We start from the raw sequence: 288,358 nt of genomic DNA on the forward strand, positions 1-288,358 counted from the left end.
TCAAAACGAAAATGGTCTTTAGGATTTCTCTGAAAAGGTATGAGTGGCATGACAATTACACACTTGTTTCATCCAAACAATCATTCAAAACTACAATTGGCATAACAATCACTCTGATATATGCAAGCCATCCAAATTATTCGTCATTTCTTCAAAAACAATCATTCAAAACTACGAGTGGCATAACAATCCAACACTTGTTTCATGAAAAACGATCTTTCAAAACTACATTTGTCATGATAATCACTCTGAAAAGCTACTTGTGTCATAACAATTACACTCGTTTGATCAAAACAAACATTCAAAACGACAATGGTCTTGAGAATTTCTCCGAAAATGTACGTGTGGCATGACAATCACACACTTGTTTCGTCCAAACAATCATTCAAAGCTACAATTGGCATATCAATCTGAAATATGTATGGCATCCAAATTATTTCTTCAAAAACAATCATTCAATATAAGTGGCATAACAACACTTGTTTCATGAAAAACAATCATTCAAAACTAAATTTGGCATGATAATCACTCTGAAAAGCTACTTGTGTCATAACAATCACACTTGTTTGTTAAAAACAAACATTCAAAACGACAATGGTCCTGAGGGTTTCTCTGAAAAGGTGTTTGTGGCATGACAATCACACACTTGTCTCGTCAAAACAATCATTCAAAACTACAATTGGCATATCAATCCCTCTGAAATATGTATGGCATCCAAATTATTCGTCATTTCTTCAAAAACAATCATTCAAAACTACAAGTGGCATAACAATCCAACACTTGTTTCATGAAAAAAAATCATCCCAAACTAAATTTTGCATGATAATCACTCTGAAAAGCTACTTGTGTCATAACAATCACACTCGTTTGATCAAAACAAACATTCAAAACGACAATGGTCCTAAGGGTTTCTATGAAAAGGTGTTTGTGGCATGACAATCACACACTTGTCTCGTCAAAACAATCATTCAAAACTACAATTGGCATATCAATCCCTCTGAAATATGTATGGCATACAAATTATTCGTCATTTCTTCAAAAACAATCATTCAAAACTACAAGTGGCATAACAATCCAACACTTGTTTCATGAAAAAAAATCATCCCAAACTAAATTTTGCATGATAATCACTCTGAAAAGCTACTTGTGTCATAACAAACACACTCGTTTGATCAAAACAAACATTCAAAACGAAAATGGTCTTTAGGATTTCTCTGAAAAGGTATGTGTGGCATGACCATTACACACTTGTTTCGTCCAAACAATCATTCAAAACTACAATTGGCATAACAATCACTCTGATATATGCATGCCATCCAAATTATTCGTCATTTCTTCAAAAACAATCATTCAAAACTACGAGTGGCATAACAATCCAACACTGATTTCATGAAAAACGATCTTTCAAAACTACATTTGTCATGATAATCACTCTGAAAAGCTACTTGTGTCATAACAATTACACTCGTTTGATCAAAACAAACATTCAAAACGACAATGGTCTTGAGAATTTCTCCGAAAATGTATGTGTGGCATGACAATCACACACTTGTTTCGTCCAAACAATCATTCAAAGCTACAATTGGCATATCAATCTGAAATATGTATGGCATCCAAATTATTTCTTCAAAAACAATCATTCAATATAAGTGGCATAACAACACTTGTTTCATGAAAAACAATCATTCAAAATTAAATTTGGCATGATAATCACTCTGAAAAGCTACTTGTGTCATAACAATCACACTTGTTTGTTAAAAACAAACATTTAAAACGACAACTGGGTAAAAGATTACTCTGGAAATGTATGTCTGGCATGACAATCGCACACTTGTTTTGTTTGAACAATCAATCAAAACTACAATTTGCATAACACTCACTCTGAAATATGGTTGATATCAAAATTATTTTTGATTTTTAACTTTTAACAAAGCAATACTTCAAAACTACTAAATGGCATAACAATCCAACACTTCACTTGTTTCTTGAAAAACAATCATTCAAAACTAAAATTTCCATAATAGAAATGCTACTTGTGTCATAACAATCCCACATTTGTTTCATCAAAACAAGCGTTCAAAACTACAATTGGCTTAAACATTACTTTGAAAAGGTATGTGTGGCATAACAATCACACACTTGTTTTGTCTGAACAATCAAAACTACAATTGGCATAACAATCACTCTGAAATATGTATGGCATCATAATTATTCGTCATTTCCGCCCAAACAACCATTCAAAACTATAAGTGGGATAACAATCCAACACTTGTTTCATGAAAAACATTCAAAACTAAATTTGGCATGCTAATCACTCTGAAAAGCTACTTGTATCATAACAATCAAACATTCGTTTCATCAAAACAAAAATTCAAAACTACAATTGTTTTACAAATTACTCTGAAAAGGTATGTGTGACATGACAATCGCGCACTTCTTTAGTTTGAACAATCTAAACTACAACTGGCATAACACTCACTCTGAAATATGTAGGCATCATAATTATCATCATTTCCTCAAAAACAATCATTCAAAACTATGAGTGGCATAACAATCCAACGCTTGTTTAATCAAAAACAATCATTCAAAACTAAATTTGGCATGATCATCACACTGAAAAGTTACTTGTCATAAAAATCACACACTCGTCTCATCAAAACAAACGCTCAAAACTACAATTAGCATAACAATCACTCTGAAAAGGTAGGCGGCATGACAATCACACACTTCTTTAGTTAGAACAATCAAAACTACAATTTGCGTAACAATCACTCTGAAATATGGATGGCATAAAATTATTTTGAGTTTCATCAAAGCAATAATTCAAAACTACAAAGTGGCCATACAATCCAACACTTGTTTAATCGAAAACAATCATTCAAAACTAAATTTGGCATGATAATCACTCAAAAAAGTCACTTGTGTCATCACAAGTCACACACTCATTTCATCAAAACAAACGTTCATAACTACAATGGGCTTTAAAAAATACGCTGAAAGGGTATGTGTGGCATGACAATCACACGCTTGTTTAGTGAGGACAATCAAAACTAAAATTGGCATAACAATCACTCTGAAAGATGTATGGCATCAAAATTATTTTTAATTTCATGAAAGCATTCAAAACTAAATTTGACATGATAATCACTCTGAAAAGCTACTTGTGTCATAACAATCACACACTCGTTTCATCAAAAATAACATTCAAAACTACAATTGCTTTAAAAAATTACTCTGTAAAGGCATGTGTGGCATGACAGTCGCGCACTTGTTTAGTCAGAACACTCAAAACTAAAATTAGCATAACAATCACTCTGAAATATGTATGGCATCAAAATAATTTATCATTTCCTCAAAAACAAACAATTAGCTTAAAAGTTACTCTGAAATGGCATGTGTGGCGTAACAATCGCACAATTGTTTCGTCAAAACAATCATTCAAAATTACATAAAAATCACTCTGAAAAGCCACTGAAGGCATGACAAACCAAACCTTGTTCCATCAAAAACAATCATTCAAAACTAAATTTGGCATGCTAATCACTCTGAAAAGCTACTTGTGTCATAACAATCACACACTCGTATTATCAAAACAAGCACTCAAAATGACAATTACCTTAAAAGTTACTTTGAAAAGGAATGTGTGGCATGACAATCACAAACTTCTTTAGTCAAAACAATCATTCAAAACTGCAATCGGCATAATAATCACTCTGAATATGTTAGGCATCAAAATTCATCAAAACAATCACTCAAAACCACACATAGCACAGAAAATGGAACTGGAAACACCCTAAAATCAACAGGAGGTAACCCAAAACCACACCAAATGTCCCTGAAATGCCCCAAAATCATCAGTGACCCATAAATGCCCCACAATCAACAGGAAGTGACCCAAAATCAACAAGAAGTAAGCCCAAATAAACACTAGTTGACCCAGAAATGCCCCAAAATTAACAGTGACCCATAATTACACCAAGACAACTAAAATAAACAGGAAATGGCCCACAAATGACCCAAAATCAACAGGAAGTGACCCAAAATCAACAGGATATCACCCAAAATAAACATGGTTATGGGGTTAAATGCCCCAAAGTGAACGGGAAGTGAACCTTAAATGCTCCAAAATCAACAGGAGGTGACCCAAACCTATAGGAAGTAACCTGGAAATGCCCCAAAATTAGTAGGCAGTACCCAATCAACAGGAAGTGACCCAAAATCTAGAGAAAGTCACCCAAAATACCCAGAAATGCAGCAGGAAGTGAATCTTAAATGCACCAAAATTAATAGGAAGTGACCCATAAATGCCCCAAAACCAACAGGAAGTAACCTGGACATGCTCAGAAATTTGTAGGCAGTACCCAATGAACAGGAAGTGGCCCAAAGACCCATAAATGACCAAAAACCAACAGGAAGTGACCTATAAATGCCCCCAAATCAACAGGAAGTGACCCAAAACCAACAAGTAGTAACCTGGAAATGCCCCAAAATTAGTCGGCAGTACCCAATAAACAGGAAGTGGCCCAAAGACCAAAAAATACCCCAAAGTCAACAGGAAGTTAACCTAAAATGCACCAAAATTAACAGGAAATGCCCTTTAAATGCCCCCAAATCAACAGGAAGTAACCTGGAAATGCCCAAAAATGAATAGGCAGTATACAATGAACAGAAAGTGGCCCAAAGACCAAGAAATGCCCCAAAGTGAAACAGGAAGTGAACCTTAAATGCACCAAAATGAACAGGAAGTGACCCGTAAATGCACCAAAACATACAGGAAGTAACTGAGAAATACCTTAAAATTAATAGGCAGTACCCAATGAACAGGAAGTGGCCCAAAGACCCATAAATGATCCAAAATCAACAGGAAGTGACTCAAAATCTAGAGGAAGTTGCCCAAACTAAACAGGAATTGACCCAAAAATGCCCCAAAGTCAAAAGGAAGTCAACCGTAAATGCCCCAAAATCAACAGGAAGTGACCTGTAAATGCCCCAAAAGCAACAGGAAGTAACCTAGAAATACCCCAAAATTAGTTTGAAGGTACCCAATGAACAGGAAGTGTCCCAAAGTCCAATAAATGACCCAAAACCAACAGGAAGTGACCACAAACCAACAGGAAGTCACCCAAAATTAACAGGTATTGATCCAGAAATGTTCTAAAATCAACAGGAAGTAACCCAAAACCAACAGAAAGTAACCTGGAAATGTCCCCAAAATTTGTAGGCAGTACCCAATGAACAAGAAGTGGCCCAAGGACCCATTAATACCACAAAATCAACAGGAAGTCACGCAAAATAAACAGGAATTGAACCAGAAATGCCCCAAAGTCAACAGGAAGTGAAACTTGAATGCCCCAAAATCAACAAGAAATGACCCAAAACCAACAGGAAGTAACCTGGAAATGCCCCTTAAGTAGTCGGCAGTACCCAATGAACAGGAAGTGGTTCATAAATGCTCTAAATTCAACAGAAAATGGCCCAAAATGCATAGGAAATTAGTCCCAAATTGTACCAGAACCGTTTCCCGCCAAAAATGTCCTACTCGTTTAAACCAGCAACTCTAGCTGCAAATGCTCTTGTATCAGCGCCATTGATAGGACATCTATCCCCATCAATGGCCGGCAAAGAGTCTACAAAACAGCCGAGAAGTGAAGCTAAAAGTGACGTCGGCTCAAATTGAAAGCACGTGTTTATTTATTTTTTTTTCCCCGTTCCCACGACACCAAATGACCCGGTTCCTCCGCCGTGCTGTTCGCTGGCCTAAAAAGGACAAAAAGTCATCCCGCTACGGACCGTCTCGCTTTGAATTTTCAACATTTTTTCCACATCCAAAGGAGAATGAGTTACAGTAAGCCAAAATGGACAATAGTTCGCGCATAGTAATAGGATGAGGCAATCGTATGCGTAGTATACCATGTTTTCACTGATGGCTTTGGCTCTACTCATGTATTATTTGCCCCCACTTGGCCTATTTGGCAGCCATGTTAGTGGGGGCAACATTCCTGTCAAACATGCTCATAGGATGATAACTGCAAGCTCTACCACTTCAAATGGATTGGACGTCCATCGCTGTCAATGGCAGCCAATGAATTGATATACTGTGCATATACATATATATTGCATTTTGATGAAAGTGCAGCTTTTCTGCAAGCCCAGAGTACAATTAAAAGCTAATAAAAAAAAAGGACGTGTTTCCAGTATTTGCCTTTATCAATGTATTATTTGCCCCCACTTGGCTTATTTGGCAGCCATGTTGGTAGGGGCAACATTACATTTTATTGGTAAATGAAAAGAATTCCGAACACGCTCATTTCTTACTCATTCCGGTGATAGGTCAGGTAACTTTCTTTTTATTTTGGCGTATTTAGAGGTCACTTCCTGCTGATTTTTTGTCACTTCCTGGTGATTAGGGGGCATTTCTGTGTTAAGTCATGTTTGTTTTGGGTTACTTCCTGTTGATTTTGAGACACTCCCTGTTGATGTGGTGGCATTTCTGGGTTAATTACTGTTTTTTGGGGGGTTACTTCCTGTTGATTTGGGGTCACTTCCTGTTGATTGCGGGGCATTTAGGGGTCACTTCCTGTTGGGTCTGGGGCATTTCTGAGTTAATTTCTGTTAATTTTGGTTTACTTTCTGTTGATTTAGGGTCACTTCCTGTTGGTTTTGGGTAACTTCCTGTTGATTTTGGGGAATTTAGGGCTCACTTCCTATTGATTTTGGTTGTCTTCCTGTTAGTTTTGGTGCATTGAGGGGTCACTTCCAGTTTATTTTGGGTCACTTCCTATTGATTTGGTGGCATTTCTGGGTTAATAGCTGTTTTTGGTTACTTCCTGTTGATTCTGGGTCACTTCCTGTTGGTTTTAGGGCATTTAGGTGTCACTTCCTATTGATACCGGTTGTCTTCCTGTTAGTTTTGGTGCATTGAGGGGTCACTTCCTGTTTATTTTGGGTCACTTCCTGTTGATTTGGTGGCATTTCTGGGTTAATTACTGTTTTGAGTTACTTCCTGTTGATTTTGGGTCACTTCCTGTTGGCTTTGGGGCATTTCTGAGTTAAATGCTGTTTATTTTGGGTTACTTCCTGTTGATTTTGGTGCATTTAGGGGTCACTTCCTGTTGATTTTGGTTGTCTTCCTGTTAGTTTTGGTGCATTGAGGGGTCACTTCCTGTTTATTTTGGGTTACTTCCTGTTGATTTGGTGGCATTTCTGGGTTAATTACTGTTTTGGGTTATTTCCTGTTGACTTGGGGTCACTTCCTGTTGGTTTGGGGTAACTTCCTGTTGATTTCATGGCATTTATGGGTCACTTCCTATTGATTTTGGTCGTCTTCCTGTTAGTTTTGGGTTCATTTCCTGTTAATTTTAGTGCATTTTTGGTCACTTCTTGTTGATATTAGGGCATTTAGGGGGTCACTTCCTGCTATTTCCGGGGCATATCTGGGTCACTTGCTGTTGATTTTGGTTGACACCTGTTAATTTTTGTGCATTTTTAGTTACTTCCTATTGATTTTTGTTGACTTCCTGGTAATTTTGGTCCATTTCAGGTCACATCCTGTTGATTTTGACTAATTTCCCGTTAATTTCGTAGCATTTTGGGTCACTTCCAATTGATTTTGGGGCACTTCTCATTCACTTCCTGTTGATTTTGATTCGTTTCTTGTTAATTTTGGTACATTTTTGGTCACTTCCTGTTGATTTAGGGGCATTTCTATGTCACTTCCTGTTCATTTTCTGTTAATTTCATGTTAATTTTGGTGCATTTTGGGTCACTATGTGTTGATTTTTGGGGCACTTCTGATAAACTTCCTGTTTAATTCCTACTATTTTCTGTTGATAGGTCTGTATCATTGTATTATATGCCCCCACTTAGTCTATATGGCAGACTGGCAGCCATGTTGGTGGGGGCAACGTTCCCATCAAAGGTCATTGAAAAGAAGTCATTTAAGGCAACTGTCAAGTGAAGTCAGTAGTGGAAGGGTAACCAGACGTCTTCTTCAACATTTGCCCGTCGCTGGTCTCCGGGTTGGCGATGGCGAGCTTCGCCGACGCGATGGCGCCGCCTCGCCCCGGCTGCTGCCGAAACGCTTTGCAGAACGTGAAGTAGATGAGCGGGTCCAGGCAGACGTTGAGAACGGACAGGGCGACGGCGGCCTCCTTCAGGTAGAAAAAGGCCGAGCCGTCGGCGTGCTCCGACACGGCGTATGGCAGACGCACCAGGTGGTAGGGCACGAAACACACGCAGAAGATGGCGGACAGGACCAGCATGTTGCGCCGCGACCGAGCCAGCCGGCGCGATCCGGACGAGGAGGGCCGGCGACGCTGCACCGCCGCCAGCCTGCGGGAGGTGCTGCCATAGAAGAAGAGCAGCGCCGCCAGGACCAGTAAGAAGATGGCGGCCGAGAAAACGTGAGCTGCCTGCCCGCAATAAAAACAATCAGTCATGTGACTTGCCAACCAACAAATTAGCTAAATTGCTGTTGATTTTGGGTCACTTCCTGATGATTTCAGAACATTTACGGGTCACTTACTGCTGATTTGGGGATATTTCTGAGTCAATTCCTGTTTCTACTATTTCCTCTTGATTTTGGGTCACTTCCTTTTGCTGTTGGGTCATTTCCTGTTTATTTTGGAGCACTTACGAGTTGCTTCGTGTTAGTTTTAGTGCATTTAGGGGTCACTTACTGTTGATTCTAGGTCAATTTCTGTTGATTTTGGGTCACTTCCTGATGATTTTGGGGCATTTATGGGTCTCTTCCTATTAATTTTGGTGCATTTACGGGTCACTGTTGATTTTGTGGCATTCCTGGGTCAATTGCTATTTTGGGTCACTCGCTATTGATTTTGGGTCACTTCCTGTTGATTTTGGGGCATTTTTTGGTCAATTATGTTGATTTTGGGTGAATTTGTTTAAGATTTGAGGTCATTTCCTGATTTTCAGGCCATTTACGGGTCACTTCTTATTGTTTTTTTCGTGCGTTTAGGGGACACTGTTGATTTGGGGGCATTTCTAGGTCAATTCCTGTTGACTTTGGGTCACTTCCTGTTGATTTTGAGACATTTCCGAGGCAATTCTGTTTATTTTAGGTTATTTCCTCTTGGGTTTGGGTCACGTCCCGTTAATTTTGGTGCATTTACGGGTCACTGTTGATTTTGGGGCATTTCTGGGTCAATTGCTATTTATATTGGGTCACTCCCTCTTGATTTTGGGTCACTTCCTGTTGATTTTGGGGCATTTCTTAGTCAATTTATGTTGATTTTGGGTGAATTTGTTTAAGATTTGAGGTCATTTCCTGATTTTCAGGGCATTTACGGGTCACTTCTTATTGTTTTTTTCGTGCGTTTAGGGGACACTGTTGATTTGGGGGCATTTCTAGGTCAAATCCTGTTGACTTTGGGTCACTTCCTGTTGATTTTGGGACATTTCCGAGAAAATTCTGTTTATTTTAGGCTATTTCCTCTTGGTTTTGGGTCACTTCCCGTTGATTTTGGGGTATTTACCGGACCCTTCCTACTGCTTTTGGTGCATTTAGGGGACGCTATTGATTTGGGGGCATTTCAAGGTAAATTCATGTGGATTTTTTGTCACTCTCCATTGATTTTGGGTCATTTCCTGTTGATTTTGGGACATTTCTGAGTCAAGTCTGTTTATTTTAGGCTATTTCCTCTTGGTTTAGGGTCACTTCCTGTTGATTTTCGGGTACTTACGAGTCAATTCCCGTTAATTTTGGTTCATTTAGGGCTCACTTCCTGTTAATTTTGGGGCATTTCTGAGTCACTTTTTGTTGATTTCAGGTGAATTCGTTTTGATTTTAGGTCATTTCCTGTTTATTCTGGGGCATTTACGGGTCACTGCCTATTGTTTTTGCTGCGTTTAGGGGACGCTGTTGATTTGGGGGCATTTCTAGTTCAATCCCTGTTGATCTTGAGTCACTCCCTGTTGATTTTAGGTCACTTCCTGTTGGTTTTGGAACGTTTCCGAGGCAACTCTGTTTATTTTGGGTTATTTCCTCTTGATTTTGGATCACTTCCTGATGATTTCGGGCTATTTCTGGATTTGGGGTCACTTGCTGTTGAGATTATAGCACTTGCAAGTCATTCCTGTTGATTTTGGTTGTCTTCCTGTTCATCTTGGTGTTATTAGGGGTCACTTCCTGTGGATTTTAGGGTATTTTTGGGTCAATTCCTGGTAATTTTGGGGAACATGATTTTGGGGCATTTATGGGTTACTTCGTTTTAATTTTGGCTCAACTACTGTTAATCCTCCTGCTTTCAGGAGTCACTTCCTATTCTGGTGCATTTTGGGTCACTAGCTCCTGATTTTAGGGCATTTCTGGGTCAACTATCTATATTGAGTTACTTCCTGTTGATTTTGGGTCACTTCCTGTTCATTTTTGGGGCATTTCTGAGTCAACTACATTTTAATTTTGAGTTACTTCCTGTTGATTTTGGGTCACTTCGTGTTAATTTTGGTGCATTTTGGGTCACTAGCTCTTGATTTTGGTGCATTTCTGGGTCAACTTATCATTTTGAGTTACTTCCTGTTGATTTTGGGTCACTTCCTGTTCATTTTGGGGCATTTATAGGTCATTTCCTCTTGATTTTGGGAGATTTCTGTGCAAATGTTTATTTTGAGTTCCTTCCTATTGATTTTGGGTGACTTCTTGTTCATTTTGGTTCATTTTGGGTAACTACCTCTTGATTCTGGGGTATTTCTGGGTCAACTTCTGTTTATTTTGAGTTACTTCCTGTTGATTTTGAGTCATTTTTTGTTAATTTTGGGTCACTTCCTATTGATTTAGGGGAATTTCTGAGTCTACTCCTGTTTCTTTTTGGGGTTTTTTTCCAGTTTATTTTGAGTCACTTCCTGTTAATTTTGGTGCTTTTGGGTCGCTAACTCTCTCGCATTTCTTGGTCAACTGTTTATTTTGAGTTACTTCCTGTTGATTTTGAGCCACTTACTGTTAATTTAGGTGCATTTTGGGTCCATTCCTATTGATTATGAGTCACTTCCTGTTAATGTTGGTGCATTTTGGGTCACTTCCTCTTGATTTTGGCGCATTTCTGTGTCAAATGTTTATTTTGAGTTACTTCCTGTTGATTTTGGGTCACTTCCTGTTAATTTTGGTGCATTTGGGCTCACTTCCTCTTGATTTTGTGACATTTCCGGATCAACCGTTTATTTTCAGTTGCTTCCTGTTGATTTTGAGTCACTTCCTGTTAATTTTGGTGCAATTTGGGTCACTTCCTCTTGATTTTGGGGCATTTCTGGGTCAACTCCTGTCTATTTTGAGTTACTTCCTGATGATTTTCAGTCACTTCCTCTTAATTTTGGGGCTTTTCTGAGTCACTTCCTCTTGATTTTGGGGGGCATTTATGGGTAACCTAGAATACACTTTGAACTGTTGATTTTGGGTTGCATCCTGTGACAAAAATGACACATCAAACAAGATTCGTGGCACCTTGTAAAAGACCTTTAACTGCCCACTTAGTTGTTCCTCACAGCTCGACGGCCGGGTCAGAGCCTGGCCAGAGACCAGTGACAGGACCACGTAAGTTCCCGCCAGGGTTAAAAGGACCAGCCACGAAATTGTTGAGACGACGTGAGCCGCCCGCACCGACTGTAGCGAGTGCGTTCCTAAGGGATGGACGATCTTCAGGTACCTGAGTGCGTGGGTGGGAGGAGCGTTAGCCTTTGCTGCTAAGGCCTTATACTGTTTGTATTATGAATTTTGGGTGAAAAAGTGAAATGATTAATTGTTGAGCGTCTGATTAGCATTCAATCCAAAAATTGAACATGGTTAAGCTGGTGTAACATGGGTTAAGATCCCCTATTTTTAGCCAGTTCTTGTTTTTTCCCACACTCCCTGAATGCACCACACCACATGATAAGTCACATTACATCAATTATCCAATCACCGCTCACCTAGGCAATATATAAGCTTCCTTGACTCCTCTCACTGTCGTGTGGGAGAGAAGCGAAGGAGCATCAGCTGCCGGTCAGTCTCAAATGCTTTTTGATGCATCCAATCAATTGTACTTTTCAAACTTGTTTAAAGGGGCTGTTTTATGACTTCTAGAACCAGACCTTTTTATTTGTGTTGCAGACCTGTTTCGTGTGTGTGCTCATCTACATCCAAGTGAACTGGTGATTTTTTTTTCCATCTGTTTTTAGCGGATTAGCCACCATGCTAACTTACACTACCTTATGTGTTCATGTGATTTTTAGTATCTGTTGGTGCTTTATTATTGTATATTGTTATGTTGGCATGATAATGATAATGCTAATATGCTAACGCTAACATGTGAATACTATTGCATTTTCGTGTCTGTTGTGCTTTATTATTGTATTTTGTGTAGGGCTGTCAAAATTATCGCTTTAACGGGCGCTAATTAATTTTTTCAATTAATCGCGTTAAAATATTTGACGCAGTTAACGCACATGCAGTGTAATGTCCGCTTGTTACTTGTTTTTGGTGTTTGGCGCCCTCTGCTGGCGTTTGGGTCCAACTGATTTTATGGGTTAGTACCATGAGTGAGCATGGTGTAATTATTGACATCAACAATGGCGAGCTACTAGTTTATTTTTTGATTGAAAATTTTACAGATTGTAATAAAACGATAACATTAAGAGGGGTTTTAATATAACTGTACTAACAGTTCTCTTTTAAGAACTACAATTCTTTCTATCCATGGATCGCTTTAAGAGAATGTTAATAATCTTAATGCCATCTTGTTGATTCATTGTTATAATAAACAAATACAGTACTTATGTCCCGTATGTTGAATGTATATATCCATCTTGTGTCTTATCTTTCCATTCCAACAATAATTTACAGAAAAATATCACATATTTTATAGATGGTTTGAATTGTGATTAATTACTATTAATTAATTTTTAAGCTGTAATTAACTCGAATAAAAATTTTAATCGTTTGACAGCCCTAATTTTGTTCTGTTAACATGCTAATGCTAACATGTGAATACTATTGCAATTTCATGTCGGTGCTTTATTACTGTTTTGTTATGTTAGCATGCTAATGCTAACATGCTAATGCTAACATGTGAATACTATTGCATTTTCGTGTCTGTTGGTGCTTTATTATTTTGTTATGTCAGCATGCTAATGCTAACATGTGAATACTATTGCATTTTCGTGTCTGTTGGTGCTTTATTATTGTATTTTGTTATATTAGCATGCTAACATGTGAATACGATTGCATTTTTGTGTCTGTTGGTGCTTAATTATTGTATTTTGTTATGTTAGCATGCTAATGCTAACATGTGAATACATTTGCATTTTTGTGTCTTGGTGCAGTATTTTTGTATTTTGTTATGTTACTATGATAATGCTAACATGTGAATACTTTTGCATTTTTGTGTCTGTTGGTGCATTATTATTTAATTTTGTTATGATAGTATGATAATGCTAACATGCTAATGCTAACATGTGAATACGATTGCATTTTCGGGTCTGTTGGTGCTTTATTATTGTATTTTGTTATGTTAGCATGATAATGCTAACATGTGAATACGATTGCATTTTTGTAACTGGGTTGGTTGGTTAATGCAGGCCAGGTGGTCCTGCCCTGCCTTGGGACCACTCCAACAAAAGGATGGCAAGCTAGAACTTGACCCAGGAGCCTGACGGACCTTTTCCTTGTCTTCAACACCATTGTCATGTCAGGGTCTGGTAGGAGGCTCTTCAGCCTGGTTTTCTCTCCCCACTACTCTGGTCAAGCACTTCAAATACCCATTCAACTTGTGATTATTCAAGCAGCTCCATAATACTGAAGGCATTCTCTCATGCGCTTGAGTGTTTGTAACTTACGAACTTTGGGGTGGGGAAAGTCAACTGGGTTTTTTTTTTTTTTTTTTTTTTTTTTTAATCCTCTCTCGGTGGATCAACATTAAACTGTGTGCACACTCAGATTTTGTAAATATTCCTAATTGTTGTTTTTGTACCACGTTTGTTAAATACACTTTTCATCCAAACAAATTTGTCATTATTCATTGCCGCCGCCCTCCAGTACCCGAACCAGATCTTCCTGATATGCCCACTATTTTGTCACCTCAGTGGTGCTCTGAACAACACAGCTCATACTTGTTACACTAGCATTCAGCGTACCTGTTGGCGGCGATGTATCCCATGAACAGGATGCTAGCGTACATGTTGAGGTAGAAGGCCGGTGCCCCGAAACTGCAGTAGACCCAAAGGTGCAGGCGGAAAGCGCCGGCGTGCTTGGCGATGCGGAAGGGAAGGCAAAGAGTCAGCAGGAAGTCGGCGGCCGCCAGGTTCTTCAGGTAGACAGTGACGCAGCGTGATGAACGAGCACCACGCTGAAAAACCTTTAGCGTCAAGCCGTTCAGCAGCAGACCCATCTATGGTGTAAGCAAGTAACATGGCTATGTTCAGGACTTGGTGCTATTACAGAAGAACAGGTTATTTTAGCTGGCCTGTTGTCACTTTCAAGCCCAGAAGACCGGTTGTGGTGAAAAAGCCACCATACAATAGACCAAACTACTGACAGGATGTGACTTTTCTCTTTAAGTGTTTGCTTGTCCCTTCAACTCTTCCGGTTTTATCCTCTCTGTAAACCAAATGAAACATACTAGTCAGTTTGTTTTTTCTTCAAACTTCATGCATGGAACTAAACTGTGGTCAGACTTACAGTATGTCTCACATATACTGTATGCCTGTGTCAACTGTATGTAGACTGAAAGGTGCCATTGGATGGTTGTCAGAGGCAATTAACACCATTAGAGGTCATTTTCTCTCCCCCTTCCGAATAGGTTTGTCCAGTTGCTTTTCTGACAGTGAACCGCACAGGCGGGCAATCGGGCGGACAACCTTTTTACATTTTCCAAAAGCTGCAGTTTGCCTACAGTACAAGGGACGGTGTAATAAAAGACAAAACCTTTTTTACGTGACATATGACACTTCGCCCTTTTCCCAGGGCTAGGTGTTGAAGGTTGTTGCTGAAGCAATTTTTCCCTCTGCGCCTTCTTTGCACCCACATGAGTGACCCAATTCCTTTGCAAGACCCACAAAGTCCACCCATCTCTCTTATATTCAAGATGCTAATTGCAGCTATCCAGAGTGAGCCCCCCCCCCCCCCCCTTCACACCTAGGCAGTGACTCCACAGGAGTGTGTATGGGGGTGGCCTGCTTGATTGCTGCTTTGAGTGGTCAAATTGTTTGACAAAGCCCAGTAGTCGGTGCCCTTTGACACAGTAAAGTGGACTAGCTTATCAGCCCTCGCCTGATAAGCGAAGAAAAACGTCATCAGTTCTCCAGTGGGGTAAGGACGCTCCCGCCCTACCAAGACAACAACTTGATAGCGCGGCGCCTTGGACATCAAGACATGCGTCGGTTGCCGTGGCAACCACGTCCCAGCCACGAAGGATGACGCACAAACTTGACCGCCTAAACCTGCCACAGAGGGATGATCCCAAGACAACACCCCGGCAGGCCTTCCGCCCGGCCCACTCCACCGCAGCTGTCAAAAGACTGAACATTTAGCTAACAACCGTCGCTTCTCGGGGACATTCTGATGTATCCGTTGTTTTGCGGACCTTAGATCCAACATTTCCTCTCTCTCGTCTGTTTTTGACCATTGTCGACGGATAAATTGTCAACCTGTTTTCGTTGAGCCCTCTTTGAACTGTTTAAAATTGATCAGTACAAAGGGTTAACACCGGAGTGGACGCGCGGGATTTGGTCCCCCCGGCCGACTTGCTGGCGCGGCGCCAGCGGGACTTCTTCTGGTTCGACTTTCGCTGTTACGGCGCTTGGCCGGCGGGCCGAATTCCTTCACTTTATAGCCAAAAATCCCCTGTGACTTCCAGTGTTAAAACTAGCTATGAGTGCTTTGACAGATTTTAAAAAAACAGACATCCACAGTTTTGGATAATGAAGCTGTTGTGCTAGCCATCTCGGTTCAGTACTAGTGTATTGTATAACAAAGAAAGAAGGCCATGTTTAATATTTGGTGCCATTACAGAAGAACAACTTAAGGCTAGCTTAGCTATGAGTGCTTTGACAGATTTGAAAAGAATGGACATCCACAGTTTGCGAGAACGACGCTGCTATGCTAGCACATCAGGTCGTTTTGGCACTATTGAGTTTTTATCACCAAAAAAAGCTATGTCCAATACTTAGTGCCGTTACGGAAGGACAGGTGAAAGACAGCTAAGACTACCTTGACAGATTTCAAAAGAAAGGACTACAGCAGTTTGAGATAATTGAAGGAATTCACCCCCCTGGCCAAGCCGCATGGAAACGGCGACAGGAAATGGTGCTCCGCTGCTTACCGCTTCCGTGCGTCAACCAGGAGGGCAGATATTCCGTGTGTTCACCTCTTGTGTTAACCCTTTGTACTGAGTCCATGTTCCAAAAGTTTGAAGAAGACTCACCGAAAACAGGTTGACAATTTATTCGAAGACAGTTCTCAAAAAAACAAGGCAAAAACAAGACAGGGACAATTCTGGATCCAGGGACGTCAAAACAACGGCTACATAGCAATGTTTCCGAGCAGCGAATCGTTTGTTATCTCGGTGTCTAGTTTTTTTTAAGGCTGCAGTGGGGTGGGCCGGGCCGAAGGTGTGTCTGGGTGTTGTTTTGGGATCATTGCTCTGTGGCCGGTTTTGGGTGGTTAGGTTCGTGCGTCCTCCTTCGTGGCTGGGACGTGGTTGCCACAGCGACCGACGCTGGTCTTGACGTCCCATGCGCCCGCTATCAACTTTGTTATCCTGGCTGGTTGAGACGTTACTTGTTTTAGGATAGATTGCCCTGCTCTTTGTCCTTGGAGTGGCCAGGAGAACTGATTGCGATAGTTGGTGCGTCAATCTTGCTTGTGACGCACACGTTGGGCCTCTGTGATAAGATGGCGTTGTGTATCTATTCTGCTTCTTTTCATTAAACTATGGTGTGCTATTTATTTAGGTGTTTTAGTACAAACAATCCTGAAGTACATATGAGAAATGATACTATTCCCTGATTGATTGTATTACGTGTGTTAGAGTAACGGAAACAGTTAGACGGTGCCTATGAGAAACGGTACCATTTTTTTTTTTTTCCATTTCCCCCTCATGAGCCCCGATAAGGTGATTCACTTTACTGTGTCCAAGGGCATGGCATGAAGTCTGCCTAAACTATAGTTAGATAAATCTGTTAGACTAATGCAAACAATTATATGGTGTGTGCAAGAACGGTACCTATTCCCTTCAATATCGATGCTGCTATGCTAGCCATTAGTTCGGTTAGGCACTATAGAGTATGTATCCCAAAAAAGGGCTATGTCTAAAACTTGGTGCCATTACAGAAGAACAGATTACGGCTAGCTATTAGTGCTTTGACAGATTTTAAAAGATGGGACATCCACAGTTTGCTATAATGAAGTTATTATGCTAGCATGCCACTAGCCAAGTCAGTTAAGCATTACTGAGTATTTATTACTAAAGAAGGCTATGTCTAATACTTGATGCCATTACAGAAGAACAGGTGAAGGCTAGCTCTGAGTACTTTGACAGATTTTTAATGAACGGACATCCGCAATTTGGGATAAGGATGCTGCTATGCTAGCGCATCTAGTTGTTTAGGCACTATGATTTATCACGAAAAAAGGCTATGTACAATACTCGGTGCTATTACAGAAGAACAGATAAAAGCTAACTATGAGGGCTTTGACAAATTTTAAAAGAACGGACATCCACAGTTTGCGATAATGACACTGCTATGCTAGTACATCGAGTCAGTTAGGCACTATAGAGTATTTATCAACATACCTGGTGCCGTCATAGAAGGACTGGTGAAGGCTAACTATGAGTACTTTGACAGATTTTGAAAGAACGGACATCCACAGTTTGCGATAATGACACAGCTATGCTAGTACATCGAGTCAGTTAGCCACTATAGACATCGCCCTCATGTTGATAAATACTCTCATCATTGGTGCCATTACAGAAGGACAGGCGAAGGCTAGATATCAGTACTTTGACAGATTTTGAAACGGACATCCAAAGTTTGCGATAACAACGCTGCTATGCTAGCACATCGGATCGGTTTGGCCCAATGTGCTTTTATTATGACAAAGCAGCGAACAGGAAGGGGTTATGGGGGGACAGAAGAACAGAAACACAAGAAAAATAAACACAAACAACAAGAAGAAATACATTGAACGTCTACATTAACTACTAATATGTTGGTGCTATGGTCAGCTAGATGTATTTTCAGGTTGACACCATGTGGGAGGCCTGTTGAGAAGGGGGTGGGTGTTTTCCGAAATTTCCGGGTTCGCGGTGAGTCAGCAACCAGCACACTTTTGCTCATTAGACGGTTTATTGATTAGAAAATGCAGAATAAATAAGATTTATTGATTACAATCCCACAAGAGCAAGAAACAAGTATCAAGAATAAGCATAACAAGTGGTAACGATGACGTTAGATCTAGTTTGTCAATTCCAGAATCCCCGCGTTACCTTTACAGCACAACAAACTGTTCCTTAACAATGAAAATTGCTTACCGTTGGCAAATGAACGGGGAGCCAACGCTCCGGCAAAGCGGCGAAGGAACAAAGCCAAGCGACCCGTATGTAATCCTCTGGCAGACTTCGGGCGGGGGTTGGGGAATCGGGTTAAAGTAGAATGTTTATTTAAGTTATCTCATGAGATTCCCTCCTAACTAAAGAACTCAAGCGCATACTATGGTGCAAAACAAGTTATCTCGCGAGTTTCCCTCCTAACTATGGAACCCAAGGTGAAAAACAACAAGTTGTTACAATCTAGGTCACAGAGGCAATCATACATCACAAAGGCATAATGTGCTCATGTTAAGGCATCACATAATATTTTCTCCCATCAGTAGGGGAGTCTATAAACTAAGTGATTGAAAGTAGTAGTGTTCACAAATTAGCTCTGTGATCTAGAACCCAGCAATCGGGGGAATCCCTTGTGAGTGTAGGCCCGTTGGCGACCGACCCTATGCCTCCCCATCGCCTATCCCGGCACCGGGACCCCCCACCCGAGCGCGCCCTATCACATCCAGTCACATGCGAGCCCCACAAATCACGCAACAGCCACACAGAAAGGGGAGCCAACCCTGGGCCACGGCTCCCACCCACCCAGCCAGGGGAAGGAGGGCAGTCGGGTGGGTTCAGCGCAGCCCATCCCTCATCCCGCAGCGATGTTCAATACTTGGTGCCATTACAGAAGAACAGGTTCATGCTAGCTACAGCTAGGACCAAGCTACTATGCCTTATAGATTGATCAACATAAGGGACATGTCTAATTGTTGGTGCCATTACAGAAGAAAAAATTAAGGATAGCAATGAGTGCTCAGACAGATTTTGAAAGAACGGACATCTACAGTTTGCGATAACGACTATAGTGTTTTTACCACCAAAGAAGGCTATGTCTAATGCTTGGTGCCATTATAGAAGGACAGGTGAAGGGTAGGTATGAGTACTTTGATAGATTTTAAAAGAACGGACATCCACAGGTTGCGATGACGACGCTGCTATGGTAGCACATCGGAGTGGGTTAGGCACTATACCTGTAGTGTTTTTATCACCAAAAAGGGCTATGCCCAAATCTTGGTGCCATTACAGAAGGACAAATTAAGGCTAGCTATGAGTGCTTTGACATACTTTAAAAGAACGGACATCCACTGTTTGCATGCACTTAGGGTTGGTTAGGCACTATAGAGCATTTATCACTAAAGAAGGCTATTTTCAACACTCAGTGCCTTTACAGAAGAACAAATTAAGGCTAGCTATGAGTGCTTGGAAAGATTTTTTTTTTAAACATCCATGGTTTTCGATAACGACGCTGCTATGCTAGCACCTAGGGTCGATTTGGCACTATAGAGCATTTATCACCAAAGAAGGCTATGTTCAATACTCGGTGCCATTACAGAAGAACAAATTAAGGCCAGCTATGAGAACCTTGACAGATTTGAAAAGAATGGACATCCACAGGTTGCAATAACAACACTGCTATGCTAGCACATTGAGTCGGTTAGGCACTATTGAGTATTTATTAACACGAGGGCTATGTCTAATACTCAGTGTTGGGCACGTTACTTTGAAACAGTGATTGGTTATAGTTACTCACTACTTCTTCCAAAAAGTAACTGAGTTAGTAACTGAATTACTCTCTTGTAAAAGTAACTAGTTACCAGGGAAAGTAACTATTTCCGTTACTTTAAAAAGAAGTTGTATGTCAAAGAATTACAAATTTTCTGAGGAGTATTCGAGTCAGTTGAATAGAGAAGAACAGACATTTAGTTCTGCTATAGACCCTACCCACGTGACGTCACAACTCCGCTCTCCTGAATGGTACCGCCCACTTGTCCGTCAAAACATAGTGTTAACCTGTTACGGCTACGTACATTCCTCCTATTTACGGTGTGTTTTTCTGCTCCTTAACATTAATAATCAAAATGGTGAAGGCGTGTGTGGCTGTTGGTTGCACTAACAGAGAAGATGGAAGGAGAGACTTGAAGTTTTACCGTATTCCGAGGGATCCAAAGAGGAGAGCGAAATGGACGGCTGCAATTCGACGTGAAAACTGGGCACCAAAAAATCACCACAGACTCATTTTATATCCGGTAAGATGCATTTAAGATATACTTAGAGGGTTTTGGGCTGACAAATAACCACAATTAAGATCATTGCTAGGCTAATCGCCGACAACATACACGTATGTATGTAGTGAGAGTGCAATCGCTAAACCATATAAACATTAAAAGCCTTAACTCCATTGACAAACGACATGAAATACATTAGACTTGACAGTGGATGTTAGCAAGAACAAAAGATTTTGAATTGAAAATTTCGTAACTCGCCTTTCCAAGCACAAGATAGATTCCTGCCGAATTTTCGTGGACGAGGACCTGTTTCACCCAACCAGCAACGAAGTATTTATAAGCCTCCAAGCTCTTGAAGTTTTTCAAATTTTCGTGGGAATAGGCTGATTTTGTGTGGACAAGATAATTGTAAATATCAGCGTAGCAGATGTCAGGCAGACAGGGCGAAGACAGTGGGTCGAAAAACATCGATTTGGGCATCAAATATGGATCTGGCGACTGTATAGAACAAAGCTTTTCCACATAACGCCTTTTATGCAACACATCCAGTGAGTTTACGGCATCAGAAAGCACCGGGTCTTCCATGAAATGCATTTTAAATTCCTCGATCAATTGAAAACAATGCTAATACAGAGACAAAATGACGGACAAGTGGGCGGAACCACACAGCGAGCACGTGGTTTTGTGACGTCGGTGGGTAGGGTATATAGAACCTTGTAATATTTATTGCACCTCACCAACAACAGATTTATCCTACACTTGAAGTGCAACAAAAATAAACAGATTTGAATTGCGCACCACAGATGTCGACAAAAGCTTTGCACCGGGACATAAATGACACTTTACATGCACATTCTTTAATTTTGACCAACTTGAAATAGTGTAGGGCTGCAGCTATCGAATATTATAGTAATCGAGTAATCGACTGAAAAATCTGTCGATTAATCGAGTCATTGGATAGAATAAATATATTTTTAGGTGAAGAGCAATTATAAATATACATGAGAAAACAAGACATTTAATCTAATCTTGAACCATTTTCAGTCAATCAATGTTTTTATTTTCTATGTATATTGTTGAAAACCGCCAACAATTGCATCTCAGATGTAACTAGAATTAAAAAAAAGACTAATTCACTGCTTTCACTCAAAAAAACCTTCAGATCTTATTAAATACATATATATATATGGGGTGGCGTGGCTCAGTGGTAGAGTAGTTGTCCCCCAACCCAGAGGTTGTGGGTTCGATTCTTCGCCCTGATGAACTTGCCTAAGTATCCTTGAGCAAGATACTGAACCCCGTGCTGCGTCACCAGTAGGTGAATAGTGAGATAGTGTAAAGCGCTTTGAGCGCCTTGAAAGGTGGAAAAGCGCTATATAAGTATAACACCATTTACCATATATATATATATATATATATTAGGGCTGTCAAAGTTAACGCGCGGTAATTAATTTTTTAAATTAATCACGTTAAAATATTTGACGCAATTAACGCACATGTCCCGCTCAGACAGTCTTCTGCCTTTTGGTAAGTTTTACAGCAAGGCTTTTTGTGCTAACAGCGAACTCTTGTGGTCGCTTTGCGACATGGTTTATTGTTTTCTTGCCAGTTCAATATGGCTGCATGACGTCTCGGGCTGACGCCTACATTGTAATGTTGTGCTTATATGATCCTTGGACAAGATTTGTCCGTAAGTATGGTTGTTGTAAAGAATGTACATATTATGTTAATAAGCGAAATGTTATATTTTTTGTATGAGACGCTTTTTGTTTATGTTTAGTTAACCTGTATAGCGTGCTAAGCTAACGTTGTTGCTAATGCAATGCTTGTGTACTTTTTTTTGTAGTTTTAAAGGGGACAATGGTTTGAGACCAATTTATTAATAAATCAGATGAAAAAGGAAGTCTGATTATTAAGGCGTCGTTCACTTGCTGTCTAGCGTTGGAAAAAGTAGACGCTTCGGAGTGAGGACAGCATAGACAGATTTGAATGACAGTAGATTGAAATGCCCACTACAGTCCTTATGTACCGTATGTTGAATGTATATATATATATATATATATATCCATCTTGTGTCTTATCTTTCCATTCCCACAATTTATTTTACAGAATAAATATATAATTCACAGAAAAATATGGCATATTTTATAGATGGTTTGAATTGCGATTAATTGCGATTAATTACGATTAATTAATTTTTAAGCTGTAATTAACTCGATTAAAATTTTAATCGTTTGACAGCCCTAATATATATATATATTACCTAAAAATGCCGTTACGCTTGATAACACACATCACTTAAAAGATTTTTCCCCATGTGTTTCAATTGAATTTCTACTTGTGTCAAGCCCTTTTTAAGTTCTAGTTCAGTTTTAAGTTAGTCTAAACTGTAAGTCCTGATAGGATTTTGAGCTTTTGCAGTGTTCAAAATAAATGGATGATACAGGCTGTATTGGAGCACATTAGAGACCAGTGCTACTTGCACAGGCGGTTTTTGCTATGGGCAATGTGGGCGACCGCCGAGGGCGCAATCTATTTGGGGGCGCACAAGCGCACTCGAGAAAAAAAATTAATCCGCTAGTTTTCTAGACTAATACCGCTCATTTCCACGTCAAGTTAGTAGAGTGGGCGCTAGGGCGCCCCTTACTATCATGTCAACTGCTGCTGAGAGTCGTGTGTGTCAGAAGAAAAGGCAGGGGGAGACGGGAGGGGGATCAGCTGCTCGCAACTGCAGAGTGAGTGAGCAGGACGAGTCTCACTCACTCTCAGAGGAAAAGCAAGGAGGGGGGCGGGGGATAGACTGACCTCTCATGATCCCAGGCCACACAGCACAAACTTCTGCTTCCAAATAAATTGGATTTAATTCATGAAGTTAACATAGATATTATTAAATGTATCGGGTTTTGACATAACCCAATAAATGTCTTTGTAAAATGTTAAAAAAAATTTTTTTTAAAGAACAACGAATCCGTGCCTGCATCAACGTGTATTTGTTTACATCACGTCAATCTTGACTCTGGTGGTTGACGGACGGAAAAGTTGATGATGTGGAGTCGAGTCAAGGGTGCTGCATCATGGACAAACGACCCAAAAAAACCATCAGGTGCCCAGTTCAGGAAGAGAAGGAAAGAAGAAGAGGAGAAACGTTCAAAAGATAAAGGTATGCAGGTCTCTATGAGTGACGTTAATTGTGCATGTAATGAAACAGTAGCCTATACGCTATGTTATTATCCTCTTGCTAATATGTTGCTACTTAGCCACAGAATACGACTGTATTTTTAGCTTTGCTGAACTAGCAGCTACCATTTCTCCAGTAGGCTTGTTTGTGTTTACAACACAACAAGTGCAAGTTCACACAGGCTTATTAGTCTGGGAATTTGGTAAACAATAGTGCGCCGTGACTGTGGAATTTTTAATGCTATGCGTGGGTCTACGCTAACTTAAACAACATTCATGTCATATACTGTACATTGACATGATGTTTTGTAAGCTTTGTGTGATATAGCTTTTTTAATAATTTGTAGTGTGTCAATAGAATCAGAAAAAGCTTTATTGCCAAGTACGGTTTTACACATAAAAGGAATTTGCTGTGGTGATATTGGTGCATGCGCTCAATAAACTATTAAAAAATTAAAGATATAACAATATAAACTATTAACAAGAGATATAAACTATTAACAAGAGATGTTACAAGATGTTAACAAATGATAATAATTTGTGCATTATTATGGTTTATTTTAATTGGGTAACTGATGCATGTTAAGTGTGATCTAACTTACATATTGTATCTTAACTCATTTGCTCCCAAAAACTTATAAATACGTTCTATTTTTAATTGTGTCAGTGCCCCAAAGACGTATTTATACGTCTTTTACGGGTTTTTTTCACAAGAGACATCTCTAGGCTCTGATGCAACTTAGCTCCAAAGCACAATGGCCAAAATCCATTTTAAAGCAACAATAATAAAACTGGCCACTGGAGGGCAGTAGGCATTTGGTAAGACCCACAACCCGATTCAACGGAACGAATGGCCGTGTCGCACGTCCGGGGCGCCGGCGGAAGACGACCGAATAGACGACCAGGAGGACGTCCAGGATGCCAGGCGCAGGAAGTCCGAGCAGGACGACCGGGAGGACATCCGGGACGCCAGGCGACAAACGACCAAGTGCAACAACCAGGAGGACGTCCAGGATGCCAGGCGGCGGACGACCGAGCAGAACAACCGAGAGGACGCCCGGGATGCCAGGCGCCGGACGACTGAGCAGAACGACCGGGACCACCAGTGCAGCGGACTATGCCGTTAAGTCCGTGCTGCTCGGTGAGCAGAGCCCGCGCAGCCATGCTCGGCCGCTCGCGTCCCCCGCGACCCTCCAGTGTCCCGCGACTTAGCCGGAAACACGCACGGCCAAACCAGTTCCCCCCCAGGAACACAACATGCCCCACACAAGTTCCCCAAGCGAACTCAGCCACGAGGCAGTGGTCACCACAAAAGAAAGACTAAAAAAAAATCCATCTCTATGAGACAGGCGGACCGCTGACGAGGGAAAAGCCCACCCCGTCCACCGAGACACGGCCACAACAGCGCCATCTCCCATCCCAACAGTCCAGCCATGTGCAAATAAATTGTTACTTTGCTATCAAAAGCTCTATTTGTCTTGTTGTTTATGTTATTTTGTAGAAGGAAAACATTATTCAGATGTTTGGGACGTCACAAAAGCAAAAAATAGCTGTTATGTTGGAAATGTATGCTTTTACAAAAAGCTCAATATCTCTATTTTTTCATCAGAAATTGGAAAATTGCTCAAACTAAGCTATTTTCTAATGTTGATTTCTAAAGAATGGAAAAAGATATGAACTAACTTTTTTTTCCCTGCTGAAAGAATAGAGTCTAATCTTTCTTTTGGTGGGTTCCATGTTTACACAATTTTCTGTGGGCCTTGCAAAATCAGTCAAAATCCAGTAAAATGGCCGGGAGCGAAGGGGGTTGCACCGGTGAAAATGGCTGGGAGTGAATGAGTTAATTGTAAATTCAGGGGCACTTCTGAAATATTTTGGAGCAGCAGCTCCCACTGGACAAAATGAGGAGCCATCTACCTCTGCTGATTTATCTTTTAGTATTTCTTGTTCTTCGTGTTGTTGTTCAATAATATATTTAATAAAATAACTAGGGCTGTCAAAATTATCGCGTCAACGGGCGTTCATTAATTTTTTTAATTAATCACGTTAAAATATTTGACGCAATTAACGCACTAGGCCCGCTCAGACAGATTTAAATGTCAGTACAGTGAAAGGCCAACTTGTTAATTGTGTTTTATGGAGTTTTTCCGCCCTCTGCTGGCGCTTGGGTGTGACTTGCATATGTTATGTGGCGTAATGTCGCCCTCTGCTGGCGATTCAGTGCAGCTGATTATTTGGGTTTCGGCGCCCTTTTCTGACGTGATTATATGTCGACGCGAACTCACACTAATAGACAGTGCTATTCAGACCAGCTAACGTCCGCATCCAGTATTCAGTGGCAGTTCTCATAGCCCCATCACACTGTTTGTGTCTAATACATGCATCGCTTGTGAGTTATATTCCTCCTTTGTTTATATTCATGAGCATTAGATAGTTATTGATGATGTGTATTTGAATTTGTTCACATATATGGTGAAATGCAGTTACATTGTTAGATGCTTGTGAGCTAATTGGCTAGTGCTACTGCTCATATGGACACGTGTGTGTACATTTTATGTTATTTTGTGATTTATACAAGTTATTGACACATTGCCTTGTTATTTTCAGTTTTACAAAAATACAAGAAACGTGCTCCTGTCAAAAATAGATGACTTCAGTAAAGCCCATGCAACTTTGCCACACCGTCTGATTTCTTTTTGGAATTTATGTTCGCTATCTTTCAATTTGTGTACTCACACACATTGAGGACAGAATAGGGCTACTAGTTTATTTTTTGATTGAAAATTTTACAAATTTTATTAAAACGAAAACATTAAAAGGGCGTTTTAATATAACATTTCTATAACTTGTACTAATATTCATCTTTTAAGAACTACAAGTCTTTCTATCCATGGATCACTTTAACAGAATGTTAATAATGTTAATGCCATCTTGTTGATTTATTGTTATAATAAACAAATACAGTCCTTATGTACCGTATGTTGAATGTATATATCCATCTTGTCTTATCTTTCCATTCCAACAATAATTTACAGAAAAATATGGCATATTTTATAGATGGTTTGAATTGCGATTAATTGCGATTAATTACGATTAATTAATTTTTAAGCTGTAATGAACTCGATTAAAAATTTTAATCGTTTGACAGCCCTAAAAATAACGTAAAAAACGTAACACATTCTTGTGTTTGGCTAGTTTGGGTGTCGGTGGGGGGGGTGGCTGATGATGGGGTGGTTCGCCCAGGGCGCGAAAGTAACCAGGACCGCCACTGGCTACTTGGTGTTTTATCCAGCAACGACTACTGAGCTAAAATTGATAGTTAGCATTATTGAGTTTTTATTTTACACCCTCATCACTCCACAACGCTATGTTATGTTAAAGCCTGTATCTAAGACACGTTAGCCACGCATCGACAGTGGTCATAATTAATAGAAACCTAGCCCTCCGCAAGGCTAACGTTACATGAGCTAGTGACAGTAACGTTAATCTTATTTATTTGCGCTTAGCGCTCTTTATTAGCGCTTAGCGCTCTACTGCTTTAAGATTGCGGCTGTTTACTAACACTGCCCAGAAGCCGACGAGTCTGTCATTTTGCATCTAGTCCAACATACATGTGATCTCTATGAGACTCATCAGATGCTACCTGCTACCAACGTAGCATCGTGCTGGCTAGTATTTAGCAACGTCGGCGTCGTTTGTAGTGGCTGTCGGCTGCGGTAAGTTTTTTTTTTTTTTTCGCTTCTTCCTCTACGCAAGTGACATCAGCGCGTTGTCCCGCATTAAAAGTAGTCCGAGCGAAACGTGATGTTTAGAGCTGTCAAAATAAATGATTACTCGAGGTGAATAAAATTAATCGGATCAATTTTTAAACTCGAGTTGCTCGAGTATTCGTTTCAGCACTAAAATAGTGTTTATATCTCTACCTCATAAAGGACAAATTTTCCTCTGAATGCTCTGCCATCATATCCCTCTGCATCTGTTTTGCGTGTGTGTGTTTGCCGCACACGCTGTTCCGGTTTGTGTGTGAAAAACACCGGTTCTGAAGTACATGCGCGATTAGGCTCGAGCGTTTACGTCACAGAATTGGGGATCACGTGAGATTTGACAACAACGCAGCCATATTGGAAGCAGGTCTGACTTGCGGGACATTAAACTTTAACTTGCCAGTTCGATAATAAGACAAATTCGTTACTAAGGCGAAGAAAAGTAACGGTAACGGCGTTGTAACGACGGAAAAAATAATTAGTTAGATTACCCCGTTACTGAAAAAAATAAGGTCGTTATGTAACGGCGTTATTTATAATGGCGTTATTCCCAACACTGGTTCCATTACAGAAGGACGAGTGAAGGCTAGCTATGAGTGCTTAGATTGATTTTAAAAGAACGGACATCCACAGGTTGCGATAACGACACTGCTATGCTAGCACTTAGTGTTGGTTAGCCACTATAGTGCATTTAGCACCAAAAAAGGCTATGTTCAAGACTTACTGCCATTACAGAAGAACACGTCAAGGCTAGCTATGAGTGCTTAGACAGATTTTGAAAGAACGGACAGCCACAGTTTGCGATGACAGCGCTGCTATGTTAGCACATGGGGTCGTTTGCAATGTTCCCTCTAAGCTGCGCGCGTGCGCAATCGCGCACTGCTGGCACCTACTCTGCGCACAAGAAATTCTATGCTGCGCACAAAAAAAAATCAACAGAAACGTATTAATTGCGTTGTAACTCGGTGAGTGACAGGTGTCCAGCAAATGATACGATAAGGTTCACTTCCGCTACGCAGCCAATCATAGCATTGACATTCCTTGTGTAGTGCCCAGCCTACGCGCACCGCGCGTGTAGGTAGCAAGCTATCAACAGTGCGTGAGTGCGGCGGAGTTGAGAGACGCAAAGGCCAACCCCTTAACTTGGCGAAACGAACGGGCAGCGACACATCCACTCACCAAGCCAAAGTAAAAAAGAAATACGATTCATATAAGATGGAGTGGCTGTCGGAGCATGTGCAAATAGACGAACAAGCGGTGAAACTGTGTGATATTAGCCACGGAGCCAAAGTACCAAGTGAGTTTTCAGAGGGAAAAATGCGGACTGAATGGAAGTTGGGCTACCTCAAGTGTCATATTCAGCAGAAAAGTCCTTTGAAAGCTGTTGAAAATTAGGAAGACTCAAGATGGGACAGGCGATTGGTACATTATTGCGGGAGAATGCAAAAACACCGACAGAAGAGAAACGAGCTGTCCCACAAAACAAAATCTGACCCAGAGCAAGTTGAAGTTCTCATTGAGGACATTTTACTTGCCATCGAAATGAATGCGTCAATGGTGTCAGTTCAACAAATCCGCAATCACATGGCAAAGTATGTAAGTATACCAGAAAGCTGGCGAAGTAAAAACTATGCCGTTGAATTTGTAAACTCAATAAATGAGATAGTGGAGAACGAGACTATGTGCAGTGTTAAAAATGCACCCTGGCATACACCGATAGTAGATGAGAGCACTGACATATCAGTACATCAAATGCTAGGCCTATATATTAAGATGTGAAAAATAAGGTACAATTTAAGTCAGATTGGTGTGTATTCTAGTGACATTTATAAAGATATTTTAATTATGGATATTAATCATTAAATGCTCTTAATACTAGATAATTTACGGGCAGTAGAAATGCTAATAGGCGTGAAAAGGTGTGATACTGGTATGTGGCCGCCATGTACAGTATTTTTCGGACTATAAATCGCATTTTTTTTCATAGTTTGGCAGAGGGTGCGTCTTATACTCTGGAGCGACTTATACTGTATGTGAACTTATTCACACATTATTATATCATTGTTGCTAGTTAGCATGTTCTTTATGCAATACTTATCTGAATAACTCTAAATAGCTATGTTACATTAACATACTAGGCATGTTCTCAGTTCATTGTTTATGAGTCATGTAATGTTAGCATACCGTACACTTATTCAGCCTGTTGTTCTCTATTGTATTTTTACTCTAAATTGCCTTTCAAAATGACATGTCTGTTCTTGGTGGTGGATTCTACCAAATCAATTTCCCCCAAAAATGCGACTTATACGCCGGTGCGACATATACGTTTTTACCTTTTAATTGCGCATTTTTTGGCTGTGCGACTTATATTCCAAAAAATACGGTATACATCTGATGTTGCTCACCGTGGGCCGCAGTGTGCTCAGGGAGCTGGTGTGTTTGCTCAGACACATAAAAAATTGGAGGGAACATTGGTCGTTTAGGCTCTATGTTCAATAATCGGTGCCATTACAGAAGAACAAGTCCATGCTAGCTATAATTAGGACCAAGCTGCTATGCTAAGACTAGCGCAGGAAGCCTTTTGCCCAACTTCATTTGAACTACAAAGTTGTCGAGGTTGGATAAGTTTTTTTTTTCTTGTCCCACCCACAGTAGTTTTGTGATTTCAGACTGACTGCGAACACACCACTAGAACTTGTGTCTCAGCATTTATAATCAATCAAATGTTTGGTTCTCACCAGAAAAACCAGGCTGTAGACCACCATGAAGACGTAGCCGATCCAGGCGCCGTGGCGCTGCTCGCACGTGGAGAAGGTTTCATTGGAAGAGCGGTTGAAGGGTTCGGTTCCCCAGACTGGGATGCTCATGATTGCGGTTGCTCTGAAGAAGATGCAGAACCCGGATATGAAGTTCATTTCAACACAACTATTATTTTCTGGACAGAAAAGAGCTTACTTACTTGAAGATGTGGTAAGACGATAGGATGAACTTACCTTTGAGTGCATGTGTTTGACTGCTCTTTCTCCGCCACTTCCTCTTTTTGTGATAGTACAACCTATTTGAATGAGGCTCACAGGCAGATTTCCAAAGAAGACACATTGAAATTAACACATTCATTGCCAGTGATGGCAATGGATGTGTAATTCGCAGGTGTCGAACGTACGGATCGGGAGCTAGATTTGGCTTGTCACATCATTTTATGCGGTCTGGGAAAGCTAATTGTACGCTTGCTAAAATTAGTTGTTTTTTTTAATTATTTTTTTTGAAAAATACAGTAAATAAAACTGAATATTTCCTGTTTCCACTTTTTTATAAAAAAAAATATATATATATATATATATATATTAGATAAATGGCATTTGTCTTTTTTTATCTTTAATTTTCCAATTTATTTATACTTGAAAATTTACTGTTATCAATAATGTATATGAATAAATAGAGGGAAAAGGAATATTTGCCGTTTTTCCCTCCTTTTTTAGAAAAATTAAGTAAATTTAAAAAAAAAAATTACATTAAAAAAAATCATTTTCTTTTATCAAAAAAGCCGTTTAAAAATCATATGAATAGATAAATATTTTTTTGAAAAATAAATTTTTGTAATTTTTTAAATCAATTATCTTTAATTTTCCAATTTGTTTATACTTGTAAATTTACTGTATTATAATTTGACTATATTTTTAAGCTTCTTCTTATCCATCTCAAATCTCAATATACATTTTTAAAAATTTAATAAAAATATTTTTAAAATAAGTGACTTATTTGGTTAGAGGTGTTTTTTTAATCTATTTTTAAAATCATTTTCCTATTTGTTTATACTTGTAATTTTACTCTATGATAATTATATTGTATATTTTTAAGGTTCTTATATCCATATCAATAGAAATAAATAAAAATGTTTTACTAAAAGTGACATCTTTCATTAAAGGTGTTTTTTTTATTTTTATTATGATTATTTTTAATTTATGTATTTGTTTATACATTTAATTTTACTTTATTATATTCATATCAAATCTTGTTTGGTAGTTTCTTATTATCCATAAGAGTATAAAATTTAAAAAATATATTGTTGAATTATTTATAAAAAATAATAATAATGATAATAATAAAATGGTTAAACTTGTACCAGTAATTTTACATTTTAGTGTAAATATGCTTGAAAAAAAAATCCAACCTCATCGCAAAAAAAAAAGATTGTAGTCTTTTAGTATTTATTATTAAAATGTAAATTGTTCCCACGCAATAACTTACTGAAATGTATGCATAGATTTTATTTCCTGTTTATGAAAATATGGAAGTACTATTGTCTTTTTTGTGGTCCGCTTCATTGCCCGCAGATAACAGGAAGTCACTTCATTTCAATGTTGCTCAGCCTTCTTACTCAAATCAGATTATATATAAGAATAATAATATAATAATTGCTTGAAAATAGCATACATTTAAAAGATCTATAGACTTTTAAATTCAAATTAAAAGTCATCTAGTAAAATAAATAAAAAAATAAAAGACAATTTGAATAAAAATGACAATAATGATATTACTATTGTAAACTAAATGAGTAAACCATTTTTTTTAAAGAAAATACATTGAAAAACATGACTTTAAAAAAATGATTTGAATATGAATTACAAACAATGACTTTTTTTTTTTTTTTTAATACAAGTAAATAAAAATTTAAAAATACACTGAAAAACATCAGTCTACAATTTAAAAATTAAAAGTAGCTTTCAAGTATTTTCTAAATTCAAATAAAAAAGCTTATTTAGTATTTAAAAAACCATACATTTTAGTTGAAATCGTATTAAAATAAGAAAATAAAACCGTTAACAATGATTAACAGAGCCTCTTTCTGCTTAAAAACCCCTTTATTTGGAAAGCAAATCATCATTTGACCAGCTTCTGTGGGCCGAGTGTTTTATTTTGAAAGTGTCCAAAAATACTTCATGGCTTTATGTCAATTCGCGTGAGTACACTGCTCTCTGTAGGCCGTAATGTATAATACAGACTCTTGCGGTTACAAAAACAGTACTCCCATAGTCCGTTAGAGGGCAGTAAAATACACAAAATGGACAAAAGAATGAAAGAATCAGCAGATGAAGCCTCATCCTGCTCTCATGTTGGGCAAGCAGGCAAAGAACAAGGTAGACTGAGACCCCAACATATGGAAGGGAGGGTCTGCAGGGTGGTGCTAACTCCAAAATGTTTCATCAAACTGACCAAAAACAAAACTCTGGATTTCAAACAAAAGACTGGCTAAAAACAACTTGGTATGAAGTAGAAAATGGTAGCTTTGCAGGGATGGTGGGAATATCATGTTACTCTCTGTTGGGTTTTGAGGCATTCACTTCCTGTTGATATCGCGCCACTTCCTGTTGATTTTGGGGCATTTAAAGGACACTTCCTGTTCATATTGGGCCACCTCCCATTGATTCGGGGTCACTTCCTGATGGTTTTTGGGCATTTCGGAGTCACTTCCTGTTGACATTGGGTCACTTCCTGTTGACATTGCGCCAGTTCCTGTTGATTTTAAGGCATTTAAGGGTCACTTCCTCTTCATATTGGTTCATTTCTTATTGATATGTGGTCATTTCAGGGTCACTTCCTGTTCATATTGGGTCATTACCCATTGATTTTGGGGCATTTCGGGGTCACGTTCTGTTAATTTGTGGGTATTTCATGGTCAGGTTGATAATGGGTCACTTCCTGTTGATATGGGATCATTTTGGGGGTCACGTCCTATTGATTTTGGGGTATTTTGGTGTCACTTCCAGTTCATACTGGTTTATTTCCAATTGGTATGGGGGCATTTCACTTCCTGTAGTTATCGGGTCACTTCCTGTTGATCTGGGATCATTTTTGGTGGCACTACCTGTTGATCTGTGGTCATTTTTAGGTCACTTCCTGTTTATTTTTGGGCATTTCATAGTCACTTCCTGTCAATTGTAGGCATTTGGGGATCACTTCCTGTTGATATCGCAACACTTCCTGTTGATTTTGGGGTCACTTTCTGTTGATCTGGGGTCATTTTTAGGGTCACTTCCTGTTGGTTTTTGGGGCATTTCAGGGTCACTTCCTGTTAATATTAGGTCACTTCCTGTTAGTTTGTGGGTATTTCATGGTCCGGTTTATAACGGGTCACTTCCTGTTGATACGGGATCATTTGAAGGGTTGCTTCCTATTGATTTTTGGGCAATTCTGGGTCACAGCCTGTTGATTTTTTTAAAGGTATTTTTAGGCATTTCGAGGTCACTTCCTGTTGATCTGGGAACATTTTTGGTGGCACTACCAGTTGATCTGGGGTCATTTTTAGAGTCACTTCCTGTTAACATTAGGTCACTTCCTGTTAGAGTGTGGGTATTTTATGGTCCAGTTGGTAACGGGTCACTTCCTGTTGATATGGGATCATTTGAGGGGTTGCTTCCTATTGATTTTTGAGCAATTCTGGGTCACATCCTGTTGATTTTTATTAGGTATTTTTAGGCATCTGGGGGTCACTTCCTGTAGTTATCGGGTCAACTGTGTCCATTTTTAGGGTCACTTCCTGTTGATATCGCATCACTTCCTGTTGATTTTGGTGCATTACAGGGTCACTTCCTATTTTTGGGCGTTTTGGGGTCGCATCCTGTTGATTTTTTTTCAGGCATTTTAGGGTCACTTCCTGTTGATATCGCATCACTTCCTGTTGATTTTGGGGCATTTCGGGGTCACTTCCTGTTGATTTTTGGGGTCACCTCCTATTGACATTGGGTCACTTGCTGTTAATTTTATTGGGTATTTCATGGTCCGGTTAATAATGGGTCACTTTCTGTTCATATGGGATCATTTGAGGGGCCACTTCCTATTGATTGTTGGGCAATTCTTGGTCACATCCTCTTGCTTTGTAAGGTATTTTTGGGTCACTTCCTGTTGATATCGCATCAATTCCTGTTGATTTTGCGGCATTTCAGCCTGACTTCCTGTTGGTTTCTGGGCATTTCGTGGTCACTTCTTGTTGACATTGGGTCACCTCCTGTTGATCTGGGATATTTTGGGGGGTTAACTTCCTATTGATTTTTAAGCATTTCGAGGTCACTTCCTGTTGATTTTTTTTAGGCATTTTGGGGTCTCTTCCTGTTGATATCGCATCACTTCCTGTTGGTTTTGAGGCATTTCAGGGTGACTTCCTGTTGGTTTCTGGGCATTTCGTGGTCACTTCCTGTTGACATTGGGTCACTTCCTGTTGATCTGGGATAATTTGGGGGTTAACTTCCTATTGATTTTTAAGCATTTCGTGGTCACTTCCTGTTGATTTTTTTTTTTTTTTTTTTTTTTTTTGGCATTTTGGGGTCACTTCCTGTTGATTTTGGGGCATTTCAGGGTCACTTCCTGTTGATTTTTAAGGTGTTTTTGGGTCACTTCCTGATGACATTGAGTATTCAATGTTTCATGGTCCTGTTGATAACTGGTCACTTCCTGTTGCTCTGGGATCATTTCGGGGTCACTTCCTATTCATATTGGGTCACCTCCCATTGATTCAAGGTCATTTTTGGAGTCACTTCCTGTTTATTTTGGGGCATATCAGGGTCACTTCCTGTTAATTTGTGGGTATTTCATGGTCCTGTTGATAACGGGCCACTTCTTGTTGTTCTGGGAACATTTTGAGGGTCACTTCCTAATGATTTTTGGGCAATTTGGGGTCACTTCCTGTTCATATTGGGTCACTTACCATTGATTCAGGGGCATTTCGTGTCACTTCCTGTTAATTGTAGACATTTGGGGGTCGCTTCCTGTTGCTATCGCATCACTTCCTGTTGATTTGGGGGGATTTCAGGGTCACTTCCTGTTGGTTTTTGGGCATTTTGGGGTCACTTCCTATTGAAATTGGGTCACTTCCTGTTAATTTGTGGGTATTTCATGGTCCGGTTGATAGCAGGTCATTTCCTGTTGATCTGGTATCATTTTGAGGCTCACTTCCTATTGATTTTTGGGCAATTCAGGGTAATTCTCAATTGAAATCGCATCACTTCTTTTTGATTTTCGGGGGCACTTCCTGTTGTTATCAGGTCACTTCCTGTTGATTTGGGGTCATTTTTAGGGTCACTTCCTATTGATTTTTGGGCATTTCTGGGTCACTTCCTGTTGATATCGCATCACTTCCTGTTGATTTTGGGACATTTGGGGGTCATTTCCTGTTGTTATCAGGTCACTTCCTGTCTATTTGGGGTCATTTTTAGGGTCACTTCCTGTTGGTTTTTGGCCATTTTGGGGTCACTTCCTATTGACAGTGGGTCACTTCCTGTTAATTTGCAGGTATTTCATGGTCCAGTTGATAACGGGTCACTTCCTGTTGTTCTGGGATCATTTTGGGGGTGACTTCCTCTTGATTTTTGAGGCATTTCGGGGTCACTTTCTGTTGATGTTTTAGGCATTTTGAGGTCACTTCCGGTTGATTTTGGTGTATTTAGGGTTACTACCAGTTTCTATTGATATGAGGGATTTCAGGTTCACTTCCATTTCATTTTGGGGCATTTCAGGGTCACTTCCTAATCATATTAGGTCACTTCCTATTGATGAATGGGTTGTCAGGGTCACTTCCTGTTGTTATCTGTTCAGTTCTAGTTGATCTGTGGTCATTTTTTAATGTCACTTCCTGTTAATGTTTGGGCATTTTGAGGTCATTTCCTGTTGATATTTAAGGCATTTCGAGGTCACCTCCTATTCATATTGGTTTGCTTTCTATTGATATGGTTTCTGGGTCACTTCCTGCTATTGGCTCACATCCTATTGATCTGGGCTCAGTTTGGGGGTAACTTCCTGTTGTTTTTTTGGGACATTTCAGTGGCACTTCCTATTGATTTTGGGCCATTTAGGGGTCACTTACTGTTGAATTGGGCCACTTCCTCTTGATCTCGGGCCAGTTTTGGAGTCGGTTTTATATGCAATGCGTTGGTCGCCCCCTAGTGGCTCTTAGGGGGAATTCATGTGATTTAATTATGAATGATTCCACAACCATATCTGTTTGCTTTTGGTATCGTATTTTTGGCTGTATGCCGTGGGAACCTTAATCCTGATGCCTTCAAGAGAGCACACTGCTACTGCCGCTAGCCTGGGCTTTTAGCCTAGCGGTTACCGTGCCCTCCTGTGGCGCTGGGTTGGAGTCCTGACCTGGTCAAGGGGGACGAATTGGGATCGCCGGCACTAAGGTTCTTTTAAATTTGTGCCCAACTCAAACCATGACAATGTTCCCTTAGCTCTTAGTGTCCTTTTCTCACTTCCTATTGCCCTGTCACATTTCCTCTCACCTAATCTTCCGTTTGTTTCCTGTTCCGTCCCTTACTCATCATACATCCCCTTATTCCTTCTATTTTGCATCACTTCCTCCCATGGTGTCTTTGCTTGTTCCTCAGTTCTTCTCCTCCATCTCACTGAGCTTAGTCAAACTCCTCGGTTCCTCAGGCGTATCCTCAGCTTCATCCCTTGTTCCCTCACTTCCCGCGATTCTGAGATGTTCCCCGGTTCTAAATATTGCTGAGACTGGGCGCGGCAGTGATGGAGATGCTTCTGTCCCCTCCTGAGATCTGCCCGAGCAGAGACTCTCTGAACTTCTGGCACATGAGGAAATAGATGACGGGATCCAGGCAGACGTTGACTGAGGACAGGAAGAGCGTAGCCTCCTTGGCCTGGAAGAGAAGGAAGCGCGACTCCCGGCCGAATCCGGACTCCGGCATCTGACTGAGGGTGTAGGGCACGCGGCAGACGTGGTACGGCACGAAGCAGATAAAGAACACGGCCAGGATGCAGAAGATGCTGCGGTTGGACTTGCGCCGGACATCGGCACCGTCGCGCCGGACGCGGCGGTAGGAGCGGTAGATTTGGCGGGTGATGGACCAGTAACAGAAGGCCAGAACCAGCAGGGTAAGCCAGAACAAGCCTACGCTGAAGAACGTGGACGCCCGGTGCCACTGCACACCAAGCGGAGTCTTCAGCCGCATGCAGTGGCGAGATGATTCCTCGTCGGCCGGTCGGCTGGTCAGCACCGCGTTGGGGAGTGCGCACAGGATCAGGAGGCTCCAGGCCAGCGTGGCCAGAACCCGGGCCGGGCCCACGTTTTGCAGGAAGTGAGCCCGGCCGGAACCGGTGTGCTGGACGATCTTCACGTAGCGCTCCAGACTGATGAGGCCCATCAGAAGGATCCCCACGTACATGGAGGTGTAGAATAGCACCGAGGTGTAGCGGCACGTGAGCGCCCGGAGACGCCAGCCGCCCAGGCCCAGCTCCACCGCCACCCGGAAGGGGAATGTGGCCAGCATCAGGAGATCGGCCACCGCCATGTTCTTCAGGTAGACCACCAGCGCCGAGTCGCTGGGCACCCGGAAGAAGATCCAGGCGGCCGCGCCGTTGAGCGGCAAGCCCGCCGCGCAGATGACAAAGTAGAGCCAAGGGAGCACCCGATGCGTGAAGACGCTGCTCACGTCTGATTGGTTGCTGGGAAAATGGGTGGAGTTCAAAGGATCCATCCCTGAGAAGAAGACAGTGATGACAATGCTGGCGTAGAAGGCGATGGATACCCGACTTGGACATCCATCGCCGTCAATCTTCATCTTTGTCGCAACATCATCTCTAATACATAGTGTTTAATAGAGCACGTACATAGGCGGAAGAAACGTGTCATCTGTATATTAAAGCTTTATCGGGACTTCTACTACTCAATGTTACTGTCAATGTTTACTTCTCTACCACACTGCCCCCTAGTGGCAAAATGAACTTCATTCAACTTTTATTTCATAGATTCAATTCATTTCCACGTCATTCAACTCTTTCAAAATTTGACATCATTTAACGGGCTTCCACATTCATCCACATCATTCCATGTTAATCCACATTATTCCACATGCTTCTACAACGATCCACTTAACTGAACTTTATTCCCCAGAATTCCACATTAAACCCTCATCATTTAACTTTATTCCACGTTTCCACATCACTCAGCAGCAATTGCCAGAATTCCACATCATACCACTTTATTCCACAGAATTTCACATGCTACCACATTCATCCACTTCAATTTTATTCCCCAGAATTCCACATGCGTCCACATCATTGAACTTTATTCCAAATTATTTCACACCGGTCTACCACATCATTCAACTTTTTTCTAGATAATGCCACATCATTCCACATGCTTCCTCATCATTCAACCGTATTCCACATCATTCCACGTGCTCCCACATCATTTAACAGTATTTGCCAGAATTCCACATCATTCCATTTTAATCTACATCATTCCGATTTCTTCGACAACAATCCAATTCATTTAACTTTATTCCCCAGAGTTCCACATTAAACCCTCATCATTTAACTTAATTGCAAATAATTCAACATCATTCCACATGTGTCCACATCATTGAACTTTATTCCAAATTATTTCACACCGCTTTACCACATCATTCAACTCTTTCCAGATAATTCCACATCATTCCACATGCTTCCTTATCATTCAACCGTATTCCAGAGTATTCCACATCATTCCACATGCTTCCACATCATTCAACGGTATTTGCCAGAATTCCACATCATTCCATTTTAATCTACATCATTCCGATTTCTTCGACAACAACCCAATTCATTGAACTTTATTCCCCAGAGTTCCACATTAAACCCTCATCATTTAACTTAATTGCAAATAATTCAACATCATTCCACATGTGTCCACATCATTGAACTTTATTCCAAATTATTTCACACCGCTTTACCACATCATTCAACTCTTTCCAGATAATTCCACATCATTCCACATGCTTCCTCATCATCCAACCGTATTCCAGAGTATTCCACATCATTCCACATGCTTCCATATCATTCAACGGTATTTGCCAGAATTCCTCATCATTCATAATCTACATCATTCCGATTGCTTCTACAACAATCCAATTCATTGAACTTTATTCCCCAGAGTTCCACATTACATCCTTATCATTTAACTTAATTGCAGATAATTTCACATGCTTCCACATCATTCAACAATATTTTCCAGAATTCCACATCATTTAACTTCATTCCACAGAATTCCACACTCATCCACTTTATTTCATTTTATTCCACATAATTCCACATTAATCCACATCATTTAACTTCATTCCAAATAATTTTACACTGTTCTACATGTTTCCACATTATTCCACATGCTTCCACGTAGATCCACATCATTTAACTGCATTTGCCAGAATTCCACAATAATCTATATTAATCCAACTCATTCAACCGTATTCCAGAGTATTCCACATCATTCCAACTGCTTCCACATCATTCAGGGGTATTTGCCTGAATTCCACATCATTCCATTTTAATCTACATCATTCCGATTGCTTCTACAACAATCCAATGTATTGAACTTTATTCCCCAGAGTTCCACATTAAACCCTCATCATTTAACTTAATTGCGAATAATTCAAAATCATTCCACATGCGTCCACATCATTCAACAGCATTTGCCAGAATTCCACATCCTTCAACTTTTTTCCACAGAATTCCACACTCATCCACATCATTCAACTTTATTCCAGATAATTTCACACCGTTCTACATGTTTCCACATGCGTCCACATCATTCAACCGTATTTGCCAGAATTCCACAACATTCCATGTTCATCCACATCATTCGATTTTATTCCAGATAATGCCACATGCTTTCATATAATTCAACCGTATTTGCCAGAATCCCGCATCATTCCATTTTAATCCACATCATTCCACATGCTTCTACAACAATCCACTTAATTTAAATTTACTCCCCAGAATTCCACATTAAACCTCGTCATTTAACTTTATTTCAGCTAATTCCACATCATTACTCATGCTTCCACATCATTTGCCTTTTGTGCCATCTTTTGAAGCCTGGGACCGTGTGCTTTGGTCAGATTAGACCAAGATTTAGCTTTTTGGCAGTTGAAGCCCCAGTTGAAGCCTGGGACCGTGTGCTTTGGTCAGGTGAGACCAATATTGAGGTTTTTGGCAACAAACACTCTAAGTGGGTCTGGTGTGCCATGAAAGATGCGCTGAAAAGCACCTCATACCCACTGCGAAGTATGGGGGTGGGTCAGTTATCCTGTGGGGCTGTTTTGCTTCCCAAGGCCCTGGGAACCTTGTTAAGGTGCATGGCACCATGAATGCTTTGAAATACCAGGACATTTGCTGTTGCCCGAAAGCTGAAGATGGGTCGTCACTGGGTCTTTCAGCAAGACAATGACCCTAAACATATGGCCAAATCTACACAGAAATGGTTCACCAGACACAAAATCAAGCTTCTCCCATGGCCATCTCAGTCCCTAGACCTTGTTTTGTTGGCAAAAGGGGGTTGTACAAAGTATTAACACCAGGGGTGCTAATAATTGTGACACACATTATTTGATGTCAAATAATTATTTCTTTATGTGGGATTTTTTCCCCACTGAATAAATGCACTTGTATTGAAGGTTTTTTCCATTAAGGTCCCATATTATTTGAATGGGAAAAAAAATTATTAGAAGCTAAAAAACACATCTTAACCAGGGGTGCCAATAATTATGGAGGGCACTGTATACATACGCAGTATATTGAATGTCTATGCATTGAACTTGATGGGAACGTCGCCCCTACCAACATGGCCGCCCTGAAGCCATGTTGGTAGGGGCGATGAATCGTCTTTTAATGCATCTGCCGTCAATTGTAATAGACAGTATAGACAGGAAGCAAATGAACGAACATTCATTCTTGGACACTCTCCCGCTTTAAATAGATTGGACATCTATCGACGTCAATGCAAGCCAAGGAGTTAAGCGGTGTTTAAAAAAAACTGCAAAAGCATAGAAGTTGACATTCCGACTCTAGCAAACAAAATTCCCCGTTAACTTGCCAAGTGTTCATTTGTGAAGTGTCTGTTGCGCACGCTTGTGATTGATGGCCGGCCAACACATACTTCCTTCTTCCGCCGACCGCACGGGTGGACAAACACCGCGGTGGAACACCTCGTCGGCGACACTTGAACGCGTGATAAATGGCAGCCATTAGCCCATGTTTTCTTGTTGTTATTTTGGAGCTCCCCATTTGACGTGAAGCAGCCGGACACTTAAAATACTTTCTAATTCCATCTTTCCCATCAGCATTTTTTTATCCGTCGTCGTGACCCAGTAAGGACAGCGGTCTAGTCAAAGCAGACGTCTGAAAACGGAAGCCACGGAAGCATAATTCAGTTCAGATTCCCACAGAGGTCGTCACATTCACAGCGATACACGTTGAATCCATTTGGACAGAGAGGGGCATGCGGCGAATGATAAATGTTGAAATCTTGTACATTTTGCGTTAACATCTGCTAATTTTACAGCCTTTCCGGGTCACTTCCTGTTAATTAGTGACTTCCTGTTGATTTTGAGGCATTTCCAGGTCACTTTTTGTTGGTTTTGGGGACAATTTCTGATGATATTAGGGCATTTCCCAGGACATTTCCTGTTAATTTTATGGCATTTCCAGGTCACTTCCTGTTGATTATGGGACATTTCTGGGTCACTTCCTGTTCATTGGTCACTTTCTGTTGATTATGGGACATTTCCAGGTCACTTCCTGTTGATTTCGGATCACTTTGAGTTGATTTTAGTTGATTCCCATGTCATTTCTTTTACATTTTGGGTCACTTCTTGCTGATTTCATGGCTTTTCCAGGTCGCTTCCTATTCATTGACACATCCTGTTGATTTTGGGGCATTTCCGGGTCACTTCCTGTTCATTATGGGACATTTCCAGGTCACTTCCTGTTGATTTCGGATAACTTTGAGTAGGTTTTAGTTGATTGCCATGTCATTTCTTGTACGTTTTGGGTCACTTCCTGTTGATTTTATGGCATTTCCGAGCTACTTCCTCTTCACAGGGGATTTCCCATCAGGGCTGGCCCAGGCCATTTGGGGGCCCTAGGCGAAATAATGCAAAGGGGCCCATATTTTTGGCCCACCATTTCATCACATTCTACTGTGAAACCCATACATGCAATCCAAGGCAGACATCCATATTTTGTATATTAATCAAATTTTGTTGCACTGCATACTTCAAACTTCTCACCCCAAATGATTGTCAGTACTGACAGTAAATCGCACCAAACCTTTTTCTAAAAGACAAAAGAAAGAAGTTAAGGAAGCTCTTTTATTTTTTTAAGCTTGTAATCAAGTATCAAAACTCACAAAAGTCAAATAAAGCAAACTGTAGTAAACAAAATAGAACATAAATTAAACAATTGCCAGATTAGGGGGCCCCCTAGTGGTCAGGGGCCCTAAGCAGCTGCGTAGTCTGCGTATAGGCTGAGCCGGCCCTGCTTCCCATTGATTTCATGGCATTTCCGAGTCACTTCCTGTTGATTTCTTATCAATTTTTATTGATTTTGGGGCACTTTTGGATGATTTTGGGCGATTCCGCCGGTCACTTCTTTTACATTTTGGGTCACTTCTTGCTGATTTCACGGCTTTTCCGGGTCGCTTCCTATTCATTGATCACTTCCTGTTGATTTTAGGGCATTTCCGGGTCACTTCCTGTTCATTGGTCACTTCCTTTTGATTATGGGACATTTCCAGATCAGTTCCTGTTGATTTCGGATAACTTTGAGTAGATTTTAGTTGAGTCCCATGTCATTTCTTGTACGTTTTGGGTCACTTGCTTTTAATTGTATGGCATGTCCAGGTCACTTCCTGTTCTGTGGTCACTTCCTGTTGATTATGGGACATTTCCAGGTCACTTCCTGTTGATTTCGGATCACTGAGTTTATTTTGGTTGATTCCCATGTAATTTCTTGTTCGTTTTGGGTCACTTCCTTTTAATTTTATGGCATTTCCAGGGCACTTCCTGTTAATTATGGGACATTTCTGTGTCACTTCCTGTTCATTGGTCACTTCCTGTTGATTACGGGACATTTCCGGTTCACTTCCTGTTCATTGGTGACTTCCTGTTGATTTTGGGGCATTTCCAGGTCACTTGTTGTTGGTTTTGGGGCAATTTCTGATGATTTTAGGGCATTTCTCAGGACACTTCCTGTTGATTTTATGGCATTTCCAGGTCACTTCCTGTTGATTATGGGACATTTCCGGGTCACTTCCTGTTGATTATGGGACATTTCCAGGTCACTTCCTGTTGATTTCGGATCACTGAGTTTATTTTGGTTGATTCCCATGTAATTTCTTGTTCGTTTTGGGTCACTTCCTTTTAATTTTATGGCATTTCCAGGGCACTTCCTGTTAATTATGGGACATTTCTGTGTCACTTCCTGTTCATTGGTCACTTCCTGTTGATTACGGGACATTTCCGGTTCACTTCCTGTTTCACTTCCCATTGGTGACTTCCTGTTGATTTTGGGGCATTTCCAGGTCACTTATTGTTGGTTTTGGGGCAATTTCTGTTGATTTTAGGGCATTTCCAGGTCACTTCCTGTTGATTATGGGACATTTCCGGGTCACTTCCTGTTGATTTCGGATAACTTTGAATAGATTTTAGTTGATTCCCATATCATTTCTTGTACGTTTTGGGTCACTTCCTGTTAATTATGGGACATGTCTGGGTCACTTCCTGTTCACTGGTCACTTCCTGTTGATTTCGGATAACTTTGAGTTGATTTTAGTTGATTCCCATGTCATTTCCTGTACGTTTTGGGTCACTTCCTGTTGATTTTATGGCATTTCAAGGTCACTTCCTGTTGATTACGGGACATTTCTGGGTCACTTTCTGTTCATTGGTCACTTCCTGTTGATTATGGGACATTTCCGGGTCGCTTCCTGTTGATTTCGGATAACTTTGAGTAGATTTTAGTTGATTCCCATATCATTTATTGTACGTTTTGGGTCACTTCCTTTTGATTTTATGGCACTTCCAGGTAACTTTCTGTTAATTATGGGACATTTCCGGGTCACTTCCTGTCGATTTCAGATCACTTTAAGTTGATTATGGTTGATTCCCATGTCATTTCCTGTACGTTTTGGGTCACTTCCTGTTGATTTTATGGCATTTCCGAGCTACTTCCTCTTACCAGGGGACTCCCCATTGATTTCATGGCATTCACGAGTCACTTCCTGTTGATTTCTTATTTGGGGCAGTTTTTGATGATTTTTGGCGATTCCGCAGGTCACTTCTTTTACATTTTGGGTCACTTCTTGCTGATTTCACGGCTTTTCCGGGTCGCTTCCTATTCATTGATCATTTCCTGTTGATGTTAGGGCAATTCCGTGTCACTTCCTGTTCATTGGTCACTTCCTGTTGGTTATGGGACATTTCCAGGTCACTTCCAGTTGATTTTGGATAACTTTGAGTAGATTTTAGTTGAGTCCCATCTCATTTCATGTACGGTTTGGGTCACTTTCTGTTGATTTTATGGCATTTCCGAGCTACTTCCTCTTCACAGGGGACTTCCCATTGATTTCATGGCATTTCCAAGTCACTTCCTGTTGATTTCTTATCAATTTTTATTGATTTTGGAGCACTTTTTGATGATTTTGGGCGATACCCCAGGTCACTTCTTTTACATTGTGTGTCACTTCTTGCTGATATCACGGCTTTTCCGGGTTGCTTCCTATTCATTGATCACTTCTTGTTGATTTTAGGGCATTTCTGGGTCACTTCCTGGTCATTGTCACTTCCTTTTGATTATGGGACATTTCCAGATCAGTCCCTGTTGATTTCGGATAACTTTGAGTAGATTTTAGTTGCGTCCCATCTCATTTCATGTACGGTTTGGGTCACTTCTTATTGATTTTATGGCATTTCCGAGTCACTTCCTGTTGATTATGGGACATTTCTGGGTCACTTCCTGTTCATTGGTCACTTCCTGGTGATTATGGGACATTTCCAGGTCACTTCCTGTTGATTTCGGATCACTTTTGAGTTGATTTTGGTTGATTCCCATATCATTTCTTGTACGTTTTGGGTCTCTTCCTTTTGATATTATGGCACTTCGAGGTCACTTCCTGTTAATTATGAGACATTTCTAGGTCCCTTCCTGTTCATTGGTCACTTTCTGTTGACTTTGGGACATTCCCAGGACACTTCTTGTACATTTTGGTCACCTCCCGTCAATTTCCACGCATTTCCGAGCCAGTCCTGTTGATTTCAGATTCCTTTAATTTATTTTGGGGCTCTTTTTGATGATTTTGTGGTATTCCCAGGTCACTTCTTGTACATTTTGGGTCACTTCCTATTGATTTTATGGCATTTATGGGTCTCTTTCTGTTGCTTTCAAGCACTTTTTGTTGATTTTTTTGGGGCATTTCCTGATCACTTCTTGTACATTTTGGGTCACTTCCTATTGTTTTTATGGCATTTCCGAATCACTTCCTGTTCATTTGTCACTTTCTGTTAATTTTGGGGCATTCCCAGGACACTACATTTTGCTCACTTCTTCGTGATTTTAGTGCATTTTCAGGTCGCTTGGATTTTAGGGCATTCCTGTGTTGATTTTGGATCACTTTTTGATGATTTTGGGCAATTCCCCAGGTCACTTCCTTTACATTTTCGGTCACTTCTTACTGATTTAATGGCATTTCCGGGTCGCTTCCTGTTCACTGGTCACTTCCTGTTGATTTTAGGGCTCTCCCGGGTCACTTCCTGTTGATCTCAAATCACTTTGTGTTGATTTTGGGGGATTCCCCAGGTCACTTCTTTTATATTTTGGGTCACTTTTTGCTGATTTTACTGCATTTCCGGGTCGCTTCCTGTTCATTGGTCACTTCCCATTGACTTCATAGCATTTCTGAGCCACTTCCTGCCCGTTAGTCACTATTTGTTGATTTTGGGCCATTTCCGGGCTACTTCCTGTCGATTTCGGATCACTTTAGTTAGTTTTCTTGTACATTTTGGGTCACTTCCTGTTGTTTATGGCACTTCATGATCACTTCCTAATAATTTCGTATTACTTTTTGTTGATTTTGGGGCATTCACTGGTCACTTCTTGTATATTTTGGATTTTATGGCATTTCCGGGTTGCTTCCTACTAACTAGTCACGTCCCATTGATTTTATTGCATTTCCGAGCCACTTCCTCTTCAGAGGTGGCTTCCAATTGATTTCATGGCGTTCCTAAGCCCCTTCCTGTTTATTTCAGATCACATTTTATTGATTTGGGGGATCTTTTTGACGATTTATGGGGATTCCTAGGTTACTTCTTGTACATTTTGGGTCACTTCATATTGATTTTGTGGCATTTCCGCATTGCTTTCTATTCATTGGTCACTTCCTGTTGATTTTGGGGGCATTTCAGATTGCTTCCCGTTGATTTTGGATCACTTTTTGTTGATTGTTGAGGTAATTATCGAGGTTTGATTAAGTATTTGCTTGATTGATTGATTGAATATTTGCTTGTGCTCATATGTACCATAAATAATACATATTGCCATATTTTTCTTATTAATATAACCAGTAAATGATCATTGCTTGCTATACCAGGTTGTAGTATAATGCTTAAGTGTTACAAAGAGTAAAAGAGGGTCGGAATGACAACTGCCTTGCTTCATGGCCGCATCATTGCGTAACTAAACCTTCTGAGACATCTTCAGCACCTGGTGTCTGGACTTAAGTCTAGACCTTCGAGGACAATTTTCCATCCGAGGACATCTTCCATGGCCGCAGCGTTGCACAACTGAAGTGTCTGGGTCATTTTGACTGTTTACATGATTGTTTACATGAGCCTTTGCTTACACACGTGTACTCACTTAGTTCCACCTACATGCACACACATATCCAATAAAAATCACATGGGTGTCTCCAGCTTGCTCTCCCCCTCCCTCAGGGCGGCACCCATTTTGTATTAGGACAAACCCCTAAATAAATGTACCAAGGAGGATTTTTTTCTTTAGATCAATTTTGGTGACCGTCACTAGTCACTCTTTTGCTCTCCTTGGCCAAGAAAACTGAATGTCTTCTCTCCTTATTTCTGGGTAATTTTACAAATGTCTACCTAAGGATCTATTTTTGGTATTTTTGAACTTGACATTGATTTTGGGGGATTCCCAGGTCACTTCTTGTACACTTTGGTTCACTTATTGCTACGTTTATGGGATTTCTGAGCCACTTCCTGCTCATTGGTCACTTACTGTTGATTTTAGGGCATTTTTCGGTCACTTCCCGTTGATTTTGGGGCATTTCCGTGTCACTTCCTGTTGTTTTCTGATCACTTTTTATTGATTTAGGGGCACTTTTTGATGATTTTGGGGTATTCCCAGGTCTCTACTTGTACATTTTGGGTTGCTTCCTGTTCATTTGTCACTTTTGTTTGATTTTGGGGCATTCCCTGGTAACGCTTTGTACGTTATTTTCACCTAAGTTGCCAAAAAAGGCTATACTAGTCCCACCAATGAAACAATAATCACATGACTCTTTTATACCAATTAGATGTAACAATACAGTCACATGCACAACAGGTTACAGTTGGAAGCCCTATGATCACGCCGGCCTTTTCAATCACGTGGCGTCTCTAAAGCGCCGTAAGAAAATGAGCCATTCACATAGAGTACTGCTGAAATATTACTGAAAAGCTCAGATTTCAACTTCTATTTTGCCAGTTTTTACCATGGTAGGAAATACTGTATGATTTCTCCACTAGAGGGCACTCGTGCTCTTTGTACGGTAATGTTTCATTTTTGTCGATTTTTCTCGTCAGAATTTGATGACTTCTGTGTCCTTTTTTGGCCTAAAATGGTCACGTAATAGGTTATACAGCAGTACAGTATAACAATAACAGTTCGTATACTGTAGATGGTGCTGTGCTGAGGAAAAAAAAACATTCTTTGAAAAAAAAAAAACTGACATTTGAAGCAGTTACTCTCAATATAAGTCTTTACTTGAGTATTCTTTACACCGAATCCTTTTCTACTTCTATTTGATTGTTTTTCAGATGAGTACGTTTACTTTTGTAATATTATTTTGAAGTAACTCTACTGCAGCCTCTCACTCTGCCCACCTCTGAATATGTTTGCATGAGTCTGATGATACTACATCAACTCTTAGCCGGAGAAGCGATAACAAATTTTAGAGCACACCAAGGAGTCTACTGACCTCACAAACGCAAGACGACTCTAGACGGTTGTCTCTCCTTTGCTTTTGCCTCGTCTTCACATTTCTGTCATTTTCACATTGTGTCTCGTCCTTTTTGCTTCGGGGGCGTCCCATGTCCCGCCCACTCTCGCCTGAGCCACGCCAGAGTCCATATATATTCCACATATCAATCTGCGAAAGAGCCAATGGAGAGCTGTTTCATGGGATCAGGGGCGTGTGGTGAGTGAGGCACTGACTTCCAGTCAGATTTACAAACATTATTGGTCATTTCGGTCATTATTTTTTACCACCAAAAGAAAAAAAAAATCCTCAATTCCCCCAAAATAAGTGACAACAACATAAGTGACCAGAAATGCCATAAAATTAACCGGAAGCGACCCAAAATGTACAAGGAGAGAACTGGGAATACCACCAAATCATCAGAAAGTGACCCAAAATCAACAGGAAATGACCCGGAAATTCCCCAAAATCAACAGGAAGTGACCAATGAACAGGAAGCGACCCTGAAATGCCCTAAAATCAGCAAGAAGTGACCCTAAATGTACAAGAAGTGACCTGTGAATCCGCCAAGATTAACAAAAAGTAATCCGACATCAACGGGGAGTGGCACGGAAATGCCCCAGAATCAACAGGAAGTGAAAAATGAACACAAAGTGACCCAAAAAGTACAAGAAGTGACCCGGAAATTCACCAAAATTAACAGGAAGTGACCTGGGAATCCACCAAAATTAACAAAAAGGTAAAAACTGTGAAAAATTTTAAATACAATTTTTGATATTCCAAAAATAAACTCCAGTGTTTGTTATGATATTATATGTACAGTGGGGAGAACAAGTATTTGATACACTGCCAATGGGTCTTCCCATTGCAGTGTATCAAATACTTGTTCTCCCCACTGTATATATATTTTTTAGTTAATTTCATACATTTATTTTATAGACTTTTAGCGTTTCTTCATTGGTTGTTATTTTTATCCACTCCCCCCCCCCCCCCAAAAAAAAAAACGTCCTCGAATTCCCCCAAAACCAACAAAAACTGATCCAAAATGTAAAAGAAGCGATCTGGGAATGCCCCAATAACATCAGAAAGTGCCCCAAAATTTAACAAAAAGTGATCCAAAATCAACAAGGAGTGGCACGGAAATGCCCCAAAATAAACAGGAAGTGACCAATGAATACAAAGTGACCCAAAAAGTACAAGAAGTCACCCGAAAATTCCCCAGTATCAACAAGAAGTGACCTGGGAATCCCCTAAAATTAACAAAAAGGTAAAAACTGGAACTGTGAAAAATTGTAAATACAATTTTTGATATTCCAAAAATAAACCCCAGTGTTTGTTATGATATATATATATATATATTTTTTTTTTTAGTTAATTTCATACATTTATTTGATACACTTTTAGCATTTCTTCATTGGTGGTTGTTATTTTTGACCCCCACCCCCCCCACCCCAAAAATGTCCTCAAATTACCCCAAAACCAACAAAAACTGATCCAAAATGTAAAAGAAGCGATCTGGAAATGCCCCAATAACATCAGAAAGTGCCCAAAAATTTAACAAAAAGTGATCCAAAATCAACAGGAAGTGACCCGGAAATTCCCCAAAATCAACAGGAAGTGACCAATGAACAGGAAGCGACCCCGAAATGCCCTAAAATCAGCAAAAAGTGACCCTAAATGTACAAGAAGTGACCTGGGAATCTGCCAAAGTTAACAAAAAGTGATCCGAAATCAACAGGGAGTGGCACGGAAATGCCCCAAAATCAACAGCAAGTGAAAAATGAACACAAAGTGACCCAAAAAGTACAAGAAGTTACCTGGAAATTCACCAAAATCAACAGTAAGTGACCTGGGAATCCCCCAAAATTAACAAAAAGGTAAAAATCGTAACTATGAAAAATTGTAAATGCAATATTTGATTTTCCATAAATAAACCCCAGTGTTTGTTATGATATTATATATATATATATATATTTTTGGGTTAATTTCATACATTTCTTTTATACACTTTTAGCGTTTCTTCATTGGTGGTCGTTATTTTTTACCCCCCCCCCCCCCAAAAAAAAAAAAAAAACCTCCTCAAATTCCCCCAAAACCAACAAAAACTGATCCAAAATGTAAAAGAAGCGATCTGGGAATGCCCCAAAATCAACATGAAGTCAAAAAGGAACACAAAGTGACCCAAAAAGTACAAGAAGTGACCCGAAAATTCCCCAAAATCAACAGGAAGTGACCTGGGAAGCCCCCAAAATTAACAAAAAGGTAAAAACTGTAACTGTGAAAAATTGTCAATACAATTTTTGATATTCCAAAAATAAACCCCGGTGTTTGTTATGATATATACATATATATATATATATATATATATATTTATATATTAGGGCTTTCAAACGATTAAAATTTTTAATCGAGGTAATTACAGCTTAAAAATTAATTAATTGTAATTGATCGCAATTCAAACCATCTATAAAATATGCCATATTTTTCAGTAAATCATTGTTGGAATGGAAAGATAACACACACGACGGATATATACATTCAACATACGGTACATAAGTACTGTATTTGTTTATTATAACAATAAATCAACAAGATGGCATGAACATTATTAACATTCTCTTAAAGCGATCCATGGATAGAAAGACTTGTAGTTCTTAAAAGATAAATGTTAGTACAAGTTATAGAAATTATTAAACCCCTCTTAATGTTTTCGTTTTATTCAAATTTTTTTGGTAAATTTTCAATCAAAAAATAAACAAGTTGCTCACCATTGTTTATGTCAATAATTACACCATGCTTGCTCCTTGTGCTGAAACCTATAAAATCATTTGGGCTGAAGCGCCAGCAGAGGGCGCCAAACACCAAAAAACAAGTAACAAGCGGACATTATACTGCTGTCATTTTAATCTGTTTGAGCGGGGCATGTGCGTTAATTGCGTCAAATATTTTAACGTGATTAAATTAAAATTAATTACCGCCCGTCAACGCGATTATTTTTGACAGCCCTAATACAAATACAAGATATTAAGTGTGATGCTTCACGTACTTATTTCCCCCCCTTCTAGTATGCAATGACTGTTTGCATACTATCCTCATTAAAATATGAAAACCTACAAATGTTTGGGCGGTTTTAGTTATAGCAGACACTGTTTTTCATCTGTGTGATTTTGACAAAGATCAGCTCAAACTTGATGGTGATTTTATGCAGAAACGTGAGAAATTCACAAAAGGTTCAGATACTTTTTCATACCACTGTAGATATTAAAAAAATGATGCTAGATGCTAATCCCCAATGGATTTCTATGATGACATCGTAGCCAGTTTTATTATTTTATCTATAGAGTAGACAGGCAGATTGGTGTGCCAAGAGGCACAGGCCAGAATGCTGTGGTTAATAAATTATTTGTTATTTCTGTGTGGCCCGGTAGCAAATGTGACATGGATCCATACCGGTCCCCGGCTTTACGGTTAGCGACCCGTGTTTTAAACTTTTAAAAACATTAGCTAAATGTAAATTTGAAACAATTCTTTTACCTGACTACGGAGGAGATAAGGGGAAGTCCTCCAGACCAACTACCCACGCTGCCTTGCTGCGCAGGAGAATGGCAGGAAGAAGCGATCGGCGCAAGACACGAGCAGGAAGTGGAGCATCTCTGCTGAAACAACATCTCCGCACACAACACTGCTGGAAATCAAAATATACGTACACAATGTTTGTTTGCGTTCTATATTGTACACGTTTTTGTTGTTTCTGCACATGGAACTCATTGTCAAGAAAAAGTCAAGTCAAATTTATCCATCGTAATGCAAAAAGTTATTCAATGCCGAATTTATCACATTATGACATGAAAGCCAACAGTTTAGAACATGTTATCAAACTGTTTTTGGTGCATGTGGAAGAGTGGGACGCTTAAAGGGGTTAGCGTTTGTTAGCTAACATGTTTCATCATGAAAAGGTGGACAAAAAAAATGAAAATGGCGGCAAATTACTGCCAGAGAAAATTAGCGTCAGCGTGAAAAAAAATGTGTTTATAAAAATTAATGTGTATTCGTCAAAACATTTTGTGCACTCGCAAAAATAAAATTAAAATTGTGCAAGAAAAAAAAAAAAAAAACGCATTCACAAAATCATTTTTAGGGGAAAAAATATTTTCACAAAGACAAAAAAGTTTGAGGGAAAAAAAAACAATGGCATAAAAATTTTGTATTTTTAAAGTCAATGTGTGTTCATCAAAAATGTTTGTACACTTGCAAAAATTTGAGTTAAAAAAATGCAAAAAAATATATATATATATTCGCAAAATCAATTTTTAAGTTTAAAAAACATTTTCAAAAAGACGAAAAAAGGTTTGCCTCACCCCAAAAACTGTGTTGGCAAAAAAAAGTGGGGGAAAAAAACTAAATTGCTAAAAAAAAAAAAAAAAAATCGGATTTTTAAAGTCAATGTGTGTTCATCAAAATTTTTTGTGCGTCAAAATTTGTGTTCGCAAAAAAAAATAATGTGCAACAACAACAAAAAATCACATTCACAAAATCATTTTCCAAGCATAAAAAATATTTTCACAAAGACAAAAAAAAAGCATTAACCCAAAATAAATTGTGTTTACAAAAAATTTGTTTGGACAAAAAAAATCGAAATGGCGGCAAATTACCGTCAGAGAAAATTTGTGTTTGCATAAAAAAATGTGTTTTTAAAGTGTAACGAATGTTCGTCAAAGGATGTGGTGCACTCGCAAAAAAAAAATTGTGTTTAAAAAAATATATATATTCACAAAATCATTTTTCAAGCGTAAACATTTTCACAAAGACAAAAAGGGTTGCATCACCCCTAAAAAATGGTGTTTGCAACAGAAAAAGTGTTTGGGGGAAAAAAATCAAAATGGCTAAAAAGGTGTGTTTTACAAGTCAATGTGTGTTCGTCAAAACGTTAAGCACACTCGCAAAAATTTGTGTTTGCAAAAAATATTTCGTGGAATTAGAAAAAAAAAATGCAAAAAAAAAAAATCACATTTAGAGTCAAAAATATTTTCTCAAAGACAAAAAATGCTTTGCACTGGCCCAAAAAAAATTGGGTTCGCCAAGATTTTTTGCCTTTCAAAAAAATTTTGTTTGCAAAAAAAAAATAATAAAATGAAAGTAAAAATAAAAAAGTTTGGAAATAAAATTCAAACCCCCAAAATAATTTTGCAAAGGAAAAGAAAAAGAGCTATCTAGTATTGTTTTTTTAAACACATATACGTGACACGCTAGCTTACAAATTTTGTTTTTCATTAAACTACTACATGCTCAAACACACACACAAAAACATGTTCAAACACTGCAGTGCCCACGACTGTGCTTACACAGTATATACGCAGTGGGATAAGTACAAAATTAAACATTGTAAAAGCTCAAATTATTTTTAAAAACACAAGTTTTAGTGCTAACACACATTATCCCTGGCGGCGTACTCTTCCAACCTAGCCAAAATACTCCACTTCAAGTTTTCTCTCCCGCCAAAGTCTCCATCGCAATTCCGGAAGTAGCTGCAACAACACGACCGGAAGCCGACTCCCTCCGACAAAATATGGATTAAAAGTGTCGTTTTTTAGTTTGAACTGTCGTCGGCAGGTGACGGGACGATGTCTAACACGGCGAAGAGTGGGGACTTGATCCACTTGAACGTGGGCGGGAAGCGGTGAGGAGGAAATATTTATGGTGGCTAACAGCGGCTAGCATTTAGCGTCGTCGGTGGGACGCCTTCACGTCACAGCCAGCGTCCCATCACTTACATATTGTGCCTGACTCAAACTAGGGACCTTAAAATGTTTTGTCGCACAATCGGAGAAGCAAAACCAAGTCAGGCGAATATTTTGCAAAAGTTGTGGCTTCTCCAGAATGACTAAATTCCAGAAAATTGAGTTTAAACGCAGATTGGAGCGGTGCGAAATTCTAGCCGTGTTCTTTAATTCAATTGGCTTGCTAACTAGATCTACAGTACTGTAAAAATGAACTGTTATTTACATTGGCCACGCAGTAACTATGACATATTACCAGTTATAACATTGAAACGAAGGTTGGTACTTGCCCCCCCAAAAAATCTTTTCATTCATGCCAAAATTCCTCATAGAAAGTTATAGGCGAGGTGTGGAAGATTATTTGATAATTTTGTCACTAACGCCATTTAAGTCCAACTCAGATCTTTTACATCCATTCAAAAGCAGGGGTGAAAGTGGCTATACTTTCTTGCCGGAAGTCCCTGACAAAGATCGGCACGGAGCCCTTTTTTTTTTTGTTTGAAGGCGGGCTTAAACCTCCTAAAACCACCGAAATGCAACAACTGCTTTTGGCACAGTTATAAATATAACGCCCAACTAGAAATTGCAATTCCTAGAGAAATTACGATGGCATCTATCTGGTCACTTCCTGTTGATTTGGGGACATTTGGGGGACATCTCCTGTTGTTATCTATTTGGGGGACAGGTCCTGTTGATATCAGGTCACTTCCTGTTAATCTGGGGACATTTTGGGGTCACTTCCTGTTGATTTGGGGAAATTTTGGGGACACTTCCTGTTGATATCAGGTCACAGAATGTCAAGGAGCTGTAAAGGTAAATGGTCAAAATAGGGCTGCAGCTATCGAATATTTTAGTGATCGAGTATTCTACTGAAAATTCCTTTGATTAATTGAGTAATCGGATGAAATCTTGTTTTTTTTTTTTTTTTTTTAGGTAAAGAACAATTCTAAATATACATGAGAAAACATGACATTTCACTTAATGTTTAGACAATGATTGTCTTTATTTTAGATGTGCATTGTGGAAATCTGATGTGACTACAAAAAGAACAACAAATTCACTGCTTTCACTCAAAAAACTTAAGGTCTTATAGAAAAAAATAAATTCTTATTTCATACATAAAATTGTCATTACGCTTGATAACACACATAGGCCTGCAGCTATCGATTATTTTAGTAGTTGATTAATCGATTAACTAGTTAGTTTGAATAATCGAGTAATCGGATGAGGAACATAAAAAATTTAAAATACCTGACCTGAGCCTCAAACGGTGTAAAAATATAAATAAATGAGGATATATGTACAACAAATGAACAATTGGCTAACTTACATAGCAAGTCCGCTAGTTTAAATACTATAAAATGCCAACTTTTTTTTTTACAATGCTGTTAATAAATAGTTCAAACACTTATTCCCACAAAAAATGGCTAAATATACCTTTAAACTAAATTACGAATGCATTAAAAAAACATTAGCTCAAACAAAAACTTACCCCTATGTTGGTCTTAACAGGGAGCAGCTGGATTCAGCCATGTGAAATTGGCCAGACTAGAGGGCAGTGTATCCACCCAAATCAATAAAACTAAAGGCAAACACTTTCAAAACAAACCATTGCAATGCCACTTTGATTAAATGAATACTCGAGGCGGCAAAATTTAATTCGAATTATTATTATTTTTTTAATCAAATACTTGAGTTAATCGATTAATCGTTGCAGCGCTAGTCAAAAATTATAAGAACCTATGTTTTCTTGCCATTGAAAATGAATGGGAAATTTGGACGTACATGGCTGTCAATGGCATCCCATTAGAAATTAATGGGTGAGTTTTTGGTGAATTTTGGGGGTCAAAATTACGTCGGTCATCGTGAAGAATTTCGGTGACGGTAAATTTTCGGTTTACCGCCCTGCTCTAGTGGTCACTATTTTAATGGTTACATGCTAGCATAAATTAGAAATAAAATGGCTTTGTAATGATGCCAAAATCACTTTTTTATTTTAAAATTGGACCGTTTTGGCATTTCCTATGCAAGGCAAGCTCATAAGGCAAGAGAACGCAACATTCACCATGAGGATGTGTTTGTTTTCCAGGTTCAGCACTTCCCGCCAGACACTTACCTGGGTTCCAGACTCCTTTTTCTCCAGGTGGGCGATCAAAACAAACGGCAGGATACATTAACTCATTCACTCCCAGCACCATTAGAAAATAGCTTAGTTTGAGCAATTTTCCAATTTCTGATGAAAAAACAGAAATTGAGCTTTTTCCAAAAGCATACATTTCAAACATAACTTTGACTTAAACACAGCTATTTTTTACTTTAGTTACATCCCAAACATCTGAATAATGTTTTCCTTTTACAAAATAAGATAAACAACAAGACAAGTAGCGCTTTTGATAGCAAAGTAACAATTTATTTACACATAACTAACTGAAAGATGACGCTGTTCCGGCCATGACAGCCGGTTAAACTTTTCCCTCATCGCCGCCTGTCTCATAAAGATGAATTATTTGAGTCTCTGTGGGCTCTGCTCGCGAGCAGCACGGACTCAAAGGCATCGACCGCTGCACTAGTGGTCCCGGTCGTTTTGCTCGGTCGTCCGCCGCCTGGCATCCATTCGGTCATCTTCCGCCGGCGCCGCAGCCGTGCGGCTTGGCCGTTCGTTGCCGTTGAATCGGGTTGCAGGTCTTACCAAATGTTCTACTGCCCTCCAGTGGCCAGTTTTATTGCTTTAAAATGGATTTTCAGCTTTGTTCTTTGGCGCTAAATTGAAACAGAACCCAGAGATGTCTCTTTTGGAAAAAAAAAACGTAAAAGACATAAATACATCTTTGGGACACTGTTTTCCAAAATTTCCGGGTTCGCGGTGAGTCAGCAACCAGCACACTTTTGCTCAATAGACGATATTTATTGATCAGAAAATGAAGAATAAATGAGATTTATTGATTACAATCCCACAAAGGCAAGCAAAACACAAGTGGTAACGATGACGTTAGATCTAGTTTGACAATCCCAGAATCCCCGCGTTACCGTTACAGCACAACAAACGTTCCTTAACAATGAAAATCGCTTTCCGTTGACAAATGAGCGGGGAGCCAACGCTCCGGCAAAGGAACAAAACCAAGCGACCCGTACGTAATCATCTGGCAGACTTCAGGGGGGTTGGGGAATCCCCCGACTCTTATAGGCACATCTGATGCGGGTGGCCAGTCCTCGCCCCCACGAAAACGCACCACCCAAACTCGTGAGACCCCCCCCCCCCCCCCCCAAGGGTATGAGATTCCCCCCAGTTGAGGCGCCCAGCGGTTAAAGTAGAATGTTTATTTAAGTTATCTCGTGAGATTCCCTCCTAACTATGGAACTCAAGCGCGTACTATGGTGCAAAACAAGTTATCTCGTGAGACTCCCTCCTAACTATGGAACCCAAGCACGTAAAAAAAAAATAATATGGTCACAGAGGCAATCATACATCACAAAGGCATAATGTGCTAATGTTAAGGCATCACATAATATTTTCCCCCTTCATTCCGCCCTTTGACCCGGATTGAATTTATCATAAGGCATAATGTGCTAATTCACTTTGGGTCACATAATATTTTTCCCCATCAGACACTGAAACAATTAAAAATAGACTGTATTTATACGTTTTTGGGAGCGAATGAGTTAACTTGAATTAATCTACACGTTTGTGTATTTGGAATCATTTCTTTGTTTACACATAAGCAATCGAAAACATGTTTGAGGAAGTCAGTCACTTCCGGGTTAGCGAACATAGCAGCGTTCACTCGTGACAGTGCGTGGAAATATACACATAACATACCTACTTGATGGGAAATATTCAAATTAACATTGTATTTGTGTGTGTTTGCAGTCTTTTGAGTGGACGCATTTCCACCCTGAAGGATGAAACTGGAGCCGTAAGTCAATAATTCTTGGCTTTTGGACTAACTTTTGTCGAACTCATGTGTATTCGTGGGCCACTTTAATGGCAATTAGTTCTTTGGGGCCGGAGTATTTTTTTGGCGGGCCAAAAAATTAACTCACTGGCTGCCATTGACGTCAGTCGCACTGAAATCTTAACATGCGCAGCTAGTCGTTGCAGTTTAATTGAATTGGATGTTTATTGTTGTAAATAGAAGCCAAATCGGATCACTTCCTTGTAATTTTAATTAAATTCAATTTTATTTGTATAGCCCTATATCACAACAAGGTTGTCTCAGAGGGCTTTGCAGACTACATATGATACACAGTCAGAAACAGTAGGTGAAATAGATGAAATTCATATCCTGGGCAACCCTCATCCTTAGACCCTTCATGTCGGCAAGGAAAAACTCCAAAAACCCTTTGAGAAAAATGAGAAACCTTGGGGAGAACCACAGTCAGGAGAGATCCACTCCCAGGACGGACAGGCTATAGACCCTACTCACCTACGTCACAAAATGGGCGTGTCGCTGTTTCCGGCCGCCATATTGTACCTCTTTTTCAGACCTATTCTCATTGTTTTCAATTAGTCGAGCAAGTTATAGAGCAATTCATGGAAGCCCCGGTGTTATCTGACGCTGTAAACTCATTGGATCCGTTGCATAAAAGGCGTTACGTGGAAAAGCTTCAGTTTATCCATTCGCCAGATCCGTATTTGATGCCTAAATCGATGTTTTTCGACCCGCTGGCTTCGCCTGACATCTGATATCCTGATATTTACAACTATCTTGTCCACACAAAATCAGCCTATTCTCACGAAAGTTTGAAAAACTTTAAGAGCTTGGAGGCTTATAAATGCTGCGTTGCTGGTTGGGTGAAACAGGTCCTCGTACACGAAAATTCGGCAGGAATCTTGTGCTCGGAAGGTGAGTTACGAAATTTTCAATTCAAAATCTTTTGTTCTTGCTAACATCCACTGTCAAGTCTAATGTATTTCATATCATTTGTCAATGGAGCTAGGGCTTTTAATGTTTATATGGTTTAGCGATGGCACTCTCACTATATACATATATAATACGTAATAAATATGAAGTGCGATAGCACTACTCCAGATTGTCCCTAGTTGAATTTATTTTTTGGCTTTTGACCTCAATAGTGAAATTGTAAATTAATTGTATGACAACTGTCTGATTATCCCCTTATAATTATATATTTTCAGGTAGTTCATTCACAACGTCTGAGTGTATGTTGTCGGCGATTAGCCTAGCAATGATCTTAATTGTGGTTCTCAGCCCAAAACCCTCTAAATATATATTAAATGCATCTTACCAGATATAAAATGACTACTACGTAATCTGTGGTAGTCGTTTGGAGCCCAGTTTTCTCGTCGAATTGCAGCAGTCAATCTCGGTCTCCTCTTCGGGTCTCTCGGAATACGGTAAAAATTCAAGTCTCTCCGTCTATCTTCTCTGTTTTTGCAACCGACCGCCACACACGACTTCACCATTTTGATTATTAATGTTAACGAGCAGAAAAACACGCCATAATAGGAGGAATTTACGAAGCGCTAATGCATTAACATGACTAGTATCCGGACAACATGGCGCGGGGGCGTGGCTGTGACGTCACGTGAGTAGGGTCTATAGATGCACCAGGACTGATGGTGGGTATTAGCAGCAGGAGGTCCAGTTTGTAGAGATGTAATGGAGGGAAGAAACAAGAGGGGGTCTATCTAGCCAGATGAGATGGGGGGGGGCACAGAGGACGTCTATCCAGCTCGGGGCCAGGATAGTCAGTAGGCTGGGGCTGAAAAATAGCCCCTCCCCCAGAGGGGAAGGGGGAAAGGGGACTAGTGATGAAGGGACTAGTCAACTAGATACTAAAATTAGAAAAAAGAAATAAAGTAAAGACAAGTGGTAGGTAGAGTGAGAAACCGGGGATAGGACACAGTGGCTGTACTTCCCCTAGCATTATAGCTTCTAGTGCAGCTTAGACTGAACTGTGAGTCTAGTTCGATTTCAACTAGCCTGACCATAAGCTTTGTCAAATAGGAATGTTTTTAGTCTAATCTTAAATGTACAGACTGTCTCGGCTTCTTTAATACTAGCTGGAAGCTGATTCCATAAGACAGAGCTTGGTAGCTAAAGGCTCTAGCTCCTACTGTACTTTTAGAGACCCTGGGAACTACCAGTAATTTTAGGGTACTTGCAGGCAATGTTCATTCGCTGGCATCCCTCCCCACTTCAAACAGACGTCTATGGTCGTCACTGACAGCCAATGAGTTAATTTAGGGGCATTTCAAGTCACTTCCTCTTGATTTTCGGTCACTTTCTTTTCTTTTTGGGGCATTTACAGCTTTGATTTTAGGTTACTGAAAAGGAAGTGACGTAAGAATGTGACCAAATTCATATGAAATGATCCAAAATCAAGAAAATGTAATCTTTAGATAGGGCTGCAACTAATGATTATTTTTAATCACGAGGAATAGGCCAATTAATTAAACAATTAATTGGATAAATTTCACTTATTTCAATTACTTTCACAGTTTAACTTGAAGTTGTTTTAGGCATGTTGTAAGTAACAATGAAGACAAAGTCCAATTTTTTCACGCACGCTCTTGTATGACAATTGACAGTTTGAATGGGAGTTTGTGTTGGGACTCTAAGCTGTTATATGAATGGTTTTATGTTAGGGCTGCAGCTATCGTTTATTTTAGTAGTTGATTGATCTATGAATTAGTTCGAGTAATCGGATTAGAAACATGAAAATGAAAATACCTGATTTTAGCCTAAATGGTCTAAAAAATAAGTTAATGAGGATCTAAGTAAAATAAAAGAACAATTGGCTAACTTGCATAGCCAAAGTCTGCTAGATGTAATGCTATAAAATGTTGTTTTTTTTACAATGCTATTAAAAAATCGTTCAAACACATATTCCCCTTATTATTATACCTATAAATGCATTAAACATATTAGTGCAAACAAAAACTTACCTTATGTTGGTCTTAACAGGGAGCAACGGGTTTCAGCCATGTTTAATGAGTTATGTCATATTCACTGTTGCCACTAGAGGGTAGTGTATCCACCCAATCAAAAAAAAAAACATTACAACGCCACTTTAATTAAAGGAATCCTCAAAGCAGCAAAATTTAATTTGAAGCTTTTTTTCTAATTGAATTACTCCAGTTAATCGATTAATAGTTGCAGCACTAGTTTGTATGTGGTTTCTTTATAAAAAGAAATTTACTATCAACTTTATTATCTAACAAAACCTCAAGCGCTAATATGCTTCTCCAAATCACAATACAAACGGATGCTTAGGACACTGATTAGCATCATCGCTAAATAGCTTAGCACTCCGTGATAAGTAGTAACGTGTCATCAACAAAGAAACAATGCAGTTGGCTTCATTTACTCACATGTGACGGAGGCACACTGGATCTAATAACAGAAAAGAAACTCTCGACATTTCATATTATCGATTCGGCAACTCAAGCTGAATGTGGCAGTGAACTCTCTCTTTCTCTTGTTCTAATCACTGGCACACGTGCGCGCAGCCTCACATTACACACAAGAAGTCCGGTAGCCCGTCATGATCTGGTAGTGACAATGACAATGGCTTGGGCATCTTGCTATTAACGCTTGTCCTTAGATCTTCATCGACAGAGATCCGTCTCTCTTTGCGTCCATCCTCAACTTTCTGCGGACCAAAGAACTTCACCCGCGCTCCATCAGCGTGCACATGCTCATGCACGAGGCCGAGTTCTACGGGATCACGCCTCTCGGTGAGTTCGGTTTTTTTGCTCGCGTTGTTGCCTCTTATTCGGGTTAGAGGTCTTCACGATGTCCCTATCGCGTTTCCAGTGCGCAAGCTGCAGCTGTGTGACGAGTTGGACCGCTCCTCCTGCGGAAACGTCCTGTTTAACGGCTACCTGCCTCCGCCGGGTAAATCTTAAAATGGAGTTGTCAAAAGTACTGATGCTCAGTTATTTGTTTTACTCTATCACAGGTCACCATAAATTTGTTGTCAAAGGGTAAATTTGATTAAAACTCATTAAGTGCTATTGAAGTCACGATTTCAGGGAATTCCCAAAACACTTCTTGTACATTTTGGGTCACTTCCCGTTGATTTTATGGCATTACTGGGTCACTTCCTGTTGGTTTCGGGTCACTTTTTGTTGATTTTGGGGCAATATCTGATGATTTTGGGGAATTCCCAGGTCACTTCTTGTACATTTTGGGTCACTTATCTTTGATTTAATGGCATTTCCGCGTCACTTACTGTTCATTGGTACATTCCTTTTCATGTTGGGGCTTTGCCAGGTTACTTCTTGTTGATTTTGGATTAGTTTTTGTTGATTTTGGGGCACTTTCTGAATATTTTGGGGCATTCCCCGTTGATTTCTTGTGTATTTTGGGTCACCTCCAATGGATTTTATGGCATTTCTGGGCCGTTTTCTGTTGGTTTCAGGTCACTTTTTGTAGATTAGGGGGCACTATCTGATGATTTTGGGGCATTCTTAGGTTACATTTTCTGTTGCTTTCTGTTGATTTTATGGCATTTAGAGGTCACTTCCTTTTTATTTTGGGTCATTTCCAGGTCACTTTTGATTTTGGATCACATTTTGTTGATTTGGGGGCAATATCTGATGATTTGGGGGCATTTCCAGCTCACTTCTTTTACATTTTGGGTCACTTATCTTTGATTTAATGGCATTTCTGGGTCACTTCCTGTTGGTTTCGGGTCACTTTTTGTTGGTTTTGGGGCAATATCTGATGATTTTGGGGCATTCCCAGGTCACGTCTTATTGATTTTGGATCAGTTTTGTTTGATTTTTTTTTATGGGACTTTCTGAAGTTTTTGGGGCATTCCCACACCACTTCTTATACATTCTATGTCACTTTCTGTTGATTTTATGGCTTTTCCAAAGCACTTCCTCTTGGATTTGGATTTTAATTTCCGGGTCACTTTTTATTGATTTTGGATCACATTTTGTTGTTTTATAGTATATAGTAGTGTATTTTCGACTATTGTTATTGTTGAAAAGTTCAGCATCATGGCAACAGTCATCTCAAAACACTTTCCATTGCCGTCTATTGCCGTCAGCGGTAAGGCGGCGAGTTTCATTTGTAATGTTAATGTTGCAGTCCACCCGGCCAAGCGGCGCAATCGTCACAGCGTGGCTGGCTCTCAGTTCGCGACGGGTCGACCGGCGCCCGGTGAGAGAGCGCCGGTTCGACGCAGCAACACCATGCCGCCCAACCTGGGTAACTCCGGGATGCTGACGAGGGGCGACGAAAGGGTGTCGGGAGGTAAGTGTCAAGCGCGTCAACGCGAAGGCTAATCCACGTTCATCGGGACTAGGGGTGCACGATATCCATTTTTTGGAACCGATACCGATATCGATAACTTCCTGCTCCTCAAAGCCGATACCGATATCAATAACCGATAATAAATATATAATTTTTTGAATTTATAACCTGAGTTTTTGAACACCTGGAGGTAGAGCAGGGCGGTAAACCGAAAATTTACCGTTACCGAAATTCTTCACGATGACCGACATAATTTTGACCATGTCGGTAAATTCGGTAATTTAATAAAAGAAGAAAATATAGTCTTTTCATCCCGCTTTGACTCTGTGTTGTTCGGCTAGGTTCATTCCCCTTTAAGAAAGCAGACAGTGTGCTTACGTTTGGAGTCACATGGTTTTCAGGAAGCCAATCAAACAGAAGCCCGGTAGGCTAACGCTAGCAGCTAACGCTAGCGGCTAACGCTACAAGTAAACGGGATGAAGTCAGGCTTAAGTTAGCTTCGCCAAACTTTCACCCGACATTAAGTAAACTCTTGACGGGTTCCAGATAGGGATGGAAAAACCGAGGCTTTCTGAAACAATGAACCACTTTTAAGACAATTGCCCTAAATTGAATCACTGTTTGACACACTGCAAGAGCCCCATCTACTGGATAAACAGTGCACGTTTCTTTTTAAAAGTAAAGTTGACAAATTGCCTCAGCATTACATATCTTCAATAGAATTAAGTGGATGTCGTCTATTTCAACCAGGAGATCGTATCGTTATTAAGTGTGATTTACACAATTAAACTATGTGAAACCTGTGTCATTGCTTTTGTCTGTGAAGATGTGTTCAAAGCAGTATTTGTAATACACGACAGTGCTAGTCTTGTAAGTGGCTCGTCCTAGATGACGGGGAGTAACTATGTATTGTTTATGTTTTTTGTAAAAATTACAGTACAGTAAGCACAGTGCTTGGGAACAGGAATATTATTTATTGCATACTGTAAGGATTTCCAAAATCATAAGATGTAAATAATTGAGCCGAATAAAAGAAAGGAAAGGTTTGGGGAACATTTTATTTTTTAATTAAGTATAATTTCTGGGGGGCGGGTGGATGTGTCGTATTTGTATTTATTCTAAATATCTAAACGTATGCCACTATCTAGTGTATAACAATGCGGAATGAATTTAATGAAATTCAAGTGATGATATTTTTCAAGTCATACAAGCTGTTATAAATGTTCACACAAGAATTCTTATTGTTTACAAGATTTTTTTTAATACTTAATGTTTAGACTGCATGTGCAATTGTTAAATTGAAAGCTGGTAAATAAATTTAACGAGAAACTGTTCATTTGTATTCCATGCATTGATTCAAATTTTCTAATGATATAACAGTTTGCTTGGGCAAATTTATCGTCATTTATCGTTATCGAGGTAAATCTGCTCAATTTATCGTGATACGTACTTAAGGCCATATCGCCCAGCCCTACCTGGAGGTTTAAAAAAAAAAAAAAAAAAAAAAAACTAGTGGTGGATTCAACATAGATTTGCCTTTGATCTCACCAGATTTTTCATAATGACATGAACAAAACAGTGCGTTTCACATCTGCACTGCCCGACAGCCATCTCAAAATGAATGCACTTCCATAAACCACAAGGCTTGGTCTTTTCTTCCTTTTATGGGAAGACCCTCGTCTTAATATTGTGAAAGTACAACAGAAAAATACACATATTCAATACTCAATATACAACAAACTGCACAATACACTTATATACACAACTATTATATGTATAGCATAGCACACTAGCTTGAGCTACTAAAGCATTGACTGGCTTCTATAACACAACAACTTATTAAGTTCTGTACATATGACCCTTCACCACAGAAGTAAACATGTTGCACATCCATATGTTATAGTAAACATAAAATACTTGGACATATATTTCCGAGGCGGAAACGTAAGAGAAAGCATTCACGATTGTCAGTGCTACCGCTAGACACTACAATGTGTATGTGAATGAGCTTGTAATGTGAACCAAACTACTGTAACAAAAATAGATGCACCAAATTATTCTGACCAGCAGGTGGGAGCAATGCCCCGCAAATGGTCAACTGCTTTCCCATGCTAGTGTGCCAGCACAGTACATATTATTGGTACTATTAATAATGTTATTGGATTTATCGGGTTGATGTCATAATTCCTATTATTGGACCAATAATTATCGTGCACCAGTAATCGGGACTCTTGTGCGTGCAGGTCCGTTGTCAGATCCCGGCTTGGTCAGGATCATTTGCGGGCATCACAATTGGATCGCAGTGGCATACTCGCAGTTTGTGGCCTGTTACAGGTACGCAAGACTGGAAAGAACATTGATTACTGCGGCGAATGGAATGATGATGCCGCCAATGTAATTTTGTCCATCCAGAGTGAAGGAGTCGAGCGGCTGGCAGCAGGTCTTCACGTCGCCTCGCCTGGACTGTCTGATCGACCGGGTGGCGCTCAACGCCAGGGTGATGGGCGGCTGCCTCGGTGACAACGACAAGATGGTGGCCGTTGCCTCGGGAACCGAGATCATCCTCTGGTCCATCTGCCCCGACGGCAACGGGAACGAGATCGGTGAGGCCCGTCCCGTCTCGTCTTCTGGACTTTTGTCTTGACGCGCCGCCGTCTTTTCAGGCGTATTTGGCCTCAACGTGCCGGTGGAGTCTCTCTTCTTCGTGGGGAACCAGCTGATTGCCACAAGTCACACCGGGAAGGTTGGCGTGTGGAATGCCGTCACCAAGCACTGGCAGGTGGGCGCTCGCGCAACCGCAAGAACCACTTCTCTGTGTGACTGCGTTCTTGGAGTACAAAATTAACTCAATATATTTAAAGTGATCTTCTACCTTAAATACATGTAGGCTCTAATAAACCACAATTGTTCTCTTGTACTAAAATATGTTGTTAGAAACACATAAAATGTTAAATCAATGGCAATATTTTATAATATTTCCTACATATTTTGACCGTTAGTTGGCGCCATGGTTTGCGGGCTCGCAGTGATGACGTCATTGGGATCTTTCCAAATGTGTAGCGTGTTCAACAATTGCTTATTGCTGGCTAAACTCGCCAAGTCAAATGCCACGATGTGCTGCTTTTGGATGCAATTTCCAGTCAAATGGAAACAAGGGGAGTGAAGCGAGTGGTCAAGGTGGAATTATTATTTTTAGTGAATAAATGTGCATAAGTGGAAGCTTCTCCCACTTTTTGGTCCCTGTATGCACGTATCCTACCCACCACGCGTTACAACTGGCGCCCGAACATTTTTCCTGGATCCTCAGTCCAGTAAGGCAGGGGTCCCCAACCTTTTTTGCACCACGGACCGGTGTTATTTGGGTCTTTTTTTTTCACGGACTGGTGTTCTGACAAATTTTGCAACCCATCAAAAATTGCAACGATGCGGTTCTGCGCATGCGTGTAACGTTAAACCAGGGGTCGCGTTAACCGAATATTTTCCGTCGTTGACCGATTTTTTAAAACGGTGACGGAAAAAACTGAAGTCCATCCGTCATTTTGACAGGTTGCAATTCACACCCCAGACCACAGGGTGGCGAGTGGGCATATTAATTAGCTATTGTCTCTCTTGATGCATGACGTCGTTGGCTTTACTCTGAAAAATGTCAAGGCAACTGAGTGTCCGAAGTTTCTTCAAAAAGCCCCAAAACGACGATGGTGTTGATAAAAGAGGTGAAAAAACAGGGACTGCACAAGCGGGCACGCAATTCAAGTCCATGCGCACCAGGAGGAAGACTGCGGTCAGGCCACAGCAGGTGAACTATTAATTTCATTGTTCCATACCGACCTGGGCCACAGTCAGCTGTTTTTGTCACTGCGGAGAAAAAGTTACATATTCTTCTGCTTGATGTGTGATGGCAGGGTGTGGATTCTCTGTTAAGCTTGTTCGGACAGAATATTAATTTCAATGAAAACTAAATACTCGTGATGGGACGAAATGGGCCGAGGTTCCGGAGCTTGTGTCGAGTAATGGGAGGAGTGTTTCCACGAAGCTTGTAGCGTGGCGCACGTCATTTCGGCAGAACCCGGAAATGATGTCGTGAGAAGCCTCGCCGGCCGGTTGAATCTAATGAACGCTTCGGAAGTGATCCGACGTTCGGCGCGCATTGCAAACACAGTAGGCTACAGACTACGGTATAAATTGGTTGCAAAACGCAATGGCGATCGCCTGTTATCTCACATTTTGTGCATTTCGGGCTCCTGTACTTGTTGCATGATCTGTGCGCAACAGTGCAACCAGTGTAATCTTTTTTCGAGCCTTGTCCTTTGCTTGCGATGGAAACTGCGCAAAAAAAGCGACCCTCCCCTGTATGGGAACATTTTCATTTGATTGCTTTCAATAAGGTAAGGGAGAAGAACTACATTAATATAAATGTGAGTGTGTGAACCTATCTGAACCAAACATCAACAGAATGAACAATCCATTAGTGTAGCCAGCCACTGTGGCAAAGCTATTATTTCTCAACAAAAATGAATAACAAATTATCCTTAGCACTTGTTGTATTTTGTTCACATACTAAATTACTAACATAAGCACATTCATATCTTTGTCATAATCAAATAACCATTAAATTCTTAACAATGTTGACCACTTGGGCTTGTAGACCAGGGGTCTCCAACCCAGTCCTCAAGGCCCACTGTGGGTCCTGGTTTTTGTTCCAGCTGATCCAGCAGAGACACTTGAACCAATGAGGCTTCTGCTAAAACAAGCCACACCTGACTGCAATCAACTGATTGCACTTGTAAAACACCAGATTGGGGAAAAAGTGTTGTCATCTTGTTCGGTAAGAATGAAATCCTGCACCCACAGTGGGCCTTAGTGGAATAGGTTGGGGACCCCTGTTGTAGACCACTTGATGGCGCCATAGAGTAAATGAAGCACAATGAAGCTTTGCTACATGTGCAAACCGATTGGCTGCAAAGCTTCATTGCTTCATGAGGCTTCATTTGGCCATCACTACTAAATACTGTTGAAGCGGTATGCAATGTTAAGAGTCTTGTTAGCTCGAATTGCTGTGTCCAACCGCTGAAGCTCTGCTGCTCTCTGTGAACTCTCTATTCACGCCGGAATGCGCGCGGCTCTTAAATGTCCCTGTCACGTGACTGTGTCGTTGCCTGTAACGCGCTCGGCCAAATGGACACACAAGTACGGAAGGTGAATTATGCCAAACAAAGGGTCACCACAATGTCATTAACATCATTTAAAAAATTTAAGTGACTGGTAAAAATAGATTATGACCGGATTTTTATGACCCTGTCAGTCAAAATGACAGACAACGAAAAAGTCTAGCGCAACCTCTGCGTTAAACATAGCCGCAAAATGCGCAAATGCAGCGATTCCAAAGTAAACACCACAAACTTTCTTGAAAGAAAGGAATATTAACTTACGTTTGATCATGGAAGGACTTGTAGAAATGTGCTCCTCAGATTCATCCTGCCATGTAAGCTTCACACAACAGCTGCACACCGCACTCACCATTAACGACTTCGCCTTGTCATTAAACATTAATTAAGAAGCCCGCTTCACAAAGATACGATGTTGGAAATTGTAGCAAGGTTTTCAACGCTCTTGTCCCGATGTCAGGATATTCCAGAATGACTTTAATCCAGAACCTCGGTAGAGTTGTTGTCTCAAATGTACGTTTAATAAGGTCGCCGTCATTTGCGATCTCTCTGTTTATTCACAAACGGGTCACGAATCCACTCCTTCGCAGTTCGTGGGTCTTCGAGGTTGTAGGCTCGTCAGGTGCCCTTTTCGCCGTAAAAATATTTCCAAAGACGTCTGTTTTCCTGTTATCTTCGCTCGTGCGGGGGCTAATTATTTCCGGGAACAAATGTGCTGCGCAGCGGCCTAGTAATACGCTATTATCGAGGACAAGCGCACGTAGATATATTATATACACAAACAAGATGTACTGCTAGCAGTCCAATCAATGGACTTCTATGACGACATTGTAATCCATTCCGTAGTATTATATCTAGAGTAGACAGAGATATTGGTGTGTTAAGCAGGGGCACAGGGTTAATTCGGTCAGAATGCGGTCGTGATTAAATTATTTTTTTCCTCGCGGCCCGGTCGCAAATGTGCCACAGACCGGTACCGGTCCGCGGCCCGGCAGATGGGGACCCCTGAAGTAAGGGATCCGTCTATTTTCTGGATCCGACGGTCCCACCGCGTCTGCAATATTGGTTTCGGATCTATTTTTTTTATTCGTCGGTCCCACGGCGGCTTTTCGGATCAGTCTGTTTTGTGGAATCGACGGCCTGATCGTGGCTCCAACATTGCCATGGGATCGGTCTAATTCCTGGATTTTCTAGTGAGTAAAAAAACGCGGATTTGGATTACTATTGCTATCTTTTTGGTTGACTATTCTTCGTGGGAGTTTTCCCCAAATCATACTAAATAATTAAAGCACTATGGCACGCTACAGTGACGACATTGTCTCTGACGTGGACCTTACAACAATGTTGGAGTTCGTCAGGGAACGCGTGTTTGCGTACTGCTGAGCTCCCAAGTGAAGAGTGGCCAAGGTGGAAATATTATTTTTTGTGAATCAATAAATGTGCATAGGTGGAAGCTTCTCCCCTTTTTGGTACTTTTATACATGTATCCTAGCTACCACGCATTACAATGTACAAGACATGGATTACACAAGGTGTGCTCTTTGGCCTGTACTGTATGTAATGCACACGACAGCTCTAGATGCTAACAATCTACATAATTGGGATAAGTTTGAAAACGCAATATGCTTACCTTGAATATCTGCTAATAAAACCAGAGTTCCCAACAGCATACATATCGCTCACTCTATTGTCAATGAGACTTTTGCGCAACTTTTGTCTTATCAGGTATTTGCTGCACGCATTTTTCCCTGAAGCTCGTCTTGTGAACGAGCGACAGTGCTGTCCTGCTCTTCACTTTTCAGATCTGTTTCAAATAGGAAGGGTAGAACCGACGACATGTTGGGAAAGGTAGCGAGTGACACGCTGGAATTTCGGCAACGGGCCCGGTGACGTGACGCACTGCGACGTAACAAGAATGGCGACCTATCACTTAAAATAATTTTACAAACTTTATTAAAACAAAAACATTAAGAGAGGTTTTAATATCATTATTATAACTCATACTAACATTTATCTTTTAAGAATTACCTGTCTTAAAAATAGAGGATCCCTTTAAGTAACTACACTGCTGGCCAAAAGTATTGGCACCCCTGCAATTCTGTCAGATAATGCTCAATTTTTCCCAGAAAATGATTGCAATTACAAATGCTTTGGTAGTAATATCTTCATTTATTTTGCTTGCAATGAAAAAACGCAAAGGAGAATAGGAATTTTTTAAAAAAGTCATTACCATTATACACAAAACTCAAAAAATGGGCACAAGTACTGGCACCATTTAACTCATTTGCTCCCAAAAACGTATAAATACGTTTTATTTTGAATTGTTTCAGTGTCCCAAAGACGTATTTATACGTCTTTTATGTTTTTTTTTTTTTTTTTCACAAGAGACATCTCTAGGTTCTGATGCGACTTAGCTCCAAAGCACAATGCTGAGAATCCATTTTAAAGCAATAAAACTGCCCACTGGAGGGCAGTAGCGAATTTTGTAAGACCCGCAACCCGATCCAACAAAACGAAAGGCCGGGCCGCACGGCCGAGACAGGCGGCGATGAGGGAAAAATTTACCCCGGCTGTAGCGGCCACCACAGCGTCATCTCTCAGTTCAATAGTTTAGTTATGTGTAAATAAATTGTTACTTTGCTATCAAAAGCTCTATTTGTCTTGTTGTTTATGTTATTTTGTAGAAGGAAAGCATCATTCAGATGTTTGGGATGTCACAAAAGCAAAAAATAGCTGTGTTAAAGTCAAAGTTATGTTTGAAATGTATGCTTTTACAAAAAGCTGTTTTTTCATCAGAAATTGGAAAATTGCTCAAACTAATTTACTAATGCTGATTTCTAAAGAATGGAAAAAGATTAACTTTTTTTTCCTGCTGAAAGAAGAGATTCGAATCTTTCTTTTGGTGGGTTCCATGTTTATATAGCAATAGAACACAACAAAATCAGTCAAAATCCAGTAAAACAGCCGGGAGCGAAGGTTGTTGCACCGGTGGAAATGGCTGGGAGTGAATGAGTTAATGGTCACTTCCTGTTCATGAGTTAATGGTCACTTCCTGTTCATAAGAATTTTAGGGTAGATACAGTATAAGTCACTTCCAGTAGTACATTTTGCGGCAATCTAGGGTCACTTCCTGCTTATTTTGGGTCTTTTCCTGTTGATTTTAGAGCATTATTCCTGCTCGTTGGTCACGCCCTGTTGATTTCGGGGCGTTTTCAGTTGACTTCTTGGTTAATTTGGGGGTACTTATGGATCACTTCTTGTACATTTAGCTGCATTTCAGGGATCGTTTCCTATTGATTTTGGGACATAGAGGAACACTGATAGTTAATTACAAAAAATTAGGGCTGTCAAACGATTAAAATTTTTAATCAAGTTAATTACAACATAAAAATTAATTTATCGTAATTAATCGCAATTCAAACCATCTATAAAATATGCCATATTTTTCTGTAAATTATTGTTGGAATGGAAAGATAAGACACAAGACGGATATATACATTCAACATACGGTACATAAGTATTGTATTAGTTTAATCAACAAGATGGCATTAACATTATTAACATTCTCTTGAAGCGATCCATGGATGGAAAGACTTGTAGTTCTTAAAAGATAAATGTTAGTACAAGTTATAGAAATTTTATATTAAAACCCCTCTTAATGTTTTCGTTTTGTTAAAATTTGTAAAACTGTCAATCAAAAAGTAAACTAGTAGCTCGCCATTGTTGATGTCAATAATTACACCATGCTCACTCATGGTACTAACCCATAAAATCAGTTGGACCCAAACGCCAGCAGAGGGCGCCAAACACGAAAAAAACAAGTAACTAGCTGACATTACTGTTATTTTAGTCTGTTTGAGCGGGGCATGTGCGTTAATTGCGTCAATTTTAATGTGATTAGGGCTGCAGCTATTGATTATTTTAGTAGTCGATGAATTGATGAACTATTTAGTTCGAATAATCGAGTATTCGGATAAGGAACATAAACATTTAAAATACCTGAGCTGAGCCTTAAACCGTATAAAACATTTAATAAATATTGATCTATGTACAACAGAAGAACAATTGGCTAACTTACATAGCAAAGTCAGCTATCTTATATGCTATCAAATGCTTGTTTTTTTTTTTTTTTTTTTTTTTTTTTTTGTTTACAATGCTCTTAACAAATGGTTCACACATTCCCACAAAAAACCCCACTAAATATACCTATAAACTAAATTATGAATGCATTAAAAAAAAACTTTAGTTCAAACAAAAACTTAGGTTATGTTAGTCTTAACAGGGAGCACTTGGATTCAGCCATGTGAAATGAAGCAGACTAGAGGGAAGTGTATCCACCCAAATCAATAAAGCTAAATGAAAACACTTTCAAAACAAACCATTGCAACGCCACTTTAATGAAACGAATACTCGAAGCCGCAAAATTTAATTTGAATCTTTTTTTCGAATCGAATACTCGAGTTAATCGATTAATCGTTGCAGCACTAAACGTGATTAATTAAAAAAATTAATTACCACCCGTTAACGCGATAATTTTGACAGCCCTACAAAAAATACATATGATTTTAGGTCTTGATGTATTATCTAGGGCTGTCCCAAACGACTAATTTTCTCCCGATTAGTCAGCCGACTATTTTTACGATTAGTCGACTAATTTAATAATTTAAATTTAATTTAGCAATGAAATTTTTGTTGACGCTTATCAATTCACAAAAACACATTGGAACACTTAAATTATTTATTAAAGTACAAATAAACACGTAAATAACAATAATAAATCACAAATAAACAATGAGTTCAAATGCTGGTAGAATTAACTAGTGCACAACAATGGAATGTGAACAGATTCAGAACACTGACTTCGCCTTTCCAACATGATTCAAAACAATTCTTATAAAAACACCTAGCCTTAATATTATAGTATAGTACTATATAAAATAGTTTTATAATAATTATAATAATTATTCATTGCCAATCAGATTTTTCATAAAGGGTGTCATTTTAAAGGTATTCTTAGTGTAGAATCTAAATTCTGAAGTATGCGGGATTAACTCCTGAAACCGTTATTTATATGACGAACATGACATGCTTTTATTTTTGAAATGTTCACCGGAAGTACGTTTGCTAAACAACTTCAATAAAACATGTCGTTAGTTAGTTAGATGGACTTACAAACTGGGCAACGGCGCTTGAGGTGTTTATTCACGGCCGATGTGCAGCCAAGCTTGGCATTGAAGAGATAGGACAGAAAGAGTGTACCTTCCTTTGTTTCTTTGAAATAAGTCAATGTTTTGGACACTCTGGTGCGCTTTTTATGGCTTTGTGCCGCTTTCCCCGCTTGCATACAGAGCGTGCCCGACATTCTGAACTTTCCACGCATATATTTTTTTAACCCTTTACTAACCGTCGATGGGATGTTGTGCTCGTCAACGGATTTACGTCATCGATGACGTCGACAATGTCGACTAGTCGGGACAGCTCTAGTATTATCAAATATGGTATCGATATCAAGTCGAAATTTTTCTGCACTCGCCCACGTGGCTCACATTCAACGTTGGTAGTTTATCGTTTTGTCATTCATTTTGCGACTTTGTCAAATTGTTGAGTTTAACAGCAATTTTTTGTTGTTGTCTCTTTGGCAGAATCAAGACGTCGTTCCCATCAGCAGCTACGACACGGCCGCCTCCTTCCTCATCCTCGGGTGCAATAACGGATCCATCTACTACATCGGTATGAAAGCAGGGATGAGAACGTCGAGCGCAGCGGTGACCGTTGTTGTCATTTCAGACGTTCAGAAGTTTCCCCTGAGGATGAAAGACAACGATCTGTTGGTGACGGAACTTTATCGGGACCCCACCGAGGACGCCATCACCGCGCTCAGCGTTTACCTCACACCCAAAACCAGTACGGACACCATCCCGTTAAAAAGATTTTTATTGCGTATCCGCTATGTTCTTATTGCCTGCTATTGACGGCGCCAGACTTCCAATTCAGGCATTTCTGGGTACTTTCCTGTCAATTTCAGGTCACTTTACAATGTCTTTGGGCACTAGGGGTCACTTTCTGTTGATTATGGATCACTTCGTTTGTTTCGGGGGACTTGTGGGTCACTTTCGGTTGATTTTTGGATCACTTTCTGATGTTTTGGGGGTAACCCTGCATCATGTGCATTTTGGATAAATTCTTGTAGATTTTGGCGCATTGGGTCATGTCATTTCCTGTTCATTCGTCCCTTCCTGTTGATTTTGTGGCATTTCTGGGTAACTTCCTTTTGATTTTAGGCCACTTTATGTTTTTGGGGCACTTAGGGTCACTTTTCGTTGATTTCAGGTCACTTTCTGTTGGTTTCGGGGCACTTATGGCTCAAGTTTGGTTGAGTTTTGGATCACTTTGACGTTTTTGTGGCAATTCAGTGTCACTTCTAGTGCATTTTGGATCATTTCCTTTTAATTGATGAACATTTCTGGGTCATTTCCTGTTAGAGTCACCACTTCCTGTTGATTTTGGGGCATTTCTGGGTAACGTCCTATTGATTTCAGGTCACTTCATGATATTTTTGGGGCACTTTCGGGTCACTTTTAGTTGGTTTTGATGTCAGTTTTTGATGATTTGGGGTGTTCTTAAATCGTGTCCTGTACATTTTGGGTGAATTCCTGTTAATTTTGAGACATTAATTTGTCACTTCATGTTGATTTTTCATCAGTTCATGATTTTTAGGGGCTCTTAGGCTAGTTTCATACTGCAGGTCTTAATGCACGAATGTTATTTTTTTCGTGTTTTTCCGACTCGAGTGAGGCATTAACTTGACAGTCTGAACGGGACAAGTCGCATAGAACTGGACCATTTCAAATCCGATCTGGGCTACATTTTCTAGAATGTCGCGGCGGTCTGAACTGTCAAGTCTCCCAAATTGGAATTCACGCAGCAGTTACGTCATCAAAGGCTAGGTGCATAATACAGGTCTTAATGCACAAATCCGGTTTTTTGTCAAATCCGTTTTTTGGCGTGTCCGTTCAGACTGCCTTTGTCCATTGAGACCGTTCAAGTATCACGCATGCACACTAATTCGCAGTCCGACGTGAGCTGAGCAAGAAGACCTGCATGCGCAGAAGCATCAAAACAAATGACACATGCTAGCTGTATGTCGTTCCAGAGTGATCATATTTTGATTTCCAAAAATAGGACACAAATAACAGACATTAATAATCAATTAATTATGGTAGGGGCGACATCAGTAAATGACTCAATGTTAATGTACTGTAATGCGCTTTATATAAATACAAAAAAAATTCTGTCTTGCTCATCAGGCGACAGCGGCAACTGGATCGAGATCGCTTACGGCACCAGTTCCGGAGCGGTGCGCGTCATCGTGCAGCACCCGGAAACCGTGGGATCGGGCCCGCAACTTTTTCAGACCTTCTCGGTCCACCGCAGCCCCGTCACCAAGATCATGCTCTCTGAGAAGCACCTCATCTCAGGTAACGGTCGGCGTACGGTGTCGCCGACTTCTCCGCTAACGGCTTCTCGGTACTCGGCAGTGTGCGCGGACAACAACCACGTCCGCACGTGGACCGTGACACGCTTCCGGGGCATGATCTCCACCCAGCCGGGCTCCACGCCGCTCACTTCCTTCAAGATCCTCAGCCTGGATGAAGTGGACGGACAGGGAGGCTGCAGCGCCGGCACCGAGATAGGTTAGCGTGTAATGTAGCCTTACTGCTAGTTCCTAAAACTACTATATATATATCAGGTCCCTTCCTGTTGATTTGGAGGCATTTAAGGTCACTTCCTGTTGATATTATTTCACTTCCTGTTGATTTGGGGGCATTTCAGCGTCACTACCTGGTGATAACGTATCACTTCCCGTTGCCTTGGGGACATTTTAAGGTCACTTCCTGTATATATCGGATCCCTTCCCGTTGATTTGAGGGTATTCTGGGTCACTTCCTGTTGATATTTTGTCACTTGTTGATTTGGGAGCACTTTGGGGTCACTCCCTGTTGACATCAGGTCAGTTCCTGTTGATTTGGGGTTATTTTAGACTCACATGCTGTTGATATCGGGTCACTTCCTGTTAATTTGGGGGCATTTCAGAATTCTATCCTTTAGATTGTAGGTCACTTTCTGTTGATTTTGTGGCGTTTCGGGGTCACTTCTCGTTGATTTTAGGTCACTTCCTGTTGATTTGGGGGCACTTCAAGGTCACTTCCTGTTGATATCGGGTCACTTCCTGTTGATTTGGGGGTACTTCAAGTTCACGTCCTGTTGATATCGGGTCACTTCCTGATGATTTGTGGGCACTTCAAGGTCACTTCCTGTTGATATCGGGTCACTTCCTGTTGATTTGGGGGCAGTTTAGGTAACTTCCTGTTGATATCGGGTTCTTTCACGGTCACTCCCTGTTTTAATGTCACTTCCTGTTGCTTTGGGGTAGTTTTAGGGGCACATCCTGTTCATTTGGGGCCATTTCATGGTCAATTCCTGTATATAACTGGTCCCTTTCCCTTTGATATTGAGGCATTTTTGGTCACTTCCTGTTGACAACGTGTCACTTCCTGTTGATTTTAGGTCACTTCCTCTTCATTTGGGGCACTTCAAGGTCATTTCCTGTTGATATCGGGTCACTTCATGTTGATTTGGGGGCATTTTAGGTAACTTCTTTTGAAATCGGGTTCTTTCATGGTCACTTCCTGTTTTTATGTCACTTCCTGTTGCTTTGGGGTAGTTTTAGGGCCACTTTCTGTTCATTTGGGGCCATTTCAAGGTCAATTCCTGTATATAACCGGTCCCTTTCTCTTTGATTTTGAGGCATTTTAGGTCACTTCCTGTTGATTTTAGGTCACTTCCTCTTGATTTGGGGGCACTTCAAGGTCGCTTCCTGTTGATATCGGGTCACTTCCTGTTGTTTTGGGGTCACGACCTGTTGATATTGGGTCACATCCTGTTGGTTCGAGGTTACTTCAGGGTCACGTCATGTATTCATGTCACTTCCTATTGATTTGGGTTTATTTCAGGCTCACATCCTGTTGATATTGGGTAACTTCCTGGGTTAGGCCCACTTTTTGGGGGCATTTCTGGGCCCCTTCCCGTTGATTTCACAGAACGCAAGGCTTTTCGGTTCTTTGGAGTACTTACAAAATGGTGAGGATTGGCAGTACAGCTCCTAATTTTTCTCATCATCGCGTTGTGTTGTCGTCAGGGCCGTACGGCGAGCGAGACGACCAGCAGGTCTTCATCCAGAGAGTCGTTCCGGACACCGACAAACTATACGTCAGGCTGTCCTCCAACGGGAAGAGGTGACGACGATAGACACCCAATCGAATGCTTTGAAATTGAATTAGCTTGATGTCCAATCCAATCGAAAGGTTCGTTGCCAACCCTCACACTTCAAATGGATTGGACATCTGGCGCCGTCAATGGCAGACCATGAGTAAATAGCAGATGCGTGGACATTGATAAAATCATCTTAAAATTGGCTAGTTATGACCTAATATTAATCGCAGTGCATTGACTTTGATGGGAAAGTCGCCCCTACCAACATGGCCGCCGTGAGGGCATGTGTTTAGGGGCGATGAAAGGTCTGTTCGTGCTCGTCTTGTCGATTGAAACGAGTTCATAACTTCTAAGATGTCGTCGTTAACTTTCGTTATTTATGACTTAATTTGATTGACAATGGGAACGTTGCCCCTACGAACATGGCTGTCTTGAGGCCATATTGGTAGGGGCAACAAAGGGGCTTTTCATGCTTCTGCTGACAATTGAAATGAGTTTATCACTAGTAGCATCGCTGGCGCTGTCAATGACAACCAATGCGCTAACGTGCGCTCTCACGCGTCAGAGTGTGCGAGGTGCGCTCGGTGGACGGCACGTCCATCACGGCGTTCGTGGTTCACGAGTGCGAAGGTTCCAGTCGCATCGGCTCGCGGCCTCGACGCTACCTGTTCAGCGGACACGCCAACGGAAGCATCCAAATGTGGGACCTGACAACCGCCATGGAGATCGCAGGGAAGGTGGACATCCGAGGTGAGGGCGGGCGCCCGTCGCGACTGTAAGCGCCGAGTCGATTCTGACGGGATGTTGTATGGCGACAGCGCTGGGCGGGCCCACCGAGGAAGAGCTGCTGGAGCTTTTGGACCAGTGTGACCTCGCTCTCACCAGAACTCCCGACAGCACGCCAAGAACCTCCATGTGCAGGTATGCTATATTTGCTCATTGGCTGTCAATGATGATTTTGGATGTTCCCGTGTGACTTCCTGTACATTTTTGGCACTTCCTGTTCATTTTGGGGTATTTCGGGTAACTTCCTGTTGTTTTCAGATCGTTTTCGGTTTATTTTTGCATAGTTTTTTTGGTAATATTAGGTGTTCCCGTGTTACTTTCTGATAATTTTGAGGCATTTTTTGGGTCACTTCCTATTTATTGGTCAATTCCCGTTCATTTTTGGGCATTTCCGGGTCACTTCCTGTTGATTCCAGATCATTTTCTTCTGATTTTTGCATAGTTTTTTTGGTCATTTGTGGTGTTTTGGTTCAGTTCTTTTTAATTTTGGGGCATTTCTTGGTCACTTCCTATTCATTGGTCACTATCTGTCGATTCTGGCCCATTTTTGGGTAACTTCCTGTTGATTTAAGATCACTTTTGTTGATTTTTGCATAGTTTTTTGATCCTTTTAAGTATTCCCACGTCACTTTCTGATACTTTTGGAGCATTTTTTTGGTCCCTTCCGATTTATTGGTCCCTTCCTGTTGATTTTGGGGCATTTCCAGGTCAGTTCCTGTAGATTTCAGGTCACTTTCTGTTGATTTTTGCATAGTCATTTTAGGTGTTCTTGTGTCAGGTGTGTTTTGGCCCACTTACTTTTACTTTGGTGGCATTTTTTGGTCACTTCCTGTTGCATTTGTGGCACTTATGGGTAACTTCCTGTAGATTTCAGATTACTTTCTGTTGATTTTTGCATATTTTTTTTAATTCAGTTTAGGTATTACCATGTCACTTTCTGATACTTTTGGGGCATTTTTTGGTCACTTCCTATTTATTGGTCACTTCCTGTTGATTTTTGAGTATTTCCGGATCACTTCCTATTGATTTCAGGTCACTTTTTTTTTTTTATTGCGTAGTTTTTTTTTTTATCATATTTAAGTGTTCCAGTTCACTTCCTGTAATTTTTGGCTCACTTCCTGTTCGTTTTAGGGCATTTCTTGGTCACTTCCTGTTTATATTGGGGCATATCTGAGTCACTTCCTGTTAATGTCAGATCACTTTCTGTTGATTTTTGCATAGTTTTTTGATAATTTTAGGTGTTCCCGTGTCACTTTCTGATAATTTTGGGGCATTTTTTTGGTCACGTCCTGTTAATTGGTCACTTCCTCTTAATTTTGGGGCATTTCCGGGTCACTTTCTGTAGATTTCAGGACACTTTGTTGATTTTTGCATGTTTTTTTTATCATTTTCGGTGTTCTTGTGTCATGTCAGGTACGTTTTGGCTCGCTGACTGTCAATTTTTAGGCGTTTCTTGGTCACTTCCTGTGCTTTTTGGCTCACTTCCTGTTAGTTTTGGGGCATTTCTTGGTCACTTCCTGTTTATATTGGGGCATATCCGAGTCACTTCCTGTTAATTTCAGATCACTTTCTGTTGATTTTGCATAGTTTTTTAACAATTATTGGTGTTTCCGTGTCACTTTCTGATCATTTTGGGGCATTTTTTAGTCACGTCCTATTAATTGGTCACTTCCTGTTGATTTTGGGACATTTCCGGGTCACTTCCTGTAGATTTCAGGTCACTTTGTTGATTTTTGCATGGTTTATTTGTAGAGCTGGGAATCTTTGGGCACCTAACGATTCGATTACGATTACGATTCAGAGGCTCCGATTCGATTATAAAACGATTATTGATGCACCCCCCTCCTTTTTTTTTTTTTTTTTTTTTTTAAAATAAAGTTTTGTACATTAGTTCCAAAATTGTTCAAAAATACTCTCAGGCGAAACCAAACTACTATTTCAGTATCAAGTTAACATATAGCAGTAAACAAATATACAAAAATAACATTAAATAAAAAAACTCCAGTCCCCATTCTGTATCAGCAGCTTTAAACTACATTCAATTAATTTAATGTTGTGAATCAACCGTTAAAGTTGTTAAAATTGCTCCCGTTATTCCATAATTTCCCTTTTGTCTACTTTTGACATGTGAAAGTTTTAAAACTATTTTAAAGATAGATTCAAGTCAATATTTTACCGATTTAGGAGTATTTGGGATAAAAAGTTAATTAGGTTTGCTTGGAAGGTTCACTACAACAGCATTGCAGGGAAGTTTACTGCTTTAAGATGGCGGCCGTTTACTAACGCCCGCATCTAGCTTTTTGCAGGTGTGCTGCTACCGCTACCGAGTCTACAATCCATCTAGTCCTATATAAATGATATCTACCGTAACATTATGTAGCTTAGCTGTACTTGTAGCAGCTTTTCGGCAGCAGGCAGGTATGTTGTTGTGTTTTTTTATCTCGTGGCATGAGTTGAGCTAGAGCCGTGAGTTGAGCGTTGGCATTACCCGAGGGGCCGGTTAATGAGAAGCATAATGTTTAGCTACTCCCGCTCCGTTCCGTCCCGAAGCCCGCGCGGCGCGCTGAGTGTGTTGTACTTCCGCTTTACTTGGCATATTTCAATAATCGGAATTTGGATGTTTGTGAATCGTTCTCGAATCTTCCACGGCCGAATCGCGAATAATCTAAGAATCGGAAATTTTGCACACCTCTATTTATTTGATCATTTTCGGTGTTATTGTGTCATGTCAGGTATGTTTTGGCTCGCTTACTGTTAATTTTTAGGCGTTTCTTGGTCACTTCCTGTACTTTTTGGCTCACTTCCTGTTCGTTTTAGGGCATTTCTTGGTCACTTCCTGTTTATATTGGGGCATATCTGAGTCACTTCCTGTTAATGTCAGATCACTTTCTGTTGATTTTTGCATAGTTTTTTGATAATTTTAGGTGTTCCCGTGTCACTTTCTGATCATTTTGGGGCATTTTTTTGGTCACGTCCTATTTATTGGTCACTTCCTGTTGATTTTGGGGCGTTTCCGGGTCACTTCCTGTAGATTTCAGGTCACTTTGTTGATTTTTGCATGGTTTATTTGATCATTTTCTGTGTTATTGTGTCATGTCAGGTACGTTTTGGCTCGCTTACTGTTAATTTTTAGGCGTTTCTTGGTCACTTCCTGTACTTTTTGGCTCACTTCCTGTTAGTTTTGGGGCATTTCTTGGTCACTTTCTGTTTATATTGGGGCATATCCGAGTCACTTCCTGTTAATTTCAGATCACTTTCTGTTGATTTTGCATAGTTTTTTTTTTAACAATTATTGGTGTTTCCGTGTCACTTTCTGATCATTTTGGGGCATTTTTTTGGTCACGTCCTATTCATTGGTCATTTCCTGTTGATTTTGGGGCATTTCCGGGTCACCTCCTGTAGATTTCAGGTCACTTTGTTGATTTTTGCATGGTTTATTTGATAATTTTAGGTGTTTCCGTGTCACTTTCTGATAATTTTGGGGCATTTTTTGGTCACGTCCTATTAATTGGTCACTTTCTGTTGATTTTGGGGCATTTCCGTAACTTCCTGTAGATTTCAGGTCACTTTGTTGATTTTTGCATGGTTTATTTGATCATTTTCGGTGTTATTGTGTCATGTCAGGTATGTTTTGGCTCGCTTACTGTTAATTTTTAGGCGTTTCTTGGTCACTTCCTGTACTTTTTGGCTCACTTCCTGTTAGTTTTGGGGCATTTCTCGGTCACTTCCTGTTTATATTGGGGCATATCCGAGTCACTTCCTGTTAATTTCAGCTCACTTTCTGTTGATTTTGCATAGTTTTTTAACAATTATTGCTGTTTCCGTGTCACTTTCTGATCATTTTGGGGCATTTTTTGATCACGTCCTATTAATTGGTAATTTCCTGTTGATTTTGGGGCATTTCCAGGTCACTTCCTGTAGATTTCAGGTCACTTTCTGATGATTTTTGCATGTTTTTTTTTAATCATTTTCGGTGTTCTTGTGTCATGTCAGGTACGTTTTGGCTCGCTTACTGTTAATTTTTAGACGTTTCTTGGTCACTTCCTGTACTTTTTGGCTCACTTCCTGTTAGTTTTGGGGCATTTCTTGGTCCCTTCCTGTTGATTTTGAGGCATTTCCAGGTCAGTTCCTGTAGATTTCAGGTCACTTTCTGTTGATTTTTGCATAGTCATTTTAGATGTTCTTGTGTCAGGTGTGTTTTGGCCCACTTACTGTTACTTTGGTGGCATTTTTTGGTCACTTCCTGTTGCATTTGTGGCACTTATGGGTAACTTCCTGTAGATTTCAGATTACTTTCTGTTGATTTTTGCATAATTTTTTAAATTCAGTTTAGGTATTACCATGTCACTTTCTGATACTTTTGGGGCATTCTTTGGTCACTTCCTGTTGATTTTTGAGTATTTCCAGATCACTTCCTATTGATTTCAGGTAACCTTTTTTTTTATTGCATAGTTTTTTTTATCATATTTAAGTGTTCCAGTTCACTTCCTGTACTTTTTGGCTCACTTCCTGTTCGTTTTAGGGCATTTCTTGGTCACTTCCTGTTTACATTGGGGCATATCTGAGTCACTTCCTGTAGATTTCAGGTCACTTTGTTGATTTTTGCATGGTTTATTTGATCATTTTCGGTGTTATTGTGTCATGTCAGGTATGTTTTGGCTCGCTTACTGTTAATTTTAAGGCGTTTCTTGGTCACTTTCTGTTGCGTTTGGGGCATTTCTGGGTAACTTCCTGTCGATTCCAGATCATGTTGATGTTTGCATAGTTTTTTGATCATTTTAGGTGTCCCTATGTCACTTCCTGTACATTTTGCCTCACTTCCTTTTAATTTGGGGGTATTTTCTTGGTCACTTCTATGGATATCGTGGCATTTCTGAGTAACTTCCTGTTGATTTCACATCACTTTCTGTTGATTTTTTTCTTAGTTTTTTTGGTAATTTTAGGTGTTTCCGTGTCACTTTCTGATATTTTGCGGCATTTTTGGTCTTTTCCTATTTATTGGTCACTTCCTGTTGATTTTGGAGTATTTCCGAGTCACTTCCTGTTGATTTCAGATAACATTCTCTTGATTTTTGCATAGTTTTTTGATCATATTTAGGTGTTCCAGTGTCACTGCATGTACATTTTGGCTCACTTCCAATTTTTGGGCATTTCTTGGTCACTTCATGTTGTTTTTGGGTAACCTGTAGATTTCAAATCATTTTCGGTTGATTTTTGCGTAGTTTTTGTGGGTAATTTTAAGAGGTCCAATGTCACTTTCTGATAATATTGGGACATTTTGGTCACTTTGTATTTATTGGTCACTTCTGTTGATTTTGGGGCGTTTCCAGGTCACTTTCTATTGATTTCAGGTCACTTTGTGTTGATTTTTGCAGTTTTTTTGGTAATTTTATGTGTGCCCATATCATTTCCTGTACATTTTGGTTAACTTCTTGTTAATTTCGGTTACTTTGTTGTTTTGGGGACATCATTGGGTACTTTCCTGTCGATTTCAGATCATTTTCCGGTTGATTTTTGCAGGGTTTTTTTTGTGGTAATTTTAGGTGTTCCCGTGTTACTTTCTGATAATTTTGGGGTATTTTTCTGTGACTTTTTGTTGATTTGGGGGCATTTCCGGGTCACTTTTTGATCATACTGGGTGTTCTGTGTCACTTCATTTTCATTTTTGGTTCATTTGCTGTTAAGTGCAAGTTATTTCTTAGTCACTTTCAGTTGATCAGGTCACGTTCTGTTCGTTTTGGGGCATTTACGGGTAACTTCCTGTTGACACAGTTATTTTTTGGGCAATTCGGTGTCATTTTCTGTTGATTTTTGGGTCACTTTTTGATCATTTTGGGTGTTAGCGTGTCACTTCCTATACATTTTGGGTCCTTTCCTGTAAATATTGGGGCATATTTTGGTAATTTTAAGTGCTCCCATGTCACTTTCTGATAATATTGGGACATTTTGGTCACTTCATATTTATTGGTCACTTCTTGTTGATTTTGGAGCGTTTTGCAAGTCACTTTCTATTTATTTCAGGTCACTTTCTGTTGATTTTTGCAGTTTTTTTGGTAATTTTATGTGTGCCCGTGTCATTTCCTGTACATTTTGGTTCACTTCCTGTTAATTTTGGTCACTTCCTTTTGTTTTTGGGGCGTTTCCACGTCACTTTCTATTGATTTCAGATCATTTTCCGGTTGATTTTTGCAGTTTTTTGGTAATTTTAGGTGTTCCCATGTTACTTTCCAATAATTTGGAGGTATTTTTTTGTGACTTTTTGTATATTTGGGGGCATTTCCGGGTCACTTTTTGATCATACTGGGTGTTCTGTGTCACTTCATTTTCATTTTTGGTTCACTTGCTGTTAATTGCGAGTTATTTCGTTGTCACTTCCAGTTGATCAGGTCACGTTCTGTTCGTTTTGGGGCATTTACGGGTAACTTCCTGTTGACAGTTATTTTTTGGGCAATGTGGTGTCATTTTCTGTTGATTTTTGGGTCACTTTTTGATCATTTTGGGTGTTAGCATGTCACTTCCTATACATTTTGGGTCCTTTCCTGTAAATATTGGGGCATTTTTTGGGGTCATTTCCTGTTGATCAGGTCACTCACGGGACGTCTCTGGGTAACTTCCTGTTAATTTCAGATCATTTTCCGGATGATTTTTGCAGTTTTTTTGGGTCATTTTAGGTGTTCCCATGTTACTTTCTGATAATTTTGGGGTAATTTTTGTGACTTTTTGTTGATTTGGGGGCATTTCCGGGTCACTTTTTGATCATACTGGGTGTTCTGTGTCACTTCATTTTCATTTTTGGTTCACTTGCCGTTAATTGCGAGTTATTTCTTTGTCACTTCCAGTTGATCAGGTCACGTTCTGTTCGTTTTGGGGCATTTACGGGTAACTTCCTGTTGACAGTTATTTTTTGGGCAATGCGGTGTCATTTTCTGTTGATTTTTGGGTCACTTTTTGATCATTTTGGGTGTTAGCATGTCAGTTCCTATACATTTTGGGTCCTTTCCTGTAAAGATTGGAGCATTTTTTGGTCATTTCCTGTTGAACAGATCACTTACGGTACATTTTGGGGCATTCACGCGTCACTTCCAGTACATTTTGGGTCGCTTCCTGTTGATCAGGTCACTTCTGTTGTTTTTGGGGTTAATCCAAAAACTGATGACTGTTGATGTCATTGATGATTTCCTATGCGTTCAGTTTGTCTTCAGGTTCTTGCGACGGCTTTCGAGCGGATCGCGTCTGCTCTTCCGGAGGAGGAGGAAGAGGCCCTTCTCTCTACGGTAGTCTTCCTCGCCAAGCTCCGCCCCCTAAATCCTCACCTTCGGGACCGCCGCCCAACTTCGCCTTCGCCGCGTTCGGACCTCAGTGCCTCGCCGGCTCCAGCCCGCGACCCCGCCGTTTGGCCGAGCGGGAAGGCGGCTGGACGCGCAGGGGCAGTTTCGTGGAACGCTGCCAGGAACTAGCCAAAGGCTCCGACGCCTCGGAGGGCGTCCGCCGAAGTCTGGCCGCGTGCGGCGAGCTGGAGGCGCGCTTCGGCCCGAGGACGCCTCCCGTGGTTTTCTCCGCTCCGCCCGGCCCGCGCCAGCCTTCGTTTAGAATCGCCGCCCCCGCGTCGCCCGCCACTAGCCCGACGCGCTCGCAGACACCCGCGCCGGCTCGCCGTAACGCCATCCCCGCTTCCTCGCCGCCGCCCGACGCCGCCGCCTCGCCGGAAAGTCCGGCCGGTGGCGAGGGACCAACAGCCGGTCCCCCGACAGGTAGCCCCAAACCGCACATGAACGAGACTAGCTTCTGACAGCCGGCGCGTACGAACTGCCACGTGACAGGAAGTGCCGCTAGGTGTCAACTTCCTGTCGCCGAAGTCGCCCATCATCGAGACCACAAAAAAAAATGTTGCCTGTCCATTCAATCCTTTTTTCTAGAATGGCCCCACCCACTTTTACTGCCAGGGTTGCTAACGGCTAGCAATAAGCCACGTTATCCTTCATATCTTTGTTAGAAAAAAGAATAAATAATTGTTCCAGAGACTTAAGTATGACCATGTTTTGTATAATTTAAAAAGAAAAAAAAACATTTATATGTTAAAATATATATATATTTCCTGTAGCTATGGGGTCACGTCCTATTGATTTGGTGGTACATTGGGGTCACTTCCTGTTTATATTGGTTCATTTCCTGTTGATTTAGGGGCATGATCACTTCCTGTTGCTATCATGTCACTTCCTGTTGATTTAGGGGAATTTCAGGGTCCCTTCCTGTTGGTATCAGGTCACTTCCTATTGATTTGGGGATATATTGGGGTCACTTCCTGTTGATATAATTAAATATATACATATAATATGCTGCCATAGCATATTCATGGCGCATTAATCCCCCGCACTATTTTAAACTTGTCTGTTTTACCCTGGAAACCCCGTTTTTTAAAATTATTATTATAATTGGGGGTGTCAGAGTAGAACTTCAAGTCACCTGAGTTTTTTCCGCCATATATATATATATATATATATATTAGGGCTGTCAAAATTATCGCGTTAACGCGCGGTAATTAATTTTTTAAATTAATCACGTTAGAATATTTGACGCGATTAACGCACATGTCCCGCTCAGTATTCTGCCTTTTGTTAACTTTTACAGCAAGTTATTTTGTGCTGTCTAACAGCGAACTCTTGTGGTCGCTTTGAGACATGGTTTATTGTTTTCTAGCCAGTTCATTATGGCTGCACGACGTCTCAGGCTGATAATGTTGTGCTTATATGATCCTTGGACAAGATTTGTCCATAAGTATGGTTGTTGTAAAGAATGTACATATTATGTTAGTAAGCGAAATGTTATATTTTTTGTATGAGACGCTTTTTCTTTATGTTTAGTGAACCTGTATAGCGTGCTAAGCTAACGTTGTTGCTAATGCAATGCTTGTGTACTTTTTTTGTAGTTTCACTACGGTCTAAAGAGGACAATGGTTTGAGGCCATTTTATGAATAAATCAGATGAAAAAAGGAAGAAGTCTGTGTATATATATATATACAGTGCCCTCCATAATTATTGGATTTATAATTATGTGTTTTTTCGCTTAGCTAATAATTTTTTTTCTAAATAATATGGGACCTTAATGGGAAAAAAAGAGAAAAATCCAACCTTCAATACAAGTGCACTTATTCATTGGGGATAAAATCCCACATAAAGAATTAATTATTGACATCAAATAATGTGTGTCACAATTATTAGCACCCCTAGTGTTAATACTTTGTACAACCCCCTTTTGCCAACAAAACAGCACCTAATCTTCTCCAATAATAACAGCCCCACAGCATCACTGACCCACCCCCATACTTCACAGTTGGTATGAGGTGCTTTTCAGCATGCAAATCTTTCGTGGCACGCCAGACCCACTTAAGAGTGTTTGGTTCCAAAAAGCTCAATCTTGGTCTCATCTGACCAAAGCACACTTTGGTCACACGTGAACACACATTAGTGAAGTATGGGGTGGGTCAGTGATGCTGTGGGGCTGTTTCGCTTCCAAAGGCCCTGGGAACCTTGTTAGGGTGCATGGCATCATGAATGCTTTGAAATATTTGAAATCAAAATCTGTTGCCCTCTGCCCGAAAGCTGAAGATGGGTCGTCACTGGGTCTTTCAGCAAGAAAATGACCCTAAACATATGGCCAAATCTACACGGAAATGGTTCACCAGACACAAAATCAAGCTCCTCCCATGGCCATCTCAGTCCCCAGACTTCAACCCCATTGAAAACCTGTGGGGTGAGCTGAAGAGGAGAGGACCCAGGTCTCTGGATGGTTTAGAGAGATTCTGCAAAGAGGAATGGCTGAAGATCCCTCTTTCTGTCTTTTCCCATCTTGTGAAATATTATAGGAGAAGATTAGGTGCTGTTTTGTTGGCAAAAGGGGGCTGTACAAAGTATTAACACCAGGGGTGCTAATAATTGTGACACACATTATTTGATGTCAAATAATTATTTAAGTGGGATTTTTTTCCCCACTGAACAAATGCACTTGTATTGAAGGTTGGATTTTTCTCTTTTTTTTCCTATTAAGGTCCCATATTATTTGAATTAAAAAAAGTATTAGAAGCTAAAAAACACATAATTATGGAGGGCACTGTATATACAGTTGTGGTCAAAAGTTTACATACACTTGTGAAGAACATAATGTCATGGCTCTCTTGAGTTTCCAGTTATTTCTACAACTCTGATTTTTCTCCGAAAGAGTGATTGGAACAGATACTTCTTTGTCACAAAAAACTTTCATGAAGTTCGGTTCTTTTATGACTTTATTATGGGTGAACAGAAAAAAGTGATCAAATCTGCTGGGTCAAAAATATACATACAGCAGCGCTAATATTTGCTAACATGTCCCTTGGCCATTTTCACTTCAGTTAGGCGCTTTTGGTAGCCATCCACAAGCTTCTGGTTGAATCTTTGACCACTCCTCTTGACAGAATTGGTGCAGTTCAGTTAAATTTGATGGCTTTCTGACATGGACTTGTTTTTTCAGCATTGTCCACAAGTTCTCAATGGGGTTTAAGTCAGGCCATTCGAAAATCTTAATTCTAGCCTGATTTAGCCATTCCATTACCATTTTTGATGTGTGTCTGGGGTCATTGTCCTGTTGGAACACCCAACTGCGCCCAAGACCCAATCTTCGGGCTGATGACTTTAGGTTATCTTGAAGAATTTGAAGGTAATCCTCCTTCTTCATTATCCCATTTACTCCCTGTAAAGCACAAGTTCCATTGGGAGCAAAACAGCCCCACAGCATAATACTACCACTACCGTGCTTGACGGTAGGCATGGTGTACTTGGGGTTAAAGGCCTCACCTTTTCTCCTCCAAACATATTGCTGGGCATTGTGGCCCAACAGCTCGATTTTTGTTTCGTCTGACCACAGAACTTTCCTCCAGAAGGTCTTATCTTTGTCCATGTGATCAGCAGCAAACTTCAGTCGAGCCTTAAAGTGCCACTTTTGGAGCAAGGGCTTCCTTCTTGCACGGCAGCCTCTCAGTCCATGAAGATGCAAAACATGCTTGACTGTGGACACTGACACCTGTGTTCCAGCAGCTTCTAATTCTTGGCAGATCTGCTTTTTGGTGATTCTCGGTTGAATCTTCACCCTCCTGACCAATTTTCTCTCAGCAGCAGGTGATAGCTTGTGTTTTCTTCCTGGTCGTGGCAGTGACAAAACAGTGCCATGCACTTTATACTTGCAAACAATTGTTTGCACTGTTGCTCTTGGGACCTGCAGCTGCTTTGAAATGGCTCCAAGTGACTTTCCTGACTTGTTCATGTCAATAATCACTCACAAGAAATTGCTAATTCGTGTTGCTGTATGTATATTTTTGACCCAGCAGATTTGATCACTTTTTCTGTTAACCCATAATAAAGTCATAAAAGAACCAAACTTCATGAATGTTTTTTGTGACAAAGAAGTATCTGTTCCAATCACTCTATCGGAGAAAAATCTGAGTTGTGGAAATAACTGGAAACTCAAGAGAGCCATGACATTATGTTCTTCACAAGTGTATATATATATATATATACAGTGCCTTGCAAAAGTATTCAGCCCCCTTGAACCTTGCAACCTTTCGCCACATTTCAGGCTTCAAACAGAAAGATATAAAATTTGAATTTTTTGTCAAGAATCAACAACAAGTGGGACACAATCGTGAAGTGGAACAACATTGATTGGATAATTTTAACTTTTTTAACAAATAAAAAACTGAAAAGTGGGGCGTGCAATACTATTCGGCCCCCTTGTGTTAATACTTTGTAGCGCCACCTTTTGCTCCAATTACAGCTGCAAGTCGCTTGGGGTATGTTTCTATCAGTTTTGCACATGGAGAGACTGACATTCTTGCCCATTCTTCCTTGCAAAACAGCTCGAGCTCAGTGAGGTTGGATGGAGAGTGTTTGTGAACAACAGTCTTCAGCTCTTTCCACAGATTCTCGATTGGATTCAGGTCCGGACTTTGACTTGGCCATTCTAACACCTGGATACTTTTATTTTTGAACCATTCCATTGTAGATTTGGCTTTATGTTTTGGATCATTGTCCTGTTGAAAGATATCTTCCCGTCAATTTTAACCATCTTCCCTGTCCCTGCTGAAGAAAAGCAGGCCCAAACCATGATGCTGCCACCACCATGTTTGACAGTGGGGATGGTGTGTTCAGGGTGATGAGCTGTGTTGCTTTTACGCCAAACATATCGTTTTTCATTGTGGCCAAAAAGTTCAATTTTGGTTTCATCTGACCAGAGCACCTTCTTCCACATGTTTGGTGTGTCTCCCAGGTGGCTTGTGGCAAACTTTAAACGAGACTCTTTATGTATATCTTTGAGAAATGGCTTTCTTCTTGCCACTCTTCCATAAAGGCCAGATTTGTGCAGTGTACGACTGATTGTTGTCCTATGGACAGACTCTCCCACCTCAGCTGTAGATCTCTGCAGTTCATCCGGAGTGATCATGGGCCTCTTGGCTGCATCTCTGATCAGTTTTCTCCTTGTTTGAGAAGAAAGTTTGGAAGGACGGCCGGGTCTTGGTAGATTTGCAGTGGTCTGATGCTCCTTCCATTTCAATATGATGGCTTGCACAGTGCTCCTTGAGATGTTTAAAGCTTGGGAAATCTTTTTGTATCCAAATCCGGCTTTAAACTTCTCCACAACAGTATCTCGGACCTGCCTGGTGTGTTCCTTGGTTTTCATAATGCTCTCTGCACTTTAAACAGAACCCTGAGACTATCACAGAGCAGGTGCATTTATACGGAGACTTGATTACACACCGGTGGATTCTATTTATCATCATCGGTCATTTAGGACAACATTGGATCATTCAGAGATCCTTACTGAACTTCTGGAGTGAGTTTGCTGCACTGAAAGTAAAGGGGCCGAATAATATTGCACGCCCCACTTTTCAGTTTTTTATTTGTTAAAAAAGTTTAAATTATCCAATCAATGTTGTTCCACTTCACGATTGTGTCCCACTTGCTGTTGATTCTTGACAAAAAAAATTAAATTTCATATCTTTATGTTTGAAGCCTGAAATGTGGCGAAAGGTTGCAAGATTCAAGGGGGCCGAATACTTTTGCAAGGCACTGTGTATATATATATATATATATATATATATGGCGGAAAACACAGACAAGGCTGAAAAAGCAGTTTCTGCTCTTGCCCATAGCAAAACCCTAACTGGAGGTGAGAGCACGCGAGAGCACGATTAAAGACGCCATGATTTTAATAAGATATTATCGCTCTTTTCGATGCAAAACTACATGTAGCATGTATCACCGAGTATCAAGACACAGCTAAGAATGGCCAGAGCCGGATTTTTGGGGGATTTTATGGGTGAAACATGGTCATATAACAAGGGTCGCGATGTAGAAATCGCAGACATCAAGGAGTGGTCGAGATTTTTCCTATATTTACCCTTTTAAACTTTTTTTTCCCCCCAATTTTTCTTTGTTTGGATCAATTATCATCTAAAATATCGGGAAAAAAGTGACAGTAATGAAAAAAATACAGTGACGGGATAGTTATGAGGTAGACGATATCTGTGACTTATTTACAGACGCCAATTTTTTCCATTGTGATGTAATTTGCTTAAAAGTTCAAAATATGCAAGTAATTTAAAAAAAGTTTTTTTCCTTTAAATGAAATATTAGACATCGATGAATGATTCTAAGCTAAAAATGACACACATTTTGAATAATAAATAACCTTGTTTTTATGGCTTAGTTGAAACAAGCGGTTGTGCGACGTCTGTAAACTGGGGTTTCCAGGGTAAAACTGAGATTAAAAATAGTTTGGAGGCATAATGCGTATGGCAGCATATAGACATATTGTTTTATCAAACACAACAGTTCTTTTGGCTTAAAATAGTTTATTTTAAAGAGGAGTGCAAGGGCAGAAACTGCTTTTTCAGTCTTGTCTGTGTTTTCCGCCATATATATTACAGCATGCTACAGTAACATTTATGTAAATTTTTTCGTCCAGAAATCAGCTGTTTTTTTTTTTGTTTTTTTTTTCCATTTTGAACCAAATTTAACAGTGCTTTTTACTGTTTGGCACTTTTTTTTCTTTGAAAGGGAAACTAAAATTGAAATAACTTATTGAGTGAAAAAAATAATTTGGACAATTCAGAAGTTGGTTAATCCTCAAACAGTTTTATTGATTATCAAAGTAGCTTAAGTCGTTTGCTAATCAATCCTGTTAGCTCTAGTTTACCTGCCATTGACAGCGCTCGACGTCCGTTCATTGACAATTCTTTTATTCCCCAACAAAAAGGCTTCGGTAACGAAATGGTATTTGCGACATGGCAAATATCGTACCGATTGAATGTATAGACAATAATCGGTGCGTGAACAAAAAATCTCATGTAAATGCTGATTTGCAGTTTTCATAGACACGATAACAAACGTGTCATCATCCAGTGCGCATGCTCAGTTGGCCTCATGGCGCACTGTTGTTGTTGCCGGATTTTCTAGTCATTTTTTGGTGTTTTTCAGCTCTCGGGCTTGTCCTTGTTGGGACCCATGAAGTCCAGGCCGTCCACCGGGATGTCCTTGTCCTTGATGGCCTTCTGCACGCAACGCTGGTACAGCCGGAAGCTGTCCTCGCACGGCTCGGCGCCGCGCTCTCCTTTTAGGAACTTGTCGGCGAACCATCGGTTGAAACATTGGTCGTACTCCCGTTTCAGTTCCGTGCAAGCTTCCCCCACGCTGTTCATCTCCGGAGCTGTTTGGGAGTTTAAAAAAACAGAGAAAAGTCCGGGGTGGGGGAAAAAGGCGATTCGAACGAGAGTTCGCGCAGGAGACAGCGCGATGTTTGACGTCACAGCCTGACAAAGATCCTAAATGAAAGATGTTTTACTCTGTTGACAAGAAATGTTCCTTATATGAGACGTCAATGTAAATGGAAATGGCTCTTTTCGTCATTTCAATGGCACAAAAGCTTTCTTTAGTGGCCGGATATCGACGGGAAGTCGGTAAATGCCCGAAATGCCCCCAAATCAACCGGAAGTGACCTAATACGAAGAGGAAGTGACCCAAAATGAACAAAGAATTTCAAATTCCCCCCACATCAACAGGAAGTGACCCAATATGAACAGGAAGTGACCCAAAATGCCCCCAAATCATCAGGAAGTGAGCCTGAAATGCCCCAAAATCAACAGGAAATGACCTGATTTCTACAGGAAGTGACCCTGAAATGCCCCCAAATCAACAGGAAGTGACCCTGAAATGCCCCAAAATCAACAGGAAATGACCTGATGACCCCTAAATGCCCCCAAATCAACAGGAAGTGACCCTGAAATGCCCCAAAATCAACAGGAAGTGACCCCGGAATGCCTCCAAATCAACAAGACGTGACCTAACGTGAACAGGGAGTGACCCTGAAATGTCCTAAAATCATCAGGAAGTGATCCAATATGAACAGGAAGTGACCCCAAATCTCCCTAAACCAACAGGAAGTGAGCCTGAAATGCCCCAAAGTCAACAGGAAATGACCTGATATCTACAGAAAGTGACCCTGAAATGCCCCCAAGTCAACAGGAAGTGACCCTGAAATGCCTCAAACTCAACAGGAAGTGATCCTGGAATGCATCCAAATCAACAGGAAGTGACCTAATGTGAACAGGAAGTGATCCCGTAATGCCCCAAAATGAACAGAAAGTGACCCAATACGAACAGGAAGTGACCCTGAAATGTCCCAAAATCAACAGGAAGTGATCCAATATGAACAGAAAGAACCCCTAATCAACAGGAAGTGACCCGATATCTTCAGGAAGTTAACCCTGGAATGCCTCAAAATAAATGGGAAGTGAACCCGAAGTCGCCACATAATTACAGGAAGTGGCCCAATGTAAACAGAAAGTGATCCTGGAATGCCCCAAAATCAACAGGAAGTGATCCAATATGAACAAAAAGAACCCCTAATCAACAGGAAGTGACCCGATATCTTCAGGAAGTTACCCTGGAATGCCTCAAAATAAATGGGAAGTGAACCCGAAGTCCCCACATAATTACAGGAAGTGGCCCAATGTAAACAGGAAGTGAGCCTGGAATGCTCCAATATCAACAGGAAAATGACCTGTAATCTACAGGAAGTGACCCAATATGAACAGGAAGTGACCCAAAAGGCCCCCAAATCAACAAGAAGTGAGCCTGAAATGCCCCAAAATCAACAGGAAGTGACCTGATATGTGACCTTGGAATGCCCCCCAAAAACCAGGAAGTGACCCTGAAATGCCCCCATGTCTACATGAAATGACTCTGGAATGCCTCGAACTCAACAGCAAGTGACCCCGAAATGCCCCCAAATCAATGGGAAGTGACCCAATATGAACAGGAAGTAACCCAATAGGAACAGAAAGAACCCAAAATGCCCCCAAATCAACAGGAAGTGACCCATTATGAAATGGAAGTGACCCAAAATGCCTCCATATCAACAGGAAGTGACCCTGAAATGCCCCAAAATCAAGAGGAAATGACCTGATATCTACAGGAAGTGACTCTGGAAAGCCCCCAGACCAACAGGAAGTGAGCCCAAATGCCCCTGAATCAATGATAAGTGACCCAATTTGAACAGGAAGTGATCCCTAAATCAACAGGAAGTGCCCGCGAAACCCTGGAATGGCTCAAAATCAACAGGAAGTGAATCCGAAATCCCCCCTTATTAACAGGAAGTAACCCAAATTGAACAGGAAACGACTCTTAAATGCCCCCAAATACACAGGAAGTGACCTAATGTGAACAGGAAGTGATCCCGTAATGCCCCCAAATGAACAGAAAGTGACCCAACATGAACAGGAACTGACCCTGAAATGCCCCCAAATCAACAGGAAATGACCCGACATCTATGGGAAGCGACCCCGAAATGCCCCCAAATCAACAGGAAGTGATCCCGTAATGCCCGTAAATGAACAGAAAGTGATCCAATATGAACAGGAAGTGAACCCGAAAGCCCCACATAATTACAGGAAGTGACCCAATGTAAACAGGAAATGCCACAAGACCAACAAGAAGTCACCCTGAAATGTCTCAAATCAACAGGAAGTGACCCTAACGTCTCAAAATCAACAGGAAGTGCGCCAATTAGTACAGGAAGTGAACCCGAAATGCCCCCAAATCACCTGGAAGTGACCCCAAAGTCTCCTCATATAAACAGGAAGTGACCCATGATGAACAGGAAGTGTAGAAGCTTAATTATCAATTTTCCCATCGTTTTTGATGCCACGTAGTACAACATAACACAAGTGTTATTAAAATCCCTAAACATAAATTTACCATTTGCATTTTAAATGCATCCGCCTCTTTTTGAGAATGAACAGTTTTGCCCACGCAACAAAACAAAATGAAGTCCGTGTCTGGTGTGTATTTTTTTACCAAGCACATGAACAGGACGCGCTCGTAATTTCCAATTAGGTAAGGTTCATCTTTCCCAGGGCACGTGAAGGCAGCATTGACGTCCACTTTCGTCGTCAAAGTGAGACCTCAGTTTCTTTTCGCGCTCTCATTTCACTTTATGTGCTTAACCAGTAAGAGGCAGTGTCAAAGAAACCAAACTCTCGCGAGACTTACCATATCCCCGGAAATCCTGCGAAAGACGACGACTGCAAAACAAGCGGTGGCTATTTGGCCATTTTCTTAACAAGAAAAACACATTTTTAAACGTCAGCTCGAGAGAGCGAATAACATTCATCGGGTTTGAAAGCGCTTCGCCATTTTGACGCACTCTATAAGGTTCACTTGGCGCCAAAAAGTCGACAAGTGAGCCCCGCTCGGCCTAGCTTGCTGGCTATTAGCTTAGCTTTAGCGAAATTGCGCTCAGTTAAAACTACGAAGCAAAGTTGGCTCTTTTGTTGCTTTAGTTTAGGCTGCTGCAGTTAATAAAAGATGTCGGACAGCGACGACAGCGACTTTTCTGATAACCAGAGTGAGCGAAGCAGTGACGGAGAGGCCGAAGAAGTGGACGAGAACGAGGTAGCTTCCGTACAGTGCTAACATCAACACAATAACAATACATGCGCTTAAAAGTCAGTGTTATGAAAGTATCAAATATCCGCTTAACGTGTGTGGAAAGATTATATAAGGTGTAATATTCATTGAAATACATTGCATAAACACAACTGCTATAGATATTTTGATTTTTGTGTCCACGGGCACTCATAGAAACAAAATCCTTTAAATCCATAATATTCGGGTTATCATTTTGATATTTTTATATTTAGTTTTAATTGTAGTTTAGGTTTGCAACAAACTATTAATTTGCTTGTTGAGTAAGCCATTGTTGTGATTATTCAATTATTTCATACATAAATCACGTTATTAATATTTAAAATATTCTAATTTGTTACAAGCAACTGTCTATATGCCTTGTTTGTTTTTATAAAATACATTTGTAATGTTTTTTAAGGTAAAAAATTTGCATTTTTAAAATAGAAATTAAATCATTTCAAATTCTTTTTTCCGTGTGCCTTTTTGTTTGTTTTTATCAAACATACATTTCTTTTTAGTATTTAGAAATGTAAATATCATTTCAAGCCAGTTTTTTTATTTGCTTTTTTGTTCGTTTTTATCAAATACATTTTTAAAATGTATTTCCCCTTGTTTTTTTTTTTTTCTTAAAAATGCAAATTTTTCCAAAAAAATGGACATTAAAAAGTTATTTAAAATGAGTTTTTTATTTGCTTTTTTTGTCACATTTTTCAAATGCTTTAAATGTAAAAAGAAATGCACATTTTTAAAAGTGGACATTTAAAAATCAAGTTTTTCTATTTGCCTTTTTTCTTTGTTTTTCACAAATATATTTTTTAATGTTTTTTTTTTTTTTTTTTTTTTTTTGAAAATGCATTTTTCAGTACATTCATTAAAAATCATTTCAAATGAGTTTTTTCATTTGCCTTTTTATTTTTCGTTTTATCAAATATTTTAAAATGATTTTTGTTGTTTTTTTCTGTTAATTAAAAATGTGCATTTTTGAATAAAATAAAAACTAAAAGCCCTTACACACGACTTTTTCTGTTTGCTGTTTTTTGGTTTTTATCAAATATAGTTTTGAAATGTTTTCTTTTTTGTAATATAATTCAAAATGTGCATTTTTTCAGTATGTACTAATTAGAAAATCATTTTAAATGAGTTTTTATTTGCCTTTTTGATTTTATCAAATTTTTAAAAGATCTTTTTTCTTGTTTTTTTTTTATATTAAAAATCAGCTTTTTTTTTTTTTTTTAAATGGAATTTAAAAATGGCAGGTTTAAAAAATGCATTTTTTAAAATTAGATAAAAGTACAGGCATGAAAATCTCTCACCTTTCGGCGAAATTCGCCGTTTTGAAGTTAAAAAGGATGACCTACGTGAATCGTGTAGATCCGAGGAGAAAAAATTTAGGGGGGGGGTTGTTTGTAGGCATGTGCCAGTTACCTTCACGGATTACCATGCTATGAAAACGTCGCGGTTACAAAACCACTCAAATTTTCCGTCATACAGTAGTAAGTATTCGTTATTTTTCATGTGTCGAAAATGCAGCCAGAATTAGCTTGGCGCGGCAGCGCTTACCCCTTCCCGTTTGATGCTGCGTGTGTTAGTGACGCTATTCCAGCAAACCCAAAAACAAGCACTCCAAACGCAACGCGTAAATTCTTCAATTTATTGATCTCTCAAATCGTGGTAACTGAAATATACCAAATGAATACATTTAAAACGTTGTACACTCGTATTTTTCCACATGTGAGTAGCTTCAACAGTTTAGCTTCATGAAAAAGTTCGTCAAAAACAAAACACACATTTTCCTTTCAAATTCAATACACAAAGTTACTAAAAACTTACAAAGACGAATGATAGGCAAGGCTTAGCTAGGACAGCAACTTCATTGAGGTTAATCACAGCCGCTGAGAGAGAAACAAGTTTGTATGCGGGGAGGAAAAAAAAAAAGAGCGTCAAAGATCGCTAATTGCGACAGATGATCTTGTACTAAGCACAAATTCACATTCGCTGGAGGAGGTAAAGTATCACTCCTAATTGTTTTTAGATGAATGCATTTGCCAGCATATTGAATTTAGTGAGTAATGGTTTTCGTTTTCATATTTTGTGGTATGACAAAGTTACTGCCGTTCGTTGCAGCTTGCGTTGAACACTGCCGGAGCTTCCGGTGAAAAAATAGCTCCCGTTAAGGTAGCGTCAAGCTTGTGTATTTAACGGTAATATAAAAGCAGTGTTGTCAATAACGCGGCATCGTAATGCGTAACTAATCTGATTACTTTCTTTCAGTAAAGGACAATCTAACGCGTTCATTTTTCTAAATCAGTAATCTGAGTAAAATTACTTTCCTTGATGCCTGTGCGTTACTATTTTGTTATTGCCCCATAATGTGTGTAGAATGAAGAATACTGTAGTCATGGGAGTGACATCACATGTCACATTTTTTAATCGGGGATGGAACAAAAAGGGTCACGTGTATTACCATGATGCGTGAGCGCTGGGAGTTTGCGGCCAAAACAACATAGCCTTGCTACCTCGCCAGGATGCAATGAAATAGGCAGGAGATATACTACAAACGGCTGCATTTGCACACTGGAAACACAGCCATTACTTCACATTTTTGTCCAGTAAAGATAACAAAAATATCTCCGTGTGCTGCAAACTTTGCACTGGCTCAAAAAGACTGTCCACCGCTATAAGCATCCAATTCAAGCACCACTTGGAATTACAGCACAACAGGTAACAGGACAGCCAGGACTTTTTGATACTGCTCGTGCTCAATCCTCGGTTCAAGCTCAGTTGTTGTTGAGGGTTTTGAAAGCTTAGGTTTAAAGAAATTCTAAATATCCATCTTGCCTCCTCAGCTGTAGTTTTGGCTAAGCAATGCAAACGGCTGTCTCTAAGGTTCTATAGTCACATGATCTGTTCGAAAAATAATTTGGACCCATTATGAAATACTTTGAAGGATTCCTGTTCATTTTATTCATTTGTGTTGTTTGTTTTATTGCTCTAAAACTTTTATAGACAACATTTTAAGGGCCATATTCAATGGTCTTTATTTTAAAGGGAAAGTTCAGAATTTTTTACATTAGGCTTAATCTTTGAGTTAGCCGGGGTTTAATTTGTCGTTGGAAATGATTTGAACACATTCTGTGCAGTTTGACAGTTATTTGTTAGTTTCAGGGCTCCGGAGTGGCTAAGCTAGCGCGAGTCAATCGTGGTTGAAATCAACTCCTTCAACTAATTAAACCCCCGTTAACTCGAATATTAAGCCTTATGTGAAAAATTAAAATGGTCAAATTCGCCACATGTAGGACGTTTTGCCGACGGCGGACATTTTGGCAGAACGCCGGAACATATTTCCTCCACACCTTTCTCACCTTTTTAACCCCTGACCCATTTTCATGCCTGAAAGTATTTTTATTATGAAGCAAAATAATTTTTTTTATTCATTTATATTTATTTTTTAAATTTATGCATACAGTACTGTGCAAAAGTTTTAGGCAGGACACCTGCCTAAAACGTTTGCACAGTACTGTATATATATATTTTTAATTATTAAATTTATTAGATCATGGAAGCTTCCACTTGGGGAAATATATACATACAGTATACCCTGTATATACATAATATAATAAAAACATACAGTACTGTGCAAACGTTTTAGGCAGGTGTCCTGCCTAAAACATTCGCACAGTACTGTATATATACATTTTTTTAAATAAAACAAATATTTGCCTTCAGTTACATTTTAAAAATGTTTTTTCTTGTTTTTTTTTTTTAAATTTTTAAAGATTTGCATTTTTTTTTTTTTTTTTCTAAATAGAAATTTTTAAATCTGAAGTTTTATTTGCCTTTTTGTTTTACGAATATTTTTCTTGTTGATTTTAAATAAAGAAATGGCTTTTTTTTTTAATTACATGAGTTTTATTTTGGAACAAAAGTGTTTTTGATTTATTTGTAAATATTTTTTTATTGTTTATATTTATATATGTTTTTTTAATAAAATACTTAACTTTGTTTTTATCAAATTCATTTTTTAAAATCTTTTCTGTTTTATGTTTAAAAATGAGTTGTATTTTTAAATAGAAAGTAAAAAATAAGTTTTAATAAGTTTTTCTATTTGCCTTTTTGTTTTTACCTATTTTTATTTTTTTTTTTTTTTCATTAAAAATGCTTTTTCAAAAATAAAAGTAAAAAATAGAAAAATATTTTTTTATTTTAAAGCAAAATTAAAAATAAAAACGAGCATATTTGCTAATAGCAGCTTATGTCGCTAATAGCCGTCAAATCTATATGAACTGTGAAGAATGGCATTGAAATCATCATGCTTCAGCCCCATTGACGGCGATAGACGTCCAAATGGATTGGACGCCTATTGGGGTCAATGTGAATTTTTGAAATATATTTCCTTCGTTTCAGTGTTCTATTTTCACAACAACTCTGATTTGTCTGTCGCTATCAATGCCAGCCTCTCCCAGTTTATACTTCTATTGCTGTCAACGGCAACCGAATGCTTAACCGTGATTAACGTCCAGGAGGAAGCGGCCAGCCCGGTCGGCAGCGACAAAGTGGCCGAGGAGGAAGGGGAGGACCTGGACGACGAGTACGATGAAGAAGAGGAGGAAGACGACGAGGACCGTCCTCGAAAGAAGCCGCGGCACGGAGGCTTTATCCTGGACGAAGCCGGTACCGCCTCGCTTTCTCTTCTCAATCTGAAAGTTGCCTCTTCCCGTACTCGTCTTTTTCATTTTTCTTCTCTCTCCTTCAGATGTGGACGACGAATACGAGGACGAGGAGGACCAGTGGGAGGAAGGAACTGAAGACATTATGGAAAAAGGTGAGGATGTCATACACACACTTGACAAAATGAAAAAAAATATGACACAAAAGGACCACATCCACATTCATCCTGAATTTTTTCTGTGTTTGTCTGGTCGCTTGTTTGCGCAGAGGAGGCCGAAGGTAAGTCTCCAGACCCGCGTGGCGCTTAGTCGTCGTCGTCTCGACGACAACGTGACACCGACCTATCTGCTTTCAGTGTCCAACATCGACCACGTGGTTCTGGACGAAGATCATTCCGGGTCCAGGAGGCTCCAGAACCTCTGGAGGTCAGACCCAGAACGGTCGTATTGAGCGGTGGCCAGTGAGTTCATGTCCCGTCAACATCTTTTTTTGGCTATGCGCAGAGACTCACGAGAGGAGGCGCTGGGTGAATACTACATGAGGAAGTACGCCAAGTCTTCAGGAGGGGAGCAGTGAGTATTTTGACCAAACCTTTTTTGAAATGAATCAATTTAGCAAGCGGTTGAAAATGTTTTCTTCTTCTGTGGTTGGTAGCTACTCTGGAGGGTCGGAGGAGCTCTCTGATGACATCACCCAGCAGCAGCTACTTCCTGGTGTCAAGTACGTTAACGCTCGCTTGCCACGTTTTGGGTCTTATTATTATATCACAATATGCCGCTATTTAGTGAAAAATGATACAATTATGTCAACCCCCCACCCCCTCAATTAACTTTTTAATTGACATCCATACATTCATCATCCATCCATACATCCGTCCATCATACATACATCCATTCGCACATCCAGACATGCATAAATCATCATCCGTCCATCATACATCTGTCCATCCATCCGTCCATAGATCCGTCCATCCATATATCTGTCCATCCATCTGTCCATATGTCCATTCATGCATCTGTCCATACATCCATCCATCATACATCCGTCCATCCATCCAAATGTCCATTCGTCCATCCATCCATCGACTGTCCATCCATCCATCCATACATCTGTCCATACATCCAGTCGTCCTTACTGTATATCTGTCCAGACATCCATCCGTCCATACTGTACATCTAATCAGACATGCATCTTTCCGTCCATACATCTGTCTATCCATCCATCCAATCAGACATCCATCTGTCCATCCATACATACATCCGTCCATCCATACAAACATCTGTCCATCCATCCAATCATACATACATCCGTCCATACATACATTTGTCCGTCCATACATACATCTGTCCGCCCGTCCGTCCATACATACATCTGTCCGTGCGTCCATAAGTACATCTGTGCATACATCTGTCCGTCTGTACATCCGTCAACACATCTGTTGATACATACATCCGTCCACACATCCGTACATCTGTTCATCCATTCGTTCACACGTCTGTCCATACGTCCGTCCGTCCGTCTACACATTCAATTCAATTCAATTTATTTGTATAGCCCTGGATCACAAAAATGGTGTCTCAAAGGGCTTACACACATCTGTTCATCTGTCTGTCCATTCGTCCACACATCCTTCCGTCCGTACATCTGTCCACACATCCATCTGTCCGCACATCCGTCCATACACCCGTCCGTCTGTACATCTGTCCACACATCCGTCCATCCATCCGTCCACACATCCACCCGTACATCCGTCCATAAATCTGCCAGTCCATCCGTACATCTGTCCACACATGTCCGTCCATCTGTCTACGCATCCGTTCATCATACATACATACATTCATTCATACATACAGTACATACATTCATACTTACATCCACATATACTGTATGTATGAATGTACATACAGACATACATCTGTACATATGTACATCTGTACTTACATGTATACATCCATCCATGCATACATCAATGCACACATAAATACTCCGGAACGAAGTGTGCATCTTGAAGTACCACCGCACTACTACAACTACAATCAGCTAAACACTCTTCGTCTGAACACTTTTACTCTGTTTGTCCATCTTAGGGATCCCAATTTGTGGACCGTCAAGTGCAAGGTGGGAATTGCACACGAGCGCGTACCGACGAACAAATGCGCTCGTTCGCTCACGCCTTCCCGTCGTTTCAGATCGGGGAAGAGAGAGCGACGGCCATCGCGCTGATGAGGAAGTTTATCGCTTATCAGTTCACGGACACGGTGAGAACGCTCGCAAACGATCGGGAAGAATCGGAGAGTCGACGGCCCTTTCTCCGTCCGCGCAGCCGCTCCAGATCAAGTCGGTGGTGGCCCCGGATCACGTCAAGGGCTACATCTACGTGGAGTCGTACAAGCAGACGCACGTGAAAGCCGCCATCGAGGGCATCGGCAACCTTCGCATGGGCTTGTGGAACCAGCAGATGGTGCCCATCAAGGAGATGACGGACGTCCTCAAGGTGGTCAAAGAGGTCACCAATCTCAAGCCCAAATCCTGGGTCCGGCTCAAGCGAGGCCTCTACAAAGACGACATTGCGCAGGTACGATTTTTTTTTTCCTCAAAGCTTAGCTCTCTTAAATCATAGCTTTTAGTTTTTAAGTTTTTTTGTTTTTTGACATTAATAGCTTAGCTTACACTTAGATTTCTCAATGTTTATCTTAGTTTATGTTTATTCAAAGTTTTTGATGTATTTTTTTAAGTTTCCTGACACAAGAAGCTAAGCTTAGCCTTAGCTTTCTTAAAGCTTCACTCTCTTAAATCTTAGCTTTTAGTTTTTTAGTTAAAGTATTTTTTTTAAGTTTTCTGACACTAATGGCTTGGCTTAGACTTTGCTTTCTCAAAGCTTATTGTTTTTAAAGTAATTTTCAAAGTTTTCCGAAAACAGTTAGCTTAGCTTAGCCTTAGCTTTCTTAAAGCTTCGCTCTCTTAAATCTTTTAGTTTTCAAGTTTTGTAAAGTATATTTTTTTTAAAGTTTTCTGACACTAATACGTTAGCTTATACTTTGCTTTCTCAAAGCTTACTTTAAAGTTTTTCTGATTTAAAGTGTTTGTTTTCTTAAAACAAGTTGCTAAGTTTAGCCTTAGCTTTCTTAAATCTTCTCTTGAATCTTAGCTTTTAGTTTTTAAGTTTTTTAAAAATATTTTTTTAGTTTTCTGACACTAATATCGTAGTTTAGACTTAGCTTTCTCAAAGTTTAGCTTTACATTTTTAGGTTTTTAAAGTGTTTAAGTTAGCTTAGCTCAGCCTTAGCTATCTTAAAGCTTCGCTCTCTTCAATCTTAGCTTTGTTTTTACGTTTTTTAAAGTATCTATTAATGTTTTTGGACACTAATGGCTTAGTTTAGACTTAGCTTTCTCAAAGCTTAAAAGTTTTTAGGTTTTTAAAGTACTTTTTTCTGACACAAGTAGCTTAGCTTAGCCATAGCGTTCTTAAAGCTTCACTATCTCAAATCTTAGTTTTTAATTTTTTTCAAGTTTTTTTTTGTTTGTTTGTTTTCTGACACAAATAACTTAGCTTAGACTTTTTCTTTCTCAAAGCTTAGTTTAAAGTTTTTAAAGTTTTTGTTTTCTGACACAAGTAGCTCAGCTTAGCTTTAGCTTTCTTCAAGCTTCGCTCTCTTAAATCTTAGCTTTTAGTTTTTAAGTTTTTAAAAATATTTTTTTAGTTTTCTGACACTAAAAGCTTAGCTTAGACTTTGTCAAAGTTTGGTTTAACCCTTTCTCAAATCTTAGCTTTTCGTTTTTAATTTTTTTTCCAAGTATTTTTGTTAAGTTTGCTGACAATAATAGTTTAGCTTAGATTTAGCTTTCTCAAAGCTTAGTTTTTACGTTTTTAAAGTATTTTTTTGTTTTCTGACACAAGTCTTTAAGCTTCCCTCTCTTAAATGTTAGCTTTTAGTTTTTAAGTTTTTAAAGTAGATTTTTTTTGGGACACAAGTAGCTTAGCTGTAGCTTTCTTTGGGCTACACTCTCTTAAATCTTAGCTTTTAGTTTTTAAGTTTTTTTTAATATATTTTTTTTAGTTTTCTGACACTAATAGCTTAGCTTAGACTTTCCTTTCTCAAAGTTTAGCTTTACGTTTTAAAATTTTTAAAGTATTTTTCAAGTTTTCTGACACAAGTATCTCAGCTTAGCCTTCGCTTCATTAGCTTTGCTGGAATATTGACCTTAACCTGACTGATAGCTGAGTTTAAACACGGCCTCTGGTGTTGTTGGCTATCCAGGTGGACTACGTGGAGCCCAGTCAAAACACCATCTCACTCAAGATGATCCCTCGCATCGAATTGGACCGCATCAAAGCCAAGATGAGCTTGGTAATGCACCCCCCCCCCCCCCCACACACACACACACACATATATATATATTTATTCGGTAATTTATATCTGCTTCTATGTGTTTCTGTAGAAAGATTGGTATGCCAAGAGGAAGAAGTTCAAGAGACCCGCTCAGAGGCTTTTCGACGCTGAAAAAATCAGGTCCGCAAGCACGGGAGGGCTCACGTCCGCGTACGTCTGGGTGACAAGTGCGTTTTTTTTTGGTGACTGACAGGTCGCTGGGAGGGGAGGTCAGTCACGACGGAGACTTCATGATCTTCGAGGCCAACCGCTACAGCCGCAAAGGGTTCCTGTTCAAGAGCTTCGCCATGTCAGCTGTGGTGAGCGACGAGTCGAGAGTAGACGTCTGGTGAATGATGACGAAACGGTGCCGTCGACATTTATATACAGATTTTAAAAAAAAAAGCCAATATAGATATAAGTCAAATTTCCAAATACCTGCCCGGACGAAAATCGATGTACCTCTAACTAAAGATATAAATATATTAGGGCTGTCAAACGATTAATTACAGCTTATAAATTAATTAATCACAATTCAAACCATCTATAAAATATGCCATATTTTTCTGTAAATTATTGTTGGAATGGAAAAATAAGACACAAGATAGATATATACATTCAACATACAGTACATAAGTACTGTATTTGTTTATTATAACAATAAATCAACAAGATGGCATTACCAATATTAACATTCTGTTAAAGTGATCCATGGATAGATAGACTTGTAGTTCTTAAAAGATACATTTAGTACAAGTTATAGAAATTTTGTATTAAAACCCCTCTTAATGTTTTCGTTTTAATAAAATTTTTTAAAATTTTCAATCAAAAAATAAACTAGTACCCCGCCATTATTGATGTCAATAATTACACAATGCTCATGGGTGCTTAAGCCCATAAAATCAGTCGCACCCAAGTGCCAGCAGAGGGCGACAAAACTCCAAAAAACACAAGTAACAAGTTGGCATTGCACTGTGCTGTCATTTTAATCTGTTTGAGCGGGGCATGTGCGTAAATTGCGTCAAATATTTTAATGTGATTAATTAAAAAAAATTACCGCCCGTTAACGCAATAATTTTGATAGCTTTAGTTCAGATGTCTTTTTTTTTTTTTTTTTCCGCAAAGTGATGCACTTTAAATCTTTTCCGTTACAAGCAAAACAATGTTAACAAAGTTATACTTTAAGTTGATCTACACTTATTTCTTGAATAATAGAAAGGACACGATGTTATGCAGAGGTGTACTTATAATAATAATAATAATTTTATAGACAAATGCTACTATTTACAGAGGTGTCTGTGAGTTGTGGTAGGGGGCGCGAAACGTTTACGTCTTCCTGGGGGGGGGCTTAACAGAAAATAATTGAGAAGCACTGATCTAAATAAAGGTACGCCTTTTATTTTGTAAAATACAGTATATACAGTATTTCTTCAAACAGTGAAAAAATGGATTCAATGGATTGTATAGCTGCTAAGCTGTTTGTATTGGTGTTTTCTCATATCAGACTATCTCAACTCGCGCTTACTCAACAGATCACAGATGGCGTGAAGCCCACATTGTCCGAGCTGGAGAAGTTTGAAGACCAACCGGAAGGAATCGACTTGGAGGTGGTCACTGAATCAGGTGCGTGCGAGGGGCTGCCCGTCCGCGTCATGTCTGCATCCATTGGTTACAATCGTGCATTTGCATGTGTTCAGGCAAGGAGCGCGAACACAACCTTCAGGCCGGGGACAACGTGGAGGTCTGCGAGGGCGAGTTGATCAACCTGCAGGGGAAAATCCTTAGCGTGGACGGCAACAAGATCACCATCATGCCCAAACACGAAGACCTCAAGGTACCCCTAAAGAAAATCCCCTTTTAGGGAGTGGAGTGTCAACCAGTTTTGTTTTTGGCAGCCATTTTAATTTTCGTCGAAGTCTTTTGGACTAAAATAATTATTATTTATATAAATTTCGGTCTGGTGGGGGGCAAACTTCACAGAGGTAAAATGTTTTCATCTGTCAAATTTAAAAGTTTCAGTCCAAGAATAAAGAAAATATAATTTTTTTCTCCCTGCGTAGGACCCGCTGGAGTTCCCGGCCCAAGAGTTAAAGAAATACTTCCGCATGGGCGACCACGTGAAAGTGATCGCCGGCCGCTACGAAGGCGACACGGGTCTCATCGTCCGCGTGGAGGAGAACTTTGTCATCCTCTTCTCCGACCTGACCATGCACGAGGTAGGACACTCCGCGGCGACGTCGGGAGCCGCTCGCCGACAGGCGTTTCCTCCCGTCCGCAGCTGAAGGTGCTGCCCAGAGATCTGCAGCTCTGCTCGGAGACGGCGTCCGGCGTGGATGCGGGAGGGCAGCACGAGTGGGGGGAGCTTGTTCAACTCGACCCGCAGACGGTCGGCGTTATCGTGCGGTTGGAGAGGGAAACCTTCCAGGTACGTGTAAAGTTGATTTTGGACAGAATATCGTTAGATGATATGTGTATTGTGACATATACTGTAGACCAGGGGTGTCCAAACTTTTTGCAAAGGGGGCCAGATTTGGTGTGGTAAAAATGTGGGGGGCCGACCTTGGCTGACGTCCTTTACGTAGAACAATATAAGCAAATTTTAGCAAGCCATTCTGTGTGTCACATTAGCTTCATTATTTTTTTTTTTATTGATAATTTCAACAATCTTGCGACTAGCCTTTGTGGCGTTCTCTTTTGACTCTCGGGCTCTTGCGAAATACTGCTGCTGTGAAATTAAACTAGCTTGAAGTTGCTTCAATTTCTCGCTGCGTATCTTCCCCGTAATCTTGTCGTACATGTCAGCATGTCTTGTTTGGTAATATCGCCTCACATTGAACTCTTTAAAAACAGCTACTGTCTCTTTGCAAATGAGGCAGACACAGTTGTTGCGTATTTTAGTGAAGAAATAGTCAAATTTCCATCTATCCTTGAAGCGTCGGCCGTCGCAGTCAACTTTTTTTTGTTGTTGATTGTCACCATTTTAGAAAATTGGAAGTCAAGGGACACATGGGGTAATGTTCCCAAGAGTGCCTTTTAGTGGTTAAATGAGGAGCAGCATTTAGTGTGTAAGCTACCTCATATGCTGGTAGCAGTACTGCTGACCAATTTATTAAGTCTGTGTGCGGGCCAGACGTTATTGATCTTATGACAGAGGCTGGGGGCCGGATGAAATTTGACCACGGGCCGCATTTGGCCCCCGGGCCGCACTTTTGACACGTCTGCTGTAGACTAAAGCTTTGTTTTAGCTGCTTACTCTTGCTTAAAGTGCATACGACATGAGAAAAAAAGTCTTAAACAGGATTATTATGTGAATTAGAATCATATTTTGAGACGATTCGACTATATACAACAATTTAGGAAAGCGCAGATGACGAGAAATTAGTCTTTTAATCTGCAGGTTAGGTACACCTACCGTTATAGAGCTGTAGCGTCCCCAACAGGTGGATGACGTCATTATTCACAATGAGGAAAACTGTCACAACAAAAACAAACAAACAAAATGTCATTGTTTCAGCCTCTCTACTCCAATATTTTTACAGGATAATCTTTTTATCCAAGTATTTTTCCCCAATGGCTATATAAATGGCTTGGTCATGACAAATTACAGTCTTGTCCTAAATGGAATATCAAATAACAAAAATGCATTTATTCAAGACGACATGGCAAAATGACTCCATAATGGTCAAAACTGTCGACTTCACCTTTACTGTCGCACCTCCCGAACGTTATTTTATGCCACCTAAATTGGGCTTATGTCATTTCCCTTCCCCGGCTTCGGAGAATGTAAACAAACCGAGAGGCGTGACAGCTAGCCGGCACGCTAACACGAATCGAGTGATGTTTCAAAGTCTTTGAAGCGGAAAATCACACATAACTAGCCCGGATAATTTCACATGACGACCGGGTTGTCAATCGTTTTCGCCGATCAGCAAACCGCCCGGCGGACAGCAATTTACAGCTCGTTCCCCTGCTAATACGGACAGGAGAGCTCGCCGGGAAGCAGCTGGACAATGACCGCTGAACATTTATATGCCAATCCCTAGGGGTGTAACGGTACACAAAAGTCTCGGTTCGTTACGTACCCTGGTTTTGAGGTCACGGTTCGGTTCATTTTTTGCGACAGTAAGAAAACAAAATGCAAAATATAAATGTGATAGTTGTTTATTACACTCCTTTGTGCTTTCAACAATAGGAACATTAGACTATCCAAAGCTAGAATTCTGCTCAAAAAGTTGTGGTATTTAAAGATAATCCAACAACAATTTGCTTTTCAGACCCCGCATACTCGTCAGCTTTCTTTCTGAAAGATAAAATAAGTCCTGTGCTGAAGAGAAAATCCCAATGACAAAGATTTTAACATGTATTTACAAATAAAATGCCTCAATGAAACATTTTTTTTTTTCTTAGGAACGGTTTTCAAAAGCTTTATTGGTGGATTTTCTCAAGTTAAAGCGCCAAACAGAAATTAAAAAGTTAAATTTTGTAAGCGCTGCAGGATCTGTGTATGATTATTATTATTTAATTACAGGTGTTTTAGCTCATTTCAATTTGTTTTATTTAAATGGGCTATTATTTATTTTATTATGTGTTTATATTTTACAAATGTGATGTAGTATTCATTTATATTCTATATACAGTACTGCGCAAAAGTTTTAGGCAGGTATTTTTTTAATTATTAAATTTATTAGGATCATTGAAGCTTCCACTTGGGGGAAATATGTACATACAGTATATCCTGTATATACATAATATAATAAAAATATACAGTACTGTGCAAAAGTTTTAGGCAGGTGTCCTGCCTAAAACTTTTGCACAGTACTGTATATATGAATATATATAGTTTTATTGTGGTAGGAGGGTTTTGTTTTGAACATGGAGCCGTGTTGGTTATTATTATAGCAGAGAAGACAACAGTAAATCGACAAAGACAAGTCAACTGTGCCCCGATCTACCACTCAAGAATTCTGATGGACTCATTTCGTTGCATATTAATTTGAAAATCGACCGGATCCACCGTATTTTTACACGAGTGACTTCTGGTCTGCCCGATCCGAGCTACCGGTAGTAGTATTGACGCAGGTTGTAAATTGCTTCTCATTGATTTATTTACCAGCTTTCAATTTAACACATTTAACAATTGTACATGCACTTTAAACATTAAATATATAAAAAAAATATTGTAAACAATAAGAATTCAAGTATGAACATTTATAACAGCTGGTGTTTCTTGAACTATGTACAACATTATAAAAATGAATACGACGACTGTGCAAACATGTCATTATAACAAAAATAACTTGCAGTTTGAACAGTACACTTCAAACGGACAATTTAATTGTTAACGGCTGCTGTGACATATTTATTCAACACAAGTGTTTACGTCAAGGTTTCAGTTTTTTTTTTTCCCTGAGCATTTTTTAATACATGCACGTCCATATGCACCCCCCACACAGACACATACACACATTAAAGCTATATTGCTCTTTTGCCAATGAAACATTTAAGATTTTGCACAGAATAAAGCAAGCACATACAAAAGAATAGCTGTAGCCATTGAATGCTCATATTATGGATGGATGGATTCTTTACCATCATAAAAGGGATGTCAAAGAAATCTCACACACACACACACACACACACACACACACAGATATAAAATAACGCGTAACACTAATTGCTAGATGCAGTCTTGTGTCCAATCCACTCATTAAGTTCAGCCGTTTTGACAAAGTTAGAGTCGCTATCTGACTCCATCACGTTCATTTGTAGCTAGCGTTAGCCTATGGTCTGGCTTCCAGTGGAAAGCAGCACCCTCTCCTGAAAACATGAGAACCAGGGAGGAAAGCGGGTGAAAGCCCGTTAGGAGGCCGCCAAGAGTCGACTTAATGTAGGGTGAAAGTTTGGCGAACCTCCCTTAAGCCCGACTCCATCACGTTTGCTTGTAGTGATAGCCGCTAGCGTTAGCCTACCGGACTCGGTTTGTGTGAATTCATGATAACTATGTGACTTAATACGTAAGCATACTGACTGCTTTCTTAAAGGGGAATGAACATAGCCGCACAACAGAGTCAAAGCGGGATAAAAAGTAGGGCTGCAGCTATTGAATATTTTAGTAATCGAGTAATCGACTGAAAATTCTATCGATTAATCGAGTAATCGGATAAAACAAATATATTTTTCGGGGAAGAGCAATTATACATATACATGAGAAAACAAGACATTTCATCTAATCTTGAACCATTTTCAGTCAATGTCTTTATTTTCGATGTATATTGTTGAAAACAGCCAAAAATTGCATCTCAGATGTAACTAGAATTTAAAAAAAAAAAAAAAGACTAATTCACTGCTTTCACTCAAAAAACCTTTAGATCTTATTTAAAAAAAATATATATATATATATATATATATTACCTAAAAATGTCATTACGCTTGATAACACACATCACTTAAAAGTTAGGATTTTTTCCCCCCACGTGTTTCAATTGAATTTCTCTTTGTGTCAAGCCATTTTTAAGTTCTAGTTAAGTTTTAAGTTAGTCTAAACTGTAAGTTCTGATAGGATTTTGAGTTTTTGCAGTGTTCAAAATAAATGTATGATACAGGCTGTATTGGAGCACATTAGGGACCAGTGCTACTTGATGTTTCATCCAGCAATGACTACTGAGCTAAAATTGATAGTTAGCATGATTGTTTTTATTTTACACCCTCATCACTCCACAATGCTATGTTATGTTAAAGCCTGTATGTAAGACACGTTAGCCACGCATCGACAGTGGTCATAATTAATTGAAACCTAGCCCTCCGCAGGGCTAACGTTACGTGAGCTAGTAGCGACAGTAACGTTAATCTTATTTATTAGCGCTTAGCGCTCTTTATTAGCGCTTAGCGCTGTACTGCTTTAAGATGGCGGCTGTTTACAAACGCTGCCCAGACGCGGCCGAGTCTGTCATTTCGCATCTAGTTCAAAATACATGTGATCTCTATGAGACGCACCAGACGCTACCTGTTACCAATGTAGCATTGTGCGGGCTAGTATTTAGCAACGTCGGCGTCGTTTGTGGCGGCTGTCGGCTGCGGTAAGTTTTTTTTTTTCCCCCCTTCTTCCTCTCCGCACGTGACAGCGCGTTGTCCCGCATTAAAAGTAGTCCTAGCAAAACGTGATGCTTAGAGCTGTCAAAATAAACGATTACTCGAGGTGAATAAAATTACTCGGATCAGTTTTTAAACTCGAGTTACTCGAGTTGCTCGAGTACTCGTTTCAGCTCTAATAAAAAGACTATATTGTTTTATTAGAATTATCGAATTTACTGATATGGTCAAAATTATGTCGGTTATTGTGAAGACTTTCGGTAACGATAAATTTTCGGTATATTGCCCAGCTCTACTTCTCATACAACAGTACGGCTGTATAGTGAAGAGGACTCCTTCCTCTGTTCATGTCACAGCGCCCTCTTTCTCAACTCGAGAGTGTTGCCGGAAGTCATTCATTTTCATGGCGCGGCATTCAAAAAACTAAATAAATATAGCGATCGCTTCCACACACATCCAAGCGGTCCATTTCATTCAGGAGCATAAAATACCGCGTGTATTATGACATTTTAAATGCTTTTTCGTGTCACAGGCGCTTTAAGCTTTTTTGAAGCTTTTTTCCTAATCAAATTACTCAATCCATTAATCGTTGCAGCTAGGCATGTGCCGGTTACCGGTTTCAAGGTTAACCGTGGTATGAAAACGTCACGATTTCAAAACCACTAAAATTTTCCGTCATACCGTAGTGCGGTATTTGCTATTTTACAAGTCTCAAAAATGAAGCCAGAAGTATCTTGGGGCGGCAGCGCTCACCCCTCCCTCTCCGGTTGTTGATGTGTGTGTGTGTCAGTGACGCTATTCTGCTAAACACCAAAAAAGAAACACTCCAAAGGTCTCAAATCATGGTAACTGAAATATACAGTTTTAAAACGTTGTACAGTAGTATTTTACACGTGTGAGTAGCTTCATTAGCACAAACACAACAGAATGTGAGGAAGTCATCCATGAAAAAGTTCGCCAAAAACAAAACACACATTTTCCTTTCAAATTCAAAATACAGTACAAATTAACTAAAAACTTAGAAAGACGAATGTTAGCTTAGTCTGAGCTGGGAGAGCAACTCCGTCGAGGTTATAAATCTCACCGTCACTAAGAAGCAAGCTTGAATGAAGGAAAAGGGATAACATCAAAGATCGCTAATCGCAGCCTCACAGATGATCTTGCCCTAAGCACAAATGTATGCTCGCTGGACAAGGAGAGGTCTCACTCCCAGTTTTTTTTAGATGAAACCTTTACACAACAACATTCACATTTTAACTTATCCATTTTTAACTTATTAACTTATGAATTCTGCGTCTTTTTAACACAAAGGCATTACATGTAGACTAGAGTTGACACAGTGGCTGAAAATGGCGAAACTTAACTTGACCTTTTGCCCCCTCTAAAAAAAAAAAAAAAAGTACAGTCAATATTTTTCAATTTTATTTAGAAGTGTTTTTACCTTTTTATAGCAATTAATTTAGTTCTTGCTCCAATCTTGAGCAACCTGAGCTGTGGCTGTGGGTAGTCTATAAGTTCTATTTATTTTAATTTTATTTAAAATACTTTTTTGTTTATTTATTTATTTTAACATAAATTCATGTTCCAATTTGCAAATATTTTCTGAAAAATAAAAAAATCCCGGAAAAAAGTTGTTTTTTTTTAACCCATACCTCTCAAAATAACACATTTTGGAGCTATAATTGCAATACCGTGATACCGTAACACCGCGGTATTTTTGCTCACGGTTATCGTACCGTCAAAATCTCATACCGGCACATGCCTAGTTGCAGCACTAGTTCCCACCTACATCAACAAGATTGTCCTCCTCTGGCAGGTGTTGAACATGCACGGCAAAGTGCTGACGGTGCGCCACCAGGCGGTCAACCGAAAGAAGGACAACCGTTTCGCTGTGGCCCTGGACTCGGAGCAGAACAACATCCACGTCAAAGACATCGTCAAAGTCATCGACGGGCCGCACTCGGTAAGAATGCTTTCTTTTATTATGAATTATAAAGTCAACTGTGTGTCTAAACAATGACAATATCAAAAAAACTTATTAATTTGATCATTTCAAGAAGTGGTCAGTGAGTTAACTCTGGCATCAATTTTGCACATAGGGCCGCGAAGGCGAGATCCGCCACCTCTTCCGAGGCTTCGCCTTTCTCCACTGTAAGAAGCTGGTGGAGAACGGAGGAATGTTTGTGTGCAAGACTCGCCACCTGGTGTTAGCCGGGGGCTCCAAGGTACCTAGTTCCCTTATGTTGCTTATTTTATAGCCACGTTAAGCTAAAATTGGAGCTTATTGATGATAGCTTTGCATGTAATGCAAAAGTTACCATCTATAATATTCATTGGTTAGGTTTACTGCCAGCAACAAAACTCCAGCAGCAGCTAACGTTACTGTTTACATTGAGTGACGCTGGGCTGCTACTGAGGTGTGTAAACACCCCAATAAGGGTGGCCACTAGAGCTGGGAATCTTTGGGCACCTAACGATTCGATTACGACTACGATTCAGAAGCTCCGAGTCGATTATAAAACGATTATTGATGCACTGCCCCCTCTTTTTTTTTTTTTTTTTTAATTAAATGTTTTGTTCATTAGTTCCAAAATTGTTCGAAAATCCTCTCAGGCTAACCCAAACTACTATTTCAGTATCAAGTTAACATATAGCAGCAAACAAATATACAAAAATAACAGTAAATAAAAAACTCCAGTCCCCATTCTGTAACAGCAGCTTTAAACTACATTAAATTAATTTAATGTTGTGAATCAACTGTTAAAGTTGTTAAAATTGCTCCTGTTGTTCCATAATTTCCCTTTTGTCTACTTTCGACATGTGAAAGTTTTAAAACTATTTTAAAGATAGTTTCAAATCAATATTTTACCGATTTAGGAGTATTTTAGATAAAAAGTTAATTAGGTTTGCTTGGAAGGTTCGCTACAACAGCCTTGCAGGAAAGTGTAGATGTGCTGCTCACGCTACCGAATCTATGGTCCATCTAGTCCTATGTAAAGGATATCTACCATTACATTATGTGGATGACGTACTTTGTAGCAGCTTTTCGGCAGCAGTCAGGTATGTTGTTGTGTTTTTTTTTATCTCGTGGCATGAGTTGAGCTAGAGCCGTGAGTTGAGCATTGGCATTACCCGAGGGGCCGGGTAATGAGAAGCATGATGTTTAGCTACTCTCGCTGCGTTCTTCCTCGTTGCGCCCCGAATAATCTAAGAATCGGAAATTTTGCACACCTCTAGTGGCCACCACTAGAGGGTGACGTCCACAAATCTGTACTCAGTTGAATCAATATACATACCTCTATTGGTGTTTTTTGACCATAAACAAAATGCTCCCTATATCAACTGGAAGTGGCTCGGAATTATCATACAATTTACTAAATGATGTGACTTCAACCCCATTTTCGTTGTTTCAGCCCAGGGATGTGACCAACTTTACGGTGGGCGGCTTTGCTCCCATGAGCCCTCGCATCAGCAGCCCCATGCATCACGGCGGCGGCGGTAAGTAGCGCCCCCCTCTCGGCTCTCCTGTTGATCACCGCGCCAATTGACGCCGCTCCCGTCCCGTGAAGGTGCTCAACAAAGAGGGGGAGGCGGAGGCGGAATGGGGCGGGGCCGAGGACGACGAGACAACGAGTTGATCGGTCAGACCGTCCGCATCTCGCAGGGTCCATACAAAGGTAGCGCCGACTTAGATGAATACGTACGTAGAAGAGCTCGCTTGACGCCGAACTCGTTTAAGGTTACATCGGCGTGGTGAAGGACGCCACCGAGTCCACGGCCAGAGTGGAGCTTCACTCCACCTGTCAGACCATCTCTGTGGACAGACAGCGTTTGACCACCATGTAAGCGATCATCGCTACCGCTGCATTGGCGTTCCTCACGCCTGATGCACGCCGTTTGCCTTCTCTCCTCTAGGGGCTCTCAGAAACACAGCGGCATGACCTCTACCCACGGGCGCACGCCCATGTACGGCTCGGGTTCCCGGACGCCTATGTGCGGCTCCCAGACGCCGCTGCACGACGGTGAGGAGAGCCGAGCGATTAGACGTCTATCGAGTTAATTACCGATCGCCTTGTGCCGTCTTTTCCCAGGAAGCCGAACGCCTCACAGCGGCTCGCAGACGCCACTTCACGACGGCAGCAGGACGCCCGGTCAGAGTGGTGCCTGGGACCCCAACAACCCCAACACGCCGTCCAGGTCAGCTAACCGAGCCACGACCTCTCAGCGGATGGACGCTAATGCCGCCTTTCTTCCCCAGGAATGACGAGGAGTACGACTTCGCCTACGACGACGAGCCGTCGCCCTCGCCTCAGGGCTACGGAGGCACGTCCAATCCGCAAACGCCGGGCTACCCGGAAGTCCCGTCCCCGCCGGTCAACAATCAGTTCAACCCTCAGACGCCCGGCACGCCCGCCATGTGAGTAGGGCTGCAGCTATCGATTATTTGAGAATCTTATCAACTAGTAAATTCTTAACAGGAGCAGCTGGATTCAGCCATGTTCAATAAATTACGTCATATTCACTGCCCCCACTAGAGGGCAGTGTATCCACCCAAATCAATAAAACTAAATGCGAACAGTTGCAAAACAAACCATTACAACGTCACTTTAATCAAACGAATACTCGAAGGAGCAACATTTTATTCAAAGCTTTTTTCTAATCAAATTACTCAAGTTAATTAATCGTTGTAGCATTACATGTCGATTACATCGATTATTTTAGTAGTCGATTAGTCGAACTAGTTAGTTTGAATAATCGAGTAATCTGATAAGGAACATGAAAAATTAAAATACCTGAGCTGAGCTTCAAACGGTATAAATTTTTTTAAAGAATGATATATGTACAACAAAAGAACAATTGGCTAACTTATAGCAAAAGTCCGCTAGCTTAAATGCTATAAAATGCTATTTTTTTATTATTTTTAACAATGTTCTTAACAAATTATTCAGATACATATTCCCACTAAAAATAGCTAAATATACCTATAAACTAAATTACGAATGCATTTTAAAAAAACATTAGCTCAAACAAAATTAGCTTATGTTGGTCTTGACAGGGAGCAGCTGGATTCAACCATGTGAAATGAGGCGGACGAGAGGACAGTGTATCCACCCAAATCAATAAAACTAAATGCAACCACTTTCAAAATAAACCATTACAACGCCACTTTACTTAAATTAATACTCCAAGCAACTACATTTGATTTGAAGCTTTTTTTCTAATCGAATTACTCAAGTTAATCAATTAATCGTTGCAGCACTACATGTGAATATTGCCTGGTAACAGGGTGGGCAATTTCAATCGAGTCCAATTATGGAGGACCAGGAGTGTCTAAATAAAATGCATCAAAAGGGAAATAAGTACATTACAAAATAGAAGTCGACCGATAAGGGATTTTCGAAGGCCAATCCCAAAACTGATTCACAAAAGAAAAAAAAAAGCAGATTGCCAATGTCTAGACTCGATATTTGAGGCTGATGTACGTTTTTAATAGCACAGCCGAAAGCCCTCCATCATGAAGTGCTAATGCTGCCTACAGAGTAAGCCCAGAATGGTTAGCGTAAAAGGCTAACATGCAGTAAGAGGTGTCACGAATGCGCTCAGCAAACACAGAGCAGTCTGCGGCTAACACGCAATAAGAAGTTAAGACCACAGGTGCAGCAAACTAAGGGGAAGAGGTGCTAATGTTCCTAACACAACAAGCATAGAACGGTTAGCGTAAATGGCTAACATGTAACAAGAAGCCATTGTTCAAAGCCAAGGGAGCAGCAACAATTCACGGTTAACGTAAACGGCTAACACGCAATAAAAGCCTCAAAGAAAAGTGAGCGGCAGCCAGTCACGGTTAGCGCAAGCGGCTAACACAATAAGAGGTCAAGACCACGAGTGCAGCAAGCTGAGGGGAAGAAGCGCTAACAATGCTTACACAGCAAGCATAGAACGTTTAGCATAAACGGCTAACATGTAACAAGCAGCCACATTTCAGACCCAAGGGAGCAGCAACAATTCACTTTCAACGTAAACGGCTAACGCACAATAAAGGCCTCAGATCAAAGAAAAATGAGTAGCAGCCAGTCACGGTTAGCGCAAGCGGCTATCACAAGAAGAGATCAAGACCACGAGTACAGCAAGCTGAGGGGAAGAAGCTCTAACATTGCTAATGCACAGCAAGTATAGAACGGTTAGCGTAAATGGCTAACATGTAACAAGAAGCCACAGTTCAAAGCCAAGGGAGCAGCAACAATTCACGGTTAACGTAAATGGCTAACACAAAAAGAGGTCAAGACCATGAGTGCAGCAAGCTGAGGGGAAGAAGCGCTAACGTTGCTTACACAGCAACCATAGAACGATTAGCATAAACAGCTAACACTCAATAAAGGCCTCAAATTAAAGGAAAGTGAGTTGCAGCCAGTCATGGTTAGCGTAAGCGGCTAACACAATAAGAGGTCAAGACCACGAGTGCAGCAACCTGAGGGGAAGAAGCTCTAACGTTGCTTATGTAACCCCTGTGTCAGCGCCGCCCAGCGTTCCGCTCCCACCTCTCACTAGGCCGGGACGCGAACCCGCGCGCCAACGACGCTTCCACTCGGCAGGCAAGATCGGTAACCACTACACCAATAAGCTCGAGCCAACGGCGCAGCCGCTAGCGTCCTTACATGAAGGAATCGGCAGGGAGGTTTCCACGCTCCACATGGACTCGCGTGTACCCGTTACACTTACACAGCAAGCATAGAGCAGTTAGCGTAAACGGCTAATATGTAAAAAGAGGCCACAATTCTAAGGGAAGGGAGCAGCAACAATTCATTGTTAAGGCTTAACGTAAACGGCTAACACGCAGTAAAGGCCTAAAATGCATCCTCGAAGCAGCAAAATTTGGTTCGACGTTTTTTTGTAATCGAATTACTCAAGTTAATTGATTAATCGTTGCAGCACTAGCCTCAAAACAAAAGAACGTGAGCGGGAACCAGTCATCTTTAGCACAAACAACTAAGAGGTCAAGACCAGCTAAGAAAAGCTAATCAACACTAGTGTTGTATTAGCAAACAATGGATACCCATACTTTTTAGAATTGTTCTTTTGTACCAGCATGGAGAGTCTAGCATCAAAAAATGTGCTGTATAACCTTCTTAGCTTTTAGTGAAGTCTCAAAACTTCCGGCATGCTTTATCGCCGTTAGCATAGCAACTGAGAGTCATGTCATGGAGTTTCACCGGTGCAACCCCCTTCGCTTCCGGCCGTTTTACTGGATTTTGACTGATTTTGCAAGGCCCAAAGAAAATTGTTCTATTTCTATTGCCATATAAACATGAATTAGACTCTCCTCTTTCAGCAGGAAATAAAAGTTAGTTCATATCTTTTTCCATTCTTTAGAAATCAGCATTAGAAAATAGCTTAGTTTGAGCAATTTTCCAATTTTTGATGGAAAAACAGAGAAATTGAGCTTTTTGTGGAAGCATACATTTCAAACATAACTTTAACACAGCTACTTTGTGACATGCCAAACATCTGAATAATGTTTTCCTTTTACAAAATAACATAAACAACAAGATGAATAGAGCTTTTGATAGCAAAGTAACAATTCATTTACACATAACAAACTGAGAGGTGACACTTTTGTGGTTACGACAGCCGGGTTAAACTTTTCCCTCATTGCCGCCTGTCTCAAAAAGATTGATATTTTTTTTTGGTCTTTCTTTTGTGGTGACCGCTCCCTCATGGCAGAGTACGCCTGGGGAACTTGTGTTCCTGGGTGGTAACTGGTTTGGCCGTGCGTGTTTTCGTGCGGGACACCGGAGGGTGCGGGGGACGCGACCGGCCGAGCACGGCGGCGCGGGCTCTGCTCGGCGAGCAGCACGGACTCAACGGCATCATCCATTGCACCGGTGGTCCCGGTCGTTCTGCTCGGTCGTCCGGCACCTGGCATCCCTGGCGTCCTCCCGGTTGTTCTGCTCGGTCGTCCGCCGCCTGGCATCCTGGACGTCCATTCGGTCGTCTTCTGCCGGTGCCCCGGCCGTGCGGTCCGGCTGTTCGTTCCTTTTAATCAGGTTGCGGTTCTTACCAAATGCGCTGCTGCCCTCCAGTGGCCAGTTTTTTTTTGCTTTAAAACGGATTTTCAGCGTTGTGCTTTGGAGCTAAGTTGAATCAGAAACCAGAGGTGTCACTTGTGGAAAAAAAACGTAAAAGACGTATAAATACGTCTTTGCCGTATGACGTATAAATACGTCTTTGGAACACTGAAACAATTAAAAATAGAACGTATTTATATGTTTTTGGGAGCAAATGAGTTAAGATGTCCATGCTTTTAAAATCAGTCTAATCATCCAACTGGTTTTGTAAGAAAAGGAGCTTATGGCGCTATCGCTAGCTAAGGGTGTGTTTGGAGAATAGAATACACACCCAGCGCGCGGTTAAATGCTAGCGTCCCTACTGACGTCTAATGCTGTCATATGGCTGTGACGCAGGTACAACACAGAGCAATATTCTCCCTACGCCGTGCCCTCACCCCAGGGTTCCTACCAGCCTAGTCCTAGTCCTCAGAGCTACCACCAGGTGGCGCCCTCGCCTGTTGGCTTCCAGAACACGCACTCGCCCGCCAGCTATCACCCGACGCCGTCGCCTATGGCCTATCAGGTAACGTTCTTCCTCCCTTCCGTTTTTGTCGGAGATACCGTTTGCTAACAGCCATCCCAGTTAACGTTGTGGTTGCCATTAATGATTGAATGATGATTTTGAATTGCAAACAATCAGGCCAGCCCGAGTCCGAGCCCTGTGGGTTATAGCCCCATGACGCCCGGGGCGCCTTCTCCCGGTGGCTACAACCCTCACACGCCGGGCTCCAACATCGAGCAGGGCGGCAGCGACTGGGTGACCACCGACATCCTGGTGCGGGTCAAGGACTCCTTCATGGATCTGATGGGCCAGACGGGAGTCATCCGCAGCGTGACGGTGAGAAAGCTTCCCCATCTCAATTCAAGTGGGAGTGAATAAACAAAAATGTTAATAAATATTCATCAACGCCGTGCATCGTGGCAGGGTGGCATGTGCTCCGTGTTCATGCAGGACTCTGAGAAGGTGGTGAGTGTCAGCGGCGACCACCTGGAGCCCGTCACGCCTACCAAGAACGACAAGGTAAACTCCAGTAAAAGAACAAAATAAGAGAAAAAATTATCGCTGACTCGCACGTGGGCCGCAGGTGAAGGTGATTTTGGGAGAGCACCGCGAGGCCACGGGCACGCTGCTGAGCATCGATGGAGACGACGGCATCGTTCGCAAAGTCCTCGACAACCAGCTGATGATCCTCAACTTGAGGTTTTTGGGCTGTCTGGGCCACTGAGACGGGCGCCAACTAACTCTATCGCTGCCGGAGCCATATTTTTGTTTGACTTTCACCACATTTTCATTTTTCTTGACAAGAAGTCGTTTGTTTTGCTGTGTGACGTTAGCATAGTGACTGTTAGCATGTTAGCATTTTAGCTCGTAGTCATTGTACAATGCACCGACTGTTTTAGGTTGACTCAAAAAAAAAAAATGCAATGAAAGACTGCAGCTAGCATGCTAACAGTTTCTATGCTAACGTCCCAGTTAGCATAGTAACTGCAAACAAATTCAATCCTGGTTCGCCACCAGAGCGATATTTTTGTTTGACTATTACCACATTTTAATTTTGCTTGACAAGTTGTTTTTTTTTTGCTGTGTGACATTAGCATAGTGACTGTTAGCATTTTAGCTCGTAGTCATTGTACAATGCACCGACTGTTTTAGGTTGAACCAAAAAAATGCAATGGAGGACTGCAGCTAGCATGCTAACAGTTTCTATGCTAACGTCCTAGTTAGCATAGTAACTGCTAACAAATTCAATCCCGGTTCGCCACTAGAGCGATATTTATGTTTGACTTTCACCACGTTTTCATTTTTCTTGACAAAACGTTTTTGTTATGTGACGTTAGCAAATTGACTGTTAGCATTTCAGCTGGCAGTCATTGTACAATTCACCGACCGTTTTAGGATGAGCCAAAAAGACAAAATGAATGACAGCAGCTAGCATGCTAACAGTTACTATGCTAACGTCACAGTTATTATGCTGAAGTTCCCGGTTGACTTTCACCAACTTTTCAATTTTGACAAAAAGTCGTGTTTTTTTGCTATTTGATGTTAGCACAGTGACTGTTAGCATTTCAGCTGGTAGTCATTACCAATTCATACAATTCGACTGTTTTAGGTTGAGCCAAAAAGAGAGAATGAACGACTGCAGCTAGCATGCTAACAATTATTATGCCGAAGTAACAGAACATAGAACACAATTGATTAGGTCAGCGCAAACAAATTCAATCTCAGTTTGCTGTCAAAGGGATATTTTTGTGTCACTTTCATCATGTTTCATTTTTTTCTCGACAAAAGTCGTTTTTTTTTTGCTATGTTACTTTAGCATATTGATTGTTAGCATTTTAGCCGCTGGTCATTGGACATTTAACTGTTTAGGTTGAGCCAAAAAGAAACGATGAATGACTGCAGCTAGCATGCTAACAGTTATTATGCTAAAGTAACATAACAATACCAATAATGACGATAAATGTCGACTGAACCACGATTCTTCACTAAAGACAACCATGTCAATAAAATATGAAAGTGGCCTCATCATTTTACATACTATTTTTTTTATTTTAAGCACTACTAATGAAGAATCGGTTTATTTTGTGTGCCGATTCACCTGATGTCCTCTTGGTGGTGCCAGAGAAGGTTGAACTACAGGATTTACAGAAAGCCACACACGTTGCTTCAAGAAGATCAAACCTAAACCAGGTGTGTCTTACTTGTTTTGGTTGGCAGGCCACATTTATAGCAATTACATCTCGTGGGCTAGACTAGTTCATTTTTAGACAAATAATTGAATACACTGGCTGCCTTTGACGGTGGTAGATGTCCAGTCCATTTTGACTGGTCGATGGCAGATGAACGAATGTAACTGCAGACACGAAAATGAGCCAAGTGCGGCAGTCCACCCCCTTGATCACACAAATATACGGTTTTAAAGCACCAATGTCATTTTGTATATACACATACACAATGCTTGGATTTTACCTTCGTGTTTTCAGGGTTTGAAAAATGCTTGGAATTTTGCGTCAAGTCCTTGAAAATGCTTGGAAGTGTTAGGTTCTCAGCACCCTGTCTGCCTTTCAAACAAAATTTCTCGTGTGGGAGTACTTTGTCTACCGAAAAGAAAAACAGACGGTCGCGGCTTAGAGGAGGAAGGACAGCAGGATCTCCAACATGATTTGACATTTACGTGACCATCATCCATCCCTTTACACAAAATTTAAGGTAAGTAAACGCTGTCATGAACGTTTCCCACCAGCTACAAGAGTTCACTCCAGCGTGTTTAGTGTGTCTAGCGATGGTAAAATGAATACTATAACGTAAGCATGCTAACGAGGCAGATATTGTGGCTAGTTAGCATGCCAGGACTGTTAACTACTTTGCTCTCTACCATTAGCCTGCTTTTGTATAGTCTTCCGCCATTGTAAACATCTGCTCAAAATAACATTTTCGTAATGCAGCCTGTGTTGAGAGAGGGTGTGTGTGTGTGTGTGTGTGTGCAATGTGTAAATAATGACACTAGTCATACACACGCGCGCTCTATCTCTTGCGCTCCATTAATATTCAACTAAATCATATTCAGAGAGAGGGTGTGTGTGTAATGTGTAAATAATGATACAAGTCATACACACTATCTCTTACCCTCGCTCTCCATTAATATTCAACTAATTCATATTCATAGTAGTAGTGGTATGTGTGTATTGTAATACCGTGTAACCTTTAGCAAAAATACCGCGGTTATCAAACCGTCAAAATCACATACCGGCACATGCCTAGTAGAAAATATTAAATTTCTCAGTACACAAATCAGACGTCCTGTTCATTCAAATAAAGTGCTGCTGATTGACATTTTTTTGTCTTGTGGGCAAAGTGTTGATATAAACTGTCAAAAATACCTCCGTGAAGTTGGCCCCCCCTCAGACGCAAATTTATATAAAAATTATGTCAATCGTTTGTGCTATGATTGTGCTCGTTTGTGCTGCAAAAAGTTTCGTTTGTGCCATCATCGTTTTGCAGTTATTAAACATTGCTTTTTAGGTCATCCAGAGTTCACCCAGCCCCCCCATCTGTGGCAGAATGGAACCCCAGTTGTGTCATTTGATTCTGCCTCGTTAGTGCTGGATTGTGCTGCAAAAAGTTTTGTTTGAACTGCTACGGTTTTCGAGATATTCATAAAAATGTCTAGTGATGACATCACGTGCAGCACCCCATCTGCGGCGGAATGGAACGGCGATGATGCCATTTTTTTCTTCGTCGTCAGTGCTGGTTTGTGCTGCAAAACGTTTTGTTTGAACTGCTAGGGTTTTCGAGACCTAAACCTTAAACCTGTTGGTATCTGCACAAGACCTGAGACTGGGACGGAGATTTGTCTTCCAACAGGACAACGATCCAAAACATAAAGCCAAATCTACAATGGAATGGTTGAAAAATAAACGTATCCAGGCGTTAGAATGGCCAAGTCAAAGTCCAGACCTGAATCCAATGGAGAATCTGTGGAAAGAGCTGAAGACTGCTGTTCACAAACACTCTCCATCCAACCTCACTGAGCTCGAGCTGTTTTGCAAGGAAGAATGGGCAAGAATGTCAGTCTCTCGATGTGCAAAACTGATAGAAACATACCCCAAGCGACTTGCAGCTGTAATTGGAGCAAAAGGTGGCGCTACAAAGTATTAACGCAAGGGGGCCGAATAATATTGCACGCCCCACTTTTCAGTTTTTTATTTGTTAAAAAAGTTGAAATTATCCAATAAATTTTGTTCCACTTCACAATTGTGTCCCACTTGTTGTTGATTCTTGACAAAAAAGTTGAATTTTATATCTTTATGTTTGAAGCCTGAAATGTGGCGAAAGGTTGCAAGGTTCAAGGGGGCCGAATACTTTTGCAAGGCACTGTATTTGACATATATAGCATATGGATAGTCAAACCTGTCAATCATTTTCGTTCTGTACATTCTATTTCTTTTAGTTTCACCTGGGTTCATTTTTGGGTGTGACAGTGCAGCTAAATAAAAGCACCTGGAGCTTGGATGCTACTTCCTGACTCCCGCGTTCATTTTTGAATGGAGTTTGGCTTGCTGCGAGCTTGTGTCCGCTTACACACACAAAGGGAGCAGTATACTCCTAAATCGGCAAAGTCATGACTTGAATCTATCTTCAAAACAGTTTTAAAACTTTCACATGTCAATAGTAGACAGAAGGGAAATTATGGAATAACGGGAACAATTTTAACAACTTAAACAGCTGATTCGCAAAATTAAATTAATTGAATGTAGTTCAAAGCTGCTGATACAGAATGGAGTGTTTTATTTACTGTTTTAAAAAGTAAACTTGATACTGAAATAGTCGTTTATTTAAACCTGAGAGGCTTTTTATATAATTTTTGTAACTAATGCACGAAACACTAAAAGCATCTAATAGCTTGGGGGGTTTGTGGGATTTTCCACTGACAATATTATTTGCACGTTTTACTGACTGACTATGCCATTTCTGTTTGTCATTTATAATATTTTGTGTTTGTCACTGAATAAAGAGGTCAGTTTCTTGTTACCAACCAGTGTGTGGTATTCAAACTCACCTAATTCAGCTGGCTAGTTTATATCAAGAGTACTAAAACCCTTTTCAACATGAGTCTGACAACTAAGTAAGGAGCCTAAATAACTTTAATATACCCTACCCACCGACGTCACAAAACCACGTGCTCGCTGTATGGTTCCGCCCACTTGTCCGTCATTTTGTCTCTGTATTAGCATGGGTTTCAATTGATCGAGGAATTTAAAATGCATTTCATGGAAGAACCGGTGCTTTCTGATGCCGTAAACTCACTGGATGTGTTGCATAAAAGGCGTTATGTGGAAAAGCTTCGTTCTATACAGTCGCCAGATCCATATTTGATGCCTAAATCGATGATTTTTGACCGGCTGCCTTCGCCGTCTCTGCCTGACCCTGATATTTACAACTATCTTGTCCACACAAAATCAGCCTATTCTCACCAAAGTTTGAAAAAACTTTAAGAGCTTGGAGGCTTATAAATGCTACGTTGCTGGTTGGGTGAAACAGGTCCTCGTCCACGAAAATTCGGCAGGAACCTTGTGCTCGGAAGGTGAGTTACGAAATTTTCAATTCAAAATCTTTTGTTCTTGCTAACATCCACTGTCAAGTCTAATGTATTTCATGTCATTTCTCAATGGAGCTAGGGCTTTTAATGTTTATATGGATTAGCGATAGCACTCTCACTACATACATACGTGTATGTTGTCGGCGATTAGCCTAGCAATGATCTTAATTGTGGTTGTCAGCCCAAAACCCTCTAAATATATATTAAATGCATCTTACCAGATATAAAATGACTACTACATAATCTGTGGTAATCGTTTGGAGCCCAGTTTTCTCGTCGAATTGCAGCAGCCCATCTCGCTCTCTCCTCTCCGTGTCTCTCGGAATCCGGTAGAACTTCAAGTCTCTCCGTCTATCTTCCCTGTTATTGCAACCGACCGCCACACACGCCTTCACCATTATTAATGTTAACGAGCAGAAAAACACGCCGTAAATAGGAGGAATGTACGTAGCCGTAACAGGTCAACACGATGTGTTGACGGACAAGTGGGCGGCACCAGTCAGGAGAGCGGAGTTGTGACGTCACGTGGGTAGGGTCTATAAACAGGTCAGTTTCTTACCAACCATTGTGTGGTATTCAAACTCACCTAATTCAGCTGGCTAGTTGTTATCAAGAGTACTAAAACCCTTTTCAACATGAGTCTGACAACTAAGTAAGGAGGCCTAAATAACTTTAAACTTTAATACATGCTCAGATAGGCCGGTATCGGCCAGTATTGGTATCGGATCGGAAGTGCAAAACAATATCGGTATCGGCTCGGAAGTGCAAAAACCTGGATTGGGACATCCCTAGTCAGGAATGCACATTGCTACTGAAATCTAGTGCTGTGCAGAACATGACACTCATTAAACATTGTCATGAAACTTTTGGGTTATGGAAAGGCATTTATCTTGGGACTGTTTTACTTTAGTTGTTGGGAAAGAGACATTTTCAAAGGATTGTATTTTTTGAAAAGTTAAGCATTTTCAAGCCAATGAACATAACTTTAAATCATACATCCAAACAAGGTCTGACTGATTTTAATTTGGTTAACAGCTCAAATCTAGATATAGCGCGAGTTTAATATACATTTTTCAATGCATGAACTGGAATTCAGTGAAGAGGATAATGTTATTAACTAACAGAAGAGGGTGCACCGTTCCTGGAGGTACTGCACAGTACCAGGTCATTGAGAGAAGTAGTGAAAGGGTAAATCCTCCTAACACCAATGATCTCAACTGAGGTAAGGACTCTTATGTTCTAATTTAAATCTATTCTTTTGACAGTTAATCAGGGGAGAGCGCGAACGCAGTCCCCCACTACCAGAAATTATGCAGTCGAGATTCCCACATTTGAGGAATTCGCAGGGGTCAGCACAACACGGGAGTGCAATGGATGAGCCTCACCCTGGGTGAACCACCTTCTTGATCATGGTGTCTCCCCTGCCAGGTAAGTATGAATTGTTTAATGTTGCAGTGCCAATGTCTTTAGCATGCAGGCCATCTTCAGTCATTGGCTCGTTGACTACACACTTGTAAAATAGTCCTAAACACACTGAATGGACAAGGCAACTCTACCGCCGATCGGTTAATGTCCTACTTTTGGTCATTAACAAACTGACCTTTAAATCAGGATTTAAATATATGGGGAAAAAGTCCCATCATGCATTGCTGCTCTTCCAAATGCCTGACTCATACGTTGGATATGCGCATGCGCTACTGAAAGCTGAAGCTGCTTTTAAAATGAGCATAACTTACTTAAAGCTGGAACCCCATCCCCCTCACTTCCTTTTGTTTGTTTGGTCAAGAATGCACACTGCTACTGAATCTTGTGCTATGCAGAACATTATTACACTCATTAAACATTTTCATGAAACTTTGGGGAGTGGATTTTTTTTTAAATGAGACAAATCAGTTTAGAATGCAAACATATTGCTACATTGGAAGCGGGCTGCCCTGCCCACTAGAGATGGGCGAAACCAGTGATTTTGGATTCGATCCAATACCAAGGCCAAATATTGCGATCCCAATCCGATATCGACACCGGAAGTTCATATATATGTAACATAGTTAAAAAAAGAGTTTTATAAAATCCAGTTAAATTGAGAAATGCGTCATCTTGTGGTGCAACCGCGTAATTGCAGGTGCACTTGCTGCAAGTGGTTGTGGGAATTAGTGACGGGATTTGTCGTTCACTTGAGTAAACGAATCCATTCCGGATCGTTCAGTAAAAAGATTCGTTCAAACGAATCGTTCAACGAATCGTTCGCCCCCCTCATCTCCCTCCCCGCCCCCCTCATCTCCCTCCCCGCCCAAATGAATCGTTCGGTTAGTGAACGGGAAGTGACGTTGCCGAACGAATCACCAAAGACTGCTTCGCAGTATAACTGAACGGGAAGTGACATTCTTGGTCCCTCCCTCTCTTGCACACATTGACCACTCGTCGTAGTTTCAGTAATGAGTGACAGGCAATATCATTCTGCTTTCACAGACAGCCTCGTCTCCCTCCCTCCCGCTGCTGCAAAAGCGACACAGACAGCCTCGTCTCCCTCCCTCCCTCCCGCTGCTGCAAAAGCGAAGGAGAACTTCCGCGCCGTCTGTCCTAGTTCTATAGGCTCAAAGTCATGGCTCGTGCTTGCATTTCGATTGAGGACACGGTTAAACATTTTCCTTTTGTGGGGGGAGCGGGGGGTTGGGGTCGGGGGCGCACGGACTTTCTTTAGCATGTTCTTGATCACATTTAACGCAGCATGCTTGCTGTCACGAAAATAAAAATAAATCGAAAGTTTAATTTATAAATATGGAACGACCAACACATCATATTTACCTCTCGCTCTGTAGTATTTTTGTTTTTATGCTCATCACTATTATTTTTAGTCACTATTGTTAAAACTATAAGTGTAAATAGCTAGTTGTCGAATGTGCTGCTCTAAAATAAAGACAATACTACATTTTGATATTTGAGTTTAATTGCAAATCAGTATTAAGATGATCGTATTGAATTTTTGCACTGGTATTAATAAATAAAATAATCCGGTCAACTCCCCTGTCGTCCCCGCATCTCAGCTCGTCAAATGCTGAAGAGAAATGATTGCTTGCTCTTTACGATGTCGCCTTTCTACCCTCATTAGTCTGTTAAGAAAAATGTAGACATATTGCGACATCTCCCGTGTCCGCGTGCATTGTTTTGGGGCGCTTGAGTAGCGCATGACGGACGGATTGACATAATTTGTCAAACCAACCGACACGCTCTGACACGAAAAAAAAAAAAAAACACTCGGAAAAAATTGACATGTATATACAGTTTCATTGCAAATCAGTATTATGGTGATCGGATTGAATTTTTGCACTGGTATTAATAAATAAAATAATCCGGTCAGCTCCCCTGTCGTCCCCGCATCTCAGATCGTCAAATGCTGACGAGAAATAATTGTTTGCTCTTTACGATATCGCCTTTCTACTCTCATTAGTCTGTTAAGAAAAATGTAGACATATTGCGACATCTCCCGTGTCCATGTGCGTTGTTTTGGGGCGCTTGAGTAGCACATGATGGACGGATTGACATAATTTGTCAAACCAACCAACACCTGACATGAAAAAAAATAAAACACTTGGAAAAAATGGACATGTATATACCGTTTCATTGTAAATCAGTATTATGGTGATCATACTAAATATTCTTTTTTTCTGTGCACATATGAGGTAAATATCGCTGCCATGAAGCCTCCATATAGTGACAGTTCTTTGCCCCCTTCATTGCCGTCACGCGACCGCAGCTCAGCTTTTGCTTGCTTCGTAGCTACCCGTGTTTTAAATTACTGTAAATTTGATAGTATGTCGTAATAGGTAGTCGCGAGTCTGTTGAGAAAAGTAGTACACTAAACCATGCTCGCTAGATTTGTGTGGTGTTTTTGTCTTTTTGAGCTGCATTTGATAGGCTCCACGTTAACAAATATGTGACAAAGTCCTTTCCTTTCATTTTTTGATTCGTTCACCGCATAGTCATTACTGGAAAGACAAGTTAGCAGCAAGCTAGGTCAGGAGCCGGAGGACCGAGTCACTGAACGGGAAGTGACAAAACTCAGTCTTGCCCCCCTGCCTGCACGCTGGCTGCTCATTGGCCACACGTGGAAGTGAGTGACATACGCCCTGATTCTGTTTCCGGTCCCTCCCCTGCCTGCGATGAGGCTGGCGTCTGATTGGTCGTGTGCGATGTCAGAAGACGCTGCCGCTTGCTCAACGCCCTCCCACGCAGTGAACAAGCACCAACTTCATAGAACGAATCAGTGCAGATGGTGATTAGTTCGGTCTCGTTCACACAAACAATTCGTTCAAAAAGAACGAATCGTTCGCGACCGATACAACACTAGTTGTTAGAGCAAGAGAGAGAGTTGACTGCTGCAACTGATGGTGCTGCTGGATTGTTGAATCAATAATATTACCAAATGTTGAGAACTTGAGAGGTAGACTGTCTTTTATGTTGTTAGATCCAGTTTGTCTCCATCAGTGGTGAGTAAATTTAGCCAGTTGTATTTGTTTGTATTCTTTGTTAATGAAACCTTACTGCTCAGCACAGAGTGCTAAGCTACTTAGCGATTATGCTAATTAGTGTCTTAAGTGTCCATTTGTATCGTATTTTCGAGCAGCATATTACCACTTGAGTTATTGTTAGGTAGTAAATTTGTCTCATTTCTTTATATAGAAACCACACTCATAAACCCATTCACATAACAGCTTAGAATCTCCTTTCAACACAAACCCAAACTGTAAATAGCCATACAAGAGAGTATGTGCTTTGAAATTGGTTTGAATTTATGAACAACAGTTTGATAAAGAAAACGGATTCATTACAGTCTGCCTCCTCCTTATTCAATTTTGCTGTTTAGTTTGTTTAAAGAAAATAAATGAGTTGACACAATTTATATCAGCGCTCTGCCCACATGACAAAAAAAAAAAATGTCAATCAGCAGCACTTTTTAAAAAATTGAATGAACAGGACTTTTGTCTGATTTGTGTAGTGAGAAATTCTTTTTATGTTTAATACTCAGAACCTTTACTAAAAACTAACAGGTTTTATGTACTGAAAACTGTAGAGTTGTAGACTACAGTACAGTTAAGTCAGGAAGCTGTAATAAGATATTGTACTATGATCTTTGTATATCAGGATTTTCAATTATCCTGGATCCGGATGCACGTATCACCCCCCCCCCCCAAAAAAAAAAATTGTGGGTTCTCATTTGTTTTTACAGCATGGCAAGTTATCTGAAGAGGAGGGGATGTTCTCCAACAAGAGCTTTGTGTTCAAGAACACGCTAAGAAGTGCTGAATCCTCGCAGGGAAAAAAAAACACACCAAAGACTAACCAGCCACCCTTTCAGCACTCATACATTTCATGTTGGATGTACTTAACAGTCCACATGAGTACCCATTAATTCACTTCCTTGAAAAGATGTCTAAAATGGGTGTAAATCGTTTTTTTCTTTTTCATTTGACAACTTAATTGACTTAATTTGCAGATAATAAAGGTAATATTGCTTGACCTTTTGTGAAATATACATTTTAAAAAATACACTCTAAAAATTGTTGCATGTAGTTGTTCACTTAAACCAGTGCTTCTCAATTATTTTCTGTTACGCCCCCCCAAGGAAGACGTAAATGTTTCTCGCCCCCCCCCAACTCTCTGCCGCCACTGTAAATAGTATCATTCGTCTATATTACTATTATAAGTACACCTCAGCTTAACATTGTGTCCTTTTTTTTTCTATTAAAAAAAGTAACATAGATCAACTTATAATAAAGTATAACTTTTTTTAACATTGTGTTGCTTGTAACAGAAAAGACTTAACACGCATCAATTTGCCTGAAGTTAAAAAAAAAAAAAAAAAAAAAAAAAAAAAAAAGTCACATCCAAACTGTAAAAATACACTCAAGGTACATTTTTGACCATTTGATACTGAAAAATAAAATGTAATAAAATCAGTAAATAATAACAAATTCAAATTGATTAGAAACATTTACTCTTCAGGACAACATGCCAAAAAATTTGACCGAAAAAAAACAAAACTGAATAGAAGGGGGGGGGGGAGTCTTTGGACAGAAGGAAAGTTTTTATTTTCGCTGATTCACCACAGTGCTCACTGGTTTACTGATATAACACTGACAAAGCGGGACGATTGTGACAATTGGCAATATTCGGCACATTTTCGCTGAAAAACAATCAAGCGGCTTATCAATGAGATTGAGGTCTAATGTCTTTAAGTGGCGTCTTAACTGATTTGGCTTCTCCGCTATAATCATTTTTAGACTCAGTAAACAGTGGTCTTTCCTCATTTCCCACTATATTAAAAGTCAAAGGCAAACGGCCCGAAAAAAGCGCATTCTCGGCGGCCGAGGGAGAACCGTAGGTGAGGGCGGTGGTCGTGACGATCCCAAGCCGAAAACGGCACTTCTCGGCCGGACACGTGAGAACCGAAGAAGACAGTGGGTCGCTGCGTGAGTCCAGCTCTGCATGAGTCTCTTCCGTGTGCTCTTGCTTACTTCAAAAATACTGCACGCACTTTGAAAATGAGAGCGCCACTGCCACCCACGGAGTGGATGTGCAAGTACACTTTATTCTAGTACGGCAAAAAAAAAAAAAAAAAAAAAGCATGTTCCCCGAGGTCACTCGTGCCCCCCCTGGCATCGCTCTGCGCCCCCCTGGGGGGGCGCGCCCCACCATTTGAGAAGTACTGACTTAAACTAATAACTGTCACTTAAAACGGGATCAAATTATTGATTTGATTGTGAAAACCATTTATTTTGCATTTAAAGACATCAATTTTGATTTATACTGAACCAATTATACGTCCAAATGAACCAAAACGAAGTTTTTAATTTCCTTCAAATTATTATTTTGTCTTCATATCCTGCAAGTAATATATTTGATTTGAGTCAGATGTGATTCGCGCATGCGCATTGAGCACAATCAGCACATCGCGCCATTTGACGTCATCTTCTAAAAAGAAAGGTAAGTAAAGCAGTTGCTGATAATTAAAGTTTTAGTGTTTTGTGTTGTTAAATTTGAAGTACAGTCCACATGAAGCGCTGAAGCCATGGGCAGATATCGACAAGAGACTCCAGTGTTTTGTCAGAAGTTACCAAGCTTTTGAGCTGGGGAGCAGTGTTAGCGGCGGATGCTAATCGCTAACGCTAGCCGCAATTAGCATGGAGTTAGCTCGGCATAAGGCTCTCATACTTGTTCCTAAAGCCGGCTTTAGTTAGATACCGCCCGTCCACGGCTCCAGCGCTTCACTCGGACTGCATTTTTTTCTCTTTTGCGGTAGTGTTGCTGAGAGAGAGAGACAGAAATGGATGCTAATGCTAGTACTCGCTAACATCAGGGACTGTTCGTGGGGCTAGTACTGGCCTACGAAGCAAAAAGGCGGTAACTGCACAGAGTGCAGAACTGAGAAAAAAAAAAAAAAAAAGAGTTAACCTGTCATCCAGCATAAGTAATTGTAGCTAGATTATTGCATATGTGTTTTTTAATTGTTACTTTATATCACCATATTCTCTGTTTAAAAAAATTATATTTATACAATTTGTATAAATCAGTGTATATATACTGTATACATACATGAATATGTAAATTATATATATTATAAATAAATTATCATATTTAATTTGATATTTTACCCATATTTTGCAGTTACTGTATTATCTGCATTTTTGTATTATGTGATCTTCAGAAAGCAGTGATATTTTATTTTAATTTGTACTCTTTCAGAACCACAAGATCGATCTTTTCAGTTATTTAAGTTGGCTCCAAGCTACATCTTCCAACCTGAACAGGTAATATCTTGCATCTACACTGCACATTTTTAATAATTTCTCGAATCACCCTTAATACTAGACCCTCACTCATCTATACATTTGTATAGGAGCAGATGGAGTACTGTATTTCTTTTTTTTTTTTTTTTTTTAGTTCTGTTGATTGAACCAACACAGATCAGTGTATCATCTGTAAGGGAATTCACAATTATTTCCTTTGTTTTCACAGTTATCGGATGTGGAAATGCAAAGACTGCAGCCTGTCATTTTCAGAACGATCTGAGCTACTAAAGCATTATCGCATTGACCACCAGTTTCACGGTAGGTGCCGCCCTTACCCATGCATCCATGCAAATTGTCCCTGTTCGTCCAAGACATGGAATGGTCTACAGAAACACCTAACTAGGAGTCATTCTGCTCGGACATCCACACCTAAGCTCTCTTCATTCAAGTGCTACGTTTGTGAAAACAATCAGCTTTCCACGGAGTATGATTTTTTTGTTCATATCAATCAACATTTGAAAAAAAAACGAACTAGTCTCTTGTATGTTTGATGGTTGTTCATACAAATCAAACATATACAGCAGTTTCAGGACCCATGGAGAAAACATCAGTCGTGCACAGTCAATGACTTCAGAAGTGGAATAATCATCACATCATCGCTCAGTTCCAATACTTCTGACTCATTGAACTCTGGCCTGAATGAAGAAGTACAGTTGGATGATCTAGCCACTGAAGAGTCTAGGAATTTTGAAAAAAAAATTGAACTGAAATTAGCTTCACTTTTACTTAAATTGGAACATACATATTTAGTCTCCAGTACAGCTGTCAACGAATTGCTTGAGGAGCTACAACATCTTATTGGAGCTGTCTCTGTACTATATAGTCTAAAAATAATTAATCAGGTTTTGGGGGACAACAACTGTCACGTGGAAGCATTTGTTGTTGAAGAACTAGCCACAGTTATTTGTTCTTCACATCCAATTCAAAGGGCATTAGAGAAACAAGGCCCATTGTCTACTTCTTGGAAGCGCAAGTCATATTATAAAAGAGAATTTGGTGTAGTGTCACCAGTGGAATATATTCTTGATAAAAGGAACAAAAAAATCATTACAGTATGTATCTGTGCTGAAAACATTGCAGCAGGTTCTAAATTTAAATTCTGTTTTGATAAAGACTGCTAATTTGAAAGGGAAATATCGGTCACCCAAGAGTGACAAAGCAGTTTACCGTTGTCCTTTTGATGGTGAATTTTTCAGAAACAACACACTTTTGTCTAAAGACTGTGCAATTTCACTTAACCTCTATATCGATGATTTTGAAATATGTAACCCCATTGGCACATCAAGAAGGAAACATAAGATCTGTGCCCTCTATTGGACTTTAGGTAATCTGTCCCCTGGTTGTCAATCTTCACTGTCATCGATACACTTGGCTCTTCTAGTCAGAAGTGCAGATTTGAAGGTATATGGTTATGAGGCAGCTCTCGAGCCTCTCATTTGTGATCTAATTTCCTTGGAACAACACGGTGTGTTTTTGCCAAAGTTAGGGAAGTGTGTTAAGGGAACAGTACAGTGTGTCATAGCAGACAATCTTGGAGCCCACGGCATTGCTGGATTTATTGAGAGTTTTTCAAGTGGTCATATATGCCGATTTTGTACAGCTTCCAAATCAGAAATTCAAACTAAGCAAGCAGACTGTGGATCTTTTGCAGTCAGAACAGCAGACCTTCACTCAGACCATCTCAAAACCACAGAACAATCTCTGAACAGTTTCTGTGGTGTTAAGAAGAGATGTGTCCTCTCTGAGAAACTCAGTCATTTCAAAGTTACTACTGGTTTCCCCCCAGATCTGGTCCATGATTTATTTGAAGGGATTGTTCCTCAAGAGATAGCCTTCTGTCTGTCTGTCTTCATATCTAAGAAATACTTTACACTTGCATATTTAAATGAGTCTATACTACATTTTCCTTTTAAGTGGACTGACAAAGTAAATTGTCCCCATCCAGTGCCATTAAACTTTGCATCTCGAAAGACAGTAGGTGGGAATTCTCATGAAAACTGGAGTTTGTTAAGGTTTTTTTTAGGGCTGTCAAACGATTAAAATTTTTAATCGAGTTAATTACAGCTTAAAAATTAATTAATCGTAATTAATCGCAATTAATCACAATTCAAACCACCATAAAATATGCCATATTTTTCTGTAAATTATATATATTCTGTAAAATAAATTGTTGGAATGGAAAGATAAGACACAAGATGGATATATACAGTGGGGAGAACAAGTATTTGATACACTGCCAATGGGAAAATCCATTGGCAGTGTATCAAATACTTGTTCTCCCCACTGTACATTCAACATACGGTACATAAGGACTGCAGTGGGCATTTCACTCTACTGTCATTTAAATCTGTCTATACTGTCCTCACTCCGAAGCGTCTACTTTTTCCAAAGCTAGACAGCTAGTGAACGACGCCTTAATAATCAGACTTCCTTTTTCATCTGATTTATTAATAAAATAGCCTCAAACCATTGTCCTCTTTAGACCATCATAAAACTACAAAAAAAAAAAAAAAGTACACAAGCATTGCATTAGCAACAACGTTAGCTTAGCACGCTATACAGGTTCACTAAACATAAACAAAAAGCGTCTCATACAAAAAATAGAACATTTCGCTTACTAACATAATATGTACATTCTTTACAACAACCATACTTACGGACAAATCTTGTCCAAGGATCATATAAGCACAACATTACAACGTAGGCGTCAGCCCGAGACGTCGTGCAGCCAATATGAACTGGCAAGAAAAACTAAACCATGTCGCAAAGCGACCACAAGAGTTCGCTGTTGTGCTGCAGCACAAAAAGTCTTGCTGTAAAATTTACCAAAAGGCAGAATACTTACTGTCTGACCGGGACATGTGCGTAAATTGCGTCAAATATTTTAACGTGATTAATTAAAAAAAATTAATTACCGCGCGTTAACGCGATAATTTTGACAGCCCTAGTTTTTTTCCCTTCTTTGTTGGCCAGAATGTGCCTGCTGAAGAACCTGCTTGGAAAATACTGACTGATCTAAAGGATATTGTGGACCTTACAGTCTCACCTGTCCATACAGAGGAGTCAATTGCATATTTGCGTTTCAAAATCTCAGAACACAGAGTACAACTTCAAGAGGTTTTTCCGGACTACAACTTGCTGCCTAAGCATCATTATTTAGAACACTACCCTCAACTGATTCGTCAATTTGGACCCTTAGTTTGTTTTTGGACGTTGAGATTTGAAGCAAAACACAGTTTTTTTAAAAGAGTCACTCAACATATAAGATCTTTCAAGAATGTGTTGTTGTCTTTGGCAGAACGACACCAATTTTATATGGCACAGCAGGTATTTATGTACCCTCAAAAACCTCTTCTTGAAGTGTCAAATGTTTCAACTCTTTCTCTTGGTGTGTTGAAGGATGAAATTGCACATGTTATTCGGCTGAAATACCCAAATGTGGACAATGTGTGTCTGGCAAGGAATGTCACTTATGATGGATTGAATTACAGAATTGGAATGATTCTTGCTCACGGAACTTTGGCAGGGATCCCTGAATTCACTGAAATCATCCACATGTTGGTTCTAAAGGACAATCTTTTTTTCATTGTTCGGAAGCTGAGTGCATGGCACTGGGAACACTTCAGGGCCTTTGAACTCAAAGTGAGCCCTACCAAAGACATAATACTCTTGTCACCAGATGAACTGACTGATCCATATCCGCTGGTAGATTACACTGTGGGGGGAGTGCGTTTGATGACCCTGAAGAAATATATTCAAGTTTAAGGTCTGCATTTTTATTTAAAAAAAAAAAAAATCATATTTGCATGTAATTCATTCTACTAGAAATGTTAAATGGGCACTAAATTGAGACTGGGGCTATTTGATATTCAGCAGTTATTGTCATCTTTATGCCCACACAATGTGTATCTGAATCCGAAATAATGATTTCCTTCTCCCTTTCCTGTTCTCCAGATATATCCAGGACTCCTCATGGCAAATCCCATACGACTCCTCATCTTGCTCCGTGACGACAGCTCTGAGAGGATGGATTTGCCCCTGGTGCCAGACACTGTTGAGGAGCTCATTGAAAAGGTCAAATACACATGCAAACTTGGTGGAGGCATCCGGCTGCAATATAAAGATGATGACTTTGGTGGCACATTTGTTAACTTGAACTCAACCTCCTCGATCAAGGATCTCACGACCATCAAGGTCATACAGACTGTTCCCGATACTGAATTCATTCTAAATTTAAGCAGTGTCCCAACTGATTCAAGTGACCAAGATTCAAGCTTATTGTCCACAGCTGAATCAGATGATACAATTCTACTCAGCAGCAGCTCTTATGAGAGACTCCGAACAGAGCCCTGGCCAAAGGAATTCAAGATCCCACTTTTCTCCTTTGAAACAGAAGGTCAACTTGAGAAAGGGAATGCTGAATACATGAGGGACCAAACTAGACTGACGCCTACCTCAAAAATGTTGTCTGACATACTGGAAAGATTGGCAGAGAAGATCTTCTCCTACAAAGCGTACCCCACTGATGCAGATCTGTCTGATGTTGCAGAGGCTCTGACAAGGAAGCATCCCTGCCTGAGGCAACCAGACTCCGTAAATGAGAGCTATGGGTGGAGACTGAGACTCAAGAGTAAAATGTGCAATTATCGCACTCAGCTGAAGTCGCATGGACTTGCATCTGAGCTGATGGTGAACACTCTCAAATCTAAGTCACGAGAAGATCCTCTTCCCCACCCTGCAAAGAACAACAAAAAAGCAAGAAGAGGTGAGGCGAATTATTATCCTCAGCCCAGCATTGAGACCGAACAAAGCCTGGAACAAGAGAGAACATTGCTTCTGACTGAAGTAAAGAAGAGGAACAATGATAAAACCATACGAGAGAAGATGGCCAGGACCTTCGAGTTCAGGAGACAAGAGGTTGTGGATCAGAAGCCTTCCATCGAGAACCTCATGGAAAGATGGCCAGCTCTATTTCAGATGGAAGAGGTATACGCTTTCATACTAATTACAATAATAAAAAAAGTCAAATATCCACAGGGTTTGAAGAATACTAAAAGTATTACCTTTCCATCAAAAATTATATTGTGATTGAAATTACTACTCAATTCAATGTTGAATAACTAACAGTGAACAACAACAAATCGTAACCAAAACAGAAACGATTTTTTCATGATTTTTATAGAACATAAGTTCTAGTGAGACCTAAATGATCATTGAGGAATATTTATAGTGTACGAAGATTTATAACTTTTGATATTTGACAATTTGTTGAAGGAGAAACGACATATTCTACCTTAAAGTCATAGTTTGGAGATGGGAAATGAGTGCTTGTACCAAGTTTGTGTTCAATAAAAAATATATTGTGCCATGCTACCTTATGTACAGATCAATGCGGAGTTTCTGCGGGTTACTACAGTTCCCCTGCTGACGAGATTTATTGCCCAGCTGGACAAGTACTCCACGCAGCTACTGAAGATCATCAGAAAGAAGGGAGGGGCAACCAAAGCAAAAACTGCCACGATCCTGGAGTTTCTTGATCAGGTAAGATGTACATAATAAACTACCAACAAATTAGCATTTTAACCCTTGTCTGGTGGGGATAGGTATCCTTACTTTACCTATTTTTGATTTCAGTGATAATGGTTATTAGAGGTGTGCAAAATTTCCGATTCTTAGATTATTCGCGATTCGGCCGTGGAAGATTCGAGAACGATTCACAAACATCCAAATTCCGATTATTGAAATATGCCAAGTAAAGCGGAAGTACAACACACTCAGCGCGCCGCGCGGTCAATGAGCAACGGCGCGAGAGTTGCTAAACATCATGCTTCTCATTACCCGGCCCATCGGGTAATGCCAATGCTCAACTCACGGCTCTAGCTCAACTCATGCCACGAGATAAAAAAACACAACAACATACCTGAAGCTGCTACAAAAGTACGTCATCCACATAATGTTACGATAGATATCATTTATATAAGACTAGATGCACTACGGTAGCGGTAGCGTTTGCAGCACATCTACAAAAAGCTAGATGCAGACGTAGTAAACGGCCGCCATCTTAAAGCAGTACACTTCTCTGCAAGGCTGTTGTAGCGAACCTTCCAAGCAAACCTAATTAACTTTTTATCTAAAATACTCCTAAATCGGTAAAATATTGACTTGAATCTATCTTTAAAATAGTTTTAAAACTTTCACATGTCGAAAGTTGACAAAAGGGAAATTATGGATTAACGGGAGCAATTTTAACAACTTTAACGGTTGATTCACAACATTAAATTAATTGAATGTAGTTTAAAGCTGCTGATACAGAATGGGGACTGGAGTTTTTTATTTACTGTTATTTTTGTATGTTTGTTTACTGCTATATGTTAACTTGATACTGAAATAGTAGTTTGGTTTAGCCTGAGAGTATTTTTGAACAATTTTGGAACTAATGTACAAAACATTTATTAAAAAAAAAAAAAAAAAAGGGGGGGGGGGGGGGGTTGCATCAATAATCGTTTTAGAATCGAATTGGACCATCTGAATCGTAATCGTAATCGAATCGTTAGGTGCCCAAAGATTCCCAAATCTAATGGTTATAGTCATAATTTGGCAATATGTTTCATAATGTGTCTTTTTAACATCTTCATCACTATTTTTCTGCCTCTTGTCCAAAAATGGCATACCTAAAATAAATGGAGCATATGTTTACAACTACAAGAGTTGTATAAATAACTTTTGTCGCCTGTGACACAAATACACATGAGTTTGCTACAAATGTAAGAATCCACATGTGTCAATGTTTCAGAGAAAATTTATCTGGAACACAGCAGAAACTGCAAATTTCTGTTGTTACCAAAAAAAAAAAAAAAATTAGAGTGAAAATAACCCCTGAGTCATGGTATGGTAGCCTAAATTGAATAGAAATTGGTCAGTTAACATATGATCAGTTACTGTGCAAAGGTTGATGGTAAAAATGTGAAGCTGAGCATTTAAAAAAATATATTATTACAGGTATGCTCAGGCGAGCCACAGGTGTGCCTTTTTGGTACATTTTGCCTCATGATGTGCCATTTGACATTTCAAGTACCAGTGAGGAAACCTAATTGAGTTTTACTGATACATAACTCTGGTTATTCATTCCACCCAAACACAACTATTTCACTAGTCCAGGATTGTGGCAGAGCAGGGAATTCTAAAACTTGCCTGTCCTCTACAATACAAAGTAATCTTTCTTCACTGTCTCTGCAGGATACCGATATTGATGTCAGAAGGGAGTGTGTCCTCAAACTTCTCATCATCTACCTGGGAGAATGTGTTGAGGACCTGATAAAAGAATACACGGTATGTCCAAATTTGTTCTCTCTCCATAGATGCAACTTTAATAATCCTGGGGGAAGCTTGACTGCTCTGCCATTGGATATGGTGGTTAATCATCAGTAGTTCACCTACACATTTTGTCCTAAATTTTACCTCAGGTGTCCGACAAAGATGAAGCCGAGCAAGAACTGAGGAGTACCACCATGGCGGTCTTCGTATTAGAGCTGGGCGGTAAACCGAAAATTTACCGTCACCGAAATTCTTCACGATGACCGACGTAATTTTGACCATGTCGGTAAATTCGGTAAATTAATAAAACAAGAAAATAGTCTTTTCATCCCGCTTTGACTCTGTTGTTCGTCTATGCTCATTCCCCTTTAAGAAAGCAGTGAATGTACTTACGTAGGGAGTCACGTGATCATCAGTAAGCCAATCAAACAGAAGCCCGGTAAGCTAACGCTAGCAGCTAATGCTACAAGCAAAACGTGATGGAGTGTGGCTTAAGGGAGGTTCGCCAAACTTTCACCCGACATTTAATAGACTCTTGGTGGCATCCAGACGGGCTTTCACCAGCTGTCCTCCCTTGTTCTCACAATTTCCGGAGATGGTGCTTTCAGTGCTTTCTACCGGTAGCCAGGCCACAGGCTAACGCTAGCCGCTAACGCTAGCGGCCGCTAGCGGCTAACGCTACAAATGAACGTGATGGAGTCGGATAGCGGCTCTAACCTTGTCGAAACGGCTGAATTTAATGAGTGGATTGGGCATGGACTGCATCTAGCAATTACTATGTCGCGTTATTTTGTATCTGACTGTGTGTGATTTCTCTGATAGCTTTTGTGATGGTAAAGCATTCAGCATAAAGCACAAATGGCCCCAGCTATTTTTCTGTATGTGCTTAATTCTGTGTCATTATTGCTATCATAAAATCTTAAGTGTTTCATTTGCAGAAGATCAATATAGCTTTAATGTGTGTCTGTCTGTCTGTCTGTCTGTCTGTTTGGGGGTTCATGTATGTGTGCATTTATTAAAAAATGCACTGGGGGGGGGGGACCCTGAAACCATAAAGTAAACACTTGTATTGAATAATTATGTCACAGCAGCCATTAACAATAAATTGTCTTTTTGAAGTGTACTGTTCGAGCTGCAAGTCATTTGTGTTACAATGACATGTTTGCACAGGCATATCGATTTTGACAATGTACATTGTTCAAGCCATACACTCTGTTATAAATGCTCATACTTGAATTCTTATTGTTTACAATTCATTTATATAAACCTAATGTCTAGACTGCATGTACATTTGTTAAATATATCAAATTGACTGCTGGTAACTAAATCAACAAGAAACTGTTAATCTGTATTTCATGCATTGATTCAGATTTTCAAATTATATAACAGTCCGCTTGGACGACTTTATCGTCATTTATCGTTATCGAGATAAATCTGCTCCATTTATCGTGATACATGTTTAAGGCCATATCGCCCACCCCTACTTCGTATTAAGAGAGAACTTTAGCCTTCTGCAACAACCCAAAGAGACTGGCATAATCATTGATGGTGTGGAAGTCCTCAATGAGTTGCGTTCTGTGGCAACTGGAGTGGTAATGCTCTTTGGACTCTGTTATGCTCTTAACATGGAATATCCACAGGGGTTCAGGTTCACCTTTGAGGCTCTTCAGAAGATCCTGATGGAGCTTGGTTCCAACAAAATGAGTTCCAAGATTCGCAAACTAAATACCGAGCTCCACACTGCACAGTAATATGCGTGGCATGTACCACAAGCTGCTAGCTAGCCCTTTGCAAGGGGGAGAAGCTTAGCAGCACTTTGTTGTACCCATTGTTCTGGGGAAAAAGGAGTTCAACAATACAGAGTTCATTATTGCTATTGACATCTGAATCTTATACAGATTTTTCGAAGATGGCTTTGGCCACAAATTTTTCTACTGTTTACCATGCACTGTACAAGTAGTCCCGGGGTTACGACATACCAAACTTAAGTGATTTCGACTTCGCGATGCCGAAGTCTCCAGTCATTTTTTTTTTTTTTTTTAAATGTAATGTTGACTTTTGTTTTGTGATGCATGCGTTTATTTTGGCGCAGGACACATAGAGCATGTTGGACTTCTACTTGCGAGTAAGAGCGCAGAAGAATGTATTTGCGCACACGAGAAAGAGCACATTTGCTCCCATGAAGAAACTGTAGCCATTTAAGGCATATTTCATTTGATTTCATTTAATTAGTTCAGATTGTATAGGACTGTTACTTGTTTTTGTCCTGGTTCATTTGTTCATTTGGTTCAAATGTTAAATGTGTTACATATGGCTCGTGTTAAAGATTAATAATATATTTTGAGTAATGTGTTGGCCAAGTGTCTTTTTGTATGGAGTTTATAAATGGGCAATAAAAATTATTTTTCAAGACAAATAATTTGAGAAATATAGTTTGGTTGTACATGAATTAATTAACTGGTGTCAATGTAAACATTAATTCAGTTAAAAGTCAATAAATTAGCTTAGTTCAATTTCAATTTAATAGTTTGGTTCAGTAACTAAAATGTTAAAAAATAATTTAAGGTCAAGGCAAAAATTTCAGGTTGGTTCAAGTGATGTATTATAGTTTACATCAATGTAAAATAATCAGGTTATAAAAACTCAATAAATTTAATTTCTGTGAAGTCAAATATTTTAGGTGTGATATCTGGACATCATTTTTTTTAGTTTAAGCGGGGTTATTCTTTTTAGAGTGTACATGATTTTCATATGGATCTGGCGGATCGGTGCAGCGTCTGCAGTGATGCGGACTCTCCACAGCTCTAGTGGTGAAGAAGTATGGGGTTATATTGCTGACACTCGAGTCCTCTGCTCGTCGGTTTCTTTTCTCTGCGCGCTAGGGATGGGCGGATCGATACCAAAATATCGATATTTCGATCCAGCGCGTTAAATTTTAGGTATCGATCCCCAAGCAAAAGTATCGATATCTGGAATTAATATATTTTCTTTGTCAATTTTGGGGTATATTTTTGTGCACGCTTTTTGTACGACTTTTCCCTTTCGCATTCTACACGCACATAAGCAGTGCACTGGCGTGTGCTCCCGCCCCCATTCGCGTCCCTATCCTGTGTCGAACAGCATGCTTTTCCTCCGCCTCTCACGCCTAATTTCTTACTTAACCTTATTATTATTTCTTATTCATTTATTATTATTTCTTGTGAATTTATGTTTCATATTTGTATTTTTTCATGAAATGCTTTTCCATATTTTTTATGTTACATACAATTAAATGCTTGATTTATGTTTTGTTGCTACTTATTTTTATTTTGTTAAAGGTCTGTTTCAATTATTTCAAGATGTTTTTTTAAATTAATTAATTTATTGTTAGTTTTATTTATTTATTTTTTTTCCAAAATCTGTTTGAAAATTGTGTTAGTAAAATAAAATTCAAAAACGGCAAGTGACTATTGATTATTGGTTTTGTTTTTAGTGATCTACCATTTGAGGGCGGTAACATGCTACTATTAATTCGTTCTTTAATTAGATCAAAAAAATTTAATTTTGGTGGATTAAAATTTGATCAAATACAACGTGTAGCAGGGAAATGTTCTGTGCATATGAATTTAAGGGTCATGGTTAAAGAGTGAGACTGACTAATCAGAGTTTGTTGTTGATGGATTGGTTTGTGAGTTTGAGCGAAACTGCTTTGCTCGTTATTAAAAGCAGCAGTTTTCCATTGCAAAGCATATTAGACACAAAAAGACACAAGAAGTTTTTGAGTGCTTGATGTAGTTGTACATTAGATATCATCAGAATGGCTGAGAACACTGCAGGGTTATTTTATATATATATAAATATAAATATTATGAACTTCCGGAATCGATTTCGGATCGGGACCGCAATATTTGGCCTAGGTATTACTTGGTATCGGATCGAATCCAAAATCACTGGTATCGCCCATCTCTACTGCGCGTAATATTGTAACCTGTCACGAAGCCAACCAATCTGATTGGTTGGCTTCGTGACAGGTTGGTGACGCATGTGCTCAACTCAGCGTGCAGAGATAAGAAACCGACGAGCAGAGGAGTCGAGATACGGAGCGAGAGCAGGAGGGGAAAATTGAGCGGCAAAGAGTAGATTTTTTTTTGCTCAATATTATTTTCTGTGTTCAAAATCTACGACTGCTCGCTTAAACTCTTTAACTGCTCGCTCAATATATTTTTTTGTGCTTGAAATCTAGGTTATTTTTGCTCAATTTCCATTATTGCTCGCTCAGAAGAGTGTCAGCAATATAACCCCGTAAAGAAGGAGCTGAACCGAAAGGCGAAGCTCTCAGTTTACCAGTCGATCTACATTCCTACCCTCACCTGTGGTCACGAGCTGCGGGTCGTGGCCAAAAGAACAAGATCTCGGATACAAGCGGCCGAAATGAGCTTCCTCCGCAGGGTGTCCGAGCTCTCCCTTAGAGATAGGGTGAGAAGTTCAGTCATCCGGAAGGGACTCTGTGTGGAGCCGCAACTCCTGAGGCTTTTGCTTCTGTCGCATGTGTACAATATGATGTCTAACATTTCTTATATGTTTGATTTCCTAATATAATTCTAGTGAAACACCAGATGTCGCAAAACAAAACAAAAAAATCAAAACGTGTCAGGCAATAGGTGTGCTTCCTTAATGTGGAACACTTCAATTAGTTTCTTCATCAAATAGGGGGGGGAAAAAATTAGTGATTTTTGCATGCAATGACTTCTTATAAACCCCCTTCCATTCATTGGTTTTGCAGGCCCATACCAAGGAAAATATTTATTGATCAGAACACTCCTTTTGCTATTGCTTATGCAGTTTTCCTAAGGAAGGAATTAATACCATTTCCTTTGCTTCTTCCTTTGTGTGTGTGTGTGTGGTGGTGTAAGTGGGGGGTTGGATACATACCGAGATGCCAGTGATGCTCCAGGAAAAAGATGGCTTTGGAAAGCCCTCAGCCTCACAAATCAAGACTTTATGTTGACCATCTTCACTACGTTGTTCGGATAGCTGTCTGATCACAGGCGCGCCTACAACGAGATGCAGGCATGAAAATCTCTCACCTTTCGGCGAAATTCGCCGTTTTGAAGTCAAAAATGGCGACCTACGTGAATTGCGTAGATCCGAGGAGAAATTTTTTCTGGGAGGAGGAGGGGGGGGGGGGGGGTCGGGAGGTTTTATTAGGGCCCGAGCACTAAGCGTGCGAAGGCCCTATTGTTTTGCAAAGGATTTTTTTTTTTTTTTTTTTTTTTTTTTCAGGGCAAATGAAAACGGCCAATTTGGAGGCCTGAACATGCACGAAAAGTCACCAAAATTTGCACATACGTCCGGAAAATTGTAAATTTCGATAATTTTGCAACGTTGCAAAAAAATATAACAAAATGGCTCAGTGGCGCCCCCTTGAAATTTTAAAATTGGCCTATAACATTAGGGTCTGTCAGCGTAGAGCAATGAAATTTGGGGGGTCTATACCTTGTCCAAAACCGCTCCAAAAAAGCATTTACACGCATATTCCAAACCCAACAGGAAATCGGTTATTTTGGATCAAATATGAAATTTTTATCGATTTACAGGGTGCACATTTGAGACCTTTTCGCCGAGGGAGTTAGTTGGATCATCTTCAAAATTGGTGAGACTGTTATGGAGACATATGAAATCTTAAGTTTTGAAAATGGTGCGTTTTCATTCACGGGTCTGACCTGGGCGTGGTGCCAAAGTCGACCATTTTTTCGGCAAAATGACAAATTCAGTAAATGACTAATAGTTCCTTCACACAACGTTCAATCTTTTTCATATTTGGCATGTATGTGCGGTATCCCACCCTTAACACGAGTGCATTGAAATATTACCCATTAGGTCTAGCGCCCCCTAGTGAGAACAGGAAATGCCTTTTTTTACGAGACAGGTTCCTCCTCCAAGGGAAAAAAATCTGTTGACCTCAAACCTGCATCAGGGGAGCCTTAAGACCTGTGTTCAGGTGCCTGATGAAAAATATTGAGGTTTCGTTGAGGCGGAGGGGTCCAAACAGGAAAGTGAAAATGAACGTCAACAATTTGTCACGCAAAAAACTTTGAACAGTCATAACTCGGCAGATATACAACATATCTGCGCCAAGCTTCCCGTGTTTGTTGAGAGTCATACCCTGAAGGTTCTTGTAGGGGTCATTTGCATCAACTCTACAGTGCCAACTAGTGGCGACAGAAAGAAGTTTTAAAAAAGGCCTTTCCTATTGAGTTTTTTCAACATAGAGCGAGGAAATTTGGGGAGTAGATACCTTATGCAAAACTGCTCCAAAAAGTCTCTTGCACCCGTATTCCAAATCCAACAGGAAATCGGGTATTTTGGATAGAATGTGAAATTTTCATGGGTTCACAGTAGGAGTTTACATTTGGAGGCTTGAATATGCACAAAAACTCGTAAAAATTTGCACATACATGCGGCTTTGGATAACGTTCGATAGTCTTGCAATGTTACGAAAAAATGTAACAAAATGCCTCAGTGGCGCCCCCTTGAATTTTTCAAAAAGGTGTTTCCTATTAGGTTTTTTTAACATAGAGTGATGAAATTTGGGGAGTCGATACCTTGTGCAAAACTGCTCCAAAAAGTCTCTTGCACCCGTATTCCAAATCGAACAGCAAATCGGGTATTTTGGATCGAATGTGAAATTTTTATCGGTTCACAGTAGGAGTTTATATTTGGAGGCTTGAACATGCACGAAAACTCACAAAAATTTGCACATACATGCGACTTTGGATAACGTTCGATAATCTTGCAATGTTACGAAAAAATGTAACAAAATGCCTCAGTGGCGCCCCCTTGAATTTTTCAAAAAGTTTTATCATAGAGTGATGAAATTTGGGGAGTCGATACCTTGTGCAAAACTGCTCCAAAAAGTCTCTTGCACACACATTCCAAATCCTACAGGAAATCGGGTATTTTGGATTGAATTCGAAATTTTTATCGATATTCACTGTGCACATTTGAGACCTTGGCACGGAGGGAATTAGTTTGATCATCCTCAAAATTGGCGAGACTGTTCATGAGACATATGGAATCTTAATTTAACAAAATGGTGTGTTTTTATTCACGGGCCTGACCTAGGGGAGGTGCCAAAGTCGCCCATTTTTTCGGCTAAACGCCAAATTCGGATAATGACTGATAACTCCCTCATACAACGTTCAATCTCTTTTAAATCTGGCATGTGTGTGAGGTATCCCAGCCTGAACAGGACTGGATTGAAATATTACCAATTGTGCCTGGCGCCTCCTAGTGGGAGCAGGAAATGCACATTTTTACGGGACACACTCCTCCTCTAAGGGAAAAAAAAAATCAATCAACCTCAAACCTGCATAAGGGAAGCCTTAAGACGTGTTGAGATGGCTGATGAAAATTATTGAGGTTTGGGTAAAGCAGAAAGGTCCAAAAGGAAAGTGATTATGACTGTCATCATTTTCTCTCTCCACATATTTTGAACAGTCATAACTTGGGAGATGTAGACGGGGGCTGTCTGCCACCACCTCGACCTGCATGCCGTCTGAGTTTGCATGGCGTCCGAGTTGCGCCAAACTGCGAGGGCCCGTTCAGTCCTGCTTGCAGGCCTAGTTTAATTATTATTATTGTAACGAATCGAGTTATAATGTGGCGAGGGTGTTAGCATGTGTTCCTGAATGCACCGCATGACGTAGAGGGGTGAGGGAGGTGCGGTAGTGACGGGATCTGTCGTTCACTTGAGTAAACGAATCCATTCCGGTTCGTTCAGTAAAACGATTCGTTCAAACGAATCGTTCAACGAATCGTTCGCCCCCCTCATCTCCCTCCCCACCCAAATGAATCGTTCGGTTAGTGAACGGGAAGTGACGTTGGCGAACGAATCACCAAAGACCGCTTCGCAGTATAACTGAACGGGAAGTGACATTGCTTGGTCCCTCCCTCTCTTGCACATTGACCACTCGTCGTAGTTTCAGAAATGAGTGACAGGCGATATCATTCTGCTCTCAGAGACAGCCTCGTCTCCCTCCCGCTGCTGCAAAAGCGAGGGAGAACTTCCGCGTCGTCTGTCCTAGTTCTATGGGCTCAAAGTCATGGCTCGTGCTTGCATTTCGATTTAGGACACGGTTAAACATTTTCCTTTTGAGGGGGAAGTTGGGGTTTGGGGTCGGGGGCGCACGGACTTTCTTTAGCATGATCTTGCTCACATATACAATGCTGCTGCTAACAGCCAACGCGGCATGCTTGCTGTCACGAAAATAAAAATAAATCGAAAGTTTAATTTCTAATTATGGAACGGCCAACACATCATATTAACCTCTCGCTCTGTTGTATTTTTGTTTTTTATTATTAAGATGATCGTTTTGAATTTTTGCACTGGTATTAATAAATAATCCGGTCAGCTCCCCTGTCGTCCCCGCATCTCAGATCGTCAAATGCTGACGAGAAATAATTGTTTGCTTTATGATTTCGCCTTTCTACTCTCATTAGTCTGTTAAGAAAAATGTAGACATATTGCGACATCTCCCGTGTCCGCGCGCTTTGTTTTTGGGGCGCTTGAGTAGCACATGATGGACGGATTGACATAATTTGTCAAACCAACCGACACCCTCTGACACGAAAAAAAAAAAAAACACTCGGAAAAAAATGACATGTATATACAGTTTCATTGCAAATCAGTATTATGGTGATCATACTAAATAATATTTTTTTTTCTGTGCACATATGAGGTACATATCGCTGCCATGAAGCCTCCATATAGTGACAGTTCTCTGCCCGCTTCACTGCCGTCACGCGACCGCAGCTCAGGTTTTGCTTGCCTCGTAGCTACGCGTGTTTTAAATTACTGTAAATTTGATAGTATATCGTCATAGGCACAGTCCCGAGTCTGTTGAGAAAAGTAGAACACTAAACCATGCTCGCTAGATTTGTGTGGTGTTTTTGTCTTTTTGAGCAGCATTTGATAGGCTCCACGTTAACAAATATGTGACAAAGTCCTTTCCTTTCATTTTATGACTCGTTCACCGCATAGTCATTACTGGAAAGTCAAGTTAGCAGCAAGCTAGGTCAGGAACCGGAGGACCGAATCACTGAACGGGAAGTGACAAAACTCAGTCTTTCCCCCCTGCCTGCACGCTGGGTGCTTATTGGCCACACGTGGAAATGAGTGACAGACGCCGTGATTCTGTTTCCGCTCCCTCCCCTGCCCGCGATGAGGCTGGCGTCTGATTGGTCGTGTGCGATGTCAGAAGACGCTGCCGCTTGCTCAACGCCCTCCCACGCAGCGAACAAGCGCCACCAACTTCATAGAACGAATCAGTGCAGATGTTGATTAGTTCGGTCTCGTTCACCCAAACAATTCGTTCAAAAAGAACGAATCGTTCGCGACCGATACAACACTAAGGTGCGGGAGAGCGAGGAACGTGCCTTCCGTGTTTACGTTTGTTCTGGCGGGGGAGATATGTGCGTTGGCTGCGGCAGATAGCAGTCGTGTTGTTCAATAAATTTCCACAAATAAAGAATTTCAATCTGATAAAACGGTTGACTATTATCAACGTTACATTATTATTATCATCATGTGATTAACTTAGTACGTAAACTGAGCACTTAAGAAATCGGTTCTTTAAAAAATGTCACTTAGACAGTCAGCAAATCCTTCTAGATGCTTCGCTGACGAGAACCAATCATCGGCCCGAGGTGCCTTCCATTATTCCAAACGCGCGCACTCCTTACTGTACGTGGAGTGCTCGGAGAGCCTTTGGGTGGCATTGCATAGCTGCGAAAACAAAAAGCAGGCCTTATCCACACCGGGGCAGACCAGAGCGCAGCATACACACTTGCCTGTATTTGCCAGCAGATTGAATTTGGTGAGTAATGGTTTCAATCGTTTTCACGTTTTGCGATATAAAAAAGTTACTGCCATTCGTTGCAGCTTGCGTTGAACACTGCCAGAGCTAGCCAAATCTCCCATGAAAAAAAATTGCTCCCGTTAAATTGGCGACAAGCTTGTGTATTTAGCGAGAATATAAACGAAGAAACACACTGTTGAGTCAAATTAAGCGGCATTCTCTCGGATGGAGGGGGCGCCTCACATCGCTCCCGTCGTCCGCCGGAGACGCGTTATTTTCGGCTTGGATTTGAGCTGACGGCCGGTGTCGGCACAACAGCGGCCCAACGAGTGGTGGGAATGAGTCCTGCTTCTTAAAGCTTTTCAGAAATACAGGGATCCCTCGTTTTTCGCGGTTAATGGGGACCAGGACCCGCCGCAATAAGTGAAAACCGCGAAGTAGCGCCCCAACCCCCCCCCCCCCCCCTTTTTTTTTTGTGCGTGTTCAATGCATTTATTCAGATTTTACATTGGAAAAAAGATACATATATAAAAATAAGACATGTTTTTTCACTTTTTTCACCAAAGTATCATTTATAAATTGTTTTCAAGCACTTGAAAATGTAAGAATTATGATAAGTTTTAAACATGTTACTGCCCCACCGAGTTATTTTTAAACAAGAATAAAGTAGTTAGAAAATGCTTGGCTTTATTAAAAGCTTCATAGTGAGTCTACTCAAACCCTCTCAGGCTTTGGTAAACGGTGATTGGCACATGTGCAGTTTTTCTTTTTATATATATATTTTTGTTTGAAGCAACTTATTTGATTGAATAATAAAGACACAAATGTCCTAGCCAAAATGTGGCCCAAACGCAAAACATTACTTAAATGGAAAAATTTGTTTCAATCAAGAAAAATAGTTTTCAAATGCTTTTTTTGTCTCAAATTTATTATTGCAATCAAAAACTTTTTTTTTTATTGAAGCTACTTTTTGGGATTAAAAGTATATACTGTATTTTGATTGAAGCAACATTGTTTTTGATAGAAGTAACTTTGTTTTTTGATTGAATAATAAAAACACAAATCTAACTCCATTGTTACTGAGTGAGAAAGAAATTAAGAAAGCTTTAAAACTAAAAGCCACCGGGGAGTCTGTTCCAATTATAAACACAATTACAATGTTATTTTTCTATAAGATTTTTATGTCATTGCTTTATTAATCATTAGGTGCTAGAGTTGTTAAGTATGGATAATAATGAAATAATAGTTTTAAGAAAACTGTGCTGTTGGTGGCTCAGTGACCATCTGATGTGGTTTGTTCTCAGATGAACAAGTTGAGGAAGGAAGTTTTGATGCAGAGGTTGAAGGAAGAAAAGAGGCACTGACTGAGTCACAGCCAGAAAGTGTTGATGACAGTTTTGATTTCTATACACTGTTGCCCCCTCCCAATTAAAGTATGTCACAGTCGCAGCCAATTATTATCTAAAGCTGGTTAAAATTGAAGTTATGTTGTTTTAAGTACTTGTTCATGTGCCCCTTTTGCTACGAGCACCCACCCCTCCACCGGTCTCTGCATGGCCCTGCTGAAACACAGTGTGGGTCGACAGAGCTCAATATTTTGTTGGGGTGTACAATACAGTGTACTGGAACATATTTCCTTCACACCCTTTTAACCCCTGACCCATTTTCATGCCTGTTTTTTACATTAGGCTTAATCTTTGAGTTAGCCAGGGTTTAATTAGTCGTTGGAGTTGATTTGAACAAATTCTGTGCAGTTTGACAGTTATTTGTTAGTTTCAGGGCTCCGGAGTGGCTAAGCTAGCGTGAGTCAATGGTGGTTGAAATCAACTCCTTCAACTAATTAAACCCCCGTTAACTCGAATATTAAGCCTTATGTGAAAAATTAAAATGGTCAAATTCGCCACATGTAGGACGCTTTGCCGACGGCGGACATTTTGGCAGAACGCCGGAACATATTTCCTCCACACCTTTCTCACCTTTTTAACCCCTGACCCATTTTCATGCCTGGAGATGCTCTTAAGGAGAAGATCAAGACAGAGATACCTACAAAGCACAGGTAAGTTTTGTCCAAAGCTAGTTGAAGATAAAATAAACTTTGGCTCTGAAAATACATTTTTTTCGCTGGCAATTAAATTTTTATATTTGATTTTCATTTCAGAATCTCCCTAAACTAGGACGCTTGGAATGGAAAGATAAGACACAAGATTGATATAGACATTCAACATACGGTACATAGGGACTGTATTTGTTTATTATAACAATAAATCAACAAGATGGCATTAACATTATTAACATTCTGTTAAAGCGATCCATGGATAGAAAGACTCGTAGTTCTTAAAAGATAAATATTAGTACAAGTTATAGAAATTTTATATTAAAACCCCTCTTAATGTTTTCGTTTTAATAAAATTTGTAAAATTTTCAATTAAAAAAAATTAACTAATAGCCCGCCATTGTTGATGTCAATAATTACTTACACAATGCTCATGGGTGCTGAAGCCCATAAAATCAGTCGCACCCAAGCGCCAGCAGAGGGCGACAAAACTCCCAAAAACACAAGTAACGAGTGAACATTGCACTGGGCTGTCATTTCAATCTGTCTGAGCGGGGCATGTGCGTTAAATGCGTCAAATATTTTAACGTGATTAATTTAAAAAATTAATTACCGCCCGTTAACGCGATAATTTTGACAGCCCTAAAATAAATAAAATTTCTGGCTCCGTGGCGACCTTCACGTCAGGGAGTTCCGGCAAGAAATTCTAGCCACTTTCACCCCTGGTACTCTCAAATAAAACATAACATTTCGGGAGGGGTTTCTGGCTCGGGTCTGCAAATCAAGTTAAATGATTGGGCTAGGTCAGACTTTAATACCCGTGGACCAGGTGTTGTGGCGAAAAATGCCCCCCGCGTGAAATGTCCCCCCCTGACAGGAGCGCTTATTTATGACGCTTTATTGAGGTGAAAACATGAACTCTTTTCTTGGACGCACTACAGTAATGGATTTACGACTGAAAAATCAGTTTTGAATGAATAAATTACACAAAATACTAGTACTGTATTTTGGTAACAAATCGTGGACTGGGCCACATAACCATCTTTGAACTAAAATGTATTAGTCTACAGGTTTTCACGACCATATCCCAATGAGAATCACACATTAGTTCAGTACTTCTCAAATGGTGGGGCGCGCCCCCCCAGGGGGGCGCAGAGCGATGCCAGGGGGGGCGCGAGTGACCTCGGGGAACATGCTTTTTTTTTTTTTTTTTTTTTGCCGTACTAGAATAAAGTGTACTTGCACATCCACTCCGTGGGTGGCAGTGGCGCTCTCATTTTCAAAGTGCGTGCAGTATTTTTGAAGTAAGCAAGAGCACACGGAAGAGACTCATGCAGAGCTGGACTCACGCAGCAACCCACTGTCAGTACATTCTTCGGTTCTCACGTGTCCGGCCGAGAAGTGCCGTTTTCGGCTTGGGATCGTCACGACCACCGCCCTCACCTACGGTTCTCCCTCGGCCGCCGAGAATGCGCTTTTTTCGGGCCGTTTGCCTTTGACTTTTAATATAGTGGGAAATGAGGAAAGACCACTGTTTACTGAGTCTAAAAATGATTATAGCGGAGAAGCCAAATCAGTTAAGACGCCACTTAAAGACATTAGACCTCAATCTCATTGATAAGGCGCTTCATTGTTTTCCAGCGAAAATGTGCCGAATATTGCCAATTGTCACAATCGTCCCGCTTTGTCAGTGTTATATCAGTAAACCAGTGAGCACTGTGGTGAATCAGCGAAAATAAAAACTTTCCTTCTGTCCAAAGACTTTTTCCCCCCCCCCTTCTATTCAGTTTTGTTTTTTTTCGGTCAAATTTTTTGGCATGTTGTCCTGAAGAGTAAATGTTTCTAATCAATTTGAATTTGTTATTATTTACTGATTTTATTACATTTTATTTTTCAGTATCAAATGGTCAAAAATGTACCTTGAGTGTATTTTTACAGTTTGGATGTGACTTTTTTTTTTTTTTTTTTTTAACTTCAGGCAAATTGATGCGCGTTAAGTCATTTCTGTTACAAGCAACACAATGTTAAAAAAGTTATACTTTATTATAAGTTGATCTATGTTACTTTTTTTAATAGAAAAAAAAGGACACAATGTTAAGCTGAGGCGTACTTATAATAGCAATATAGACGAATGATACTATTTACAGTGGCGGCAGAGAGTTGGGGGGGGGGGCGCGAAACATTTACGTCTTCCTTGGGGGTGCGTAACAGAAAATAATTGAGAAGCACTGCATTAGTTCAAGCAGACTTTGGGGAGAACAAAGCAAGTGGCACTGTTGAAACAAGTCCTGGGTCCAAAGGCAGTGGGTGATGTGCTCAAGATCTTAACGTCACCCATCCCATTCTCCATACAGACCGATGCCTCGAATAAATTGAGCAGGAAGATGTTTCCCCTTGCTGTCCAGTACTTCAGTCCAGAGTCTGGGCTCACCAACAAAATGCTGGACTTCATAGAGTCTGGGCTCACCAACAAAATGCTGGACTTCATAGAGAATGCAGACGAGTCAGCTGCTGGAATTGTAGCTCTTCTGGAACATTCCCTTACGAAATTGCCTCGTCAATGGATCACGTGACCGGATTCAATGCCGACAACACAAATGTTAATTACGATATTCACAACTTCGTTTTCACTAATCTGCAGAAAAAAACAAAACAATGTGCTGCAAGGAAACTGCCATCCAGAGGCGTAGCAAGGGCCCCAGGCAACAACAACATGGGGCCCTTCGAGCGTGTGCAGGTAAGGGGGACAGTTGGACTTGGAGCAAAAGAAGAAAGAGTAGCAAACAGGGCTGTCAAACAATTAAAATTTTTAATCGGGTTAATTACAGCTTAAAATGAATTAATCGTAATTAATTGCAATTCAAACCATCTATAAAATATGCCATATTTTTCTGTAAATTATTGTTGGAATGGAAAGATAAGACACAAGATTGATATATGGCGGAGTTCCGCTCTGAGACCCCCACTTTGGCCAGATTTCAAAATTGTCCGATATGCATGATACATCATTGGAAAGCTGAAAATCTCCGTTTTCTGGGGGGGGGGGGGATTTTTTGAACAGGAGGGCATTTTTGAAAAAAAAATTTTTTTTAAACAGCAAAAGCATAACTGGAGGCGAGAGCACGCAAGAGCAGAATTAAAGACGCCGCGATTTTAACGACATACTATCGCGAATTTACCTTGTTTCGATCCAAAAACTCCATGTAGCATGTATCACTGAGTGTCAAGACACAGCTGTGAATGGCCACAGCCAGATTTTTGGGGGATTTTATGGGTGAAACATGGTGATATAACAACGGTAGCGATGCAGAAATCGCAGACAACAAGGAGTGGTTGAGATTTTCTTTTTCATATAGTTACCCTTTCAAATGTTATTTTTCAAATTTTCTTTGTTTGGATCGTTAATTTATCATCTAATATATCGGGAGAAATGCGACAGTAACAAAAAAAAATACAATTAAGCGATAGTTATGAGGTAGATATCCGTAACTTTTTTACGGACGCAAAATTTTTCATTGTGACGTAATTTGTTTAAAAGTTTAAAATATGCAAGTGAATCATTTTTTTTTAAGTCGTTTTCTTTTTTTAAACTAAATATTAGACATCAATTACTGATTCTAAGCTAAAATGACAGACATTTTGAATAATAAATATAATGACTTACCTTCTTTGTATGGCTAGGTTGAAACAAAAACAGTTGCGCGATGTCTGTAAACGGGGGTTTCCAGGGTAAAACAGGCAAATTAAAAATAGTTCGGGGGCTTAATGAGCCATGAATCTACTATTGCAGCATATAGACATGTTGTTCTATCAAACACAACAGTTGTTTTGGCTTAAAATACAACAGTTTCTCTGCAAGAGGAGTGCAAGAGCAGAAACTGCTTTTTCAGTCTTGTTCTCTGTGTTTTCCGCCATATACATTCAACATACGGTACATAAGGACTGTATTTGTTTATTATAACAATAAATCAACAAGATGGCATTACCATTCTTAACATTCTGTTAAAGCGATCCATGGATAGAAAGACTTGTAGTTCTTAAAAGACAAGTTATAGACATTTTATATCAAAACCCCTCTTCATGTTTTCGTTTTAATAAAATTTGTAAAATTTTCTATCAAAAAATAAACTAGTAGCCCGCCATTGTTGCTGTCAATAATTGCTTACACAATGCTCATGGGTGCTGAAGCCTATAAAATCAGTCGCACCCAAGCGCCAGCAGAGGGCGGCAAAACTCCGAAAAACACAACAAGTACACCTTTCACTGTGCTCTCATTTTAATTGTGCATTTGCGCGTTAATTGCGTCAAATATTTTAACGGGATTAATTTAAAAAATTAATTACCGCTCGTTAACGCGATAATTTTGACAGCCCTAGTAGCAACACAAAAATACCACCATCGGATGCGGAGGTATATACCTTTGTGTGAAATCAGTAGTCAGACTGGCCCTACAACCCACAAAATTCAAATTATTCTGTAAAAACCACTGATTGGTGGACTACCGACCGAAATGAGTGTAGAATTTGTTCATAAAATTGTTTAGGATTATTTTAGATGCATATGTTATATTTTTCTTATAGAGTATTCGACGAGGAATACGATAGACCCATTAACAGACTTTTTTGAAAAAAATCATCATTTCTTTAAGTACTCACATGAATAATGAGGTGGCCTGTGAAAATCAATGTACACTCAAAAAAATGGGGTGTTGAACTGACATAAAAAAATTCTGGAAGGAATTTGCACCTGATAATATTGCTTTCCTTCAGCATTTAGCAATTGTGTCCTTTTGACATAAAGCACACATGTCTAGCCAATATTAGGCACTCATGTTGCGCGAACATTATGCACTCTTATTGAGCCAACATATGGCTCTCGTGTTCACCCCAAAATACATGTTGAACCGACATTAAAGAAATACATAATTTGCACCTGATTAAATTAAATTAAATTGCTTTCCTTCAGTATTTAGCAATTGTGTTCTTTTAACATGAAGCATACGTGTTGAGCCAACGTAAGGCACATCTAGGGCTGTCAAATTAACGTTAACGAGCGGTAAATAATTTTTTAAAGTAATCACGTTAAAATATTTAACGGATGCATGGAACGACCCTCTCACGCATTGTCGCAAACAGACTACAATGACGAAGTTCTAAGCATATAGACCCTACTCACCTACGTCACAAAATGACGTGTCGCTGTATCCGGCCGCCATATTGGCTGCCATTTCTAAGCCCTATTCTCAATGGTTTCAATTCGTCGTGCAACTTATAGAGCAATTCATGGAAGCCCCGGTGTTATCTGATGCTGTAAACTCATTGGATGCGTTGCATAAAAGGCGTTATGTGGAAAAGCTTCAGTTTATCCATATGCCAGATCCATATTTGATGCCTAAATCGATGTTTTTCGACCCGCTGTCTTCGCCGTCTTTGCCTGACACCCCTGATATTTACAACTATCTTGTCCACACAAAATCAGCCTATTCTCACGAAAGTTTGAAAAACTTTAAGAGCTTGGAGGCTTATAAATACTTCGTTGCCGGTTGGGTGAAACAGGTCCTCGTCCACGAAAATTCGGCAGGAATCTATCTTGTGCTCGGGAAGGTGAGTTACGAAATGTTCAATTCAAAATCTTTTGTTCTTGCTAACATCCACTGTCAAGTCTAATGTATTTCATGTCATTTGTCAATGGAGCTAGGGCTTTTAATGTTTATATGGTTTACTCACTACACTTTCACTCCTCACTACATACATATATAATATGTAATAAATATGAAGTGCGATAGCACTACTCCAGATTGTCCCTAGTTGAATTTATTTTTTGGCTTTTGACCTCAATAGTGAAATTGTAAATTCATTGTATGACAACTGTCTTATTGTCCCCTTATAATTATATATTTTCAGGTAGTTCATTCACAACGTCTGAGTGTATGTTGTCGGCGATTAGCCTCGCAATGATCTTAATTGTGGTTGTCAGCCCAAAACCCTCTAAATATATATTAAATGCATCTTACCAGATATAAAATGACTACTACATAATCTGTGGTAATCGTTTGGAGCCCAGTTTTCTCGTCGAATTGCAGCAGTCCATCTCGCTCTCCTCTCCGGGTCTCTCGGAATACGGTAGAACTTCAAGTCTCTCCGTCTATCTTCTCTGTTATTGCAACAGACCGCCACACACGCCTTCACCATTTTGATTATTAATGTTAACGAGCAGAAAAACACGCCATAATAGGAGGAATTTTACATAGCGGTAATGCGTCAACACAACGAGTTGACAGACAATATGGCGCTGGGGCGTGGTTGTGACATCATGTGAGTAGGGTCTATACAGAGCTAAGAGACAGTGACAGGTGGGTGGAGTGGATACAGGCATTCCTTTGGCCCGTGCTTTTAACATAAAGCTTTGACATTTCTTCCACAACAGTTATAACTACTGAGGCGTGAAACGTGGGGAAAAACGACAGCAGTTGATCTTTTTCTTAATACCCTGCATTGCACACAACACAGAGAAGATATATTATTTGCGGCCGCCACACACAGTCATGGTTACTGTTATGTACTACCCTGATCTAAGTACATGTAAGGCCGAGACTTGAATGGAACAACACTTCTTTATTCAGTGTGCTTCTCATCATATATGTCAGAGACATAACAGAGATTCCTTTTTATACTGCAATACCACGCCCACAGGAAGTGCACACTATGGCAACAGCAGTGTGACATAAATATGTCACAGTTACCCGCTTCCCATCATGCATTTGGGCAGAACAGTTTTGTCACTACATTATCATTTACTGAAAGCTCAACACATACACTAGATGGCAATATTTAGTCACAATATACAAACTCACATTTATCCTTGAAGAATCTATCCGTGGATCCTTTTCACAGAAAGAATGTCAATAATGTTAATGCAATCTTGTGGATTTATTGTAATAATAAACAAATACAGTACCTATGTACAGTATGTTGAATGTGTATATCCGTCTTGTCTTATCTTTCCATTCCAACAATAATTTACAGAAAAATATGGCATATTTTAGAGATGGTTTGAATGGCGATTAACTATGATGAATTAATTTCTAAGCTGTGATTAACTCGATTAAAAATTTTAATCGTTTGACAGCCCTAATTTTAACGTCAATGGCCGTCAATTTATATATGCCTCAATGGAATCCAGTACATTGGCATCAATAGTAGCGACATTCATGATAGTCAATGGCACGGACGTACATAGCTGTCAGTGGTATTGACTTACTTAGGCGCCACTTCAATGTCAATGGGCTGTAATGGTAAGTGGTCAAAAATCACAACCACCTATGTTTTCCTGTCATTGAAAATGAAGGGAAAATGTTTGCCATTAAAAATGAATGGAATTCCCGTCATTTTGATATTTAAACGGTGCCGTTCGGTCAAACCGTTTGGAGTCTCCACTGCGCTGAAAAAATGTGGACAATAAGATTATGAAAGAAAGAAATAAAAATAAAGTTGAGCAATTTTACTAGCTGGGCTTTTGCCTTTCAAAGTCTCATCTAATAAATATGGTGACGGTACCAATGAGGTGTCCCTTACTTTTTCAGGGAGTTGGCAATCCCTACTTTTAAATCTCGCGAGAAATCACGAGACTATTGCAATTAGTTGGAAAGACACATTAACATTATGTTGCATCAACAATATCTAATCAAGCTCCTCATTCACTGTTCATGTTTATGTAGAGACTGCATGATTCAATCATGCTCACCTTGGAAACAGGATGGTTTCTTGCTGAAAATGCACACTGCCTTTAGTAAACTTTACAACCTGCCTGATTCATGTTTTTTTGAGTGTAGAACAACTCGGCAAAGACTTTCCAGAGAGTACTTGGTGAGTCACTCTTTAAACAATCATGTGGTATTAATAGCTGATTGGACTTTCTTTAACATGTATAATCTATGTGACATGGTTAGCGCTGATTGGGATTGATAACAGAATCGTTAGAAAAATCTGCCAAATGATTCCATGGAATGAAACACCCTCTACACTTGTTGCTGCGACAGTGCAGTCAAGCTGTGCGTGCTAAATCTGTTGGCCCTCTGGGGGCCCTAGGCAATTGCCTGGTTTGCCTAATGGGACGCTACGCCTCTGGCCATGCCCACATAGTGCACAATTTAGTTTTCTCATCTAAAAATAGATACATTTCTGTTAATTTTCGGAGTTTTGGGGATGCCGCTTCTTATCGCCCGTAAGGCTTTGGGCGCGAGGGGGGCGTCCCTGATTTCTATTTCTGAAAGGTGGCAACCCTAAATACATATTCACAGGACAAGAAATTCATTTCCGTGTCCATCGATTGGTAAGAAAAAGCTGTTTGTACGAGTGACGTGTGGGCGCTCCCGTCAGGGGGGACATTTCACGCGGGGGGGGGGGGGGGACATTTTTCAGCACAACACCTGGTCGGGTGGGGCTGGATTTTTTAGGCCAATTTTACCTCTACTACAACTGGGAATAAACCCCCACCTGGAATAAGGGCCCAAGTACACCGCATGCGTGATCGTTCTGGGTCCGGTCCGACTCCGGTAAAAAATAGCGCCGGAGCCAATCCGTTCCCATTATATCCTATTGTTCAACGTATACCGGCCGCGTCAGTGCTCTGGATTGACTGCGAACCACCTCCGGCGTGCCACATGCCCGCCGGATGGTATAGGCTATTTTCTATTTTTGCCGGACACGCATCCGACAAAATGGGCGGAGCTGGGCCTGACGTCAAAAGCCCAGGTGCCTAATCACGGTTTAAACACGAGTGAAGATGGATGATGAGCGCTTCATCATGGAAGTGGAAAGTCACAAAGTGATATACGATGCAGCAGATCGTTACTATAAGGACAGCATTAAAAGCGAAACTGCAAAGTGTCCTATTATGTGTGTTTTTCTGGCAATGATATCAAACACACGACGTGCTAAGCAAAAAAAAATAAATAATAATAAAAAAAGCAGCGTATATGGAAGTGGTTCCACTGCACTGTAAATGCTATCATTCAAATTAATTCAGACTTCCGGGTAAGATGGCCGCCTGAGCACTCTTATTGTGCCTAAGCCCACGTGGGGAAATTCCTCAAAGTTACATTTTCATTTGGTTACCCCTGCTATAAAGTGTAATGTGGGCCCGGAACATGACAGGTGATAAAAAGAAACAAAGTGTGGTCCAGAAGGAGGTGGTCAAAAGTAAAGAAAAGCTGCCGCTACAGGAACACGATTATATGGAGTGCGACAAGTCGACAAATGGCGGCCGCGATGACGGGAAACGCTCCTTTGCAGAGCTTGAATCCCAACCTGCTACTCCGACGAAAGTTCAGCCTAAAAAACAGTCCAAGACGGAACCGTTGTCGATGGAGATTTTGGATGCTGTTCAAGCGCTTCATGGAAGATTTGATAATCAAGAGGAAAGTTTGAAGAAGATTGCTGAGAGGATGGCGGCGTTTGATGAGAAACTGAATGCTACTTCGGAGCTGCTGGCTAATCTCACAGTTTCGATTGAGTTCAACGCGGAAGGAGTGAAGGAGAACAAGGAAAAACTTGTGGCCATGGAATTGGAGCTGTCTTCTTTGAAGAAAGAGGTACAGGACTTCAACGAAAGAGCAAAGGAACAAGACCGATACAAACGACGCTGGAATCTACGGATTAAAGCCTTGAAAGAAGCTAAAGAGGAGGACATTCGACAGGTGGTGATTCGGCTGCTGGGGAAAGTTGCTCCGGAGTGGGCTGAGAAGATGGACGACTACGTGGACACGGTGCATCGCTTGGGAAAGTTGGAAGCGAACAAGACTCGGCAAGTGATTGTGCAGTTCGCCAAACGTCAGCATAGAGACGGCATTTGGAGGATGACGAAGAATTCGCCGGTCTGCGAGGCTGCGGGGATCCGCTTCGCCGAGGATTTGACCAAGGAGGACAGAATGGAGAGAGAGAAGCTCTGGCCACAGATACAGCATGCGAGGAAGATGGGTGATACTGCCTTTTTCCGTGGCCCGTTTGGGTTTGTTAACGGTCGCCGAATTTTTGTTAAGGAATGACGTTATAGGTATGTGGCATGTCCACTCAAGTTTGTTTGAGTAGCAGGGGTATGTTAATACGTTCAGAGGGTATACCCACGTTATATTGTTAAGAAAAAAAAAAAGTAAGCTTCAAAACCAGTTGTTGTTGCTGTGTGTGTGCGTGTGGGTGTTTGTGTGTGGATATAGTGATGATTAAAAGGAAAATTTCGTTGGGATCCTTGAATGTTAGGGGCTTAAAAGATATTGTTAAGAGAAAAGCGCTGTTTTTGTTTTGTAATGGGAAAAGATTTGACTGTGTATTTTTACAAGAGACTCATTCATCCAATACTGACAATTTGTTTTGGTCTAACCAATGGGGAGACAAAATTTTTTTAAGTCACGGTTCTAATCGGTCTGGGGGCGTGGCAGCATGCTTCAATAATTTTCCAGGTGAAATAGTGATGCACAGAGGGGACGAGGAGGGACATTGGTTATCCGTGGTGGTGAATGTTGATAGATTATTTATAATCTTAATCAATGTATACGGATATAACAATGACAGTCGTAACAAAAGTCTGTTGGAAAAGGTGGCGAAGGAAATTTTGGATCTCAAAATTTTATACTCAACAAATTACGTTTTAGTTGGTGGTGATTGGAATGCGACGTTGGATGAGTGGGAGGACAGATTGCCCCCAAGGTGTGGGAAAATAAGATGTAATGCAATGATGGGTAATTTCTTGAATGACAACAAACTAGTTGATATATGGAGGTGCTTGAACATGGGGATAAAGAAATATTCCTGGTTCAAACCTAACGGAGACAGCAGGTCAAGAATTGATTACTGGCTGGGCAGTGAGGATATTATGAGATGCACGTCAAAGGCTGATATTTCGGCAGCACCACTGACTGATCACTGTTGTGTTGAATTAATATTAGAACCTTTGAAAAAGGAATTCAATTTAAAGGGGTACTGGAAATTTAATAGCAATTTATTACTTAATGAGGATTATTGTGATAGTATAGGGAAAATTATCAGGACAAATGCTAATAATTTGACATTTGAAAGTGTGGTGAATAAGTGGGAATTCTTGAAGTTTAAAATGAGAGAATTTACTATATCGTTTGCTAAGAAAATCAATAGAGAAAAAAGGGAATTTGAAACAAAATTATTTCAGGATATTAATCAATGTTGCAGTAGAGTTGATCCATCCACACAGGAAAAAAACGAACTACTAAGTTTACAGACCAAATTAGATCATCATTTTCTTGAGCGGGCACAGGGTGCTTTTATAAGGTCACGTGCAAAATGGATTGAAGAGGGGGAAAAGAATTCATTATATTTTTATGGTCTAGAGAAAGAAAGGCAGAAAAGGAACGCCATCACAAGTCTTCTATTGAATGATATGGAAATTACTGATGCGCAGGTTATTAAGAAAGAAGTTTTCTCTTTTTATTCCACCTTATATTCCTCCACTTACTCCTCAACAGAAGCTGACAGGCTGTTTGTGGAAATTGAAGACAAGATTCCTTGCATTGCTGAATCCTTCAAAGAGGATTGTGAGGAAGATTTAAGAATAGAAGAAATGGATGAAATTTGTGGTAAGATGACACTAAATAAGGCCCCAGGAACAGATGGGCTAACAAGTAATTTCTACCGCTTTTTTTGGTGTGATCTGAGAGAGCTGCTTTTTGAGGCGTTGAAGGAATGTATAAGGAATAAGGAATTGATGCAATCGATGAAGCAGGGATTGATCACTTTAATCCCTAAAGTCGGTAAAGACAAGAGAATTCTTGAAAATCTGAGGCCCATAACGTTACTTAATACGGATTATAAAATTCTTTCGGGAACCATTGCAGCGAGGTTGAAGAGAGGAATTGATACTATTATCAGTGAGACTCAATCCGGATTTTTGAAAGGGCGTTCTATTCATAATAATATTAGACTTGTGATGGACGTGATGGAGTATAGTCATTTGTTTGAAAAGAAGGGATTCATTTTATTTCTAGACTTTCATAAGGCATTTGATTCAGTGGAACACCCCTTTCTTTTAAGGGCATTAAGGTATTTTGGTTTTGGAGATAAGTTTATTGGCCTTGTTGGTATACTATACAAAGATATCAATAGTTCTGTAGCGCTGGGTAAAGGCACCTCAGCTAGATTTGTAGTTAAGAGAGGGATACGGCAAGGGTGCAGTTGCTCACCTCTTTTATTTATAATGGCTGCTGAGATGTTGGCTATATTGCTTAAATCTAGTCTAGTTAAAGGATTGGAAGTTGGGGATAAACAAATAGTGATCAGTCAGTTGGCGGATGATACAACGCTGTTTTTGAAAAATGAAAGTCAAATTCCATTGGCGTTGCAAATTATTAAATTGTTCTCAATGGCGTCGGGATTCAAATTAAATATGAACAAATGTGAATTACTGACTTTGCATGATTGCCCTCTACTAACGATTAATGAAATTGCTGTCAAAACAGAGGTTAAATATTTGGGTCTTGTTGTCACGAAGGATAAAAAGATCATGGAAAGCCATAATATTGTTCATAACATTGATAAATGCAAACTAATGTTTAATAGATGGCTTCAGAGAGACATTTCTATCTTTGGGCGAGTGCTTTTGTCAAAAACCGAAGGTCTATCTAGGTTGATCTATCCAGCTTTTTCCTTCTCCATTTCACCCAAACTGATTAAACAAATTAATAGTGTTAATTTTAAATTCATATGGCGCAATAGGTGCCAGTATATTCGGAAAGCAGACATGGTGAAAAATGTTGAAGAAGGAGGGGTGAATGCTATTGATTTTGAGGTAATGAATGGGGTGTTGAAATTAAAATGGTTGATCAACTTTGTCAAATATGGACAATCCTTTTGGTATATGATTCCTAATGCGATTTTTCAGAAATTGGGGGGAATAGGATTTTTGTTACGCTGTGACTTTAATGACCGCTCTCTGCCGATAGAATTGTCAGATTTTCATCAACAAGTGCTCCTCTACTGGAAGATGATTTTCAAACATAATTTTTCTCCGCATAATACACCTATATGGAACAATCGGTATATTCAGTGGAAAAGAAAATCGATTTATTTAGAAGAGTTGAATACTAAAGGAGTTTGGGCAATTGCTCATCTTCTGGATGAAAATGGAAATATACTACAGTATGAGGAGTTTTGCACAAAATTTAATGTTAATTGTTCGATTAGGCAATTTAATAGGATAACGAAAACCGTTCCTTCTCCTTTGATTTCGATGGTCAGGGAAGGTATTTTGCACTCTGATGTCTCCCCTGGGTTGAGACAGCTCCGCATACAAGGTGTTGATTTAATTGATATTAAATGCAATAAGTTTATAAGGATGCTTTTGTGTCAGGAATTGTTTCCCGGTCCAACAAAAAGACATGTTTTTCTGAGGGACTTCAACAAGGCGGATATTAAGGACTTCAGGACAAAATATCTTTCATTTCCGATTCCGCCAAAATGTAAAGAAGTACAATTTAAGATCCTCAATGCAATTTATCCCACTAACGACTTTTTGAGACTTAAATTTAATTTTCAGACAAATTGTTGTGTTTTTTGTGAAAATGACATCGAGGATATTGATCATTTGTTTTTTCATTGTGACCTAGTGCAATTGTTCTGGAAGGATATGCGGAGCTGGCTTCAGTCCAAACAAATTGATCTTTCAACGTGGACGGTAGAGTCTATCAAGTTTGGTGTGTCTGGCATGAATAAGGATTTGGGTTTTGTTGTTAATGCGATTTTACTGCTTGGAAAATTCTTTATTCACAAATGCAGGTATTTTAAAACAAGACCTTGTTTTAAACATTGGATGAATGAGTTTCATATATGGTATAGATCTCTGAAATTGATCAAGCAGCAAAAAGCTCTCCATTTGGTTTCATTGTTTGAGAAATGTAATATTCCTTTGTAAAGCCCTATGTTCAAGTATGTGTGTGTGTGTGTGTGTGTGTGTGTGTGTGTGTGTGTGTGTGTGTGTGTGTGTGTGTGTGGGTGTGTGTAGTGACGTGTGTGTATGAATACAAACATGGCCAACAAGTAGAAATGTGTATATTATGTTGAAGAGTGTTATTTGAGGTTTCTTGGTAGAATGTTGATCATGTGTGAGCCCGTTTTTGTTTGTAAATGTGTATGATTGTGTAAATAAAAAAAAAAAAAAAAAAAAATTCAAATTAATTAAATGGGATAAGTGAACTAAACTCAATTTTCATCAACCTGTTGTGAACACTACTTTTGAATAAGTAAGTAGTAATTTGGGGTTGGAGAACTTGCTTAACTTGATATATCCCAGTTAAGTCAAATTAGAAAAAATAATTTATTGTACCCAGTGTCCTTTGGGCGTTCTATCAGACATGCGCAGATCTGCCCTGCCCACTTTCGCACTCTTTCCAACACCTTTCTCAGTTATTTTCGCCATTGTGGATTTACTTGTCCTCAGCACACTGATTTGGTAAGTAAATATTTTACTCTTTTGTAAACCGTCGATTTGTCTTGTTGTAGTGTAGTAGCCTGTGTGCTGCCAGGGAGGAGAAGTGTCGATTACATCAAATATCACCGCTAGCAAGCACGCTATATGACCGTGACAGTAACCTCATCATTTTCAGAAACAAATGTAGACTACAGTTTATGGTAGACTACCATTTTATGCCGGCGTTTTGAATTCTTGGTAATTAAGTTGACAGACGGGGCTCGTAACGTTTTTAGGCGATGGGAGAGGTTTTTAAAACCGATTTAAAACAGTTACCAAGCGGTTTTAAGTTAGCTAAGCCGAGGGGAGGTTCGCTTCCTGTGTTACCGAGCGGTTTTAAGTTAGCTAGACCGAGGGGAGGTTCGCTTCCTGTTTTAAAAACAAAAACACTAATTCTATTGTTAGCGGGTGTTTTATTTTGTGAAACTAACAGGAAGTGCCTTAGTCACTACGGCTAGCTTGAGTAGCGCCGATTTGCACGTTGTGGATCTAAACGGCTACTTTCTCATGTAAAAATGTTAGAAATGTCGATAAAGTGATTTATTTACAGAGTTAGTGCTAGAATTAAGTCAGCTTCAGCCTGTCTATTTCGGCTCAGGTAAGAGCTAAATGCACAGTCAGACTTTATGTGCGCCAACGTAATCCGTTCTTGTGTTGGAGCAGGGGTCCCCAAACTACGGCCCGCCTCCACATTTGGTCTGGACCCCCCCCAATAGTGTTATTTATTTCCTGGCTTTTTTCTGTGAAGAACCCAGACAGGGTTATTTGGTTATTATCTATTTAATTAATTGTGTTATTATTACTCATTATTATATGATATTATATTATGTTGTTATTATTTTGATTTTATTTTGTTCCATGAAGAATCCAGAAAGGGTAATTTCATTGTGACGTTCTGAAAAACAATGCATTTTTACATTTAGGCACTGCTGCAATCGTCACACTTTTTCTGTTACAAACTGACCCGGCCCCTTATCAGAGAAGGGAAAAGTCATGTGGCCTTCACAGGAAAAAGTTTGGGGACCCCTGCTTTAGAGTGTTTGTCATCTGCCCTTCCATTTGCTTTTCTTCATGTGCAGTGCTCCCCCTCCATGTTTGATCAAACTGCACTGAGATCATTTGAAATTGTTTTAAAATGCATTAATCGCAAAAATCAGAGGACTAGATCACATTTCCCCCTGTTATTTCACCACTTTAACATTGGTCTAACAGTTGAGAGTCTAGGCTCATGCGCTGGAGCATCCTACAGCACATGCCACTATTATTATATATCATTAAATCTGTATCAGTAACCTTAGTTATTAATAGAAGTGAGGGAAATTCAGCTGAATGATAGAAATTATGAAAATCTGCACATCTGAATGAATATCATCTATTGCAATAGATTATTAGTGGCACCCTAGCAAGGTCTCTTATCTTGTGTTTTTATATTTTTGGGTTAAAAAAATGTCCTTAGTCTGGCGTGGTGTTGTACTTCACTGGTCTGTCACAGTGTAGACATGAGTAGAGTTCACAAAAATCTCATCACATGAGCTCTGCTTCTCGCTGGCTAAAACATCAGACCATAGATCAGATACGTGGATTGATACCATCACTTAGATATCCAATCTAAGTGATGGTTTCAATTCCTCAATATAGTTAATCACTGAACTAAAAACCTAATATAGGAATACAGATAGAAAGAGTGCAGAGATCACACTCGATGCTATAACAACCTGGTGTGTTGAATGTTGGTCATTTATGTGCCTATATTTTGAAATTGTTGCCTTAATTTTGTGTTCTTTTTCACCATCCCCCAATCGGGCTGAAGCAAATGGTCAAAAGTCCACGCATACCTCAGTCTCAGCAATTACAGGTATGTTTCATACACTGATCAATGAATCATTTTATATTTGTATTTGTTTCATGGGTTGGGATAACAAACATGCATTAATGTTTTTACAGATGGATTAAGAAATTAATTGTACATCTCAATTTGAATGTTCAAAAATAATCAATTACATTAATTTAAAAATAACTCATTATTACACATTTTAGTTTGTGAATATTTAAATAATTCATTGCAGATTTTAATTTGTGACTGTTAAGAAAAAATGTAACTTTTTTTTTTTTTCTAACAAGTTCTCAATGCTGAAATTATCATGTCTTTTCAGGTCAACCAGAGCAGTATTCTCTAATGCAGTGGACTTGTAATTACTGCACATTTTCTGCTGAAAAGAGAGGCTACTTGCTTAAGCATTACCGCTTAAAACAGGGGTGGGCAAACCGGTCCTCGAGGGCTGCAGTGGGTCCTGGTCTTTGTTCCAACTGACCCAGCACAGATAATATAACCAATGAGGTTTCAGCAGAAATGAGAAGCACCTGACTGCAATCAACTGATTGCATTTGTAAAACAGCAGATTGGTGAAAATTTGTCCTCTTAATGGGTTGCAACAAAAACCTGCACCCACTGCGGCCCTTTGTGGAATAGTTTGCCCACCCCTGGCTTAAAACATGGATACCACACTCGGACATCCCTACTCCCATGTCTTCATAAGGACTGCCTCTGCACATTTAAATCTTTTAATGCACTCAAAGTACACCTATCGACATGGCGCTCTCAAAAAGATGCGGGCAAAAGTGGAGAAACTGCATTTGACTTGCTCAGAAGAAGACTTCTTCTTTACCCATTTGCGAAGACATCTTAAGCTGAGGCAAATGGTTACTTGCCCATATCAAGACTAACTTTCAGAGCAGTGTATATTCTACCTTCACTGCACACAAAAGCAAAGAAATGTGAAATGTGTTTGAGCCATAGTATGGGTAGGACATTTGTGTCTAAATCATTCAATCCCAATAAAAGTTGCTTTAATCAAAAAAACTTATTTTTAATCAAAGAAAAAGAACCTTTTGCAAAAATATTTTTTTTGAAAATATATGTTTTTTTAAATATATATATTTTTTTATTGACGTGTCACTTTTTTTTTAAAGGAAAAAGTTTTAAACTCTTTTTTTTTTTTTTGAAGTGGAAAAAGTTTTGAAGGCCCTTTTTTTTCGATTGAATCATTTTGACACAAAGATACGACTTCAACGCTACTTCCGACATGTTTGAGTGGCAGGTTACTACTACTCCTAATGGCCATCAGGGCTCCATCGAGCCATCGGACTCTGCTCGAGTCCAAGCCGAAAATAGGGCACCGGTACAGGGGGGTGACATCGGCATCTCACCGGAGTGCCCGCGATGGTATGGTGCGCTGCTGCTTAATGTGATTCAAGAGGTGAACCTGACGTGACGGTTGGCAATCGGGGTCCAACCGCAGTGTCGCGACACGCCGGTACGGGAGTGGCCCGACACTAGCCCGCCCAGTAAGCGAGTGGACTGCCGGCGTCCGCGCCGGGAGCCCCGTCGCTTCAGCTTTGAATGAGTGTCCTGTAAATCGCGGGCCGTACACTCAACAGCCGGCCTCTGCGCCGGGGGGGTGATATCGGGGTCCGCCAGTGTGCCGCGACAGGGCACCGTACCATCGCCGGCACTCCGATGAGATGCCGATGTCACACCCCTGTACCGGTGCCCTATTTTTGGCTTGGACTCGAGCAGAGTCCGATGGCTGGATGGAGCCCTGGTGGCCATTATTCTTGCTTCCTGCTTTTATGCCATTGGCGTAATCACCTGCCACTCAAACATGTCGGAAGTAGCGTTGAAGTTGGATCTTCGTGTCTAAATGATTCAACCGAAAAAAAGTGCCTTCAAAACTTTTTCCACTTCAAAAAAAAAAGTGCCATCAAAACTTTTTCCACTTAAAAAAAAAAAAAAAAAAAGTTTAAAACTTTTTGCTTTTCAAAAAAAGTGACACGTCAATTAAATATATATATATATTTAACATTTAAAAAATATTTCCCCAAAAATATTTTTGCAAAAGTTTTTTTTCTTTGATTAAAAATAGTTTTTTTGATTGATTAGGACACAAATGTCCTACCCATAATATCAAGCAAGTCAAAAAAAATCGATTCGAATTAAAATCTCGATTCTAATGCCGTACGATAGTAAATCGATTCTTAATTTCCAAAAATCGATTTTTTATTTATTTATTTATTTTTGTCTTTTCGGCCGCCATACTAGACTTCCGCAATATCAGCGTGGTCTGGCCTGCATTGGCTGCAGAGGGGCGTGCACTTTCTACGGTGTTGTTGGCTGCTGCTAAAATGGAGGGAGGGAATGAAGAAAAAGAAATACAACCGGCTCCGAGATCTTTGAGGGCAAAAGTTTGGAAATACTTTGGTTTTTACCGTGAACCCGGGGGCAAAAAAGGACTTGACATGCAATATACCATTTGCAAACTTTGCCACGCTAAAGTGAAGTATTTTGGGAACACTTCCAACCCTAAGGCTCATCTAGACAGACACCACTCTGACTGGGACGACGAACAAACACTACCACCAGCATTGGCTAACCAGCCCACAATTCAGCAGTTGGCAAAACTGCCACACAACTCTCCACGGGCAAAGAAGATAACCAAATCCATCGCCTACTTCATCGGTAAAGACATGAAAACTTATTGCACGGTGGAGGGGGAAGGCTTTCGGTACATGGTGAAGACGATGGAGCCACGTTATGAAATACCTTCACGTACGCACTTCACTAACGCAGTTGTACCTCATCTTTACCGTGACACAAAGAAAAAGGTTGGTCAAGCCGTGATGAAAGCCGACAGAGTAGCACTCACGTGTGATCACTGGACATCCAGGGCGACCCAGTCATACGGCACGTTCACAGCCCACTACATCACAGCTGAATGGACGCTCCAGTCTCAGGTACTGCAAACTAGGGTGATGCATGAAAGTCACACTGCTGCTAATGTGAATGCAACGTTTCACCAAGTCGCAAAAGAATGGAATCTGTCGCTCGAGGACTTGGTTATTGTAACTGATAACTAAAGATACACGATAATATCGGTCACCGATAATTATCGGCCGATAATGGCAATTATGACGTCACACAGATAATCCAGATAATTAAAAAATTCAACCGATAATGCAATCCGATAATTATATACTTGATTTAGCCTCCAAATGTGCGCAACCGAAGAATTCAGCACGCCGCCTCCTCAACCCCTCCCCTCTCTGAAGCCCCTGAGGGAGGAGGGGTTGAGGAGGCGGAGTTACACGACAAGAAGTAGTTGAATATTATGGCGGCTGTTACTAAAAAAACGACATTCTCGCCATCTGCGAAACATGTACCATAGAAGTTCCGCGAGGCAGAAAGAAAGCATCCTCATTCAAAACCACTAATCCAGCAGCCATCTAAAACTGCATCACAAAGATTTTTGGAACGAATACGAGGCTGCTGCTAGCGGGAATGCTAAAGCTATTGTAAACACTAACTAAGTTAAACTACAGGGCTTGTGACGATACAGAGTCGGGCTGTTTGGGAATGCAGCCCAAGGCGGGTGGTAAATTCGCATCTAAGGCTAAACACCGGCACGACTGGAGTCCGATAGTCGGCAAGTAGCCGTCTTCCGACGGAGCCCGCCGCTCTGGCCGGTCCGGCAGGCCGCCGCCGCCTTGCCATAGTCGGGGCGGGCCGAGCCCGGTTCCCCGGCCTCAGGACCTCCGGCGAACACCCCGGTTTCTCGAGCGTTCCCCCACGGCGTGCGAGCAGAGCCAGGACCCGAATACGCCGCGGCGAACCGGCCGGGGCGGGCGGATTATCCGGTACGAACGTAGCTGCCGCCGCCGAGACAAGACAGGTTTTTTTTTTACCTAAATGACCCGAGAACCAAATCCCTGGATAAAAAAATAATGCAGTTTATACGACCACCATTCTTCATGAAAAAGTGATGTCCAGTAAGCAAGCTTATCATGATGCCACAGTAGTTCGATGATAATTTAAACATGGAGAAAACGAAGTCAGCCAGTCAATAATGCATTCAGTATGTAAAATGATGAGCGGTCAGATGACTTTGTAACGCTGCCTTTATTTTCGCCTTAACAAAACTCAGGCACAAAACAACACGCACGCGAATGCGAGCTCCAACTCCGTCCAAATAGTACTGCCGTGTAGCAGTTTAGCTGCTGTAAAACAAATGTCGTGAAAGCCGCAAATGTAAACAAAGCGCTGCAGAATGGGTACATGACATCTCGCTCTTTTGAGTTAATCATTTTCACAGTGTGCAACAAAGCATATAACATTAGCAATCACTTTTCAAATTATTTAACTTATTTCTCTGCTCAATTACAGTCACAGTAGATAATCAAATTCTTAAATCAATATTCTGTAGCCACAAATATTATTCAAAATCTTTCCTTCTTCCAATTTTTTTTTTTTTAAGGATGAAGTATAATAATGTTTTGCTTAAAACAAGGCTGTTAAGATTATTTTCAGCTAGCTATTTTTCTTCCAAGAAATCTGAGAGAAATGCACTTGAAGCGATGGCAGATAATTTCACTTATTGCCAATAGATTTACACTTAAAACTGACTAGTTTTAAGGAGGTGTGTTTTGCAGTGTATTAATGTTATATATGTTAGGAATGGTTTACTTGTAAAGGCATTTTTGTGCAACTTAGGTATTTACTCTGTAAGTAATTGTTGCCAAAGGTTTACCATTACACAATGTCAGACAATCTGTCATTATTTAGATGTTTGAATTGACGACTTGTTCATATTTTATGTTGAAAAAAAGAGCAATAAATTATATTTTTGCACAGTAATATTTTCTTTTGTGTATACTTTAAAATTTTACATAAATCTTTTAATAGAATTATCGGCTTGACATTATCGGTTATCGGTTGGAATGAGGAGGAAATTATCGGTTGAAAAATGTATTATCGTGCATCACTACTGATAACGCAGCGAATATGATTGCTGCTATGCAGATGGACGAGAATCTAACACATGTGACGTGTTTTGCGCACACTATCAACCTCGCAGCCAAGCGAGCTCTGAAGCTTGGTACCACCGCGCGGCTGCTGGGGAGGATTAGGCGAATAGTTGGATACTTTCACAGGAGCACGTGTGCGGCTGAAGCCCTCGTATCCGCTCAGAAATCTCTTCAGCTGCAAGTTGATGAAGGGGGGGTACGTGATTGTGACGATGATGATGATGATGATGATGATGAAGATGGTGGTGACACTGACATCCGCGACGGGGTAACTAGCCACAAGTTGATAATCGACGTCGAAACCAGATGGAATAGCGCGCACGATATGGTCGAACGGTTTTTGGAGCAACAGCCTGCCACTTGCCTTGCGCTCCTCTCTCCTGACGTGCGAAGAAATAACACTGCCGACTCCACCGCACTAAATGATGATGAAATCAAGAATGCTGAAGAAATGATGAAGGCACTAAAGCCCATGAAGGACGCCACCAACATCACGTCAGTGGATTCATCCCCAACACTGTCAATCATAGCTCCATTACTTCACCAAATGCTTAATGACAACACAGACAAGGGATTTGCTCCAAAAGCTGGTGACAAGCCACTTGTTCGTGAAATGAAACGGGCAATCCATGAAGACCTGTCAAGAAGATACACCAGTGAGAAGACCAAACTCTTGCTTCACAAGGCCTCTGCCCTCGATCCCAGGTTTAAAGCACTTCCTTTCCTTGCTGCAGAAGAACAGGTGGACATTGAAGCCAGTCTGATAAGAGAGGCTGCATCACTTGAGGTAAAATTAACCTACCAGTATTATTTCTTAATGCATATTTTTAAAACTTAATACCTGTGTGAGTATGTGTAAATTGAGCATGAATTATTATTTTTTTCATTATTATTACTTTTGTTTTTTTAAGACTGCAGTATTTGAAGTTAACATGGCATATAATGGCTTGTATTACTAATTAAAAAATAAATTAAATGGCATATTTCATCAAACTTAAGTGCTTGAGTATGAAGAAAAGCAATATAAGCAACAGGGACCGTAACTTTGTTTACAAAAATAAAAGGCAATCTATCCCCTCTTCCTCCCAAGGACCAGCAGATGAGGCCAGGAGACGGAGTGTCAGACAGCAGTCCTGGGGAGTCAGCTGGAGAAGGTCCTGCCCGGAAAAGAAATTCAGCATCTGCTGCACTGGTCAATCTGTTGGGATCTACATTTAATACAGAGGTCAGAGTTGTTCCATCAGCCAGTAGCAGAGCTGAGGAGGAGCTGAAAAGGTATTGGGCAGAGCCTGCACTTGCTCTTACAGAAGACCCCCTTGAGTGGTGGAAGTCAAGTGAGAAATCTTTCCCTCTTCTAGCCAAATTAGCTAAACGCTATTTATGTATCCCTGGCACAAGTGTTGCAGCAGAGCGAGTGTTTTCCACTGCTGGAGATGTGGTGAAAGCACAGCGCAGCTGTCTTACTCCAGAACACGTAGACCAGCTTGTTTTCTTGCAAAAGAACCTCAACATTAGTGATTGCTGAATGATGGAACCTGGAAGGTAGTCCTAGTCCGACCTACAATGTCAAAGTTGTCAAGCATTTGTCTAATGAAGAGAACAGTATTTTAGTTTTATTCATTCTAATTTTATGTATGTATCCGTTTCAGCACTGCATTTTTATGTTTGGGTTAATTTAATTTATTGGCTTTTTTTTGTGGTTCGTTTATATGCAGTCTATTTATTATTATTTAATTTTTTTGAAAGTGGTGGTCAGAAATGTAAAGGCAGCTAGCCTACACTTATTTCATTTTTGAAGCAATTTTATTTTTATACACAAAGTTTACATTGTGAGTTTAGTTTGCATTGTGTCACTATTAACTCAAATGTTTGAGTGACACTGAGAGTTTACTGTTTACCTTTTGCACAATTAATTTTCTTGTTACATTAAGTTTGTGGAAAGTTTGTTTGTTGGAGGGACTTGTGTATTGTTTGTGAGAGTGAGACCGTACTTAGTCTGTACAGGACAGTGAGTTCAAAAGTTCCAACTACCTCTGTCTGCATTACATCTGTTTCATAGCCCCACTGTTCTATGACTCTGCCAGGCAAAGTCAGGGTGTCTTTTGTAGAGATTTGTGCAATTTAAATAAATGAGAAGAACATGTTGTATTTAATCTTTTGTCGTTGTGTTTTCAAATTGTTCAGTTGCTAAATTATAAAACCATTTGTTTAAATATACAGTGGTACCTCTACATACGATCACTTCGACACACGATCTTTTCGACATCCGACGTAAAATTTGAGCCGCCATTTGTTTCTACATCCGACGAGTTGCTCGAAATACGACGACATGACAGCACTGCAAACGAACCCACGGTGGATTTTCTTATGTGAGAAATCAACAGTTTTCAAAAAAAGTTGATACAGTTGGAGAAACAAGGAAAAAAGTGATGCTTACCTTTGAAATGAAGATGCAAGTTATAGAAAAATATGAGCTTGGGGTGCGCGTCCCTGAACCGGCTCAACAATACAGCTCCATGGTCCTCTTATGACCACCGTTCGCCACTATTTATAAGTTAAGGTGACAATTATTATTGTGGTAACATTGCCAAGGAAATCGCCAGCTTTGTCACGTTTTTATCATTTATTTAAGAACTTATCCAACACAAAACGCTCATTGTCTTAAGCAGTTGACTGCTCTCAGGAAAACGAAAGTATTATCTCTACCGCACCGACCTATCTCACTGGAGACGTCACCTTCGCGGTGCGTTCAGGGACAGTAAAAAGTGTCCGCCATATTAGAATCCGATTCGTTACATTATTTTCAGGAATAATTATTAATTCTTCTTCTTCTTCTTATATTATTCTGAATTATTTATTTATAACTTATTTGTTTTTCTATGTTTAATTGCCATTTGTAACAGTGCCAGCAGTATTTATTAAGAATTTAGTGTATGTTTTTAGGCTTTGGAACGAATTAATGGAATTATAATGTATTCCTATGGGGAAATCCTGCTCGACATACGACCATTTGGACTTACAAACAAGGTCCTGGAACGAATTAAATCCGTATGTAGAGGTACCACTGTACTCTGCTTTCATGCCAGGAGACTGGAGTAGATCATGCTATAATTCAATTGAATCATTTAACAAAAGAAAGAAAAGGAAAAACCTTTAGAATCAAAAAGTAATTTTTTGGATCGAGAATCGGAAAAATCGTTTTTGAATTGAATCGTGACCCAGAGAATCGATATTGAATCGAATCGTGGAACACCCAAAGATTCACAGCTCTACATAATATGGCTCAAAAACAAAAAGGATTGCTTCGATCAAAGAAAACAGTTTCAATGAAAAATAAAGTGTTGAAATGCAAATTTCCGAGTCTCAAATATTTTTTCACATTCAAACCTTTTTTTCTACAATTGTGTGTGTGTTTTTTTTTTTTTTTTTTTTTTTTTTTTTTTTTTTTTTGATTGAAGTGATTTTCTTTTGAAAATAAACATTTTTGGTTTGAAGCAACTTATTTTTTGATTGAATAATAAAGACAAAAATGTCCTAGCAAAATGTGGTCCAAACGCAGAATTACATCAATCAAAAAAGTTGTTTCAATCAAAAAAAAAAACTTGACTTAAATTTAAAAAAAAAAAAATTCAAAGAAAAATAGTTTCCAAATACATTTTTTTGACTTACGAATTTATTTTTGCATTCAAACAAATTTTTTTGATTGACATGACTTTCTTTGATTGAATATATATATATGTATATATATATATATACTAATGACATATTTTTGACTAGAAATTAGACTTTTTTTTTTTTTTTTTTTTTTGACGAAAAAGCTTAATATGAAATTAGAATTTGAATAAAAATAAGACACATATTCTTGGTAAGATTTTAGGTTTCTGAGGTGTATAACTCCAGTACACGTTTTGCATGTACTCTTTTAGTGATGTGAAAAAACAAGGTATCAGGTGTTAAAGTGAAATTTGAATTTGAACCGAGTTGTGTGTTTTAAAAAGAGTTCTGTATTTTTATGTTTATTTTATCACTGCTGCACAGTTTAAACCATGGCACAATGTTGATTGTAGTTCGTTTTGATCACTAATATTGGTGGAGAAATCAGAACTGTTAGCTTTACCAGAGCTCAAGCTCATGTTGTAATGGGCAACTAGTTTGACGCCATGTCTTCAATGCTGAGTTAATGTCCTGAAATTATGAAAATAGGATCTCGCCTGTTAGTCTTTGGAAATCACAGGATAGGAGTGGACATTGATGCAGTTCAGGTATTATTCAGTAATTTCTGGAGCAAAAGGTTATTTTAGGTACTTATACTTTGTATGAGGTGCAAAATGTTTGCAAAAGTGGGTTTATAATTAATCCACTGATTGTTCATTGATACTGAGATTTAACCAAACACTGTTCAGCCTGCCAGGAGCCAGTGTCTCCCATTAAATGCACTTTTGAGCATTTTAAAGTAAATTTTAATTCCACTGAATTAATCCAATGAGTGTTCTCCATTTATTGTGTTTTGGGGGCAGGGCCGGAGTGGGACTCATTTTCGGCCCTGGAATTTCATGCCTCAGACCGGCCCACTCATTTAAAATTATGTCATTATGCATACACGTGTTAAGTTCAGTGTTCTCTAAAGCCGTGTACTGTAATTCTGTGTATTCCAATTCAGTGCAGGTCATGGTTGTTTAACAAGGTGGCTTTATTTTAACAAGTGCAACACAACATATTTTGAACAAATTTAAAAATGGATTTAAAAAAAAACTATATTAAATGATACATTTGAAAAATAAATTAGGCCTGTCAAATGATTAAAATTTTTGATCGAGTTAATTACAGCTTAAAAATTAATTGTAATTAATCGCAATTCAAACCATCTATAAAATATGCCATATTTTTCTGTAAATTATTGTTGGAATGGAAAGATGAGACACAAGATGGATATATACATTCAACATAAGGTACATAAGGACTGTATTTGTTTATTATAACAATAAATCAACAAGATGGCATTAACATTATTAACATTCTGTTAAAGCGATCCATGGATAGAAAGACTTGTAGTTCTTAAAAGATAAATGTTAGTACAAGTTATAGAAATTTTATATTAAAACCCCTCTTAATGTTTTCGTTTTAATAAAATTTGTAAAATTTTCAATCAAAAAATAAACTAGTAGCCCGCCATTGTTGATGTCAATAATTACTTACACAATGCTCATGGGTGCTGAAGCCTATAAAATCAGTCGCACCCAAACGCCAGCGGAGGGCGGCAAAACTCCATAAAGCACAATTAACAAGTGGGCATGTCATTGTACTGTCATTTAAATCTGTCTGAGCAGGGCATGTGCGTTAATTGCGTCAAATATTTTAACGTGATTCATTAAAAAAATTAATTACCGCCCGTTAACGCGATAATTTTGGCAGCCCCAAAATAAATGAATAAATAAGACCTTTTCTGCAACATCAAATATTAACAAAATGAGTGCTTACACATAAAACAAACATAGCAACATAACAATATGAAAAATAAAGAATACGTATTGCACATTGTAACAACTTCTAATGATACTATTATCCATTTTCCATTTCCACTTTAAAAACGCCACGTAATTGATTATATTAATTCTAATGTTCACTCGCTGAACGACATGGCAATCCTACCTTCCAGCTCTGCACCTGTGGTGTGTTCATTATGGCTAATGCTTGCTGCTACATATCCCTTGTGAGGTGCTACAAGAAGCCAAAGTTTCCACAATTACATATTGTCGTATCACACGGTGCAAGTTGCATTTTATTCGCCATCTGGCCTTACCACTTTCGTTGTAATCCTCTGTAGTTTGAGGCAGCAAGGTCGTTGCATGAAAAAAATTAGCTATTTTCGCGCATTTTGCCGATTCTTTCACGAGTGCTTTTCTCTTTTTAATTCTTATTTTTCAGCGCCACCCTTGCTCTTTTTATCCATCCGAGCACCGAGATAGCAGCTAATTTGGCTCATTACAGACTACAATTAGGGGGCGGAGCTGCATGCTGTATTTTTCGTCTGCACACGTGAGGATGAGTCTGGAAAAAAAAATAATACTGTTTTTTTTTTTTTTAAGACGGCCCACAGGGACAGCGGTAACAGAATGTAAGTTATACTCAGTGACACTGTCATAAATAAATACCAAACAAAAAATGATAACAGTGTAATTTTTTTTTTTTTTTTTTTTTAATAAAACGCGGACCGGCCCATCTGGCCGGCCGGCCCTTCTGGAATCGTCCAGAAGCTCCCGATTAGTCACTCCGGGCCTGTTTGGGGGTCATTACTGTTAGATAACGTGTTTTTAATGAAATTAGTATGTGCAGTTGTGCAATCTATTGTGGAATTCTTTTAGGTCAAGAAAATTAAGTTGACCTGAATATGATGGATGAAATGGAAAACTTAAGATCATTAATACACAATTATCACTTGAATACTGCAAACTCTAAATAAACAAGTTACTACAATCCAATTATTTGAGTTAGAGTACTGTACACTCAAAATAAACAAGTTACTGTAATCCAGTTATTTAAGTTAGTTTGAGTACTGCCAACTCAAAATAAACAAGTGACTAGAATCCATTTTTTTAAGTTAATTTCAGTACTGCCAACTCACAATAAACAAGTGCCTATAATTCATTTTTTAACTTAATTTGAGTACTGTCAACTCACTATAATTAAGTTAATCAAATCTAATTCATCTAAGTCAACATAAATTATTTTTTTAAGGCAGCAAGTTTGCTTTTTTTTTTTTTTTTTTTTTTTTTTTAGTAAAGTCAACTTGTAATATTTTACAGTGTGCAGAAATTCTCGTGCCCGGCGCACAAACAATCTCGGTTTGTATACAGAGTCGAGGGGGGAAAGTACGAAAGAGGAAAAAAAGAGACACCCACAAGTTTCGACCTGGTGGTCTATTCAAGACGTTTCTCTTTCTTTCCTACATTTCACTTGACTCTTCATAGAAAAAACAGTTTGCGCTGGGCACATGAATCTGCAGTGTTGAGACACCAATTCCAAGTACGCTGTTTTTTTAGTTCGTGTCGTATATAATTCGCTATCCATTTTATAAATATGACAGATTATTTATCAGTTGTTTATAACAGCTCTATGAGATACTTATGTGGCATAAATATTAAATGTGCACAAAGATATAAACGCACCGACACAACCAAGGGCATAATAGCCCCCCTTCCCTCCACACACGGAGCCCTGATCTCAACATGATGCAGTCAATCTGGAATTAAGAGACAGACACAACTAAAATTTTGTAGAGTCGCCGGTGTTGTGCCGACCGGGGCTGTCATCGGTGGGTTAATTTATGCACCAGCGCGACGCTCCAATTGGTGGACTAGATAGCGTCAGTGTAAATACAGTGGGGAGAACAAGTATTTTATCCATTGTCAGTGTATCAAATACTTGTTCTCCCCACTTTAGTTGTTGTTTTTGCATTGGTGAGGTGGCGGGAAGTTAATAAAGAATAAGAGGAAAAAAGGCGTTGAAGCTCGTGTGTTGTTTTCGCGGCCAAACTTCCGCTTAGCAAACGTTACAATATCAATATGCAAGGGGGGAAAATGTGCTCTCTCTCTGCTTCTCTGATGAGTACAGACTCCGTGTGTTTGTCGTTGTTTTAAATGGCACATTATCACGCGAGAGCTCGTTGAACCGGACCGGAACCGCAACGATCACGCATGCGGTGTACTTGGCCTTCATTTTGGATGACTTCAATTTACCCCAATAAATTCCAAAAACAATCTTACCTTGGAGGAGAACAATCGCCAGAAAGAGAACGATACAGCCTTCGAATAAATGCATGGTGGCGAGTCTCACGCGGCGGGGGGGTCGTCGAGTCACAGGGGAAAAAAGTTGGGTTCACACCACGAGTTTGTAATGTTGGTGAAAATGTAGTTTGGGGCTCTTAAATGATCCTGGAAAGCGCTGAAAGCAGTTGAGGTGAGTTTCGGCGGGTATAACTGCTGTGGCCAGTTGAGATTGAACAGGTAATGTAGCGAGAGGGAGCAGGGGAAGCGTTACCATGCCGACACATTCCAGTTGCTTTCTTTCAGTATTTAGCAATTGTGTCCTTTTAACATAAAGCACACGTCGAGCCAACATAAGGCACCCATGTTAGATAAACTTGTATTTTTTGGACATGCTCACTAAGTGTATCATGGACTAAATTGACAAACGTTCATCCAACATAATTCAACAGAGATGCAACAACAAATATGGTATGACTGAATTTAAATATAGCGAACTTCAAATGACTTTTTTTCTTGATGGTAACGAGTAGAGATGATGCCGATCGATCGGGTCCAATCACGTCATTTTTAAAGTATCGGAATCGGCAAAAAAATATCGGACATGCCTTTTTTTAATGTATTTATATTTTTTAATTAAATCGTTTTCCAATTGTATTTAACGTTACAGACATAATATGTTACACTCATCCACAGGCTTTAGTTTAGGCTTTAGGTAGGGTTAAAATGTAGCACGTTCAAATATTTAACGCAATTAATGCATGCGCTGCACGACCCACTCACGCGTTGTCGCGCTCCATCTGTAATGGCGCCGTTTTATCTACATAGAGAGCTAAAAGGCAGCGTAAAATGAGTAGAGTGAATTTTGGCTGCCTTTGGAGCCTTTTTTTAATTGGCAAAAGCCTTACAATCCCTCTCCCTACAATTAGAAATATCGTGGGAAGCTATGTGGGGAAGCAAGGTATTGATTGATCTTTTTTTAAACACCCTATATTATTTCCCAACGCAGAGAAGATATATCAATTGGTAGCACTACGCACAGTCATGGTTGCACTTCCCATCATGCATTTGGGCATGGCTACAGTATCATTTACTGTGAGCTCAACAAATACACTAGATGGCAATATTTAGTCACAATACCTCGTGAGGAATAAGCGGCATGGAAAATGAATGAATGAATATACAAAGTCACATTTATCCTTTAAAAATGACAAGTCTTTCTATCCGTGGATCCCTCTCACAGAAAGAATGTTAATAATGTAAATGCCATCTTGAGGGTTTACTGTCATAATAAACAAATACAGTACTTATGCACTGTATGTTGAATGTATATATTGGTCCGAGTTTTATTCATTTTTTTCTTAATGCATTGCCAAAATGTATATGATCGGGAAAAATTATCGGGAATGATTGGAATTGAAATGGGGAGCAAAAAAAAGCAATCGGATCGGGAAATATCGGGATCGGCAGATACTCAAACGAAAACGATCGGGATTGGGAGCAAAAAAACATGATCGGAACAACCCTAGTAACGAGTACGCAGTTTAAACTTGACAACCAGTGAGGCAAGAACTTTATTGATTTACAAAATCATTTATATTATAGGCATTCCTTGCACCGCCACATTTCAAAGACCACGGACAAGTCTGTCACTTTTGATCTTGAAACAAAATTCGCATGCGATGGTGGTTGTGGCCCGATTGACGTGAATGTGTAGGCTGCAGCAGGAAGAAAGGCCATCGTGTGGCAGGTGAAGGCAAAAAAACCTGTAAGAGGATAAAAAAAGTGCCTTTGTTTGAAGAACGTCGACTCTTGAAACAAAATCTGCTAGCAATGGCTGCTTACAAGGTGGCCATGTCATTGTTAACTTCAATGCGAAAGCCGTACAGAGGCAATTGGTGGCAATAGCCTTTGATAGAGGAGGAAAAAAAACTGAATTTATGTTAAATTTTGACATTCAAAATCATAGTGATCCTAGGGTAAAACTGCAACTGTAAACAGGCACGCACACGTGCGCCTTCATTAGCTATTGTGCACTTATTTTAGTGCTCTTATTTTACATAAGAAATATTCTTAAATAAGAATTTTTACTAGGGTTGTTCCGATCATGTTTTTTTTGCTCCCGATCCGATCCCAATCGTTTTAGTTTGAGTATCTGCCGATCCCGATATTTCCCGATCCGATTGCTTTTTTTTTGCTCCCGATTCATTTCCAATCATTCCCGATAATTTTTCCCGATCATATATGTTATGTACTTCCTTGATCTAAGTACATGTAAGGCCGAGACTTGAATGGAACAACACTTCTTTATTCAGTGTGCTTCTCAACACACAGTTGTGGTCAAAAGTTTACATACACTTGTGAAGAACATAATTTCATGGCTCTCTTGAGTTTCCAGTTATTTCTACAACTCTGATTTTTCTCTGATAGAGTGATTGGAACAGTTACTTCTTTGTCACAAAAAACATTCATGAAGTTTGGTTCTTTTATGACTTTATTATGGGTGAACAGAAAAAATGCATGATGGGAAGTGGAACCATGACTGTGTGTAGTGCTACCAATTGATATATCTTCTCTGCGTTGGAAAGTAACGTAAGACATTAAGAAAAGATCAATCACTACCTTATTACCTGTCATTGCTTCCCATGATATTTCAAATCGTAGGGAGAGGGATTGTAAGGCTTTAGCCAATTACAAAAAAGGCTCCAAAGGCTGCCAAAATTCACTCTACTCATTTTATGCAGCCTTTTATCTCTCTATATAGGTAAAACGGCACCATTACAGATTGAGCGCGACAATGCGTGAGTAGGCCGTGTAGTGCATGCATAAATTGCGTTAACGTGATACATTTTTTGAAAAATTTAATTACCGCCGATATCGGGATAAATTTGATAACCCTACCTTAAGCCTAAACTAAAGCCTCTGGATGAGTGTAACATATTATGTCTGTAACGTTAAATACAATTGGATAGCGATTTAATTAAAAAGATATATATCTTAAAAAAAGGCACGGCCGATATTTTTTTGCCGATTCCGATACTTGGAAAACGCCGTGATCGGCATCCCGATCGATCGGGACATCTCTAGTGGGAACACCAGTAAAATGATTAAACATTTGCAAACACAGCACGGTATCCGCATCTCCGTGTCCCGTGTTTTCGACTCATTGCGGATACAAAGTGGCTCAAGTAGTGGAGACAGCGGCAGCACAGTGGATACTCCAGGAACATAGTCCCATAACTAACAGCGCACACAACATGCCCTTTGTTTCACATCGACATGTAACATTAAGCAAATGCTATGCCTCGTTGTTTATTTGACAACTTAGATTGCCACGATGATGACAGACAGAGCCGGACTTGTTCCGAGGCTGGTAGCACAAGTTCATTGGCTGTCGCGCCACCCTTTATCGAGGCAGGAAAAAATAGAATGACACATGAGAGGATAGATCAATGTCACCGAGCAGTGACTAGGTTTGTCGTTAAAGGGTGACATCCCTTTTCTACAGTTGATGCCCCTGACTTTCGGTAGATGGAATTTGTTCAGGCTTAGCTGTGCTTCTCAGATGGGACTGTTCTATGCAGAAACGTTGGGTAAACGGAAAAAAAATACCCTGCAGACCACTACATTAGGCCTACTATTAATTCATGGTGGGTCTTTTTCTGCGAGGTTATTTTGTAACTAGGCTACTTAATGTTTTATGGAAAACTACCCCACTTTTCTTTGTGAAACTAGTCCTCGTGTCTGAATTAAAAACAATAATATCAAAGAGAAAATCTAATTGTTAATCCTAACCAGATGTTTCACTGTCATTCTCATATTTCCTAGGGAGATGGCAAAGGTACGCAACCCTAAATACAACCCCCCAAACACAGAAAGTATAACCAAACTAGAAACGGCAATTTCTGGAGAAATTACTTCTGGTCTTTGCCGTGTGGAGATACAGATCTTACCCCCGCCCAGGGCTATCAATAGAATGGACAAACATGCCCGTTAATGGCATTAAACAAAGTAAATGCCATTAGAAATGAATGGGAAATTTGGACGTCTATGGCCGTCAATGGCGGCACCCTTCAAAAGCGTCAATGGAATCGGGGAAGTTTGGGGGACACGTCCTATTGATATCTGGTCATTTCCTGTTGATTTGGGGAATTGTCCCATTGAAAATGAATGAGAAACATTTTGGACGTCCATGGCCGTCAATGGCATTGCTACAAAGGCGTTGATAGAATTCAAGTCCATTAGCATCAATAGATTTGACATACATGGCAACAGTGCAATGTAGATTCTATTGGAAATCCCATTGAAACTGAAGGGGACATTTCCCGTTAAAAATGAATGGGAATGTTTTTGGCAAATTCCCGGGGAACCGTAGATTTTTTCCAAATTCTGTATACAATCTTTATGCCCCTCACCGTTCCGGAATTTTTGATGTCCAAATTATGTGATTTGGTCAAAAATTGTAGGTCAAGTAGCGTTTTGACATTTTTTAAAAAAATCGGCGTTTACGTGAAAATGGAACATTTTTCGGGGCCGTTTCACAAAAAGCCACAGTCACACGAAAATTCCGGAAGTGTCGATACCAGAACGGTGCCGATCGGTGCAGCGGTATAGGCTGTGCGGCGCGCCGAAAAAACGCGGAGAATAAGTTGATTAATAAAGTAATAATAACTAGAAACTGCAATTTCTGGAGAAATTAAACCTGGTCTTTCCTGTGTGGCTATACAGATCGTAGCCCCGCCCAAGGCTATCAATGGAATGGACAAACATGCCTATCAATGGCATTAGACAAATTAAATGCCATTAGAAATGAATGGGAAATTTGGACGTCCATGGACGTCAACGGCAGCACCCTTCATAAGCGTCAATGGCATCGTGGAAGTTTGGGGGACACGTCCCATTGATATCTGGTCATTTCCTGTTGATTTGAGGATATTGTTTTTTTTTGCCATTGAAAATGAATGGGAAAAATTTGAACGTCCACGGCCGTCAATGGCATCGTCTTACATAGGCGTCAATGGAATCCACGTATATCGGCATCAATAGAATGGACAAACAAACGCGTCAATGGTTCTAAACAAAGTAAATGCCATTAGAAATGAATGGGAAATTTGGACGTCCATGGGCATCAATGGCGGAACCCTTCATAAGGGTCAATGGAATTGGGGAAGTTTGGAGGACACGTCCTATTAATATCTGGTCATTTTCTGTTGATTTGGAGGAAAAAAAAAAAATCCCATTGAAAATGAATGGGGAAAAATTTTAACGTCCATGGACGTCAGTGGTATCAACTTACATAGGCGTCAATGGAATCCAAGTACATTGGAATCAATAGAATGAAAAAACATGCTCAAATGCCATGAGAAATGAATGGGAAATTTGGACGTCCATGGCCGTCAATGGCAGCACCATCCATAAGCGTCAATGGAGGCGGGGAAGTTTGGGGGACACGTCCCATTGATATCTGGTCATTTTCTGTTGAATTGGGGACATTGATTTTTTTTGCCATTGAAAATGAATGGGGAAAAAATTGGACGTCCATGGCTGTCAATGGCCTCCAAGTACATTGGCATCAATAGAATGGACAAACATGCCAGTCAATGGCAATAAACAAAATAAATGCCATGAGAAATGAATGGGAAATTTGGACGTCCATGGCCGTCAATGGCAGCACCATCCATAAGCGTCAATGGAGGCAGGGAAGTTTGGGGGACACGTCCCATTGATATCTGGTCATTTTCTGTTAATTTGGGGGGTATTGGATATTTTGCCATTGAAAATGAATGGGAAAAATTTGGGACGTCCATGGCTGTCAATGGCCTCCAAGTACATTGGCATCAATAGAATGGACAAACATGCCAGTCAATGGCAATAAACAAAGTAAATGCCATTAGAAATGGGAAATTTGGACATCCAAGGCCGTCAATGGCAGCACCCACTATAAGTGTCAATGGAAGCGGGAAATTTTGGGGGACATGTCCTATTGATATCTGGTCATTTTCTGTTGATTTGGGGAAATTTTGTTTTTTCCCCATTGAAAATGAATGGGATAAATTTTGGACGTCCATGGCTGTCATTGGCATCGACTTACATAGGCATCAATACAATGGAGAAACATGCCCGTCAATGGCAATAAACAAAGTAAATGCCATGAGAAATGAATGGGAAATTTGGACGTCCATGGCCGTCATTGGCAGCACCCTCCATAAGCGTCAATGGAATCGGGGACATTTGGGGGACAAGTCCTATTGATATCTGGTCATTTTCTGTTGAATTGGGGAAATTTTGTTTTTTACCCCCATTGAAAATGAATGGGGAAAAAATTGGACGTCCATGGCCGTCAATGGGATCGACATCCATACAGTCAATTGAATCCAAGTACATTGGCATCAATAGATTCGACATGCATGGTCGTCAATGGCATCAATGGCATGTAAATTCAATTGGAAATCCCATTGTAAGTGAATGGGAAATGTTCTCATTAGAAATGAATGGGACAGTTTTTGGCAAATTTCCGGGGGACCGTAATTTTTTTCAAAATTCTGTATACAAATTTATGCCCCTCACCCTCACGGATTTTTTGATGCCCAAATTGTGTGATTTGGTCAAAAAGTGAAGGACTAGATACATTTTGAAACTTTTCTTTGTTTCCCATTAAAAATGAATGGGCACGTTTTTGGCAAATTGCCGGGAAACCGTACATTTTATCAAAAAATGTTTCTTTGTCATTTTTATGCCCCTCGCCATCCTGGAATTTTTGATTTCCATCTTGTGTGTTTTCGTCAAAAATTGACGGACTAGTAACATTTTCAAACTTGTCTTTTTTTCCCATTAAAAATGAATGGGCAAGTTTTTGGCAAATTTCCGGGGAACCGTATATTTTTTTCAAATTGTGTTAATAACTTTTATTCCCCTCACCGTCCTGGAATTTTTGATGCCCAAATTGTGTGATTTGGTGAAAAACTGTAGGATACATTTTGAAACTTTTTTTTTCTCATTAAAAATGAATGGGCAGGTTTTTGTCAAATTTCTGGGGAACCGTAAATTTTGCCTAAATTATGTAATTTGGTAAAAAATTGTAGGACTAGATACATTTTGAAAATTGCTTTTTTTTTTCCGGAAAATTGATGTTTACGGGCGAACGGAAAATTTTTCGGGGCCGTTTGAAAAAAAGCCTGCGTCACGCAAAAATTCCGGACGTGTGGATACGAGCCATAATACCAGGTAATAAAGTCGCAGAATAACATTATCTGGCTTTGCCAAAAAGGCAAAGACCAGATAACAATGGATTCCTGCTTGGTATGCAGTTGAAAAGGAAATTTTGATTTCTGAGCTAAAACATGTCACAAAGGCTGCCATCACAGCTGATTGATGGACCAGTTTGAGCCAGTATCATTACCTGACAGTAACACTACACTACATCAGGAATGGTCAGGCTCAACAAAAAGTCCTCAGCACCAAAGCAGTGTTTTATTGAACCAAAATAAAGAATGCTGTTTAAGTCGTCACTGGCAACGGGACCAGTGACGTCACGCACTGCGACGTAACAAGAATGGCGACCTATCACTTCAAATAATTTTACAAACTTTATTAAAACAAAAACATTAAGAAGGGTTTTAATATCAAATTATTATAACTAGGGTTTGGCATCGTTTCAAATTGAACGATTCCAATTAAGATTCCGGTTCCGAACGATTCTGGATTCCGATTCTTTAAAAAAATATGTATATTTTAATTTTATTTTTAAATTGCACAGTTGTGTTTGTGTCTTGATTTTTTTTTTTAAATTATATGAACTTCTCACAGGGCTATTTTTAACTTGTGTATCAATATGGCTACGTTCATACTACAGGTCTTAATGCACGAATCCGATTTTTTGTCATATCCGTTTTTTTGGCGTGCCCGTTCAGACTGCCTTTATCCATTGAGACCGTTCAAGTATTACGCATGCGCACTAATTCGCAGTCCGACACGCGCTAAGCAAGAAGACCCGCATGCGCAGAAGCATCAAAACAAATGACAGACGTCATCCGTCATTCCAGGGATATGATATTTTGCTTTTCAAAAGGTGGACACAAATAACAGACATAAATAATCCCCGTTTAGGCTTACATTCAAAGTTTATATGGATCGATAGCATGCACGCACTGTCCGTGCACGTCACACACACATACGGGCAGTTTGTCCCGACTCTCGGCCGTGGAGGCAATGTTGAAATATTGCTCACTTGGAACAGAGAGAAAACTGAGCATTCTCAGGCTTTTCCTCAACCCATTTTTATTTTTTATGACTGTTGTCAAGCTCAGCCCTTCCCCAGAAGCCCTGTTCACTTCAAGCTAGGCGCTAATAACGCACAGGTGCATCGCTACGGTAACGACTCTCTCGCTATTTGATGACGTAATTGCTGCATGAAATCCGATTTGCGGGACTGGACAGTACAGACCGCCGCGACAGTCTGGAAAAATGTGGCCCAGATCGGATTTAGACCACATACGAAAGTGACCCAGATCGGATTTGAAATGGTCCCGTTCTATGCGACTTGTCACGTTCAGACCGTCAAGTTAATGCCTCACTCGAGTCGGAAAAACACGAACAAATCGGATTCGTGCATTAAGACCTGTAGTATGAACGTAGCCTATTAGTCTTTAAACTTGAATGTGATGAAGTTTCTTTCCACAAGAGTGCACTTTCACAACAATGTTTATTTTTCTAAAGCTCACGGACAACACATTATATACAACACAAATTCTACATTATACTGTAGGTAACTTGGTGCAGAGTAGCGGGTACAGAAAAAAAAATCAGAAACAGTTCTTGTTCAGGAAAATTAGCATATCGGCCTTCTCAGGCAGTAACCGTGAGCGTTCCGGACAAATAGTGTCTCCTGCAGGGGAGAACACACGTTCACTAGGTGTTGACGAACCCATAATCCATAAATACGAGAAGGCAAGATTTGACAGTAAAGGAAATGTCTGTCTTTCGTTCCACCTTCATGCAGCAGGGTCCAGAGACAAAACAGCTAGTGGCATTTCCTGGTACATATTTAGCTCAATGTCCGCCCGTTTTTTGATGGACATAGAGCTCTGTTGTAAAAGTTTGCTCTCTGCCTCTTCCTCCGCGAAAAGCTCCTCCAGTGGGGTCTTTCTGGGTATTTTGCACGCAGGTGGTTGCTAAACAAAAAAACAAGATGCATTAGTATTTTCAGTAAAAGGGGAAATCATCCAAAGGCGGCATCATTATTAAGAATTAGGATTGACTGCCTTTATAATTTCAGAAAGAATACACTTACACTTTCCTCCTCCTTTTCCACTTCATCATTGTCAGGCTTTGCCTCCTTGGCAACGTCATCTGCACAATCTTCTGCTGTTGACTACAAAGAACATAATTAGATCTTTAATAGCTTAAAAGAGCAGTTGTGCATAATGACATTGTACCTGCTCATCCATCAGCTTCAACTTTCTTCAGCCCAGACAACGTCAGCCACCTTATGCTTGAATCTTGGATCCAATGCAGTGGCCACTTGCAGAAATGTCCTGATGTCATTGTCCTGCAAAACACATATAGGTATACTTCAAATGTATGGTCAAGCCACTATTCCATTTCTTTCCAGCTGCCTGTCTTAGTCACGTACCTGGTAGCGCTTGGCCAGGTTTGCCCACACCTGTTTTTTAAAGAGCATATGACACCAGAAAAAAAGTCTTAAATGGCATTATTATGTGAATTAGAATCATATTTTGAGACGATTCGACTATATACAACAATTTAGCAAAGCGCAGATGACGAGAAATTAGTCTTTTAATCTGCCGGTTAGCCACGCCTACCATTATAGGGCTTTAGCGTCCCCAACAGGTGGATGACGTCAGCGGTAGACTGGGCTCATTGGTTTTACTATTCAGCCCATTGAGGGGGAATTGTTCAGAACGAGGAAAACGAGACGAAGAGAGCCGCAAAATGTCATTGTTTCTGCCATGTTTTAAGCGGTAATGCTTAAGCAAGTAGCCGCTCTTTCCAGCAGAAAATGTGCAGTACTTACAAGTCCACTGCATTAGAGAATACTGCTCTGGTTGACCTGAAAAGACATAATAATTTCAGCATTGAGAACTTGTTAGAAAAAAAAGTTACATTTTTTCTTAACAGTTACAAATTAAAATGTACCATTATTTTTAATCACAAATTAAAATCTGCAATGAATTATTTTAATATTCACAAACTGTGTAATAATGAGTTATTTTTAAATTAATGTAACTGATTATTTTTTTAACATTCAAATTGAGATGTACAATTAATTTCTTAATCCATCTGTAAAAACATTAATGCATGTTTGTTATCCCAACCCAACAAATACAAATATTAAATAATTCATTGATCAGTGTATGAGACATACCTGTAATTGCAGAGACTGAGGTATGTGTGGACTTCTGACCATTTGCTTCAGCCTGATTGGGGGACGGTGAAAAAGAACACAAAATTAAGGCAACAATTTCAAAATATAGGCACATAAATGACCAACCTTCAACACACCAGGTTGTTATAGCATCCACTGTGATCTCTGCACTCTGAAATGTGATCTAGTCCTCCGATTTTTGCGATTAATGCATTTTAAAACAATTTCAAATTATCAGTGCAGTTTGATCAAACATGGAGGGGGAGCACTGCACATGAAGAAAAGCAAATGGAAGTGCAGATGACAAACACTCTAAAGCAGGGGTCCCCAAACTTTTTCCTGTGAGGGCCACATGACTTTCCCTTCTCTGATGAGGGGCCGGGCCAGTTTGTAACAGAAACAGTGTGACGATTGCAGCAGTGCCTAAATGTAAAAATGTATTGTTTTTCAGAAAGCCGCAATTAAATTACCCTTTCTGGATTCTTCACGCAACAAAATAAAATAAAAATAATAACATAATATGATATAATATCATATAATAATAACACTATTAATTAAATAGATAATAACCAAATAACCCTGTTTGGTTTCTTCACAGAAAAAAAGCCAGGAAATAGATAACACTATTTGGGGGGGGGGGGGGGGGGGGGTTCAGGAGGCCGGACCAAATGTGGAGGCGGGCCGGATACGGCCCGCGGGCCGTAGTTTGGGGACCACTGCTCTAACGCAAGAACCGATTACGTTGGCGTACATAAAGTCTGAGTGTGCATTTAGCGCTTACCTGAGCCGAAATAGACAGGCTGAAGCTGACTTAATTCTAGCACTAACTCTGTAAATAAATCACTTTATAAGTAGCCGTTTAGCTCCTCAACGTGGAAATTGAGAGGCGTCTGGCAGCAGCCCGCCTGTCCCCTGCGCCGCTCGTCTCAGTGCCGAACCCGCAGACAGGAAATGACGCAATATCGCAGCTCTCAGGCACCTCAGACCGGAAATGTCGTCACCCTTGCGACGAAAACAAGTTAAGTCATTTCAACGCTCGCGAAGAAAACACGGTAAGTGCCCGCACTGAAAAAAAGTTTTAAAAGCGTACTAATGCATTTTCAAAAATGTTAAATAAACTAAATAACACTTGCAAAGGAAACATTAAGTGTTTATCCAGAAGATAAATTGAAAAAACTGTACTATTATAGGCGGCACGGTGGCTGAGTGGTTAGCACGTCTGCCTCACAGTTCTGAGATCAAGGGTTCAATCCCGGGCTTCGGCCTTCCTGTGTGGAGTTTGCATGTTCTCCCCGTGCCTGCGTGGGTTTCCTCCGGGAACTCCGGTTTCCTCCCACATCCCAAAAACATGCATAGTAGGCTGATTGAACACTCTAAATTGTCCATAGGTGTGAGTGTGTGCGTGAATGGTTGTGTGTCTCCTTGTGCCCTGCGATTGGCTGGCAACCAATTCAGGGTGTCCCCTGCCTACTGCCCGAAGTTAGCTGGGATAGGCTCCAGCACCTCCGCGACCCTCGTGAGGAATAAGCGGCATGGAAAATGAATGAATGAATGAATGTACTATTATACAACTTTGTTCGAGTTTTATTATTGTGTACGTACTGATACATTAACTCATTTGCTCCCGGAACCGTATAAATACGTTTTATTTTTAAATGCTCAACTGTCCCGCAACCGTATTTATACGTCTTTTGCGTTTTTTTTTTATAAGAAGCATATATACCTTCCGCTGTATCTGAGAAACAAAGAAAAACGCTCCAAACCAATTTTAAAGCAATAAAACTGGCCACTGGAGGGCAGTAACGCATTTTGGAAGACTAGACAAGCCGATTCAACAGCAGTGAACGGCCGGCCAGCATTGTCAAAGCGCTGGCGGATTGAGCCCAGGCGGCGCTCCGTCCGGACAAAACAACGAGAGGACGCCTGGGACACCAGGCACTGGACGATGGTGCAAAACGAGTGAAACCCCCCCCCGTGGAGCGGCTCGCCTAGCAGACCCCGCAGAAATGCAAAAATAATCCATTTTTGTGAGACAGACAACGATGAGGGAAAAGTTTACACAGCTGACGTGGCGACAACGGCGTCATCTCGGCGACAAACCGTCATCTCTCAGTCGTTGTGTGTGAATAAATCGTTACTATTCTATCTAAAGCTCTATTTGTCTGGTTGTTCATAGTATTTTGTAAAAGGAAAACATTATTCAGATGTTTGGGGTGTAACTAATGCAAAAAATAGCTTTGTTAAAGTCAAAGTTATGTTTGAAATGTATGCGTTTACAAAAAGCTCATTTTCTCCGTTTTTTCATCAGAAATTGGAAAATTGCTCAAACTAAGCTATTTTCTAATGCTGATTTCTAAAGAATGGAAAAAGATACGAACTTACTTTTTTTTCTGCTGAAAGAAGAGAGTCCAATCTTTCTTTTGGTGGGTTCAAAGTTTATATAGCAATAGAACAGAATTTTCTGTGGGCCTTGCAAAATCAGTCAAAATCCAGAAAAAACGGCCGGGAGCGAACGGCCTTGCTCTGGTGAAAATGGCTGGGAGTGAAAGAGTTAAGCAGCGAATTTGCGAATGCTGCTTATGTTTTTGTTTTCTTTTTCTTTCTTTTTTTTTTTTTTTTTTTTTTTTTTTTTTACATTTTATTGACAATGAACAGTCTCCCTTGTGTAGTTTTCATTGTATTGCTGTCTTATTTTTCATTATGTACTTTTCTGCTATTCCCAGCTTGCGGTTTTTATTGTTTTATGGTGTTGTTTTGGCGTCATTTGTTTTGTCTGGTCTCGTCTTTCGTATGTTTACATATGAAGAAAATCTTCTTTTTTTTTTTTAATTAAAAAATGAAATTAAAAATAAAAAACTGAAAAAAGCTAGAAAAGCTTTTTCTGTGAATCTGTGTCATTTTATTATTATTATTTTTGCATTCTGTAGATGCATCTTTCAATTCTTGCAAGAGGTGAACAAATAGCAGCTGACCGGTGTAAAAGCTGCTGTTCACTCTACCACTGCCCGCTGTGTCCTTCATTAAAGGCAACTAAATTCAGCAAGTTTAAGAAACACTTGGAAGTACACATCCAAAATTCCATTTCGTTTGAAGGTGAGTTTGTATGTTGTTTTTAAGCCTCCTGGCGTGTACGTTGCATGGTTCACCTACATAACCATTTTACCCATTTGATTTATTCTCAGATAAAACGATATGCAGATGCAATCTGGAATGCAGGAACTCAGGACATTTCCATTGCCCTTTCTGTCCGAAGACTGTACTAAAAAAAAGTGACATGGCCAAACACTTGGTGGCTTGTCAAAAGAGAAGTCTGAATACATCTGCCTTGGCTCCTGGGACCACGATGAATCCACTCCCATCTACCCTAGTTGCACTGACATCCTCACCCCTAAAGACAGTATCCCCCTTTCCAGTCATCAGCGAGAGCCCTTCCCATATGGATGACCACACATACTGTGCCATGTCAACAGTTGCCCTGGAGGATAAGCATATGCTGCTGGATAATAAGAAAGTCAAATGTCCCCACTGCAGTCTTGTGTGCTTCAAGAATAACATTCCAAAACACATCCAAAGAAAACACAAAAAAGAATCGAAGGATATTACAGTCCAGGATCATTTGAATAGTGCCTGTGTGGACCCAGACAACGCAATTTTTGCTGTGCAAAAGTCGAAGCATGGTTTCTCTGTACCGGTTCATGTACAAAATAAGACCTTCGGACATCAACACAAAGTGGAGTGTGAGTTGGAAGAGTGCAGACAATATCACTTCTTGGCAGTAAGAAGTGGTCTACCATTTAAACACTGTGAGCACATCCGCTCGTTACAGTACTGTACTCAGACAGTGAAGGAAGAAAGACTTTTGGCAAATGTTTTGGAGGAAATGGTGGCACTTCAATTTTTTGGGGCGGCAAAAAAAGCCTCATGCCTTAAAAGACAACATGTTGCACAGATGAGTCATATACCTCTCTGTGCACAAGTCGATTTTAAGCTGACAACAAAGCATTTGTGCTTCTCCATATATGAGCCAGTTCTGAGTCATTACACCCGTCTTGGAAGGTTAATTGTTACATACAATGCTTCTGAGAATACATGGCATTGCCCTTGTGCCAAACCAAGGCGTTCGTGTTTACACAAAAATATCAGCAAATGGCATTTATTCCAAACAAATCGTGACCTGTTTATAACCCAGCCTCCTAGTCCAACCACACTCCATCAGAAGCATGACAGTACTTATCCACCGTTGAGTGAAAACTTAAGGCAGTTGTCGAATTACATTTACACTCACAAAAAGCTTCCAGATGACCTACCTGGTGAGCTTTTGCAGCCAAAGGCCACTACTGACTACATGGCAGAATTGCATCCAGCAGACAATTTGCACTGTCTGGCCAGACACTGTTCAGCTACATAAATCCACAAGAATTACTGGAAAAGCTAAGATAGTCACCATGAATGGTGTGATTGGAAGTAAGTTATTATTTCATTTTAAAAAAAAGTATTTTGGATAGACTCCTCCATTTAATTAAAAAATTTTTTTTTTTTTCTGTACTAGATGTTTCGACCTATTTCAGGAGATGTCCACAGTGCCAAATGGTTTACAGGTATCAAGAATGGAAGGATGGTCTACACAATTTTAATGATCATCTGGTACTGAGCCTTGAACTTTGTGTGTACCTAAGACACAACCTGCAGGTATTCAAATTTTTTTTTTTTTTTTTTTTTGCATTAGGGGGGAAAGACTTTGTTTTTGCAATGTATTAATATTTTTTTCCCCCTGTAGAACCATGTATCAATATCAAAGGTGATACATTCACTGGAAAGTCTTAGGAAAGAAAAATTTCCTGCCCCAGACACCATCTGCCATGCTTACTACCACTTTGAGGCACTGACAAACCACGATTATTCTTTTTCGTGTGTCTGCTGTGGATACTACCCACCAGTAGTGGTAATGGACCTCCACAAAAAGGGAGTTTTTAATTTACCCGGTAAGCATTGATTGCGTATTTTTAAGTGGAGATGCATGTCAACAACAGTATATAGTAAACAGTCTGTGTATTTCTTTAAATAAGTGAGTGACATCAAGGAAGCTTCTGAAGACTTTACTGGTGAAGTTGACATTGAACATTTCTGGGATAATGTTCAACTGGAGATGATTTCTTACGGATTTACCCCAAGTATTTGGATTTCTTTTTATTCATATTTCACATGACCCCGTTTAGTAAACTCATTCTTTCATTCTAATAAACTCTAAATCCTTTATTTGGTTTGTTTTCAGCTCATGCAAAAAACCCCTTTGGTGTTAAACCAAATTTTGAGTATTGGGCCCCATGGATTGGAAAGAATACGCGAAAGTCAGAGGTTGTGCTTAACACGGAGTACGAAAAACTGTCAGCTTCGAAATCCTCAGCTGAAACTGAAGTCAGCATGGTGTCAGAGGATCGTCTTGTTGATGAGCTAATGAAACAGAAGGTAAATTTATATGCATTTTTGTTGAATTTGTGTTTTCTCTTTTTCTGGAGAAAAATGTGAATACAGTGCCTGTGTTGACAAAGGCTGTTGCTGAATTTATTTCTATTTGTGAAAGGTTTCAACTGTGCACAAACTTTGCAAGGCCTGCAGTCTAGATTGTAGGGGATCACGGATGGATCTTATCATTAGGCTACGAGAAGAAATGAAGACAAGACATTCATATGATAAAATATTCCTAAAGATATGGGGTGCATCTGGTAAGGATTGTACATAAAGACAGTAACACATTGAGCCTAAGTATGCATATGTTCTAATTGTTGTTTTATTTGATCTTTTTTCAAGGTGGATGGTCAGTGATCCTCTGTCCTCATGCTGTGGTTTACAGCCTTAAATTTAACTTGAGGGCAGAGTCTCCGAGGGATTTTACAGACCTCCTTTTATCTTGGAAACATCTTCCAAACGTCTCCGTCTATGATTTTGCACGAGGCTTGACAACGCATGCCAACCTCCGTTTGCCAAACGCCTTACCTTTCAGGCCACACGAAGGCAGACTGGCTGCATCACTTAGTGACAACATCAGTAAAGCACAGCAAAAAAAACTCAAAATCTCTCTACCATGGTTGACAGAAAAGTCCCAAACTCCCCAAAAACATGGACATCCTCTGACTGGCTCCTCAGACCACTATGTGTTATATGACAAATTTCATGAGACCAATACAAAAGATCCACAGGAAATCCTAAGAAGGATCGACCTGGTTCCTGAACTTCAGGGTTCATTGAATAGCCAAGTGGCTGAGCAGCTTTTTGCAAGCATGCAGAAAAACAATTATTTTCTCAACAACATGGCACCGTCGACACATATTTTTTTTAATGAGAAACATTGTTCATCACCGAAATAAGACTACAAATGCCAGACTTTTGGAAAAACAATTACAGAAAGGACTTGACTCCCATCAACTGAGTGATATTACCTTGAATGACTTTGGACAAGCTGTGTTTGGTAAAATCAAATCTTTTTCTGTCTTTTTTTACATCCTTTCTCCTTCTTCCTTTGATTATGTTTTTTTTACCAATATTATTGAAATGAAGTGCTATTGTTTTTAATGTATTTATATTTCATTTTATTTTTTTACAAGCTCCAAGACCTCAATCACATTCAGAAGAACTTAAATCACAACCCCCAAATGATAGTCATCCCCTACACATACAGGGGTGCAACACAGATACCAGTGGAAGTAAGTAGTATAATCAGTACTTTAAATTGTTGACTGTGCTAAACACGTTTTTTGTTTTTTATAGACAATGAACAATGTGGAACCCACTGTGCGGTCATTACAAATTGTGAGAGCATAAGACCATGCAGAGCTTCATGGGCAGTTAAAACTCATCCTGCTCAAGAACGGCTGGTATGTTTTTATGTCTGAGACAAATGTTGTGCTCACTAGAAATTTGGATTGGCTCATAAATGTTTATTTTCTCTTGCTTTCATTAACAATCAATATTGCTGTCAGCTTGCGTACATCTTGGACATTGAGAGGCCAGAAACGGAGTTGATAGTCCAAACAAATAAAGCCTGTCTGACACGTTCTGACTTTTGGACCCTTGGATTAAACAGGGAAATGGAATCAACTGTGAGTTGTTGTTTTTTTAAATTTTCTTTAAAGAACATCATGACACCTCTACAATTAAGTGAAAGCTAACTTTTTATGCTTTTTTTTTTTTTCTTTTTTTTTTGCAGATAGGAAATGCATGTTTGGAACTTGTCCAACGAATAGCTCATTCAAAGGTACGAAAAAGTATATTTTTGGAGTCGAAAGGTATCATTTTAACTGTACAGCATGTGTGTATGCATGTATGGGCGCATATAGAGCCTACCCACGTACCACGTGCTCGCTGTATGGTTCCGCCCACTTGTCCGTCATTTTGACTCTGTATTAGCATTGTTTTCAATTGATGGCGGAATTTAAAATGCATTTCATGGAAGACCCGGTGCTTTCTGATGCCGCAAACTCACTGGATCTGTTGCATAAAAGGCGTTATGAGGAAAAGCTTCGTTCTATACAGTCGCCAGATCCATATTTGATGCCCAAATCGATGTTTTTCGACCCACTGTCTTCGCCCTGTCTGCCTGACATCTGCTACGCTGATATTTACAATTATCTTGTCCACACAAAATCAGCCTATTCCCACAAAAATTTGAAAAACTTCAAGAGCTTGGAGGCTTATAAATACTTCGTTGCTGGTTGGGTGAAACAGGTCCTCATTCGGCAGGAATCTATCTTGTGCTTGGAAAGGTGAGTTACGAAATTTTCAATTCAAAATCTTTTGTTATTGCTAACATCCACTGTCAAGTCTAATGTATTTCATGCCGTTTGTCAATGGAGTTAAGGCTTTTAATGTTTATATGGTTTAGCGATAGCACTCTCACGACATACATACGTGTATGTTGTCGGCGATTAGCCTAGCAATGATCTTAATTGTGGTTATTTGTCAGCCCCGTAGACGAGGCCAGTTTCTTTCACTTGGTACCAGCTAAATATTATTCGAAAAAATAACGATGGTGGAAGAAAGGGAAGTCACAAACATCTTGAATTTGAAACTATGTCGTACTATGTCGTATGTTGTCGGCAATTAGCCTCGCAATGATCTTAATTGTGGTTATTTGTCAGCTCCGTAGACGAGGCCAGTTTCTTTCACTTGGTACCAGCTAAATATTATTCAAAAAATAACGATGGTGGAAGAAAGGGAAGTCACAAACATCTTGAATTTGAAACTATGTCGTACTACGTCGTATGTTGTCGGCAATTAGCCTCGCAATGATCTTAATTGTGGTTATTTGTCAGCCCCGTAGACGAGGCCAGTTTCTTTCACTTGGTACCAGCTAAATATTATTCAAAAAATAACGATGGTGGAAGAAAGGGAAGTCACAAACATCTTGAATTTGAAACTATGTCGTACTACGTCGTATGTTGTCGGCAATTAGCCTCGCAATGATCTTAATTGTGGTTATTTGTCAGCCCCGTAGACGAGGCCAGTTTCTTTCACTTGGTACCAGCTAAATATTATTCAAAAAATAACGATGGTGGAAGAAAGGGAAGTCACAAACATCTTGAATTTGAAACGATGTCGTACTACGTCGTATGTTGTCGGCGATTAGCCTAGCAATGATCTTAATTGTGGTTGTCAGGCCAAAACCCTCTAAATATATATTAAATGCATCTTACCGGATATAAAATGACTACTACATAGTCTGTGGTGATTTTTTTGGTGTCCAGTTTTCACGTCGAATTGCAGCCGTCCATTTCGCTGTCCTCTTTGGATCCCTCGGAATACGGTAAAACTTCAAGTCTCTCCTTCCATCTTCTCTGTTAGTGCAACCAACAGCCACACACGCCTTCACCATTTTGATTATTAATGTTAAGGAGCAGAAAAACACGCCGTAAATAGGAGAAATGTATGTAGCCGTAACAGGTTAACACTATGTTTTGACGGACAAGTGGGCGGAACCATACAGCGAGCACGTGGTACGTGGGTAGGCTCTATAGGTGTGCGCGTATGTTTATATGTATATATCGTATGTCAGTGTGTAATATATGATGTATTTCTCAGGGAAAGAACATGTTTGTGGCCGACCTCTATGTTGTCGCGACATGGCGTAAGCCTACAGAATGTGACCCACTCATGCATTTGCCTGTAAGGATGAGTAGTAACAACTGGGGTTTGGTTGATTTTCTAAGTACAGTCAAGTCATAACAAATTAAGTAATCAAAATTCCTATTATTTGTGACAAACTTTGGTATGGGGGGAAAAAAATCCAATATATAAAACAGTATCAGAAGATGAAAGTGCTTTCTCACTCGGCTCTGTCAGTATTTCATTGTGATAGGTTTCCATGGTTTCTTTTAATATTTCCTTCCAATAGATTGACGTCAAAAACAGAGATGCTGTCGTTGTTCCCATTTAGCAACCTGGACACTTCATGTTATCTGTAAGTAAGCATGATTATCTGTAAGCATCACGACTGTTTACATAAATTGACATGGCTAATCCATTTACTTTTGGGAACGGATAGACCATCACTGTCTTCTTGGCCATTTCCCAACAAACTCCTCTTTTTGTTACTTACATTCTGCATCTGCATTTTGACGGCTGTCTTTAAAAATCCTGCTTCCTATTATAGTTTTATTTGTAAGTAGTGTCATGCATGATAATTCTGCTTTCTTAGATTGTGCTTACTTTTATTTGAAACTTGATGTGAAAATGCTGCTTTGTTCTGTTTTGTCTTTTCACACTGTTTTAATGTCCTCCACATGAACTATATAGGTTTTGAAGCCATTACAGAGAGACATAGTCTTTCTAGACTCCAAATGTACATACACAAAATTAGGATTTGGTGATCACGAGATGAGGGAGCTTTTGAGGTCACTGACAAAATTCAATATCCGTTCTTATCTGCATGGCATTTCCATGACATTCCGGAAAAGCTTGGTTTGGTTTTTCTTAGAGGGTATTCCTGTGTTTCAGTCTTTTTCTGGTGTCCCTTCATTTAAAACAGAATTGCATTCCAAATGATTAATACAGTAATGTGAAGCTGAATTTATAAAATGGCACTATAAAAAGCCTGCTGAAATGGAGAATGTTGTGTTTGCATGAGTCATTTGACTGTTTGGTGTGCTGTGTTTGCATGAAAAACGTTTATAATTGTTTAACTACTGTATTTAATATGGAGCTTTATTTTCAAATGCAGAAACCTCTGCCAGTCTATTAATGCAGGGACTTGGACAGAGATAATTGGAACAGATATACAGGTATTTGTAAAAGTTTCCTTATTTATTGTATCAAAACTTCAAGGAGGTGATTTAGCTAAATTCTTTTGTTAGGGTTTCCCGGGACAGCCATATGGGAATGACTGTGGCATCTTCATGTTGATGGTAGGTGAGTTTAATTGCCTAATTTTGTCTTGTGTGATATTTATTCATTTATTCTTTTGTAGTATGCTTTGTACGGTGTTCTGGATGCTCCCTTTGATTTTAACATCGTAAGTGAAGTTCACCGAATCATTACAATTGTGCTACACAATCTCTTTGTGGTTATTCTGTATTAACACGTTTTTAATTTTTGTGAGACTGATATGCCAACTTTGAGGAAGTGGTGGTGCATATTGTTGGTGGAAAATTTTGAACTTGGGTGGTAAGTCTTTGAAACTGTTGAAATGACATTAACACAGCACCTTCTTTGTTGGAAATTTTGGAATACTGTACTTATTTCTGTTATTTCTTTTCACGTATGTGAGCCACGGGAAAGTGTTTGCCCATTGGACAAATGAGGCAAAAGCCCTCCTGCAGGGTGAAGTGCCACCAGTCTTCCGGTTGAAGAAAAGGAAATATGATACCATCGCTGAGGGGGTACAAGACAAAGAGATGTGGACCAGAGAAACGATCTAATATATCTTCAATTAGACAATGAAAAAATAAAAGCATAGCACGTTACAACAATGTTGTCATTTCTGATGACGAATGAATGTTTGAAATAAACCACCATTACTTGGTGCAGTCGAAGTTGTTGCACACTCATTAATGGTTTTAAATGGCAAAAGGTAAAATACGAAAATATAAGATTTTTTTATTTTTTTTTTGCCAGATGAAATTGTTGTTATTAAGCTACAGCATATAAATGTGTCCCCTTTTTAAAATGCAAATATTTTAAATATAACATCAATTCCTAATATTTCTTCACTTTCGAAGTAAATTTGACAATAGACTAACTACAGCACACACTGTGCGGGATCACCCTCTCGGATCAGGGGCGATTTTTCAGTACAAATAAACCATGATTGCATTGAAGTGCATTTTAATTTTGATGTGCCTGGGTGCTTGACAGTGATTGCGCACGCCGAAAGAGTTAATCTCACGTTTTTCACTAAATCAATTGATGGAGTACGTAAATAAAATGTTATTTCAATCATAATTAATGGGTGATGCCGAAACAAACAAAATAAAGACGTGTGAAAAGTAAAGTAGTCATTACGTTTAAATGGACACAAGTGGCTGTTCCGATTTTGCGGAGGCCGAGCGCGGCTTTATGATGTCATTTCCGGTCTGAGAGCTGCGATATTGCGCCATTTCCTGTCTGCGGGTTAGGCACTGAGAAGAGCGGCGCAGGGGACTGAGAGAGGCGGGCTGCAGCCCGATCGGGTAATGACACCCACTGTCTTCTTCGGTTCTCACGTGTCCGGCCGAGAAGTGCCGTTTTCGGCTTGGGATCGTCAGGACCACCGCCCTCACCTACGGTTCTCCCTCGGCCGCCGAGAATGCGCTTTTTTCGGGCCGTTTGCCTTTGACTTTTAATATAGTGGGAAATGAGGAAAGACCACTGTTTACTGAGTCTAAAAATGATTATAGCGGAGAAGCCAAATCAGTTAAGACGCCACTTAAAGACATTAGACCTCAATCTCATTGATAAGCCGCTTGATTGTTTTTCAGCGAAAATGTGCCGAATATTGCCAATTGTCACAATCGTCCCGCTTTGTCAGTGTTATATCAGTAAACCAGTGAGCACTGTGGTGAATCAGCGAAAATAAAAACTTTCCTTCTGTCCAAAGACTTTTTTCCCCCCCTTCTATTCAGTTTTGTTTTTTTTTCGGTCAAATTTTTGGCATGTTGTCCTGAAGAGTAAATGTTTCTAATCAATTTGAATTTGTTATTATTTACTGATTTTATTACATTTTATTTTTCAGTATCAAATGGTCAAAAATGTACCTTGAGTGTATTTTTACAGTTTGGATGTGACTTTTTTTTTTTTTTTTCAGGCAAATTGATGCGCGTTAAGTCTTTTCTGTTACAAGCAACACAATGTTAAAAAAGTTATACTTTATTATAAAGTGATCTATGTTACTTTTTTTAATAGAAAAAAAAGGACACATTGTTAAGCTGAGGCGTACTTATAATAGTAATATAGACGAATGATACTATTTACAGTGGCGGCAGAGAGTTGGGGGGGGCGCGAAACATTTACGTCTTCCTTGGGGGGTGCGTAACAGAAAATTGAGAAGCACTGGTTTAAGTGAACAACTACATGCAACAATTTTTAGAGTGTATTTTTTAAAATGTATATTTCACAAAAGGTCAAGCAATATTACCTTTATTATCTGCAAATTAAGTCAATTAAGTTGTCAAATGAAAAAGAAAAAAACTAATTACACCCATTTTAGACATCTTTTCAAGGAAGTGAATTAATGGGTACTCATGTGGACTGTTAAGTACATCCAACATGAAATGTATGAGTGCTGAAAGGGTGGCTGGTTAGTCTTTGGTGTGTTTTTTTTTTTCCTGCGAGGATTCAGCACTTCTTAGCGTGTTCTTGAACACAAAGCTCTTGTTGGAGAACATCCCCTCCTCTTCAGATAACTTGCCATGCTGTAAAAACAAATGAGAACCCACAATTTTTTTTTTGGGGGGGGGGGGGGGGGGGGGGTGATACGTGCATCCGGATCCAGGATAATTGAAAATCCTGATATACAAAGATCATAGTACAATATCTTATTACAGCTCCCTGACTTAACTGTACTGTAGTCTACAACTCTACAGTTTTCAGTACATAAAACCTGTTAGTTTTTAGTAAAGGTTCTGAGTATTAAACATAAAAAGAATTTCTCACTACACAAATCAGACAAAAGTCCTGTTCATTCAATTTTTTAAAAAGTGCTGCTGATTGACATTTTTTTTGTCATGTGGGCAGAGCGCTGATATAAATTGTGTCAACTCATTTATTTTCTTTAAACAAACTAAACAGCAAAATTGAATAAGGAGGAGGCAGACTGTAATGAATCCGTTTTCTTTATCAAACTGTTGTTCATAAATTCAAACCAATTTCAAAGTCTCTTGTATGGCTATTTACAGTTTGGGTTTGTGTTGAAAGGAGATTCTAAGCTGTTATGTGAATGGGTTTATGAGTGTGGTTTCTATATAAAGAAATGAGACAAATTTACTATCTAACAATAACTCAAGTGGTAATATGCTGCTCGAAAATACGATACAAATGGACACTTAAGACACTAATTAGCATAATCGCTAAGTAGCTTAGCACTCTGTGCTGAGCAGTAAGGTTTCATTAACAAAGAATACAAACAAATACAACTGGCTAAATTTACTCACCACTGATGGAGACAAACTGGATCTAACAACATAAAAGACAGTCTACCTCTCAAGTTCTCAACATTTGGTAATATTATTGATTCAACAATCCAGCAGCACCATCAGTTGCAGCAGTCAACTCTCTCTCTTGCTCTAACAACTGGCACGCACGCAGCCTCGCCTTACTCACAAACAAGGACCCAAACGGGACGGCTCACAGTTGCCGGCAAAAATCGCTGATCAATTTAGTTGGCAACTAATTTATCAATCAATTTAATCGATTCGTTGTTGCAGCCTTAGTCTTAAGAAATAAAATACTTTTGTGTAGAATATCTTTAAATAATTAAATGAAAACTACAGGGCTATGATAAGAGAAAAGCACTGTTTTCCGAAATTTTCAGGTTCGCGGTGAATTAGTAACAGTAGGCCTTGGGGTGGACCCTGAAAAAGTGCCTAGAAAATGAGTTTCGTTCCACTGTCTGGGCACTACTTGTTCAATGCATTTTTTGATAGATAATACCATTCTGAACTTTGGGTTAAAAGTTCACCCAACGTTTCCCTGCACCGATTTTGTCAAAAGCCAGGAATATATATATAGGGAAATAACAAAAAACGAAAATCTGGTGCTGCCATTTCTGGTTGTAAAATGTCTTACATTAAATTTGGCAACACTAAATCTTTCTCAAATGTCATACATACATGTACCTAATATCAGAAACAAGTATTGGTGGTTTAGTATACTCAAATGTGAATTTAGATCATTAAATGTAGCAAATCTGTGCAAAAAAAATCACTTCAACTAGAGTTGAGACCAGCACATGGAGCACATGTTACATTTATCTAAAAGCTTACGTTTTATATATGAAAACAATTCACAACCTACTATGTAATGAAAGGTACACAAGAAGCAGCACACATTGGCCAAAAAATGGCTGAAAATAATACCATGCACCTCAAAACCGGAACAAGGCAAAATGGACTGGATGAAAATAGATGCATTAGGAGCCCAGATAATTGTAACAAATAGTATTTATTAAAGTGTCAGATTATGTCACAGCATGTCATTTACACACCCACCCCACACACACACATATATATATATATATATATATATATACACACACACATATATATATATATATATACACACACATATATATATATATATACACACACATATATATATTAGGGCTGTCAAACGATTAAATTTTTTAATCGAGTTAATTACAGCTTAAAAATTAATTAATCGTAATTAATCGCAATTGATCGCAATTCAAACCATCTATAAAATATGCCATATTTTTCTGTAAATTATATATATATTCTGTAAAATAAATTGTTGGAATGGAAAGATAAGACACAAGATGGATATATATACATTCAACATACGGTACATGAGGACTGTAGTGGGCATTTCACTCTACTGTCATTTAAATCTGTCTATGCTGTCCTCACTCCGAAGCGTCTACTTTTTCCAAAGCTAGACAGCTAGTGAACGACGCCTTAATAATTAGACTTCTTCCTTTTTCATCTGATTTATTAATAAAATGGCCTCAAACCATTGTCCTCTTTAGACCGTCGTAAAACTACAAAAAAAAAGTACACAAGCATTGCATTAGCAACAACGTTAGCTTAGCACGCTATACAGGTTCACTAAACATAAAAAGCGTCTCAAACAAAAAATATAACATTTCGCTTACTAATATAATATGTACATTCTTTACAACAACCATACTTACGGACAAATTATCGCGTTAACGCGCGGTAATTAATTTTTTAAATTAATCACGTTAAAATATTTGACGCAATTAACGCACATGTCCCGCTCAGAAAGTATTCTGCCTTTTGGTAAGTTTTACAGCAAGGCTTTTTGTGCTGTCCAACAGCGAACTCTTGTGGTCGCTTTGCGACATGGTTTATTGTTTTCTTGCCAGTTCATTATGGCTGCACGACGTCTCGGGCTGATAATGTTGTGCTTATATGATCCTTGGACAAGATTTGTCCGTAAGTATGGTTGTTGTAAAGAATGTACATATTATGTTAGTAAGCGAAATGTTATATTTTTTGTATGAGACATTGTTTTGACAGCCCTAATATATATACATATATGTATATATACATCTATATACACATATATACGTGTGTGTATATATTATATATATATATATATATATAAACCATGACACTTCATTGGAACATGCATCTTTTTTGGCAGTCAAATTGAACAAAGGTCTATCTTTTGGGAAAAGAGAATACAGACATTTTTTTGTTTCTTTTAAAAGTGTTAAAATGGAGAGTACCATCTTGATAATGAATCAAAACATAGGACAGATTTTACATGGTGGGTGATTACTCATCAATATCTCTATCATCAGTGTCATTATCCCATGTGCCTCTTTCTGTTTCCTTTGAAATATTTTCACAGTTCTGGCAGTGGATAAATCAGTACAAGACATTTTTGCAGACAAGAGTGAACATCTTTCAGTCTCACACTTGCTTATCTTGCAACCACAGTGGACTACCTGTAGCACACTATGTGGGGCAGGATTTCAAGTCATCCATTTTACTGTTCATTCAACATCCTCAATGTCCCATACATTGCTAATTGGTGAAGGGGCACACATCATACCAGTCAGAGAATGTCGCATTACTGCTGCTTGGTAGTTTGCCCTTCTGCTGTGTTGGAAGAGAGCATCACTTGTTGGAGGAATGGGCAGTTCTGGCAAAGCTGATGATGCCATACAGAATGCCTTGTATCTTGCATCGTTGACCTTTTTGTGTAATTGACTGGCCATACAGATGGCACACATATTTGCTCAATGCCTCAAATGTAGACTGGTCAAGGTTAAAACTACTACCCAGATCTGTAAACGCAGTCAGGTATTCTTCTTGCTGACAAGCAAGAGAAAATGTCTTTGTTTTGCCCTTGCCATGAAAGGCACTGGTCGAGTCACAACCTGTGAATGTATGAGGGCTGAACAAACACTTGGGACAAGAGCTGGTTTTCCAACCAGATGTTGTGCTAGCCATTTGTTCAGTGTCACTTTCTTGGCTTATCTCAGTAGATTCGGTTGCTAATGTAGCCGATGACTGAGGTATCCTGTCTAAAAGTTTGTCTGTTGTTGATAATGTCTCAAAAAAAAAAAAAAAAAAAAAAAAAAAAAACATTTCAGACATGGTGCGCTGGAAAGGGGTGTGAAAAACCAACTGGGGGAAATCACGCTTCAATCTTCTTTTCAGCAAAAGCTACCTGAAACAAAGTTAAAGAGAAAGATGAGCACAAGACACACATATTCACATCACGCACACCCACATTCACTCTTGCGCTTATATTTCTCATTCACACAAATACACCAAAGAGAACAAAATTAAACATTCTCTCAAAGCCTTTTTTTAGAGACTAAACACATAAAAAAAAAAAAATTAGTTTGAAGATTCATAATTACCTGTAGTCTGAATCATCAAGATTCTCATGGTTCTTCAAGGTATTCACGAACAACCTTGTTAGCTTGTCCATTCTGAGCACTTCTTTGTCAACGATAATCCTTTGACGGACCACTTGTTCTTAAGAGTTTGTAGCTCTCAGCACAGGGTTGTCTGAAACACACACATACTTAGGATATGCAAAGATTAACGCTTTCAATGCTTTGGCTAAAGGCAAGCTGTCATGCCCTTTTGTTAAAAAGACATGAGTAATTCATAAGTTAATAAGTTAGTTAGAATTCTATAAGTTAGTTCAAATGTAAATATTGTAGTCCAAAGAGTTCATCTAAAAATGATAGAGAGCGAGACCTCGCCTTTTCCAGCAAATGTGCATTTATATTGAAAGCAAGAGCATCTGTCGCAATTAGCGATCTTTGTCGCCAGCCTTTTTTCCTCCTTCCAAGCATGTTTCTCAGCGCCTGTGAGGCTTAAAACATCGACGAACTTGCTCTGCCGGCTAAGCCTTGGCTAACCTTGGTCTTTGTGAGTTTTTAGTTAGTTTGTATGTTCAGTTTGAAGGAAAAATGTATATTTTGTTCATGGCGAACTTTTTCGTTATTCATTGATATGACTGGAGACATTGTGTTTGTGCTAAGCTACTCACACGTGGAAAGTTGTTATTGTACAACATTTTGAATGTATTATTGATTTATATTTTGTATTGTATTTCAGTTACCAACAATGCACAACATCACACGTTATACACACAAATTGAGACCTCCATAAAGTCAAGAAAAGTACGCCTTGTCTGTGGAGAGTTTCATATTTTGGTTCGCAGGCTGTATAGCAACACACGTGACGTGTTGTGAGGACAGCACACAAGCAGAATACAGGTGACATGTTGTTGACCAATGCTTTACCTTTGAAATGTGTAATTTTAGCAAAGTGTAAATGGAATAGTACAATGTAATAACTCACATTTCTTCGTCCCTCGTTGCAGTTTCTGTTGCTGTTGACTAGGTTAGGAACCTGGTGTAATCTCGGTAACAGGATTTATGGTATCGCACCTCCATTGCAACAGTCTTTGTCTTTGATATGTAGAAGGATTGAAGAGTCTTTCTTTATCTCTGCTGCCTGCAGCAACCGGCCTTTACACCAAAAAAGAATGAAGTATTATAGTATTATATTATAAATAAGTATTATTGTCACATCACCGCTTTTCACAGTATATACGCATCACAGATTTAAAAGTAAAGGGTTTGTTGAGGTTGGGGGGGGGGGGGGGGGGGGTTTGTAGCACAGCTAACCCGAGTTTGGTAACAACTGCTGGATTCACTCGATAAATCATTCAGCAGCTTGCATTTTTACTAAACTATAGCCTTAAAAATTAACTTAACAGCAAAGTATTTTCAGTCCATTTATAAATATCCGTCCTATTGTAAATAAAAATGGGCGCGTGTGTGTGAGGCACATACCTGCCGACAATGTCTCTGCTTTGACGAGATGATCAAGCTGCCGTTTGCCTTCCGATCCCAAACGAGCATACTTTGACACTTTTTTACTACTGATGCAGATGGCTGGAAGGACAGGGCCAGCAGAAGCGATGGGCAAACCAGAACGGGAACGAAGTTTTTTCTGGGAGTTTCAGACGCTTCTGCAACTTCGCTCGTACTCGCAGGGGGGTCAGAATGGCTCGCGGCTGCAGATGGCTCTCCCCCAGCACGTGCGGATTTTTTCTCAGCCTTTAAAAATTTCTGCTTATCAGTAAAACGCCAGTAGCATGTAGTGTGGAATCCAGCGTCGCCAGGAATATTTTCAAAATCCATATCCACGCAATGTTTGTATATTCCTGCAAGATCCTTGTTAGCGCCGTGAAGACAAAGCCACTTTTTAAAGAAGGTTCTGTACGTGTTCCACCGTTGAAAAGTGAAGTTCAAGACGTCCTCATTCTTCACGGAAAAAAAGATGCATATAGCATCGTTTATTTCCCACTTTCTGCGCTCTCTTTTTAACTCTTTTTCTCCGTTCGCCATTTTTGATATCTGGTTGTGATGGTGAGGGGAAAGGGGCTACCTGATTGGCTCATGTGACCAAAATCACACCACTCCCGACCTAATGGCACTATGCGCACACGAGAGATCAATGCGCCTCAACGCAAAATACTCCCGGAGTTTCATCACCGTGAACAAAAAATGGGCACGTTTTCAGAGGGTGAACTCCACGGATTCTTACTTAGAACTAATAAATCTATTTTATGAAGAAAAAAAATGATTTAGTGCCCTTGGTAGTGGAGCGAAACTGAACGAAAACGTAGGTGACCTGACGGCCTACAGGCACACTTTTGCAAAAGAGACAATGTTTATTGATTAGAAAATGCAGAATAAATGAGATTTATAGATTATAATCCCACAAGAGCAAGCAACAAGTATCAAAAACAATGGTAACGTGACGCTAGATTTGAGTTTGTCAATCCCTGAATCCCCACGTTATCATTACAGCACAACCAGGTGTTCCTTTAGCAATGAAAGTCGCTTAAGGTGACAAATGAGCGGGAGCCAACGCTCCGGTAAGGCGGCGAAGAAATAAAATACCGCGTGAATTATGAAATAAACATGCTTTTTCGTGTCACATGCACTTTAATTAGAAAGGTTAAGGATAAAGATAAGAAAAAAAATAACAAAACCTTGCGCCACATATGTGGACATCACATTTTGGGGTATGCAGGCCACAATATTAACATTTGATATATATGTACAGTACATGACTCAAAAAGTGATGTCCACGTATGTGAACCCCAGATCTTTATTTATATCAGTATAAATAGAGATACAAAATCCAACATGGCCGCCTTAGCAAAACATTGAGGTTTTTACGTTGAATTTCGTGTCATTAAATGTTTAAATCCCTGAATTCTTGATAGATATGGACGTAAAACATTCTCGATTCTTGGTTAAAAGCAAAAGAAACCATGCAGGAAGCAACTACTTCATGTAAAAATGGCGACTGTGCAGCTCGCCTTGAAGTTCACTCTGGCGCTGCCTTACCACAAGTCCATAGCAATGAGGTTTTTACATTGAACTTCTTGTGAATAAATGGTTAAATCCCTGGATTCTTTATAAATACGGACGTAAAACATTCTCGATTCTTGGTTTAAAGCAAAAGAAAACATGCAGGAAGCATTTACTTCACGTAAAAACGGCGAATGTGCGGCTTGTCTTGAACTCATTTGCTCCCAAAATCGTATTAATACCTTCTATTTTTAAATGCTTTATTGTCCCCAAAACGTATTTATATGTCTTTTGCGTCTTTTTGTTTTTTTTTACAAGGGGCATCTATAGCTTCTGCTCTATCGGAGAACAAAACTCCAAACCCATTTTAAAGCAATAAAACTGGCCACTGGAGGGCAGTAGCGCATTTTGTAAGACCCGCAACCCGATTCAACAGCAATGAAAGGCCAGGCAGCACGGTCGGAGCGCTGGCGGCATAATGCCAGGCGGCGGACGACCGAACAAAACAACCGAGAGGACGCCTGGAATGCCAGGGGCTGGACAACCGGGCAAAACGACTGGGACCACCGTGCAGCGGGCTCGCCCAGCATACCCCGCAGAGACTCAAAAATAATCCGTCTTTGTCAGGAATGAGCAGGCATGCAGGTGGTGTGGACCCAATTGCAGGGAAACAAAAAGCAGCAAGGCAGGTGGAGGAGAACTCAAAACACGTTTTAATAACAACTAACCAAAAGCACAAAGTACAACCAAAAGGACTGGGGATCAAAAAGGCAATGTTCAAACAAAAACTTACTTAAACGGAGGGACTGGTACACGAGGGCTTGGACAGGTCTTGACTTTGGCAGACGTAGACATAGACATTGACAATGACGCAGCAAGGAGTGAACAGAAAATGGGAGCTTATATACACACAAGCAGACAAGGGATAACGAGACAACAAGGAACAGGTGAGCACAGGAGGATAGTCTAGAAGAAGGCACATCAGGTGAAATCAATGGGCAATCACAGGGACAAGTCACACTAGGAGAAAACAAACACAAAACCTAACAGTCTTTGTGAGACTGACAAAGATGAGGGAAAAGTTTACACGGCTGTCTCGGCGACACCGGCGCATCTCTCAGTAGTCATGTGTAAATAAATTGTTACTTTGCTATCAAAAGCTCTATTTGTCTTGTTCTTTATGATATGTTGTAAAAGAAAAACATTATTCAGATGTTTGGGTTGCAACTAATGCAAAAAATAGCTGTGTTAAAGAAATTGGAAAATTGCTCAAGCTAAGCTATTTTCTAATGCTGATTTCTAAAGAATGGAAAGAGATATGAACCTACTTTTCTTTTCTGCTGAAAGACGAGAGTCTAATCTTTCTTTTGGTGGGTTCCATGTTAATATAGCAACAGAACAAAATTTTCTGTGGGCCTAACAAAATCAGTCAAAATCCAGTAAAACGGCCGGGAGCGAAGGGCCTTGCTCTGGTGAAAATGGCTGGGAGTGAATGAGTTCAGTTCACTCTGGCGCTGCCTTACCACAAATCCATAGCAATGAGATTTTTACGTTGAACGTCTTGTGAATAAATGCTGAAATCCCTGGATTCTTTATAAATATGGGCGTGAAACAGTCTCGATTCTTGGTTAAAAGCAAAACAAACGGGCAGTTTGAGTACACTTTAACTTAAATCTGTCAAAGAATTAAGCTAGTCCGTTAGGTTTGTTATGATAAGGGTGCTGCCACAATGGCGTTTTCCCTTCAAAATTCTTGTAAATAAATGCTTAAATCACTCAATTCTTTATAGATATGGACGTAAAACAGTCTCGATTCTTGGTTAAATGCAAAAACCGGGCAGTTATTTTACATAAATTTGTCGAAGAATGACGCTAATGGCTCCCATTGATTTTTTTTCACGACGTTTCAAAATGCATGCATTGTACGAAAAATATAACAATTACCTTGAATCCTCGAACAAATCACTCATGAGACAATCCTTGTTAGCATGCGTTCCAGATTTCGTACTTTTTGAAGGTTATTCCAAACGCAGCATATGTGATAGTCATTCCCACCTACACTTAAATGAGGCCGACTCACATAGCCCCCTACGGGCGGGCGGTGCGCGGAGAATACCTCAAGTGACTCGTCAAGTAAATTATGAATGAATCAATTTATTGTCATTGTCTTCATCATCATAATCATTGACAGTTTCAGAGTGTGGAATTTGCCCGAAAGAAAGACGATGACTGACAAAGGAAAGACGGGAAAGCAAATGCTTATCGATACCCGTCCCCCAACAGCCCGGGACGCACAGTCAAGCATGTTTGTGTTACAGTCCAGTTATTATCAGGGTTTTTGTTGTTGTTGTTTATATATATATATATATATATATATATATAGATAGATATATTTTTTTCACTCACATATGATTCAAAAGTCATTGATTGCCATGGAATTTCACATATTGTCAATTTGAGTGGGTTCATTGTATCAGTTGATGTCCAAGTTGGTGTAGGGAGGGATGGCCGGGGGTATCATGGAGGCCCACGTCTGCTGTATCCGCTTCAGAAGATTAGTCATCATCCTCCCTTGCCCGGTTCCCGCGAGCGAGCCTTACATGATCCCGGAGCTCCTTGATGATTTTTGTGGCCATTTGAGCGGTGGCATCACTTAACGCTCAAATGGCCACAAAAATCAAATGTCTATGATGTCTATGGTTGGACATCGAGCACCATCAATGGCAGCCAATCAGGGGTTTGAGTGGAAATTTGGTTCTATTGGCGAGGATGTAGGGAAAAATGTAATATATCTTGTTGGAAAAGCAAATAAACAGTCCTGCCATTTTGTCCCACAGCTTGATGAAAGCCCCTTCATCAATGACAAGGTTGTGCAAAAGATGACAATTGTGCCCACTCTCAACCTGACCGTCAGATGCACCGTGTACAATGAGTTTGGTATGGACACGTGGTACATAACTGTGTCTCCTCGTAAGTACGGCACAATCTGTCAGACACTGTCATTCACTAACCGACTCTCATCTTGCTTTCCTGCCACCCTCGACACAGCTAACCAACTCTGACCAGATGTGACACAAATCGTGCTCATTTTCACTTTCTTTTATAGCTTTCTTTTTCTATGACTAGAAATTTTTGGCAGGGGAAAAATGCAAGGAATGAAACACAATCGGCAAAAGTTTTAAGGCATAACAAACACAGGAAGTGACCATGGAAGAAAATGTTGCATTATCTCTTCAGGTGATCCCAAAAGCCTTTGTCCCTTCCTGTTAGGTTATTTCATTGTGATGTATAAAATGATTAACTAATTGGCTGCCCTTCCCAGTTCAAATGAATTGGACTTGAATCACAGTCAATGAGTTAAATTATGGAGTAAAAAACTGTGTAGAGAATGTAAAAAAAAATAAATAAATCAAAGGTAATGCTGGGGGCCCACTGATCACAACTTTCTGCCCAATCACCGATTTTTGAAAAAGTCTGACGAACCCATCTTGACTTTTGCTAATCCAGATTGTTTTCATTCACTTTGTGCACCTATGACATTTTATTGTAAAATGGTGACCATTATGAATGAAAAAATGTTTTTAACTGTTCTGAAGAAGAAAAAAAAATCTTTCCAAATTCAAAAATTTTAAATCCAATGCTTTCTTCTACACTGTAATTTCATTACAACCCCCCCCCCCCCCCCCCCCCCCCCAAAAAAAAAAAAAAACAGGATTTTGCTTCTCAAAACTAAAATCACAAGGTTTAAGGAAATTGATCAATTCATTTTCTGGAGGAGAAAAAAACTACTAAGTTAAATAGAATTTATTTCTATAGCCCTTTACAAAAACCCGAAAGGTCATCAAAGTGCTTTACAACAACGATAAATATAGTTCATGATAAATAAAAGGCAGGACAGTATTATACAATGACATTGAGAAAAAAAAAACAAAAACAAAGCAACGCATTGCGATAAAAGTCAAAACAGCAAATACAACAATAAAACAGATCAAATTTGAAAACACGAAAAACCCTTAAGAAATAAAATTAGGCACACTGTTAGACTTTTCATTGTATTTTTACTGTAACTTACTGGCAATATTTTTTGCCAGTAAGTTACTGTAATTACCACATTAGAGTATCTACAGTGCTGGCCAAAAGTATTGGCACGCCTGCAATTCTGTCAGATAATGCTCAGTTTCTCCCAGAAAATGATTGCAATTACAAATGCTTTGGTAGTAATATCTTCATCTTCTTCTTCTATCTTTATTTTGCTTGCAATGAAAAACCATAATAGAGGAAAAAAATGAAATCATTATCATTTTACACAAAACTCCAAAAATGGGCCAGACAAAAGTATTGGCACCCTCAGCCTAATACTTGGTAGCACAAAATACAGTGGGGCAAATAAGTATTCAGTCAACCACTAATTGTGCAAGTTCTCCCATTTGAAAATATTAGAGAGGCCAGTAATTGTCAACATGGGTCAACCTCAACCATGAGAGACAGAATGTGAAAAAAAAAAACAACAGAAAATCACACTGTTTGATTTTTAAAGAATTTATTTGCAAATCATGGTGGAAAATAAGTATTTTGGTCAATACCGAAAGTTCATCTCAATACTTTGTTATGTACCCTTTGTTGGCAATAACGGAGGCTGTAACTCTTCACAAGCTTTTCACACACTGTTAATGGTATTTTGGCCCATTCCTCCATTCAGATCTCCTCTAGAGCAGTGATGTTTTGGGGCTGTCGTTGGGCAACACAGACTTTCGACTCCCTCCTCGCCCCGTGGCGTCAAAATGATAACAAGAACGGTGAGCAAAAATCCCAGAACCACACGGGGGGACGTAGTGAATGACCGACAGAGAGCTGGGACCACAGTAACAAAGGCTACTATCAGTAACACAATGTGCCACCAGGGACTCAAATCCTGCACTGCTAGACGTGTCCCCCTGCTGAAAAAAGTACGAGTCCAGGCCCGTCTGCGGTTCACTAGCGAGCATATGGATGATCCAGAAGAGGACTGGGAGAATGTGTTATGGTCAGGTGAAACCAAAATAGAACTTTTTGGTAGAAACACAGGTTCTTGTGTTTGAAGGAGAAAGAATACTGAATTGCACCTGAAGAACACCATACCGACTGTGAAGCATGGGGGTGGAAACATCATGCTTTGGGGCTGTTTTTCTGCAAAGGGACCAGGACGACCGATCTGTGTAAAGGAAAGAATGAATGGGGCCATGTATCAAGAGATTTTGAGTGAAAATCTCCTTCCATCAGCAAGGGCAATGAAGATGAGACGTGGCTGGGTCTTTCAGCATGACAATGATCCCAAACACACAGCACACAGGGCAACAAAGGAGTGGCTTGGTATGAAGCATTTCAAGGTCCTGGAGTTGCCTAGCCAGTCTCCAGATCTCAACCCCATCGAAAATCTGTAGAGGGAGTTGAAAGTCCGTGTTGCCCGACGACAGCCCCAAAACATCGCTGCTCTAGAGGAGATCTGCATGGAGGAATTGGCCAAAATACCAGCAACAGTGTGTGAAAAGCTTGTGAAGAGTTACGGCCTCCGTTATTGCCAACAAAGGGTACATAGCAAAGTATTGAGATGAGATTTTGTTATTGACTAAATACTTATTTTCCACTATAATTTGCAAATGCATTCTTGAAAAATCAAACAATGTGATTTTCTGTTTTTTTTTTCCCCCCACATTCTGTCTCTCATGGTTGAGGTGTACCCATTTTGACAATTACAGGCTTCCCTCATATTTTCAAGTGGGAGAACTTGCACAATTTGTGGTTGACTAAATACCTATTTGCCCCACTGTAACTGCAAACAACCGCTTCTGCTATCAATCAGTGAGTTTCTTACAATGCTCTGCTGGAATTCTTCTTTGGCCAACTGCTCCAAGACTCTGAGATTTGAAGGGTGTCATCTTCAGATCTCTCCACAGGTGTTCAATGGGATTCAGGTCTGGGCTCACTGTGGGCCACTTTAGAAGTCTCCAGTGCTTTCTCTCAAACCATTTTCTAGTGCTTTTTGAAGTGTGTTTTGGATCACTGTCCTGCTGGAAGACCCATGATCTCTGAGGGAGACCCAGCTTTCTCGCACTGGGCCCTACATTATCAGTGTGGTTAATCTTACTTTTAAAAAAGTAATTTACTAGAGTTACAAATTACTTCTCCCAAAAAGTAATTGCGTTAGTAACTCAGTTACCTGAATGTAAGAGTAATTAGTTATTTGGAAAAGTAACTGGTGATACTTTTCATGTTTTTTTTTTTTTCTTTAAAAAAAAAAAAAAAAATCAGGTTACACAATGTGAAGTTTAAAGGGTTTTTGGGACAATTCTTTATCCTAAACTTAACTAGACACAGGGGTATTGCGGATATTGCAATAACTAGATAGTAAGCTTTGCTATGTCATTTAATGTTGTGAATCAACCGTTAAAATTGCTCCCATTATTGCATTAGTTCCCTTCTGTCTACTTTCGACATGTGTACGTTTTAAAACTGTTTCATCATTTCATCAAGTTTGATTTAAGTCAAGATTTTGCCGATTTAGGAACATTTTAGATAAAAACACTTAGGTTCGCTAGGAAGTTTCTCTACAACAGAGCCTTTCTGAGAGGTCTACTGCTTTAAGATGGCGGCTGTTTACTCACGCATCTAGTTCTTTATCCATGTTACTAATACCGCCCTGTCTGTCTTTTGCATCTAGTTCTATATTATGTGATATCTACCGTAATATCATGTGGGCGTAGTTTGCAGGCTATCGGCTACAGTCAGGTATTATTGGAGCCACCTAGCATCACGTTTGCAACGCCGTCACAGCTCCCTTGCCCCTTTTCCCACTCCTGCTCTGCTCTCTCGTCTCCGCGAGTCCGTCTCTCTGACTCTCAGAAAAGTAATTAATTAGACTAATTTAGACTTCATAATGCCAAGTACACGGTTAAGCAGTCCAGTGCCAGAGGTAGCAAAGCAACCCCAAAACATTAGGAAACCTCCTTCATGTTTGACTGTGGGGACCGTGCTCTTTTCTTTGAAGGCCTCGTTTCTTTTCCCCCCCCCTGTAAACTCTATGTTGATGCCTTTTTCCAAAAAGCTCTACTTTTGTCTCATCTGACCAGAAAACATTCTTCCAAAATGTTCTTGGCTTTCTCAGGTAAATTTTGGCAAACTTCAGCCTGGCTTTTTGATGTCACTGGGCAGGGCCGGCCCAGGCCATTTGGGGGCCCTAAGCAAAATAATGCCAAGGGGCCCATATTTTTGGCCCACCATTTCGTCACAGTGTACTGTGAAACCCATACATGCAATCCAACCTACTATATGTCCATATTTTGTATATTAATCAGATTTTGTTGCACTGCATTCTTCAAACTTCTCACCTCAAATGATTGTCAGTACTTACAGTAGACAACGGCAAACCTTTTTCTAAAAGAGGAAAGAAAGAAGGTTTATTTTTTTAAGCTTGTAATCAAAACTCACAAAAGTCAAATAAAGCAAACTGTAGTAAACAAAATAGAATATAAATTAAACAATTGCCAGATTGCCCCCTATCTGGGCCCCCTAGTGGTCAGGGGCCCTAAGCAGCTGCATAGTCTGCGTATAGGCTGGGCCGGCCCCGTCACTGTTGTACCCTCGGACTGCAGGAAAGCTTGAACTTGTTTGGATGTTAGTTCAGGTTCTTTATCCACCATCCGCACATCTTTCGCGTTAGTCTTTCTTTTCTGTCCACATCTAGGGAGGTTTGCTATGGGCTTTACACTTATTGATGACACTGCGCACGGTAGACACAGGAACATTCAGGTCTTTGAAGATGGACTTGTAGCCTTGAGATTGCCCGTGCTTCCTCATAATTTTGCTTCTCAAGTCCTCAGACAGTTCTTTGGTCTTCTTTCGTTTTTCCATGCTCAATGTGGTACACACAGGGACACGGGACAGGGGTTGAATCAACTTTAATCCATTTTAACTGGCTGCAAGTGTGATTTAGTTACTGCCACCACCTGTTATGTGCAACAGGTAAGTATCAGGCACTGTTAATGACACAAATTAGAGAAGAATCACACGATTTTTCAAAGGGTGACAATACTTTTGTCCGGCCCATTTTTGGAGTTTTGTTTAAATGATAATGATTTAATTTTTTCCCCATTCTCTTTTGTGATTTTTCATTGCAAGCAAAATAAATGAAGATATTACGACCAATGCATTTGTAATTGCAATCATTTTCTGGGAGAAATTGAGCATTATCTGACAGAATTGCAGGGGTGCCAATACTTTTGGCCAGTAGTGCGTGTGACATACTGAAAATAATAATCAGACATAAAGCAGATGAAAAACAATTGAAGCAGCCAAGCACAACAAAATAAAAATCATGGCTGTCAACAACAGAAAAAATTCATGTAAATGTTAACGTATACACTTTTGAACACTTATAAACCAGATTTTGAGTTGGACATTAAAAAAAGATGAGCTTTCTTTAATGGCTTGCGGCAGTGAGTTACAAATTACAATCTGTCTGACATGTAGCCTAAATGTTTTCTTTATGTAAACATGAATCAACAAAACGTAGAATTATTGGAATTGGAATATGCTGACCCTGAACAGGCCTGATGTCCTTTTACCTTTGTAACTATCAATAAATCTTTTGGTGAACCAAGGCTTATTCTTTGAAGATAGAATGTACAGTGGTATTAAAAAAGATATATCTGAACCTTTTGGAATTTCTCACCATCAAATGTGATCTGATCTTTGTCAAAATGACACAGATGAAAAAAAGGGTCTGCTTTAACTAAAACCACCCAAACATTTATAGGTTTTCACATGTTAGTGAGGATAGTATGCAAACAATGACAGAAGGGGGAACAATAAGTAAGTGAACCATCACATTTGATATTTTGTGGCGTCCCTTTTGGCAGCAATAACTTCAACCAGACGCTTCCTGTAGCTGCAGATCAGTCAGGCACATCGATAAGGACTAATCTTCTCGACAAAACTGCTGTAGTTCAGTCAGATTCCTGGGATGTCTGGCATGAATCGCTGTCTTTAGGTCATGCCACAGCATCTCAAAGGTCTCTGGACTTGAATTTGGCCACTCCAGAATGTGTATTTTGTTCTTCTAAAACCATTCTGAAGTTGGTTTACTTCTGTGTTTTGTATCATTGTCTTGTTGCAGCATCTTTTTAGCTTCAACCATCTGACAGACGGCCTCAGGTTTTCCTGCAAAACTTTTGAATTCATTCTTCCTTAAATGATTGCAAGTTGTCCAGGCCCTGAGGTAGCAAAACAGGCCCAAATCGCGATGCTCCCTCCACCATGCTTCACGGTGGGGATGAGATGTTGATGTTGGTGAGCTGTTCCGTTTTTCCTCCACACATGACATTGTGTGTTACTCCCTAACAACTCAACATTTGGTTTCATCTGTCCACAAAATATTTTGCCAAAACTTCTTTGGAGTGCCCAAGTGCCTTTTTGCGAACATTAAACGAGCAACAATTTTTTTTCTTAGACAGCAGTGGCTTCCTCCGTGGAGTCCTCCAATGAACACCATTCTTTGCCATAGTTTTTCATATGGTTGATATTGGACTGTGCCAGTGATTTCTCAAAGTCTATAGCGGACACTTTAGGGTTCTTTTTTACCTCTCTTAGAATTCTGCGCTGAACTCTTGGCGTCATCTTTCGTGGACGGCCACTCCTTGGGAGAGAAGCAACAGTGCCAAACTCTCTCCATTTGTTGACAACTTCTCTGACTGTCGATTGATGAACATCCAGACTTTTAGAGATGATTTTGTATCCTTTCCCAGCTTTATACAAATCAACAATACTTGATCGCAGGTCTTCAGACAGCTCTTTTGACCGAGCCATGATGCACATCAGACAATGCTTCCTATCAAGACAATTTTTAACAGGTGTGTGTTTTATAGTGGGCAGGGATGCTTTAAATCACTCATCAGTGATTGGGCACACGCGTGACTTAAATTGTTTGGTAACAATTGGTTTCAATTGCTGTTTAATTCTCCTTAAGCAGCGGGTTCACTAACTCATTCTTCCCCCTTCCATCATTGTTTGCATGCTAACCTCATTAAAAGAGGAAAACCTACTAATGTTTGGGTGATTTTAGTTAAAGCAGACACTGCTTTAACATCTGTGTGATTTTGTTAAAGATCGGATCACATTTGATGGTGATTTTATGCAGAAATGTGAGAAATTCCAAAAGGTTCAGTTACTACTTTTTCATACCACTGTAGGATGTTGCCTCATCAGTAGGCCATATCCTTGTCTTCCTTTGCAGCATTTTGGCACTGTGAAAATAGTTATTCAGTCATTGCATGAGTGGCAATCACTCATTTATAATGAATAAACATATGGTAACATGAGCAACAATAATAAAAAACCATAACATATCAATAAAAATAAAAGTCAGAGTAATGATCGAATCTGAGTATTTTATGGTCTCTAAGGAAACGTTCTAACATGACCAGCCCTAGTTACTGTGCAGCTGATAAAAAAAGAACTATTACAACCTAACATCACACAATAGTTCATGGAATTTTGAACCAAACCTTTATCCACTAAACTGAAAGCATCCAATTGTCCAGAGTGGCTTGTTTGGATCAATGTTAGTTTCATAGTGTCTGTTTTGTTGATTGATTGTGGTTTGTCTGAATTCTTTCGTCCATCGTGTAATCACACACAACTGATACCTGCATGCCACCGTCTCATCCGAAGCTTTTGTCCTGGTACCGGTTCATCCTCTTCTCTGGTTGGACTTTTCTGCATGCAGAAAGGAGACGTCCTTTTTGCCTTGGCTAGACGTTAATTTGCATTTCATATCTCATTTCAGTATTTGAGGTGAGAGTTGATGAGTGAGGTAAGTAGCAGACGTCTTCTTACTTGTTGGAGTTTGGGAAAGCGACTAAAGCCAAATGTTCCATGAAAGGAATAAATAAATGTGGTCTACTTATAGACCGAAGGAGCAGTGCCACCAGCTTCTTGGCAAACGTGACCCATTATTCTGCTGCCTCATGAGAAAATGTCATCAACAGAGGATGGCTGCAATTAACATAAACCTCAGCAATTATTAATCATGTGCAGTGGCGATGTTTCCATTCAGCCTACACGTTTAGCGCTCAACATCCTATTTGTGGTCAGAAAGGCAGCACTGTGTACGTCATCTGTGTGACACTCCGTAATGTTTTTTGGTGCACAGACCAGTCGGAGGACGTCGCTCAAACCCAATTGGTGATCAGAGTGGTGGCCGGCCTTGTCATCTCCACCGTGGTCATTGGGCTAGCCTATGGAATTTGCAAGGGAATATCCAAGTGAGTCACTGTTTAGCTGAATTTTACAGTCAGTATATTTACAAATACCTCTTATGGACTGTAAATTTGGGCTCCCTGAAATCATAGGCTTTCTTTGAAGGGCCACGATGAAATATTTCATCTTTTTCTCAAAGGTAAAAAGTGCAAACCATTTTTAATTATAAGCATGGAAACAAAACTATTTTGGTGATATTACTATAATCTGGAAATCAGACGCATTTCAGAATGGTATTGGCTAGCGTTAGCATTGACTGTGAGCCACTTTGATTAATGCCTGCAAATTGATCACAATTAAGAGCACAGATTAACACATTTCTTGAGTTTGTGGACAGTCAGCTGAAACCTGAGAAAGATGCTTAGCGTTTCTCATGTGACGAGACCATTTGCATTCATGGTGCAAAAATGAAATGAACAATAAATGATTAAAAAATAATGTTTAAAAACCCATTACACATAACTACTACGTTACCAGAAAGAAATAATAACAAAGAAAACGGATAAGAAATGAAATACAAAACATTGTGCAAAATGTATCTTGGGAATTGTCATTACATTGGCATGTCGTATGACTGCCTGCCTGTATTTGTAATGCTATAGTCGCCCCCAAGTGGCTCTTCGAGGTATCTACTGTAAATGTGATTTAATTGTGAATGTTTCCATATGGGTGCACACATTTTTTTTTTTTTTTTGGTCCAGGTTCTCAGAGGAGGACCTGGAGATGTGACTTGGTCCTCATTGAGCTTGAGAGCCGACCCGCCTGATGCGATAAAATTATGACAAGCTTTAGTTAGAGCCAAATACCTTTAATTAATTATATTAACAATTAATGCCTGATTAACATCAACTGGCACAACAAAATTGCCATTACTTTGAAGTGAAATGCAAAGAAATAAACATAAAAGCAGTACTAATTCAAAATAAAGGGCATTATGCAGCTCCCACATTAACTCCAAGCCTTTGTAAAAGTGGGATGTCCTCCTCCTCATAAGACCTCATTGAACGTGCATGTTAAGCTTTGTGAAATGCGAACAAAAACATGTTTGTCAGTGCACGGCGGTTTTCATTACCTTTATTCCGCCACTTGTCCATAGGGCGAGTGGGGTCCTATCTGACATCGATTTTCGATAGTTTGCTTAATTGCCGAATGCTCTGTTTTTTTCGTGCTTTTCAAAGTTTGGATGGCTGAAATTCTTTGACCCTACATAAAATGCGCAGCTCTTATCGGCGACATTGGGATTCTCACGGCACATTTTGTACCGCATTTCCGTGCGAGCATCATTTACTTCTAGCCATGGTACCTCCTGCAGCCACTTTTCAGCAAAAGTCCTTTTTTTCCGGTAGCTCCGGTGACGTCTCTGTCGTCTGTCTGTCTTTTGACGGGGCTGGGGGAACACGGAAATAATTACTCAGTGGGACCTGCCTCTTCGACATTTTGAGAAGTTATTTTCTTGTGTCCGCCGCAAATACAGTGGTCAGCCATCGGTACGCAAAAGCGTATGGAAGCCGTTGAGGGCCAGCGCGTTTGTCTACGTCCAGTACGCATGCGCACATGCGGACCACTTATGTGCACCCCTGCATATATTTAACTATGGACATTTTGGCTCATTTCAATTAATTTTCTACAACTTCTGTTGAAGTTGTTATCTTATTTTTCAAAGAGTATTTTGTTTGGAAAAAATTTAAAGTCTTACTTTTATCATTATTAAAGCATCCAGGGGGCATCACAATACAATAGCGTACCGCACGAATGCTATTGATAGACCCTGACGTCGCATCGTAAAGCGGAAATGGGACATTATAGACACGCCCTCGCATACAAACCATTATATTTTTGCTAGTTTTCTCCGGGTATCTTTCAAAGACGAACATGCCGACCAAGCACTGCTGATACGGAACATGTAGAAACGACTCTCGACATTACGACATATGAAGGATGTTTTCTCCATACGTTTCCCGAAAGCAAAAACTTGGAGGAAAAAATGTGAAGAATGGATCAACTTGCGCGGACGTTTCATATGCAGTACAGATTTTGTTGGGTTGGCATGGTCCTTCAGAGGACAAAGAGGTAGGCAATTTTGATCTCTTTTACTCATTTTTAGCGTGGCGTTTTGCCGTGCTGCTTCTGTCTGACAATGAATGACCTGAGAAGAATTAAAATGGTATTTGACTGCCACTGTTACCTTTTCTGTTGTAAAAAAAAAACAAAAAAAACTTCAGTAAGGGGGAAGTTTAAATCAATTATAGAATTAAGATTTGTTATTAATGAAAAAATGACAAGTTTTCGTTGGCTGTCAACGAGTAGCATTTGCGATCGCTACGCAAAAATAGCAATGTAAATTGCCCAAAAGAACGGTCAGAGACCTAAGACAACCAGAGGATATAATACAGTGGTCTCCAAACTATTCCACATAGGGCCGCAGTGGGTGCAGGACTTCACTCCAACAAAACAAGACCACACCTTTTCACCAATCTGGTCTTTTATAAGTGTAGTCAGTTAATTGCAGTCAGGTGCTGCTTGTTTTTGTAGAAACCACATTGGTTAAAAGGTCTGTGCTTGATCGGTATGAACAAAAACCAGGACCCACAGCGGCCCTCGAGGACCGGTTTGGAGACCCCTGATATAATATATAAGTTAGACAGGCTATATGGTGCTCAAGGATTGATTGTAGAAATAGGAGAATGTCATTGTCATTGGCCTAAGACAAAGGTGTCGATAAAAAGCTAAGGCTAAGCTTAGGCCCGCTTGTTTCTTTTTTCCATCTTTTTCAGCCCTCGACAGTGAACATTTGTATGTTCTTCCAGATCTTTACCAGTGAATTTGGCACCAGGGACATCATTTTTGGACAGAATTGGTAGGATTAGCTCTGTAAACATCTCCTTCGTACACCATTTCCATTCATTTACTATTGGGGACAAACGGGAGCTTGTCCCCCCCCCCCACCCCTTAGCAACATTAGCTAACGTCATGAATATTATTGAGCGGAAGTGACGTGTAGCGTGCGGTACGCCATTAGCAATACAGTATCATATTAAGTGCACGACCGCATATAACGGGTTGGTATCGGATTTTTGGAGTTGGTATATCGGTTATCCGTTAAAAAGTCATTTTCAGACAACTCTACTTAAAACTTTGATTAAGGGGAAAAAAAAAAACAGATTGACCTTCCCTTGACTACTATACTAAAAAGACAAGTCAAACGGGATATTACAAGAAGAATCTTTTGGACAAGTTTCCTGAGCGAAACATGGCCGGCGCCATCTCTGACTTTTTCTGCTACGGACTGAATTGCGGTTGAACTAGACAAAGTTTTAAACCGTCAAATCAAACCAGAAGAACCCACAGATTCTCGAAAAATTGATTCAGCATGACGTAGTTGACACTCCGTGACTTTCTGTGTTGTGATTGGTTGTGTGAACTCCTGGAAGCACCTATGTACCGTACATATATGCTTGGAAGTGGAATGTTTTGAACAGCGTACAGCTTCAAAGCGCCAGTGTGGATTTAAGGTAATTTCATCTCGTTCGGTTACAGTTATGGTATTATGAGGTCATCGCACATGTACATATAAACACAAATAGTATGTCATTATTTTTTATTGCAGAGACTGATCGTAATAAAACTTTTGGACAGCATGATTCCATTTCTTGTTATATTTATAACAATTGGTGCGTATGCAAAACAGGTCAATAATTCACAATTCATAAAATTCTTAGAAAAATATTAGTGAAGGTGAAGCATAAATCGAGCCTCCCATCATAAAGGTAGAACGCATGTAGACGGGCGGGCTTTCTTCTTTACCGTCTTCAGAAGAGGCTTCCTCCTGGGGTGACAGCCATGCACACTAATTTGATGTAGAGTGCGGCGTATGGTCTGAGCACTAACAGGCTGACCCCCCACATCTTCAATCTCTGCAGCAATGCTGACAGCACTCCTGTAACGAGTCACATGACATTTTGGAGGGAAAATGACAAGCAGTACTCAATCTGGACATTTGGGGATGTATGATTTTTCAAAGCGGTTTACTCACTTTTGTTGCCAGGGGTTTAGATTTTAATGGCTATATTTTGAGGGGAAAATAAATGAACTCTATTATATAGGCTGCACACGACTACTTTTCATTGTGTCAAAGTGTCATTTTGTCAGTGTTGTCCCATGAAAAGATATAAATAGCTGCAGAAATGCGAGGGGTGTACTCACTTTTGTGATACACTGTACAGTGTAATTCCAATAATGGGGTACCGCACGCTCCACGTCACTTCCGCTCATTAATATTTATGACGTTAGCTTCTGTGGCTCTGCTGTTAGCTAAGAGGGGACAAGCTCTTGTTTGTCCCTAATAGGAAATGAATGGGAATAGTGTACGAAGGAGATGTTTACAGAGCTAAACCTACCAATTCTGTCCGAAAATGGTGTCCCTGGTGCCAAATTCACTGGTATAGATGTGGAAGAACATACAAATGTTCAGTTAAAGAGATGGCTTGAGTGTCGACGGCTGAAAAAGACGGAAAAAACGAGCCGACCTAAGCTTACCCTTAGCTTTTTTTATCGACACTTTTTTCTTACGCCACTGACAAAGACATTCCCCTGTTCCAACAATCTATCCTTTACCACCATAAGCCCCATCTTTCTTATACATTATATCCTCTGGTTGTCTTACGTCTCTGACCGTTTTTTGGGGGAACATTGCTGCTTTGTGTGGCGATCGCAAATGCTACTCGTTGATAGCCAACGAGCACTTCATTTTTTCCTGAATAACAAATCTTAATTCTATTAATTTATTTACACTTCCCCTTTACTAAAGCTGTTTCTTTACAACAGAAAAGGTAACAACGGTGGCAGTCAGATACCACTTTATTTTTTTTTTTTTCAAGTCATTCATTGTCAGACAGAAGCAGCACGACAAAACGCTACGCCCAAAAAATAAGTCAAAATGTCAAAATGGCCCAAACAAAAATGTTTATTGCATATGAAATGTGAACGGCTTCACTTTGCTGGCGTTAAACTGGTCTTTTAGACGTCCGCGCCATAGTAGCATAGTAGCTGCAGTCTTTACATTTTTTCCTCCCGAGTTTTTGGTTCCGGGAGAGTATGAAGAAAACATCCTTTATATGTCGTAATGTTTAGAGTCGTTTCTACAAGTTCCATAGTAGCAGTGAATAATCGGCATGTCAGTTTCTGAAAGATTATGGGAGAAAGAATGTAGGAAAGCCCCATTGTGAGTGTGAGTGCTTCAGTTCAGTCGCTGCTACACTGGCCCTTCAAGGAGAGTGACGCGCGCACGAGTGACTTTCTCTCCTCCCTTCATTGGCGCGTGCGAGTGACTCTTTTTTTCCTCCTTTCAATGAGTGCAGTTCGTTCCTAAATCTGCCGTCCTGTTTGTTGCCTTCCGGGTGTTGTGCGTGGATGAAAAAGAAAACCACAACACAACATAAAACAATACAACAAATAAATCAAATCCTGAACTGTTGATCCGCTGATTCTCTGGCCGGAGTCGCACCTCCATAGCGTCGCCGGCTTTACACCTCACACCCAAAGAGAGGGATTCCTAGTAAAATTAGACCTCTTTTTCATGGTCCTTTCGAGCCGGATAAAGCCACTATAAGACGCTATGGAACCAACAGAGCGTGATCACCTTCCTGCACCCCAGCCTTCATCCCAGAACGCTACAGAGGATCATGTCCGTCTTCAGCGAGAGCGACACCTACCCCGCTATCTAAGTGACTTCATGATGAACGATGAACCTCAACAACCAGATGAACCTCTAATTGATCTAGTCCCCCCATCTCCACAGCGGGCTAGCGAATCGAGGACCACATCCGTGAGGAGCAAGTACACGTCACGAGCTTCATCTCAAAGCAGCGGGAGGTCACGCCACTCCTCATCACGGACTGCCTCCGAAGTTGGTCCAGGTTCCCACCGCAACTCTCTGCGCTCAGTTGCCGGCATCCGTCTCCAAAACGCTCTATCACCAGTTCAGGAAGCGATACTAACAGAGAACATCCAACGCTTGGAGCTCGAGGAGCTGCAGTCACAGATCAAGGAGGAAAACAATGCTGACTTGGAGTGCCAACGCCTAAACACTCAAGCCAGGGAAGCCCAACGCCTACAGCAAGAAACACAAGAGGCACGCGAAGCCATCGCTAAGCGTATGGACAGGCAGCGGCGACTCAAGAGGAAAGAGAAAGAGCTACAGGTAGCTAAGATAGTTACCTCATTACTTCAAAAGCCAGAGAAGGAAGGATCCAGTGGCGATGAAACATCACATAAAGACTGCCAAGCTTCTCCGGCTGCGGTTAACAACCTAACTGAAGGCAGTGCAGGCATAACCTCTTATCATCCTGCTCCTCTACCACAATCTTCTCGACTGCCTCATCAAGCTATCATGGAGCCCTCACTCCAGCTGGCCTACTCCGAGCCTCCTCTTGCACCACAGAGCACGCCGCTTCCATCAGCTCAGCCAGCACAGCACTACCCGAGGGCTGAACCTGTCATCAACCCTCGTGATATGAACACGCTACAACAGGTGGCTCACCCTGCTGTAACCTCCACTTCGGTGCACCCGCACCCCGTCACACCAGCTCAAGCTGGGCTCCCCATTCAATCACACCAAGCCTCTGCAGTTCCAACTGGTACTTATGGTCCACAGCAGTCTTCTACAGGACTCAAGACCGGACCACATTTCACCACCAGTTCAACTCTCCCGCACCAGCACATGAACTCGTTGGTCCAACCTGCGGTTCCCGTTCCTTCACGAGGCCCAGCTTATTCAGCACCAGAGACATTAAGTAACACTCTATATGGGGTCCCACCACCAATTCTACCTGTATTTGAACGTGACCGAGAGAGTGACTTTGCCCTTCTCAAGATGGCTCTGGACAACCTGATGGGCGGCAGTGGACACCTAACTGAACAATATAAGTATCAGGTGCTTCTCAGCCATTTGAAACTGCCCAGCGCTTTACACCTAGCTAAGGCCTATATGTACGACCCCCAGCCTTACACGACGGCCTTGCATGCTTTACAAGACAAATATGGCCAGCCGCGGCAGCTCGTCCAATCAGAGCTAGGTGCTATCCTCAACTCACCCGCCATCAAGTTCGGCGACGTTGAGGCCTTCGACTCATTTGCCCTCTCCATCCAGTCTCTGGTGGGCATGCTGGGGACACTTGAAGGCCCAAATGGGTTCGAGCTGAGGTGTGGATCCCATGTAGATCGGCTCTTAAGCAAAATGCCTCCCTCTTTCCGAGACAGTTTCATCGAATATTGTCTCAACCGCGGGGTCCTCCGAACAGGGTCCGACCTGACTTACACCCTGCCTGACCTAGCAACCTGGCTCCAGATGAAGTCACAAGCAAAGCGTCTTTCCAGTCGAGCAGCAGCGCTCTACCAGCACGAAACTCATAAGCCAGTCAAGAAAGATCGTGCTCCACAGTATAAGGAGAAGACCACGACCATCTTTCTCAACGCTGGAGAGCCTCCTAACCGATCACCTCCTGCTCATTCAAAGGCCAAGTTCAAATCCAACCCATATTGTCCTTACTGTGACAATAAAGATCATTTCTTAAACAACTGTGAAAACTTCAAGAAGCTGTCCACAGCTGAAGTTGCGAAATGGATCCGAGACGGGAAGCGGTGCTTCAAGTGCGGTCGCAATCACGCTGCCGAGAACTGTAATTTGAAGCGGCCCTGCAAGCTGTGTAAAGAACTACATCTCACTGTTCTGCACGAACCCAGCCAACAGATCCAAACCAGTGTCAACATGGTGACCACACCCACTGTGAGAGTCTACCTCAACAGGCCCAACCGTTCACAACATGTGATGCTGAAGGTGGTCAAAGTGATTCTTCGGAACGGCGACCGGGCTCTGGAGACTCATGCTGTCCTCGATGATGGCTCAGAAAGAAGCATCATCCTCCCTCAAGCAGTGCAGCAACTGAACCTGCAAGGACAACCTGAAACTCTCTATCTACAAACGATCCAACAGCACGTCGAACAACTCCAGGGCAGTACTGTCTCATTTGATATCTCTCCTTTGTGCAGGCCTTCCCAGAAGTTTCGGATCCATCACGCCTTCACCGCTAAAGGGCTCAACCTTGCCGAACACTCCTATCCAGTGGCCGCACTCCAGCAAAGGTATGAGCACCTCAGAGGACTGTCTTTACCGCCAATAGATCAGGTGCACCCCATGCTTCTGATAGGCTCAGATATGCCACACCTTTTGGTTCCCACAAAGCCAGTCCGTGCAGGTCCACCGGGTGGTCCAGTTGGAGTCTGCACCCAGCTAGGTTGGTCACTCCAAGGTCCAACCACACTTGTCCAACCTACATCAACTGTGCAGTGTCTTCATATTTCTGCCGCATCCCCTGCCACAGAACTCTTCAAGCACGTCGAGCTCCTATGGCAAGTTGATACGCTCCCTTATAGTAACCCAAGAGCAGCTACCCGCTCCAAGCAAGATCAGCAAGCTATGGTCATGCTTCAAACACACACCACCAGAGTCGATGTTGATGGAGTCCTGCGGTATGCCACCCCGTTACTAAGACGAGCCAATGCTACTCCGCTTCGTGCACCAATGGAAGCGGTGTTGCCCTGCCTTCGCAGCATCGAGAGGAAGCTTGCCAAAGACCCGAAGAGAGCAGAAGTTTACTGCAAAGAGATATGGAAACTGGAGAAGGCTGGCTACGTTGCACAAGTATCACCAGAAGAAGCTGAGCAGACTGATGAGTCGTGGTACATCCCTCACCTTATGGTCAACCACAATGGAAAAGACAGGATCGTCTTTAATTGCTCATTCCAACACCAAGGACGTTCGCTGAACGAACTTCTCCTTCCTGGACCCACACTTGGACCTACCCTGCTCGGTGTCCTCATCAGGTTCCGCCAGCATGCCGTGGCAGTCAGCGGAGACGTGAAAGGCATGTTCCACCAGATTCGTTTGCTACCCACCGACAAATCAGTACTGCGCTTCATCTGGAGGAACATGGATAGAGAGCAGGTGCCTCAGATTTATGAATGGCAAGTCCTTCCGTTTGGGACAACGTGTAGTCCCTGCTGCGCTATCTATGCACTCCAGCAGCTCATTCAAGACAGTGCAGAGTTCGAGCCTGGCCTAGCAGAGACAATTGAAGGGTCTTTCTATGTGGACAATTTTCTGCACAGCATGTCTTCCTCTGAAGAGGTCAAGAGATTGATCGACGACCTCCGCCAACACCTTCAGACTGGAGGGTTTGAAGTCCGTCAATGGGCAAGCAACATACCCACCGTGGTCGAGCACCTTCCTCCTGAAGCACGCTCTGAGAGCTGTGAGCTGTGGCTTTCCAAGAGTAGCAATGATCTTCAGGAACCTGCCCTGGGCTTACGTTGGAACTGTCTCAGTGATTCCCTTGGCTACAAACCTCGTCCCATAGCAACATCAGTACCCACACTGAGAAACCTATACCGGATCCTTGCTTGCCAGTACGACCCCCTTGGGTACATCGTTCCATTCACTACTACAGCGAAAGTTCTCATACAAGACCTGTGGAAAGAAGAAATCGGATGGGACGATCCAGTTCGACCTAAAACCCTGCTGGACAGATGGCGTACTTGGGAACAAGAGCTTCCTCACCTCATACATCTAGAGTTCCCCCGACCATATGCTCCACCACATATGGACACATCGACCGTAACACGAGCACTCCATATATTTTGTGATGCATCGGAGCGAGCTTATGGCGCTGTTGCATACATGCGGACTGTGAACGAACAGCAACAAGTCCACGTCTCGTTTGTGCTGGCCAGGTCTCGAGTTTCCCCACGGAAGCAATTGTCCATGCCTCGCTTGGAGTTGAGCGCTGCCCTTGCAGGGGCTCAAATACTTGACGTCCTCCAAAGAGAGCTCACGGTGCCTATTCACCAAACAGTCCTTTGGTCCGACTCCACCACAGTGCTCCACTGGATCAAGTCAGAGTCTTGCAGGTACAAAGTCTTCGTCGGTACACGAGTTGCGGAGATCCAGAACCTAACTGATCCCATCAGCTGGAGATACGTGAACTCCGCAACCAACCCAGCAGATGACATAACGAGAGGTCTAACTCTTCGTGAGTTGATGAGTCCGCACCGATGGCATCAAGGTCCAGACTTTCTCCACCAATCAGAGGAATGCTGGCCAACCATGCCTTCTGCTGAATCTGGATCTAATGACATTGAGCTGAAGAAATCTGTCAGAGTTGGGAACATGACAATTCTTCCGGGTCCTCCAGTCCCTGTTATTGAAGATTTCTCCTCATGGAAAGATCTCCTACAGGCCACAGCTAGTTCCCTTCACGGGGCGGCTAATTCCCAAGCCGAAAACCAGCTCTGCGAAGCGACTGATTATATTGCTGCTGAGGCTGCTCTTCTCATCAAAGCACAGCTCGACTCGTTTCCTGACGAGGTCAAGGCCCTCAAGGTAAACCGGCCTCTTCCGTCTGACAGTCACTTGTGTTCTCTGTCGCCAGAGTATGACGAAGTTACAGGTCTTCTGAGAGTTGGCGGTCGACTACGGCGAGCTGGACACTTGGAGATCGATGCAATTCACCCGATTGTTTTGGATCCACACCACCCTGTGACAAAACTGCTAATCCAAGACTATGACAGCACTCTTCTCCACCCCGGACCAGAGCGAGTACTTGCAGAAATGCGACGCAAGTTCTGGATTCTACGTGGGAGGGAAGCAATCCGCAAGCATCAACACTCCTGTCAAGAGTGTCAGAGGTGGAGAGCTAAACCTGATGTGCCCAAGATGGCCGACCTCCCAACCACAAGACTACGGCTGTACAAGCCTCCCTTTTACTCCACAGGCATGGATTGTTTCGGGCCATTCCACATCAAGATAGGCCGACGCCACGAGAAAAGGTGGGGCATCTTGTACAAGTGCATGACTACACGCTGCATTCATCTGGATCTTCTCGAGAGCTTGGACTCGGAAGCCTTCTTAATGTCTTTACGTCGTTTCATCTCCCGTCGTGGCACCCCATTTGAGCTGCTTTGTGATAACGGCACTAACTTCGTTGGAGGCGATCGTGAACTGCAGGACGCCTTCACTGCCATGGCACCCCCACTGAAGGAGCAGTTGGCCAAACAACGAATCACATTTCGCTTTAACCCACCTGCAGCACCTCATTTCGGTGGGACTTGGGAGAGGGAGGTTAAATCTGTCAAGACAGCCCTCAAGGTTATTCTGCAGGATCAGACAGTGCCCGAGACTGTGCTCCGTACAGTCCTCATTGAGGTTGAGGGCATCCTGAACGCAAAACCATTAAGTTACCTCTCCTCAGATGTAGCGGACCCAGACCCAATCACTCCAAACATGCTGATCATGGGACGTAGGGATTCGTCCTTACCACAAGCAGTGTATGATTCTACCAACCTCCTTGGCACACGTCGCTGGAAGCATAGTCAACTGCTGGCTGACCATTTTTGGTCCACCTTCATCCGACACTATTTGCCATGTCTTCAAGAAAGACAGAAGTGGAGAAAAGATGGCAAGCAACTATCAGCTGGCCAGGTGGTCCTCATCGTCGACCCGCAACTTCCACGGTCGCTTTGGCCAGTAGGTAAGGTCACTCAGACTCATCCAGGAGTGGATGATCGCATCCGCACTGCGACTGTACAAGTGAAGGACAGACAGTACCTGCGCCCTGTATCCAGGTTGGTGCAGATACCGTGTCTTCCAGATATACAGGACACTGATTAAGCTTTCCTATTAGTGTTCAAAGGTCTAGTTAGACCTCTGGGGGCGGCTGTGTAGGAAAGCCCCATTGTGAGTGTGAGTGCTTCAGTTCAGTCGCTGCTACACTGGCCCTTCAAGGAGAGTGACGCGCGCACGAGTGACTTTCTCTCCTCCCTTCATTGGCGCGTGCGAGTGACTCTTTTTTTCCTCCTTTCAATGAGTGCAGTTCGTTCCTAAATCTGCCGTCCTGTTTGTTGCCTTCCGGGTGTTGTGCGTGGATGAAAAAGAAAACCACAACACAACATAAAACAATACAACAAATAAATCAAATCCTGAACTGTTGATCCGCTGATTCTCTGGCCGGAGTCGCACCTCCATAGCGTCGCCGGCTTTACACCTCACACCCAAAGAGAGGGATTCCTAGTAAAATTAGACCTCTTTTTCAAAGAAGGTCGAAAAATAATGGTTTGCAATCGAGGGCGTGTATATAATGTCCTTCTTTCGCTTTACGATGCAACGTCACGGTCTAAAAAGAGCCTGCGTGCGGTACGCTATTCGTTCTACAGCCTCAAAACCTGCACTTAATCCTTAATAAATACTGCTGGTACTATTGCAAATAGCAATTACACAAAGCAAAACAAAAAAAAAAATCATGAATAAAAATCGGGATAATAATATCATTGTTGTAATAAAAATGGTAATAATAATAATAATACCTTTAATAATGTAACGAATCGGGTTCTAATGTGCCGGACTTTTTTTGCGATTCCCGAACGCACCGCGGGGCTGACGTGACCGTGAGCAAGAGAGCGCTATTTTACTTTCTGTTTCGATCCTGGCGTCAGTTGTTGTTGGTAGCGTTTAAAAGCTTAGAAGTTCTAAGTATCCATCTTGGCAACTCCTCACGTGTAGTTTTGGCTAAGCAAAGCAAAGGATAGTCTCGAAGTTGCTAGTCACATGATCTGTTCGAAAAATGATTTTGACCCATTATGAAATACCTTGTAGGATTCTTGTTCATTTCATTCATTTTTTTTTGTTTGCTTTATTGCTTCATAACTTTTATAGACTACATTTTAACGGCTAGGTCTTTATTTTATAGGGGAAATTCAGAATTTTTGACAATAGGCTTAATCTTGGAGTTAGCGGGGGTTTAATGAGCCGTTGAAGTTGATTTGAACAAATTCCGTGCAGTTTGTCAGTTATTTGTTAGTTTCGGGGATTCGGAGTGGCTAAGCTAACGCGAGTCAACCATGGTTGAAATCAACTCCGTTGACTAATTAAACCTCTGCTATCTCAAATATTAAGCCTTATGTGAAAAATTCAATTACATGCGATGACATTTTTGTTGTCATTTTTGTTGAGGCAGCAAAAGCAGAAAAACTTAAAAAAAAAAAAAAAAAAAAAAAAAAATCACTGATAAGTTACTTTTAAAGTAACTTTGTTACTTTTTTTTCTCGGCGTGCTCAGTAATTAAATAACTTTTTTAAGTAATCCATGACAACACTGGTCACCACATAAATAAGTTTTTTTTTTTTTATTACACCATCCCTTGTACTGTATATAGTTTCTTTTGTCGTCTTTTTCACATACGTTTCTTTATTGAATAGGAAGCTTTTTTTGTGCAAAAAATGACTTGTGTTGTGCATCATCAGCCATCCATCATCAGCAATATGACAATTATAGCTCCACACATACAAGAAACTGTGCAACTAAATATTCAGGGAGATTGAGACAGCTGTTCTTTCTCAATGCTGTAATGTCAGACAGACCTCCGCAAACAGGCAGCCCTGCCCTGCAAACACTCAAGATGCTTATTGGAGCAATCCAACCCTGTGGGTTTGCGAGTGTGAATGGAATGACTAATGAGGACCTCAATGCTCACAAAAGATATGCTGATTAGAGTCAGATGATCCTTCTCTGGATACAAAAGTGATTTGTATCAACTTTGGTAGATCTACTCAATTTACATATTGGATCAGACTAGATGGACGTTCGAACACCAATCGTTTTGTGTCGAGTGTTTTATTGTATCGTTCAGTCGTACCATTAATGTAATGGGTCTTGGACAACCCGTGCCTGAAATGGAACAGGAGGTTGCTGGTATTAATTCGTGACTAATTGAGGCCCCGTGACACACCCCTGAACTTGAGCCTGTAACATCATAAAAATAATACAAGATGGCGACAAAGCACTCAAAAATGTGGCCAACGTGCTGTACCCAACAGGCAAGGCAGCCGGAACGGCGCCGAGAATGAGAACGGTCCCTCTTTGGAGGAGACAAACATGGACACCATCCAAAATCCTGAAGAGTAAACAAACATCTAAGCCACCTGCCATCCTTTCGGAATTTGAAAGGTAAGCGCACAAACACGCACGCAATATTGTAACATGAATAACTACAGACATTTTCTTTTCCAGTGAGAACATGGAGCTTTGTACATTTCTCCTCCCTACCTCATCTTTTGGGAAAAGAAAACAATTTAGATTACAAACAAGGTAGCTTGGAATTCATTTCAGGGAGAATTTAACGACAAATCCATTTCAACTCTTGGAGAAAAAAAAATGTTTAATGTATGTGATATACATATGTTACTTGACATATTATAGACAGTGTAGCTATGTCGTCTGTTAGCAGTCATGTTTTTTAAGAAGGAACTATTGTTGGTTTGTTGCTGCAAGATAAAGGGTATTATAATACTCTGGGGCTGTGAGATATCAATAGAACCGTTATGTGGCAAGATAACAAATATTAATAAAGCTAACAAAAAAAAAAGTCACATTCATGAGCAATTATCAAAAATAGATCAAAAATTACGAACATTTCCGAGAGTATTCCGGAAACAGCCGAATGGGGCGGAGACGTCACAACAAGGTAACAAAAGGTCGAGGCGGGTGCCATCGTTGTTTATCGATGAGAGAGTTGCGTTCGTGTTTTGTCAAAAAATCGCTAAAATGGTTCAAACCTGTCATGCTATGTGGTGTACAAATGGCCATTTGTCGCAATGTAGTACTCATGAGTTCCCGAACGCGAGAAAAAGAGCTGGGCTAAGCAGACAATGAGTAAAGTTTGTCCGTGCCAACAGGGCTAATTTTGCAGACCCAGCCTCCGGCACGGTTTTGTGTGGTGCGCATTTTACACCTGAAAGCTATTCGAACTATGGACAAATGAAATCAGGTTTTGCTAAGAAATTGCTGCTGAAAGCAGAAGCGGTGCCCACCGTACACTCGCAGCCACCCTAAATGTCCCGAGATATCAAGAAAGAGGACGATGACTGGCTCTGATGAGACCACCCCACCGCCACAGGCTAACCAAAGGAGCGGAGCAGCCAAGCTCGAAATGGCCAGAGTGAGTACTCTTTTATAATAAAAAACATATCACACATTGGCTAGGCAAGGCAAGGCAAGGCAAGGCAAATTTATTTATATAGCACAATTCAACACAAGGCAATTCAAAGTGCTTTACATCACATGAAGACCATAAAAATCACATTTAAATCAACACAACGTAAAAACCAAGACAAATGATCGCATTTAATCACAGAATAAAAATAAATAAATAAAAATAAAACAAAAATAGAAATAAAGCAAAAACTACTACTACTAATAATCATTGAAATCAGCAATGGAGATAAGCACAAGAGGAATAGAAGGCAGGTAGATTGAAATATATAGACAGTTATGGATATGCAGTGCTAAACAAAAGCGTTTTTAGCCCTGATTTAAAGGAGCTAACAGTTTGAGCATACTTCAGACGTTCGGGTAACTTGTTCCAGAGGTGAGGAGCATAATAACTAAATGCTGCCTCACCCTGCTTGGTTCTTGTTCTTGGAACATGCAGAAGACCCGTTCCAGACGACCTTAGGGGTCTCATAGGAATCTAACAAGTCAAGCATGTATTTTGGTCCAAGGCCATTAAGTCTATAGGCTATAGGACTGGACACCTGTATAAATTATCGCTCGTAAAATATATAGAACAACTCTAATCCCATTCATATTTGTGTCTGTTGGCAGAGCGAAAACCTATGATAGCACAATAAATGATCATTATTCTATACATTATTTTGCAGTCACGGTGTATCAGCTTCACAAAAAGAAATGCAAAACAAACCATTCGGTGATTCTGTTGCCGCCGGTGTTTCATCAGTGTGATTGCTCCCCTCAATGATCCTTTCATTAGGCTGCGTTGGCTTTCGTTTGGGCTCAAGTTGATAACCCAAAACACCAAAGAAAGGTTCATAACTCTCCTCACCATTAGAAGACCGTTCATTACATCTGATTCGTCGCTGCAACGAGAAACAAAATTGTCCGCTATTATCGCCGCCATTTAGTACTAAGCACTGAGCCGGGTGTTTTCTTGTTGTGACGTCACGCGCACAATACGCTAGATTTCCGGGGTCTCGGCCGCCGGTCGTTTTAGCTTGACAATCGATCCAAATTTCTATCATTTTCTTGGTGTTGCGATGTGTGTCATTACACAAAGTGGCATGATAGGAATCCAAAAGGCATGCGTTTATGGATAAATGATGGAATATTAGCATTTCCCCAGGTGTTGTAATACCCTTTAAATAACTTACAAGGTATGGCTTTGCTGTTAAAGTTGTGTAGGAAGCGCATCGCGTCTTGTTCAGTCAGCCGTTTTTCGTTTTTGAAATATGAATACGAAATGTTTCGGTTTGTGCATTTGTGTCGTAGAGAAATGGTGGAATATACTAAAGAGTTATTAATTGCTAGAGTTAGGTCTTGGCTAGGGTGACCATATTTTGATTCCCAAAAAAAGAGGACACTCGGCCCGGCCTCCAGATACTTGAATTTTACACAAAGTTGACTCAAAGATGCCTATATCACATTAATATATTTAAAGTGTGCCTCCTCCGTCTGGATAGAAAAATTCAGTTTTATTCAAAAACACAAAACATAGGCTTATTGCCATATAGTATACTGTATATTATATACTGTATGGAAATATTTTTTTACTCAACAGGCTTTATTCTTCTCTAAAAAAAATAATCCCAAAAAAAAAACAAAAAAAGAAAAACAAATAATGATTTAAAAAAAAAATAACAATAATAATATAATGCAGACCCATGGAAATGTAGTCCAGTCAATACACACACACAGTAGGCTATGGTCCAACTCAACATTTATATAAAAAACCATCACGACAATTGTCGTTGACAAATTGTTATTCCCAGTCAATTTTTATTCTCATTCAATGATCTAGCTTGTGCACAAACAATAACCAAAATAAACTGACAAGTTATTCAACCAGCATGTTTCCAAACGCAGCAGTTCAAAACTACACTGCCCATATTGCCTCGCGCGGCTGAGCTCACTGATAGCTACCCTATTATCGAGTACCGGGAGCGGAGGCAAAATCAAACTTTGCTATAAAAAGTTCCAATCATCGGCAGCGCAACGATGCGTCACCAAACGGGATTTTACAGATTACTCCAGTACAAATCTCCGACAGAATTCAACAGTTGCCATTATATACGTATTTAGCGTAAAAAAACTCATCAGAAACACAGCTACTTAGAATATCATACTAACATCCAACCAAATAAACGAACGCAAAACAATTACAAGACTCATACAATATACTGGATCTCTGTGTACACATATAACCCAATATACAAAAGAAGACACGTGATCGACATTAACAGGAGAAACTAAAGAAAGGTGTACTGTATGGAGCCACGTCTTAAAACTCCTTACTGTAGTCTGATCCCTCGCCAAACCGTCAATAGATGAAAGGTAATTCCCCATGAAACAAAGGGTAAAAACAAGAGGAAGATCTACTCCTTGTTTCGCCCCTACTAGTAGGAGCCACGTCAACGCAGGCAGGCCCAGCCCCCTAGCGGCTGGAGGGATTCTCTTCAAATTGGTCCCGTGAAAAATGATAAAAACCGGTCATGAATTTATGAAACCCGGCCGGACGCTCCAGAGAGCACGTAATAAGAGGACTTGTCTGGGCAAAAGAGGACGTTTGGTCACCCTAGTCTTGTCGAACACACACCGTTGATGTTTTTCCAAATGTACCATATGTCGTCAGCTGGCTAGCGTGGCTAGATTTATCCAGTAAGTGAGTTCTGTTTTTTCTGTTCGTCCTGTAAATCTACCAGCTTGTGTCTTTAGTGAGTGATTCCTGTTTTAGTTAATGTCTCCGCCGAAGAGTGCCATTGTGAAATATGAGTATTGTTTTGTTGTTGCTATGAGTATTGTACACGATGAAAGATTGTCCTGATGCTCAAATGGCTTTTCCCCCCGCTGTACTGCATTTTGAACAGCCATGAAAACACGTTTGCAGACTGGGGAAGAATAGAAGTTCATTTTTGAATTGAAACCATCTATTTGGAAAAATGACCATAGAAAATGAACATTGCCAATGCAAGTATTGTAATTGGATGTTGTGTTTTTTGTACATTTGTTTCAAATAAAGCGTACATTTGGAAACATATGCTCACTGTCTATTTTTTGCTGTTGTTATTTGTTCTACTGTTGGCAACTAATGCATTACAGGGTTTCGCCCAGAAGTTTCCAGAAAATCACAGATTTGTAGGAGAAAAAAATCCCAAATAAAAATGTTACCTTGACAAAAACTTTGAAATTGTAACTATAAGGTGCTTTTATAAGCCATTTATTGACAATACTTATACAGTGCTGGCTAAAAGTATTTGCACCCCTGCAATTCTGTCAGATATAGCTCAATTTCTCTCAGAAAATGATTGCAATTACAAATGCTTTGGTAGTAATATCTTCATTTATTTTGCTTCCAATGAAAAAAAAGACAAAAGAGAATGGGAGGAAAAAATTAAATCATTGATCATTTTACACAAACTCCAAAAATGGGCCGGACAAACGTATTGGCACCCTTTGAAAAATTATGTGACGCTTCTCTAATTTGTGTAATTAACAGCACCTGTTAATTACCTTTGCCATATAACAGGTGGTGGCAATAACTAAATCACACTTGCAGCCCGTTAAATTGGATTAAAGTTGATTCAACCTACTGTATGTCCTGCGTCCTTGTGTGTACCACATTGAACAAGGAGAAAAGAAAGAAGACCAAGGAACTGTGTGAGGACTTGAGAAGCAAATTTGTGAGAAGGCATGGTTAATCTCAAGGCTATACTGTAAATCCATCTCCAAAGACCTCAATGTTCCTGTGTCCACAGAGCGTAGTGTCATTGATAAGTGTAAAGCCCATGGCACTGTGGCTAACCTCGCTAGATGTGGACGGAAAATTGACAAGAGATTTCAACGAAAGATTGTGCGGATGGTGGATAAAGAACCTCGACGAACATCCAAACAAGTTCAAGCTGTCCTGCAGTCCGAGGGTACAACAGTGTCAACCCGTATTATCCGTTGGCGTCTGAATGAAAAGGGACTCTATGGTAGGAAGACCCCACTTAAAAAAGCCAGGCTGGGGTTTGGCAAAACTTACCTGAGAAAGGCAAAAAAGGTTTTTGAAGAATGTTCTCTTCTGGTCAGATGAGCTAAAAGTAGAGCTTTTTGGGAAAAGGTATCAACATAGACTTTAGAGGGAAAAAAACAAGGCTTTCAAAGAAAAGAACTTGGTCCCCACAGTCAAACCTGGCGGCGGTTCCCTGATGTTTTGGGGTTGCTTTGCTCCCTCTGGCACTGGACTGCTTGACCGTGTACATGGCATTATGAATTCTGAAGACGACCAACAAATTTTGAAGCATAATGCAGGGTCCAGTGTGAGAAAGCTGGGTCTCCCTCAGAGGTCATGGGTCTACCAGCAGGACGATGGCCCAAAACACACTTCAAAAAGCACTAGAAAATAGTTTGAGAGTGAAGAACTACCCCTCAATGTCAATTTATAATTCCCATTTATTGACAAAGATGAGAGAACCCTGAAGGACAAAAACAACTACTTAGCCATAGCATACTCACTTGACTAAATAAAAGAAAACAGAACAACAAGTAATGACAAGGCTGATAAAATGCATATATCAATGTATACATAACTGACACTAGAAGAAAGTAAACTTATATATGTACTTATATACTTATATATATATATATATGATATATGTGTGGAGCACAAATAGCACCATGCAATAGCCTAAACGTCTCATACAACTACTAACTAGTGTTGTATCGGTCGCGAACGATTCGTTCTTTTTGAACGAATTGTTTGGGTGAACGAGACCGAACTAATCACCATCTGCACTGATTCGTTCTATGAAGTTGGGGCTTGTTCGCTGCGTGGGAGGGCGCCGAGCAAGCGGCAGCGTCTTCTGACATCGCACACGACCAATCAGACGCCAGCCTCATCGCGGGCAGGGGAGGGAGCGGAAACAGAATCAGGGCATCTGTCACTCACTTCCACGTGTGGCCAATAAGCAGCCGGCGTGCAGGCAGGGGGGCAAGACTGAGTTATGTCACTTCCCGTTCAGTGACTCGGTCCTCCGGTTCCTGACCTAGCTTGCTGCTAACATGACTTTCCAGTAATGCGGTGAACGAGTCAAAAAATGAAAGGAAATGACTTTGTCACATATTTGTTAATGTGGAGCCTATCAAATGCTGCTCAAACAGACAAAAACACCACACAAATCTAGCGAGCATGGTTTAGTGTACTACTTTTCTAAACAGACTCGGGACTCCCTATGACGACATACTATCAAATTTACAGTAGTTTAAAACACGGGTAGCTACGAGGCAAGCAAAAGTGAGCTGCGGTCGTGTGACGGCAGTGAAGGAGGCAGAGAACTGGGACAAGTTTGTTTAATATTTACGATTGCACCGTTGCACTTTTAAAGTCATGGTGAAAATACAGTTCACACTTTACACTCCGCGCTGAACAATCGATATCAATATTTACATACTTGTATTTTTACTGTATTTTTTTATTATTTTGAATTTTTTCATTTATTTGTTTTTAAATATGTATATCATTTATTTTATTTATTTATTTATATATATATATATATTTTCTAAATGATTTTCAATGTTTAAATTTTATTTATGAAGCAAATATTTATTTCATTTAAAAAAAATTTTTTAATATAATATTATAAAATGTTATATTAAATTTTAAATTTGTTTTTCATTTTTATTAGTCATTTAAATTTTATATATATATATATATATATATATACGAGGGGCATTCCAAAAGTAATGCACTCAAGTGCATTGCTCGTACAGGAGTTTACCAATCTTGTTTATATTTGGCACAAACATGATAGGACACACCTTTTTGCGATGTTTATATGTGTTTTTCTTATTTTCTGATTTTTAAAGCTTAAACTAGCTTCCAAAATGGCTGGCCCTCTTATTATGTACGTATATATGTATATACTGTATATATAGATATAGATATAGATATATGTATATATATCTATATATATATATACAGTTGTGGTCAAAAGTTTACATACACTTGTGAAGAACATAATGTCATGGCTCTCTTGAGTTTCCAGTTATTTCTACAACTCTGATTTTTCTCTGATAGAGTGATTGGAACGGATACTTCTTTGTCACAAAAAACATTCATGAAGTTTGGTTCTTTTATGACTTTATTATGGGTGAACAGAAAAAAGTGATCAAATCTGCTGGGTCAACAATATACATACAGCAGCGCTAATATTTGGTAACATGTCCCTTGGCCATTTTCACTTCAATTAGGTGCTTTTGGTAGCCATCCACAAGCTTCTGGTTGAATCTTTGACCATTCCTCTTGACAGAGTTGGTGCAGTTCAGTTACATTTGATGGCTTTCTGACGTGGACTTGTTTCTTCAGCATTGTTCACAAGTTCTCAATGGGGTTTAAGTGTCTGGACTTTGGGAAGGCCATTCGAAAACCTTATTTCTAGCCTGATTTACCCATTCCATAACCACTTTTGATGTGTGTTTGGGGTCATTGTCCTGTTGGAACACCCAACTGCGCCCAAGACCCAATCTTCGGGCTGATGACGTTAGGTTATCTTGAAGAATTTGAAGGTAATCCTCCTTCTTCATTATCCCATTGACTCTCTGTAAAGCACCAGTTCCATTGGCAGCAAAAAAGCCCCACAGCATAATATTATGACCACCGTGCTTGACGGTAGGCATGGTGTACTTGGGGTTAAAGGCCTCACCTTTTCTCCTCCAAACATATTGCTGGGCATTGTGGCCAAACAGCTCGGTTTTTGTTTCGTCTGACCACAGAACTTTCCTCCAGAAGGTCTTGTCTTTGTCCATGTGATCAGCAGCAAACTTCAGTCGAGCCTTAAGGTGCCGCTTTTGGAGCAAGGGCTTCCTTCTTGCACGGCAGCCTCTCAGTCCATGGAGATGCAAAACACGCTTGACTGTGGACACTGACACCTGTGTTCCAGCAGCTTCTAATTCTTGGCAGATCTGCTTTTTGGTGATTCTCGGTTGAATCTTCACCCTCCTGACCAATTTTCTCTCAGCAGCAGGTGATAGCTTGCGTTTTCTTCCTGATCGTGGCAGTGACAAAACAGTGCCATGCACTTTATACTTACAAACAATTGTTTGCACTGTTGCTCTTGGGACCTGCAGCTGCTTTGAAATGGCTCCAAGTGACTTTCCTGACTTGTTCAAGTCAATGATTCGCTTTTTCAGATGCATGTTTGTATATTTTTGACCCAGCAGATTTGATCACTTTTTCTGTTAACCCATAATAAAGTCATAAAAGAACCAAACTTCATGAATGTTTTTTGTGACAAAAAAGTATCTGTTCCAATCACTCTATCGGAGAAAAATCAGACTTGTAGAAATAACTGGAAACTCAAGAGAGCCATGACATTATGTTCTTCACAAGTGTACTGTATGTAAACTTTTGACCACAACTGTATATATTAGGGCTGTCAAACGATTAAAAATTTTAATCGAGTTAATTACAGCTTAAAAATTAATTAATCGTAATTAATCGCATTTAATCACAATTCAAACCATGTATAAAATATGCCATATTTTTCTGTAAATTATTGTTGGAATGGAAAGATAAGACACAAGATGGATATATACATTCAACATACGGTACATAAGGATTGTATTTGTTTATTATAACAATAAATCAACAAGATGGCATTAACATTATTAACATTCTGTTAAAGTGATCCATGGATAGAAAGACTTGTAGTTCTTAAAAGAAAAATGTTAGTTCAAGTTATAGAAATTTTATATTAAAACCCCTCTTAATGTTTTCGTTTTAATAAAATTTGTAAAATTTTCGATCAAAAAATAAACTAGTAGCCCGCCATTGTTGATGTCAATTATTACTTACACAATGCTCATGGGTGCTGAAGCCTATAAAATAAGTCGCACCCAAACGCCAGCAGAGGGCAGCAAAACTCCATAAACACAACAAGTGAGCGTTTCACTGTACTGTCAGTTAAATCTATCTGAGCGTGGCATCTGCGTTAATTGCGTCAAATATTTTAACGGGATTAATTTTTAAAAATAATTAATTAATTACTTAATTAATTAAAATTAATTAAAAATTAATTAACGCCCGTTAACACGATAATTTTGACACCCCTAATATATATATGTATATATATATATATATAATAAAATAATAATAATTATTATTATATATATATAATAAAAATAATTACCGCCCGTTAATGCAATAATTTTGACACCCCTAATATATATATATATATATATATATATATATATATATATATATATATATATATATAATAAAATAATAATTATTAATATTATATATATATAATAAAAATAATTACCGCCCGTTAATGCGATAATTTTGACTATATATATAAAAATTATCACGTTAACGGGCGGTAATTATTTTTTAAAAATGAATCCCGTTAAAATATTTGACGCAATTAACGCACATGCCCCGCTCACACAGATTTAAATGACAGTACACTGAAACGCCCACTTGTTAATTGTGTTTTATGGAGTTTTTCCACCCTCTGCTGGCTCTTGGGTGCGACTGATTTTATAGGCTTCAGCACCCATGAGCATTGTGTAAGTAATTATTGACATCAACAATGGCGGGCTACTAGTTTATTTTTTGATCAAAAATTTTACACATTTTATTAAAACGAAAACATTAAGAGAGGTTTTAATATAAAATTTCAATAACTTGTACTAACATTTACACTACTTTTTCTATCCATGGATCGCTTTAACAGAATGTTAATAATGTTAATGCCATCTTGTTGATTTATTGTTATAATAAACAAATACAGTCCTTATGTACAGTATGTTGAATGTATATATCCATCTTGTGTCTTATCTTTCCATTCTAACAATAATTTACAAGAAAAATATGGCATATTTTATAGATCGTTTGAATTGCGATAAATTACGATTAATTAATTTATAAGCTGTAATTAACTCGATTAAAAATTTTAATCATTTGACAGCCCTAATTATTTTTATTGTGATTGTATTTACTTTTGTTCCATGAAGAATCCAGAAAGGGTTATTTGATTGTGGCTTTCCGAAAAACAATACATTTTTACATTTAGGCACTCCTGCAATCGTCACACTTTTTCTGTTGCAAACTGACCCCGGCCCCTCATCAGAGAAGGGAAAAGTTATGTGGCCCTCACAGGAAAAAGTTTGGGGAGCCCTGAACTACATCATCGGCTGGTGCCTACAAGTAGCTTAGCTTAGCTTCTGCGTAAGGAATTCGATAAAGTAAAACAAACAAAAAATTTTCCAGTGGTGGAAAAAGGCACCAGCGAGTAAAAAACTAAATTCAAAAAATAAAACTTTTTTGTTTTTTTACTGGCAGAAATGGGCTTCTTGTTTTGTTGGAAAAAAGTTTTCATCCTTTTTTTTGTGTGTGTGGCAGAAATGGGCTTCCATACTGTTCAGTAATGGATGTGTTCTAAGTCAAATAAAATCACACCAACTTTTATTTGTTTAGATCAAATCATAACAACAGTTATCTCAAGGAGAAAACAAAACATGTCTTGAGGTGCACTAGCCCTCCGCTGGATTTCGACCCAATTGAGCATTGTAGCCCCCCACCCCGGTAAGACTAATGCCCACCCACACCTGGCATCCTGGTAACACCACTGGATAGGGGTCAGAATGTTTTCCTTGAAGAAATACCCCTCAATTTCAATTTCAAATGCTCTTTTATTGACACAGATGAGGGAACCTTCAAGTACAAGAAGCACAGCTACTTAGCCACAGCATTTAACAAAATACAAGAAAGCAGAGCAAGTCATTACAAGACTGATAACATATATGTAACCGGATGGGCACTAGGACCTTGGGGGAAACCTTATGGCCGTAAGTGCCCCAGGGGAACCTTTAAAAAGAGAGCGACCAGCAAGGGGCGCTGACTCACTTTTCTTGAGGCAAGCCCACGATTAAGAGAGCGCTTCACCACAGGTGCGCTAGAGAGGACGCCAAAGACTGCTGCGTGGGGCGTTCGTGGATCTATACTCACTATAGACAGCAGAAGCATCCAGGCACCTGTTCGGCCTCATCAGCAAAGTGTGTGTCCTCAATTCTTCAAGGAGGACCCTGGCATGTCACTGTTTTTTCCCCTTTTCTAATTAGTATCTTACCAGTTTATAGTTTTTATTTATTTTGTTTATGAAGTTAATGGGATTGTGCAATTTATAGGGTTTGTGGGGCTGGCGTGTGCTGTGATTTTAACTAAAGTGGCTTTGTAGTGTTGCAGTGTTTTCAGTGTTTTTTATAGCAGGCCACTCAGGCCCGGAGTGACTAATCGGGAGCTTCTGGACGATTCCAGAAGGGCCGGCCGGCCAGATGGGCCGGTCCGCGTTTTATTTAAAAAAAAAAAAAAAAAAAAAAAAATTACACTGTTATCATTTTTTGTTTGGTATTTATTTATGACAGTGTCACTGAGTATAACTTACATTCTGTTACCGCTGTCCCTGTGGGCCGTCTTAAAAAAAAAAAAAAACAGTATTATTTTTTTTTCCAGACTCATCCTCACGTGTGCAGACGAAAAATACAGCATGCAGCTCCGCCCCCTAATTGTAGTCTGTAATGAGCCAAATTAGCTGCTATCTCGGTGCTCGGATGGATAAAAAGAGCAAGGGTGGCGCTGAAAAATAAGAATTAAAAAGAGAAAAGCACTCGTGAAAGAATCGGCAAAATGCGCGAAAATAGCTAATTTTTTTCATGCAACGACCTTGCTGCCTCAAACTACAGAGGATTACAACGAAAGTGGTAAGGCCAGATGGCGAATAAAATGCAACTTGCACCGTGTGATACGACAATATGTAATTGTGGAAACTTTGGCTTCTTGTAGCACCTCACAAGGGATATGTAGCAGCAAGCATTAGCCATAATGAACACACCACAGGTGCAGAGCTGGAAGGTAGGATTGCCATGTCGTTCAGCGAGTGAACATTAGAATTAATATAATCAATTACGTGGCGTTTTTAAAGTGGAAATGGAAAATGGATAATAGTATCATTAGAAGTTGTTACAATGTGCAATACGTATTCTTTATTTTTCATATTGTTATGTTGCTATGTTTGTTTTATGTGTAAGCACTCATTTTGTTAATATTTGATGTTGCAGAAAAGGTCTTATTTATTCATTTATTTTGGGGCTGCCAAAATTATCGCGTTAACGGGCGGTAATTAATTTTTTTAATGAATCACGTTAAAATATTTGACGCAATTAACGCACATGCCCTGCTCAGACAGATTTAAATGACAGTACAATGACATGCCCACTTGTTAATTGTGCTTTATGGAGTTTTGCCGCCCTCCGCTGGCGTTTGGGTGCGACTGATTTTATAGGCTTCAGCACCCATGAGCATTGTGTAAGTAATTATTGACATCAACAATGGCGGGCTACTAGTTTATTTTTTGATTGAAAATTTTACAAATTTTATTAAAACGAAAACATTAAGAGGGGTTTTAATATAAAATTTCTATAACTTGTACTAACATTTATCTTTTAAGAACTACAAGTCTTTCTATCCATGGATCGCTTTAACAGAATGTTAATAATGTTAATGCCATCTTGTTGATTTATTGTTATAATAAACAAATACAGTCCTTATGTACCTTATGTTGAATGTATATATCCATCTTGTGTCTCATCTTTCCATTCCAACAATAATTTACAGAAAAATATGGCATATTTTATAGATGGTTTGAATTGCGATTAATTACAATTAATTTTTAAGCTGTAATTAACTCGATCAAAAATTTTAATCATTTGACAGGCCTAATTTATTTTTCAAATGTATCATTTAATATAGTTTTTTTTAAAATCCATTTTTAAATTTGTTCAAAATATGTTGTGTTGCACTTGTTAAAATAAAGCCACCTTGTTAAACAACCATGACCTGCACTGAATTGGAATACACAGAATTACAGTACACGGCTTTAGAGAACACTGAACTTAACACGTGTATGCATAATGACATAATTTTAAATGAGTGGGCCGGTCTGAGGCATGAAATTCCAGGGCCGAAAATGAGTCCCACTCCGGCCCTGAGGCCACTGATTATTAAAATTGTTTGCTTTTAAATTATACCAGCCCCACTAACAAGGATTTTCTGCACAGGCACTTTCCCGTTTGTCTTTTGTTTCTTTTATTCAAAATAAACACATTGTTTTGATCCAGTCCTAGCCTCTTGTTCAGTTTATTCGGAACATACCTGCATATATTAAATTATTGTGTCAGTGTGCCATTTCCGGCCACTACATATATCCCCCTATACTGTATATACTACGCATATATAACACAAACTACAACAACAGACAAGTAGTTGACAGTCACTAATAGAAGATAAACTTACAGAAATACAGTGGGGAGAACAAGTATTTGATACACTGTCAATGGGAAAACCCATTGGCAGTGTATCAAATACTTGTTCTCCCCACTGGATGTGTAGTACAGGATGAATGCAATACAACAGCATAAATGTCTCATACAACATGTAAATGGCCTCGCTTCCGCTATCCAAACAGCTAAACATAGAGATTCACACTCTGGGGTTTTTCAGAGAGGCTTTACTGTCTCTCCCTTTCTCTTTTGTGAAACTACAACAATTCAAAAAGTGATTTACAATCGGCAGCAATGTTGCAAAAGAGGCAACCTAAAGACAATATACATAATGTATTTCTTAATTTGACGACAAAATACTTACAGACGTTGCTTAAACAAACACTAACGCCGCACACAATCACAATGAATAACATTTAAAGAACTTGCATTCTTGTTCCTCTTTTTTTTGAAACAATACAAAACGGCCACTAGATGGCGCGCTTCACCAAGCAATAAATACAGAACTCTACCGGCTGGTGGCATTCTCGTCTTGGTGATGCCTTGGTCAATTTTTCATACATAAGAATAAATATTTCACATTTATTGCAAATTTTAATATTTTTCACAAAGAAATATGTCATTATTTTTCTTCTTTGAAATATATGACGGGGGAAAATGCTTTGAAACGGTGTAGGATTGTTAAGGAGCTTGAATTGGCTGATAGACCCTAAATTTCTTCTTTTACTATTATTATTATATATTTTTTTATATCTATTTTTCTACTTAGTTATTTGTGATTGTCATTTCTGATGTTGGATTCATGATTATTCCTTAGGCTTGTCGGTTATGTTTAAAGTTGTTTAACAATGTACCTTGCCACTTATGTTGTAATGTTTGTGTGGTTGGATTAAAAAAAAAAATTTAAAAAAAGCATGAGGTTTTGACAGTTGCCGTCATAGATATATTTTTCGTATATTTATTAGTTTTCTCATCCGCTCATCTACTTTTTTTTTTAATTGAAAACAATTTCGGGATCAAAGCACCTTTCCCGAACGGCCCACTTCAGCCCTGAATAAAACTAGCACGTTCAAAATTCAAAATAAAAAAATAAATAACTAAATCCCAAATTAGACTTCAACTGGGAAAATTGTAATCATACATTGTAAATTCTAAAATCGTAATAAGTATTATGAAAAACAAATAACCCATTATCTTAACCTCATTATTGTGTCATCAAATTGAATTTCAAATTTTCCCAGCATAATTGCTTCCGCTCCCAAATTTTTCAGTACCCTCTTTTGTAATTTATCCAATAAATTTTGCCGTGTCATATCATTACAAAATTGGCCAGTAATTCCCGCTATAATTTCGTCACAACAAAATTGACATAAATTAGAATTGTCTTTTCATCCCAAATTCTGAAATTGATGAAAATGTCTTTTCACTATTTGGTTCACAGCTGAAATCAAAGATAGGCTAAATCTATCAGCATGTGATCCAATAGCAAGGAGCTGAAGCAAGATTCAGCGTTTGCAAGCTCCTGAAAATCAAAGTCAAATTTCACACTATCCACTATGTTAAAATAACACTCATGATAATGATTCCACATAATTAATTCTAAGGTTTTCATTGAATTTGCTACTATCATATCTCATTGTCTAAAATGCTTTAAATGAAACATTACTTTTCACTGTCCCCTTTAAAACGATTTGTCAAGACTGTAATTGAAATTATAATTTATTCCTAAACCTATTTCAATCTCCGGCTAAAAGCCCACAACAAAATGTTTGAAATGTTCGTTTCCCGCCGCTGAGTTGAGCATGGGCTCCTCCTCCATCAAGGCTGGACCCCGCGCGGAGGCCAAGACGAGCGATGAGTCAAGGATGCCCTCAATCCAGGATTTGGTCGGGCTGCTACATCATGGATGGATGGCCTAAAGAAATATCAGAAGAGCTGAAGGTGTACCATAAATAGAGAGAGGAACTGTCTGTTGAGCAGGGTTGTGTTCTCTGGGGGACGAGAGTACTAGTACCTTCAAAACTGAGAAGAACAGTGCTTAACGAGATCCACAGTGGACACCCTGGTATAGTAAAAATGAAGATGATCGCAAGACAATATGTTTGGTGCGCCAAATATAGACATGGATGTTGAAAAGACCTGTAAGCAGTGTGACAGATGCCAGATGGAGCAGCGGATGCCACGCCCTGTCCCTCTTCACCCCTGGGAGTTTCCTGGAGAGACATGGAAGAGGCTTCACATTGACTTTGCGGGTCCATTCATGGGTCACATGTTCATGATTGTTGTAGATGCCTACTCAAAATGGTTGGAGGTTTTTAAGATGGCACAAATAACATCCTAAGCAACCATTACGCGACTTCGCAGACTTTTTGCATCATACGGATTGCCGGAGCAGATCGTCACAGACAACGCCACAACATTCACATCAGACGAGTTCCAGCAGTTCGTTAAAGGCAACGGTATTCTTCACACAACTGGCGCGCCGAGACATCCATCTACAAATGGCTTGGCTGAACGTTATGTTGCCACATTCAAAGCAGGCATGAAGAAGCTGAGTGGAGAGAATTTGAGTGTTGAGGACAAAGTGTCACATTTCCTACTGCGATATCGTACAACTCCTAATAGTGCGACTGGAGAGTCACCTGCAGATTTACACCTGAAGAGACATGTGCGTACACGATTGGACTTCCTTAAACCAAACATCGCCATGAGAGTAAGGAGAAGGCAGTATCTACAGAAGGAGGAACATGACAATCGGGCTGCTGAGAGACAATTTGGTGTCGATGATCCTGTGTATCTTCGAAATACAGCAGGGGATAAACCCAAGTGGATTCCAGGAGTGGTTACTCAGCAGACTGGTCCAGTGTCCTACCGGGTGCAGGGAGAATCAACTGACCAAGTCTACAGACGTCATGGGGACCAGTTGAGACCTCGATACCCTCTGGGCAAATCTGAGATGGAACCTCAAGTTGCACCTCAGTCAGATGAGCAGGAGAATGACTTTACAGAGACAGCCTCTGCAGCGTCCGTTCCACTATCTTCTACGCTGGACCAACCCAGACCACCTGATCCAGTGACAGTGACTTTGAAGCGCTCAGAGCGCACTATTAAGCGACCTTCACGTTATAGTGACTAAATGTTATGGTTGTGATTTGTTGAGTTACCATATGAAGGCTGAGTTCATTGAAAAGCATGACATGCTTTATTTAGAGAAATAATTTGGAAGAAACACTTTTGTAAACAAAGAATGTTGAATTTTGTGTTGATTTCTTGTTTATGCACGCTGAGTGTTACCTTCAAGCTAAGGGGGGAGGTAATGTGGTGTATTTACAAAAGTATTATTTGAACTGAAGTGCTTGCCGTACTTTAGGGAATGACGTAAGCACGTATTGGCGCACAGCGCTCTGCCTGTATTGTTTCCCTCGTGTTATGTTGCCCACTCCCAGAGATAAAGTTTGCTAAACGCGTGCCCCCGCCTCGTTATTAAGACACCACAGTAGTCCAACTTTGGAGCGAGTGGTTCTTGGCGCCATGCTAGTTTGATGCGTCTGGACAACAAGACACGTCACGACGCAATACGCGTCTTTAGGAATCGTTAAAGGGATTGTTAAGGCTTTTTCATTGTGATGTCGAGGCCTCGAAACACTCGGAACCGGTTCCGAATTGAAATCGGATTTCGATTCCCATCCCTACTCATGGGTGCTGAAGCCTATAAAATCAGTCGCACCCAAGCGCCAGCAGAGGGCGACAAAACTAAAAAAAACACAAGTAACAAGTGGACATTGCACTGTGCTGTCATTTTAATCTGTTTGAGCGGGGCATGTGCGTTAATTGCGTCAAATATTTTAATGTGATTGATTAAAAAAAAAAAATTTTACCGCCCGTTAACACGATCATTTTGACAGCCCTAAAATAAATACAATTTCTGGCTACGTGGCGACCTTCACGTCGGGGAGTTCCGGCATGAAATTCTAGCCACTTTCACCCCTGCATATACAACAGTGCCGCTACCAGCCTCCGTGACACGCTTGCTATAACGCCAATAAAAAGAGTAATCAAAAGTTTCATTTCTAAATGTGGAGCGACTAACACATTATATTTACCTCACGCTCGGTTGTGTTTCTGTTTTTGTGCTCATCAATATTATTTTTGTTAACTATTATTGAAACTAAAGTGTAAATATCTAGTTGTCAAATGTGTTGCTCTAAAATGAAAACAATACTAAATTTTGATATAAAAAAGTTTCATTGCAAATCGGTATGTAGAGGATCTTATTGTAATATCATTTTTGCACTGGTATTAATAAATAAATAATCCACTCAGCTCTCCTGTCGTCCCCTCATCTCAGATCGTCAAATGCTGACGAGAAATAATTGTTTTTTCTTTACAATGTCGCCTTTCTACCCTCATTAGTCTGTTAAGAAAAATGGAGGCATATTACTACATCACCAGTGCCTGCTTGTGTTGTTTTGGCCGGTTGAGTAGCGCAGGATGGACAGATAGATGGAAAATCATTTGTCAAACCAAGCAACACCTGACACACACACACACACACACACACACACACACACAAATTACTTCTTCTACTTCGCGGTTTTTCACTTATCGGGGCGGGTTCTGGTCCTCATTAAAACGAGGGATTACTGTATTGCAAAATAAATCTGTATTGATTTATATTAACGTTCACACTGCAAATTTCCAGTATAATGTCTTAATCTGATATTTTTTCTTAAATCTAGTCGAATGATTTTCTCCATTGAAGGTAAAGTAATTTCAAAATAAGAGAAAACAGTGTTTTACCATGCATAACTTTAATCAACAGCCAAATGTAATGGCAGAGGCATTCCTACAAGTGTCAGGGAATAACATAACAGATGTGTGTGAAGGCACAATTACAGGACTTGCAGAACAAGCCCACAGTCAACCACAGGAAGGGGGGCAGACGCTCCCTTTTGTCTCAAAAGGCGGGAAAATAACCCGGCTGTCCCGCATACTGAGAGGGACCCCCACTGAGAGGGACCACCCGGAGATGAAGAGAGAAGACCACGCAATCTTGCAGGGGAATTTAAACCAATCAGAGCAAGCTAAGGATAACTGCAGGTATCACATAGCCAATCAATAGTCGCTAGGAACATGTATTTGCATATTGTGTAGTATGAATCATTCTTGGGCAACTCGGGATGTGTGCTTCTCCTGATAGACACAGGGGAGTACGAGGCTGTACTGAGGGACCTGAGACCCAAGTGCTGTATTAGATTTCCTTGTTAGGAATAAATCCACTCGTGTGTGAAAATGCCGGCTTCCTGACGCCTTTCTTTTCAGAACGAATACGCGTAATTGTTGGAAGAGTGTTTGGTGATAAGGTAAAACTTATATAACACTAAAACGGAGTCAGGTAATTATTGCGTAATATTTTAAGGTATGAATGATTCCCAACACCATCTTCTTTTGAGTGTTAAAGGCTAGTTAACAGATTAATGTGTCAGATTCTTTCACTTACTTTAAGTAAATATTACTAGTTTTTGTTCTTAAACCCATACATGGTCATTTTTCACTGAAATTAAGAAAAAAAACATGCGTTCAAATAATGTTTTCAACAATATCTATTCTTGAATTAAGAACATTTCTGACAATTTTTTAAAAATATTAAATATACAAACTATGCAACTATACAACTATAACTATGTATATATACTATATATATACCTTGTGCAAAACTGCTCCAAAAAGTCTCTTGCGCCCATATTCCAAACCCAACAGGAAATCGGGTATTTTGGATCGAATGTGAAATTTTTATCAATTAACAGGGTGCACATTTGAGACCTTGTCACAGAGGGAATCAGTTGGATCATCTTCAAAATTGGTTAGACAATTCAGGAGACATATGAAATCTAAACTTTTCAAAATGGTGCGTTTTCATTCATGGGTCTGACCTGGGCGTGGTGCCAAAGTCGGCCATTTTTTCGGCAAAATGACAAATTCAGTAAAGGACTAATAGCTCCTTGAAACAACGTTCAATCTTTTTCATATCTGGCATGTATGTGCGGGATCCCACCCTTAACACGAGTGCATTGAAATATTACTCATTAGGCCTAGCGCCCCCTAGTGGGAACAGGAAATGCCTTTTTTACGAAACAGGCTCCTCCTCCAAGGAAAAAAAATCTATTCACCTCAAACCTGCATCAGGGGAGCCTTAAGACATGTGTTCAGGTGCCTGATGAAAAATACTGAGGTTTGGTTGAAGCAGAAGGGTCCAACAGGAGAAGTAAAAATGACTGAAGCCATTTCGTCTCACCACAAGTTTTGAACAGTCATAACTTCTACAACATATCTGCGCCAAACATATCGTGCTTGTTGAGTCATAGTCTGAAGGGTCCTGTAGGGGTCATTTGCATCAACCCTACAGCGCCAACTAGTGGCAATAGAAAGTCACTCATTTTTTCAAATATATGTCCAGTTCTTTTCAGGTTGGTCATTGTAGTTTCAAGACCTTTTAAAATACTTATTTTACGGCCCATGTCCACATGTCTCTGTCTGTTGCTGTGATGACCCTTTATTCGCTCCATTTTTGTAGTCCTCTGTCCAATAGGGGTTTTTATCTCTTAGGTGTGTGAATGTAAAGAGGCAACTTTCGCGCATGTTAGGTTCTAATGAGATGATTAGAGAGGACGATCTGCCACCACCCTGACCTGCACACTGTCCGAGTTGCATGACGTCCGAGTTGCGCTAGATTGCGAGGGCCCGTTCAGTCCTGCTTGCAGGCCTAATTTTTATATTAAAACCCCTCTTCATATTTTCGTTTTCATAAAATTTGTACAATTTTCAATCAAAAGTAGAGTTAATAATAAGAAGAATAAAAATAACAATAATAAGAATTGAGTGACCAAACTATGAGTAATGCCAGTTCACTTTGCATTGTTGTTTAGCTGTGTGAGAATAGGGCCTCATTACTACAGACTGAAGTGCTTTTCTTTTTGTGAACATTATGTTTTTTTGAGAGATAGCGATATTATTTTTGTTGTGCTTTCACTAAATGATACTTCTGTTTGTTGTGAAGTTGCAGAAGCTTATGCCAATAAACGGCGCAGCCCAAAGAACGCCAGTGTCCACTCGCCTTTATAACAGATATAACACTGTGCATATCTTACCCAAAATACAACAAGAGACACATAATTGCCACTAAAAGAAAGCAAACTTACCGAAATATGTGTGGAGCACAAAGCAACAGCATAAACGTCTCACAACTACTAATTCTCCCACTATTAGAAGGAATAACATTAGTATGGAACGGCGCTGCGCTGCCCCCAAGCGGCCGGTGGCATTCTCTTCACTCTTAATGTCCATAAACGGCGTCACTGAAATCTATTTGAGGCAATGCGAGAGCGGCTCATTCAGTGCATGCGTTAATTGCGTCAGATATTTTAACGTGATTAATTTAAAAAATTAATCAACGCCCATTAATGCGATAATTTTGACAGCCCTAATATATGTATATATATATATATATATAACAGAAACGGAAGCAGTGGCAGTCAGATACCATTGTAATTCTTTTCAGGTCATTCATTGTCAGACAGAGGCAGTACGGCACAAAGTTACGCAAAAAAAAAAAGTTAAAAATATAAAAATGGCTTACTTCTTTGTCCTCTGAAAGACCATGCCAACCCAACATAATGTTTAAGCATATGAAACGTGAATGGATTCGCCGAGCTGGTGTTAAAATCCGCTCAAGTTGATTCGGTCTTCACATTTTTGCCTCCCGAGTTTTTGGTTTCCGGAAACGTATGAAGAAAACATCCTTCATGTGTCGTAATGTCTAGAGTCGTTTCTACAAGTTCCAAAAAAGCAATGCGTGATCGGCATGTTCGTTTTTGAAAGATTACTGGAGAAAAGTAGCACTAATTATGTTGGGTCTATGCGAGGGCGGGTCCCACTTCGGCTTTACTTCCGCTTTACGATGCGACGTCACGGTCTAAAAATAGCCTGCGTGCGGTATGCCATTGGTGCCCCTACGCACAGTCATGGTTGCACTTCCCATCATGCATTTGGGTTGAATGGCTGCAGTATCATTTACTGAAAGCTCAACAAATACACTAGATGGCAATATTTAGTCACAATATACAAAGTCACATTTATCCTTTAAGAATTACAAGTCTTTCTATCCGTGGATCCCTCTCACAGAAAGAATGTTAATAATGTAAATGCCATCTTGAGGATTTATTGTCATAATAAACAAATACAGTACTTATGTACTGTATGTTGAATGTATATATTAGTCCGAGTTTTATTCATTTTTTTCTTAATGCATTGCCAAAATGTATATGATCGGGAAAAATGATCGGGAATGATTGGAATTGAATCGGGAGCAAAAAAAAAAGCAATCGGATCGGGAAATATCGGGATCGGCAGATACTCAAACTAAAACGATCGGGATCGGATCGGGAGCAAAAAAACATGATCGGAACAATCCTAGTATAAATATATATATTTTTAAAATACTACTTTTGACAAAAGTGAAAGTGTCTTATACGTATCTCTTTCCAATGCTAAATCTGAATAAATACATTGTACACACACGCACAGCCCCAGGCGCACACACACACACACACACCTCGATATACTGTATATAAAAGTACAGTCCCTGACGAAAGTCTTGTCGCTTATCCATTTTGTCGAAACAATTGCGAATAACCTGACTTTTAATGGTTCAATTGGTTTCAGAAATGGCTCATATGAAAGCTATGACCCTCCCAAATGATGTTGAATGTACAAAAATATATTGGTTTCACAGAAAAAAGATTGATCATTTAATGAAGACATAAAGGTCAAATTTGGCAAGACAAAGGTTTTGTCGCCTACAGAAAGTAGTGTGAAAATTGCACAAAAATGTACTTCAAATACAAAAATATGTTACATAACATAAGCGAATTAAGTAGTGGTGCCGTGAGATCTAAATGTCATATTTTGTATGACTTCCATGGGCTTGAAGGAATGCGTCCATGCGGTTCGGCAAGGATTCAGACAATTTATTGATGAAGTCATCAGGAACATCAAAGAAAGCAGTCTTGCAAGCCTCCCAGAGTGTCAGGGACGCGGGCAGGCAGGCAGGTTGTGTGGACCCAATTGCAGGGAAACAAAAAGCGAGGCAGAAAGGGCGGTGCAAAAAATGATTTAATTAAGGCCGACAGAAAAAACAAAGTACAAACCAAAACTGAGGTGATCCCAAAAACACAGCAGCAAAGAAAACTCAGGTTACTAACAAAAGGCTGGGTATCAAAAAACTTACTTGGAACACGAGGGCTAGGATAGACATCGACTCTGGCACTGACATAGACAATGACGCAACAAGGAGTGACAAGAAACTGGGTCGTTATATACGCAGACAAGGGGTAACGAGATGAGGAACAGCTGGGTAACACAGGTGGATGCAGATTGCAGGATACACTGGGAAAACACACACAGGTGAGAGCAATGGGTAATCACAGGGACAAGTCACACAAGGAGAAACCAAACACAAAACCCAACACAGAGTTCATCAACATTCTTAGGTTTCGTCTTCCATGCTTCCTCTTTCATCCTTCCCCAGACATGCTCATTGGTGTTCATGTTTGGTGACTGGGCTGGCCAGTCCTGGAGGATCTTGATCTTCTTTGCCTTGAGGAACTTTATGGTAGAGATTGAAGTATGCAATGGAGCACCATCTTGCTGCAGGATTTGGATGTAACCCCAGACCATGATTTTGCCACCACCAAACTTCACTGTTTTCTGAGTGAATCTCGGATCCATGCGGGCTCCAGTAGGTCTCCTGCAATATTTGCGGCGACTGTGGTGTAATTTAATGGAAGATTCACCTGAAAAATCCACCTTTTGCCACTTTTCCAGCGTCCATCCTTTTGACAGGCTGTGGGCCTTGGCATATGCCACACGGTTTTTTAAATTATCTGCACCCTGAGAGATCTGCAGGCTGCCTCTTACATTCCTAACCATAAAAAGGGACGAATTGACATATGAGCCATTTCTGAAACCAATTGAATAATTAAAAGTCAGTTTATTCGCAATTGTTTCTACAAAATGGTTAAGCGACAAGACTTTTGTTAGGGACTGTACTTTTTCATTATGCATTCATTTACTTTTTTAAGTTTTGGCATTCTTGAGATTCCATACATATATACTTGTATCAAGTGTAGGGCCTGGATATCTTAGGTGTTAGGGCCTCCGCTCCTTCTTCCTGAGGCCTTCCTCAGGTGAGGGGAGTTGGGCTGATTACAGGTCAGACGGGTGGAGCGGCCACAGCTGAGAGGGGTTAACATCAGCCAGCTTTAAAAGCCCAGCAGACGCACCACCACGTCGCCCGATCGACTCGTCTGGTTCCACCGACCTGTTCTCTGCGCGCCCTTTGTTGGATTCCACGCCTGCCTCCTTCCGAGCTCCCTCGCCTTCACGCCGGCTCAGCCACCCTGAACAGAGCAAGCTACAACAACACTTCTTCCTTGGTGTCTCTAATAAATCATTGCTCATCACAAGTCCCGTTTGTCTGCACCGGGATCCTCTCTTTCTCGTGCTCCCTAACATTAGGTGCTTAGACCTCCACCATTCACTTGGTGGACCAGTAGAGGTGTGCATCGGCACTGCCCTCACGATTCGATTCGATTCGGAGGGCCACGATTCGATTCGATTCAGAGGGTCACGATTCGATTCGGTGCGATTTGGCAATGCATCGCGATGCATTAATAAAGCCTGGGATGCATTCAAATTCTAAAGCAAAGCATATTTTTCGTGAATCATGAGGCAACACAAGCGGTCAGACATTAAACAACTTTGTATTGGCTCTTGTGTCACTCCTGGTTGAAGTCAAATGAAAATACTTTCCGATACATATATATTTGAAAAAAACAAACAAACAAACAAACATCACAGCCAGTGTTCCCTCTAAGCTGCGTGCACTGCTGGCACCTGTTCTGCGCACAAGAAATTCTATGCTGCGCACAAAAAAAAAAATCAATAGAAACGTATTAATTGCGTTGTAACTCGGTGTGTGACAGGTGTACAGCAAATGATACGATAAGGTTCACTTCCGCTACGCAGCCAATCATAGCATTGACATTGCTTGTGTATTGCCCAGCCTACACGCGCGGTGTAGGTTAGCAAGCTGACAACAGTGCGTGAGTGCGGCGGAGTTGAGAGACGCAAAGGCCAACCCCTTATCATGGTGAAATGACCGGGCAGCGACACATCCACTCACCAAGCCAAAGTAAAAAAGAAATGCGGTTCATATCAGATAGATTGGCTGTCTGAGCATGTGCAAATAGACGAACAAGCGGGTGATATTTCCCGCAAAGCCAAAGTACCAAGTGAGTTTTCAGAGGGAAAAATGTGGACTGAATGGAAGTTGGACTACCTCAAGCGTCATATTCAGCAGAAAAGTCATTTGAAAGCTGTTGAAAATTACAAAGACTCAAGATGGGACAGGGGATTGGTACATTATTGCGGGAGAGTGCAATAGACCGACAGAAGAGAAACAGGCTGTCCCACAAAACAAAATCTGACCCAGAGCAAGTTGAAGTTCTCATTGACAATATTTTACTTGCCATCGAAATGAATGCGTCAATGGTGTCAGTTCAACAAATCTGCAATCACATGGCAAAGTATGTGAGTATACCCGAAAGATGGCGAAGTAAAAACTATGAATTTGTAAACTCAATCAATGAGATAGTGGACAACGAGATCATGTGCAGTGTTATAAATGCACCCTGGCATACACCGATAGTAGATGAGAGCACTGACATATCAGTACACCAAATGTGAAAAATAAGGTACAATTTAAGTCAGATTGGTGTGTATTCCAGTGACATTTATTAAGATATTTGAATTATGGATATTAATCATCAAATGCTCTTACTACTAAATAATTTACGGGCAGTAGAAATGCTAATAGGCGTGAAAAGGCGTGATACTGGTGTGTGGCCGCCATGTACCGTATTTTTCGGACAATAAGTCGCAGTTTTTTTTTCATAGTTTGGCAAAGGGTGCGTCTTATACTCTGGTGCGACTTATATGTGAACTTATTCACACATTATTATACCATTGTTGCTAGTTAGCATGTTCTTTATGCTATAGTTATCTGAATAACTCTAAATAGCTATGTTTCATTAACATACCAGGCATGTTCTCAGTTCGTTGTTTATGAGTCATGTAATGTTAGCATACCGTACACTTGTTGAGCCTGTTGTTCTCTATTGTATTTTTATTCTAAATTGCCTTTCAAAATGACATGTCTGTTCTTGGTGGTGGATTCTACCAAATAAATTTCCCCCAAAAATGCGACAAATATGTTTTTACCTTTTCATTACGCATTTTTTGGCTGGTGCGACTTTTCGTCCAAAAAATACGGTACACATCTGATGTTGCTCACCGTGGGCTGCAGTGTGCTCAGGGAGCTTGTGTGTTTGCTCAGAGACATAAAAAATTAGAGGGAACATTGATCACAGCATTTAATTAGTGCTTTGAATGAGACCAGGGCTTTCTCTCTCTCTCTTTTTTTTTTTTTTACACACAGTAGCAGCCTTTCACACAGTGCAACATCTGAACTCCTGTGCAAAATCAGTAATAACAGTCACTGTATTTGTTAGTCACAACGACCCATCAATAAAAACATTCAAGTAAATATTAAAGAAAACGACAAAGTAAATATTGTAGTGCAGCAGCATCGCAATATCAATCCAGGGATCAGTTCAGTTGCAAACAAAACATCAACTAAATTGCAATGTAGAACAGAAGTAAAATGTAGGCCTAGCCCACAATATATGTGCAATACAGGTTAGATCGGGCCCAAAAAATCCAGCCCGACCCGACACAGCCCGCTGGTATTGAAGCCGACCCTGCCCGAGCCCGACCAATTAAACCCCGGCTAACTCAAAGATTAAGCCTAATGTAAAAAATTCTGAACTTCCCCTTTAAAATAGAGACCATTGAATATGGCCATTAAAATGTTGTCTATAAAAGTTTTAGAGTAATAAAACAAACAACAAAAATGAATGAAATGAACAAGAATCGTTCAAAATATTTAATAATGGGTCCAAATTATTTTTCAAACAGATCATGTGACTATAGCATCTTAGAGACAGCCGTTTGCTTTACTTAGCCAAAACTACAGCTGAGGAGGCAAGATGGATATTTAGAATTTCTTTAAACCTAAGCTTTCAAAACCTTCAACAACAACTGAGCTTGAACCGAGTCCTGGCTGTCTTTTTACTTCTTGTGCTGTAATTCCAAGTGGTGCTTGAATTGGATGCTTTTAGCGGTCGACAGTCTTTTTGAGCCAGCGCAAAGTTCGCAGCGCCCCGAGATATTTTTGTCATCTTTACTGGACAAAAATGTGAACTACTGGCTGTGTTTCCAGTGTGCAAATGCAGCCGTTTGTAGTATATCTCCTGCCTATTTCATTGTATCCTGGCGAGGTAGCAAGGCTATGTTGTTTTGGCCGCAAACTCCCAGCGCTCACGGCTCACGCATCATGGTAATACACGTGACCCGTTTTTTTCCATCCCCGATTAGAAAATATGATATGTGATGTCACTCCCATGACTACAGTATTCGTCTTTCTACATACATAATGGGGCAATAACAAAATAGTAACGCACAGGCATGAAGGAAAGTTACTTTAATTAGATTACTGATTTAGAAAAATTAACGCGTTACATTGCTTTTTACTGAAAGTAATCAGATTACAGTTACGCATTACTCACATAACGCGTTACTGACAACACTGCTTTTATATTACCGTTAAATACACAAGCTTGATGCCAACTTAACGGGAGCTACTTTTTCACCGGAGATTTGGCTAGCTGTCATACCGCAAAATATGAAAACGACTGAAACCATCACTCACCAAATTCAATATGCTGGAAAATGCATTTATCTAAAAAAAAAAAATGGGAGTGAGACCTCTCCTCGTCCAGTGAACGTGAATTTGTGCTTAGGACAAGATCCTCTGTCGCAATTAGCAATCGTTGACGCTCTCTTTTTTTCCCCCTGCATTTAAACTTGTTTCTCTCACAGCGGCTGTGATTAACCTCAACGAAGTTGCTCTCCTAGCTAAGCCTTGCCTATCATTCGTCTATGTAAGTTTTTAGTAACTTTGTGTATTGAATTTGAAAGGAAAATGTGTGTTTTGGTTTTGGCGAACTTTTTCATGAAGCTAAACTGTTGAAGCTACTCACATGTTGAAAATACGATTGTACAACGTTTGAAATGTATTCATTCGGTATATTTCAGTTATCACGATTTGAGAGCTCAATAAATTGAAGAAAAGTACGCCTTGTGTTTGGAGTGTTTGTTTTTGGGTTTGCTGGAATAGCGTCACTCACACACGCAGCATCAAACAGGGGAAGGAGTAAGCGCTGCCGCGCCAAGCCACTTCTGGCTGCATTTTTGACACATGAAAAATAACGATTACGTACTACTGTATGACAGAAAATTTTCGTGGTTTTGTAACCGCGACGTTTTCATAGCATGGTAAACCGTGAAGGAAACCGGCACATGGCTACACCTGACCCCCTTCACCCCCCTTAAAAAGTTTCTCCTCAGATCTACACGATTCACGTAGGTCATCCTTTTTTACTTCAAAACGGCGAATTTCGCCGAAAGGTGAGAGATTTTCATGCCTGATAAACATTTTGGCAATGCATTAAGAAAAAAATGAATAAAACTCGGACGAATATATACATTCAACATACAGTACATAAGTACTGTATTTGTTTATTATGACAATAAATCCTCAAGCTGGCATTTACATTATTACCATTCTTTCTGTGAGAGGGATCCACGGATAGAAAGACTTGTGACTTTGTGTATTGTGACTAAATATTGCCATCTAGTGTATTTGTTGAGCTTTCAGTAAATGATACTGCAGCCACGCCCCAATGCATGATGGGAAGTGGAACCATGATGGGAAGTAAAACCATGACTGTGCGTCGTGCTACCGATGGATATATCTTCTCTGCTTTGGGAAATAACTTAGGGTATTAAGACAAAGATCTATTGCCACCTTGCTTCCCCGCCTTGCTTCCCTTGATATTTCTATTCATAAGGAGAGGGATTGCAAGGTTTTAGCCAATTGAAGAAAGTCTTCAAAGGCTGCCAAAGTTTAATCTACTCATGTTGTGCTGCCTTTTATCTCTCTATATAGGTAAAACGGCGTCATTACAGATTGAGTGCGACAATGAGTGAGAGGATCGTGCAGCGTATATATTAATAGCGTTAAATATTTGAACGTGACACATTTTTAATAAATTAATTGCCGCCGATATCGGGATATTTTTGATAATCCTACGTTAAGCCTAAACTAAAGAAAGAAGATGAGTGTAACATATTATGTCTGTAACGTTAAATACAATTAGAAAATGATTTAATTAAAAAATATATATATATTGAAAAAAGGCATGGCCGATATTTATTTGCCGATTCCGATATTTTGAAAATGACGTGATCGGACCCGATCGATCGGCATTGATGCACCTAAGACATTGAAAGCAGACATCTGGAGACATTTTGGCTTCTACGAGGTTGGTGGGAAACTTGACCAGAGTTATGCGTGTGTAAAAAATGAAACTTGAAAATAATAATACAAATGGGGAAACCAAATCCGTTGCATCACCGGAATTGCGCAGGGAAGATTTTTGAACGTACTTGTATATTTTAAAATGCGCTGAATCGATTCGGCTTGTTGCCCGCATCGAATCAAATCGTCCATGCCCAGCATCGGGATGCATTGCCGCATCGATTATTGTTGACGCCACTATGGACCAGGGTTCAATTCCAGAACGTTGTGATGCTACTATTTATACTTCTTGTGTTAATCAAATGGCATATATTGAACCTGTATGAATTTGATCAGGAAAGCATATTTTACATGCAAAAAACATATAGTTAAAAACGTCCAAAACTTATATGAAACATCTATGGAAAATATAGTTTGCCATTTTTTTTCCATTTATACCACATACATAAAATTTACTTGTTTCATACACAAATCCTTTAAATATTTTGTATGTAAAGTATGCAAAAGTGGCCACTTTCAAGAGTAAATCATAGTGTGAGACATAAAAATTTGCGACTGAAATCGATGGAAATTCATATATGTTTTTTATATTTCTTTTCCATATGGGCAGACTGATCTGCGGTTACAGGAAGCGTCTGATTTAAGTTATTGCTGCCAAAGGGGGGGCCACAAAATATTAAATGTGGTGGTTCACTTACTTATTTTTCCCCCTTCTGTCATTGTTTGCATACTATCCTCATTCAAAAATGAAAACCTATAAATGTTTGGATGGTTTCAATTAAAGCAGACACTGTTTTTTCAACTGTGTGATTTGGACAAAGCTCAGACAACATTTGATGGTGATTTTATGCAGAAATGTGAGAAATTCCAAAAGGTTCAGATACTTTTTCATATCACTGTAGATAAAGCACCATAGATCTGTATCACAGTGGGACCTCCTGAGTTAATATATTTTTCTTAGTATCCATTTTATATTTAATGGTTGTTTTAACTGGTGTGTGTGTGTGTGTGTGTGTGTGTGTGTGTGTGTGTGTGTGCGTGTGTGTGTGTGTGTGTGTGCGCGCGTTGGTTTCGCTACATTAGCGGGACATTTTATCGGTTTACGTACCAGCATTACCAGGACCAAACGGTTTATCGGGACACTTTAGGTGTCCCGATAATTCAAGCACTGTAAATGCATTCAGAACAATGGAAATGACATCCTCCCGCTTTTTGTCGTCATGTCCTCATAAGTACGAAAACCCGACATATTTGTGTCTCACACGAAGTCATACACGCAGAAAAAATTTCCCGCCATTGGGCTTTCAGACACAAACGCGGGAAAAGAACACACAAATTTAGCGGACTTCATTGGCGGAGTACTTCCTTGACGTATTGGCTGTTCTCAACGTCAGTCAAACGTCAATCAACGAGGTTCTCCGCAGTGATTGGAGGAATGCCGTTGGCGTCAACCCGGAAGCTCCAGAGGGGAGCGCTGTCAGTGATTGGCTGGTGAGTGGACACTTTTTGAGCACATGTAATGTCCCTTCAATGGAGGAGGTAAGGCAAATGTTTGATAAAAGCTATTTAAAGTACAGTCTGAGTATATTAATGTGTTCGTGCTATAGTCGTTTACTCTCCCTACTGACTCTATTTCGCCGAGTTGTCTGGCTGTTTTAACGGAGTTTAGATACTTTTTCGTCAACTCTGCAACTAGGCAAAATAGTCAATAGGTTAAAGGGACGTCGATGTTCGTCTTTAGGACATTAAACACTACAGTCTAAGTATATTAATGTGTTTGTGCCATAGTCGTTTGCTCTCCCGTTTAATTCTGTTGCACGGAGTCATCCAGCTGTTTAAACGGATTTATTTCGATACTTTTTCGTCAAGCCACATTCACAGTCCACAACTGAAGCTTTTCAAAATTGTCAGCGGGTAAAAGCGACGTCGATCTTCATCTATATAAACACTGTAGAGTTACGGATTTAACATGAGTACGTTTCTAAAACGCCGTTTTATCCATCAGCCTATTTCTGCTCATTCGGTGCCTCAATCGTTCCATTAAAAAAAAACAAACCCAAAACGACAACATAAAAACTCTTTAAATGCACCTTGTTTTATTCATCATTCATGAGTTGTAATGCAAAACTTCTATCTAGAGCCCTGCCAGCCTTCCTGGTTTTGGTAGACGGATCTAACGTTCCTTATAATATGTGGCGTTTATGTGTAGATTGTATTTTATATGGTGCTATATGAGCAGTAACATTATGATATTTTAACTGCCGTCATATTGAAATTTAAATATTGCTGAATTACACATTCTAGCAATTAATAGCCTTCTTTATTCATGACATCTATTAGTTTGTCTGAAATAATATTATATTGTAATATTATTGTCTGTGGATTACAGCAAAGATGGCTGAGAAGAGAAGCAGGAGGAGAAAGAGTCCAGAACAAGATGCTGTGGAACATATAATTGAGGAAAAAGATAAAAAATTCATTGAGGAAAGATTTATCAACCACTATAAAGGTAAATTTCATAATTTATTAAACTTTGTCTCCTTGCGTACTAGACTTGGAATATAAAAATAGTTCTTAATGTGGTTAAATCAAGAAAAATCTGGTTGTTAAACTGAGTTGCTGGCCTAATTAAGAAACAATGTTAAATTGAAATATACACGCATACTAGACATGGAAACAAGCTGTAAACAAGTACAGTCCCCGAGGTCACCTATCCGGTTTGTTTACCAATAGTCCTTCTCTAACACACCTGAATCAAATAATCAGGACGGTTGATGATGTGATCATTTGATCCAGATGTGTCAGAGGAGGAAAACATGGAAAACAGGCTAGATATGTATCTTTGAGGAACGGACTTGGACACCCCTGCTGCAGAACCTCTGGATGGTGGATGCTCAAACCTCATCCTCATTACTTTCCCAGTGTGACCTAAGCCACCCCCCTACTCATCATTAACACACTAAAATTATTTCCTCACAGTATTGATTTTAAGCAACCAGTTGTGGCTGCAAAGAAGCTTGTGCAAGTTCGTGCAAGACTATTGAAGCCAACAAACGCTTGATAAAAATTCTTTTGTAGTTTTAAATGCTTCCGTGGTCAAACATTCCAGTTAAATTTAAAAGCACAGTGTCCATGATTAATTGATATGGTGGCTTCAGGAGACCTTTGGGGCCGTTTTATTACTAAATACAACTTGTTGCCATGCAACTCTGCTGTTTGGAAACTTTTTTTTTTCCTTTGGTACTCCAGAAAGTTTATTTTCTCAGCAGGTAAAGAGTTAATAATTGACTTATTCCACTCGTATCCCCTTGAAAAGACGACCAAAAATAAGGTTGGTTACAAAAGGTTGTTTTTTTTTTTGTTTTTTTTTTCAGGGAGAGGTGTATTTGCAAGAGAGTACATTGAACCCAAAAGTTTTGTGGTGGAGTACCGAGGAGTTCTGTCTCTGAGTAAAGGTGCAGATGACAAAAGCAACAAATATGCATTTGATTTCATATGGAATGGAAAGCAATATTGGTAAGTATCTTGCCCAATTATTTCCTTGTTACTTGTCCATAAAAATTAATATATATATTTATGAGATAAAATGCAGTAGCATATTCGACAATGCGAAAGCAATCTTGTTCTGTTAAAATAAGGGTTCTGGTCTAACAAGTCTGCAACATGAATAACTGCAGGGTTCCCGCAGATCCTTAAAAAGTCTTAAAATGTCTTACATTTAAAATCCGGATCATTAAGGTCTTAAATTGCCTTCAGTTTAATGGAAAATTGCAGTAGGTATTACATTTCCAGACGATGCATGTAATGCCAGGGAAATGACCGTCTTCCGTAAAACTTCTAATGGTGTGCATTTGTTTTATCAATGGCCTTGCACGAGATACAAGAGTTTTGGATTAATATGTTATACGGTACGTTGTCCACTACCTCAGCATACGCGACTTGACATGACGCCATTTCCTGGTTGTTCACGGTTGTAGAGGTGAGTGGGAATATGCCGAGATGGGGAAGTTGGAATTTAATAAATAATGGACCGAAGATCTTTTATGTAAGCGGTGGTTGGCCCCTGGTCAAAATAACAACAGTGCCCGGTACAAAGTAGGGATGTGACAATATATTGAAAAGGTGGAATATCATGGTACTTTGTGGGCCAAAGGTTATCAATATGCTTCCACCAAGAATCAGTATATCATTTTTAAAAGGTGTCACTGTTTGGGGGGGAAAAAAAAAAGGAACCAATAGGTTGCGACCAAAATCTTCCATTAGAGTAGTGTCTGCTTTAGCTCTCTGGCTACCATTGACGGCACTAGACGTACAATCCAGTTACTGAAACTAGAGCATCCACAGTCAGTCTTTTGTGGGCATTTAAAGGTCACTTCATGTTCATGTCATTTACAGGCTACTTCCTGTTGGTTTTGAGTCACTTCCTTTTCAGTAACCCAAAATAGACTACAAGGGACTTTTAAATGCCCCCAAATCAGCAGGAAGTGACCCATAAATGCCTCAACAGCAAAAGGAATTGACCGAAAATCAGCAGAAAATGACGTCAAATGCCACAAAATGAACTGGTTCTCTGCTATTAGCTACAACTGATGGCCATGGATGTCCAATCTGTTTGAAGTGGGAGTGTGGCAGCGAATGAACATTATTGATAAACTCATTCCTGTTCACAGCAGAAAGATATAAAGACCTTTTTTCTTTGCTTATTGCTTGTTACATGCAATGATTTCCTGACACATATATCGATAATTGTTTTATCGCCATATCCTGAGATCATTGTTATGATTATGATTATCGTGAGGTATCCAGAGATTTCCACCCCAAATGCAAACTCAGCAACTTTTTCGTTAGAACAATAGGGGTTAAAGCCATCGATTCCCACATGATAGTTGGAAAAATACCATTTGTGGCAACAGTTGCGTTTACAGTAAAATAAAATGTTTTTCCTTAAAAAATTGTTGTGACATGTCTTGGTCTTAAATTCTATTTATTTTAAAAGTCTTAAAAATGTCTTTAAAAGCATTAAGTTCTACCTTCAAAATGTAATAATGTATATGTATATGTATATGTATAATGTATGTGTAATGTAAAAATGTAATTTTACCCATTCATTTTCAATGGGAATTTTTTTTTTTTCCCCAAATCAACAGAAAATGACTAGATATCAATAGGACCTGTCCCCCAAATGTCCCCGATTGCATTGCTGCTTATGGAGGGTGATGCCATTGACGTCCAGGGACGTCCAAACTTCCCATTTATTCCAATGGCATTTCTTCATGTTTGTTCATTCTATTGATGCCAATGTACTTAGATTCCATTGACGCTTATGTAAGTTGAAACCATTGACGTCCATAGACGTCCAAAATTTTTCAGATTCATTTTCAATGGGAATTTTTTTTTTTTCCCCAAATCAACAGAAAATGACTAGATATCATTAGGACGTGTCCCCCAAATGTCCCCGATTGCATTGCCGCTTATGGAGGGTGATGCCATTGACGTTCATGGACGTCCAAACTTCCCATTAAATCCCAATGGCATTTCTTCATGTTTGTTCATTCTATTGATGCCAATGTACTTGGTATCCATTGACGCTTATGTAAGTTGATACCATTGACGTCCATGGACGTCCAAAATTTTTCCCATTCATTTTCAATGGGAATTTTTTTTTTTTCCCCAAATCAACAAAAAATGACCAGATATCAATAGGACGTGTCCCCCAAACTTCCCCAATTCCATTGACGCTTATGGAGGGTGCCGCCATTGACGGCTATGGAAGTCCAAATTTCCCATTCATTTCTAATGGCATTTAATTATGTTTTTTCATTCTATTGATGCCGATGTACTTGGATTCCATTGACGCCTATGTAAGTTGATACCATTGACGTGCATGGACGTCCAAAAATTTTCCCATTCATTTTCAATGGGAATTTTTTTTTTTTTCCCAAATCAACAAAAAATGACCAGATATCAATAGGACGTGTCCCCCAAACTTCCCCAATTCCATTGACGCTTATGGAGGGTGCCGCCATTGACGGCTATGGAAGTCCAAATTTCCCATTCATTTCTAATGGCATTTAATTATGTTTTTTCATTCTATTGATGGCGATGTACTTGGATTCCATTGACGCCTATGTAAGTTGATACCATTGACGTCCATAGACGTCCAAAATTTTTCCCATTCATTTTCAATGGGAATTTTTTTTTTTTCCCCAAATCAACAAAAAATGACCAGATATCAATAGGACGTGTCCCCCAAACTTCCCCGATTGCATTGCCTCTTATGGATGGTGATGCCATTGACGGCCACGGACGTCCAAACTTCCCATTCATTTCCAATGGCATTTCTTCATGTTTGTTCAATCTATTGATGCCAATGTACTTGGATTCCATTGACGCTTATGTAAATTGATACCATTGACGTCCATGGACGTCCAAAATTTTTCCCATTCATTTTCAATGGGGAAAAAACTAAATTTCCCCAAATCAACAGAAAATGACTAGATGTCAATAGGACGTGTCCCCCAAACTTCCCCAATTCCATTTACGCTTATGGAGGGTGATGCCATTGACGTTCGTGGACGTCCAAACTTCCCATTCATTTCCAATGGCATTTCTTCATGTTTGTTCATTCTATTGATGCCAATGTACTTGGATTCAATTGACGCTTATGTAAGTTGATACCATTGACGTCCCTGGACGTCCAAAATTTTTCCCATTCATTTTCAATGGGAATTTTTTTTTCTCCCCATATCAACAGAAAATGACTAGATATCAATAGGACGTGTCCCCCAAATGTCCCCGATTGCATTGCTGCTTATGGAGGGTGATGCCATTGACGTCCACGGACGTCCAAACTTCCCATTAATTTCCAATGGCGTTTCTTCATGTTTGTTCATTCTATTGATGCCAATGTATTTGGATTCCATTGACGCTTATGTAAGTTGATACCATTGACGTCCATGGACGTCCAAAATTTTTCCCATTCATTTTCAATGTGAATTTTTTTTTTTTTCCCCAAATCAACAAAAAATGACCAGATATCAATAGGACGTGTCCCCCAAACTTCTCCAATTCCATTGACGCATATGAAGGGTGCCGCCATTGACGGCCATGGACGTCCAATTCTCCCAATCTTTTCTAATGGCTTTTACTTTGTTTAGTGCCATTGACTGGCATTATGGTCCATTCTATTTATAGACCTGAGTGGGGCTAAGATTTGTATCTCCACAGAGGAAAGACCAAGGTGTAATTTCTCCCGAAATTGCAGTTTCTAGTTATCTGTTGATTTGGAGGAGAAAAAAAAATTCCCATTGAAAATGAATGGGAAAATTTTTGGACGTCCATGGACGTCAATGGTATCAACTTACATAAGCGTCAATGGAATCCAAGTACATTAGCATCAATAAAATGAACATATATGAAGAAATGCCATTGGTAATGAATGGGAAGTTTGGACGTCCGTGGACGTCAATGGCATCACCCTCCATAAGCAGCAATACAATCGGGGACATTTGGGGGACACGTCCTATTGATATCTAGTCATTTTCTGTTGATTTGGGGAAAAAAAAAAAATTCCCATTGAAAATGAATGGGAAAAATTTTGGACGTCCATGGACGTCAATGGTATCAACTTACATAAGCGTCAATGGAATCCAAGTACATTGGCAACAATAGAATGAACAAACATGAAGAAATGCCCTTGGAAATTAATGGGAAGTTTGGACGTCCGTGGACGTCAATGGCATCACCCTCCATAAGCAGCAATGCAATCTGAGACATTTGGGGTACACGTCTTATTGATATCTAGTCATTTTCTGTTGATTTGGGGAAAAAAAAAAATTTCCATTGAAAATGAATGGGAAAAATTTTGGACGTCCATGGCATCAATGGTATCAACTTACATAAGCGTCAATGGAATCCAAGTACATTGGCATCAATAGAATGAACAAACATGAAGAAATGCCATTGGAAATGAATGGGAAGTTTGGACGTCCATGGACGTCAATGGCATCACCCCCCATAAGCGTAAATGGAATTGGGGAAGTTTGGGGGACACGTCCTATTGACATCTAGTCATTTTCTGTTGATTTTGGGAAGAAAAAAAAATTCCTATTGAAAATGAATGGGAAAAATTTTGGACGTCCATGGACGTCAATGGCAGCACCCCCCATAAGCGTCAATGGAGTTGGGGACGTTTGGGATATACGTCCTATTAATATCTGGTCATTTTCTGTTGATTTGGGGAAATGTAGTTTTTTCCCCATTGAAAATGAATGGGAAAATTTTGGGACATCCATGGACGTCAATGGCAGCACCCCCTATAAGCGTCAACAGAGTTGGGGACGTTTGGGGGACACGTCCTATTGATATCTGGTCATTTTCTGTTGATTTTGGGGAAATGTAGTTTTTTCCCCATTGAAAATGAATGGGAAAATTTTGGACGTCCATGGCCGTCAATGGCATCGACATCCATATAGTCAATTGAATCCAAGTACATTGGCATGAATAGATTCGACATGCACGGCCGTCAATGGCATCAATGCAATGTAAAGTCCATTGGAAATCCTATTGAAAGTGAATGGGAACTTTTCCCATTAGAAATGAATGGGATAGTTTTTGGCAAATATCCGGGGAACCGTACATTTTTTCCAAATTCTGTATACAATCTTTATGGCCCCCACCGTCCCGGAATTTTTGATGTCCAAATTATGTGATTTGGTCAAAAATTGTAGGACAAGTAGCGTTTTGAAAAAATTTTTAAAAATCGGAAAATCGCCGTTTACGGGCGAACGGAAAATTTTTCGGGGTCGTTTGAAAAATTCCCATCGTCGCGCAAAAATTTCGGTCGTGTCGATACTTGAACGGTGCCGATCGGTGGTATGGTTCGGGCTGCGTGGCGCGCCGAAAAAACGCGGAGAAACCATTGCATAATAATAAAGTTGTAGAATAACATAACCTTGTTCTTTCCTTTGGAAAGACCAAGGTAATAATAATAATAAGGCGAATAAAGTTGCAGAATAACAATACCTTGTTCTTTCCATAGGAAAGACCAAGGTAATAAGGCAAATAAAGTTGCAGAATAACAATACCTTGTTCTTTCCATAGGAAAGACCAAGGTAATAATTTTTCTTCCTTCACAGTTTAGTCGGTCAATGGGCTTATTTTACAAGGATACTCATAGACAATTTGGTTTCCAGCTACTGGGGATCATATGCAACTTTTTTTTGGAACACCCTATATATTACTTATCAGACTTGGAACAATTAAGGAACTATGCGTAAATAATACACTTCACTGGTCCTTGGCATACATCTAATGGTGTTTGATAAACCTCTTCTTCTATCAGCTTTACAGGTGGAGTTTGTTGGCGTCCTGCCCTGGGCCGTCCCGCCGCCGGTCTTGGCCCCCGGGATTTTCGGCCGGGGCTTGTCCGGTTGCGTCTGGCTGTGCGGGGGGTCCCGTCGGGCGCGCGCTGGTGTCGTGGGCGGGTGGGGGGGCCGCGCGGGTGCCGGTCCGGGGCCGCGGCCCTTCCCCGGCCGGCTGGGGTGGGGTGGGGTGGGGTGGAGTTGGGGTGGGGGCCGGGGGGTGTATGCGGCAGCCATGGTTCCCTCCCAGGTCCGCCCGGCCGGAGCCGCGTCTCCCTGTACCGGGTGCCGGGGAGGTGCCCTCTGGTGCCATACCGCGCGCCCCTCTTGGCCCGGGGGTGGGTTGTGGGGGGTGCGCTTCCCTCCCCTTGGTCTGTTTCCGGCCCTGTCCGCCTCCCTGGGCCATGGCGGCCGCGGCTGCCTCCTGGCTGGCGGGGTCGTTGGCGGGGCCTCTTGGGGCCCGCGGGGCGGGGTGGACGCCCCCGGTCGCCGGCGCTTGGTGTGGCGCCTGCTCGGGGTGCGGGGTGGGTGCTCGGTGGGTGGGAGGGGGGTGGGCGGTCGCGGAGGCGCCGTGGGTGGTCTGGGGCGGGGATTGATCGGGGCCCTGACGCTTCTTTCGCCCTGGGGCCGGTGGTTCTGGTGGACGGGGCCACGCCCGCGGGAGCCTGCCTCTTAACTCACGCACTTCTCACTTCGGCACTGTAAATATTTTTCACCCTGGCACTTACATGCTCATACATTTCTCCGGGGAGAGTTGGGACGGGGCTTTACAGTCCCAGCCCGACTCCCCCCTGTTTTTAATGCACCACACACCAAGGTTGTGGGATGGTTGGGACCTGTTGGGGGGGGGGGGGGCCTCACGGCTGCCTCCTCACCACAGGCCCCGCTATCCCTGCACCTTTTTTAAATGCACCACACACATCATACTCCACAGGAGAGCGCCGGCAAAGGGCGGTGGGACGGGCGGCTGGACAGAAACTCCATGCTGCGGTCCCACTGCCCCAAGCCAAGCTCTCCTATTTTAATGCATACATTGCACTACCCTCCCCTCACACCCCCATCACGGTGCTGGGTGATGGCTGCCAGTCGGGAACCTGGCAGCCACAGTAATAGGGTGGTAGGTGGGTCCCTCACTTTTTCTATATGGCGTGGCTCCCGGGGTGTGGCCTCCCCTCTGCCTCGGCTGCCGGCCGCGGGAGTGGGTTGGGGGGGGTCGGGTCTCCGATCTTGCATCGCCCCGTGGCAGTTCCTGGGCGTTCTCCTGCCTCCGCCTTCCCCTCTCTTCTCTGGCTGGGCATCCGCCCTGAGCTCCGTCGCGGGTCGCTGGCTGGGCGCCGGTGTATCAGCAGGGTGTCGCCTGCACCGGCGGGGGACCCTGCCTTGCCTGGGGCTTGGTGGGCCGCTGGGGGTCCCGTGGCGTGCCGTGCCGGTTGGGGGGCTGTGGCTTGTGGCCCGGGTGGGCGGGCGGGGGTGGGTGTAGGCGTGGGGTTGGTGATGCGTCCCCTCCTGCCATCCCTGAAGGCCGGTTGATGGGCGCGCGGGTGGCCCGGGGGACCACCCTGGGTCCCGGGGGGGGGGGGGGGGGGACGGTGGCTCCTTTGCTGGGCGGCGGGAGGAGGGGTGGGCTGCGCATGGCCCCCCCGCCCGCCCTCCCTCCCCGTGCTGGCTGGGTGGGGGCCGTGGCCCTGGGTTGGCGCCCGCGCGGTTTCTCCGCCGGTCTGCGTGGCTGTCGCGCGCCCTGTGGGGCTTGCGTGCTGCTGGATGTGGTAGGGCATGCTCGGGTTGGGGGTTCCGGTGCCGGGATTGGCGATGCGGCGGCGTAGGGTTGGTCGCGAACGGGCTTACACTCATAAGAGATTCACACGATTACTGGGTTCTAGATCACAGAACTGATTTGTGTGCACTCTACCCCTTTCAATCACATAGCTTATAGTCTTATAGACACCCCCACCCCCATTCTCCTCTTTCACTGGCCAATTGGCCCCCACATGGTGTAAACCGGAAATACATCTCGCTGACGATAGCACCAGCATATTAGTAACTAGTTTAGATGTTCAATGTATTTCTTGTTGTTGTTTGTGTATGTGTTTCTTTTCTTTCTTCTCTTGTATTTCTTTTCTTCTGTCCCCCCATAATCCCTTCCTGTTCGCTGCTTTGTCATAATAAAAAGGTATTTTGAATGATCACAATGGGAGTATGTCAGACTCTCCATGTGAAACATTAAAACTGTTCAGAATCCGGGCACTTAGACTTCCATTCTCTGTGTCAAACAGCTGAACAGGACAGGTTTAAAATAAATAAATAAATAAAATTTAAAAAATAATAAAAACGTTCCTATTCGACAAAGCTTATGGTCGGGCTAATTGAAGTCTGAGTAGACTCACAGTTTAGTCTAAGCTGCACTAGAAGCTATAAAGCTGGGGGAAGTACAGCCACTGAGTTCTGTCTCCTTTTTCTCACTCTACCTACCACTTGTCTTACTTTATTTCTATTTTTCAATGTTCATATCTAGTTGTCTGGTCTGGTCATCACTAGTCACCCGGTGTCCCCTTTCCTCCCTCCCCTCTTGGGAGGGGCTATTTTTCAGCTGCAGCCTCCTGACTGTTCGGACCCCTGGCTGGATGGACGTCCTCGTTGCTACCCCCGTCTCATCGGGCTAGATGGACCTCTTCTTGTTCCTTTCCTCCACTGCATCTTTATGGACTGTAACTTCGCCTGCTAATTCCCATTAGCAGTCCTGGGGCTTCCTGTCCATCCGTCCTGGGAGTGGATCTCTCCTGACTGTGTTACTCCCCAAGGTTTCTCATTTTCTTCCAAAGACTTTTTCCTTGCCGACATGGAGGGCCTTAGGATGGGGGATACCCAGGACTTGAACTTTATTTATTCATCTTTGTTGTTTCATTTGCTGTTTCTGATGGTTATCATATTGCCTCTGCAAAGCCCTTTGAACCAACCTTGTTGTGATCCAGGGCTATACAAATAAATTGAATTAATTTGAATTTTTCGGTTAGAAGTTGACAGACAGCCTTTGATTCTATACAGGAAGCTAAGTTTGAATTTAAGTTTACGGATTAGATGATGCAGTGCTTCTCAATTATTTTCTGTAACGCCCCCAAAAGGAAGACGTAAATGTTCTGCGCCCCCCCAAACGCTCTGCCGCCACTGTAAATAGTATCATTTGTCTATAAAATTACTATTATAAGTATGCCTCTGCCAAACATTGTCCTTTTTTTTCTATTGAAGAAAAAAGTAACATAGATCAATGTATAATAAAGTATAACTTTATTAAAAATGTTTTGTTTGTAACAGGAAAGACTTAACACGCATCAATTTGCCTGAATTAAAAAAATAATAAAAAAGTCACATTCAAACTGTAAAAATACATTCAAGGTACATTTTTGACAATTTGATACAGAAAAATAAAATGTAATAAAATCAGTAAGTAATAACAAATTCAAATTGATTAGAAACATTAACTCATGAGGACATTATGCCAAAAAAATTTTGACGGAAAAAACAAAACTGAATAAATGAAAAAAAGAGTGTCTTTGGACAGAAGGACAATTTTTATTTTTGCTGCTCATCATATCACCTCCTTTGCAATGGTGTGGGGTTATTTTGCACTGAGCATGTTAACAGTGCTCACTGATTTACTGATACAACACTGACAAAGCGGGGCGATTGTTAGCAATATTCGGCACGTTTTCGCTGAAAAACAAGCGGCTTATCAATGAGATTGGGGTCCAATGTCTTTAAATGGCGTCTTAATTGATGTAGCTTCTGGCTGTCTGCTATAATTATTTTTAGAAACGGTAAAAAGTTGTCTTTCCTCATCTCCCACTGTATTAACACTAGAAAACCCAGCAGAGGCCGACTCGGCCCTTCCTCAAGACAAATATTCCTAATATTCCCAAGCAATGGCCGATTTGGCCTCTCTTCCTAAAAAACCCAGAGGTGGCCCAAATGACCCAAGTGCTTTTGAATTAGCAAGTCGTTGTCCGACAGACAGCAACCATTCATATGTAAATGCAACCACTAGACATACATTGTGTTAGAATGCGGCCCAAACGGAGGGGAACACACCACGGTTGCACACTTAATGTGATAGTTTTTGTCAGTTCAAGTCAAGCTACATTTATTAATTTACCTTTATTTATGGAGTTTTACGCTTTTTACAAACTTTTAACTTAATTCTCCTATACTCCACACAGAAAAACAGAAAAAAATGGCCCAAATGTGTACATTGTTTTTGCAAAAAAACGTTTTAGAACTGCAATTTGAGTTTAAAGCGAGATCATGTATATAGTTTAGAATGACTGGATCTAATGGAGCATGAATTGTGGCCATTTTGTCTGAAGTTAGTACGAAAAAACGTGTAGAAAACCTTTGAGACAAACAGAAACAGAATTTGTGTCATGAGAATGTGGAAGGGAGCGGCCCTGAACAGTTTCTTTGACACACTGAAACAATGACTGAATGTCCTAATAGTCCTAATTATTATGAAGGGAATATATACTGCACAGTGTTGTCGATCTTACTTAAAAAAGTAATTAGTTACAAGTTACTAACTAAATTACTTTTTGGGAGAAGTAACTCAGTTACCTCATTGTAAGAGTAATTTGTTACTCAGCAAAAAAACTCATGTTACTTTTCATGTTCTACACGTTATTACAAATATACAATAGAAAACATTTCACATCAAAGATGTTTATGTTAACTGATTGAATTGATTTTTTCATTCCTCCCCCAAAAAACGTAGGTCAGATTTTTTACATTTTTTTTATTTTAAATTCACCTATATGAGAGTTAGTGGTATACAATCTCATTGGGCTGTCATGATAAATGGTAAAAAAATCACAGGGACTTTGATTACTTGCCATTGAAAATAAATGGGAAATTTGTTTTTATATGTATTTGTTTAAATTCTGATACAGGACATACCATCTTCATAAGTAGGACTGATAATTCAACATTCAGTCATTGTTTCAGTGTGTTCAAAAGCAACTGCTCAGGGCTGGTCCCTACGCCTACCTCAATTATTTATTTTGAGTCCTAATTAATAAGTCTCACCAAAAAACAAAGGAACAATATGTTTGCCGATCCTTTCCTAAGGTGGTAAAATGATCAGGTGTTTATTTTGTCATAACATAGCAATTGCATAAAAAAATATATACATACATATATATATATATATATATATATATATATATATATATATATATATATTTCATGTGTGGTGCTCTTCGAATGAAAATATATACTTTGATTGAAGGAACCTTTTTTTTTGGATTGACTAAGACATACACAAATCTACCTACTAATTTATCAACCTACAGTAGGCAAGTAACAAATAAGTGTCTACTAGTCAGGCTACTTTAGCTGAGGAGGGGGTTGGGCGAAAGAGAAAGCAGCCTTACCCCTCCTCAGCTAAAGTAGCCTGACGAGCCTTTTTCGCCCAACCCCCGCCTCAGCTAAAGTAGCCTGACTTTCTCAGACACTTATTTCTTACTTGACACTAAACTGTTAAACTTCTGAGAATATTTTAATAACAGTATTTTAATAATTCTAATTCATTCGGATGTATTTGTTTGAATACCCTCTACATGTTAAAAAATACAATTTCAAAAAGATCAATTAACAATTTGCTGTGGATATACATTTATGTGCATAGGTATTTAGAAATAATACAACTAAGCACACCAAGACACAGTGGTGAAATGAAGAGCATCACACATGAAATTGCTGCGAAAAAAATATGCAAGATTAGTAAATACCACTCTTGGTTCAGAAACAAGCCATCATTCAGGTTTCATACAATGGTGTAAATATTACATTGAATTTGAAACCAAATTAAATTAAACTGAACTAGTGCTCCACATCTATGTGCATGTGTTGTGGACCCTTCCGTTAGTTACCAGTGTTTGTTTTGTTTGCTTTGCTTAAATTAAATGAAACAAGCTTGACACATCCAAACAATATTCTAACAGCTGATGACCAGTATTATCTACTCTCAATGCGTTTTCTTCAGTCAGAAAAGTAATAGTTAAAAAAAGATTAATCACGATAAAATTGCACTAATCAGGGGTATAATAAATAAAAAATCGACACCACTAATTGTAATGTTAGTTCATTGTTCATTGTGTTTCTTCATTTGTAATGTTTGTTTTGTTTTTCAGTGCACTTTTTGTCGTTGCTTTTGGTTACGTAACAACTTTCCGAACGGACTTATGACGTACGTGAGTGTAAAGAGGTGTCCCAATTCGTAGGGCTGATGTTTCAAGCCCTACCCCTTATTGCTTCGTTTGAAAGGCCAAGGGGTAGAAATTGGATGCGGCTTGCGGTAGGCGGTAGGGTAGGCTCGGCTTCGGGGCGGATCTCAAAATGGGACACCCTTGGTAATATTAGAGAGCACCAAAACCCCATTGACTTCTCGTGATAATCTTTAAAAAATCCGGAACTCTTATTGTATGACTTTTTTTTTCAATAATTTATTCGTAATTTATTGGGGTTCATAAGTATTTTTACCCTTGAGAAAATCATTGCTAATATTTTGTGCAGCAGCCATTGTTTGCAATCACAGAGGTCAGACGCTTTCTGTAGTTCTTCACCAGGTTTTCCCATATGAAAACAGAGATTTTGGCCCATTCCTCCACACAAATCTTCTCTAGATCAGTCAGGTTTCGGGGCTGTCGTTGAGAAACACCAAATTTCAGCTCTATCCAAAGATTTTCTGGATTCTTGGATTGATGTCTGGAGTCCACTCCAGAACCTTGAAATGCATTTTACGCAGCCACTCCTTGGTCAGCTTGGCTGTGTGATTCGGATCATTGTCATGTTGGAAGACCCAGCCACGACTTATCTTCAAGTCCCTGACTGTGGGAGGGAGGTCATGGCCCAAAATCTGACGATACATGGCACCATTAATCCTCTGATTTATAGAGTCGTCCTATCCCCTTTGCCAAAAAGCATGAGGTTTCCACCTACATACTTCACAATGGGGATGGTGTTCTTGGGATTGTACTCTGCCTTTTTTTCCCATCACAAACGACAGTAAAGTTAGCACCAAAAAGTTCTACTTTGGTCTCGTCTGACCACATGATTTTCTCCCATGACCCCTCTGCATCATTCAGATGGTCCCTTGCAAACTTCAGACAGGCCTTTACATGTACTGGCTTCAGCAGCCTTTGAAACAGTGCATCCAGCTCTCTGCGGGTCATTGACCAGCTCCTACCATGTAGTTCTAGGCTGAGCCCTCACTTTTCCCATCATGAGTGATGCCCCACGAGGAGAGATTTTACATGGAGCCCCATTCCAAGGTAGATTATCAGTCATGTTTAGCCTTTTCCATTTTCTAACAATTGATGCAACTGTTGATTTATTCTCACCAAGCTGCTTTCCAGTTGTCCCGTAGCCTTTTCCAGCTTTGTGGAGCTAATCAATTTTTTTTATCTGGTGCCTTTCGAAATCTCTCTGGTATTGCCCATGGTAGCGGGTGGATTATAACTGACTGTGGGGTGCACAGGTGACAATGATGAGCTCAAACGGGTGGGGTAAAGGTGGACTTTTTTTTTAAGGTAGAATGACAACTCTTTGAGTGTCATAATTATTGCTGATTCTCAGGTGCACAAATGCATGAACTGAACCCCAGTAGATAAAAATATATAGCTAATAAATTTTTAAAAATCATACAATGTGATTTCTGGATTTTTTTAGATTGTCTCTATGAGTGGAAATGCATCTATGATTGAAATTTCAGACCTCTACCTCTTTTCAAAGTGGGTGAACTTGCAAAATCACAAGGAGTGCAAATAATTGCTCCTCATTGTATACCAAGTAGTCCCAGGAAAACAAAAAATTCTTGATAACCTTTCAACAAGTCCAGTATAGAGGATAGAGGGTGTATTAGAGGTACATTTATGTGTGTTTTCTATAGTATTTCATCGTTTTGACTTGATAGTTTTGATTTGCTATGATTACTCTTGTTTGAATCCTGTGCATCAATAAATACCAGGAAGAAAAGACAAAAATTAACTTTGTCAGACTCTTATTTCAGTTTTACATTTGATACTGATTCAATGTTCTATTTTCTGCAGGCATCACAAATATACTGTTATAACAAATATTGCTAGCATATAAAGGCCCCACAAATACACTGTCAGAGATATTTTTTCCGACAGTAAAATCGTAAAACAATACACATTATTAAAATGTGCAAAACTCCATGAATGTAGCTTGACTTGAACTGACACATAATATTACATGAATAGTACTACTGTTGTGTGTTCCCCTCCTTTTGGGCCGCATACCAACACAAGTGGTTGCATTTCCATATGAACGGCTGTTGTCTGTCCGACAACGACTTGCTAATTCAAAAGCACTTGGGTCATTTAGGCCACCTCTGGGTTTTTTTGGAGGAGAGGCCAAATTGGCCATTGCTTGGGACTGTTAGGAGTAGCAGAATTCTCTGGGACTTCTAGTGTTAAAAGTCAAAGCCAAAAGGCAAACGGCGCGATAAGAAGCGCATTCTCGGCGGCCGAGGGAGAACCGTAGCTGAGGGTGGTCGTCGTGACTATCCCAAGCCGAAAATGGGACTTCTCGGGCGGACGAGTGAGAACCGGAGAAGGTCACTGCCTGAGTCCGGCTGGAAAACGGCTTTTGAAAACGGCGCACACTCACAGCTCTTCATATCTCTTTTCTGTGTGCGCTTGCTTAGTTCAAAAATATTGCGCGCGCTCTGAAAATGAGAGCGCCACTACCACCCACTGAGTGGATGTGCAAGTACCCTTTATTCTAGTATGGCAAAAAAAAGAAGAAAAAAAAGCATGTTCCCCGAGGTCAGATGTGCCACCCCTGACATCGCCCTGCGCCCCCCACTATTTGATAAGTACTGAGATACTGTCCATCCAAATTCCTAAGTATTTGTATGAATCTGTGAGAGAAATTTGGGTACCATTTAGGGATTTGATTCCGTGTAAGTCATTGTCAGTAATGGTGGAATTGGAGAAAACCATGTATTTGTTTTTTTTCAGCATTTAAAACTAATCTGTGGTTATGAAGACATATTTGTAAACAATCATAAGCAGTCCGTAAATGAGTGAGAGATAGAGCCGGGGAAGAACCGGGAGCATATAGAATGCAATCATCAGCAAAAAAGTGGACATTACAATATTGATTAGGCGGAATAATATTATTAATGTGTAATGTAAAAAGGAGTGTTCCAAGGACAGACCCCTGCGGCACCCCATTTTAATAGTAAGTAAATTAAATCGTTTGCTAATTGTATTTAACGTTACAGACATGATATGTTATACTCATCCAGAGTCTTTAGTTTAGGTTTAAGGTCGGGTTATCAAATGTATCCCAATACCGGCGGTAATTCATTTTCTGAAAAATGTATCACGCTATAATATTTAACGCATTTAATGCATGCGTTGCACGAGCCACTCACGCATTGTCGAGCTCAATCTGTAATGGCGCCGTTTCACCTATATAGAAAGATTAAAGGCAGCGTAAAATGAGTAGAGTGAATTTTGGCAGCCTTTGGAGCCTTATTTTAATTGGCTAAAGCCTTACAATCCCTCACCCTCCGATTAGAAATATCATGGGAAGCAATGTGGGGAAGCAAGGTAGCAAATGATCTTTATCTTAACACCTTACATTATTTCCCAACGCGGAGAAGATATATCAATTGGTAGCACTACGCACAGTCGGGTTCCACTTCCCATCATGCATTGGGGCATGGCTACAGTATCATTTACTGAAAGCTCAACAAATACACTAGGTGGCAATATTTAGTCACCATATACAAAGTCACAAGTCTTTCCATCCCTCTCACAGAAAGAATGTTCATAATGTAAATGCCATTTTGAGGATTTATTGTCATAATAAACAAAGTACTTATGTACTGTATGTTGAATGTATATACTCGTCCGAGTTTTATTCATTTTTTTCTTAATGCATTGCCAAAATGTATATGATCGGGAAAAATTATCGGGAATGATTGGAATTGAATCGGGAGCAAAAAAAAAAAGCAATCGGATCGGGAAATATCGGGATCGGCAGATACTCAAACTAAAACGATCGGGATCTGATCAGGAGCAACAAAACATGATCGGAACAACCCTATTTAATTCTGTCCGTAAGGTAGGACTTAAACCAGTTGAGAGCATTGACATCTAAACCTATGGCCTGCAGTTTATGAAGAAGAATTTTATGATCCACGGTATCAAATGCTTTTGAAAGATCAATGAAAAGATAAGCACAGAACTGTTTATTATCAAGAAAGGAGACAATTTTATTTAAGAAAGAAACTGTAGCTGTAATTGTACTGTGACCTGGGCGAAAACCAGACTGTTGCGGCGGAAGTATGTTAGATGAGTCAATAAAAGAACAGAGTTGAGAATTGATCAAAGATTCAAGGATTTTGGATATGGATACGGAAGTTTTTCATTCAAACATGATCATTAGAATGGGAGACGCATTACAACATTTTGTTTACGGTATATATTTGCCTCCCTTTTTATAATGGGATAATTGAACAAATGGCTGCTCGTCTGTTCTATAAGCAGGTATTATTCCTTTGTTATTCCATTTGCAAGGAGCAGACAAAAAGTGTAGAGTTCATTTCAAGTGTTTTGTTTGCGTTGCCAACCCTCGAGATCAAAAGAGTTTCTATTAGTCGTCAAGCAAGCCACCATTAGGCCGAGAAATCCCAAGACCCGGGTAGCTATTTACAATAAGGGTCCCTTAATATGCAAGGAGCAGACAAAAGGTTTGCGTTGTCAACTCTCGAGCTCCAAATAGCTGCCGTTTCAAGTGAAGCAAGCATTAGGCTGAGAAATCAGAAGAAGCCCATCAGAGAAATAGAAAAGTTTGGCAAAAATGAACAGTTTTGAACATTCCTTAATTGACAAAACATGGCATGAACCAACACAAAAAGCCCCTAAACTCCAGGGAAGACAACTACGCTACGTGGAAAGCGCTTTTACGTGACAAAAATAAGGTAAGCCGTCATTGGTC

The 288,358-nt window shown here is 40.2% G+C and overlaps 6 protein-coding genes, 4 long non-coding RNA genes, 1 other non-coding gene and 1 pseudogene across 16 annotated transcripts; 7 read left to right on the plus strand and 5 right to left on the minus strand.

Moving 5' to 3' along the window:
- Nucleotides 1-2,126: 2,126 nt before the first annotated feature.
- Nucleotides 2,127-30,571, minus strand: LOC130917383 (P2Y purinoceptor 14-like). 3 transcript variants are annotated; one of them, XM_057838720.1, is made up of 5 exons: nt 30,516-30,571; nt 30,261-30,402; nt 14,122-14,375; nt 11,456-11,657; nt 2,127-8,411 (listed from the first exon to the last, which is right to left on the minus strand). In XM_057838720.1, exons 2-5 carry the CDS (start codon nt 30,387-30,389, stop codon nt 7,950-7,952), a joined length of 1,047 nt encoding a protein of 348 aa, XP_057694703.1. In that variant the 5' UTR covers nt 30,390-30,402; nt 30,516-30,571; the 3' UTR covers nt 2,127-7,949. The 3 variants fall into 3 exon arrangements, with proteins under 3 accessions (XP_057694703.1, XP_057694704.1, XP_057694705.1); XM_057838721.1 differs by having other exon boundaries at nt 30,482-30,516; XM_057838722.1 differs by lacking the exons at nt 30,261-30,402; nt 30,516-30,571 and adding an exon at nt 18,519-18,639.
- Nucleotides 26,040-87,752, plus strand: shkbp1 (SH3KBP1 binding protein 1). Of its 2 annotated transcripts, XM_057838719.1 has the most exons (18): nt 26,040-26,147; nt 30,264-30,492; nt 56,414-56,467; nt 58,193-58,238; nt 61,894-62,026; nt 62,106-62,186; nt 63,390-63,554; nt 65,798-65,888; nt 65,967-66,157; nt 66,218-66,333; nt 74,362-74,449; nt 74,507-74,623; nt 76,027-76,197; nt 76,258-76,413; nt 77,919-78,015; nt 78,558-78,742; nt 78,811-78,913; nt 85,970-87,752. In XM_057838719.1, the coding sequence occupies exons 2-18, from the start codon at nt 30,488-30,490 to the stop codon at nt 86,565-86,567; spliced, it is 2,397 nt and encodes a 798-aa protein (XP_057694702.1). In that variant the 5' UTR covers nt 26,040-26,147; nt 30,264-30,487; the 3' UTR covers nt 86,568-87,752. The 2 variants fall into 2 exon arrangements, with proteins under 2 accessions (XP_057694702.1, XP_057694701.1); XM_057838718.1 differs by lacking the exons at nt 26,040-26,147; nt 30,264-30,492 and adding an exon at nt 53,965-54,224.
- Nucleotides 32,378-48,668, minus strand: LOC130917384 (P2Y purinoceptor 14). The gene is made up of 2 exons (XM_057838724.1): nt 48,548-48,668; nt 32,378-38,017 (listed from the first exon to the last, which is right to left on the minus strand). Exon 2 carries the CDS (start codon nt 38,013-38,015, stop codon nt 37,017-37,019), a length of 999 nt encoding a protein of 332 aa, XP_057694707.1. The 5' UTR covers nt 38,016-38,017; nt 48,548-48,668; the 3' UTR covers nt 32,378-37,016.
- Nucleotides 87,753-91,981: 4,229 nt separating the features above from the next.
- Nucleotides 91,982-93,678, minus strand: triap1 (TP53 regulated inhibitor of apoptosis 1). The gene has a single exon (XM_057839307.1). The coding sequence runs from the start codon at nt 93,502-93,504 to the stop codon at nt 93,280-93,282; it is 225 nt and encodes a 74-aa protein (XP_057695290.1). The 5' UTR covers nt 93,505-93,678; the 3' UTR covers nt 91,982-93,279.
- A 370-nt stretch (nt 93,679-94,048) lies between these two features.
- supt5h (SPT5 homolog, DSIF elongation factor subunit) lies at nt 94,049-123,537 on the plus strand. 3 transcript variants are annotated; one of them, XM_057839305.1, is made up of 30 exons: nt 94,049-96,544; nt 96,646-96,757; nt 101,293-101,443; nt 101,526-101,594; nt 101,708-101,719; nt 101,796-101,865; nt 101,944-102,012; nt 102,095-102,160; nt 103,528-103,558; nt 103,630-103,698; nt 103,764-104,015; nt 105,700-105,789; nt 105,881-105,951; nt 106,025-106,130; nt 107,343-107,433; nt 107,508-107,644; nt 107,871-108,026; nt 108,089-108,235; nt 114,716-114,862; nt 114,999-115,124; nt 116,313-116,397; nt 116,469-116,576; nt 116,639-116,741; nt 116,815-116,921; nt 116,991-117,096; nt 117,158-117,316; nt 121,362-121,530; nt 121,648-121,845; nt 121,933-122,028; nt 122,093-123,537. In XM_057839305.1, exons 2-30 carry the CDS (start codon nt 96,671-96,673, stop codon nt 122,231-122,233), a joined length of 3,219 nt encoding a protein of 1,072 aa, XP_057695288.1. In that variant the 5' UTR covers nt 94,049-96,544; nt 96,646-96,670; the 3' UTR covers nt 122,234-123,537. The 3 variants fall into 3 exon arrangements, with proteins under 3 accessions (XP_057695288.1, XP_057695287.1, XP_057695289.1); XM_057839304.1 differs by having other exon boundaries at nt 94,050-96,757; XM_057839306.1 differs by lacking the exon at nt 101,708-101,719 and having other exon boundaries at nt 94,050-96,757.
- Nucleotides 123,538-128,378: 4,841 nt separating this feature from the next.
- On the minus strand, nt 128,379-128,544 carry LOC130918135 (U1 spliceosomal RNA). The gene has a single exon (XR_009063589.1). It is a non-coding gene; the product is annotated as a U1 spliceosomal RNA (small nuclear RNA).
- Nucleotides 128,545-168,558: 40,014 nt separating this feature from the next.
- On the plus strand, nt 168,559-197,081 carry LOC130917964 (uncharacterized). Its single transcript, XR_009063542.1, has 3 exons — nt 168,559-168,636; nt 196,587-196,752; nt 196,842-197,081. It is a non-coding gene; the product is annotated as an uncharacterized LOC130917964 (long non-coding RNA).
- LOC130917963 (E3 SUMO-protein ligase ZBED1-like) lies at nt 172,445-178,867 on the plus strand. Its single transcript, XM_057839765.1, has 2 exons — nt 172,445-176,299; nt 176,603-178,867. The coding sequence occupies exons 1-2, from the start codon at nt 175,490-175,492 to the stop codon at nt 177,035-177,037; spliced, it is 1,245 nt and encodes a 414-aa protein (XP_057695748.1). The 5' UTR covers nt 172,445-175,489; the 3' UTR covers nt 177,038-178,867.
- Nucleotides 197,082-197,278: 197 nt separating the features above from the next.
- Nucleotides 197,279-204,595, plus strand: LOC130917962 (uncharacterized; annotated as a pseudogene).
- A 5,798-nt stretch (nt 204,596-210,393) lies between these two features.
- LOC130917631 (uncharacterized) lies at nt 210,394-211,773 on the minus strand. The gene is made up of 3 exons (XR_009063503.1): nt 211,659-211,773; nt 210,704-210,854; nt 210,394-210,507 (listed from the first exon to the last, which is right to left on the minus strand). It is a non-coding gene; the product is annotated as an uncharacterized LOC130917631 (long non-coding RNA).
- Nucleotides 211,091-217,356, plus strand: LOC130917630 (uncharacterized). Its single transcript, XR_009063502.1, has 3 exons — nt 211,091-211,223; nt 211,413-211,573; nt 216,525-217,356. It is a non-coding gene; the product is annotated as an uncharacterized LOC130917630 (long non-coding RNA).
- Nucleotides 217,357-269,455: 52,099 nt separating this feature from the next.
- On the plus strand, nt 269,456-273,294 carry LOC130917916 (uncharacterized). Its single transcript, XR_009063533.1, has 3 exons — nt 269,456-269,516; nt 270,367-270,486; nt 271,352-273,294. It is a non-coding gene; the product is annotated as an uncharacterized LOC130917916 (long non-coding RNA).
- Nucleotides 273,295-288,358: the final 15,064 nt, after the last annotated feature.

The sequence above is a fragment of the Corythoichthys intestinalis genome, chromosome 6, assembly GCF_030265065.1.
Source record: "Corythoichthys intestinalis isolate RoL2023-P3 chromosome 6, ASM3026506v1, whole genome shotgun sequence".
NCBI lineage: Eukaryota > Metazoa > Chordata > Actinopteri > Syngnathiformes > Syngnathidae > Corythoichthys > Corythoichthys intestinalis.

Excerpts from the sequence above, each read along its gene's own strand:
- LOC130917383 (XM_057838720.1), bottom strand. The coding sequence starts at position 30,389 with ATGAGCATCCCAGTCTGGGGAACCGAACCCTTCAACCGCTCTTCCAAT. Across the intron at positions 11,658-14,121 it reads GGATACATCGCCGCCAACAG|GTACCTGAAGATCGTCCATC; the intron begins GTACGCTGAATG and ends CCACGCACTCAG. Across the intron at positions 8,412-11,455 it reads AGTTAAAGGTCTTTTACAAG|GCAGCTCACGTTTTCTCGGC; the intron begins GTGCCACGAATC and ends TATTGCGGGCAG.
- LOC130917384 (XM_057838724.1), bottom strand. The coding sequence starts at position 38,015 with ATGGATCCTTTGAACTCCACCCATTTTCCCAGCAACCAATCAGACGTG.
- shkbp1 (XM_057838718.1), top strand. The coding sequence starts at position 54,169 with ATGTCTAACACGGCGAAGAGTGGGGACTTGATCCACTTGAACGTGGGC. Across the intron at positions 65,889-65,966 it reads CAGTTTGTGGCCTGTTACAG|AGTGAAGGAGTCGAGCGGCT; the intron begins GTACGCAAGACT and ends TTGTCCATCCAG. Across the intron at positions 74,450-74,506 it reads CGGATCCATCTACTACATCG|ACGTTCAGAAGTTTCCCCTG; the intron begins GTATGAAAGCAG and ends TTGTCATTTCAG.
- triap1 (XM_057839307.1), bottom strand. The coding sequence starts at position 93,504 with ATGAACAGCGTGGGGGAAGCTTGCACGGAACTGAAACGGGAGTACGAC.
- supt5h (XM_057839305.1), top strand. The coding sequence starts at position 96,671 with ATGTCGGACAGCGACGACAGCGACTTTTCTGATAACCAGAGTGAGCGA. Across the intron at positions 101,444-101,525 it reads CTTTATCCTGGACGAAGCCG|ATGTGGACGACGAATACGAG; the intron begins GTACCGCCTCGC and ends TCTCTCCTTCAG. Across the intron at positions 102,013-102,094 it reads AAGTCTTCAGGAGGGGAGCA|CTACTCTGGAGGGTCGGAGG; the intron begins GTGAGTATTTTG and ends TGTGGTTGGTAG.
- LOC130917963 (XM_057839765.1), top strand. The coding sequence starts at position 175,490 with ATGATTGCTGCTATGCAGATGGACGAGAATCTAACACATGTGACGTGT. Across the intron at positions 176,300-176,602 it reads GAGAGGCTGCATCACTTGAG|GACCAGCAGATGAGGCCAGG; the intron begins GTAAAATTAACC and ends CTTCCTCCCAAG.